Source organism: Cervus canadensis, chromosome 6 (genome assembly GCF_019320065.1).
Source record: "Cervus canadensis isolate Bull #8, Minnesota chromosome 6, ASM1932006v1, whole genome shotgun sequence".
Classification (NCBI taxonomy): Eukaryota; Metazoa; Chordata; class Mammalia; order Artiodactyla; family Cervidae; genus Cervus; species Cervus canadensis.
The window spans coordinates 66,589,536-66,873,296 of NC_057391.1; the positions used below are offsets into that span (position 1 = coordinate 66,589,536).

The window sequence follows — 283,761 nt, forward strand, 5'->3', positions numbered from 1 at the left end:
GATCTATCACAGATGTGGTAAAATGTTAGCAATGAGTGAATCTGGGTGAATGATGTTCTACTATTCTTTCAACATTTCTGTAGGTTTGAAGTTTTCAAAATAAAAAGCTGGGAGAAATAATAAACATAAACCTAAAAACAATGTTAATTTTAGAAGCAGTCACCAGGCAGGGTACAAAGGATCAATCGGTAGCATATGCTGAGGGCCAATCAGTTAATACAAGTGGTTAGAGGTTTGCACATAAACCTCTTCAGCAGTTATATTTTGGGGCTTGTCATCTGTCAGCCAATGGTCCTCATCTTGTGGCTTTTCTGAATTCTCCTGTCTGTTTTTTCTGAGCCAATTCCAGATTGCAAGGGGTTTACCAAAGATATACTTGTTATTCAATATCCACATTTAAATAAAAAATGATAGTTGATGTTTATCCTGTCTTTCGAGAAACTAAAAAAAAAAAATTACCTCCCACATAAATGTACTTTTTGGTTTTTCCCAGTGGGACACAGAAATCCATCATTAACTGTCACTCTGCCTTTTAGAAATTATTTAATTCCTTGAAGATTTATTACCTCTTTAATCAGAGCAAACTCCTAATGCATCAGTAATGATCAGTAACGTACCAGTAATTATACACTATTTTCAACCTATATTTCATCTGTGTATTTTTATGAGAGTTTCTTTCCTAAATTACGCTTTTGTCTGTGGGCAGTAATTTTGAAGTTTAGGAACCAGCTGAGGTATAGATTATCTTGAAAGGTTGCATATGGATCTGCAAAGGCTTGGGGATTCCATAAAGAAGCACTTCTGAGCAGGGGCTGCAAAGCACTTTTGGCTCTGCCATGAAGTCAAAGTGATTGTCGCTCTTCAGGACTAGTCTCTTGGCTCCATGTCAGGCTGACTCGTTGTAATATAAAATCTGTTTTATCACAATTCATTTTCTGTCAGATTGCTGGGCAGAGACTGTATAGATTATGACTCCTCAAGAAAACAAAAACAGAATTTGTCTTACTAATTGAGCTGATGGGCTCTTCAAAGCGAAAATCTAGATCAGAAACAAATTGTCCTTTACCCACTGGCTGAGATTTGAAACAGCTCCCCAACTGTCACAAAAAAGAGCATGATTTCATTCGATGTAAAATGCATGAATTAGTTTCTAAAAATAAAATTGGAAGCCCTTTAGTTGCTACAACCTTCATTCCAGGAAAATGAGTTATATGAGTGTCTGATATTGTTTTATGGGACTTGGAGATTAAAATGATTTTTTGGTAGACATCGCATCGGCTTCCTATTCGAATGAGTCCAGAATGAAGCTGAATAGAATTATAAGGGAAACATGAATGACCGTTACTGGCAGTGAAACAACCAGGCATTGCCAGTAACTTTTAAAGCACACATATACACACGTTACACTCCCTTCAAGTTTTTTGTTGCTTATGTCCACGTAGACTGAAGTGTCTATACCAGTGATACCAAGCAAAGCTTGATTCCTGATGACTCAAACTATTTTACAGCTGATCCACTCCAAAGTTTGGAGAAAGGGGATGGTAGTCAGGTCTTTATAGCCCTGCATGTCCCATTCAAGGCCAGCGATAGGTAGCACCTATCTCCTCCACCTCCAAGGAGATGAGCCCTGCAAAAGGCTTTTACCAGGTGAAGTGCAAAGGTTAAAAAGCTGACATGTAGTGGGAATAATGTTTTTTATCCCTTTTCTTGGTCATTTCTTTTTATTCTCCAGTCCTTCTATCACTTATACTGAATGTTAGTGAAAGTTGCTCAGTCTTGTCCAACTCTTTGTGATCCCATGGACTGTAGCCCACCAGGCTCCTCTGTCCATGGAATTCTCCAGGATACTGGACTGGGTAACCTTCCCTTCTCCAGGGGATCTTCCCAACCCAGGGACTGAATCCAGATCTCCTGCATTGCAGGCGGATTCTTTACCAACTGAGCCACCAGGGAAGCCCTACTGAGCATTGATGTTGAGACTCATTGCCCCAGTGAAGAAAGGGCACCAAAAATCTCAGGAAGAACAAAAGAATCAAGCTGTAGGCTCAAAAGCCTGTATTGAATTTTAAAAATAGTTCCTTCAACCTTTGACAGAGGCAGATTCAAAAGCAGAAAACAAAAAGTTTTCTTGAGCTCCAGAAGGAAAAGAACATGAAGTGCTCAGAACATGTGTTTATGTGATAAAGTTCAGTGTCCTTTCCCTGAAACACAAAGAAAAAATAAGAACATTTGAGGGAGGAAGCTAGAGAGATGTGGGGGATGAAAAGACTTAGAGGAAGTCAGTGATGAAGGTCTTTGTAAAAGGGCTGCTTAATGCTGCTGCCTCCGGGTCCACATCCCCAGGAGGGAAGGGAGTGATGGAAACCCCCAGAAAGATGTGGGAAGACAAGACAGGAGGAGACTTGTGCCCTGTGTGCTGTCTGGAGTGCCGGGAGGAAGGAGCCTTCCTGGGGACCCATGTGGAGTAGCCACGGTAGAACGGGAAGGACAGGGCAGGTGCAGGAGAAAAGGGATGTGAGGCAGACCCGTCGTCACGCACATGGCACCTGCGGTCTCCTTTTGTAGCGGCAGCAGCTGAAGGAGGGACCGGAGTGAGCTCAGAGAGAACTAAAGCGCAGGACTGGAGGGCCGGGGGGTGGATTCTCACAGTAGGGGTTATGGGGTGGGTGGCCGGAGTCGGAGATGAGATGGAAAATGTTGCTGAATTTCAGAAGCTCAATGGACCCCAGCCAGAGCTGAGGCTGGAGCCTTGTTCGCAGGGCAGAAGGCTCAACCCAGCAGAGCAACAGCCCTGAGATGAGCCTGTTGAGATGACAATCTTTGAGTTACGTCAACAGTGGACGCGAGCAAAAAGGTGATTGTAGCCCAAGGTTTCTCTCTCAATGCGAAGATTGTATATAAATCCCCCAGAGTCTCTGATGGCTCCTGTGGCGATCAGAAGGAGAAGGGGAAAAGAGATGAAATAGGAAATGGTTATGGACCCCTCAATGCTGTGCTTCTCAATCAGGAGTTAGTTTGTTCCTTGAGAGACATTTGAAGGTGTCTGGAGATGTTTTTTGATTGGTAGAGAGCAGGAGGGGATGCACCTACTGGCATCCAGTTGGCAGAGGCCAGGGATACTGCTAAACAGCCTATCATATAATATACAGAACAGCTTTCCCAATAAGGAATTATCCTGCTCCAAATGTGAGTAGTATTAAGGGTGAGAAACCCTGAGCCAAAGTGTCTGAGTTACCACCACCAACAGGAATAAAAACATGAGAAATGTTTTTGAAAAGTTGTGTTACAGTTTTGCACACTTGAGCTCCTATGATTGAACACACACACACACACACATATATATACACATACACACACACTACAATACAAAGATGGAGACTTGAAGGAAATGGTGAGTGGAACACAAAATGGTATGGTATATCCCTGAGGACCATCAACATTTAAAAGTTAGATAGGAAAAGCCAGTAAAGATGACATGGGGGGAGAGAGTGAGGCGCAGAAGAAACTGAGAGTGTGTAGTATTACAAAGGCTAAGGGGAAGAGTAGCTCAAGAAGGACAGAGTGGCCACCTGTGTAAAGCACTCCAAGAAGTCAAGGGGATGGTGAAAAAATTTGTCAGTTGAATTCCACCTCCTGTCTGTTAGGACAGGTGGGAAGGGATGAGACCCAGAGGACATGGAAAACGATTAGCTTTGGGCAGGAGAAGATTCCTTCTCCTCTGCAACAGAAGAATGGGTACAGATATAGGTAGGTTTGTAAGTTTATTGCAAATACATTGTGAATTTCCCACATCAGAGGCAAAATAATCTGCTAAAACTGAGAAGAGAAGCCAAAGAGTCTGGAAGCTTTGAAGTGGTAACCATGGAGAGCAGGTGGATCAGTCAAGGGAAACTTGGCAGGATGCATGAGCAGTGTTGAACTCCCAGTTGAGGCTGGCGATCATGAAACTGTAGTGATAATCATCAGCATGTTATGTGATATTTCCCCTGCACTTCTCAGCTGCCTGATGCAATCACAGAAAAGACAGATCGCTAGACTAGCCAGCATGCGGTTTTGGTAGGAGCAGTGGTTCTTCATCAGAGTTTGTGTCAGAATCACACTGAGATTTTTTTAGAAGCACTCATATCCATGCATAGACTGTATCCCAGGGTTCTGGCTTGGAAATCCTGATGGTTGGTCTGTATATCCCTCTAGTTTATAGGAAGTTCTTCCATGGTGTGTAGCCTCCACTTAGCAGGCATTCATTCTCTTGGTGCAACTACAGACAGACTGGCCAGCAAATTAGCAAGGGAGAGCTTAAAATGACGGGAAGTAAAGTCTAAACCAGATTAGAGAAAGAATTAAAGACACAAAATCTCACACATTGGGATAATATGGATCTTCCTCGAACTACAATGAGGTTATGTCCCAATAAGCCCATTGTAAATTGAAAAATCTTGTCGAAAATGCCCTTATATTAATACATCTAACCTACTGAATATCATAGCACAGATTTGCCTACCTTAAACATGCTCAGAACACTTAAATTAGCCTACAGTTGAGCAAAATCATCTGACAAGAAGCTTACTCTAGATTAAAGTGTTGAATACCCCATGTAATTTATTGAATACTGTACTGAAAGTGAAATACAGAATGGTTGTAGGTGTATCGGTTGTTTACACCCAGATTGGCGTGGCTGCCTAGGAGCTGCCACTGCCCAGCATCAGGAGACAGAACTGTACTGCATATCACTAGCCCGGGAAAAGATCAAAGTTGAAAATTCGAAGGGCAATTTCTCCTGAATGCAGCATATTGCTTTTGCACCATCATAAAATTGAAAGATCCTAAGTTGAATCATCATAAGTTGAGTACTGTCTGTACAGAGATCAATATATAGGAGGTCCCCAAAAAGTCAAATAACGTGTCCTGTGTAGAAAGAGTGCTGATAGCAGGTTTAAATTAAGCCAATTTAGAGTACATTTTTATTCTCATCATAACTGTTTGTAGAGGAGAAAAAAATAACCTGGGAGATTTCTGGGAGATTTCCCAGAAAGCTGCATTTTTTGGTATGTGATGGCCCAGAAATGCTCATCATTTCTTTGAAGCTAATTAAACACTGAAGTTTACATACACATATTATGTCTCATGATGCTGCCTATAGGGGTGATGAGCACCTCCCCCTGTTCCTCAGAGATGTCTTCCTACAGGGGATAAAGAACAAAGAGCTGACACACTTTAAGCATTGAAGGAGGAATCTGGTGCTGAGAAGGCTGTCCCTACACTGAGGACTGGACCTGATGAGACGCTTCAGTCACGTCACCATGAGCCTGCATGCTTTCTTCCCTTCGAAACTGTAAGACAGGAACACTAAGAGGAAAAATTGTGATTTATGCAATTCATGCATCTCCATATTTTATAACTTTTTGGAGTAAAGTGATTGCTAGAAAGAGAGCATGATTTTAGGATGGCAACAGAAAGACTTCAGATAATAAGCGTCTTAGGAAATGAATTTAGGAGAATTTTTATCTCTGGTCAGTAAGTTATTTAGACAGATCGCCCCCTAAAGAACCAATAATCTTTAAAGTTATTTGCTTCGAATTTCAAGAATGTGATCACTGATCCTCTCATCCCCCAGCAACACTTCTGCCCAACTCTATAAGGGAGACTACTTGTGCAATGGTTTCTGTGACTGACTCAGCTGCCTCTGAGGTAACTGAGCTGAGCACTGGCCTGGAGGGCTGAGCAAAGTCTTTGAAGAGCAGAAAACATCTCCAAACACTGGCCTCCTGTGACTTTGCCTGCCACATTCTCTGGGGTTCTCCCACATGGAAGGTGTGGCCCCTCCTTAGAGCATTTTCTCAAGAACAAGTTGTTATACTGTAACTTTGCAGCTCCCCCAAATTTGGGTTTTGATTTCTATTTTTGCAAGATTGAGTCTCATTTCATTGGAATGGCAGAGGATGCTCCTCATGGTCCAGCCCCATCTCCTAACACTTTCCTTCCTCTCACTCTGAAGCCTGCACTCCAGTCACATCAAGTAATGGCATTTCTTGGTGATATGATATTTCTTGCATGACTAGGAACATATTGCCCCCAAACCTTTGGATTAGGAAACAGAGACTCAGATTCTATACATAGCTTTGCCGTCAATCATCCAGGGGGCCTCAGTTTCCTCTTCTACAAAATGAGGAGGTTAGAGACTTAGCAGTTGCAAAGTTGTGGTCCATGGGTCAGGTCTGGCCCCATATGTTCTTTGACAGGCATAGTGTTTGTGTGTTGAGGGGAGGGTTGGTATGTATTCTGGTCCCCAATTCACCATAGTCCCCGCCACTCTCTCTCACCGATGCCTAGCAGCACACACATGTACATTAGTACCTGGCCCCTGAGTGCACATGAATTGGCCACCAAGAAACCTGATAATCTGTAAGGTTTCTTCCAGGTCTAATAACATGTGAAATAAATTAACTCCAAAAACACAGGCTCAAGCAGATGGTAAATGTGCAAGAAACACATAAAAGACCTCAGGTACCAGAGACCCTATTAAATAGTCCTGGACTGACACCGGGACCTTTACAAAACAATCAGATTCCCTTGACTGATCCCATATGGCTGACGAGTTTGCTTTCTGTTACCCTGTGGCTTAGCAGGTATTATCGCCGTTGCTCCCAGGATGGCCTGTTTTCCCACACAAAACCAAACTGATTTCTCCACAGAACACCTGTTCCTTTTGAAGTTGTAACCCAATGATCAATAATCTTTATTTTCCTTCCTGTATAATAATTTATATGAGAGAAAATGAAGGTCCTAATATTTCACCATTTAGCACTGATGAGTGTCTATAAGTTTCAGTTGCAGTGGAGGAAATCTGGAGCCCATTTCTTTCTACCACTTGATCTTGACAGGATCATGAACCACTGGAATTCCAGTCCACCCTGGGGAGACTTGTTGTTCAGACTCAGTGATATATGCTCACCTCCTCCCAACATCCATTTCCTTTGACGGAAAGAGTATGGCCTCTTTGACCAAACCCATCCCATCTTAAACTAGTTTAAACCCTTTTACACACTAAATTCATGCCGCTCAGGTGTGACAAAAACAGATCAATCATCCAATTTGCCCCAAAGAGAAAAGGCTATGACAGCTCCTAAAGGGCAAAGGGCTAGATCAGATGGTCTCTTAAGACCCCTGCTAGCTCTGCTGTTTTATGATTCTAATTTTAAGTTCATTGAAAGATTATGCCAGAACTGTGGATGTCTCAGAATATCTTAGAAATAAAAAGTGCTGAAAAAGAAATGTCTACATTAAGAAATCTCTCTCCAAAAATGAAAACAAAGGGTCATTGAGAATGTACATGTGAGGACACCAACTTTTGAACATCAAAGAAGAGGCCAAAGTAATACAGGATTGGAATATGCAGAGTGGCACCCAGAGATTTGAGAATTATGTTCAGATGATGATCTCCAGCACTGGAGAGTCCAGGTCTGGGATATTCCAAATGATTTATGACTACAGAGCTATGTGCAAGAAATTTATCGGAGAATGAAGTAAAGAAAGATGAACTGGAGTCTCAATAAGTGCTTGCAATCCTCTGAGAAATAGCTAAGCCCTTGTAAAGGTTATAACCAAATATATGAACATTTCTAATCTTGATCAGCCTTTTGGAAGTGAGTACATATTGTGACCGAAAAGGGTAGGTACTAGTGAAAGAAAAATCACTGCAGCTTTCAGTTAATTCCATTCATTTGGAAATCATCTTTTACTTCTGAAACTCACTTGGTTAAGCAGTGCCAAAACTAAAGTTTAGAGACAGTGCCCAAGACACTCAGATATTAAACTCCTGAGTCAAACTATGCCTGACTCCTGAATCTGGACTATCAATCATTATGCAATATTAACTCTCTAATAAAGAAATCCATTATTCATTTATTCAAACACTTCTATTGATCAAAGAGCCAATGGAAGTTTTAAAGCATGAGCAGCCATGTTCTTTAGAAAACTCACTCTAGTAGTGGCGTGGAGTGTGACTTATGTAGAGGAAGAGACTAGTAGCAAGGATAGAGTTTAAGTTGCTATTGCAGCAGGCTGAGAAGGACACAAAGAAGCCTGGTTAATATGGTAGCAGTGAAAATGGAGACGAGGAATCAAATTTAAAATATAGTTTTGTAATAGAATTACTGTTGATGAATGAGAAACAGGATAGTAAGAGGGGAGGGAGAAGGAGTTACTGGGGTTGGTTTTGTCTTCTAGCTTGGAGCCTGGGTGATGACCCAGATGAAAGATGGAATATAGGAAGATAAAATGGCCAAGAACAAGTTGATGAGGACAGTGGAGATAACGAATTCAACTTGGATGCCTGAGACTAATTAGGTGTGCAGAGCTAAAGATAGTCTTAGGTAGGTGTCATGACTGTGTGGATGGAGGCTAAAGTCAAAGAGAACAGGTGCAGTCACTCAGGGAGTTTATAGAGTTAGAAGAGAAAAAGACCAATAGCTAAAACCCTGTGAAATACCAGCATTTATGGGCAGAAAAGGAGGAACAAGCAGAAGACAGAAGCAGAGTGCTGAGTGGTAAAAGAACTGTAGACAGTTGTATTTGGGAAGCAAAGGGAAGGGTTTCAAGAAACAAATAATACAGGGAAGCCAAGCAAAAGAGGTCCGAATATAGATCTTTGGAGTTAGCCATTAAAAAGCTATTAGCACAGTGTAAATCTAGCAGGGAAGTCAATGTCATTCTGCGTCAGAGCCTGTTCAGGATTAGGGATCAACTACTTCCTTGATGGAAGCTATAGGAGTCTCACTATGGCTTTGAACACTAAAGGCCAGATGTTTGGTGTTCCCGCAAATACAGACAGCATTTCTAACTGGCTTCAAAATGCTGACATTGTCTGATCTAATTTTTTTTAATCTAAATACAAAATCAAAATGAAAGACATTCAAGGTAGTAAATGCCAACATCCCATAATTGTTTTGATGTGAAAAACAGAAGCATGTTATGCAAAGGATAGAGGCCCAGGCACTTTGATTAATTCAGGGCTTATATTTATTTCAAGACCTATGTTTTCAGGGTTAGTCCTGATGAGAAAGAGCATATATTTCTGTTTTCCAAAATGGTTAACATGAAGTATCAATAACCCAATGGGCCCACCAGTTTTGAAGTCATCTGATCTGTACTACATTTTCAATTTAGGGACTCTCACCTCAAGTTCTGTGCATTAAAGAAAACTTTATTTTTATATTGTGATATTTTAATGCAGATAATTCAAGTTCATAACAAATACACCTGCATTGTTTATATAAAATAATGTTATTTTATATATTAAATACCTAAAAAAGGCTTTTTAGAAGTTTATATTTGACACATTTAACTGAGAATTCATTTTTACTTTACCATATTATTTCATAAAAACATTCCATGTAAATATAAGGTATATTAGTATTACTTTTAATCAAATATTAAAGTAGTTTAATAATATCTTATTATTTGAAATGCTTCTTTAAGAAGCTGATGGAACTTGTAGGGTAATTGTATCACTTTGAACTAATCTCCACTTTGAGTGGGCCGCCTACCTCAATCCTGTGTTTCAAGTGAAGGCCATAAATTATTCTGTCTTGCAGTTGAGACACTGGGTCTCTGAGAAAGTGAAAAAAATAATTTGAGTTATGAGCAAGTTGGAGATTAAATCAGACAAAGAATGGACAGATTTCTTTGTGCTTCTAGGCCTACTTTATCCTTCTGTGTTACATCACAAATAGGGTGCATCTATACCCCTTAAAGAATGCTACCAATTTGATGGAATTAATTGTGTTGCTTGGATTAAAAAAAAGTTCTTTTGTCATTTTCATTCATAGTAACGAGTGAGATAACAATCTTACAATATCTAGAACTAGAAGTATCTATTACCTTAAAATTACAAATGCCAGTGATAAATAATACATGGTAAATTGATGTCTATTTACATGTTAATAAAGTTAACATTGATGCTGCCTGGGAAAGAATGGCTACATGAAATACTTCCAGCTGCAAACATCCTGTAGTCACAAAAGCAGAAAGGCTCTTTGAAGTTAGAAAGTCATTTAGTTTGGAGGCCTCAGAGAAGACTTCAACAGCAGCTGAGACAAAAGAAAAAAAAAAAAAAACAACCGTTAATTCATGATCCAATTCTGCAAAGACTGAATGCTAACTGATTAGCAGGCATGAGACAACCAAATGGATCTGAACAATGGCACAGAGTGTTTGGGAGAGATTTAAGCGAGGGGCTGGTAAACTGGAGTCTTGAATTTTCTTTAAGGTCTTACCAATGACTTGCAGCCTGACTTTACCCTGATTACTTATGTCCTCTCTTTCACACCAATGTTTCAATCTCTTTGTCTATAGGGAAGGGTGGGGGGATAATTTGTATCATGCCTTGTATGATACATGCCAAAATAACAAACTATGATAGAGAATTCTATTGGGTTCTGGCTGAAGATTAGATTGGCTAGACCACGACCACCCAGAGGTAACTTAGACAGTGAGTAGATTTTAAAGAAGCAATTATCTTCTTTCTGTTTTACATTTCAGTGTGAAAAAGATTTGGAAAGCACAGAAAAATAAAAATAATTGAAATTCACCCATAAGTCCAGAAATCATCACTCTTGACATTTGGTGTATTACCTTTTAGTCTTGCCTGTATGTGTGTGTGTGACACATTATTAATTGTATTAATACACAAGGGAGATAGGGAAGGACAGGGAATCCTGGCATGCTGCAGTCCATGGGGTCACAGAGTTGGACATGACTTAGCAACTGAACAACAATAATGAAGAGGAAAAAATGTTTTCGGTGATTTATAGTTATACTATATTTAGTGGTTTGTAGCCTGCATTTAGTAATTGGTGAGGATTTGGGGTGGCTCCAGTTTTATTACATTTAATGTACTTAACATTATTTAATCAATCCCATCTTGTTAGATATTTAGGTTATTTTTAACTTTTTGCTGTTTAAAAACATGCCACATTCAGTTCCTCTGTCGCTCAGTGGTGTCCGACTCTTTGCAGCCCCATGAACTGCAGCACACCAGGCCTCCCTGTCCATCACCAACTCCCAGAGCCTACCCAAACTCATGTCCATGAGTCAGTGATGTCATCAAACCATCTTATCCTCTGTCGTCCCCTTCTCCTCCTGCCTTCAATCTTTCCCAGCATCAGGGTCTTTTCCAATGAGTCAGCTCTTCACATCAGGTGGCCAAAATACTGGAGTTTCAGATTCAACATCAGTCCTTCCAATGAACACCAAGGACTGATCTCCTTTAGAATGGACTGGTTGGATCTCCTTGCAGTCCAAGGGACTCTCAAGAGTCTTCTCCAACACCACAGTTCAAAAGCATCAATTCTTCAGCGCTCAGCTTTGTAGTCCAACTCTCACATCCATACATGACTACTGGAAAAACCAGAGCCTTGACTAGATGGACCTTTGTTGGCAAAGTAATGTCTCTGCTTTTGAACATGCTGTCTAGGTTGGTCATAACTTTCCTTCCAAGGAGTAAGCGTCTTTTAATGTCATAGCCGCAATCACCGGCATTAAATATCTTTAAACACACACTTGTAGTTAATTGATTAAGATAAGTTTGGGGCATTAAAATCACTGAGTATAGGGATCTGAGCATCTTGGGCTCTTGATTATATTTTCTCTAATGACTTTTCAGAAAGGTTACATCAAACTGCATTCTGTTCACTGTTGTATAAGAGTGCACATTTTCCTGAATTTTTTTTCTTTAATCTTTATTATTTAATAGGTTTTTAAAAGAGTAGTTTTAGCTTGTTTTAATTTCTTTGATTATTAATGAGCAATCCTATTGAAGTAGGGTAAGTATCTGTGGGCATTTTTAATTGAATCTCTTATTATTCAGCTTAGAAGACAAAATCTACCATCTTATTAAAAGAATGTCTAGAAGTGCAAACTTCCAGTTTATGGTTAGGAAGTTGGAACTAAAAGCTCCAGAGGATACTCAGATATCTGCCAGTGATCTAGAACAGGGATGGAAAATTTATGTAAATATATGGTGTCTCTGTTCTCCCCCCACCACATTAATTGGCAAACATCACTAACTGATCATGGCTTTCTTCTCATGGGGCCTAGATCCTCTCAGAATTCTTCTCAAGCCCAACCACTCTCATTCCGAGCTATTATCCTTCTTGATTCCTACTTGAAGTGAAACCAAGTTGCCTTTTTGGTTCAGAGCATAGCCTAGAAAAGATAAAGGTAGAGAACCTACAATATTACCTGACTGCTGGATTCTTTCTCTATCCTAGTCCTCTAGCAAATATATATCACAGAAATGTAGCATTAGCTGCACATGAACATTCTATTGTGCATACACAGAATTCATACAATGCACCCATGGAAGTTCTGGCCCCTTTTCCATGTCTCCTTAGCTTCTAGAACAGTACTCCTTGAAGATACTCAGTAAATAAATAACTGTTGGTTGTCTAACAATGTGATTGTCAGGATTGTTCCAAGGTCTCTTCAAGCTCAATATATATTCTTCCTCCAAAGTTTGCCTCCACTGCCCAGCATTCAGTTATGTTTCTTCTCCCTATCCATTTCTGTTTTTTTCTATTTTATCGAAGCATAGTTGATTTACAATGTTATGTTAGCTTCTGCTGTACGGCAGAGTGATTCAGTTATACATATATGTACATCCTTTTTCATATTCTTTTCCATTATGATTTATCACAGAATATTGAATACAGTTCCCTGTGCTATACAGTAGAACCTTATTGTTTATCCATTCAATATATAATATTTTGCATCTGCTAATCCCAAACTCCCAAGCCATCCCTCCCCCACCCACTTGGCAATCACATGTCTCTTCTCTATATCTGTGAGTCTGTTTTGTAGATAAGTTCATTTGTATCATATTTTAGATTCCACGTATAAGTGATAGTACATGGAATTTGTCTTTCTTTTTCTGACCGACTTCACTTAGTACAGTCATCTCTAGGTCCATCCATGTTGATGTAGATGGCATTATCTCATTCTTTTTTACATCTGAGTAATAGTCAATTGTATACCACATCTTTTTTATCCACTTATCTGTTGGTAGACATTTAGGTTGCTTCTATGTCTTAGCTATTGTGAATAGAACATAGGGGTGCACGGATCTTTTTGAATTATAGCTTTGTCCAGATATACACCCAAGAGTGGAATTGCTAGATCATATGGCAACTCTATTTTTAGTGTTTTGAGGAATCTCCATACTCTTTTCCATAATGGCTGCACCAGTTGACATTCCCACCAATAATGTAGGAGAGTTTCCTTTTCTCCACACTCTCTCCAGCATTTGTTATTTGTAGACTTTTTACTGCTATGAGGTTGTACCTCATTGTAGTTTTGATTTGCATTTCTCTAATAATTAGTGATGTTGAGGAGGGGCGGGATTAAAAAATAGAATTAGTGATGTTGAGCATCTTTTTGTGTGCTTATTGGCCATCTGTATGTCTTTTTAGGAGGAATGTCTGGGTCTTCTGCCCATTTCTAGATTGGGTTGTTTGTTTTTTTGCTATTGAGTGTATGAGCTGTTTGTACATTTTGGAAATTAAGCTCTTGTCAGTCACATTGTTTGCAAATATTTTCTCCCAGTCTGTAGTTTGTCTCTTCATTTTCTTTGTGGTTTCCTTTGCTGTACAAAAGTTTGTAAGTCTGATTAGGTTCCATTTGTTTATTTTTGCTTTGATTTCTATAGCTTTGGGAGACTAACCTGAGAAAACATTGGTATGAATTATGCCTGAGAATGTTTTACTTATGTTCTCTTCTAAGTTTTATGGTATCAGATCTTATATTTAAGCCATTTTAAATCTATTTTTGTATATGGTATGAGAATATGTTCTAACTTCATTGATTTACATGTAGCTGTCCAGCTTTCCCAACACTACTTGCTGAAGAGACTGTCTTTTCTCCATTGTATTTTCTTGCCTCCTTTGTCAAAGTTTAATTCTCCATAGGTGTGTGGGTTTATTTCTGGCTTCTGTATTTTGTTCCATCAATTTGTAAGTCTGATTTTGTGCCAATATCATGCTGTTTTGATTACTGTAGCTTTGTAGTATTATCTGAAGTACAGGCGGATTATGGTTCCTGCTTTGTTCTTTTCCCTCAGAATTTCTTTAGCAGTTCTGGGTTTTTTATGGTTCTGTGTATATTTTAGGATTATTTGTTCCAGTTCTCTGAAAAAAAGTCATGGATAGTTTGATAGAGATCACATTAAATCTGTAGATTGCTTTGGGTAGTATGGCCATTTTAACAATATTAATTCTTCCAATCTAAGAGCATGGGCTATCTTTCCAGTTCTTTGAATCATCTTCAATTTCCTTTATTAGTGTTTTATATTTCTCAGCATATAAGTTTCTCACTTCTTTAGTCAGTTTTATTCCTAAGTATTTTTTGATATGATTTTAAAAGGGATTGCTTATTTACATTCCCTTTCTGAAAGTCCATTGTTAGTGTAAAAAATGCAACTTATTTCTATATGTTAATCTTGCATCCTACTACCTTGTTGAATTCATTGATCATTTCTAGTAGTTTTTGTGTTATCTCTTTCTATTTTAATGTCACTTTTAAATACAGCTGTTACTAGTCCCTAAAGGCACAAATTGTATGGGATCTTGAATAGCCATGCCCATTCAATAAAAATATAAGAGGATGGCTGCTGTGTGGTGTTTTTAGAGATCAGCAAAATGATTTCTACATACATCATTGACCTTGGAGAAAGGGTGCCCTTTAATTTTACTGTAAAAGAAGGAAGCAGCTGGTGAGGATTTGATCATGAGAGCTACAGTTGTGATGAGCAGCAGGCCAGAGGAACTGAGAATGGGATGACTAGGCAACCTTTCCCACAGGAACTGAGAATGGAATGACCAGGCAGCCTTTTCCAGCATCATTCCTCTTCCAACAGCTTCAGCCACTGGCAACCAATTCTGACCTTAGATAGGAAGGATTTTAAGATGTTTTAGTTCCATTTGAGATTCAGTACATCTGGCTCTGACCTTGAGTACAAGAAATAATCATGGATCTTCCCACATATTCAGTCAGTTGTTCATTTATTCAACATATTTGAATATCTATTATGTGCCAGGCACATTAGTGAACCAGATAAGCACAATGCCTGCCAAAGGCAATAAAATAAATAGTTTGGGAAGACTTTAGACACTTAACATCCTAAATTAGCCCTTCTACCCCACCTCAAATAAATTCCTAGCCCTTCTTAAAACCAGATTGCCATTCAAATCCTCTCATAATGGAAATTCTGAAGCTACCACTGCTCTGGTCCCTGCCCTCATGGAACTTACATAGTGGGTTAGGCGTTAACAAGTAAGAAGTCAGTGACATCCAGGTACTATAAGTGCTCTGATGAGGGTTGGTGCTATGGATACTGAGAAGGACATCAAACCCAAGTGTCACAGGAATGACATCCAAGAAGATAGGTCCTGGAGCATGACATGACTTACATTACAAAAGAGGCAGGGCAAAGAGTCCGAAGCAGAGGATTCAGTATCTGCAGAGCCTAAAAGGAAAGAAATGACAACATATTCTAAGAACTAAGTGTTAGTTTTGGAGCTTAGAGTGGGCGAAGGATAAGAAAAACAGAGTAAATCACAAGATATGATGATGGGGAAGTGGCCAGAGTCAGACAAAGAAGGCTATAAGCCATGATGTGAGGTTGGAACTCTATCCTAAAAGGGAAGCCAGTATGTTTGAAGCAAGCAAATGAACTGATAGGCTTGTGTTTAGAAAGATTGCTCTGGCCAGAGTCAAGGGAAGAGAAGCAAAGTTGGAGAGGAGGGCTTCATCAGTAAGCTGCTGGAGGCATCCAGGCTGCAGATGGTCATGTGGCTGCAGCCAGGGTAGTGGCGATGGGGATGGGAAGGAGCATGAGGGTTGTGTTAATGTTCCAGGGCTACCGTAACAAAATACTATAAACTGGGTGGCTTAAAACAACATATATTTATTCTCTGGAAGTTTGGGGGGCTAAAAGTTTGAAGTCAGGGTGCTGGCTCCTCTAACACCTGTAGCAGAGAATCCTCCCCGACTCTTGTAGCTTCTGACATTTGCCAGCGGTCCTAGCTTGCAGAGGCACCACCCAAGTCACTGGCCTTCACATCATCCTCCTTGTGTGAGTTTCTGTCTCTCTGTCCAAATTTCCCCTTTTTATAACACCAGTTATGTTGGATTAAAGCCAACCCTAATGACCTCATTTTAACATGATTACTTCTGTAAAAACCCTGTTTCCAAGAAAGGTCACATTCAGAGGCACTGAGACTGAGACATATCTTTTTTGAGGGACACATCAACTCATTAGAGAGTTTTTTCCCTAAGTCCCAGTCTCCTCCCGTTGCCCTAGGTCAGATGGGAGTCTTGTTCCCTTGGCCTGTGCACCTGCTCTCCAGGACACAGTAAAGCCTTATCCTTAATAGCCTTCCTTCCAAAGGCTAGAGACTGGTCTCAGTTGGGAAATGGAATCTTTGGGACTTTCCTAGTACCACCGCTTGCCATTTCACTCTCAGAATACTTTCTGTGTCTGAATTCCTCAGCCGAGTCTCTATTCATCTTCCATGGCAGCCCACTCCCAGGATGCAACATTTCTGCTGCCAGTTACTATCCCTGACTATCACCTGTTACCGATTTTTCAATGCCCGCCCCCCACCAAGAGCAGTGTTTCTCAAAGTATGATCCACAGGTCACCTGAAGCAGAATTATGCAGGAATATTGTTTTAAAATACCATTTATGTTAACACACCTAACCCCACTGAAATTAAAAGCCATAAAATTAACAGATGCTTGTTCCTTGGAAACTATAACAAATCTAGACAGGATTTTAAAAAGCAGAGACATCACTTTGCTGACAAAGGTCCATATAGTCAAAGCTATGGTTTTTCCAGTAGTCATGAATCAATGTGAGATTTGGACCGTAAAGGAAGCTGAGCACCAAAGAATTAATGCTTTCAAACTGTGGTGCTGGAGAAGACTCTTCAGAGTCTCTTGGACAGCAAGATCAAACTAGTTAATCCTAAAGGAAATCAACCCTGAATATTCATTGGAAAGACTGATGCTGAAGCTGAAGCTCCAATACTTTGGCCACCTAATGCGAAGAGCTGATTCTTTGGAAAAGGCCCTGATGCTGGGAGAGATTAAGTGCAGGAAGAGAAGGGAGAGACAGGGGGTGAGATGGTTGGATGGGATCATCAACTCAATGGACATGAGTTTGAGCAAACTCAGGGAGATAATGAATGACAGGGAAGCCTGGCATGCTGTAGTCCATGGTGCACAAAAAGCCAGACACAACTGAGTGACTGAACAGCCACAGGAAAAACAAACCCCACTGCATCAGAACTTCTAGCTACGGGGTCCAAAGTCCCATATTTATAACTAGCTGTCCTAGTGGTTTTCACGAACACTCATGTTTGAAGACTGCTACTCTAGGCTGTGATTTCTGGATTTCCTGCCAGGCCCTGCTGCAAAGTCTACCTCTCAGTGTTGGCTCTCTTTCTGGAGGTACATCTCCTTCTAGGCTCTCCTCCCTTCCCATCTGGCCCCATGTTACCATGGGTAAACAATTCCAAGGCACCAATTTCTATCTCACACCCAGAGGGAGACGAACATACTGAAATAAACTATTCTTATGAAGAAAAGACCCAAGTATTGGGATTTCACTTAGCCTAGTGAACATGTGTCATTGTATATTGCTGATGAAAATAATATAAGAATAGCACTATTTTTTTTAATGACTCTTAAGAATAGCCCCCCAAATTAAAATCCTGATAACTACAACAGAGTCAGCTAAAGGTTAAATATATTACATATATTTATGTGTGTTCAAATGTGTATGTATGCGTGCATGCTCAGTTACTTCAGTCATGTCCAAGTTTTTGTGACCCTATGGACTGTAGCCCTCCAGTCTCCTCTGTCCATGGGATCCTCTAGGCACAAATACTGGAGTTGGTTGCCATGCCCTCCTCCAGAAGATCTTCCCAACCCAAGGATCAAACCTGCGTCTCTTGTGACTCCTGCGTTGCAGGTGGATTCTTTACCTGCTGAACCACCAGGGAAGACTCAAAGGTATGTATAACTATATCTAACTGAAAGTACAAGTAGGCTATCCAAAGTCCTGATTGCTTCCCTTAAGCCCAAACACTCATCTTCATTCTATTTTAAAAAAACAAAACAAAACATAGTCTAAAAGCTCTCAATCACGTGATATCTAGTTTAAAAGAACAAATCTGCCTTCTCTTGGTGCTTTTAAGGATTTAGACTCTTGTGGTTTGGCTCCAGTGTAAGTGAGTTATACTTACTTACTCATAGATGTAAATATGTAAAAATACTCATTTTTAGAGCTCCGTGCACAAGTGAATTCTTAGAATTTTCTTTGGGGGATTGAAGTTTCAACTCTCTTTGACCACCAGAAGAGAGCAAGCATGGAGTCCAGTGCAGAAACAACACTCCTGAAGATATCAAATAAATATTTGATGATGTTGATCATATTCTTCCTGAGGGATTGTCACCAACAGAGGAGTACATGATCATCCCTCAAGTGGCTTGATCTTATTCGTACATACAACTCATATCAGACTTTTACTTGTTAATAACATTTTACATTATAAGGATAGAGGAGTTTTCTAAGCACAGATGCCTACTAGGTATTTGTAAGTAAAACTTATATAGAATAGGGTTAAGAAACTCCAAAATAATGCATGGGCCTGGTCTAACTTTTAAAGTAAAGGAAAAATTAAAGTAATTATTTAAATAGATTAAGTCTATATAAACTGATTTGGGTCTCAATTATATTTCCTGGATATTTCAGTCAAATTGGGATGTCATTCATTCCATTTTCTCATCTTATAAAAATGAACCCAGCAAATTTACACTAAATATTTACATATTTACACTTAAAGGAAAATGTGCTTCCATTTAATTTTTAAAAATCCAGTTACCTTGCAATTCTAACATCAACAACAACACCTTGTATGTGACCAGCATTTGCTATGTCTTGTTCATCTGTCTTTAATCTTGCTTTCATACTTCAAAAATAAATACTCTTCATGATTTTTTTCTACCTTTTTTACAGGTATGTTCTTTAAAGAGTTGATGCTAGGGTGAAGTATTTTATAGCAACAGGCAAAGTGGGGAGTTGCTGGACCTCTGGCCCTAGCACATTTTACTCAAGTAAGTGGAAGCTTCTTTTCACTGCCCTTTTGCCTCCTTTTTAGCCCTGAGCCTGCCATCTTCACCACACTCTCTGTATTTAGCTTCCCCAAGTTGTCCTCTGTTGCACAAACTCTTATTAAAATCCCTCTTAGGTTTCACACCCCGGCACCCTCACCAAGTACCTTGTAAAGGAAAAGATATAAAATACTGCCATTCTTATTTCCCCACTCCATTTCAAAATTTTTCCTTAACTATGAATTAAGAAAACATAGCTGATTAAGTAGCTCATATTAATGTTACATTGTAAAAGAGGAACTTGTTAAATTCAGTATGAAAAGAAAGAGAATGAAATAGAGTTCTCACTGTTCCTTTCCATGGCTGTCCACTTCTCCATGACAGGTGACCAGGAGGGACTCCTGCATACCCCGTCTTCAACAGAATGCCTCTCCATCTTCTAATATAACTTCTAATCCACTTTTCTCTGACTGGTTAGTCTCAGCCTTTCAAATATGAGTATGCTTAGATAAGCTTATGTAGACCTCAGAAAGAATTACTCTTTCACCTACCACCATGAAGTATTCCCTCAAAAACCCAAACAGACTATAAGAAGAAAGCTTTGATTTTTATTTCATTTTTTCTTCTCTTTACAGAGAATAAAATCTTTCTGTCTTTAGGTATTGCTGGTAATTTGGGAATCCAAAACTATATAAATAACCTCAAACTTCTCTAAGCTTCAGTTATATATAAATTACTTCCTTAAAAGACTTTTACGGAGAGCAGAAGGCAGCATTAAAAGCGTGCGTCAGTTTCTTGTTGAACACAATTCAAAACCAGCCCCAGAGCCTGTTGTTAGCATTTGCTTTTAATGTGCAGCTATAAAAGAACTCACTGGGACAGACATAAAGTTGAGTTTTAAAAAGTCAAGGTAGTGGGATTTTTAATAGTTGCAGATTTTATAAGTTTTAGAATTGTGAACTGGTGTTCTTTATACACAAATCTTATTTCTCTTCCAAAGGGACATGTTGGATTAAGTTCTATTTTCAGTATATCTGAAAGGAGATCTAAGCAAAGATCCAGGACACTGGCTCCAGTCAGACTTTAACTTCCAAGACCACACTCATCAAACTCACTGAGCTTTATTGCAAAGATCTGGGTGAGACATGGTAAATACTTTTTAAAAATATGCAAGTGTGGTAGAAAAGGCATATGATTTGTAGTTTGGCAGAAGTATGTACAAATTTAGTCTTTGCCACTAGCCAACTATATGATCGGGGATAAATTTTTTAATCTCTCTGAATCATATGTGAAATGGAATAATAATGAGTCATTATTGAAGTTGTTGGGAGGATCAATGAGATGATGCACATTGAGTATTTAGCATAGCACCCGGCTCATAGAAACAACTGAGAGCTTATTAGATTCCCATCTCCTTTTCTTTGTGGGCCATGGTGGGAGGGAAATCCTTCCACTCGCTGACTATTTAAAAAAAAAAAAGTGCAGAAAGCTTTCTAGGATCGGACTACCAGTTATTCTTTTCCTGAAAGGCAAGTCTTAGGTTACAGTTTTACTGTAAACATCTCCAAAACACTGCAGGCAGAAAGATCAAGGAGATTTGCAGTTCCTAGAAAGATTCATGATATCCCATGAAAGTTCGTATTTCAAGGCTGATCTGCTGGCTGATGGGATTCTGTCATCAGGAGCTTTCTTTCTCCATGTGGCTTCTTAGAAGATAATCTGACCTTCACAGTTTATTTCCCACAATTTGTCCCTTTGCACGAATAGTATTAATAGTTTCTATCACTTTGGCATTTAGAGAACATTTCTGTTCAAAGTTTGCCGTATGGGATGACACTGAGCTCTTCCACTAATGAAGAATCTGTATTTAATCAGAGTTTTCAACTTTCATCATCTCTCCTCTCTCCCCAGTGCTAAAATCCTACCTACCTATATTGCCAAGGTAAAAAATGACTGTAAAGTTTAAGGTCACTTTCATCGATTACTATTTGTGTGGTGCCTTAGGGAGGTAGGATATGAATTCTTCAGGAGGAATCATGCTTTTATGGTGCATGTGATCTCTAAGTTGCTGGGTTTGAAAGCTCCATTAGACTAATACTGATCAACTAATAATTATGCATGTGTAATTAAGAATGTGTACAAATATTAATTATAAAAATGTTCACCCCCATATTTTTCAGTGTTTCTACTTAATAAAATTTCTCATTAAAAAATTCATTTAAAGTGAGGAAAAAAACTAAATGCCCAACCCATAAAGTTCACAATTATGGAATTCTATGTAATAGGACACTATTTAGCCATTAAAAATGAAGTTGTAGAAAAATATTTATTAACAGATTTATATGTTAGCAATCTACATGTGGGGCAAATTATAAAACTATGTATTATACAATCCTATTTTGGTAAAATTGAGACTATATATTTATTATATGTATATTATATGTATTTATTATGTGTATACTATATGCCAAGGAAAATGTCTAAAAGAATAATGTGTAAGTGTCTAAAATGCAAGTGATAGAATTACAGTTGGTTTTACTTCCTTCATTTCTCCTGACTATAGTGTCAGTTTTTCCATAATGAATGAACATGCATTATTGGCATGCATTTTCAAAGTTATTGTTAAAATAATTATTTTCTGATCACCACACGAGGCTCCATGAGATTTATGTGTGTGTGCTCAATCATGTCCATTTCTTTGCCACCCCATGGATTGTAGCCTGCCAGGCTCCTCTGTCCATGAGATTTTCCAGGCAAGAAAATGAGGCCACTCCATGAGATTTAAGGAACATGTAGTGAAGCTTCATGGTGAAAAGAGAGCGTAGGTGCTAGAAAAGGCAACGAATTAGAAGGCCAAGCCCCAGCTGAACAGCAGGATGCTTGAGTCCCTAATAAACTCACCCCTGTGCAAGGTAACCTAGGGCGAGCCATATCCCTTTTCTGTACATCACTTTTTCCGCATGGAAAAGCACAATGACATTCCACACCTCCATGTGATATCACCTAGGTTGGGTATGTACTCTTATCAGGCTCTGGGTCACAGGAAAAACCTGCACATTGTCAGCACTCTGAATTTCCATCAGTGATGTGAGCCATGGGTTTGTCGGACTATTTATTTAGTATTTCTATTTATTTTGCTGTTATTAGATTATGTTCTGGAAACTTTACCACGCATCTTGGAGAGAGGCTTCTCTGTGGGTAATCTTGAATTGATAATCATTTCCATCAGGAGCAGAGAAGTGGTTTTACTTTTTTGCTTTTCTGCTAAGTTCAAGGAGATCTTTTGTAAGTTTCTGTGTTGTTTGGTTTTGCAGTGCAGGCTTTACCAAAGCAAAATTTCACCTCTGACTATAAAGCTGGTAATTCAGTATAAGGGGAGTAAGAATTTATAATGGCTGTTTAGACAATGTGGAGCCCACTGAAGAGAAAGTAGATTATAAAACAGAGAAATATTACTGTAAAGTTGTGCAGATTGATCTTCAGCTTTTATAGTGTCTTTCTTACTTCTGTGTGAGACTCTGAGGTTCATATGCATAAATCTTTGCCGTGTCTAATGACCTTGGAAAATGCTCATCTAATGATTTAAGACAAAGAAAGGAAATTGCTATCAATTCTTTCTATAATTTATTTATCTTTAAATAATTTTATTTATTTGGCTATGCTGGGTCGTCATTTCTGACCAGGCTTTTCTCTGGTCGCAGTGAGCAGGGGCTACTCTCTAGTTGCATGCATGGGCTTCTCACTGCAGTGGCTTCTTTCGCTGTAGGACACAGGCTCTAGAGCAATCAGGCTTCAGTAGTCATGGCACTTAGCTCAGTCGTTGCAGTTCTCAGGCTCTTGAGCACAGGCTCAGTAGTTGTGAAGGACGTGCCTAGTGGACCCGTGGTATGTGGGATCTTCCCTGACCAGGGATCAAACTCGTATCTCCTGCATTGGCAAGAAAATTGTTTACCCCTGAGCCACCAGGGAAGCCCCTGTTTCTATAATTTAAATTTAACAGGATAAATCTGACACTGGGCCTTTGAATCAGAATAAATAACAGTATTAATAAGCCTTCAAGTGGGCTTCTGAGACTCTCTTCCTGATTGGCTCTATAACATGCATACTTCTACATCTGGCAGAAAATTGGAATACTGGAAATCTTAATCTGAGCCTTCAGATGATCAGTGTTAAGTGGCTAATTATGATTCATTTTCTATTCCGATTTAACCATTAATTAAAGTAGGTATCCTTGACTTAACATTCAGTGCAAGTAAAGCTCAAAAAGAAAGTGTGATACACTGCTCCTGAAAAGCCACTGACTGGTTCCATTATCACCTTCCTATCTGTTGCTCATGGTTGCTATAGTAACTAGTATTTAAGAGCCAAACACACAAAATCTAAGTGCTGGGCTGATGCCGTTCTCAAACGGCTTTGTTTCTTGTCTAAGATTTCCCTGCCTGCCCTTGTATCAGATTTCACCTCCAAAGCCTCAAGTGACTACCTTACTGCTTGCAAATGGGCAAGCGAAGGGGAAAAGGATGGGCTGGAGACAGGCTCCATTATGGCCACCTGCCCTTTTAGAGAAAAATAAAGTCGATGTCCAGTGCAGTTAGTGAGATTCAGCGCCCTGCTGGCTCAGCTGGGAAGGAAAGGGGTTGGTCTGCGACAGCTGCTCCATTGTTGTGAGCGGTGTTTGTCCAGCTCCTCCAGGAGCACAGATAGGGTCAGGCTCTCCTTGCTCAGCCACAAGCTGGCCGGAACCTTGCTTGTGCAGGGGGTGGGATGGGGGCATGGCTTCCAATTCTACACCAAAAAGACACAGATGATTTTTCAAGTGTTGAGTTCAAAGCAAAGAGGAAGGGAGCAGAAGAGAAGAAAGAAGTGGAGCTAGAATGAACACTCTGATCACTTATGGTGAACAAATTGGGCCGATGGTTTTTAGAAAGAAAGAAAGTGAAGTCGCTCAGTCATGTCCGATTCTTTGCGACCCCATGGACTGTAGTCTCGCAGGTTCCTCCACCCATGGGATTTTCCAGGCGAGAGTACTGGAGTGGGTTGCCATTTCCTTCTTATTTGGATTTAAATAAGCATTTTGGTTTATTTCATCTATTTTTATAGCAGACATGGGCAACATGTTTAAACAGAAAGTGATAAATAGAAACTATTCCATTTGGGCACTTATAATTTCAACATAAAGAGACACTGACAGTTGTATTCAAGTCTGTCCTATACACTAAAAGCTCGCTTTTCTGGCATTTCAGTGATCAAGAAAAATTAGGTCACAACCCCACAGGAGAAATTGCAGTCCCCAAAATATCCCTTTTGAAAGACTACACATGACATTACATTACCAGGCACATTAAGCTTGGTTGGAATATTTTTACACACATAAACCTTTAACTGAGTGGTAAACTAATAATTCCCAAGCATTTCTTTAAAGGGAGCTTAATATTTTGGTTGGCAAATGTGCCCAGGGGAAGTAATACATTAATAACTCTTGCTTTTTACACAGTCCCTTTCTTTATGCAGTCACAATGCTTTATGGTGGCTCATATCCACAAATTGAAAAAAGAATGGATACATCTTATCTTTTATGACTTACTTTGTTGAAAGAACACTCCTAAGAAGCACAAAAATAAGGTCTGGTTGCATGCCTGAAGGAAAGATTAAATGATTAATGGCTTAAAAAACATAGAGAAAGTTACAATATGCATAAGGAAATAATCCATTAATCAGATGTGGGAAAAATACACAATATTGCTTTGCTAATGAAGATTATCACTGTGTCATCTGGCCCTGGACCTACCCAAATTAGATTGGACCTAAATCCAGTGATCTGGAAATAAGAAAATACAAAAAATGATGACCCATAACACAAATGCTCCATTTTGTCAGCCGCCTGGGCTTAGTCACTTCTGTTGGGTGGGTTATCTGACCCTACTAAGTGGAGAAATGGCTTGTGGAAAAGAGTCCTGGAATTTTCCTGTATGTCTGAAGTACGACATACGCCATTTAGGGCTGAAAAGCTCCTTTATTAGCTAGGTGGTCAGTGCCTATGTAAGTGGCATATGTAAGTGGTGGAAAATGCGACGAAACCAGGAGTCCCAGTCTGTTCATCTCATCTTTTTAGCACTAAGCCCCAAAGAAAAGCAGCAGCAGTTAAAAAGCTGCTGGGAATGCTCCTTTCCTTTTGGTCCATTGGCAGACAAGTAAAATGTGATTTCTTAATCAAAGGGACAGATGCCATTTAATGCAGCCATTAGTAAAAGAAGGGTATGTCCTATTGATTGCTATAACTAAGAATTGTGCTGATAAATACAAAGTTGACATTTATGAGGCATTATGCCCTGAGCAGTTCAGGGATTCATGAGGCTGGACACAGGAAACCCAGTCAAGGGTTTCAGTTACAAGTGACTTAGTAAGGCAGCTTGCCTGGCTCTGTTGAAAGCTTCAGTCCAAAATCACAGCAACCTTCTAAATAAAGAGTATGTAAGCGCATTAAGGGCAGACAGCAGGGAGTTGAGTGGGCTGGGGCAGGGTGCGTCCATCAGTGTACCAAAAGCCCCACCAAAGCCAACATCCTTCCTGTCTGGATTCCCCCAGAGACACCCTGGAGCCCCGCTGAGAGGGACCAGAGAGGCCTGATTTTAAATAGTAGATGTTTGATTTGGGGCAAATTACTTAGTCTCTCTGAGCCTCAGCTTCCTGTCTATAAATCACTGTTTTGTTTTGAGAAATAGTTTAAAGTATACAAATGCTTGCTTAGCACAGTACCAGGTACATATCAGGCCTTCCTTCTTCCTTGTTAATCTCACTCCACCACCATTTACTTCTCTGCTTTAAACCTACATGGCAATATGAAGGCTATTCTTTTTGCTTGCAAATATGTTCGTTTGCTCAACATCTTATCTGTTGTCAGTCTCCTCATTTTTCCACAATTTTAAAGAACCATGAAAAGAGAAAAACGGCGCCGAGTTATCATGAAGATTAAAAGAAGCCACAGGCTTCCTCGGTGGCTCAGTGGTAAAGAATCCAGCTGCCAATGCAATCCCCTGGAGAAGGAAATTGGCAACCCACTCTAGTATTCTTGCCTGGGAAATCCCATGGTGATGGTGCCTGGTGGGCTACAGCCCATGGGGTCACAAAAGAGTTGGATACAACTTAGCCACTAAACAACAACAAATCTCATCTCAAAAAGAAGTAATGCCTATAAAGTATGTATTGGAGATGAGATTCACACATTTATTCTTTCTACAACTGTTTGCCATGTACAACTGCACCAAGATTGGGAGCCAAATTGCCCCCAATTATGTGGGGAGGTCTAGGAGTGTGGGAAAGTAGGAATGGGGCAGAACGGGACACCAAAACCATTTCCAAAAGGAGGTAATGCTGAAGCTGAATCTTGAAAGAAAATAGGGTTTGGGAGTAGGATTGGGAGTAGGGGAGAGTAGGGAGGGTGTGTTAGAAAGTGGGGGATGAGGAAGGAAGAAGGGCCCTTTTCTAGTTCCTACTTTCAGACTTATGTAATCAGGGAGTGCCACTCTCTGAGGAAAACTCCCAGCATGAAAATGAAAGACTGAACCCAGAACTAAAAACAACCAACCAAAAACTATAAGACAATGCTTTGAGTAAATGAAAATAAGATAAGGAGAACTCTTTTAAAAATCAATATTAATATCTTCATCAAGATGAGGGGAGATATCATACCCATAAAACAAGAACAGAACGCTATATAAAAAAAATTAAAGAACAACTAGAGCAAAAAAAGCCCTTAGAAGTGAAAATCTTGAAAGCGAGATCAAGGTAGCTGAGATGCAGAGAAAAAAAAAACAGAAAAAATAAAACAATCTGACTTTGAATATGGACAAAGCAGAGTAACTTACTTCATAAAAGTCTGTACTGGAATTGTGTCTAATACCCAAAACAGCTGACTTGGAGATAGATGATGATACCCTAAGGGTGAAGGGGTTGCTGTTCTCAGAGTGAGAACATTTAATTCCTATTCTTCAGTCTAGAAAGGAAAATTACTATCTCCCATCCTGTAAGAGGTGTTGGTCAGAAAATCATGTGGCAAAAAGTTTTGAGACTCTGATCCTAATGTCTCATCTGTTAATGAACTATTTTTACAAGAGAATTAAATAATAACTCATACAAATATAAACACACATGAAAAGTTTTATTTAAGTCACTAATAATGACGGAATCAGTAAGATACTGTAATTCGTTTGGAAGAGAACTCAAAGCACCACACAGTTATAGTGAGAAAATGAATGCTGGAATGAATTTGAAGGCCAAAACATAGAAATTGAATTTTATTTGCTTTATTTTTTAATACTCAAGTCTAAAAATAAGCTATGAACTGTGTTAAAAAAATTCTTAGTAATAATTGTTCAATTTTGATGGTCTTGCTCTTTTTTATTTTTTTTAAATAATTAATACCTTTACCTAAAACATGAAGGATCATTCTTTAAGTGTAACCTGCCTAGATAATAAAAATCCTGTGCCTTACCAGAAAAAAATTTTTTGCTTCATGTTGACTCTATCTTATCCTTTGTTATTCAAGGCCAAAAAAAAAAAAGATTCCTCATTTATGACAGAGATGTGGTTCTTTTTGTGTTATTTTCTACATATTTTAAAAATTTATTTTATTGAAGTATAGCTGATTTATAATACTATGTTAGTTTCAGGTGTATAGCATAGTGATTCAGTATCTTTGCAGATTATACTCCTTATTGGTTATTACAAAATAGTGGGTATAATTTCTTATGCTATACAGTATATCTTTACTGCTTAGTTTATATGCAGTAGTTTGTATGTATTAACTCCATATCCCTATTTGTCCCTCCCCTTTTTCCTCTCCCCTTTGATGTCCACCCAATCATTTACTGTATGATTCCATTTAAATGAAATGTCCAGAATAGGAAAAACCATAGAGAAAGAAAGTAGTGGGCTGAGAGGAGTGAGGGGGTGACTGTTAATGTGCACAGGGGTTCTTTCAGGGATGTTGAAATGTTCTGAAATCAGGTTGTGGTGATGGGTGCATAACTCTAGGAATGTTCTAAAAGCCACTGAACTATATACACTTTAAATGAATGAGTTTTATGGTATGTAATATTTATCTCTCGATATATCAGTATATATTTTAAAAGTCTCGGAAACATGGGGTAGGTCTGAATGAGAAGGGAACAGCTTTATGAAGAAAATGACATTTGATTTATGGATCAAAGGATGAGTTTTCTACATAGAGAAAGGTAAAGAGACTTCCCAGCCAGAGGGACAAGCAAGGATTTGTGAACGACATGGTATTTGGGGAATGTGTGGTCAGTGCATACCTCGAAGGAGGTTAGTGGGAAATGAGACTGGAAAGTAAAATGAGGGTCTGAATCAGCCAGAGTCTCAGCAGAAAAGAGAAGGAGTAACCAAAATAGGGTAACGAAAGAGAACGTGACAGAGAAATTGTCCGCAGGAGTGTGTGCGAAGTTAAAGGAACCCCAAGGGAAGGGGAAGCTCCCCTGGGACCAGCTCCAGCTGGAGTTCATTATGACCCTTGGGCCTAACGGTCCGCTGAAGGGGAGAGCAACCAGAACTCAGTGAGAACTGCAGCTGCAGGAAGGAACCCAGTCGGCGTGGACTTCGGGTAGAGGGATGGAGCCACTGACAACCCTTGGAGGAGGAAGCCCAGGGAGGGAACACTGTGACTTCCTCTCCCACCCTCCAGTCTGCTGTGAGGTCGGAAGGTACAGAGCACAGACCTCCTGAGAGAGTCCGCACCGCTCAGCCTCCTGGGGTGGAGAGCTAGGCCACATATGAAGGGAGAGTCTGGACGGGGAACAGCTCAGGGCCAGGTCATAAAAGACGTGTGTGCCTTGCCAAGCAGTCTGGACTTTGTCCTGTAGACAGAAGGAAACCATAAAAGGGGTTTAAGTAGGGAAGTGCCTGCAGTGTGATGGTTTGGAGAGAGAGAGCAAGCCTAACTCTGCTTCTCAAAGTGTGGTCCCCAGACCAGCAGCATCTGCATCACCGGAGAGGGAACTTGTCAGAGATGCACATCCTCAGGTCCCCTCACAGACCTACTGAGCCAGAAATTGTGGGAGTAGGGTCCAACCACCTCTATTTCAACAAGTGCCTTCAGGTGATTCTGATGTGGATGAAGCTGGAGGACCACGGGTCTAGAACATTATCCCTGAATCACATGTTCAGCAGGTTTATGGAAAGGTGCAGATCCCATGTGCTTTGATCCCTAAGCCTAACGGTTCAATGGACAAGCCATATCTATGCTGGAAAAGCACTTATGACTGCAGATTGGCTGGCAGGGTACATGTCTAGAGCCACCATTCAGGTAGATGGCCAGGACTCTGCTAACCCCGGTCTGGAGAGCATGTGGGGCAGCCCTCACATTTACCTTACTGATCAGGATTTCCAGGAGCAAGTCTGAGCCTAAAGGGAAGAAAGTATAATGATCTTGTGTAGCAGAATAATGTACATCTTCAGTTCTAGAATAAATTGATGCTTGTGGAAAGAGTGTGCCTTCTCCCCTTGAAAAGGGACTGTATGTGAAAGATTGCTTATCCTATGGAGGAAACAGAGAGACTCTCTTTTGAAAGTAATTTGGAAACAATCTAAATATTTGAAGATTGACTAATTAACTGAGGGTGCATGCATGCTAAGTTGCTTCAGTTGTGTCTGGCTTTTTGTGACCCCATGGACTGTAGCCCATCAAGCTCCTCTGTCCATGGGATTCCCCAGGCAAGAACACTGCAGTGGGTTGCCATTTCCTTCTCAGGGTACATCTCAAATGTAATAATTTACAATTATTAAGAACATTTAATGTCATTTAAATTTTTAAAATGACAATGTGTTCCAATTGATTCTTTTTAAAAATTATGCTAATATTATATATGCATAGAGATAATCTGGAGGGCTACACTTCAAATAATAATTCTTATCTCTAGGCAGTAAAATTACATGGATTTTACTTTCTTCTTTTAATTTATTTCCACTTTAACAATTTTCCATTCTGACATGAATTTTGAGATTAGAAATTAAAGCTATTACTTAAAAGAGAAAGCAGAAAATATAATGAAAATATGTTCATATTTAAATACTTAAAATATTAAAAACATGTGACTAGAAATAAATTACCATAAAGTTAGAAGAGATGTAAAAATGAGGAGATATCTGTAAATTATATACTAGTGGGTTAATAAGAAAAACAAAATTCAATATAAAAGTTGGCTAAAGTCATAAGCTCTGATCTATAAAACAAATATGATTTTATTTTTTAAAAAGAAAAAAGATTCAACTTTGCCAGTAAAAAAAAGAAAAATTAAAACAAGATATACTTTTTGTTTGACTGGCAAAGATTAAAGCGAATAGTCCAGTTTTGTCATTGTGTAAAATGGATATTTTATCATGGTTTTGACAAGAATATAAATAGTTACAAAATTTTATCTGAAAATTTGAAAATATGTTCCAAAAGCTTTAAAACATAGTCTTTGACCAGATAGGAATTTTCCCTGAGAATATAATCAAATAGTTATACATCAGTATATGTTTAGCTAATAAACATTGAAAAGATGCCTAACCTCACTACTTCCCTGAGAACTCAAAGCCGTGTACTAGTTTTCATTCATGAAACCCCAAATTTAAAAATTTTTCTGATGTTATGTGTTGTCAAGTTTCTGAAAATACAGATATGTGTTGCTGATAGGAAGCTAACTTGGTGTACCCACTTTGGAAGACAAATTTGACACCGTCTCTTTAAAAATATACTATGTTTATACTATGACCCAATGATTCTACTTTTCAGTGTTTAACCTAGAGAAAAAGATACACATCCACCAAGAGAAACATGTAAACAGAAAGAATGAGGTGGGATGAGTCTAAATTTCTGTACATAGGGAACAGATAAGAGATAGTGAAGTCATGATTGTTGTGTTGTTCATTCGCTAAGTCATGTCTGACTCTTGGAGACCCCGTGGGCTGTGGCACACCAGGCTTGCCTGTCCTTCATCATCTCTCATAGTTTGCTCAAACTCCTGTCCATTGAGTCAGTGATGCCGTCAACCATTTCATCTTCTGTCGCCCACTTCTCCTCCTGCCTTCAATCTTTTCCATCACCAGGATCTTTTCCAATGAGTCAGCTCTTCGCATCAGGTGACCACAGTATTGGAGCTTCAGCATCAGTCCTTCCAATGAATATTCAGGGTTGATTTCCTTTAGGATGGACTGGTTGGATCTCCTTGCAGTCCAAGGGACTCTCAAGAGGCTCCTCCAACACCACACTTTGAAAGCATCAGTTTTTCTGCACTCAGCTTTCTTTATGATCCAATTCTCACATCCATACATGACTACTGGAAAAACCATAGCTTTGACTAGATAGACTTTTATCAGCAAAGTGATGTCTCTGCTTTTTTAATAAGCTGTCTAGGTTATAGCTATTCTTCCATGGAGCAAGAATCTTTTGATTTCATGGCTGCAGTCACCATCTGCAGTGATTTTGGAGCCCAAGAAAATAAAGTCTGTCACTGTTTCCATTTTTTCCCCATCTACTTGCCATGAAGTGATGGGACTGGATGTTATGATCTTAGTTTTTTGAATGTTGAGTTTTAACCTAGCTTTTTCACTCTCCTCTTTCACCTTCATCAAGAGGCTCTTTAGTTCCTGTTCGCTTTCTGCTATTAGGGTGGTATCATCTACATATCTGAGGTTGTTGATATTTCTCCCAGCAATCTTGATTGCAGATTGTGATTTATGCAGCCGGCATTTTGCATGATGTTCTCTGCATATAAGTTAAATAAGCAGGGTGACAATATACAGCCTTGACATACTCCTTTCCCAATTTTGAACTAGTCATTCCATGTCTGGTTTGAACTGTTGCTTCTTGACCTACATACAGGTTACTCAGGAGGCAGGTAAGGTGGTCTTGTATTCCTATCTCTTTAAGAATTGTCCACAGTTTGTTGTGATCCATGCAGTCAAAGGCTTTAGCACAGTAAATAAAGAAGAAGTAGATGTTTTTCTGGAATTCTCTTGCCTGTGATCGAATGGATATTGGCAATTCGATCTCTGCTTCCTCTCTGCCTTTTCTAAATCCAGCTTGTACATCTGGAAGTTCTCAGTTCACATACTGTTGAAGCCTGGCTTGAAGGATTTTGAGCATTACCTTGCTAATATGTGAAATAAGCACAATTGCATTGTAGTTTGAACATTCTTTGGCATTGCCCTTCTTTGGGATTGGAATGAAAACTGACCTTTTCCACTCCTATGGCCAATGGTGAGTTTTCCAAATTTGCTCACATATTGAGTGCAGTACTTTAACAGCATCATCTCTTAGGATTTTAAGTAGCTCATCTGAAATCCAATCACCTCTACTAGGTTTGTTCATAACAGGGCTTCCTAAGGCCCACTTGACTTAACGCTCCAGGATGTCTGGCTCTAGGTGAGTGACCACACCATTGTGATTATTTGGGTCATTAAGACCTTTTCCCAATATTCTTGCCTGGGAAATTCCATGGACAGAGGAGTCTGGTGTGCTGCAATCCTGGGGGTTGCAAAAGAGTCTGCCACAACTTACTTAGCGACTAAACAACAACATGGGAACAGATATCAAATATGTACTTCCTGCCTGAGAAAAATAAACTGCAGGACAATACATGCAGGGCAATATTATTTATGTATAAGGGCACAACAAGATGTTACGAGATTGTTTTAGATAAATTGTTATTGTTGTTTAGTTACTATGTCATGTCTGACTCTTTTGCAACCCCATGAACTGTAGCTCTTCAGGTTCCTCTGTCCATTGAATTTTCCAGGCAAGAGTACTAGAGTGGGTTGCCATTTTCACCTCCAGGGCATCTTCCTGACCCAGGAATTGAATCCACATCTCCTGCATTGGCTGGTGGATTATTTACCACTGAGCAATCAGGGAAGCCCTTTTAGATGTATAAGTTATGTGTGAAAATGGATTACAATATGCACCAAACTCATCATGGTTATTTCATTTGCAAAGGAAGGAAGGGACCAGATTAGAAAGTGATAGCCAGAGAGGCTTTTCATTTTACTTAGAACAGTCTCATTTTTTTTTTTTTTACAAAAAAGAAGAATGCTTGTATATTTTTCAGATATTTATATATGCAGAAAAGCTGGGAAATAATGTACTTAAACATTAATAGTAGTTAATTTTGGATACTGGGAAATGGGTGTTAGTTTCTCCTTCTATGTTTTCATTTATTAACAATTCAAGCCCTTCTCCCCAAAAGAAGGATGTAAAGAATTTTTGCCATAGTTTTGTGAAAAGAAAAAAGGGGAGGAAGGAAGAGGAAGAGGAGAAAGAAAAACCTGAAAGGCTACATAGTGATTGACTCCAATTATATGACATTTGGAAAAATCAAAACTGTGGAGACAGTAAAAAAGATCAGGGGTTACCAGGGACTGGGTGAGGTAAGGATGAACAGGAGAGCATAGCGGATTTTTAGGGCCGTGAAACCGCTCTGTATGATGCCTGGAATAGTGGATACATGTTATTATACATGTGCCCAAACCTAAAGAGTATGGAATTGCAAGTGTGAAGCCTAATGTAAACTATGGACTTTTAGTGGTTATTATGTGTCAAAGTAGTTTCATCAGTTGTAACAAATGCACCACTGGGAGGAATGTTGATAATGGTGGAGGCTATGCATGTGTGGGCGTGGGGGTATTTGGGAATCCTTCCTCTGAATTTAGCTGTGAATCTAAAACTGTTCTAAAAAATAAACTCTATTAAAAAAAAAAGTGAAACTTCCAATGTAGAGGGTTGATGAAATTATGGCATACTGGAGAAGAAACTATCATTAAAAACAATATGGATGAAGACATTTTAAAACTTAAAATGAATTATAAGGTTAAGATGGAGGGGGGAACTGCAGATACAAACAGAATTCATATTTATTTAGGAATTTGTTTTGTGAAAAAGAGGCAAACATTTTTGAATGATGGATCTGTGGGTAACTTTCCTTTCATTTTAATATGTATTTTCACATGTATCTAAAGAAAGCCTTACTAATCAAGTAATGAAATTAGTAAAAGAAAAAAGCCTAGCAAGGATAGGGAAGAACAGTAAGTCAGTGGCAAACCCAGTATCACCTTAGGTTATATTCAATTTTTATTTAGCTTCTGTACATCCCTTTTATTGTCTTGGGGAAGGGGAAAAAAAAAAAACCTGTCAAGCAGCTCCTTTCCCCAGGACACAGAATTTTTTGCTGCTGTGGAAACCCGGTGGGCAAAAAGGATTTGCAATATAATTTCATGTGAAAATGCAAGTGATTTATTGCCTTACCTCTTGATGTGGTACAACTCAATACACAGAGCAGTGAAGTGAAGTCGCTCAGTCGTGTCCGACTGTTTGCAACCCCAGGGACTGTAGCCTACCAGGCTCCTCCGTCCATGGGATTTTCCAGGCAAGAGTACTGGAGTGGGTTGCCATTTCCTTCTCCAGGGGATCTTCCTGACCCAGGGATTGAACTTGGGTCTCCCACATTGTAGGCAGATGCTTTTACCATCTGAGCCAACCTGGGCTCAGATACCCTCCACTGTTTCAAAAGTTCGGAGCACCAAGTCACATGATTCAGAATTACTTGTAGTGCTTCTGGTTGATAAAATGGAGCTCTGCACAGACCTGACAAGACAAGGAGCCCTGGCATCAACAGAAACAAACACCCTCAAAGCTTCCCATGCACTTTAAAATTTGACATTTGCCAGAGACTAATCACAAAGCCAGTGTGATTTTTTTTTTTTTTTTCCGGAAATGTGGATTCGAAGTGCCAGTCCTAACCAAGGTAGGTGAGGATAAGGCACCACAGCATCTTTGAGATTGCTCTGAAAGGTCCAGACATCAGAGAGGTGGAAGCTGTAGATATCAGTCACAGTCCCTTGGAGGCAGGGCCTTGGCATTTTAAAGAAGACCAGAGACAGAAGGAAATGCTTCCAGGGTGAATTATCTTTGGGGAATCCCAGATAGGAAAGCTAATATGGATCAGGGAATTCCTCTCAACCCAAACCACAGAGGAGACTGAGCAAAAAGGCAGGGCCAGGCCTCTGGGTGGTGAGCCTGCAGCATCATAAATCAGACTCCCTAGAATGCAGGGAATTCTTCTGATGCATCACAAAGAGAGTCTGCTTTTAACCAAGGACGCTTTTCAATACCTCTGGATGATAACAAGCATTGCTAAACTGCTCCTCGAAAAACTTCAGAAATGATTTGCTCTATTCCTTTCCTGCCTCCAACCAAGTTCTGACTGTAGGAGGTGGAAATAGAACCAGGAAGCGAAGTGTCCCTTCCTCTGGAGTGGAATGTTCTAGTCCTGCATTGTCTGGTAGGTAGCCACTGGACATGTGTGCTGTTGAGCACTTGAAACGTGGCTGTCCTGAGTCCGGGTGTGTTGTCTATGTAAAACACAGTGGTTTTGAAGACTTCCTGTGAAAAAAAAGGAAGTTTTTTTTCCAATTAATAATACTTTTTATTTGATTATCTGTTGAAAAGATATTTTGAATCGTGCTTGTGTTCAGTCATTTAGTCATGTCTGACTCTTTGCGACCCTTTTGACTGTAGCCCGCCAGGCTCCTGTGTCCATGGAATTTTTCAGGCAAGAATACTGGAGTGACTTGCCATTTCCTTCTCCAGGGGATCGTCCCAACCCAGGGGTTGAACAAATATCTCATGTGTTTCCTGCATTGCAAGCAGATTCTTTACCCACTGAGACATTGGAGAAGCTCAATATTTTTAATACATTTGGTTAAAAATATATCATTAATATTTGCTTCACCGTTTCTTTGTACTTTTTTAATGTGGGTACTAGAACATCTTAAGGTACATATGTGGCTCATGTAATATTTCTATCAGACAACCGTTTTCTAGATTGAAAAAGTAAGCAGGTGCAGCCTAGATGAAAATATAAATGACAAGTAGTTATTCTATAACCTTTTGACCCAGCCCAAACAGAAGCACAATTTCCATTTCAAAAACGCTTATCTCTGACTTTTGCTCAGATGACTGAGGTTTCCCCTTTCTCTGGGGAGGTTCCCTGTTGTGAAATGAGAGAGGCACTCTCATTATTTTTATATCTCAGTTCCTCAGGGCAGAGGCCACATTGCCTTGTGTTTGTGTGGCTCCTCACCCACTGTGGACACAGGACAGAGATCTGACCCACAGTGCTCATGATCTGTGCGAGCTCCCTTCTGCTGTTTACACCTGGTGGTTGTTTATCATTTGTGCTGGTTCATTCATGTTTAGGTTTATATCAGTAGATGAACAACTGTAGCTAATGGGTGAGCATTTATTGCTAATCAGTATGGCCGATTGAGAGATGGGAATCGATTGTGATGGTTAACTCTGAATATTAGATTGAAAGGCAATTCAAGACCAGAAGACACCTGTTTTTTTGCAGAGCATGGGGGTTAGGTATACTTTTAACTAGGAATAAAGCAGCAATGAGATTATAATTGTAAATAGAATATACATAGTAAGCACAGCAAGAAGATTGTGGTCTGAGAAGGGAATAGTTGGACAGAAGGAATTATAGATGTGAGTTTGGGTGTTAGAGCTGATGAAGATGTCTCCTAAACTGAGCAAGGCTAGAAGTTGTTGCATGTTTAATTATCAATATATATATATTGAAGTCTTCTTGCAAAATGATAAACAGTTTGTGTATGTATCCATACATCTGCAGCCTGCTCCAGCACACATGTGTGCATCACACACACGCTCATACCATCCCCCGTCTATGACTGGAAACGCCATAGTTCCCGTAAAAAACCCTTGTGGGGAATGTGGAGTTTTTCAAGTATGAATCTGAAAAAATGTAGAGAATTATAATGTTTAATCTTGGAACATTTGTTATTCTGGGGCTGCTTGTACCAGTGGGTAATTACCAGAACAAGGATTAGTTCAAATCCAAGTTTGGCCAGTTCAGGAAAATCTGTAGGTCAAAGGGAGGAATTTGTGAAAATCACAAGCACATTTTAAAGGATTAAGCAACTAGCTTGCAGTATGCCCTGTGCTCCATTCCTTCCCATTCCAACACTCTTCCACTGACTCTTACTCTCTTGGTTTTTTATAATTTTTGCTTGTTTTTTATATTTCACAATATACTGCCAATCAGAAATAACTTATGTTTTCAAAATCCACTCCTAAAAATTCAAATGGTTCTGGAAAATTAGGGACTCTCAACCATTTACACATTTGTGTAAACTTGTCCAATGACACTTGAGACCAGCTGTGCTGGAAAATGGATGATGGGCTATGACTGAGGGCAGGAAGGAGCAAGTTGTGTTTGACAGTTGGAGCATTTTAGCAGTTCAGACAGACCTTTGGATGTACCATGGTGGAGAATGCAGAATATATAGGAATGGGAGCCAGTGAGAAGGGATATCAGATTCTATGAGAGCAAGGCATGAAGAGGGTGAGGGGACAAACTTAACTGGTTCCCGTTTTCCTAGTGCACCATCCATTGGCTCTGGAGAAGGAAAAGACATACTTTTTTCTTCTCTTCTCTTCTGCCCTTCTTTATCCCTGCTAAGACTACCTTTTTCCCTACCATTCAGACTTCAGGCTTTCAAGATGAATGCTATGACTCAACTACTGGTATATAGATGCTTTTTTGGTCTAGCCTGGAAACCTGATCACCATTTATAACATTAATTTATTTTCTTTTTAAAAAGTACTGTCTAATAATACAAGCAGGTAAAAATGGGTACAGAATGGACTTTTGGGAAAATAATAATTTTGGGGAAATAATTCATAAGATAAATACTATATATGTTTATATATATGTTGTATATATATTGGATAATAGCCTCATGCTTCTAATAAAGTTGTTTTTTTATTATTCTTGATATATTAACCTATGATCCCTGAATAAAGAACAGTTCTTTTATGAAAAATTTCATTTCATAAAAAATTCTCGAAATTGTTTGTTTAAAGATTATTTTTATCATTATTTTGTAGACTTGTGAGAATTTTTTTAAAGACAGTGTGTAGGACTTTGCGCCAAGCTGCTGCATAGTCATGCAGCATCAGTGCTGGTGTCGTTATGCTGGAGTTTTCTCTGCATTTGCTTTGATACCTACAATAGCGCCAAGTTGACTTCCTTCTCTTCCTGGTTTAAAACCACTACCCTGCTACTAAACCTATCACCAAGTTCCTCTTTCCTGTTGGAGCAAAACTGCTCAGCTGCCTGAAGCCAGTCAGGAGTTGGGCTCTTCTCAGCTCAGGATCTGATGCCACACTTCTGTCCAAGTTGAGTGTGATGACCCATGTATTCCACTTCTAGGACCCAACAGTGGAATGAAGTCAGGAGAGAAAAATATAGAACTGCAGAGCAGTTAGAGGATGGTTCTTCTGCAACAAATGCAAGGGGAGGAAGATGCCAGTAACTCTTCAACAGCTGGATGGGCAGGGTAAGCCCTACTTTGTAGCATTTGCAGGTTTCCATGATGTAACTACTCCACCATGACTGACTTCAAGCCCCCAGTATGATGTCACTGAACATGGAGTTGGGGAAAGATCTGTAGCAGTAAACCATGATGTAGTATTTCAGCAATTCAGATTCAGGTGGAACCTCAAGATCAGATAATAATAAAATATAACAATCACTCAGTAATGGATTATGAATATAATTTATGTAACTGTAATTTTATGTACTTCAACTTTAATAGTAACTATGCTTAACAACTGGCTCACAAAATTCCTGAAATTTCACAATAGGTTTTTGTGAGGCAGTGCCATGGACTCCTGTGCGCCACCAATGTAGATTCTGTGTGGAGCAGGGATTCTTCACCTGCACATTTAAAATTGGGCTCTGCATAGTGAAAAGGCTTCCTGAAATGATATAAACATCATAGGGATCTGAGACTAGTGTATTAGGGGCACAAAAAAACCTTAGCTTAAATGCTGCATTCATCTCTGAGACATCTGGGTTTTCTTTGGAAGTTCCCATCCTCGCACTGACCTTACTCAAAGCTACTCAGCTTGCAAAATGTAGTGGGTTTGTAGTCAGAGGTGAAAGAGTTTCCACCATAGTTAACATGCATATGAGGGAGATTATATGGTTATTCAGAATCACTGTTATACAACTGAAAAGTAACAGGGTCATATTTTACTTGCTTTAACTATGTTTAGGTTCAAATGAGTATAATTTTCTGAAACAATAACATAAATCCTAGAGAAGAAAACCTGTCACTTGCAGGAAAGCAAAGCCAGAATAAAGCATTCCAATATCTCCTTTCCCGCCTTTAACTGGGTGGCTGGTCTTCTGACAACCCCAAATATTATCTTAGGAGCTTGAGACACAGGGAGAGGGCACAGACAACCCTAGAGAAAAGGTTACAATCACAGTTTGGTGAAGAGAAAATACTCTCGCAAAGATAATATGCCATGACATATTGTATTGAAGTGTGGCTTTTCATGAGAAATTCCACATCACAAGGTTCTCATGTAATACAGGACTAAAGTCGTCCCTAATCTCCAAATCCAGTGCCTAAGTGCCAGCACAACCTGCTGTGAAACAAGGCTCTTACATAAATCCTGCAGGCTGTAATATTTCAGCTACAAAGGAGAATATATCTGCCAGGATAATTTCCAATGAGGAAAGTTACAAAACCAATCAAAGTAAACAGAAATCTTTCTCTCTGAGGAACACCCAGCCCATCTTTTAGATCAGAATTCACCACACATGAACTGCCCATTTAAGAGCCCATGCAGAGATTTGATGTTTAAAGAGAAAAAGAAAATGAAAATTGTATGACACACTCAGTAGGGGATATTTTGAAAGCTAACTTGGGCTGGTTTGTCTAAAGTGTATGGCCAGATAGTTTTTACCAATGGAAAGTCCGTGAATTTTCCTCTGAGTCTTCTTGATCAAAAGTGACAGGACTGGGTACCTGGAGGCAAGACGTCAGCCTTCAAAACTAGAAAGAGTCAATATCAAGGCTTCCACATGTGATGCAGGAACCATTCTATTTTCTGTTTCTGTTATTCTTGAGGAGTTTCAGTTTGCTGTCTTCAGGGGTTTGATTCTATCTGTATTGCCTAATCAGATGTTCAACGGTTTTAATATTTATGTGACTGTAACATGTGTGTGCTAATTGCTAAGTCGCTTCAGTCATGTCTGACTCTTTGCGACCCTATGGACCATAGTCTGCCAGGCTCCTCTGTCCATGGGATGCTCCAGGCAAGAATACTGGAGTAGGTTACCATTTCCTCCTCCAGGGGATCTTTCTCACTCAGGGATTGAACTTGCGTCTCACATCTCCTGCATTGGCAGGGGGTTTCTTTACCACTAGTACCACCTGGGAAGCACACTGGGGTATAACATTGGAGTTGAGATTGATAATGCCAGTTTTCTATTATTTGGGTTTACCTAGCGTTAAGGGTTGAATTCGGAGAAGGCAATGGCAACCCACTCCAGTACTCTTGCTTGGAAAATCCCATGGACGGAGGAGCCTGGTAGGCTGCGGTCCATGGGGTCGCTAAGAGTTGGACACAGTTAAGCGGCTTCACTTTCACTTTTCACTTTCATGCATTGGAGAAGGAAATGGCAACCCACTCCAGTATTCTTGCCTGGAGAATCTCAAGGATCGGGGAGCCTGGTGGGCTGCCGTCTATGGGGTTGCACAGAGTCAGACACGACTGAAGTGACTTAGCAGCAGCAGCAGCAGCAAGGGTTGAATTGTGTTCTCCCATTGCCCACCTCAAAGGGAAAAAAAAAATTCTTGTGTTGAAATCCTAACCCCCAGTACCTTAGCATGTGGCCTCGTGTATAAGTAAGGTCTTTATAGAAGTCATCAAGCTAAAGAGAGTTTATCAGAGTGACCCCATAATCCAGTATGACTGGTGTCTTTAGGAAAAGGAGAAATTTGGACACAAGGACAGACACACATAGAGAAAGATGAAATGAAGAAACACGAGGAGAAGATAGCCATCTACAAGCCAAGGAGAGAGGCCTGGAATAGATCCGCCCCCAACAGATCTCAGAGGGAGCTAAACCTCTCACACCTTGATTTTAAACTTCTAGCCTCTAGAACTGGGACAATACATTTTTGTTGTTTAAGCCACCCAGTCTGTGGTACTCACTTATGTATCTTGAGCAAATGAATACACCTAGCAAATCCTAGAGGTCAGTTAACTGTGAACACAGAAGTACTTCCCTTTCCCTTGGACATTCATTCCTATGGAAGTTCCTTCAGCCACCCCATTAGCATGATTAGACTTTGTCTCAAAGAGTTTAAATTGCTTTCAGGATATGATTCAGGTCTTTCAGAGAGGTTACCAAAACTATGTGGGCTCATAGGATACATCAACCATCATATCAACAGATAATAAAAACATGTATCTGGTCAGTTTGGCAATATGTATCAAAAGCATGAAGTCTTTATATCCTCCTATGCTGTATATCTACTCCTAAAGATTTAATCATGGATGGGTACTGAATTATTAGGTACACCACAGTTACTGATAATATAAAAAAATCAGAAATGATTTATTCTATAACAGATGATTATATTGATTAAATAACAAATGGTTACTTTCACATAATAAAACATAAAAAATCAATCACATAGAGAATGCCCAAGGTATAATTTTTTAAATAAAGTAAGCCAATTGTAAAATAAAATGACCCTGAGTTTCAAAGAGAAGAAGGGCAAGGGAAAGAAATGTTAATCTTTCTCACTAGTTTGTAGGCCTATGGGAGATTTTATCACTTTAAGTAATATTTTAAAAATTCTCTACAAAGAACATGAATTCCTGTTATAATTAGGGACAAGCAAAAAACATGAGTACCAGAATTCATAAAATAATTTCTTATGGGCATGATGTTGAGATAATTAGGCCTAGTTTTTAATTTATATAAGTATTAATATTTTATTTTCATATAATGCACATATATAAATGCACACAAATTATAAGTGTACAGTATAGTGAATTTTCACAAAGTGAAATACTTGTGTAACTCAGAAAAATTTCGAACACTACCAACATCCCAGAGACTTTCTTCATACTCTTTCCTCTTACTATCTCCTGAAAGTATTACTATTTCATCTCTAACACCACTATTAGTTGTACCTGTTTTTGAATTTTATATAAATGTAATCGTACAATATATGCTCTTTGACTCAGTGTTAATTTTGTGAGGTTCATTCATATTCTTACATGGAAACAGGACTCATTCACTATCATTTCTGGATAGCCTGTAAAACTATTTCTTACGGGCCAGCTGACTGTTGTTGTAAATAAAGTTTTATTGAAATACAGCTGTGCTCTTTAATTTACATCCGTGGCCACTTTCAAGCTACAGTGGCAGAGTTGGGTAGTTGTAACAGATATCATATATTAGCCCACAAAACCTAAAAAGTATTTACTATGTAGCCGTTTACAGAAAAAGTTTGCTGACTCTGGCTACATAGTATTAATCATGTGTCTGTGCCACAATGTATTTATGTGTTCTACTTTTGATGAACAATTGTGCTGTTTCTAGTTTGAGATTATATAACAGGATTGCCAGATTTAGCAAATAAAAATGCAGAACTCTTGGTTAAACTTGAATTTCAGGCAAACGATGAAGAATATTTTTAATATAAGTATATCCCAAATATTGCATAGCAACCATGGGCTGAATAGCATAACTGTAAATATTGAAATATGTGTCTTTTTGTGAACATATGTATATATGCAGTTCTGTTGGGTATGTTTCTAGGAGTGGATTGCTGGGCTATATAAAGTATGTGAATGTTCACTCTTGGTGAATACTAACAAAGAGTTTTCCAAAGCAGTTATATAAATTTATACTTTCACTGGCTATGTGAGATTTAAATTGCTTCTCATCTTTGCTAATCCTTAATATAATCAGTGCTTTTAATTTTAACCAATCTGATGAATCTGCAGTAGCATCCCATTGTGGTCTTTATATTTCCCTGGTGGGTAATTAATTTGAGTATCTTTTCATATGTTTATTGATCATTTGGATGTTGGGAAGGGGGCGGTTTTGTGTGGTGCCTATTCAAGATTTCTGGCCATTTTTCTGTTCTGCCAAATGCCTTTTTCATGGTGGCCAGTGATTTATACTATGATGTGGCTTATAATGGTGAACTGGAACAATCAGATGCTTTCCCCCCTCTCTTTCACTTTTTCATTCTTTCTTTCTCCCTGGAATTTGACCTGGAAAAGATGGGGGGGTGGAGGGTAGATTTCAGCATGATCTGAAAATTCATGAGGTAAAAGTCTAGAGCAGTGGTGTCCAACGGGACTTTCTGAAATGATGAGAATGCTCTGTTTCCAAAGTGTCCAATATGATATCCATTAGCCATGTGTGGCTTCATTGCTTGAAATGTGACTATTGTGACTGAGGAACTGATTGTTTACATTTTATTTAATTTTAATTAATATAAATTTAAATAGCCACATGGGCCCAGTGGTACAGAATTGAAAAGTGCAGGTCTCATAGATGGGCTAAGGGTAAACCGGTTATAAAGAAGGTGATACAGGGATTGCAGCTAAGATAGTCAAACAACAGTTTTTGTTTCTGAATTCCCAGGAACTGTTCAGATGAGACTGGAGTGGAGAGAATTTGAGTGACTGGAACTATTTTCCTATCTTCTGTAACTGTGGTCTGACGTTATTGTTAGTATTCTTAGATTTTTTGTAAGATTCCATCCCCCTTGTCCTGCCCCAGTGCTGGTTTTTCAGCTTTTCTGAATTCTCAGAGTGAAACGAATCTTTTTCAAATGCCTCTGCAGTGACTAAATTGATTTAAGTTGGTTCAGAATGCTACAAAGTCCTCTCCCTCAGGAAGAACCAAAATTTACCCTTAAGATCTTGACAGATTTACCAGCTTCCCCTGACACCTCTTAGGAATGACTGCCAAGTTCACAACACTTCTTCCTCTCTGGGAAGACTCCCAGACACACAGGGATAGGTCCTGAGTAATCACATCTGAGCCACAAGATCTTGTAATCTTTGCTATAGACAAGTGGCTTGAAAACTGCCATTGAGTGTCAGAACAAGCTTGAGGACTTATCAAAACACAGACTGTGGGGCCCAGCCCTAAAGTTTCTTTTCCAGTAGGTCTGTGGGTGGGGCGCTGGTATTTGTATTTCTAACAAGTGCTCGGGTGACATCAATGCTGCTGATCTGGGGCCCTCCTTGAAGAATTACTGCTGTAGATAATTAAGTCTGGGATAGTCACTCTGAGACAGGGCAACCAGTTTATCTCAGCAATTTGAAAATTGGAACAAAGAGACACAGAGACTGAGAGTTATTAGAGCAATGCTCTGGAGAGAAGGTCCAAAACCACCACTGTTCAGATTCCCAGAGCTGGTCTGGCTCCTGTTCTTCGGTGGAGCCTTGGTTGTTCCATCCTTTGGATACATCTTAATACCTTCATTATTTTGCAAACTGGCCTGTTCGCAAGTTTCTGTTGCCTGCTCCTAAAAGAACTTAAACTAAGACATGAGTATATGTGTTGTGTTCCACCACAAAAACAAAAACTATTATAAGCATTTAAAACAGATAATACAGTACAGGGAATTGGTCACACTGGTGATAGAAGTCTGAGGAGACAAACAGGCAACAAGATTAGCAACAGCAGGAAGCTACCCCCACCAGTAGGCTGGAGGTACAATTGGAGATGATGGCATTAACAAAGGCCACAGTGACCTGGAAGAAGCTGGAACCACGGTGAACCAGTCCAAAGTGGAAAATGCTGCTGCAGCTGCCAGAAACATCACCCAGTGCAACTTTGTGGTGGTAATGAAATACCCTGTCTTCTCCCTTCCTCCTACCTTCGGTCTCCCAGCTGTGCCTCTCCTGGCTGGGAAGTTTGGGGAAGATGACCTGGGATACTGAAGTTAGATGGATGCTGTGTAAGAACAAGATATGTGTAAGAAAGCAAGCTGAGGGCTAGCACTATTTAATGTGGATTTCTCATTTTTTTACTCAAAGAACATTTTGCCAACTTACAAATTACTGAAATAATATGTGCACACTGTATAATGTCTAATAATTTAACTAGGTTCTTATTAACTTGTTCCATAATTAGGGCTGACATTTCTGAGATAATCTTCAGGAGCAAATTGCAAATAATAACAAGAACTGGACTTTGTATAGTTCTTTTCAATTTGAAAAGTGTTTTTATCTGTTTTAGCTAATCTAATCCTAAAAAAAACCTTGTGAAGTAAGTTTACCATTCACTCCATTTGAAAAATGAGGAAACTGAAACTCAGAGAAAATAAGCAACATGAAATAAAGTCACATGACTCAAAAGTGGCAAAATGGCAAGATCCCAAACCTGGACTTAGTACACAATCTCAATTGTTGCAGAACACCAAGCTATTGTGTGAAAACACATGCAAGGCTAAAAACTTCAAATTCTTTCTCTGTTGATATCTCACTTCCTCCCTTATCTAAAACCCAGCATCTAGAGTAAAACCTTGTAACCATTACTGAGAGAAAATATTTTGAAAGATGAGCAAAACATACCACGGTGCCTTTCCCTTGCCTTTTTCTGTAGATGGTCAATTAAATCTATTCTCAGTGGTCCTGTGGGTTCTTAATTAATAGGTAATGATTATTGGACAAGACGCAGCCTTTCATAAGATCATTCTGGAATAATAGCAGTCCTTTAATAAGAAAAGAAAAAAGTTTAAAAAACTCACTTGAGAGTATAAATTAAGCTACACAAAGTGGGTGTTTCTGATGGCGTATGAAGCTATTTAATCATCTAGAAAGACATGAAACACACACAATGAGTTTATGTGAGTGTGTGTGTGTGTGTGTGTGTGTGTGTGTGTGTGTGTAAGGGGGTTTCCTTTCTGTCTGCATAGATGCCGTTAAGCTTCCTCTGGTTCCAGATCCACAGATTGCAATTTTGATGCTGAAGAGCCATCTTTGTTTCCCCTGGTTACCAATGAAATAGTGTGCAGGGATCAGTTCAAATTCATCACGCATAGCAAAATGCTTCCAAACACAATGGCTTGCTTTCAGTATTTGTTATCTATATCTATTTAATAGTAAGGGCAGCTCATGTGTATATCCACACATTTCTGTGCTTATAATCTAGTGTATATGATGTCCTTTACATAGAAAAATGATATCTGTAATACAGCACATCCCTATAATATTAATTGCTATAGAGAATGGAATTTTTTCTTCAGGCAGACTTCATCCTCTCCTTCATTACTGAAGACCAAGGAGAACTTGCTGAAGGGTGATTTACCCTACAGAGTTACTCCTCAGAGTATATCTCAATATTGTAATAGACTTTTATCTGCAAGGCTAAGTCTTGCCTTACAAAGAATCTCCACATCCAATTTGACTCAATAAATTTCAGGCTCAATGATTATATTTCCATCTAAAAGCTTTACACAGTGACAAGATTGGGAGAGCTTTAAGAATCATCCTAGGTCAAGCTTCTTTCTGAATATTTCCCTACAATGTACTTCAATACATTAAGTCTACCCATTAGCTAGAATATCACTGATTGTACTCTTGATCTGTTGGCCAATGGAACATTTGTATTGTCTAGGTTCCATTTAAAACAATATTTGGAATGGGTGGAATAGCTCAGAACAGGAGAGTAATACTCAAAGTCATTTTCCTTCAGTGGAGAAAAATGTGTCTGGCTGTAAGAAATTGGCTTGTTAAAAGAAAATCAGAAATTAGCACTAAAATCCCTCCCTCAGAAAAATAAAACATTTCTCTCTTTCCTGAGATCCTTAATTGGTTCCATGAATATTTTTCTCTTGAACCCCATTATTCTTGCACAATGATATGAGAAAACAAGAGCGATAAGACTTAAACCAACAATTAGGTGGAGAATTGTTTGAAATTTTGTGATTTTTTTTTTTTCTCCTCCACAAACTGTAGTCTCCTAGACATTCTGCTAGTGGAAACGGGGGTGTGAACTAATCCTTATATGTGATTAAGATATCGAATGCCATTACAGTTTATCTTTACAACTGGAATAACTGGATGTATTGATTTTTTTTTTCATTTACAAAGACACCTAGAGATTTGCTCTCAATTTTAATTTTTCATAACATTTGGTGATCATTGAGTAAAGTGCCATGGGAAAAATATACATATTAAAAATAAAATTTTCCTGATGGTTCAGAATTCTACATACCTTTTGCTTACTTTTAATTAAACATTTAGGTTATTAATATCACAGTAATTCCTGAAGAGCATGATGTGTTGTTTGGCTGAAGTCCTACAAAAATTTGAAGAGTATGGTATATAAATTGAGGGGAAAGTGTGTGCATTTAAGAGTACATGTATACGTATGTGTTATTTATTAGAACTTCAGGCAAGAATGTTGTCTTCCTGCGAATATGAGAGCGGGAAGTCTGCTGCAGAGAAGAACAAAAGCATGGCTGCACGATAGTATTATCTCTGCTGCAGCAGCAGGCTCCCTGACGAGCTGGCTGCGGCGACTATCTAGTCTGTTACACTGTATTTTTATTACTGACACCCTGCGTTATTCTGTCAGCTCAGTCGACTAAGCTGTTCCCCGAGTTCTGACTGGTCACCCTGACTCCGTTAAATGGGAGAAGGAAAGAGAAGGCAGGTGATTTGTACCAAGTGGGGCACAGGGAGATTTCTTTCCTTCGGGGTCAGCGTCCTTCATCGTCCGGGACTTGGGGAATTCCAGGACCGCATTTAACCCAGAAACCAGAATGTCCTATTCATTAGTTGCTGCGCAGAGGGAAGACAGTGAAAGGCTTAATCTCTTCCCAGCTGGGGCCAATAGAGCTGGGTTGGTCAGAGTTGCCTGGCTGATGCGCAGTAGCCTGGACCCCGCTGGTCCCTCAGAGACCGCACGGGGCCTAGAGGAGGTCAAGTCAAAGGGCACGACCTCAGGGTGCTTCCCCCCCAACTCTTGCCCGCGCAGCCAGCAGTTCGGCTCCTGAACGACCGCCGCTACTACTGCAAGGCTGGAGGGCGGGGAGGGGGCGGGTCGTGGAGGGGGCGGGGATAGGGGTGGGGACGAAGAGGCCCCGGAGTTTATTGGGAAATGTAGTTTCCAGAACCTCAGGAGCGTAGCTATCTGGGCGCTGCTTGTGGAGTGAGAACTACGATTCCCAGGAGTACACGGGCCCGGCCCGGGAGTCCATGCGCAGTGGGCGCCACATTATATCCTATCAGGCGAGGAGAGGGTGATGTCACCTGCGAGTTGGTAACCTACGAGCGGCTGTGAAGGAAACTGTTTAACCGGATCCCATTGTACCCGGAGCGCAGAGCCGCCTTTTCAGCATGCAGGGGCTGCTCAGGTAAGGGGGACGTGCCGCGTCGCCCGCCGCACTCATTCATTAAGAGGCACCGCGCGGTGGCGCGGGGGTGGGCGCGCTTCCTCGCGGCCCGGTGCTGGGTTCGCAGCGCGCACTCCCGCTGCCTTCCCGGAGCTCCCGGGCCAGTAGGTAAATATTAAACTTGTCCTTCAGGTTGGGTCTGGGTGGGAACAGGACCTAGACAGCTCCCAGCTGCCAAGCTGGGTTTCGGAAAATGGCTGCAAGCGCGGCTCAAAGCAAAGCGAGCCCGGGGGAAGGTGCCTCGAGGACGGAGTTGCCTCCCTTCTTTCTTTCTGAGGCATTTGGACGCCAAGAGAGCCAGCAGGGTACCACTTGCCGATGACACGCTGGGGCTCTGGGGGTCTTGGCCTCTGCTGGGTGCTGCGGGCACTGCTACTGTCGGGAGTTGCTGGCCCGGGAGGCTCTGGAAGGGAGAATCCCGAGGTAGGCTTGTTAGAGTGGTAACCGAAGAGGCGGGACTCATTTATCGCTCGCGTCCCAGCAGAACCCTCGCTCTCCCGGGCACCCTCGCCTCAAGACTTATTCGAAAGGGATGGGGTGACTGTAATTTAGCCGAAGTTGGAAGCTCAAGGTCTCAAACAAGAAAGAGGAGGGAAACCCACGTTGCGGAAGGAGCGAGGGGCGTTTGCGGACAGCGGCGAGGGGAGGCTGCGCAGCCTGCGGACCGGGTTCGAGGCGCCGCAGGGCGATCCAGCCTCCTGTTCCTTTGGGTAGGGCACACCTTGGTTCCCCTTGCACTGATGGCTCCCTCGACAAGGAGCACTTGAGCTAGGACGAAGCGTCTGCCCGGAGCTCTGGGCTGGGCGGTGGTAAAGCGGTGGGGAGAGTTGAATAATCTTAACGATACGAGTCGCAGTGGGGCAGAAGGGCTGGGTAATCGGTTTTCCCAGCTGGTGGTGAAAATCCAACTGCTTGTGATCCGCATTGAGAGGTGTGCGAGGCCTGAGAACGCTATATAATAAAGTCCTCTGGATTTCCTTTCCCTAGCACCCTTATCCTTTCTCTTACTCATTCATCAAACCTTTGCCAAAGGCTCTGTTCTCAAGTTGCTCTCAGCCTGCGATTGGAATATTCTGCTTCTTGTTCCTGTAAAATATTTTAGTGGACCCAGGAATCGAATACACTCCAACTCTCGTTCACTACCCAGCCCCTCACCCTCCGCCCCCCATCTCCAGGATGCTCAAGGAGAGCAAAGAGTAAACGCCACCCACGACCGGTTTGCTCCCGTTGAGCTAGTAGTTTCCCGAGGCTCGGGAAGGACCTAGTGAATTGAAGGGAGTTTGCCTGCAAGATGAATCCTGTTGCCATGGCGACTCCTGCCGTCGGAATCCTAACTGCTCCCACTGCTGTTTCAATTCGTCGTGGCCCTGCGGGCAGCTGGGAGGGCGTGGCCAGAAGGTGTGGTCAGATGCTCGCCCTGGGCCCAGCTGCTCTCTCCTGGTCACCGGTTTCACAGCTCTCTCCATTCCCTGTAAATAGCTTGAATACAATTTTTAGACCCCTTTCCCTCTCTCGAGCCTATACCTGGTCTCTCCAGCTCCATCCCCAGAAAACGCTGTTAAGAGTCTTTGTCCTCAGGCAGACTCCGAAAATTACAACCAAAAAATCTCTTTCCTCTTTCAGGCTATCTGCTTCATTTTCCTAATAACATACGTAATACTGTTGGGAACAGCTTTCTCAAGGAGGGAGTTCTCTGTCATGCGTGAAGAGAGCTCCCTGGCTACCAGTAAAGGGCCTCAATTTGCCCTAAGTGCAATTCTAGGGACAAGTAATAACTGAAATTGAGTTCTGGAAGTCACTGCTATCCCATGTGTTTCTAATGAAATCTAAAAGCCTGCCTAGAGGATTCAGATCCTTGAGAGGGTTGGGATCTAGGAAGCCTGGGTCCTGCTCTGGCGTTACTGGCTTCCCCATTCTGGGGTGAACCCTCTGCCTCTGGGGACCTCAGTCATGGGTCACCTGGGGAAAGCAGCATAGAGTGTTTCCTAAAGTTGATTTCAGTATAAAATCTTGTGACTCTAAGAAGGAGTTTGTCATCTTTTATTTTGCTCAAAGAAATCTGGAGAGTTTAAGCCCAGCTTTTGACACTGTGACTTCGGGCTAATATCTGAGCCCTACTTGTATGGCAAAATAGCCTGGGTCTGACGGTAATACTTCAAAGTGGGCAAAGCAGCTATATTAGTATTTATAATATTAGTTCTACTCTTAGTACTATTATCCCAGTACCTGGACGTCTATTTATCTTTTTATTGTAGAATTGTTTAGGTTTTGACTTTTTAGATTCTTGTTGAATGCAGTTATTGTTAATTTAATTGCATTAAGAGTAATTGAGTTATACATTTTGCTTACCTTCTGCTTTCATTTCATACCGAAGTGTATTATCACAGATATTGCAGTTAAGGGGTAAGTGTATATCGGTTAGCATCAATGCATGTGCATTCATGCGCAGGTAAATGCTTGGGGATGCTGTGTGCCAGGCGGTTGACATTCATCATCTTGTTTTAAGTAGGTGGTTACATCCCCATGAGGAAAGAGTATCAGAAATTTCACTGCACTGAAATTTCACTGCAAACTAGAATTGCCTTCAATTATCTTACTTCTTGACTCCCTGTAATGCTGTTAACAATCCCACCGTTTGTGGGTTTTTCCCACTTGGAAGGTCCTTTGAGAGCAGAGTCTTTGTCTAATTTACCCCTGCCTATCCAGAAATTAAAGCCGTGTTTGGACATTGGCAGGTGTTTTATAAGTATTTGTAGAATCACTACTAACTAGTAGAAACATGATTGGAGATCCAAGATCTGTATTGTTTCCACTGATAGTTTTGTCATCAATGGTAATAGTCCTTAGTTTTCTATCAAGCAGTTTCATCTCAGCATAAACCAGATCTCCTGTGCAGCATGTGACTTGAGGCATAAAAGGCCTTCCACGTGTTTGAAATAAACGAATTGTAACTGTTTGCTTTTGGAATATATTCTCTCACAGACTACCCCCCCACCCCCATAATTCTTAATACACTTCTTATTACCCCAAACCAGACATTTCTCAATTTCTCTCTGTTGTACTGTCCTTGGCCCAGATAACTTTCCCAGGAGGTGTATGACAGGAGAACAGGGAGAGATACCAAAGCAAAGATATCTAGAGAATTCTGCCAGGCCATGAGTGGCCCCCCAGAGGAACCACTGGGTAGAAAGGTGGACAATAGCTCTCTCATCTGGGGTGGGGTTATTCTATAAACAGGGTAAGTTATTCAGACTGCTGATATGAGAGGAGAACAGGGTAAAGACATTTGCCCAATATTTGTAGCATTCAGTTATCGTCCAGTAATTTGCATTCTATGGGTTTTCAGAAGTGTAAATGAGTGAGGAGATGTGATAGTAAAAAGGTTGCAGTGGGTCATGTCCTTGGGTGGTGCTTACAGAAGCTCAGTGAATAGGTGCCAAAGAATTTGAATCCTGACTTTCTTGCTTTGTGGACACGCCTCTGGGTGTTAAGGATTGGTGTGTCTCTGTGTGTGGTTTTATTTGAGCTACTTTGTTTAAAAGGGTGCTTTTAGTGTTGATACAGTGGTCATCAGAACAAATAAGGTGTTTACAAATAAAACATAGTTAAGACTGAAAGTGTTTCATTTTGTAAATATTTGGGGGATTGTATAAAGAGTGGCTTTGGCTTGAGAATCTTGAGGTCTTCTGTGAAATTACTTAAAAACTTACAGCTGTTGGATCAGGGGAAACAAGCTTTTCCAACAAAACTTGGTACCACTGATAGCCTTAGGTGTTTGGTTCAGGAAACAATCACAGAGGTGGTAACTTCTGTGGGGGCCCTCCCTGACTTGGTGTCATGTCCCTGGCCTTTCTAAGTCTGTCCTAGGATTGCAGGAAACAAGGCAACTTTGCCCATTTAGGATAGCAAGCTTGTTTAATCTCTAGAGGAGGCCCCAGTCAAAACAAAAATTCTTCTGTTTGTGGGTTTTCTTCTTCTTTGGATAAGGAATGTGGGCTACTGTCACTTATTTTGGTATCAGAATTTCTAACTTGGTAATGGAGGGAATCTTTTACGTGAATATATGTATCTTAAACCCTTAGAGCATCAGATCATAGTGGTTTCCTCTTTTTGAGGGCACTGTTTAGAGGCAACTGCTGCATAGGTAATGCTTCAGAACTTGTAAGGAGGACTGTGTCTGTAGGTTGGTGGGGCAGGCCGGGGCTGGCTGTCCAAGGATACCTCTCTTGAAGGATGTGCTTGGGAGTGGTTGAGGGGCTGATAGAGATCGGAGTTGAAGGATGGATCTGAAGTGCCCCTCTTCTCCCTTCCTTCAAGCTGCCACTCCGTGGCCCCACTGAAAGAAGGACAGATCAAGATGAGATGCAAGTGGATCTGGGTGACCTACATTCCACTCTAACAGACTATTTCCGCAGCAAAAAGTGTTTACCTTTGTATTTTCTGGCATCTCTACTGTTCCAAAAACAGAGAAATAAGCATTTTGGAATGAGTTTGCATTCACGGTACACATGTCTAAAAATGATTTGATTAAGTCCTAGGAGCATAGCAACAAGCACATAGAGCCTGCTCCCACCCCTGCCCATTAATCTGAGGTCACCAAATATACCCTCAGCCTTGGTGAGCTTATTGTCCCTGTGGATGTTTAAGTCCTCCTGGTTTTTACCCCAACTATGACTGTCTGCAATGATGGCTGGTCATAGGAGCATCTGAATTCTTCTTGCCCTCTAAGATCCAGCTTCTGGGAAGCCTTCCCTGCCTCTCCCTCCATTTTCACGAGCATCCGTGGCGCCTTCCTCCATAAGAGCCCTCAGCCTGACCACGCAGCCAAACACTCACAGCTAATGTGCTACTAATATAGTCAAGCGATGTGAGGTGCTAAGCTGGGGTCAGGCCCTTCCTAACACTTTTCTTGAGCTTTACCATGGCCTGTTTCCCAGCTGTAGGAGGTAGGTACTGTTATCACCATGTTATATAGTTGGGGAAACTGAGGCATGAAGAAGTTAACAAACTCACTGAACTCACACAGCTGGTAACGGCCAGACCTGCTTAGGGACCCAGGCTTCTAATTCTTTATCTCCAGCCCTCACCCCATGCATGCACACATGCACACAAACACATTATTGTCTTGCTTCTGGTTTTCTTATATGTTACTATTTTCTCTCCACTGAGTTGGAGGAACCACAACTTCCTTTGTGTCTCTTGATTTAGAAACAGTGCTGGGTCAATAAGAGTAAATAAGGTCGATTGAGAGTAAAACTGCTTATTGACTTAAAAGTTTCTTAGAGTCTGATTTTCTGGAACAAAAAATGTTACATGAGATTAGGAATGTTGCATTTGTGTATTTGAATGATAAGAATTTTTGAACTCTCTCCTTTTTGCTTAGTGAATGATAGGCAAATTATTTGAAAAAGGAAGTGCTTTTACCTGCCATCTCTGTCTAAATGCATTAAGCCCTCTTGTTAACTGAGGTAACTTTTCAGTGGGTTCAATCTTTTATCTGAAGAAAGCCCTTCTCACTCAGAGCAGGGCCACAGAAACCTGTTTTGAGACTTAAGACTCCCATAATTTCTTAGCTTCCCAACTCCCTGTTGTCTTTTAATATACATGGTGAAAGCTCTTTTGAAAAGAAAATAATGAAAACTTGAGCAGTGGTCAAATATGTCATCTAATATTGGTTGTCCTTAGATGGGTTTCCCAGGTGGTGCTAGTGGTGAAGAACCTGACTGCCAGTGCAGGAGACATAAGAGACGTGGGTTCGATCCCTGGGTCAGGAAGATCCCCTGGAGGAGAGTGTGGCAACCCACTCCAGTATTCTTGCCTGGAGAATCCCATGGACAGAGGAGCCTGGCGGGCTACAGTCCATGGGGTCACAGAGTCAGACACAACTGAAGCAACATAGCATGCATGCTTAGATATTAAAATAAGCCTTTTTCCAAACCCTCACCTTAGAAAAGAGGCTTACTTTTACAGTGGAGCAAATTTGGTGCCAAATATACAGTTGCAGTTCTTTTAAACCATAGCAACTATTGTGAATTAAATGTTGAAAACTAGGGAAGTAAGTTCAATTTCCAATGTTGGTTTGGTTTCCTGACTTACAATAGATCTTTTACTTTTGTCTTAACACTGGATATTTTGCCACATTGACAATATTTAATGAAGACTATTGAATAAAATACAAATTGTGTCATTTAGGGAAATAATAGGAAAGTTATGCCCTAACAGCATATTGCCAGGAAAGGAAAATGAAAACAAAAGGCTTGTTAGCCCTTAAGCTGCTCAAACATAATATTCATTCAATAGACATTGATTTCAGAAGAATCCTTAAAATTCATCTTGTTAGGTTTCCTAAGTATGTCATTCACCTTTACTAATAGCCTGAGCTCTTTCAGTTCTATAAATTGCACCAGGATCGGAGTTGAAGGTTCCTGTGTTTCTGCCGGGCACACAATTAAGGTCACCTATTAAACTGGTCTTTGTCGTCTTCATTTTGGGGTGAGGGCAGGGAACAAACCTCCTGTATGATTGGCAAACATTGCCCATCTGATGGAGTGTCTGAATTTAGATTTCCAAGCGTAGATAATCTAGGTCTGAGCTTTGGATATTATCTGGGCAAAGCAGATGCCCGTCTTCTGATTTTTGAGATAAGTTCTCATATTCTGGCCTATTGGCTAAGGTCATTTTGTTAGTGACGTACAAGCCAGGTCAAGGGCATGAGTTAGTTTTGCCTGGTCTTGGAGCCACCAACTACACCTGTAATCCTGGTAACTTTTTTTTTTTTTTTTAATTCTTCGTGCACTTGGTCACAAAGGAGACTAGACAGTGGATAGACCCTGTGGATATATCAGCGCATAGCCCTCATCACTAAGGGCGAAGATGGTGCTATATTAGAAAATGAACTGATGAGGGTTTTCATTTTTTTCAGACCCCGTAAGTTAGAGGCAGGGCTTCACTGGCAGTTTGCCAAGGATCTATGTTTCTGCTTCTGACAGGTGTCCTCCTGTGAAGAGTGGGTCAGGAATGGGGGCAGCTTCCTAAAACACAGCCGTAGTCTCTTCCCTTTCTTCGGGGTGTGACCACAGTCATTAGTGCGTGCTTTGGTGCCCTTGCTGGGCTTCCCTTTTCTCCCATAAAGCTTTTGCAGATTTGTACCCTGGAAGAAGAGTGAAGGATCGTGGCCAGAATCATTCACCTGGTGAACTAGATTGTTCACGTGCGTCTAGGCTCAAATTTATATTTGTTTCATAGAGTTTTGGTAAAACTGAGCAGTGAAATGTCTAGACACAAGTTAGAACCTAGTTCTGTGACAAAGGGTTGGACTAGGGACTCTCCTAAATCTTGAGAACTTACTATAAAACTTATTGTAAAAAGGAAATGAAATGGACAAATTAGACCATTTAAAGGTCATTGGTGCATTCTGTTCTTGAAAGCTGGTGAAATTGTGTATATAGAAAATGTAATATATGGTTTGGGTCAAGGTAAAGGATTTAGGAATTAAAAAATAAATGCTGCTACAGTTACTCCATATTAATGGTGGCTGTTCAATTTAGGATGATGGTGAGAAAAGAAGCAACAACATTTCTGCTCCCATTCCATTTGTGTGTGGCAACCTTGTTTGCATTAGAGGTGCCACACCCATTTCCCTGCTCGGCACTCAATGGTCATTCAGACTTAAAGTCAGAGTCTGGAATGAATCTTCCTGGAACTGAAACCAGTAGCTAAGGCTGCATTGTATCCTTAGAATGTTGAATCAAAGGCCTTTTAATATATTTTTGTATTTTGGAATCAAGAATAGAAATTGGATTGGTCTAGAAAACCTCTAGGACCCATTTAGGGCTTGACACTCAATGAGGAGGTGACATTTGCAACTATAGTTACAGGAACTGTGGCACGAGACTGCCTTGGTTTACATTTTCTGCTAAGGAATATATGTGTGTGTGTATGTATTTTTTTGTTTGTTTGTTTGACCCAGTTTCTTTTCAGACTGTGACTGAAGCTACCTTTCTTCCGGACGCCACCTTTTTCTACTCTACTCCTTGGATTGTAATTTGAGTCTGAAGGACCAGTGACCTACTTCCTTGCTAGTTTTTATCTCACAGCCTCCCTGTGGGCTAAGGGAGACCGTGATTCTCTATGGCCAGGTTCCATACCAGGAACCTTCACCAACCTTATAAAGGGTCTTGCCCCTTAACCTCCTACTTAGAATAGGGTGCTGTGGGGCAGCAGAGAGGAGATGGCTTATGCTGTAATTCTCCCAAGCTCAGATTGTTTTTCTGATGGAACAAGTTGGGGGAGGTAGGTGGAAGGGAGGATAGAGGGAGTTATTGGGCTTCACTTATCTTATCATTTGTTTCCCTCCGGATTGCCTTTGTTTATACTGTCTCCTCAGGTCAGGAATTCCTCCAGCAGAAAGCCTGCATCCACACGGGGTTGTTGAGATTGGGGCTTCCTTCTTGTGCTGGAATTGCTGACTTGGCTGTCCTCTTTCCAATTTGATCTGAAAGGAGGGCTGGAATGATTTAACCTGCTTTAAATTCTTCCATTACGGGGAAAAGAGATCTTAAAATGATGGCTTGCGGGCAAAAGGATTAATGATTTTTCTAATGGGGAAAGGAGATAATGCTGAGAAAGTTTAACACCTATGTATAACTTCTTTATGTTGGTTGTGAGTTTAGAAACAGATGTTTGACACCTTGAATGAAATCTCTTCTTTTGGTTGCTGCTTGGCAATTGCACAGAGGAAAAAGAAACACCATTTGATTTTAGGTTCAGGTTTGGGTAATCTTGGTAGTTCCTTTAAACTTTCCGGGGCCTCTGTTTCCTCATCTGTGAAACAATGTGAAAATTCTAAAGTCTTATGAGAAAGATTTCTCACTTACATGGTGTTGTGTGATGTTGATATAATGTCCACTGGGTTCCCCTAGAGTAGAGGTCAGTGAGGGGGAACTCTGTTTTCTTACCTTCAGAGTTTCCAACCTTGGTCCCTGTCCTTAGCATAATGTTTCTGCAACCCTCTTCTTGGCTGGAGGCTAAATCCTTGAGATCTGATCTCTAGTCTAATTTCCTTACCTGAGCAGCTTCTTGTGTTCCCAGGCTTGGGACTTAGGAAATTCCATAATAAGGGATGAGGCTAGGCTGTGGTGTCTTTGAGTGACCATCAAGTTCTCTTTAAGTCGATCATCTCTTTGAACTAGAATTTGATTACCACCACTGGCACACAGTATGGATGCAGCCAACAGTCATATTTTATTTGGCCAGCACAATGTTATTTTTAAAAATGGAATGACTTTAGTTAGCATTTATATTCTGATTTGTCACTGACCTCACCAAACCCTAGTGCCTCATACACAACCACTTTGTTTATGTGATACTTCTTAACCTCCTTGGACCCTGAAGGCATTAGAGTTTTCAATCCCCATTTTAAACCAAATTAAATTGCAGTAAGAGGCTCTTCGACCATTTATCCAGCAGTGGGCTGGCAAGTGACCCAGTCTAGGGTTTCTTAATCTCAGCACTATTGGCATTTTAGGCAGGACCCTTCTTTGTTGTTGGGGGCTGTACTGTGTGTGAAGGATGTTCATTAGTGTCCTGGGCCCCTACCTACTAGTAGCAACCTTTCCCCCAGTTATGACACCAAAAATGTCTTCAGATATTGCCAAATGTCCCCTGGGGAGCAAAACTGGGTCCAGTTGAGAGCCACTTGACAGATTTTGGATAGCCTGGGAAGTTTAAACATTGGACCAGGCTTGGATATTTAAGGATAAATTAGAATTCATCTGGGAAACTGAGCTACCCTGCTGTTTTGTTTTGTTTTTTTTTTCCTTTGGGAGTGGGGGTAGTTGGTTAGAACAGGATAAAGGTCAGTGAATTAGACCCTTCGAGGTCGCTTCTTCATTCTTCCATGACCACTGCCTGGGAGGCCAGCCATAGTTTAAGGACATGTCCTTGGTCACAACAGGGGGCTCTGTGAGGCACTGATGCTGGGTGAGGGCAAGCCCACCAGAGCTAGTGCGTAAACAACTGTGAAACACATAGCTTGTGTTGGTGGATCAGTAAAATGATCTGTGGATAAAGACGATGAGGCTTTGGGGAAAGAAAAAGTCAAAGACCAAGATGCTTTAAAAAAAAAATCAGCTTTAAAAAAATAACAGTTATCTCAAATCAGCGGTGAGGGAAGAGCTCTGAAAAGAACTAGCAGCAGACTGATGTCCCCCAGCCCTCTTTTTTCCCTCTTCCTCAAAAAAGAATGTTTGTAAAACTTGACTCAAAAATGGGCTTTGGCAACACTTGCCTTGCCTCTCAGAAAAACATTGGCCGAGTTTCAGTGTACAGAGGGAGAGTGTTGTGAAGTTTTAATTAACCAATCCAAGCTCAGTCCTTGAGCAACTAATCCAGCGATAATGCTTAGGAAAGCGCACAGTTTCAGTTAAAACATAAACCATCAAGTCTCTTCTTAGAGGGGTAGGTGGGACTTCTGAAGGGATCCATGCCTCTTCTTAAACACTGTTGATTCTGTATCCTGGTTGGGAATCATAATTCTCCATGGTGGTTTAAAGAAATGCTTTGGTATCACCTCTCATCCTTCAGAATGGCTGTCATCAAAAAGACCACAAAAACAAATGTTGGTGAGGATATGGAGAAAAAGAAACTCTCGTACACTGTTGGTGGGAATGTGAATTGATACAGCCACTGTGGAAAACTGTATGGAAGTTTCTCAAAAAAAAAAACAAAGAGAACTACCATATGACCCAGAAATTCCACCCTGGGTATATATCTGAAAAAATCAAAAACACTAATTTGAAAAGATACATGTGCCCCAGTGTTTGTAGCAGCATTGTTTAGAATTGCCAATATAGAGAAGCTACCTAAGTGTCCATCAGCAGATGAACACAGATAAAGAAGATGTGTATATATACAATGGAATACTATTCAGCTATAAAAAAGAAAACTTGCCATTTACAGCAACATGGATGACTTGAAAGACAGTAAGCTAAGTCAAATAAGTCAGAAAGATATTCTATGATATCACTTATTTGTGGACTCTAAAAAATACAACAAACTACTGGATATAACAAAAGAGAAGCAAGACTCATAAAGAACAAACAAGTGATTATCAGTGGGGAGAGGGAGAGGGGAAATATAAAGGTGGGGTGGGTATTAGGTACAAACTATTGGGTGTAAGATAGGCTTCAAGGATGTATGTACAAGATGGGGAATATAGCCAGTATTTTGTAATAACTGTAAATGGAATGTAACCTTTAAAACTGTGGTTTTTTTTTTTTTTAAAGTGAGATGCCCAGGGATTCTCATTCAGTAGATTTAGGATTTGGGCCCAATCTTCAGGATTCTTAAAGCTCCCATGGTAATTCTGATATTTAGCCAGGACTGAAAACCGCTAGGAACACAAGATCCTTGTGTTTGGGAAATGTGGTTATACTTGCAGAGGTGTGCTGGCCTGGATGGCTGGGTGGTTAAATGCACTGTTCTTTTTTCATTTTTTTGTGTGTATCCATTTTGATATGAATATTTTGTTTTCTAGAATTTTGAGTTTGTGAAAAGGATGTCTTTTATATGTGGTACAGTGTGCATTACCTAATACATGGAACCTAATTCTCATAATCTAGAGAATTTTTTATATTTTGGTTAGACTGTAGTGAAATAACTTGTAAAGAAAAACTATTCTCTCTTTTTCAAGATGCTTCCCTGGGGTGATTGAATATGCATATTTATCTTTTTTTTTTTTTTTTTAAAGCAAAGGGGACAAAAAGCACCCAATGGCCAATACCATAAGTGCCCTTGGATAAACTGGGTGGGAGAGTTGGAGTTCAAAGCTCTTATTAGCCTCTGTTCTAGAAAAATCTAGATTCCAGATGGCATCTACATATTTCACAGCAAAGTTAATCTCAGGTTCCTGTCAGACTCGTCTCTGGCTTCATAAAATTGAGGCAGATTTGTTTGTTGCGAGTTTCCTTCCTCGGCCTATGCCATGGGCCATCTTGCAGAACTTTGAAGTCCTGCATTGTAAACTATCAAAGGTGGGAAATACAGTAAAACGGCTCCTTTTACTTGCATTTTACTTAGAATAATCAGATTAGATCCAAATATCTAACAAGCATAGCAGAGGCAAGTGAATAAGTTTAAGGAAAAAATATTGTACCTGAGCCTTGTATGGCCTATCTCGTAAGCTATGGAAGTGTCCCCTGAAAGCATCATTTGTTTATTCATTTGGCAGGTAAAGAATGTTTTGATACTGGATGTGAACATATCAAAATGCTGCTTTATATCCCAGCTTTCCCGCTTTGGAATGCAGAACTCTTGTTTTACTAAATAAAGCTCAGATTATCCTCTGTTTTCAGCTTCTGAAATAAAAAAATTACGTTGTGCAATAGGTGAAGACTCTCCCCAATGAAAGATTCTTTGCTTCCACTGGCAAGTAATTTCATGTTTTGCTTATTTGGATCGTGTCCACATTTTCAAAGGAATGTAACCAGCATCAGTTATAGGAAGCAATGCTCTACAGTCTCAAATCAGTTTTTCCAGTATGTTATTCCTGCAGATCAAATCTTTTATCCTCAGCTCTTTTCTCTCCTAAATGCCAATTTTGAGTCTCAGATGGCCATGTTTTGTATTAGAAAAAAAATTGTTAGCATGACATGGTATTAAAGAATGGCAGTTTAAAGAAGAGGCAGAATACAGATTTTTTTTTTTTTTTAGGGATGATGAAAATGTTCTAAAATTACTTATAATGGTTACACAGTTTATAATTATACAAAAACCCTCTAAACTGTACACTTTAAATGAATGAATTTTATGGTGTGTGAATTATATCAAAGTAAAGCTGTTACTAAAAAAAAAAAGACTAAAAAGAATCAGACTAAGTAAAACCTTAGAATTTATACCTTAAGGATAATATCTTGGTCTGTCTTATCTATCTCTTTTCTTCATGTACACCTCAACTTTTTCTCTAAATAGATAAGATGGACAAACAATAATTGTGATCATTCCTCAGGACCACCTGAACCATGGGAAGCTTTGTTAAAATGACATTTTTATTGTAATGAAATATGGCTCATATTTTTCTCATCCCTCTTAATTGTAAGCTAGGGCATTAAAGGTTAGACAGGTTTGCAAAATTTTATACCTGCTGTGATGATAAGCTAAGGTTTGGCTTAGTTACAATTTACTTTAAACTTGTTCCGTTCAATTATTTTGCAGAATTTTTCTGCTATAGAAGCCATCACACCATAAAAAGTACTCAAGTATATAATCTTGTCTGTAATACAACAAGGAAAGGAATATTTCATTTATATGAGATTATGTAACTCGGGTTTTCTCAAATTTGGATTCATGATCATTTGAGAAACATTGCACTGAAAGTTAAATTGCTGAATGTTGAGGTACTCATTTGGTGCCATTGGGATCAAAAACTCTTGTAGAGGTAGACTTTGAGGTTCTATTTGGATATAAGATGGTTTTCCAGACATATTAGTTTTATTGCTGCATAGTGAACTACCACAAGTTTAGTGGCTTAAAACCCCACCAGGTCGGAAGTCTAGGCATGCTGTGGCTAGGATTCTCTACTCAGTCTCATCAGGCTAAAACTAATACGTCAGCCAAAGCCACAGTTCTCATCTGGGGCCCAGGGGATTCCTCCAAGCTGTCTGGTGGTGGTTGTTGGTCAGTTGCTAAGTCATGTCTGAATATTTGAGACCCCATGAACTGCAGCATGCCAAGCTTTTCTGTCCTTCATTATCTTCTGGAGTTTGCTCAAACTCATGTTCATTCAGTGATGACATCCAACCATCTTATCCTCTGCCACTCCTTCTCCTCTTGCCATCAGTCTTTCCCAGTATCAGGGTCTTTTCCAATGAGTTGGCTCTTTGCATCAGGTGGCCAAAGTATTGGTGCTTCAGCTTCAGCATCAGTCCTTCTAATGAATATTCAGGATGCAGAATTTATTACCTTGAGTCTGTAGGACAGAGGGCTTCCCAGGTGGTGCTAGTGGTAAAGAATCTGCCTGCCAGTGCAGGAGACACAGGAGATACAGGTTCACTCCCTGGGTCGGGAAGGTGCCCTGGAGTAGGAAATGGCAACCCACTCCCGTATTTGTGCCTAAAGAAACCCAGGGACAGAGGAGCCTGGAGGGGCTACAGTCCGTGGGGTCACAAAGAGTCAGACATGACTAAACAGATAAGGACTGAAAATTAACTGCTGGCCAGGAACTGCCTGCTTTTAGCTCCTAGAGACCTACATTTTATGCCACTTGGCCTACATCAGAAGTTCACAAGAGGACATTTAGTTTCTTCTTCTAGGTCACTTCTTTTCTGTCATCAGCCAGAGAAAAGGCTGATTTTATGGTCTCACCTGATTTGGTCAGGCCCACCCAATATAATCTCTCTTTGACCATGTAATGTAACATAATCATAGGAGTGATAACTCATCATATTCACAGGTTCCACTCACCCTCTAAAGATTATGGGGCATCATTTCAAGTTCTGCCTTTCATACCGGATAACAGAAATTATGCCAGTGTATTGCTGATGATTACTAAGGTAAAAAATCCAAAATCCCAAAAGGAATGATATTTCACAAGGTACGCTTTAGGATCTCTCCCACTGCCCCCCTCCCACCTACCCCATCTTTGAAAAGTATCTCCCCCTCAAACTTATTGCTTTCCATTGCTACTTTTCTTGTTTCAAGTAGAATGAAAATGACGATCAAAAAAATTTTGTTATTAAAATTTCCTACACAAAAACATGAATGCAAAGAATGATTAATATAGGTTTAATATATTAAACCTGTATATTTATAGGTATATTTATATGGAGCTGTTTCATCAGTTATCAATTCATGTTTAATCTTTCATTTCTACCTCCAATTTTTTTATCAACTCTGAGATATTTTAAAGTAAATTCTAGACATTTTATAAATCTCATCTATAAATATTTTAGTATTTAGTGTGTGTTCAAAAAAATCAGGACTCTTTTAAAAACATAAGTAAAATCTCTTATCATATCTAAAATAATTTATATTGTACCTTTAAAGTTACAAAACATTTCATCAGTTTTCAAATTTACTGTTAACTTTTTAAAAAGTTTATTGAACTCAGGATTCCAGTAAGTTTCCAGTACATTGCAATTTTTAAAGAAAGTGTCCCTTAAGCCTCTTTAAACCCCAGGTAGTATTTTTCCTTGCAGTTTACCTGTGAGAAGAACTGGATTATTTGTCCCATAGCATTTCCTATAGTCTGGACCTCATGGCAAAATACCTCTATTTCCCCTGTTTCCTTTAAGTTAGTTAAGATGAAAATAATCGATACCATGGACCTCTCCTGTCCCTAGAGGTAGAAAAGCTCATTTGGTAAACAGAATGCATACATATTGTTTACTAGATGTAAACTATTTGGTAAAAGCTGATTTGGTAAACAGAATGCATCCCTTTGGTGCTTGTGTGTACAGATATTTAGAGATATATCTGAGAGTAAAGCAAGTATGTTAGGTTTTTCAAATTATTATTGAGAGCAGTCTAAGAGTTACATACTCAGAGTGAAATAGTATTTAAATTCTTGTGAAAAATATATCACATACAGATGCACTAAGTGATACTTAGCTTTATTTAGTAGTCCTTTAGCCTAAGTGTTTTTTGTTAAATAGTTTAGCTTCCATAAAAGAAAAAAAAATGTTTTTAAAGGAGGAAGATGTTTCAGTTTTGAGTTTTGGAAAATAACCAGATTATTAAAATTGTGCTGATCATGAAATAATTGCTTTTCTATAATCGGACTTTGCTAGTTATTTCATATCTATAGGCTCTCCAGAGGTGTGTCCTGTGGCCTCAAAGAAGGTGATATATATTTTAAGTCCTAACCATTGGAATATTCTATTTTAAAAACTGCAACACTTAATATTGTTTTAAGAGAATAACTTTATATGACTACCATTGAAGGAAAGTTGAAGAGGCTTTCCAGTTTAAATTTTATTTTGAAGGAAAAATAGAATTGGGTTGAGAGAAGTACTGATAAAAGCTTAATTAAGAGCATAACAATTTAGCATGGGGGGTATAAAACTTTTTCTATAAAGGGCTAGATATTAAATATTTTAGTCTTGGTAGGCCATGTTGGCCCTGACAACTATTCAACTCATTGTTGTAGGAAAAGCAGCCATAGACAGTATGTAAACACATGGGGGTGGCGAGTAGGAAGAACTGACATCTTGATGATACTGTCTTCCCCGTGAACATGGAATAGCTCTCCATTTACTTAGTTCTCTCATTTCATTCACTAGGCTTTTGCAGTTTCTGCATATAGATCTTGTACATGTTTTGTTAGGTTTATACCTAAATATTTCATTTCTGGAGTGCTAAGTTGTGTTTTTAATTTCATCTTCCACTCATTTATTGTTGGTATACAAGAAAGCAATTGACTTTTACTATTAACCTTGTATCTTGGAGATTTTTTGTAGATTTTTTTTTTTTTATTAAGTCGAGAAAGTTCTCTATCCCTTGTTCACTGGAAGTTTTTAATCTTAAATGGGTATTGAACTTAACCAAATACTTTTTCTGCATCTATTGATATTATCATGTGATTTGCTTACCTGGGATAAATCTTGCTTCCTTTTGGTGTATAATTCTACATTTGTGTTGGATTCAGTTTGCTAATATGTTGTTGAGGATTTTATGTTACATTCCTAAGCAGTATTGGTTATAGTTTCCTTGTAATGTTTTTTGCCTAGTTTTGCTGTTAGTGTAATGCTGGTCTCATAAAAAGAGTTAGGAAGTATTCCCTCTTTGTATATCTTCCGAAAGAGATTGCAGAGAATATGTATGATTTTTCCCCTAAATATTTGGTAGAATTCACCTGTGAATCCATCTGAGTCTGGTGCTCTTTGTTTTAGAAGGTTATTAACTATTAAACTCTCTGGTTTTGTTAGTTTTATGGCCTATAATTCAGAAACTGATATGTTCATAGATAGTTGATGTTAAAGAATAATCAGTTTAAAAAGAAAATTCTCAGTTATAAAATAAACATGTCAACAATTTGTATTTAGCTTATTAATTAGTGAAGGAATCAGTAAGCTGTCAAGACCAGTTCAAAGGAGAATTTTTAAAACATGTATATGTCTATTTATCTAGCCACAATCAGAAATGCTGAAATAAATTTGCTTGTGGATGCAAAACTGATTGATATTCTAAAGGGCTATACTATGTAATGTTTTCTTTATACATTTATGTAAATCAGTTGTATTTCTGCTAGACAAAATCCATTTGCTTCCTTATAGATAAAAGTCATTACATTGTTGTGTGTTTTTTACAAGTTAATTCCTACCTCTTCAGAGTTGTGAAATTGTCTGACCCAGCACATTCTCAGACTTTTCATTTCAAGACACTTTGATCCTATTAAATATTGAAGACTCCAAGAAAATTTGTTTAATATACAAATTAAATTGGAAATCAGAAGTGAAACACTTTGTTCTTTCATTAAAAAAAAAAAGCAACAATGAAACCTAATTCACGTTATCCACATGACTTCATCTTGGGTACTGAAACTTTTGAAAGATTCCATGGTATACTTGTTGAGAGAATGAGAGACAAAATGGCAAATAACAGCTTAATATTATCATGAAAATATTTTTGAACTTATAAACACCCTGACAAGATCTGAATGCTCTCTGGGCTTCCCAAGCCACCCTTTTGAGAATCATTGGCCTAGTTAGAAGGAAAAAAAAGTCAAAGATAATCCCTGGAGGACCTGCTACACCACGAATAACACTCCACTGAAAAGATCCACAGTAATCTCTTTCGACCATTTCTGAATTTTGAATTTTTTCTGAACAGGAGTCCCTTCTTTGACAAATGTCCTGCACAGCATGGGGAATTTTCAAGGCTATTGCAAACTATTAAGTCAAAGGTTATTTTTTGATTGTAAAATTAATACAGGTTAAAAATTTTAATACAGGTTACCATGTGAAAAATGAGAAAATATAGGAAAGTATAAAAAATAGAGAAAAGTCTTATAAAGGCAAGTAATGTTAACATTATGGGCAAGTATCTTTATGTAGTTTTAAAAATATTTTTGATTATATATTATATGTCCTGTTTTACATTCTTCTTCCAACTAAGTGTTGTCAAAGCATTTCTCATGTTATTAAAATTTTTTTATTGTGGTAGAAAACACATATAAAATTTACCATCTTAACCATTTTTACACTTGCTCTTAGTCCAAAGGCCAAGAAGCAATCTTAACCATTTTTAAAATACACAGTTTAGTAGTGTTCAGTATATTTACATCGTTATGGAACAGATCTCCAGAACTTTTTCATCTTGCAGAACTGAAACTCTATACCAATTAAACAACTCCCCTTTGCTTCTCCCCCAGCCGCTGGTAACCATCATTCTATGCTCTTTGTCTATGAGTCAACTACTTTAGATGCCTTGTATAAGTGGAATCACAGTATTTGTCTTCTCATAGCTGACTTATTTCACTTAGCATAAGGTCCTCAAGCTTCTCCCATTTTGTAGCATCTGGCCAGATGTCCTCCTTTAAAGCTGTGTAATACTTCAGGGCATTTATATACCACATTTTGTTTATCCATTTGCCCATTGGTGGACATTTGGGTTGCTTCCAACTTTTGGCTATTGTAAATAATGTTGCTGTGAACGTGGGTGTGCAAGTATCAGTTTGAAACCATGCTTTCAATTTTTTTTGGATATATACCCAAAGGAGAGATATAACCAGAGCCTGAATCATATGGTACTTCTATTTTTAGTATTTTGAGAAACTGTCATACTCTTCCATAGCAGCTCTACCATTTTACATTCCCACCAACAAAAGTGCACATCTTTGCAATATTTGGTTTTTTGAATAGCCATCCTAATAAGTGAGAGATTATTAAAACTTTTAATAAACTTTGTTATTGTTCAGTCACTCAGTTCTGCCCAATTCTGTGCAGCCCCATGGACTGCAGCTCACCAGGCTTCTCTGTCCATCACTGTCTCCCAGAGCTTGCTCAAACTCATGTCCATTGAGTCGGTGATGCCGTCCAACCATCTTGTCCTCTGTCGTCCCCTTCTCCTCCTGCCTTTGATCTTTCCCAGCGTCAGGGTCTTTTCCAATGAGTCAGCTCTTCGCATCAGGTGGCCAAAGTATTAGAGCTTCAGCATCAGTCCTTCCAATGAATATTCAGATGAATATTCAAATGAATGAATTTATTCATCTAATGAATTTAGATGACAGTATTTATTTCCATTTCATGTGCAGTATAGGGTAATCATTTTCCTAATATTTCCCATTAAAAGCTGTTATGAACATCTGTTTTCTTTTTCACACTATTTTCTTTGAATATATTTATTAGAAATGAAATAAATGGATCAAAAGGTATATAATTTTAAAATTTTTTGTTAAGTACTGCAAAATTGTTCTCAAGAAGGGTTTTGCCAGTTGACACTGAATCAGTTGACACTAAAGCATCTTTCATTTCATGTCTATGGTGCAAATATTATTGTCTTACAATTATCTGTGATTCCAACAACTGATAAATGCTATCACATTGTATTTTAATTTACATTTAAAAATCTGTTATGTTAGTCGCTCAGTTGTGTCCGACTCTTTTGCCACTCCATGGACTGTAGCCTGCCAGGCTCCTCTTTCCATGGAATTCTCCAGGCAAGAATAACTGGAGTAGGCAGCCGTTCCCTTCTCCAGGAGATCTTCCTGACCCAGGGATTGAACCCAAGTTTCCTGTCTTGCGGGCAGATTCTTTACTGTCTGAGCCACCAGGGAAGCCCAAAAATTTGTTAAATAGAACCTTTTTCTCTCGGCTATTTGTATTTTTCCTTTCTCAAATGGTTATTTGCCCATTTATTTATTTGAATCCCGGTGTTTTGGATGGATCATAAAAGAGATTAATTAGCAATGCAAATATGAAGTTACCAGATTTTTCACAAATGTATAAATAGCCATGGAACCCTTTAGCAGAAAAGTTATGAGGTCTCCAGGCACATTTTAAAATGACTTTAAGGGTCTCTGGCTACAGACTTGCATAATTAATTATGTTAACAAGCCCTTTCCTCATTATCTGGAGGGAAACCTTAGGTCAGCTCCTGCCATCTATGGCCAATTTGCATTTCCTGAAACTTTTGACTCAGTGCTTTCTTACTTTAAGTGATTTTTCTGCTGATAATGAGACTGCTACAGAAGGTTTTTCTGGAGGCAGAGAGAACAGGGAAATAAGTGGTTTTTTCCATTGGACTGAAGATGTTTGGAAAAATAGGAGGAAGAACAATGAAATAATCCAAATATTATGAGGAAAGAGGCAGAAGTTTATATTAGAATGGTTTATGTGATAAAGGAAATGTTATACCCAGTTCTTTTTGTTTATAAATGGTATCTCAAAGCAGATACTCAAGTACTTAGCTAAAAATTTTAAGGCATTGCCTATGCAGTACTAATATTGTGATAATGCTGTACTCATCACAGTCTGATTGTCTTTGTGTCAATATATCATAAATCAATATTGTGGGGATGTGACTTTTCTCCTACTTTAAGCACTTCAGGTTTGTTCTAATTTAAACAGAAAAAAAAAAAAAAAACCAACAAATATTCCAAGCATTAAGAGAGAGGTTTGTGTTTTGAAATTAATTTTAGATAGTTATGGCAACCTATAATAGAATATAAGGCAGTGTTTTCCAGCATGCTTTAGAGAAGACCACTTTATTCAGAATTATCATGTTTCTGTTGACATATTTTTTCTAGAACTCTACTTTGAGACACTATGGCTGTCTGTCCTTGTTCAAGAAGTAACAAACAAAATGCAAAATGTGGAACTTTCTGGTAAGGCGTTGGCAGATAGTCCTTGTGTGTGTGTTTGGGAGACATAGTTTGATCCAGTGGTGGAGAGGTTGCTTCAGTCATGTCCGACTGTTTGTGACCCTATGGACCACAACAGCCCGCCCGGCGCCTCTGTCCATGGGATTCTCCAGGCTCGAATACTGGAATGGGTTGCCCTTTCCTACTCTGCGGGAATCTTCCTGACCCAGGAATCAAACCCACGTCTCTTCAATGGCAGGCGGGTTCTTCACTGCTAGTGCCACATGGGAAGCCGGGTGGAGAGGTTACTATGAGAATATTCTCTGGAATAAGGACCACGATCCAGGGGAGAAGGTCACTTCTGCATTCTTCTCTCTGAATCATCAATTCATGTCTTCCTAGCCTAGAAAAAGGTATTTCTCCCCAGCTGATCTGTTAGTTCCTAGGCACCATTTAGATCACAAGTGGTGAGGCCTTCCCTGATATCTCAGTTGGTAAAGAATCCGCCTTCTATATAGGAGACCCCAGTTTGATTCCTGGGTGGGGAAGATCCCCTGGAGAAGGGCTCAGCTACCCACTCCAGTATTCTTGGACTTCCTTTGTGGCTCTGCTGGTAAAGAATCCACTTGCAATGTGGGAGACCAGGGTTCTGATCCCTGGGTTGGGAAGATCCCCTGGAGAAGGGAAAGACTACCCACTCCAGTATCCTGGCATGAAGAATCCATGGACTGTATATAGTCCATAGATCATAGAGAGTCAAACACGACAGCAACTTTCACTTAATTCATTATAAATTGATTGATGGAACAGAATTTCTGAGAGTACCAAATGCCTTTCTAAGTAAAGAATCAGACACTGCATTCCCACATTCTGTGGACAAATGGCACCTCTAATGTAAATGGACCTTGAGATGTTTTACCTTAATTTTATATTTGCCTTAATAATATTTCATTGATTTGCAATGGTAAAATATTGTGAAAAATCTTTAATATGAAACAGAATGGAGTTTAGAGTTTTTAGTCTTTTAGTTTATGCCTGGTAAAATCCTAGGCTAAAATTATTCAAACATACTTTTCTAGTTAATGATAAGGAGTTCCATATTTTATGAATTTACAAAAAAATCATTTAAAATATAAAAGATTACTCTGTTATCTTCTAATTCAGCCATTCCCTGTTAATTCCTCTTATAAAATTTTTGGGTGGACTATATATGATTGATGGACTCACATTTTGTAACTTTCTATTAGGTTTCATTTTTTTAAAGAGGCTAGTCCTATGGAAGCAACCTAGATGCCCATCAGCAGACGAATGGATAAGGAAGCTGTGGTACATACACACCATGGAATATTACTCAGCCGTTAAAAAGAATTCATTTGAATCAGTTCTAATGAGATGGATGAAACTGGAGCCCATTATACAGAGTGAAGTAAGCCAGAAAGATAAAGAACATTACAGCATACTAACACATATATATGGAATTTAGAAAGATGGTAATGATAACCCTATATGCAAAACAGAAAAAGAGACACAGGTGTACAAAACAGACTTCTGGACTCTGTGGGAGAAGGTGAGGGTGGGATGTTTCGAGAGAACAGCATGTATACTATCTAGGGTGAAACAGATCACCAGCCCAGGTGGGATGCGTGAGACAAGTGCTCGGGCCTGGTGCACTGGGAAGACCCAGAGGAATCGGGTGGAGAGGGAGGTGGGAGGGGGGATCGGGATGGGGAATACATGTAACTCCATGACTGATTCATATCAATGTATGACAAAACCCACTGTAATATTGTGAAGTAATTAGCCTCCAACTAATAAAAATAAATGGAAAAAAAAAATAAAGAGGCTAGTCCTAAGTGGGTCAAACTTTAACAGATAACATTATTAATTTTCTACTGAGATTGGCAAACAATTGTTATTTGGTTTGTGTTTACTTAGATTTTCAAATATATTTATTGTCTGCTCTGTTGAAGAAAGTTTTCATTCCTAGTGTTTAATACCTAAGTGACAAAGTGTAGGTCCATGTTATAACAATAATGTTGTAATTTTTCTTTTTCTTTTTTTGGTATAATCATCCAGCTGGCAGCATGAACTTTTTTGAAGTGAGAAGTTTTAAAGATAATCTCAGACAGAAAACCTTGAAATTATCAATTGTCCCAAAGGGAACTAATACAAATCTTAAATCAAAATTTCAACCCGTACATTATGGCTCACATTATAGAAAACTCTCTAGTGAGGGAATGCAGATTCTTTAGCCTGCTATCCACTCTGTCACTTTGGCTGACAGTCTCTTGGGTTTCAGTTTCCTTCAATTTCAGATATGTGAAATGGAGAGGTTTGGATTAGCTCACCATTTCTCTGACAGTTTTGTCTCCAGTGGCTTTGAAAGGCGTGTCACATTCACTGTCTGAGTTGACCCTGAGTGTCCTGCATCACAAGTCAGGATCTGGCAAAACTGAAACCCGGAATGAGTAATTTGCCTACTAATAAATTTAGTGTAATGACAGAATCAGAGTTAGAACTCAGGTCTCCACTACCATCACATCCTAGATGTTTATCTGACAGCTCCAGATATCAAATACACGTCCCTTCCCCCACTTCCCCACTGTCCATAATGATGGCGGAGAGTATTTATCCAATGCTTATCTAATGTGACATTTCTTTCCTACTCAGCCTTGACATGGTTTCAGAATCCATCTCAAAGCAACATTCTAATAGCTACCGCTAATAGACAAAGAATTCTAACGAGTTTGGCATTGTACCTAGTAGAATCTTTTAAAAAGGGCCACTGTAAATTTTTTAAAGGAAATTTACTTTTATTGTTTAATTCAAGTGGAATGTTGTTGCTTTCTTTTTAGCATTGGTTCCCAATATGATGATTTCTTTTCAATTAAAATAATTATAGATTACCACACGACAATGAATTCAGTGACACCATCAATGAATTTCAGTTTCATTAATCACAGTATATAAATTCATTTGGAGAAATGGGCATGCAAATATATACAAAACATTTACATGCTTATAAATGAAAGGCTCCTTGTGCTATTTCCCACCCTCCTCCTACTGCCCGCAATCCCTACCACCAAGAGTTAGGCATTAAAAATTATTATTCTATACTATTTTGTCTTCTTTTCTTAGTTTTAGTTTAAGTTAAGTAGAATTTAATTTTTGTTTTAAGGGACCTCTTCAGTGGTTTCCATTCTGTGTGCTGTGGAGTCCCATTCCCAGGAGGTGCCTCAAGAGACACTGCCCGCGTCCCCCACCCTACTGCCTCACACCCTTCCAGCTTTAACCAGCCTGTCGACTTCAAATTCTGTATATTGGGGTTCTCCATGAGATTTCATTTAGATAAAGGGTTTCACAACTTTTTAAAATTGAAAATGACTACATGCCCGTTTTACACAGTATTTCGAGGTTATCCTATTGGTTAACACTGGAACCAGGATAAGGACCAATGTTGTTCAACTTGCTGGCCACTCTTCATCCCCTTGTCCTGTTCCTAAGACGGTGGAGGAGGTAAGCTGACACCACTGCCAGCTCTGAGGGCAGCACATACTTAAGTGGAAAGAAAAATTGTTTACAGTGTTACCAGGGGCCTGAAATCTGTTTCCATTCCTGAATAAAAGATTATGTGGTGTATGTATTTGTTAGTTTGGGGTGGGTGGAGGGATGGTGAAGCTTTTTTTAAAGCTTAATTTTATTTGAAATAGTAACGAGTGATGCTCTAGGCAGAAGACAGTTTCTCTTCTCTTTTTCCCTGTGTTGTGCCTCTTCCCCATGCTGAGTTTGTGGCATGCTTTACCTTGTCCTGAATTTAACCATTGTCTAAGCAGACTCTCTTGTCTCTTTCCTAGATTTTCCTGTCCATCAGAGGACAAACTTAGGGCTTCTTTCTCTACATTTATTGCTGTTATCATTATTAAATCAACAGGCCATCAAGACATCGGCCAAATAGGATACTTAACATACCTAGTTTGGGCTATCTTTTTCTTTTTGCCTCACGTGTCCCTGTAAAACTCATTGGTTTTTAGGACTTGCTTACCTCAGTTTCGGTTCAGTTCAGTTGCTCAGTTGTCTCCGACTCTTTGCTACTGCATATACTGCAGCACACCAGGCCTCCCTGTCCATCACCAATTCCCGGAGTTTACTCAAACTCATGTCCTTTGAGTTGGTGATGCCATCCAGCCATCTTATCCTCTGTCATCCCCTTCTTCTCCCGCCTTCAATCTTTCCAGCATCAGGGTCTTTTCAAATGAGTCAGCTCTTCACATCAGGTGGCCAAAGTATTGGAGTTTCAGCTTCAACATCAATCCTTCCAATGAATATTCAGGATTGATTTCCTTTAGGATGGACTGATTGGATCTCCTTGCAGTCCAAGGGACTCTCAAGATTCTCCTCCAGCACCACAGTTCAAAAGCATCAATTCTTCTCCACTAGCTTTGTTTGTAGTGATGCTTACTAAGGCCCACTTGACTTTGCATTCCAGGATATCTGGCTCTAGGTGAGTGATCACACCATTGTGGTTATCTGGGTTGTGAAGATCTTTTTTGTACAGTTCTTCTGTGTATTCTTGCCACCTCTTCTTAATATCGTCTCTTCTGTTTGGTTCATACCATTTCTGTCCTTTATTGTGCCCATCTTTGCATGAAATGTTCCCTTGGTATCTCTTAGTTTCTTGAAGAGATCTCTAGTCTTTCCCATTCTGTTGTTTTCCTCTATTTCTTTGCATTGATCGCTGAGAAAGGCTTTCTTATCTCTCCTTGCTATTCTTTGGAACTCTGCATTCAAATGGGTATATCTTTCCTTTTCTCCTTTGCCTTTTGCTTCTTTTCTTTTCACAGCTATTTGTAAGGCCTCCTCAGACAGCCATTTAGCTTCTTTGCATTTCTTTTTCTTGGGGATGGTCTTGATCCCTGTCTCCTGTACAATGTCACGAACCTCTGTCCATAGTTCTTCAGGCACTCTGTGTATTAGATCTAGTCCCTTTAATCTATTTCTCACTTCCCCTGTATAATCATAAGGGATTTGATTTAGGTCATACCTAAACGGTCTAGTGGTTTTCCCTACTTTCTTCGATTTAAGTCTGAATTTGGCAATTACCTCAGTTCTCCTTACGCATTTGAGGCTGCAGGTGATCTAGAATTCCTGGAACAAGTGTCTGGTGACCCTTTGTGGAGGGCACTGAGTAGATCCCAGTTCCATGCCTGTGTGGGGGGGGTTCAGTGTTTCCCTTTGAATTCTTGTGGGTTGGCTGTTCCCGCAGACTCCTGACAGGCAACTTGCTGCCTCGCCCTCCTTGGGAAGGTCATCTCCTGAGCAGAGTTGCTTTTCTGGTAATTGTGGCAAAGCCGACCATTTCACTTCAGTCAGTAGTTTCAACCTCCTCTGTCCCCATGTGTTTAAACACTGAGAAACTGAAATGGCTTTCTCTGGACCTGCTCACTTTTTACACCCTGATGACTCAATGGTAAAGAATCCGCCTGCAGCGCAGGAGATGTGGGTTTGATCCCTGGGTTGGGAAGATCCACTGGAAAATGAAATAGCAACGCACTCCAGTATTCTTACCTAGAAAATCCATGGACAGAGGAGCCTGGCGGGCTATAGTCCTTGGGGTTGCAAAGAGTCAGACATGACTGAATGACTCAACAACAATAAAAAAGTAGTGTTCAGGGTTAGGATATAAAAGGAAGGAGGAAGAAAACAAACAGTGAAAGCCTCGTAGGTCAGAAAACTGACGCTATCTGCTGTCTTTAACAGGAGATGTGTCCTCATCCATCAGCCATTTAGCAAGTCTGTTTTCTTTCAGAATAAGTTAGGATGGCTAACTGCAAGTTCTTGAACTGCCTAAGGGAAGACTCTGTGGAGGAACTTTAGTTATCATAGCTCATCACCAATGCTCTAGAGGCTTACCAGTTTCTCTTGTGGGGTGGGAAGGAGCTAGGTGAGCAACATGATGAGTTTGAAGGGCCCTCAAGGCTTATACAAAGTTAATGTGCTTGGTGGAGATAGCTCACTAATGGTAACTTCATTTTCTTCCCAAGGCAAATTGGAATCTCAGAAGTGTTGAAATATCCACTGCTCATATCTGCGTCACTGGAATTATTGATTAGCTTATTGTAATCACAACTAGAGTGATTGCTGTTTCAGGTAAAAAGAGTAGGAATGAAACGTCCAGGGTTGTTACCCAGGAGCTGTATTTTAAAGGCATCCCTAGAAATCAGTAATATCTGTGAACTGCACTGGGTCAGTGTCAATTTCCTGGGTTTGATAATGTGTCATAGTTTTGTAAGGTATTACTGATGGGGGAAGCAGAGGATTTTTTTCTCTTCTCCTCTCCTCCCATTCTATTCCCCCTCTGCCTTTCTCTTCCTCTCCTTCTCATCCTCCTCCTCCTGCTCCTTCTCCTTCCTTAGGAGACTAAGGTTATGGCAAGAGTCAAAAGTTAAAAATACCCTGAGAGGAAGAATTACCATTCCAGGTAAGACATTGCATTTCAGGTCTAATATCTTTCATTCCTTCCTTGCTCCCTCCCTCACTTCTTTCCTCAGTTTTACTGAGTTACATTTCACATATATAAACCATCTCTTTTAGAGTACAGTTAATTGGTTTTTTTTTCACAGTGCATTATTCATCCACAGAGTTGTATAACCATCACCACAATCTAATACTAGTTTAGAAAATTTTCAACTTTCCAAAAAGGGACTCCATAGGCATCAGCAGTTATTTGTGTACCCTCTCCACTTCCCTGCGCACCCCCCCCCCCAACCCCCCGCCTTCATCCCAGAAAGCCATGGATTTGCTTTCTGTCTGTATGGACTGTCTTGTTCTGGACATTTAATATAAATGAGGTCGTATAGTATGTGATCTTGTGTGACTGGCTTCTTTCATTTGGTATAATGTTTTTTAAGACTTCATTCATGTTATAGCCTATATCAGTACTCCTTTTTTGTTACCAAATAATATTCCATTTTATGGACACACCACATTTTGTTTATTCATGGACATTTAGATTGTTTTCATTCTGTGGTTGTTATGAATAATGTTTCTGTCAGCATTCATATACAAATTTTTGTGTGAACATATGTTTTTAGTTCTCTTGGGTAAATACCTAAGTATGGAATTGCTAGGTCATATGGAGAGTCTATGCTTATATTTTGAGGAACTGCCAAACTATTTTCCAAGTGGCTGTACCATTTTATATTCCCACCAGCAGTGAATGATGGTTCCAGTTTTTCACACCTCAGGTGTTTCTTAAATACGGTGTTTTTGTTGTGTTTACTAAATGTTTCCTCTTGTCTTGGTGGCTGTGGGAGTAGGGAGCTGAATAGTAACATTGGAGGAAATGAAACCAATAAAAATCAAATAAATTATTTTCAGACTGGCCGAGTGTAGCTCTGGAAACCTTTCAGCCCAGAGCCTACAAACCTTCCTGTTTGACTGGATATGACATTACCAGGAATTTTACTTTCCTGCTTTTATTCTCCCTGAGGAGAAAAAAAGAAATATGTCTTTTCCTCACTAGACATGGAAGGTTCAAACAAACATAAAGGACCCCTGAGTTATTAACAATTCCACGAGAACATGTACTTGGTCTGTGCCCAGAATAGTCTCTGTAAAACTTTTCCTCTTGGTGCTTCCTCTGTGCTGTTCGCCACCAGAGTGTAACACAAGAGCTGAATCAAGGTTTGTTGAATCGATATTTGGAAAAGAAGTGATGACTGGATGCTAGTCAGCTGGCTCGGGCCCCTGGAAGGCCTGTCCCTGCCTGCTTTCTGTCAGCTGCAGCCTCTCAGGGTTGTTACCGGCCTGCACCAGCCAGTGGTGGTTGCATTTGCCTTGTCTGAGCTCAGGATAACAAGACCTCCCATAATCCACCAGGGCAGTGAGCAGGTAAGTCTGAAAATCTTGGAAATGGCCCAGTACACCAGCCAAAGACAGGATCCCAGCTCCTTTGCCCTGTGTGGCAGACTTGGGGAGTAGGCACGCAAGGGAATACTGAGGAATACTGTCTCTAAATTCTGGTACATAGATCTGACAGCTCCCACGGTCTTCTGGCCACTGTCGGTTGCTTTTGGTCATATATTGACAGGAAGCAAGCAGATTATTTTGCCTGTTGAAACCAAACTGTGACAGAAAAGACTCGCCCCTTATGACTACCTTTCTCACATTCCCCCTATTTTTTACCCCCAGGAAAGGATGTATTTCTTTTATTCAGGTAACTCAAATAGGAATCTAGTGGGGGGGGCGGGGGCGGGTGGCGCAGGCTCAAATAATAGCTACCCATCACATCTCCCACATTTATCTTCTTGCAGAGCAGAACTTTATGCATGATGGTTACAAGGGTGGATTCCCTCCAGATTTTCATTGACACCCTCATTGTGTACTTTTCACTCTCCCTGTGGGTGGGGGTCACTACACATAGGTAGTGTCTAGCAGGTAAGTGTTGTCTCTAAGGCCTCTCCTCGATCATTCACTCTCTAGCCAAACCTCCTTTGACTTCCCAGAATCCCTCCCTGAAATGCCGTGCTCACATCAGGACAGGACCCCTTGTTCCTTTCTCCTCTCCAGTAAAAACTGTCCATCTCAGGCACATTCTTCCAATGACCTGTATTACCTCTGTCAAATCAGTATCTTGTTTCCATTAAAATGAGATTGGGTTATGTATGTATATGTATATGTGTGGGTGTATGATTTAGGACAGCTGTCTATTGATTATGGGCTTCCTGCGTAGCTCAGTTGCTAAAGCATCTGCCTCCAATGCGGGAGACCAGGGTTCAATTCCAGGGGTGGGAAGTTCCCCTGGAGAAGGAAATGGCTACCTACTCCAGTATTCTTGCCTGGAGAATCCCATGGACAGAGGAGCCTATTGGGCTAGAGTTCATGGGATCACAAGAGTCAGACACGACTTAGTGATATCTTTCTTTCTATTGATTATACCCATGCAAATTGTCTACCCATTTTATTAAGCCTGTATGTCATTGATAGGCACAGAAAGTTTTTTTTAACTACATTCATTTCAAGGGTCAATTTCACGTCTCCATGAAGCCTTAGAATATTTTATTATTTATTTTTATTAGTTGGAGGCTAATTACTTTACAATATTGTAGTGGTTTTTGCCATACATTGACATGAATCAGCCATGGACACATGTGTTCCCCATCCTGATCCCCCCTCCCGTCTCCCTCCCCATCCCATCCCCCTGGGTCTTCCCAGTGAACCAGCCCTGAGCACTTGTCTCATGCATCCAACCTGGGCTGGTGATCTGTGTCACCCTTGATAGTATACTTGTTTCAATGCTATTCTCTCAGAACATCCCACTCTCGCCTTCTCCCAGAGTCTAAAAGTCTGTTCTGTACATCTGTGTCTCTTTTTCTGTTTTGCATAAAGGGTTATCGTTACCATCTTTTTAAATTCCATATATATATGCGTTAGTATACTGTATTGGCCTTTATCTTTCTGGCTTACTTCACTCTGTATACTGGGCTCCAGTTTCATCCATCTCATTAGAACTGATTCAAATGAATTCTTTTTAATGGCTGAGTAATATTCCATGGTGTATATGTACCACAGCTTCCTTATCCATTCGTCTGCTGATGGGCATCTAGGTTGCTTCCATGTCCTGGCTATTATAAACAGTGCTGCGATGAACATTGGGGTGCACGTGTCTCTTTCAGATCTGGTTTCCTCAGTGTGTATGCCCAGGAGTGGGATTGCTGGGTCATATGGCAGTTCTATTTCCAGTTTTTTAAGGAATCTCCACACTGTTCTCCATAGTGGCTGTACTAGTTTGCATTCCCACCAACAGTGTAAGAGGGTTCCCTTTTCTCCACACCCTCTCCAGCATTTATTGCTTGTAGATTTTTGGATAGCAGCCATCCTGACTGGCGTGTAATGGTACCTCATTGTGGTTTTGATTTGCATTTCTCTGATAATGAGTGATGTTGAGCATCTTTTCATGTGTTTGTTAGCCATCTGTATGTCTTCTTTGGAGAAATGCCTGTTTAGTTCTTTGGCCCATTTTTTGATTGGGTCATTTATTTTTCTGGAATTGAGCTGCAGGAGTTGCTTGTATATTTTTGAGATTAATCCTTTGTCTGTTTCTTCATTTGCTATTATTTTCTCCCAATCTGAGGGCTGTCTTTTCACCTTGCTTATAGTTTCCTTTGTTGTGCAAAAGCTTTTAAGTTTCATTAGGTCCCATTTGTTTATTTTTGCTTTTATTTCCAATATTCTGGGAGGTGGGTCATAGAGGATCTTGCTGTGATTTATGTCAGAGAGTGTTTTGCCTAAAAATATGGAATGCCTCACGAATTTGCATATCATCCTTGTGCAGGGGCCATGCTAATCTTCTCTGTATCGTTCCAATTTTAGTATATGTGCTGCCGAAGTGAGCACAGAATATTTTAATGTTAAAGTAATTGTTGATGTATTATCTATTGGTTAGCCCATTTTGTAATTTCTGTAGTTTCCAATTGAATGGCTTCAATTGGAGCTATAAAGAGTTGAGTTCTAAATATATACTATATATATATATATATATATATATATATATATATATATTTCTTTTGACGTTTTTTTTGACCAGCCAATGCTTTGACTGGATTGAGAGTTCATAATGCCTTTCCCAAATCCCCCAAATAGGAGTTTCCAGCAGTTAAAAAAATTTTAAGAACAGACCTTTGCTATACATTTGTTCATCTGACATTGTGTTTGACCTGGTCTTGGGGCAAAGAGAACTGTCTGAAAAAGGCTGTTTCTCATGCAGGTAGGGGTGGAGAACTGAGTTCTTCCTAATCCGTGTATGTGCCCTTTTTTGTTACTAAACACAGTAGACCCAGAGAGGCAGCCTGTGTGACATGCCAGGCCTCAGGACCAGCTCCCTCTGAATGTGTTTGACCAATTTTTAAGGCAGTAAGGACTGATCAACCATCAGCCACCATAACATTTCATGCAGTTACTTTCATCTTCAGTAGTGTAGTCGATTTATCTGCCTTACAACTTATCCACAAAACATCATCCTTTTATCTGTTTGTGACATTTTTCACCTTTGATGGGATTCTGACTGTATCATTGTGGCTTATAACTGGAGTTACCAGTGAAGTCTGAGATCTGATTTTCTTCTAAATAAGCATGTTGTATGATGTCCAGTAAGGTAGCAACCAGCTGTATGTGGCTGTTTATAAACAGGTGTGAAACATAACAAAAGACAAAGAATGAGTGATCCTTCACAAAGGAGAAAATATAAAGCTGCTTCCTGATATGCTGTAAGAAGCACTCTCTGCTCTTGGTTGTTCCAGAGGACAGCAGAGAACAAGGACCAGGATTCTCCCAGACATGTTGGTGGTCTCCGCAGGGGCTCATGCCAGGAACTGGAAAGTGTTATGGAGTAAGTTTTTCCAGCCTGCAGGAAAAGATTATTTAAAACAACAACTAGAACAGAACACCCCACCAAACTCACACAACTTCACAAACCCAGAAAGTTTCTGAAGATAGGCTGGTGATTGGGGTGGTAGTGGAGTGTGTTAAATTCCTCTTCAGCATCACACACTTGGTCTAAGTTTGGAGAGGAATTTAGTTATAATTTGGATGTAGGCAACATCACTACCACATTTCATATCCTCATTAGCCACATGTGGCTAATGGCTACTCTGTTAGACATTGTAGAGATAACATATCCAGTGTCATAGCAGGTTGGCTGTTCATCGGCTTTTTTTTTTTTTAGCTCGCAGTAAGTTTGTATGCAGACTGCTGCTCTTTCCTCCAAGAGTAAAACTAAAGTCTAGGGAATTGGAATTTCTGTTCCCCAGAACTGGATCTTAGATCTACCTAAGACTTAGTGCCAATGTCTTTTATAGGTTCATGTACATATAGATATAAGATTTGGTTTGAACATGAACTTGACTGTCATGCATTCTGATTCATCCAATCCTTATTTACTCTGGCTTCTTGTTCTTAGAATCCTTCCTTTCTAGTATTCCTTTGGTGCTCCTTTGCCTCAGGGACTATGATACTGCATTTAACCACGCCTTTATTTGTTCTTAACTATCTTGCTCCAACTGTATAGTTACCTTGCCTGAGTGTTAGCCATGGATTGTGTTTGGACTCAAGAGTGGTTCCTGCTGTGGATGTAGTTATTTGAAAACACAGATTTTCCAGAATAACATCCATTGCCAGTCACTGAACCACAATGAAAAGTATTCTCTTGACTTCATTTCTTGTTTTAAGCATCTGACTTGAGTTTCACAGGCTTCATCTCCTGAGATTTTGTTTTCCCAGAAGCTACTGGCAGGAGACAGAATGATCTGAGGAAGTCAGAGAATTGGTGGCTCTCTTCTCTAAATGTCATGGAACATAACTAAATTTAAAGCTCTTGAAAGGCAAAGACAATATATTTTCTCACCTCTACTTTACCTATAAGTACTTATAGTATTAATACTTAAACAGTGATTGGCTGATTGAATAACTCTGGAGCAGACTTGCTAAATGTGGTTTTGTGTTTTAATTTTTGTTAATATTTAAGTCTGCTGAAATTGAACATTCTATATTGAAAATAAGTTTGTCTAGTTTTGAACAATAAACTGGTTTATTATTGATACATGGTTTCCTCACGGACCACACTCATTATTGCTTCCAACAGTACTTACTATGACTCTTAGTGATAATTAATAGTTCTCTTGGTGAAGCCAAAAAATGAATGTGGTTAGTGATGCATCACTGATGAAACAATGTTCTTGCCTCTAACACAAAATAGGACTTGGGCTCTGTTTACCTGGCCCCGTTTATTCCATTAGGCAGTGAAGACCCCTGGAACTAAGTGCAGTATGGTTGTAGGATTCTGGGTGCAGCAGAATGCTGGGTTCATTGAGCAGAAATCTTGATTTGAGTCTGTTCTTGGGTTGGCTTTGCCATGACTAGCTCTGAATCTGGGGAGTTCTGATTTAATTTCCCCTTGGATGAAATGAGTATTTTGATGCCTGGCTTCCCTGTCTACTTAGAGGGGCTTATGAAGATCAAAGGAGAAAGAGTACACAGAATCATTTTTCACAGTGTTATAAAGTGTAAGATTTTGCTACTAAAAGAGTGATACATAGCCCATGTATATCTGTGGATTGATGTTTATACTTATTGAGTCTTCTTGTTTATGGGTCAAGAAACTCAAACCTTAAGACATAGGGGCAACTAAGAACAACTGCTGAGAATCTAATGGAACTTAAGCTCAAAATGTGTTTTTGTTGTGTGAGGATGATTTTTTTTTTTTCTTTCTGCATTTGAAAGGTCAACTTGGTACCACTTGTTATTTTAAAATAGTTTGAGAATGAGGTGCAGGACATTTTCTACCGGAATCCATTTGGTGATAGACTGTTTCCTGGAACATTCAACTAAGTGGAGGGGGATTGAACTGATGTCTGCTTCCTTGTGTGTTGTTCTCTTGGCTGACTTGGTGTGTACCTCTGTAAGATCGTAGAGAGGCTTCCCTGGTGGCTCAGATGGTAAAGAATCTGCCTGCAATGCAGGAGAACTGGGTTTGATCCCTGGGTTGGGAAGATTCCCCTGGAGAAGGGAATGGCTACCCACTCCAGCATTCTTTCCTGGAGAATTCCATGGACAGAGGAGCCTGGGCATTCTACAGTCCATGGGGTCACAAAGAGTTGGCCACAACTGAGCGACTAAGCACTACTACAGCACTACAAGATCGTAGAGGAGGCATCAAGTAGTACCAAAGTGGCTGTTGCTTTGTTCTTTTCCTTTTAGGCTATGCATCAGAATTATTTTGATTGCAAGCAAGAGAAGCTAAACTTAAGCAAAAAGAATTTGCCAGAAGAATATGGGGTAGCCCTAATGAAAGCTTGAAAGCACAGGTGACTCTGGAGATTTAGAATTCCAGGGAGAAAGTCTACTTGGCCTACTTTAAATCTTTGCTCAGCATTGGCACATTTTTGGCAGGGTTGGCAGGGTGTAGGCAAGACACCAAGAGTTTAAGGAATAGGAGTGGATCATTCCCTGTAAAATCAATATGCTAGACCGGCAAAAAGAATAGTAGATTTCAGCAGGATTCTCAGTTCTCTGAAATTAGGGGGGCCACTTAACATGCTCTGTCTGTGTATCTGCCAGCATGGGTTACACCTCCCTTCAGAAGCAGAAGTTGAGAAAGATTAAAGAGGAAAGGATCTTCACTGCTGGACACCACTGCATACCCAGGATATAGACTAAGTGTTCCTCACTGCTCCTAAAGCAGGCCCTCTTATATACTTTAGTGGGATCCTTAGGTACTCCGTTTATTTTTCTCTTTTGCATTGCCATTGTAGTTATAGAATTTTAAGCAGTATGGAAAAAGAAGTGAGACTGTTTCTACGTCCATTGGGGAAAAGGTTTACATCATCTGGGAGCAGCATGAAGCCTAGAGCCTGGTTACTCATAGATACCCCTTAAATATTTTTTGAAGAAATGCTAGGATTACAACATATTTTGGCCCATACGTTGGTCTTTCTTACCATATTCTTCATTTTATTTTAATCTTAAGGGAGAGAAAACACCCTGGCAGTGATACTGAAATCTTTTAAATTTGTGGCATGATAGGAAAATGTAATTACAGTGTCAACATTCTGTCATCCTCCATTCATCATTCTTTATGGAAAAAAAAAATTACAGTGGTTCTGACACAATTCCAAGGATCTAATGGTTTCCCATGACATAAGTTGAATTTTAAGATATTTTACCTAGAGATAATCAGCTTCTCATAGCCTTTAGAAATGACATTCTTGCCCACTATTGTTCTTTGTCTGCCTCCTCTACTTAAGAAGAGAAAACTAAAGGAAGGGGAAATTGCATTTTTACTATTGGCTGAAAATGGTTTAGAGCATCACTTGATGATATCTGGAAATTCACTTAACTCAAGCTGTTTTGTCTTCCCACACATTTCGAATGGATGCTAAAAGGGAAATAGCTCTGTAGAAGCAAAAGAGTTATTTTTAGATTTTACGCCTATATTTGGGCTTCATTACTCAGATTTTTCCCCCAGGGCCGGGTTCATATTTATGTGTACTGTGCTTGATGGCTTTTCCTTATTCTTCTCTGCCCAGAACCACCTGGAGGCCAGCACACTCTATATGTACGCATGTCAGTCTGCAGTATGAATAAACCGTGTGTCCTCCCTTTAGTGCCTCTTCCCTTCTACCTTCCCCCAAGCTTTGTAGATCAAAAGGTTACTTTGTTTCAGATTTACATCTAGTTTCAAGTAATTTATTTCTCCAGGGGCCATCCACCGGTAGAATGAATGATTCCTCTTTTCCCCTTGAGCTCTCAAACACCTTGATTTTTCCACTGATTTTCTTTTACACTGATAGGATATTTAGAAAATGGTAGAGAAGTAGTCTAATGAGTTACTTTCTTAAAGGTTTGACTGAATATTTGTAGTTCTGATTAGCCAGCAAGCTTTCCTGGTGACTCAGACGGTAAATTTAAGCCTCTGCCTGCAATGTGGGAGCCCTGGGTTTGATCCCTGGGTGGGGAAGATACCCTGGAGAAGGAAATGGCAACCCACTCCAGTACTCTGCCTGGAAAATTCAACGGCCAGAGGAGCCTTGTGGGCTACACCCATGGGGTCGCAAACAGTTGGGCACAACTGAGTGACTTCACTTCATTTCATTGAAACTAAGAAGCTTAGTGGACTGAATTGGAAGATGTCCTCTGTGGGTGTTTCCTCTGTGTAGGTCACTTTGGCCAGCCTTACACACCAGCAGTGGAAGGTATTGATTTAGCACATTTGCCAAAGACACTGCTGGTTTTCACGGAGCAGGGGATGCTTTTTGTAGATTGTTTGAAGGAGATCTTCCTGACACCTGCGTATCACTTACCGTTTGGGTTTTTTTGAGTTTGATTTAAAAACTCACTTTACATGGTTCTTAAAGAGACATAAAATCAAGATTTAAGATATGCAAATAAGATTAAAAGGAAGACCCTGATTTATTTGTAATGTCTCTGGGCCCTTTGTGTATTCATTCTGCTCTCAATTTTGAAGTAAATACAGTTGAAATGTTTCTCCATTCACTTACCATGTAACGGATGGTCAACAGTGTAGTCCTAACAGCTTGGTAAAACTAAATAGGTTGCATAAAACTTGCTTGATATGCTTCTTGATTGAAATTCAAAGGAAGGAGACTCCTGCCCTTTGGGTCAGCTTCTGTTCTTAGCAAGCTCTCAGAAGGCCCTTCAGGGAAGCCATCGTTCTGGTGTTTCCATCTTGGTGGGTGGCCTGGGCTATTGTCCTTCCTATAAATAGTTCAGTGGGTTGCAAAGAATGTCAAGTAAGTTTTTCCCACCAACACCCATTTTACTAGTAGAATGTTTGAGAGAATGGGACAGTGATGGGGTAAATTTAGCACTGTCTACTTACTGGTGTAAATCTTAGTTGATTTTAAATTTAAGGCCTGTTATTAGCTCTCTTCCCCTTACAAAGGGAATTTCAGCTGTGATGCAGAGGAGGCAAACCGCATGACAAGTCCACTGTTTCCCTGTGGAATAATGGTATCTGGGTGGGCCTTTTGCTGCTTACTTACAAATGGTCCCCAGAGGTGACCGTATGGGACTTGACTCATGGAGGCTTTGCCAACTGGAAGTCTGACTAGGGTGGCGCAGACACTGGTGTAACTGGATGCAGACATTGCAGCTGAGCAGGCAGGGTCGTGGTGGAGGTGGTGGTCGTGGTTGTGGTGGTTTGGGGAACAAAGATGCTTAGAGGCCTTTTGTTACAAACAGGGGTCCTTACCCAGGGAGGCAGTAGTCTTCCACAGGGTAACATGGAGCCTCTGCTTGTGCCTGAATTTCTTTCTATCCAAGCAAATTAAACACTTAAAAAAGATCTTAAACAAATTGACCATTTGAATCCCATGGCACGTGGTACTCCTTTATCATCCTGTTGTCAGAATTAAAAAGTTTTCTCTTTTGAACAGCTGTACACTATCAGCATGTCTTTTGCTGCTTGCAATGATGTAGAGATTGTTGTTTGTTGTTATTTAGTCACAAACTCTTTGCGACCCCGTGGATTGTAGCCAGGCTTCTCTGTTCATGGGATTTCCCAGGCAGGAAGACTGGAGTGGGTTGCCATTTCCTTCTCCAGGGGATCTTCCTGACCCAGGGGTGGAACCTGCATCTCCTGCATTGGCAGACGAATGCTTTACTGCTGAGCCATAGATGGATCAAATTCAAATGTTTCTAGCAGGTGGGTGATGTAACTCAGCACGGGAAGGAAAACAGTCATCCGTTTTGCATATTAAACACACAAGAATATTCCTTTTCACTTGTCTCTCATTTGTCTTTGGACATGTGGTGCACTGTATTCTGTTTTCCCACTTTTGATGGAAATGTAAGCTCAGGAATTATTTTACCATCTTCTTATTTATGTGCAATCTGATTTCTGTGTTGACCATCAGGTGATGTCCATGTGGACAGTCTTCTCTTGTGTTGTTGGAAGAGGTGTTTGCTGTGACCAGTGTGTTCTCTTGGCAGAACTCTATTAGCCTTTGCCCTGCTTTATTCCGTACTCCAAGGCCAAATTTGCCTGTTACTCCAGGTGTTTCTTAACTTCCTACTTTGGCATTCCAGTCCCCTATAATGAAAAGGACATCTTTTTTGGGTGTTAGTTCTAAAAGGTCTTGTACGTCTTCATAGAACTGTTCAACTTCAGCTTCTTTCAGCGTTACTGGTTGGGGCATAGGCTTGGATTACTGTGATATTGAATGGTTTGCCTTGGAAACGAACAGAGATCATTCTGTCGTTTTTGAGATTGCATCCAAGTACTGCATTTCGGACTCTTTTGTTGACTATGATGGCTCCTCCATTTCTTCTAAGGGATTCCTGCCCACAGTAGTAGATATAATGGTCATCTGAGTTAAATTCACCCATTCCAGTCCATTTTAGTTAGCTGATTCCTAGAATGTCGACATTCACTCTTGCCATCTTTTTTGGGCTCCAAAATCACTGCAGATGGTGACTGCAGCCATGAAATTAAAAGATGCTTACTCCTTGGAAGTTATGACCAACCTAGATAACATATTAAAAAGCAGAGATATTACTTTGCCAACAAAGGTCCGTCTGGTCAAGGCTATGGTTTTTCCAGTGGTCATGTATGGATGTGAGAGTTAGACTGTGAAGAAAGCTGAGTGCCGAAAAATTGATGCTTTTGAACTATGATGTTGGAGAAGACTCTTGAGAGTCCCTTGGACTTCAAGGAGATCCAACCAGTCCGTCCTAAAGGAGATAAGTCCTGGGTTTCATTGGAAGGACTGATGCTGAGGCTGAAACTCCAATACTCTGGCCACCTCATGTGAAGAGTTGACTCATTGGAAAAGACTGTGATGCTGGGAGGGATTGGGGGCAGGAGGAGAAGGGGACGACAGAGGATGAGATGGCTGGATGGCATCACAGACTCAATGGGCATGAGTTTGAGTAAACTCCGGTAGCTGGTGATGGACAGGGAGACCTGGTGTGCTGCGATTCATGGGGTTGCAAAGAGTCGGACACGACTGAACGACTGAACTGAACTATTTATGTGCAAGTGAAAATGATGAAAAATGGCAACTGACTCCTGGCCTTGGTGTTGGAGAAAGAGTAGGCTTGGTGGGATCATGGCAAACTGCATCAGGTTATTGCTGCTTGAGAATGAAAGTACTGTGTTAATAGAATGCCCAGCTATTTGGCAATTAATAGAACTACATTTTAAAACATTATTTTTTAAGGATGCTGTTTGGTCCAATGGTTAAGAATTTGGCTCTGGAGCCAGACAGCCCGAGTTCAGATGGCCGGTTGTGCTGTTTATTGGCTGTGTGACCCTGAGCCGTATACTTAACCCTTGAGCCCTGGGTCCTCAGAGAAACAGTGCCTGAGATAAAACCCCGCCAGAGGCTTGTCGCTAGAGCTCGATGAGAGAGCCCATTAGAAGAACTCAGCGACTGACATACAGCTAAGTGTTAACAAACCTTAGCTACTGCTATATTATCAGTCAACAGCAAGTGGGTCTAAGAAAGTGTGTGAACAAACCACCAATATGCAACTTGGGTTTAAGAGCACAGACTTTAGAGCTAGCCAGCTTTGAGTCTAGGTGCTACCATTTACTAGCTGATTATCTCTGGGCAACTTATGTGACTCTTCTGAGCCTTTGTTTCTAATCAGTTGTCAATGTGGCACTGTCGGATCAACTTCTGGGCTTAATGAGTATTCAGTGAGATAAGGCATGTGAAGTGATTGGCACATTTGATAAATATACTGTTTATTGAGCAGTTGGTAAAGACTGCACCAGACTGAAGTTTAGTACTGTTTTACCCCCACTTTACAGGGGAGGAAACTGATCGCAGGTTAATTCCTTTGGGAAGCTGTGCACTGACTTTTCTCCAGCAGTGCTGCTGGAAGGTTTACGCTTCTGCCCTGTGTGTGTGTGGTGTGGTTTAGTCACGACGTCGTGTCTGACTCTTGCGACCCCATGGACTGTAGCCCATGAGGCTCCTCTGTCCATGGGATTTCTCAGACAAGAATACTGGAGTGGGTTGCCATTTTCTTCTCCAGGGTATCTTCCCAACCCAGGGACTGAACCCTGGTTTTCTGCATTGCAGGCAGATTCTTTACTGCTGAGCCACCAGGAAAGCCCCATGCTTCTGCATACGTTTCACTGTTGTTCTTTGATAGCCTGTTCAGGTGTGCTCATAAACAGCCATACCTGTGACCTCATAGCATTCACCATGAGGAGAGCCTGTACTGCAGATCTGTGCACTGTCAAGTCTTAGGAAGACCAGTTGGATGTCATACCTCTAGAATATTTCATAACTACTCATTTTTCCTAAATTTACATTGTTGATTGAAAGTCATGGTTTTATTAGAGCACCTCTGACTTGACCTTTCTTCTGAATGCCCGTGATTTCTTTTATTCTTGGATCTAAAAATAGAAAGTTGTTTTTTTCAGATTCATAAATAACTCTACAAAATTGGAAGGGAAAGGCCATTGACAAAGTAGACTGATTTGGTGTCTGTTCACCAACATATTGAGGAGGGCATGGCAACCCACCCCAGTGCTCTTGCCTAGAGAATCCCTTGTACAGAGGAGCCTGGTGGGCAGCAGTCCATAGGGTCACACTGAGTTGGACATGATTGAAGTGATTAAGCAGCAGTAGCAGCACCAACATATTGAAATTCTCTACCCTTGAAACAGCCCTCCATTTAGTTTGGAGAAGGTAAACCGAGCCACATGGTACATCTTTGCAGGGTTTTGAGGAATATTGCATTTTGTCTAGACCAGCCAACTGCTTTGAAAGCTTTCTGTTGAGACATGCACATAGCTGGTATGCAGAGGTGTCAAGGGGACAGAACTCATTTCATCCAATGAATACCCTGGTAGACTTGGGGGAAATAGGCTTAATTATGCTTAATAACGGGAAATTCCCTTTCTTTAAAAAAAAAAATCCCATTTTAAATGACATAAAATGATCTTTACAATGAGGAAGGCAGTCAGTTTTGACTTTTTTTTTTTTTTTTTTCAGGGAGTGAATAATCACTTCCTTAGCAGAAACTGCTTCTAACAAAGTGTTCTTTCTTGAGCTGCTCGACATTTAAAGCTTCAGGTAATTTCGGGCAGATCAGAAGAAAGACGTTATGGCAAAATGGAGTTGCCAAAGTGATCCCTACACTATGATTAGTTTTCTGTCTAGTCGTGCTTTTTAGTAGCTAAGGATCTGAAGGTGGGCATTTCTTAGAAACATGATTTTACTCCTTACTCCTCACACATGGTCTGGCACCTGCTGAACACTCTGACCCCGCCTTGTGCTTCTTCCTCTAGTATACCATGCCGCAGGTACATTAGCCACCTTTTTGTTTCTCAAGCAGCTTAGTATTTCCTCCCCTCCAGCCTCTGCTGTTCTCTCAGCTTGGGACATTGTTTCTTTAGATTCTTGCATGGCTGGTTTATTTTCATCGTTCAGATATCAGTTCCAGTGACCTCTTCTCAGCTGTCATCTTCATGACTTTGCATCTTCTAAAGAATCATTCCCCCTTCAGAATCCTTGGCCACTCTCTCTAAATATTTTATCTATCTGAAGTTATAATAGTTATGTTTGTCCCCTCTTACTAGATTATGATCTCCATGAAGATGGGGGCCACATCTTCTTGGTTCATTGATGGGTCTCCAGCACCTAGAAGAGTTCCCAGAAGTGGTCACCATATGCTTTGTAAATCAATGAATGAATTTATTTTTAATAGAAATGTTTTTGAAAACCTTCCCCAAAGTCTGTTTCTTGTGCTTAGCGTAGACCAGAGGTCAGCAAACTTTTTCTATAACGTGTTAGATAGTAAATGTTCTAGATTTGGGGGACCAAAATACCTCCCTGACAAGCACTTGGAATGCAGCCATAGTCAGTCTGTAGACATGGTTGTGACTGTGACCCAATAAAACTTTATTTACAAAAAATGTTGTTGAGGGGAGGGCTACCACAATGATCTATGGGCTTCAGTTTGTCCTTCATACATGTAGAGTCCATTGGTTTTAACCTCCACATTCTGCAAAGTTAGGTGAAAGAGTGTGGGATTTGAAGAGTAGCTATTTTAATCAGAGGCTCAGTTCAGCTGAATTCCTAGTTACGACTAGGAACATGTGAACATCTATTCCCGTCATGTTAGAAGGGAACGTGTAGTGAAAATAATCCAAAGCATGATAAGAACTTTCCCAGAGACATCCCATATGTATGTGGTGGAAAACATGTTAAAGAGTGTTGTAACAGAAAAGGTAGCTACTGATCTAGCATTGGCAGTGGAAATACCAGGAGAAATATTAATAAGAATTAGGAGTAGAAAAAGTTTGTTTTGACCACCCCTGGCCAAGCTTAGCCAATATAGGATTTTGTTTAGGCTAATGCAGAAAATTTAGGGAATGGATTGATCTGAAATTATGGAGCACTTTAAGTACTTTTCTTCTGAAGGAGGAATAAACTCAAAGATACCTAAATGCCATCAAGCATACTTTAGAAAACTTGAATCTATCAAACATTTTGTATCAGGCTTGACACAGCCTCTAATAAGACACTACCACATGGCTGAGCTCTTAGTCCCTGGACTTTCTCCCTTCTTCCCACATGGCTTCCCAGAGCAGGAACCAACTGGTCAGTGGGAAGTGTCTCTGAACAGGCTTGTTCAGTTATTTGAAAGATCACAGATTCACAAATGATATGCCACATACTTTGCCTCTGGAGCTAGGTTTCTAGTTTTCTTCTTTGACTGAAAATGTTTAAAAGAATGCAATCAAAGTTGACTCATCCTACGAATTAGAGTATACAGACCTTGATGAAATTTCAAACAATGTTTAAAACAGTGTCATTATAAACCAGGAATATTCATATAGATTTTTAGTTTGTGTTTAATTTTGATAAAAAAAAAAAAACAACCAGTCATACAGGATTTTAAGATTCATTTGCTAGATCAGGCTGTCTGTTTATCAAAAGTCTATTTAGAATCACTCATTGAGTCTACTTAATTGCTGTGTCTTAAATGACTATGGCCTTGAGGAAGTCATTTAATCTCCTGAAGCCTCAGTATCTATAAAATAAAGATAATCTCTCAAGTCTCTTTTATAATCCAGGGTGATTTTTAGTTGAGCACATATGCTAGCTCCAGTGTTGCTGGAACTGGAAGTATTAGTGAAGCTCACATATCCCTTTGAAGCTATTAGAGTGCCTTTAGATGATATATTTACAACTTGCTTCTCCTTCAGAGCTAAATGATTTATTTGGAATGACTTGTGAGGATATAGTTGACAGTTTTGCAGAGTAGGCTATTTGTTCTTTATGTTGAGATCTTTTCATCAGTAAGCACCAAGGCTATGTAGAGAGAAATAGTGGAAGCACAAGTAATTCGCGCATGTTCTTACCTAATGGCTCAGGTTCATTACGTCCATAAGATGAGTGTCTTCATTGTTGTCTTTCATCCATTTTGTCCATCTGTCTGATGAGATGCCTTTATGACCTTGTGAATGAGAGAAAGCTCCAAGGAGCCCAGAAGCACCCGTGTCCACAGCTAGATAGCTGTCATACTCCCACATGGAACCCAGAGCTTCTCAGGAGGCCTCTCTACAGGGAGCAGGCAGCTGGTGTGTGAGGCCCCTTCCTTCTGTTCTGCTAAAATGTAACAGTTCTCTGAAGGCCCATTCATATTTCATCTGTTTCAAAAATTTCTGAGGTCATCCTAATTGGAAGTGCCCTTAAGGTCCTCTGAATCTCTGAAATACTTAATATCTCTTTTGTGGCAGTTATATCTAGTGTTGTGTATTTTGCTGTGTTCATGAGGCTCTCTTCTGTTAGACTATAAGCTCCGGAATGCCTGGAACCAAGTGTGGTTTCTCTCGTTGTCTCCTATCCTATCCAGACGGTCATGGGTATAGTTTATCCTTCCCCTGTGTTCTCCATGCACATCTGCAGGGCAGCCTCTCCTGTTTATCTACTTGACTTCTAAAAGGCACAGAGGATGGCTTGTTCAATTTTGTATTCCTAATCCTTTTCATATAACCCCTGACAGATAGCTTCTTAATGGAAGAGGGAATAAAGCTGTAGTTGGCCCCATAAAACACTGGAATATTTACATTTGTATGATTTTTGCTGATCTAGACACCTCCTGGGTGTACAGTGTATTATCCTCTAAAACATCAAATGTTCTGATGACACATAGTCATCATCTATTTCACACATAATTTAAATGATGTTTCTTCGTCAGAGCCTTTCAGTGAAAGCCTCAGGCGACTCTTTGTGAGATGATTGTAGGATGGGCAGGATGACAGTGCAGAGTATTGGGGGAAAGGAAGCCTGAATTCCAGTCCCTGCTCTGCTGCTTAGGACTGTTTTGACTTTGTGGAGGTCACGTTAGTGCTCAAAGAAGTTTCTCGACTGTAAAGTAGATATAAAGATAATATATGATTGCCTATACCTCTCTTCCTCTTTCAGGAAAAATCTGTTGGGAAAATCAAATGATACTCTGCATATTCAAGTACTTAGAAAACTGTAAATTACTAAGGGAATATATTACATGTTATAAAGGAGGGTTACACCCTATGGTTTTAGCACTTAGACTTTTTGTGGTTCTATGCAATAAGTAATCCAATCTATAGTTAGGACCATTGACTATTATCCAAGTAAGGGCTTCAAGGTCTTACCTGTTCCACCCAAATCCTGCAAAAAGTAAGCCTAATAGGTTTTTTTTTAAATTTTAATTCACTTTATTCATCATAAGTATGAATATGTCCATTTGTCAAGAGTGTAGTGTTGAAGATCAAGAAACCTCCCCACAACAAGAAACAAAATACAAAGTAACTCTTCCCCCACCCAGAAAACAGTTTTCCTCAAATCACCACTTATTTAATAATAGAAATTTCCGAATATTAAGACATCAAGGTTTATTACCCTATAATGATAAAGCCTAATAAAGTGAAAATACATTCATTACATCATGAGGGGTAGTTTAGATACAAGAATAAAATATTGGAAAATATAAGTTGTTAATAGAGTAAATAATGACTCTAGAGAGACTGGGAGGAAAAGACAAGACAGTCAGTGCAACTAACTCTGAAAATTTGATACTGCATGTGTAATTAGGGCAAGAAAAAGAATTCATATACAGTAATATATAAGTGTATTATGTATTATAGATGAATACAATCAAGCGTATCTTAATAATATAAGTAAAATATCATGTAGTGATGCCTAATAGTTAAACACAGTTTCCTTATTGCCTTGATAGTTCTTTTTCTAGGTAGAAAGAGAGAGAGATAACTAAATGAGTTTTACACCCAGTGCAGGACACTGTATTTCACTTACCGCCCCTGGCCTTTTCCAGTTTCTGGTCTTTTCCTTCTCACTGTGCGCAACTGCTTTGATACCTTTCCCTGTGACATTTTCTTTTGCAGGCTCGATGGTGGACTTCTCATATTCATTACACTTTTCTTAAATTTTGCCTCATCTTTTTTTTTTTTTTTCTCTTTTCTCCTTGCCCTTGTTATATTCCTTCTCTGGCATGCAGCTTCTCTCTCAGACTCTACTGCTAGCTACAGAGATAGAGATGAATGGCTGAAATGGGGTTGTGCCTATTTGAGAAAGGGAAATAGTGGTGGTGACTTCTGAATGTTCCCTGTCTAGCAATGATGATGACTTTTAATATTCTAGTAACTGAATCTTTTCAACACTATACTGTATACTTTCCCAGCTTCAAGGAACAAGTCCCTCATAGACTTATTTAAGATTCCGAGAAAGTCATTCTTGCAAAATTTGTTTCTAAAATAGGAGCCCTTTGAGAAAAGAGGTGTTACATTAGTCATCAAAATCTTTGGAGCCTTTTCTAAAATGAGACATTTGTGTTTGGATTTGTGACTTGATTCTTAGGGTGACGATTAGGTTGATTCTTGGAAAATAGTAATGCTTGAAAGAGTTTGTGGTTTGAGGGGGTGTTGTACGTAGAAAGAGAATAGGCTGACGTGAGACAGGGTTTAAACCCTTACTGACGTCTCCTAGTTTTCTGAATGTTCTTGGTATCTAAAACTGTGATACCTGCTTCCTAGCCTGGCCATAAAGATGAGCTGAAATGATGCATGTTGATGTCTCACGTGATCTCTCACACTTTGGGGGCACTCAGCAATTGGCAGTTTCCATTTTATTTAGTCAAGTGGAGCAGGAATCGGTGGTCTTGGCCTTGTTAAGGGACAAATCCCACTTAAATTGGCCTCAGGGGATGGGGTGGGGAGCTTCTTTGAATCTTGCAAAAGGTCAAGGGATATTTGACTTGAGGCTCAGCTGGATCTTGTAGTTCAATGATGTCATTAAACCCTCCTTCTCCCCTTAGGCCCCTTGTCCTGTTCTCTCATTTCTGCTTTTGTTTATGCTGCCTTTGTTCTTAGGCACTTTCTAATACATGGTGGGAAAAGCAGCTAGCGTAAATTTCAGGTGTATGTGGTCCTTTTATCTTATGATTCTAGGAAAGAGCAGTCCTATCATCTACAGCATTGATCCATATAAAGACCTTTGGTCTTCTTTGTGTTGTGTGCCCATCCCAGATCAGTCACTCAGTCCAGAGGGTGGAGTGCCTTACTTGGCCAAGCCAATGCCATGTGCCCACCTCTCTATGGGTGGAGAAGAGACAGGACCACTTGTTGATTACTCCATTAGAATCACATGGGGAGAAGATGAAGCCCTTCCCAAAGATGTGCAAAGTGAGCAGATAGGTTAGAGACATGCCCCTTAGGGTTAGTGATCAGAGGTCCCAAAGACAGACGCAGTGTGCTCTCAAATAGTACTCTGTGTACACGTGTGTGCATGCACAGCCATATGCTGTTGTGTGTTACTTTGGAAGACCAGCCATAGATTCACTCTCTTAGGATTCTACCACTTCCTATTTCTTCCAGTGTAATCTTTTCTTGAATGGCATTTACCAATAAGGAAAACACCTATTTCTGAGACATGGCTAAAATTATCTGTGTTTCGTAAAATTGGACCTGGTTAATTTTGTGGGAGCTTTTGTGTTTGTAGTCTATAGTGTATCAGTTGTGGTACATGCTGGGTACCAGTTGTGGTAAATAGTGGATAGAAGAAGCTGGCTGTTTACATATTTCCTCTTGTTTTCTTAGCACAAGAAACTTCTACAGTGTACTACTAAGGTTTGCCTGGTGGCTCAGATGGTAAAGAATCTACCCACAATGCAGGAGACCCAGGTTCGATCCCCGGGTCAGGGAGATCCCCTGCAGAAGGGAATGGCAAGCTACTCCAGTATTCTTGCCTGGAGAATTCCATGACAGAGGAGCCTGGTGAACTGCAGTCCATGGGATCCCAAAGAGTCGGACACGACTGAGCGACTGAACTGAACTGAACCATGTTTCTTCTTAATTGTGGAACTGTAAACAGGAGAGTGACTTCTCTGTTTCATTGGAGCCAATTCAAACATTAGAACCAGAAGGAAGAGTTCTTTGCTTCCTTTAGGTATATTCTTTGACTTCTCAAAGATCAAAATGATGGCTTACCCAGCAATGAGTAGAAACAGTGGGCTGTTGCACTCCTTCCCATTTGTACTTTTTATTTTTAAAATTGATTTTTGGTTGCATTAGGTCTTTGCTGCTGCAGCCAGGCTCTCTCTAGTTGCAGTGAGTGGGTGTGCCATCCCGTTCTGGTGCAGGGCCTCTCATGGTGGTGGTTCCCGGTACCTCAGAGCACAGCTCTAGGTGTGGGCTGTAGTGCTTGGGGCACGTGGACTTAGTTGCTTTGCGGCATGTGGGATCTTCCCAGACCAGGGATCGAACCCAGGTCCCCTACACTAGTAGGTGGATTCTTAACCACTGGACCACCCGGGAAGTCCTCCTTCCCATTGTTAGAGGGGTGAATCAGGTGGTCTTGGTTCTTGGTTTGAGAGTTATGTGCAGACTATAAATCCTAGGTCTAGAGCTTATTTCTTCTTTTTTCTTTCTTAAATCATAAACTTCCCTTCCTTAGAATTAATTACTTTCTATGTTGGGATTTGACACTCTGAGGATTAAATTGCTCAAAAGGCAGGAAAAATGTGCATCTAAAGTAGATCCTCTGGTTTACTTCCTCAGATGCTAGAACTGGAAGTGATCTTAAAGATCGTCATCCTACCTCTTTAAGGATTAACTAAGGCTCCAACAGGCTGTATAACCAGAGTCACAGAGTTACTTAAGGGGGAGTGCTGGGATTAGGCCTAGGTCTCCCTTCTTACTAGTATCCCCCCACCCCACCCCCACCGCCAACACACCTCAGCTATCTTCATAGTTTTTTTCAGGCAAAATTCTTAACATATTTTCTCCAGAACATTGTTTTCTTTATGACACAGCTCAAATATAAACTTGGAGGTCAAGAACTGAATGACCGCTTTCATCATCATATGCCTAATAACGTTAATTAGTAGTAGCAGTATAGTATAATACCAGTAATAATAATGATAATAAAAATACATCTATAAGGACTTACTGTGGCCAGACATTATTCTTTGTACTTTGCATATTTATTTACCTATTTAATTCAAACATCAACCCTGCAGCCTGGCTACTATTATTATCTTTATTTTATGATGAGCAAACTGAGGCCCAGACATATAGGGTGTGGCTTAGAAATGTACATAAAAAGCAGTCAGTAATGATTTGCTGAATCTTTAAAATTTCCAAAGCACTTTCACAGTCATTATCTAATGTGAGAATGGTTCAAGGTAGAGTTTCATCCTTAAGACATCATGGCCTGAGAGCATCAGGAGCCTGACTGAGGTTAGAAATAATGAGTAGTACTCTTGCCATGTATGGATATGAGCACTGGACCATAAAGAAGGCTGAGCACTGAAGAGCTGATGCTTTCAAATTGTGCCGGAGAAGTCTCTTGAGAGTTCATTGTACAGCAAGATCAAACCAGTCAACCTGACAGGAAATCAGTCCTGAATATTCATTAGAAGGACTGATGCTGAAGCTGAAGCTCCCATACTTTGGCCATCTGATGTGAAGAACTGACTCATTGGAAAAGACCTTGACGCTAGGCAAGATTGAAGGCAGAAGGAGAAGGGGGCGGCAGAGGATGAGAAGGATCATTGACTCAATGGCATGAATTTGAGCAAACTCCAGGAGATACTGAAGAACAGGGGAGCCTGGTGTGCTGTAATCCATAAGGTTACAAAGGGTCAGACATGACCTAGTGACTGAACAGCAGCAACAAGTAGTAACTTGGGAACTGCTTTGATCCTGACCTTCTGACCCCATTGGTATCATCAGTGGATTTCTACAAAAGCACATCCTCTTGGTCAGTAGCTCTGGAAACTCTGAGGCAGCGTCTGGTTTTCTATTTGCCCCCAGGCTGTGCATTTCCAGCGTTTTTCATTGCTCTGTGTGGATCCACATTTCTGTCTGGTATCAATTTCTCCCTGCTTGAAGGACTTCCTTTGAAGAATGTTGGCCTTTGTTCTGGCACACAGTTAAGTTCCTCAGTGACCCTTTTAAGGTTGCTGTCAAGCTTTTTCCAGAGCAGCCTGAGCCTAGGACCATTTTGGTGACTCCCCCTGGTGTTTTAGGTAGTCTGAGCTCTGTCTTTTGAGGCTGGTGGGAATGCAAATCATTCCCAGCCCTGTGTGGATCCTAGGTCCATGTGCAAAGCAGTCCTCAGCTGAAGCTTTGAGGGGACCCCTTGGCAGATATCCAGAGCTCTAGTTGTCTCAACCGCCCCCAACTTTGACTCTGCATCTCAGCAAGACCCCTGAGTGCGGCTTTGGGTTTGCTCTTCCTGCACTACTGTCTAGAACAAGGTGGGGTGGTTAGTAGGGCTTACCTCACCTGGAATTTCATTTTCTCAGTTTGATGTAGTTTTGTAGTTGTGGGTAGTGTGATTCCCATAGTAGTTAATCTTTCATGGGGGGAGTGGGAGTCCAGGGTCTTATTTGAAGTTCTGAACAGTAGCCCTCCAGGGGTTAGCTGTTGGTCCCCTGTTCCTCAGGAACATACACATCACCCTCTACTTCCTACTCCCTCCTCTTCTGGGTGCTCCATATTTCAGGAAACATGAAAGTTTCCTGTAAAAGTGAATTGCTATTTGAAGCAAGCAAAATATTTGTCCTGAAGATGGGCTGGCAAACTGACCCCTCCCTCCACTCACTCCCCATCTGTCTTCTCTGAGCCAGAGTCTGAAATGTTGCAATGGCTTGAACAGCCAGGGGTCAGGTGCCAGTGGACCAGCTCTGCGAGGGCAAGGTCCACATCCACTTTGTTCATGCTCGTATCCCAACCCACAACAGGGAATTGGGCACACCGTTGGCCCATGAATGAATGGATGAAAATGTATAAGTGATCACACATGCAGAATTGTGAATTTGGGGTTGGTGTGTACCTGTGTGGGGAGGGGGTGAGTCTTGACTGCCTGTGAATCTATGAGGCAAAACTAGTTTCACGTGTGTGTGTAGGTTGATTATCTATGGGCATCTCTGTCCTGTGACTGTTCCAGTATGAGCAAGGATGGTTGTTAACCAGCATGTTTTTCCACAAATGAGCTGGCTCTTCCCTTACACTTGCCACCACCCAGTGAGGTGGGGCAGTGGAAGGGGAGGAACCACGGAGGAGCCAGTAGCCAGGTTAGCAAGAGCACTGGCCACAGCTCTGGTTACTGCTGATGAGTAGGAGGGAGATCTAACAAAAACAGACTGTCTTGGTGGATTATTTCCACGGGATGGAGAGTGTAAGGTAAGGTAAGTGATGATTTTAGGAGGAGAAAAAAAAAGACACTTGAGTTCAGGGGAAAGGCGATGGCATGTATGTAGCTATCATGTGTAAGTAAGGGTTAAACGTTTTTCTGTCATGTCTTCAAGTAGATTGAATGCTCCCTTGAAATGTAAAGCCTAACTTTCTGGACTATTTTTAGATCTCTTTTAGTGTTGTACTACCTCCTGTTTTCTTGCCTGGGAAGTCCAATGGACAGAGGGACCTTGCGGGCTTACAGTTCATGAGGTCTGAAGGGAATTGGACACGACTTAGCACTAAATACCAACAACCTCTTGTTTTGGCATTAACTTTCTCATCCTTCTTTAAAAAGTTACCGTTTGCCTTCATCTTTTGGGGACTGACTATTATGCTTGCATTGGTGCCCTTTTGTAATTTATTTTTTCCATTCCTGTATTTGCTTGTTTAGGGTTGGTCAGAAGCCATGAATGTAACAGGATACACTGTACTGCTCTTTCGATAGTTTTAGAACTGAGCTTTAAGAGATGGGGTTTTTGATTACTAAGCAAATTCTTTCCTTTTGGGTCAAACTTGCCAATAAATACCTAACAAAAAATTCCTTAATTAGACACTTTAGGTTTTATATGTAATGTTTCTGGACCTGCTGCCTGGGGAGTATATGTTCTAAAGATAAAGGTAGCAATATTTACTTTTGTAGCAAAAAAAAAAAACCAAATACAGAAAATATTTAAGATTATAAATAAAAGAGTCTTTAAGAAGATTCTCAATTATACAATTTTGGTAAAAGTGAACAGCTATGCATTCTGTTGCTATGGTGATGAGATAGAGTCTTCTCTTTGATAGTTTCCCCTTCACTCCTCCCACCATTCTAAATTAATTATAAGTTTAAAGGAAAAAAGTCATTGTTCATATTGGTGTTTTACAGTTGAACAGATTGTTTTCATTTGGAGAACTAACAATTGTAGGGATGGGTGTGGTAAATTGAAAAAGTGCAGAAATGAAAGCATTCTGTGAGCCAGGGCCAGAGCATAGATATTCATTGACAATGGGCTATGGTCCCAAACAATAGAATGGGAAAGACTTGAGATCTCTTCAAGAAAATTAGAGATACCAAGGGAACGTTTCATGCAAAGATGGGCACAATAAAGGACAGAAATGGTATGGACATAACAGAAGTAGAAGATATTAAGAAGAGGTGGCAAGAATACACAGAACTGTACAAAAAAGATGGTCATGACCCAGATAACCACAATGGTGTGATCACTCACCTAGAGCCAGACATCCTGGAATGCAAAGTCAAGTGGGCCTTAGGAAGCATCACTATGAACAAAGCGAGTGGAGGTGATGGAATACCAGTTGAGCTATTTCGAATCCTAAAAGATAATGCTGTGAAAGTGCTGCACTCAATATGCCAGCAAATTTGGAAAACAGTAGTGGCCACAGGACTGGAAAAGGTCAGTTTTCATTCCAATCTCAAAGAAAGGCAATGCCAAAGAATATTCAGATTACCGCACAATTGCACTCATCTCACACGCTAGTAAAGTAATGCTCAAAATTCTCCAAGCCAGGCTTCAACAGTACACGAACTGTGAAATTCCAGATGTTCAAGCTGGATTTAGAAAAGGCAGAGGAACCAGAGATCAAATTGCCAACAAACATTGGATCATCGAAAAAGAGAGAGTTTCAGATAAACATCTACTTCTGCTTTATTGACTATGCCAAAGCCTTTGACTGTGTGGACCACAATAGACTGTGCTGAATTCTTCAAGAGATGGGCATACCAGACTACCTGACCTGCCTCCTGAGAAACCTGTATGCAGGTCAGGAAGCAACAGTTAGAACTGGACTTGGAATAATAGACTGGTTCCAAATCGGGAAAGGAGTACATCAAGGCTTTTGTCACCCTGCTTATTTAACTTATATGCAGAGTATATCATGAGAAATGCTGGGCTGGATGAAGCACAAGCTGGAATCAAGATTGCCAGGAGAAATATCAATAATCTCATATACGCAGATGACACCACCCTGATGGCAGAAAGTGAAGAAGAACTAAAGAGTCTCTGGATGAAAGTGAAAGAGGAGAGTGAAAAAGTTGGCTTAAAACTCAACATTCAGAAAATGAAGATCATGACATCTGGTCCCATCACTTCATGGCAAATAGATGGGGAAACAATGGAAACAGTGACAAACTTTATTTTTTGGGCTCCAAAATCACTGCAGATGGTGACTGCAGCCATGAAATTAAAAGACACTTGCTCCTTGGAAGAAAAGTTATGACCAACCAAGACAGCATATTAAAAAGCAGAGACATTACTTTGCTAACAAAAGCCTATCTAGTCAAAGCTATGGTTTTTCCAGTAGTCATGCATGTGTGTGAGAGTTGGACTATAAAGAAGGCTGAGCATTGAAGCACTGATGCTTTTCAACTGTGGTGTTGGAGAAGACTCTTGGGAGTCCCTTGAATGGCAAGGAGATCCAACCAGTCCATCCTAAAGTAAATCAGTCCTGAATATTCATTGGAAGGACTGATGCTGAAGCTGAAACTCCCAATATTTTGGCCACCTGATGCGAAGAACTGACTCATTTGCAAAAACCCTGATGCTGGGCAAGATTGAAGGCAGGAGAAGGGGACAACAGAGGATGAGATGGTTGGATGGCATCACCAACTCGATGGATATGAGTTTGAGCAAGCTCTGGGAGTTGGTGATGGACAGGGTAGTCTGGTGTGCTGCAGTCTATGGGATCTCAGAGTCAGACAGGACTGAGTGACTGAACTGAACTGAACTATGGTCCCCAAAGGACAAAAAGAGACACCTAAGGATTCATGGCTTATCTCTTTGATTAGCCAAGATAATGAATGAATGTATAGGGCATTGAAAGTGCCTGGCATGTTAAAGAAGGTTGATAACTGAGAGTTATTTAATTTTAAAAAGACTGGTTTACAAACAAATATTGCTAAACTTTCAGAAACAGCTGGATAATTAAGGCAAAAAATGTAGTCCAAGTCCATGCTAAAATAAATAAATAAAATAGAAGGAACTAAATGCAAGGGCTTCCCTGGTGGCTCAGCTGGTAAAGAATCTCCCTGTAATGTGGGAGACCTGGGTTTGATCCCTGGAATGGGAAGATCCCCTGGAGAAGCAAACAGCTGCCCACTGCAGTATTCTGGCCTAGAGAATAGTCCATGGGGTCACAAAGAGTCAGACACGACTGAGTGACTTTCACTTTTCAAATGCAAGCAAGCCATCTTCTTCTCCAATCTTCATTTTATTCTCCAGAGAGCTACTCTTTATTGGCTTTTGTATCTGCTATTTTATCATGTGCGTGTTTAAATAAGCATAGCCTTCCTATGTTTATACCATAGTTATGCAAATTACTTTTTATTTAATATATTTTATGCCTCTGAACATCAGAAAGATGGCTCATTCTTTTTAATGGCTGTGTGGTATTTCATTACATTGAGAGGTACTCTAAATCTTTTAACCAGTCTTTTAGTGATATCTTCCCATATTTACCCATATGATATCTTTTGGCTGTTTAGTATTGTTTTACAGAATATGAAGTCCAAATATTAACCTCAGTCCAACTACTCCAGGCTTGGTACTTGAGATGAAGTAACAATTTAAAACAGAGCTCACTTGTTATTTCATTGAGAACAAATTTTGCAAGAGAAGCAGTCTCTTCAGTGTCTAATCTTCTTAAATTACCCAATAAAGCAATTACTACTTTCACCTAATTATGTAGAAAATTACAGAGTTGGGTGGAGGGGACATATTGGATAGTATCAACTTCCTTCACACTTTCCTTTTGATGATGGTAGGAGAACTTTTTTTTGGCCTGGGTTTAAATCAGGAGTGTGTCACCCATGTATAGCAATTAATGATGAAAATTTAATAAGGATCCTTCCTCACTATTTGTTTGACTCCTACAGTTTCAGAATTGTTTATTTGGCTATGTGCATAACTTCCCAAGGATATTTATCACACAGAGGGAAATCACCAATAAGAAGACATACTCTGCTGTAGCTGCTGGTAATTTTTATTTGGGTTGACTGTTAGCTTTGTTTAATGAAAAGAGATGATATGTGTTTATCAGTTCACTCACTCAGCACATGTGCTCTTGTGTCCTTGGTATTTTCCCACTTAGCTCTCACTTTACCTTTTCTCATCCTCAAGGTCTGTTTTCATTGCTTTGTGTACAGGTTAGACAGTTTTGAAGTGCATATTGAAAGGAAAACACTTTTCCTGAGAGCATGTACCTTGTCTTTGTACTTCTTCAAGGCTCTGCTTTTGGATGGCTTCTTAGCACCCAGAAATGGCATCATTATCCAGTTCTCCCAGGCCAGCTGAGATTTCTGGAAGTGACTTAGAACTCAGTTGCCAGAGCAGCCTATTAACAGATATCAGAATAAGTGTCTCTTGTCTTTGCTGTTTTCCCAAAGCTTGATAGGCATGTCATATTGACTGATGCTGATTTGTTCAGACCTTGTCATCATTGCCTATGAGCTGTGCGTGCTTACATTTTAGTGTCTTCTAATGATCTCAGAAAAATCCATTTTACTTCCCCTTTTACAGTAGGCATTTGCTTCCAAAGTAATGGTAACTTTATTTCCCTGTGAATGATACTAGTATACTGGTAATCATTTTGCTGTTCTGAGAATGATTTATTTTCTTCCCGGCTGTTTGCAATGCATAATATTTAGTGATATTTGAAGAAATCAGGTTTCAGTAACATAAACTTTTGGAAAGTGTGACCAGGAAATAGAATCTTATCTTATAGGACTGTTGTCAGCATTCAGGCCTCAGTTTCATAACATTCCTTATAAAATCTTAATGTGGTCCTGGAAAGACCATCTCTTGCCTTATAAATTCATACAGTCACCATGTTTTCATTTGGTTCTGCAAACAGTGTGATTCCATTTTTTGTTGATTGATAAGGAGGACCCCAACCATTTCACCTTTTAAAAATGGAACCTCAGGAACATGTCCTTGAGAGAATATTGCTAGAAACCAACTTTAAAGTTGTTGTAGCCAAACATTCGGCACCCAAGTAAATATGGAATATGTATACTTTTTCAAAGTACCTAAAAGAAGTAGAGAAGAATTTTGAAAATTGTACTGAATTTATTACCTTTAAAAAAAATTTTTTAAGTATATTTGATTGCATCTTAAAAACATATCAAGTAGTAAGTTTTCTCCCTTCTTAAGTCTCCTGGCTCTATTTGTGATACCTTGTGATTTTCAATCTACAATAGAAGTACAGTTGAAATAGAGGCAAATAAAAGGAACAAATAATAAAACTTCCCACCCTCTCTTCTAACCAGCCCTGTGACCAAATGATGTTTCAACATAATGACTTTAGTGAACCAGAAATTCTCTAATTTCCTCTTGTAGTCTGCAGAATTTGTAGCAAAACTTTCTTTTTTTTTTTTTTAAAGTTTGTCATGTTGTTATTCCTATAGGTGGTACTTGCAGGCTTGGGAATATTCTTCTTCTATGTGTTCATCAAGGTTGCATGTAGCATTACATTGACATTTTCAGATTTGTTGGCTGACATAGAAAGACTGACTCCAAATCAATATAATATTGACAATGAAGCTGTCTCATTTTGGGGCATGGGTTGAAGGTATGCAGAAAGCAAGCTGTAATTTTTAATAAAAGAATAGGTATAACTATTAACAAGTTATTCAGGTATATACTTAAAATTCTGGTGGAGTTTTATTGAGAAGTCTTGCAGACTTTCTACTTTCAATAGAAAACTTGAATTTGCATGATGCATTTATGAGTCCATTATCCACTTGAAACTATTCCAGTAGGCTTCCCCAAACTTGGACACGTGTGGAAGTAATAGCCACCATTTATTGAGCATCTTCCATGTGCCGAGCATTTGGCTAAATACTTCAGCGACTTTAAAATTAAAAGTTCCAATTCTGGAAGCATGTCTATGCATTCACGTATATAAAGGTGGAGGGGTATGTGTGTGTGTGCTTATGAGTAGCTACAAACACAGTTTTGACAAATGGTGACGTATATGTATTATTCAACTCCATTTCTTCTTTCAATCAATTTCTTATTCTCTGAATAAGCTAGATATTTCCTTGTCAGTATCTGTGGACCTAACATATTCTTTGAAACCAGGCATAGGATTCTATAATGTGTGTGTTAGTTGCTCAGTCATGTCCGACTCTTTGTGACCCCATGGTCTGTCCATGGAATTCTCTAGGCAAGAAAAATGGTGTGGGCTGCCATTTCCTTCTCCAGGGAATCTGCCTTACCCAGGGACCAAAGCCAGGTCTCCTGCATTGCAGGCAGATTCTTCGCTGTCTGAGCTACAAGGGAAGCCAGATTCTATAATACTAGTTCTCAAAATTGCCTGCATGTTGGAATCACCTGTGAAATTTGAAAAATTACCCAAGCCCCCAGTACTGGATAGTTTCATATGATTGGTGTAGTATAAAGCCTGAGTATCAGAGTATGTGATACTGGCTGAGTATCAGAGCCAGTGATTTATACTGTGGATGCTCCAACGTTTATTGAAACAATCCCCCTTTGAAGGACATTAGATATTCTCTATCACAAGTAATGAATCCTGGTTTCTTTCTGTCTATGTTATAGTGAACATTCTTGTTAATATTTCTCTCTGCTCATGTGTAAGTATGTAGGTAGGTTAATTCCTACATGGGGAATCTAGGTGCAGTGCTGCAGTCCATGGGGTCGCAAAGGGTTGAACATGACTGAGTGACTGAACTGAAACAAGCTGATGGAATCTAGGAATTCTTAGTTGTGGATCAATGGGCAAGTGCATTAGAAACAACAATAGATACTGCCAGATCATGATACAATTGATTTTCCCCTTCTCTGATTACTAGATGGCCTATTGTTGGGCAGAGGGTTTTTTGTTGCCTTTTTTTTTTTTTAAACTGGTCTTCTCCCTCACCTGCCTTGTTCCCACCCGTTATAAAAAATGTTTGTTCTGATTTTGGAAGGTTGTACATCTAAGTGCTTATGAAGGTTCCTATCATGATGGGAGACTGGGGAAATCCTATGTCAAAGCTTTTTTTCTCTAGGTGTTTTGAGTACTGTGTCTTGGACATTAGTTTCATAGGCAGGCATGAAATTCCTGCCTTTACTTCTCATCATTAGAAGGATGCGTGTCTCTCAGAGGGCTGGGCAGTTCTGATTTGAGAACAGCACTCCCCAGAGCCAGGCTTCCCTGGTGGCTCAGATGGTAAGGAATCTGCCTGCAGTGCAGGAGACCCAGGTTCGTTCCCTGGGTTGGGAAGATCCCCTGGAAAAGGAAATGGCAATCCACTCCAGTGTTCTTGCGTGGGAAATCGCATGGATGGAGGCCAGGGGGTTGCAAACAGTTGGACACGACTGAATGACTGACACACACATGCACACACACACACCAGAACCACACAAGGCCTGAACACTTGGAGGCCATAGTGCCTCTTTACTACCTTCTTTCTACACCTGAACTTGCCTTCCATCGAAGCTTTTACGACATCTTTCCATAAACCTCTCTTGAAGAATTATTATGTAAAATTTATAGGTAGAATTTTTATGAAGGGTAGGGTACTTCTTTTGAAGGGAGTTTCAGTTTTCATAATGTGATTCCGTCGTCTGATTTGTTGTTTCTGGGTGGCTGCTGTCTCCTCCTCATGAGCAGGACTCATTAGGAACAGCCTGAGCATAGGTGTGGTGCTGGCCCGGCCCCAGATGAGCCCCTCAGAGCAGCAGGGGTGTGGAGAGACTCAGCATCTATCTAGCAAACAGCTCACCACACTGTAATTTGGAACCCAAGAATCACCGTGTACTTAGCTCTGCATAAACATTTTTCACACCTATAATGGCAAACTGTGGCTGTGTTCACACTTGTTCAGAATGTTCTTTCTGAGGCAACACTGGGAAAGCCAGTGGCCCCAGGTGCTTGCAGTAGGTTTTCTACCTTGGTGACCGGTTCACAATGACTGTCCTGGGTGGACAGGCTGCCTTCAGATGTCGCAAGTAGAATAATAAATAGATGAGATCAGTGATTGAAGAAAATGTGAAGAGGAATCAGGTCAGTGTTGTAAATGTCAGCGTCGTTGCAGTGACTCAGCTGGCTGTGCTGTGTGGTAACTTTTGTGTATGTGGTTAGATCAAAATATGAAACCTGTTGAGTGCTTCAAAATATACAAGAAGGCTCATTTTTTTAATGCCTTTTCTACGCTGCCCCCAAAACCTCAGAGACTTTCCCACAATTTGCAGATAAGCTGACTAACCTGCAGAGCGCTTGATTTAGTGGTGACAACTACCCTATAGAGATTAAATCCGTCTCATTCCAGGAATTTGTTCTGCTGATACACAGAGGAATGTCAGGAGAGGAATCTGGTTAACATATTTCCACCAAACAGTAGCTAACGAATATAAACCCACCTTCCAACTTTTTAATGTAGTTCTCACTTCCTTTTGTGATGTCCATTTAAAATCCATCAAACACTTATTAGAGGACTTCGGGATGCTGAAGTCTTTTTTAAAGTCACTAGCCAAAAAAGTGTTTGAGCTGGTATCTGAACCCAGGTCATGACTCCACGGCTGCCTGTCATATTGTATCTGCTCATCTGTTTTCCCCTAACTGAAAAGCTACATTTACCGTGAAAAAGATGAGAGTTTCTTAATAGTTACCAGAGAGTGAGGCTAATTTTAACCAAGAACTTTTGTTCTGCATGGTGTTTTGTTTTATTTCCTCTTGTTCCACTTGTGATCTTGGCATAAAAGTAGTTAGAAGAACATGAAAAGACGAAATGTAATCAGTGAGTTTTAAAATTTGCTTTCAGGAAACATGAAAACATGTAAACCCTCTAGGCGAGTTTTTATTTCTTAATCTTCAGTCCTGTAGTTTCCCTACAATGCCAAGAGACATTATTTTCCATGGAGGCTCGTGTAGAAATAAAAATTATACCCATACTTGGCCTTGATGGTAAAATGTTGTTTGAGAAGGAGTGAGATTGAACAGCGTCTGGTTTGGGGCAATAGTCACTTTTCCAGAGGACCACATCGTATAGCTTCACTGGGGAAAAGGACTTAACATTACTGGGAGGATGTGTCATGAATTCTTGGCTTAGAGTACCCCTAGTTTATCCTCTCTAAATCACACAAAACTTTGCTTGAAGATTTGCAAAACATAATTGTTCAAACCAAGTGCAGTTGACGCTCAAACAATACAGGTTTGAGGGTCAATACAGGACAAGTGCAGGTCCACTTGTCCATGGAGTTGTTTCAGCAGTAAACACAGCAGTGTTGAATGATCCGCAGTTAGTTGGATGCTCCTGTGCAGAACCGTGGATGCAGGGGGAGCTGAGTATACAGAGGGCCGACTATAAATAACACTCGGAATTTCGACCGTGTGGAGGATCGGAGCCCCTCACCCCTTGGTTGTCCAAGAGTCAACTGTATATATCTGTACACACTCTTCTGTCTCAGAGTTTATTGGGATTATTTAAATTGTTTCCAAAAATGCCAAGTACTGTTGTTCTTTTAGGATGGTGTCTTTTTAATGTCATTTGCATTTTCTGTGTAGATGGCAACAAAGGGTTGGCTACTTGTTTGAGAAAGCCTGAAACCATAAGTACCTAAAGTATGGTCATTTCAATGGGGAGACACATTATGAGGTTCTTCATTGACCTGTGGGGCTCAGCAGTAAAGAAACCGCCTGCCAGTGCAGGAGGTGCTGGTTCAATCCTTAGGTCGGGAAGATCCCCTGGAGAAGGAAATGGCAACCGACTCCAGTATTCTTGCCTGGGAAATTCCATGAACAGAGGAGCCTGGCAGACTACGGTCCACAGGGTCCCAAAGAGTTGGACACAGCTGAACAACTAAATAACAAGATTGACCTGTAGTGATGAGGACTCTAACCTTTGGGGGTTACTTCAATAGGATCAGCAGAGGACCAGAGCATATAGACAATAGGTGATTGCTGGTGTCCTGAAATGAACAAGTACTCTTTTCTGGTGACTGATAGCTTCCTGTCATACTGTTGCTGAAAGAGCTGCTAGGTGATTTAGGAAAGTTGCATTCTTTTACATATTCGCTGAAAGCGAAACTTGGCCTCATGGAATAGTAGAGAGCTTTGATGTGATAAAGCTGGCTGTTGAGTTGTAGCTTCTTGTATATAACCCCCCCATTTAAATTTGTCTTTATAGGCTCTGAGTGGGTCCCTAAGAGGCAGGGAGATAGAAACTCAAGGGTGGAAGATGATTTGCATTTCTTACAGCTTGGATTTAAATTTGTTTATTGACTCTACTCACAGACTAGCAACAGGTCAGCAGGCCCACGGGCACAGGCCCTCCGCGAGGCTGCGCTTTGTTTGAAGGGGAGCTCTTATGACACTTGGTTTGGCTCTTCTCCCAGATGATCTAGACGAGATGTCCTGGCTTCCAGACTAGTTTCTGTCACGTGAACGGCACAAACTTCCTAGCTCGAGATATGTGTTATATGTGCTTTAGGGATTTATGCTCTAACCCGTGGTTAAAGTATTGAGTCATGACAGAGTAGTTACTGCCAGCTTTTCAGGGTGAAGACCTGGAGGTCCTTCCCTTTGCTCTTTACACGAGGAGGGGTTGTTTTCTGGCAGGAGGCCATGGCTTGGGCCTGGAATAAAGCTGTTAATTATGTGCTGGTTGAAGCTTGGTCTGGTTTGAGGGTGTGCATGGACTTCACTTGCGTTCCTTCCTCCCTTATCGCGGGAGGAAGTAGGAAAGGAAGGGGACTGGTTCTGGCTTCCACTTTGCAATTACTACCACCCCCCCACCCCCACCCCAACACTGTAATTACTACCACCCCCCGCCTCCACCCCACCCAACACCTACACGGATGCAGGCAAACATAGAAGAGGGAGTGTGCTGGGCTTTTGCTGCCCTGCTTACGCAGTGGACAGGAAGTGTTCTCAGGATCCCTGTGCCTTATTTGAATGTTTGGATTTTGGTTTCTCCATCCATGGTGGGGTGCCCTCATTGTTCTTCTCTTGTCTCAGAAAAGTCACTGGGTTGAGAGGACTGACTGCTGGGTGAATTTCCAGGAGCCATCCAAGAAGTGGCCTATTAGAATATCCTTTGGGGACCAAGTCTGTGGGAAGGGCTGTCCCTCCACTGGACACGCTAGAAACGCCCTTTCCGTTTCCTAGTGCAGAGGATGTTGAAACTTACAGGGAAAACACATTCTCTTTCAGAGGTTTCTCCTACAACCTTTAGACTGCATCTCATTATTTTTTAAAGCTCCAAATAGTACTTGGCATCTGGTGTTTTTGGGAAATGAAACCAGACATGAGGAATGTGAGAGGGGAGAGAGATGGCCAAGGAAAGAAGCAAAGCCATTTTTCCCTTTCACATTCTTGTTGATAAGAGAATTTGGGTTAACATTAACATGTTGCTGAGACCCAAGTCATATGTCAAGGCCCTCTGCAAAATGTGAGGTAAACTGCAGCTCTGAACATAATAGGTTCCATGATTAAAACTGAGGGTTCTCTTGACTTTTCTCTTTAAAATGCTCTTGGGGCATAATCTTTTTTTTTTCTTGTCCTTTTTATGCATGTGACATTGTTTCTGAAATTCCAGAAACCATTTGTAATAAACAATGACAATATTTTATTGGGGAAAGGATAATTGGAGAATTAAATGTGAAATACTGTCCATCTTGATTAAAATAATAGACATGGGTCTGAAATACATAGTCCCCACTGCGCTTCATGTGTGCATGCAGACACTCTCAACTTCTTAACCAAGCTGATGGAAGACAGGCGCTCACCATCTCCTTTTTGCCCTTCCTTGAGCAGGTAAGCTGTTTCCCTTGTAACCACTTTGATTAGAGGAAAACGTTGGTAACTTAGTCAGTGGTAACCTCAGCCATCTTGTAAATGTGTGGCACGAGTCCCTGATGAGCCAGTTAGAATGATGTATGAAAATGTGAAAGTGTTGGTCGCCCAGTCATGTCTGACTCTTTGCGACCTCATGGACCACAGTTCACCAGGCTCCTCTGTCCATGGAATTCTTTAGGCAAGAATACTGGAGTGGGTTGCCATTCACTTCTCCAGGGGATCTTCCCAACCCAGAGATTGAACCCGCGTCTCCCACATTGCAGGCAGATTCTTTACCATCTGAGCCACCGGGAAAGCCCAGAATGATGTATGTATCAGTGTAAATCTATTTGTCAACATGACCTTCCACTTTCCCCCATATGTTGGGTACTGTTTGTGTATAGCTTTGTGGAAAACAAACTTTCCGTGTTACGTATGTATTGTGACTTGGCATTATCAAAGGAAAACTACTGAAGGGGGTATTCTTGTGGACTGTTTGTTCTCTAGTGGTTTTGTTTTTTTCAGTCATCATAATCATCATCAACATTCCTGAAAATTTGCCCTTATTTTTTTCTGTTATCACATTGAGAGTTTTGTTTGTTTTGGTAAAGAGCAGTACAAATGAGTCTGAGATAGGCCACAGATGGATTGCATTTCTGATTTCTTTGCTAAGCAAAATGCACCTGCTCCAGAATCTTAAGTAGCTTTTTAATTGCTTCCTTGTGCACGGCATAGCAATAGTCATCTGTAATGTTGTAGATGGATTGCACATTGGATGTCCCAGAAGTGCCCTCTTCCCCTCTGCAGCAGTGCCAGAAGCTTAGATGAGAAGATGTGTTCTGGTTGAGGGCCCAGCTGAAATGGTGGAATCAGTCCTTTCCCTCAGGCTGATCTGATTAAAAGGGGGCCAAGATGTACAAACCAAGGTCCCTGGTTTCATTAACTGCACATTTTCTCTTCAGTAGAAAAAGACCAACTTCACTGCTCCCTAAATGTCCCAACTAGGTGTGACCTCCCTGATCTCTGAGGGTTTTTCATCTATTTCTTGAACACCTCACACGGAGTCTGGCCTGTTGATGAGGTTCACGTATGAGAGCTGAGTAAGTGCATACGTCTTGGGCGAAGTGTTCACTGAAAGTAAGGAGTGTGGAAAACGTCTGTAAGATTCTATCAGCAGGTCTGTTTCCAGTGGTGCTTACTTGAGGATGGGGAGAAAAACCAAGTACCAGCTAGTTCAGCCAGAGAGAAATTTCTCACTCTAAGGAAGCTGTAAACACCTCCCCCCAAGAATGAAGTCTGTTTGTGGGGCTACTGTCAGCATCAAAAATCTTGACAAGTAGCTAAAAAGCACTTGGTGATCTGATTGCCTTCAAATACTTTGGCAGTGGTGAAAAGCAGATCTAGAGGCAACTGTGGGAAGAACACCCAGTTGCGCCCTGCTGAAGTTCAGAGATGAGACCATCTGTTCACTGAGGCATAAGTGCTTTTGCATTCGACAGACATTGTGAATATACTGTGTGCCAGGAACTGAGTGAAACTTGGGCCCTGTCTTCAGGATCTTATAGTTTCATGGGGGAAACAGACATGAATTTTTTAAAAAAGCAACACAAAAAAGACTCAACTATGTGTATGATGCTGGTGGTGTGTAAAGAAATGTGTGATCACCTCTGGGACATTTAAGGCTCATAAAAATAGCAGTACTGGATTAGGTCTTAACTGGTAAGTGGAGAATAGGTAAAGAAGGAAGAGAACGCCTAGGCTAACGGGACTGTGGAGAGATGGGCTTGGAGGTGAAACTACTGCTGCGGACAGTGGGCTGGGCGTGGGGTGTACAGCGTTCAGAGTGTGGGAGGAGAGGTAGAAAAAGAGGAGGCAATGGCAGGCCATGGAGGGTCCTGTGGTCCAGCCCAGGAGGTTGGACCACATCCAGGAGACACTGCAGAGCTAAGTGACAAGTCGGATTTATGATGTGCTGAGAATAAATCCCAGACCCCTGACTCCGCTGTATGAAGCCCTAGGGTCTGGGCCCCTGCCCCCTGCAGCCTAGTCTCTCTCAACAGCACTCCTGTTGCCCACTGTGCTCCAGCCCCACTTATCTTCCTTCCTGACTCAGATGTGCCGAGGTCTCCACCTGCCCTGGGTGTCTGCTCACACTTGCAGCCTGGAGTCCTCTTCCCTGACACGTTGCAGAGCTGGTCCCATTTGTCCGTCAGGCCTCAGTTTAAATGCCCGCCTCTCAGATCACAGTTGCTAAAGTAGCTGTCCCCTCCCACCAACACCATCACCACCTTTTTCTTTTTCTTCTTGCATCCCCTATAATACTAATCAAAATTAGTAATTATGTTTTACTTCACTTGATTTCCCACCCCCCCTGCTTTCTTCAAATCAAATAAGCTCCCTAAAGGCATTTTCTTTTACTTTCATCTGTCTTTCTTTAGTGCCTAGCATAGTGTTTGGTACCTAATTGATACTTGATGACCATTGGACTGAATGAATTAAATAGATAAACATGATGGACTAGGGCAGCCCTCAGCCCACGGGCTCAAATGGGCATACCACCTATTCTTGTATGTTCCATGAGGTAAGAATGGTATCCACATTTTTAAATGGTTTAAAATAAATATTTGTGTCATGAGAAACTTACATAAAATTCAGTTTTAGTGTCCACAAGTAAAGTTTTATTGACACAAAGACATACCCTTGTCAGAGGTGTCTGACTGCTTTCATGATGTGGCAGGCTTGAGCAGTTGTGATAGAGGCTTAATGGCCTACAAAGCTTAAAATACTTACTCTCTGGCCCTTTTCTGAAAAGGTTCGTCAACCCCTAGACTGGGATCAGGAAGAGGAGTTAAGAAGCTGTCGTGGTCATTCAGGTGAGAGATGAGAGAGAGGCCTTGAGATTAGAGAGGGTGGGGACTGGATTCCAGCTGAATTAAGCAACCTGTCCTCTGACCTCTGCAAGCTTCTCTACCCCACTCCCAACAGTTAGGCTCTTCCCAATAAGCATCTCTTTACCTTCACCAGCAAATCAAATCTCTCGTAAAGGACTCTGTTCCTAATTGCCCCACGCCCTCCCAAGCCTTCTTGTAAATTTCATCTGTCAAATGGCGATGATGGAAAGAAGTGATGGGTGTGAATGTGCTTCTGGAATCCTGTGCACAGACAGTTGTTGGGATCACTCATTAATAAAGTGCTAGAGCAGTTAAGAGAGGTGGCTGGAAGTGCCAACTGCCACTGAGAAGTCAAGTGGAATGATTACTTTTGCTTCCTGTTTTGGTCCATCTCTAAGAAACTAGGCTCATAACAGTGGAGCGCCAAACAAGTGCATTAAAAAGGGTTGCTTGTTGGAAATCTCAGAGTTTTGCCATCATCTACAGTTTAAGGATGGGTTTCGTGGAGGACCTTAGATTTGGGGTTCCACAGAGGAGCCAGCATAAAAACTTGGTCTTTGGGCTTTACTGAGACTTTTAAACACAAATCATCTATCAAAGGCAGTATTTTTCCTTATTAAAATGACTTCAATTAGGTCCTTAGATGTAATAGGCTCTATATCTTATTATTCATCTTAGAAACTAGCCAAGACTCCTTAATATTCTTTTGTTTATAGAACTGTTGGCATTGTTTTTTAACTTGAAAAATGCTTTGGACGGACTTTTTTTTAGATCTTTATTGTTTCCTCTGTGCCCCTCTTCAATATCACCAGAATGTAGTATTGACATAATTTAGGTTTAAGTGAAACAACTTGTAAAATGCTAAAGTAAAGTAACTGCCCTCTTTATTCATTTCTCAAATACATTGGTTGCCCCCCTACACATGTGAGGCTGTGCAGCACACGCCATGGGTGCTTTCCCCTATGGAGCTGACTTTTCAGTGGGGAAAGAAAAACCCAGACCACAAATTACCTTACCTGTTGACTGTTTATCGTGGAGATCTCAAAATGCTAACAGGGCCAAGACTGCCTGCCAGTGAACTTGAGGGCCTGTGGCCCTCCGTGAGCTGGTCTTCACCTGCTTTTGTTTCTTAACCTTGTCTCTGAATAGCCCGAACACTGCCTCCCACAGTCCCTCATCCACACGTGTGTGTATAGTCAGACCTGGACAGGAGCCTGTGAACAATCTTCAGTTTCATGGACTGGGAGTCGGAGGGTATGTAGGACATTTGAATGGAATGTGGTTCCTGCCCTGAAGACACACACAAGAGACAAGCATAAGCACTTACAGTTTAATAAAGTCTTATTTCCCATCTCCTGGTGTACATCACTGCCATTGCTGCCTACCCGTGCTGGTTAACAAAGTGCAAGAATTGCACACTTTGAGGGAGCCTTAGAGCAATTTGACACTGCTGAAATTTTGTACTATATTTTACAAAAAATATGTTTGTAACAGATTGGTGAGAAAACCATCCTTCACCACAGATAGTTTGAGAAGCTGGTATGTAGATCACCATAACTTAGAAGCTTTTGATAGGAACATTTTTGCATACACATTTCCCCTCCTCTGTCACATAAATAGTCACATAAAGTGGTGTCTTATCCTGTTCTATCAACTATGAAAGTAGATATCTTAATTGTGAGAACAACTGGAGAATACAAGACTTTTGGGGTTTTTTTAAAAGTAATCCATACAGCTGACGTGAGCTAACTGTAGCTCATATTTTGGTGTATTTCTCTTGTCCTTGCCCCCTGCTCATATATATATATATATGCATATATATATATTTTGTACATAAATGAGACAGTGTATACCTACCTATTCTTTATTTCATATATTCTAAGTATTTGCATGTCATTAAATATACTTTTTAATTTTTTAACTTATAGTTGACTTGCAATATTAGTTGTGGTATATAACAGTGATTCAGAATTTTTATAGATTATATTCCTTTCATAGTTTTTATAAAATATTGGCTATATCCCCTGTGCCGTATGACATATCCTTGTATTAAAAATTCTGTTTCAAAGGATTGGACTGTGGTCTGCCAACTAGTTGTACCATAACTTATTTACTCTTCACATAGTTCTCTATCACTAGCATCTATTCTATGCCCTTGTTTATTTGCTCTTAAAGATCATGGTTTGATAATTTTTGTGAAAACTCCTTTGATTGTATCTTTGAATATACCCTTAGAATATATTTCCAGAAGTGGAAACTCTAGGTCAAAAATTGTGACCATTTTAGGTCCTTGGTAAATTGCCCCTTGGAAATGTTGAAGCAGATTTCATCTGCCACCAGCAGTGGATGAGGCTTACTGCACTGAGTGCTCTCACGACTGGTACTGTCAGCCTGGGGATACAGTTGACAAAGAGAAGGGCAGAGGGAATGAGTGGACCACCTGGATAGAAGACAGTTTATTTATGGGGCACGGAAAACTGTCTGTTGGCTAAGTGTAGGATACTTTTTATCTTATTTTTTTATGTTTTTAATTTTTTTTGGCATGTGGGATCTTAGTTCCCTGACCAGGGATGAAACCCACACCCCCTGTGTTGGAAGCATGGAATCTTAACCACTGGACCGCCAGCAAAGTCCTTAGGATGCTTTTAAGGAAGTACAAAAAACAGAAGCAGTGAGTTAGAATTGGATTTGATGATGCACTGAAAGCCAATTTAGAATGGTGCTGGGGAGCCGTTGGTGGGTTTTGAGTAAAGAGATGAGACCCTCCAGGGCCCAGCTCTCAGAAGATGCTGTCTCGCCTGTGCTGTGTGGACCACCCCTCACTTCCTGTACTCCTTGCCCCTTCCCAACTCATGCTTTTGTGTGCACTATTCAGTCTGTCTCAATGCCCTGCTTTCTAATATCTTTCAAAATTCCACACAAGCATCAGGGACCAGTTTCTTCCCTAAGTGTTCCTGCTTTATTACATTGCACATATTATATGATATGTCATATTAATTTTGTTATAATTAATTGGAGCACTACTCTCTCTTTGGGGGCTTCCTCAATGGCTCAGTGGGTAAAGAATTTGCCTGCAGTGCAGGAGACACAGGAAATGTGGGCTCAGTCCCTGTGTCGGGAAGATCCCCTGGAAGAGGGCATGGCAACCTACTCCAGTATTCTTGCTGGGAGAATCCCATGGACAGAGAAGCCTAGTGGGCTATAGTCCATGGGGTCGCAAAGAGTTGTACATGACAGAGCAGCTAAGCACCCTCAAGCTCTCTCTCCCACCAGATTAGAAGCTCCTAATGACCACTTCCTTTCTGTATCCTTAGGTACCTACTGTCATGCCTGGTATATAGTAGATACTAATACACATTTATCAGGGGAATCCGAGGAACTGCATATGGCTCATAGGACCTTGTACAGGTACTCCCTAAGCCAGGAGATGTCTGCTTCAACAGAATGAAATATTAGGTGTCTCGGTGAAGTCTTTATTCCAGAGTCGGTTAGGTCATCATATAGGCTCCATGACAGATACTTTGCTTTTAACCTCTTTTCTCCCTTCCCAACTCAGAGACTTCCAGTTGCTAGCTTTTGGAGGCCACTATCCCTTAAAGTGAGTGGAGGGTTTTTCTCTAGAAGTGTTTGCAAGTTATAGTTATTGATGAGAATTTTCACCCAAGTTTGCATCATTGTATTAATTACACAATCAAAAAAAACTGGTGACAGATTCTAGAATTGGATTCTCTAATTTGAAAGAAACACCATAAGTCCATTAGTTGGGTTTTACTTTTAAAACTTAACAAGAATAAAGTTCAAAGTTCATCCCTTTCTTCATTATGCAGAATTAGCCATTGTTAAATGTCAACACACTTGCTTCTGGTCTTTTGTGTGTACACTTTTATTTTTAGTTGCGTAAATAATGTATGGATACATTTGTTTTTTATTTTTTAAATATTAAATAATTAAAATTAATAATAGTTATTAATAATTACTAATTAATTAAATAAAATTTAATTTAAATTTTATCTTGGATATAAAGCTTCAGGACTCCTTGAGTTGCATCCCCATGCCTCATAGTCTATTTTTTTAAAAAAATAATGTCCTTTGTTTAAATGAAATTTTATGTAAAAGTTGACTGTTCTTCTAGTTAAATATGTGAGACATATACATGTGTCCCATGTAGTATTATGTACTGAGGGCACAGCAGTGAACAATATGTGCAAGGTCCCTGCCCCATGAAATAACCACATAGGATAATTTGAAATGGTGATACTTGCCCTGAAGAACTTCAAACAGGGTAAAGAGAGAGAGTGACGGGAGCATTGCACTGTGGCAGATACAGTGGCTGGGTTGGCTTCCTGAGAAAGTGAAATTCATGCTGAGGCCTTAATGACAAGAAGAATCAGGCATGCACAGGTGTAGCCAGAACATGCTTGTCAAGGACGTGGATCAAGGATGTGGCTGATGCAAAGGCCCTGAGGCAGGAGTCAGCATGGCCAGTATAGTTGAAGTGCAGTGATTCACACAAAGAGCGCTATATGATGGGGGTGGGGGGAGGGGGCAGTCAGAAGCCAGATTGTAATGCCCCTTAGAGGCTGTTGTGTGGCCTCTGCATGTTCTCATAATTGCAGTGAGTAGCCACAGGATGTTTTTATAATATAATAAGTCAATATCCAAAAGGATAAAAGCAGAGCTGCTGAAATTGAAGCTGGAGTGAGAAGCTCAAATCAACACCTACTGAAAATCTCTGATTTCTCTCCCCTCTCCCATCTGAGAGTTGGAGTACCTTACCCTTTAGGCATTTCTAACAGGTAACTCTAATCTGAAGACAGTGGAGCCAGGGACTCCTCACTTCCATCCTACCCCAACCATAGACTTTGGAAAATTCTTCCTTATGTCTCCTTATAGCTTCTTCCCATTGGTTTTAAATTCAGTCTGGGGACGGGGGGCCTGACCCTGTTGCTATGGAGCTGCCCCTAGAAATCATTTGAGAGGATAGTTGCGGGCCTCTGCCTCCCCCTCAGGTTTTCTCTTCCATCTCAAGAAGTGCCTGCCGTAGTGTTAGCTCTGTCTCAGCAGTGCTGCGTTTTCTTCTGGTCGGGGGCGTGAGTGCATTGTCTGATCATCTACAGTGCACTCTCTGGTGCTCAGCGGTCACTGCAGCTTCTCCACAGGGTCACCTGCCCACAGCTCTGAACTGTGAGAGTCATCAAGGCCCAACCACATCTGCTTTCTCTACTTTTTTTTTACGAAAGTAGAGTAGGATGGGTGGGGTATTTAAGTATGACTCGAAATTGCTCATGGGGCAAATCCAGACTCTCAGCCTGGGCTGCGTCTTCTCCACACCAGCCCTCCTCTGCACGCTCATCCCTGTGGCTCCTCCCTGGACTCCATGCCTGTGTTCCCTACTTCTTCCCGGCACAGATGTAGCTCTCCTCCTCTGCCCTTCCAGATCACCAAGGGTCAATTCATAGTCCACCTTTTTTTTTCCCCTTTCAACCCCATCTCTCTTTAAAAATTAGCAATCTACAGGAGTTATACATGAATATACTCTCATCATAAATGTATATATATATATTTATACATATATATGTATATCTCACAGAAAGTATGTTTTCATTCTTGCCTATTCCCCATCCTTCTCATCTCTCAGAGTTAGGAAATTGCTGTGTATCTTTCCAGGCCTTTTGCTATGTATTTCCATGTAAATTATTTAGGTTTTTGTGTAAGATCGTTTTAAAAAGACATTATGGGACATGTTATACACATTATTCTTTTAGTTGCATTTTTTCACTTGAAGTATAACTTAGACATTTTTCTAGGATAATACACATAATTGTGACTTTAAAAAGACTGTGCAGTGGTTAAAATTCTGCAGTGTTTTCATGGTAAAAATTCAAATTTGAAAGGATAGGAAGTGAAAAGTAGTTCTCCAATCCCCTCTCTTTATTTTGGAGGTACTGCTGATGACATTTCTTACATGTATTTATAAGTGCTTTAAAATATGCAATCCTGTAGTATATAGTATGCATATCACATAGCATCTTGAGCATTTTTTTTTTCATATCTACATGCACAGATGCCTCGTTCTTTTTAGTGAGTGTGTTAGGTTCTCTTATGTGAGTATACTGTAACTTAGTCAACCATCTCTGTCAGTGAACTTACTTAATCTTTTCTGTTTGGAAATCTCTGACCCTCCTAGCTCATGTTAAGTCACTCCCCATTTGCTATGAATTTATTCAACACAATAAACATTAACCAAGTGCCCTCTGTCTCTTGGTGCTGCATGGAGCACTGGGGCCACCAAGTTGCTTGATACAGAGTCCCTCCCTCCTGCTTTTAGTTACCCTGGTCTAATTTGAAGACACACTGCTAAGGAACTTAGACTGTGACAAGAGCTAGAATAGGTAGATGTGCCTTAGCATATATATTATTACTTCTACTTGAGGATGGTAAAGGAGAAATTGCAATCAAACCCTAGAGGATGAGTAAGAAGTCTTCTAGATGGCAAGGAAGAGAAGGTCATAACTGCAGGGGGTAACAATACCAGTATGGGTTGGCAAGAAAGAACAGGTGATGTGCAAAGCATGGCCAGGACCCAGTGGGACTGGAGCAAATGCCGGGGCGTAGGGTGGCTGGGGTGGTGCTGTTCGCTCAGCAGCGGGTCACAGGAAACATCAACACGTGATTAGAAGGACATGTGCTCTCTGCTCAGCTGGCCCCCAGACCCTCTTGGGCTTGTCCTCTATGTCCTACGGACGTTGTCTCCAGCTGTCAGCTCCTTCTGACCTTGCCTTCAGTACATGGGGCTCTTTCGTGAATTGGTCTGTCTTGAAATGTATATATATTATCCAGTTTTGTATTCTTAACTCTATTATGTCCTCTTTTGGCAGAGTTTAATCAGTCAAGAAGTAAAACAGAATTCAGCTATGGCCCCAAGGAAGAGAGGTGGACGGGGGATTTCATTCATCTTCTGCTGTTTCCGAAACAATGATCACCCAGAAATCACGTATCGGCTGCGAAATGATAGCAACTTTGCGCTTCAGACCATGGAGCCAGCGTTACCCATGCCCCCTGTGGAGGAGCTGGATGTCATGTTCAGCGAACTCGTGGTGAGTCTCAGACTTCATCTCAGGGGTGGTTGGGAGCCGGAGGGAGGGGAGAGGATGTGAATGGTTTGGTTGGACACGATCTTGCCTTTCTTTGGTGAAATGGCCCCCATCTGCTTTCCAGCTGTCAGCACTGAGCCCATAGAGAAGAAAGAAAAGGGCAGCATCACTACCTCAGAGGGTTTGCTGCTGCTTAAATGGAGAGATTTTTTTTTTTAATTTTTTTTCATTTATTTGTATTAGTTGGAGGCTAATTACTTTACAATATTGTAGTGGTTTTTGCCATACATTGACATGAATCAGCCATGGATTTACATGTGTTCCCCATCCTGATCCCCCCTCCCACCTCCCTCCCCATCCCATCCTTCTGGGTCGTCCTAGTGCACCAGCCCCGAGCACTTGTCTCATGCATCCAACTTGAACTGGTGATCTGTTTCACACTTGATAATATACATGCTTCAATGCTATTCTCTCAGATCAGCCCACCCTCACCTTCTCCCATAGAGTCCAAAAGTCTGTTCTATACATCTGTGTCTCTTTTTCTGTCTTGCATATAGGGTTATCGTTACCATCTTTCTAAACTCCATATATATGCGTTAGTGTACTGTATTGGTGTTTATCTTTCTGGCTTACTTCACTCTGTATAATGGGCTTCAGTTTCATCTATCTCATTAGAACTGATTCAAATGTATTCTTTTTAATGGCTGAGTAATATTCCATTGTGTATATGTACCCCAGCTTTCTTATCCATTTGTCTGCTGATGGGCATCTAGGTTGCTTCCATGTCCTGGCTATTATAAACAGTGCTGCGATGAACATTGGGGTACACATGTCTCTTTCAAATGGAGAGATTTAGACCTTTAGGTCTTCGAATATGCAGCCCTATTGTATCCTAAGTTGCCCTTTCTAGCTCCTCCCCATCCCAGCCTGAGATGCTTGTGTGCACAAATATTTCCTTCATCCGACACCTCCTGGGATTCCCTCACACTTCCTGCCACGCCCAGTGTGTAGTATTAGTGTCTTAAAAAATTAGTCATGCTGTCTCTGTGTCCTTGATCCTTGGATGAAAGACATTATTACTTAGGTAGAGTATCATTATTTAGCCTAATGATAGGATTGCAATAATAACTATTGTGGGAAACTTTTTATAGATGCTATCATATTTTAAAATCCACTATACTGAAGTGAGAGACGTATCTATGTAGGGCCCACTCATCAAGAGATGTAGGTGCTCTCTGCAACTTAGCTTCTCAAGCATCTGCAAAGTAGTGTTTCTTTCTAGTCTGCGTTTCAGAGGATATTATGGTATGGTCAAGGGCACTGGCATGGACATTAGGAAAACTTTGGTTCACATTACTGCTCTGACTTTATTGTCTGTATCAGTAGGGAAAAAGCTTATGACTTTTCTGAGTCTATATTCTGGAAAGTGGAAGGGGAAAAATCACTTGCTAGGTTTGATGTAACGTTTAAATGAGAATCACGCAGAGTGGGAATGGCCCAGTGCCTGCCCCTTCTTAGGTACTCAATGAGTATTACACGAGACTCTATCCTCCTTTGATTGCATCTGACATTTTGTAATGGAGTTAGTTCTAATCAGACCATTTATGTTGTTCAGCAGATACTAGGGACTGCTATCATTTTACGTGTCTTACATTGCAGGCTGTGTCACTGCCCTTCAGGATTAGTAACTGAACTGCTTGCGTCACTCCAGATTTGATGAACCAAAATTCACCTATAAGCTTCTCTTATGAGATAAACCAAGAAGGGAGAGTATTAATACTATGAAACTGATGTTTGAGTTCTGGCCTCCTGAGTGGATTAATGAGCCGGATTACCAACCAGACTTGGTTGGGAAAGAAAAGAGGTGAAGCCTGGCAGCATGTTTACACTTGAGAATGTTGAATATTTTGCAGTGTTTCAGGAATCTCTACCCTCTCCCATTTCCACTGCATGCAGAACTCTGTTCTAGATGTTAGTGAGGAGGTTCAAAATGGAAAATTAGAACCTGCTCCCAAATTGCTTTCGGTTTCCATGGTTTAATGAGAGGTATAACGCACCAAGGCAAGAAGCATACATACCTCTGCATAGGTTGTGTGTGACTGTTGTGGGATATAGGACATGACAGATGAGGAGGGTGGTCAGGGAAGACCTCTTGGTGGAGGTGAGTGGTCAGGAGGGATTGAAAGTGAAAAGAGACATGGAAGGGATCAGTGTTAATGGCTGTCCTGGTCATCTGTGGCTAGTTTATCCTGTGATAGCAAAACCTCAGTGGCCTCTCTATTATTGATGCTGCATGTCCGCTGTGGATCAGCTGTGGTTCTGCACTGTGCCATCGTCTACTCAAGAGCAAGGCCCAGACCTGGTGGCAGAGGAAAGAGAGACATGGTGAACTTCTCAGGCTCTAAGCTTATGCTTGGAAATGACACATGTCACTTCAGCACACGTTCCTTTGGCCTACACAGATCACATTACCACTCCCGAGTTCACAGGGGCAAGGGCGTGTCATCCTTCTGTAGGGATTGGCACCACAAATCACATGGCCGAGCCTGAGGTCATTGGGATGGGTGGAGGGACACCATCCTTTCCCAGGGATGGGCAGTGAATCATGTATCATGATGGCTGTCATGAAAGGCAATAATGATGCATTGATGGGCTTGGTATTATTTCCCAGTTAAAGTATTTTAAAACCAAGGTCAACCAAAGGAGACAGATGTTGCTGATAGACAAAGGCCTCCTCAGTGGTAGAGAAACTGGTGGACAGAGCTAGTCCCCTCAGAGCACCCACCTCCGTGGTCCTTTCAATTATATTCTGTCAGCCTCCCCAAATGAGACCCAAGCCAGAGCCTGTGTGGTGGCAGCTCCATGTACATCTTGAAGACAGCTCATTGTTCTGTGTTCATAGGGGAGAAAATTCCACTCTCAGCCTTATTGATGTCTTTATTCTGTGTGAAAATTGCCTACAGCTGTTAGTTGTTAAAAAACCAATGCCAAACCAGATCTTTAAGCCAAAACCGTTGGAAAACAAATTATCTTGAGGTTTGTATCTGTCCTGGCGAGTGATGGATGGATTTTTGTCTACTCTTGACTTCAGGGACTTAGACCACAAATCCATCCAACTGCCAAAGGTGTCCTGGGGCAAGGGAGGTGGGCTCTGAGCCCTTGGGCACCTCTGCCCAGGGTTCTCTTGAGTAGTCGCAGGAGCAGTTCTGCCTGTGTCCATGCCCAGATGAGGATGGCCACGTGGGGAGGTGGAGCATGCTGCAGTGTAGGGTAACTTCCTTTGAGATGGTTTCTGTGGGAATTTGGGTTTATTTCCTTGCCTGTAAAATGGGGATAATGCCATCTTTCTGATGTGTTGGTGCACAGATTAAAGACGACAACTTTTTTTTTTTTTAAAAGACTGCTGCCTATTTATGGGTGCTTCACACCCCACATCCTAGTATAGCAAGAAGGATGGAAGATAATTCAGGTATGTTCTGGGCACATCACCCCAGGCAAATATCCCAGGTTTTTCCTTTTCTTGAAAGCTGATCTGCCTGCTCTGAGTGCACCAGTGTTGGTCCTAACTTGCAGGCCATTCTGCCTCTATCTGATGGAAAGCATCTCATCAGAGCCTGTCATTGTGAGCTAGTTTCCTTTGCATCTTCTGATGAGTCACTCATTTGATGTATTTAAAAGTGATACCAAATAGATTGCCTTCAGAATTGCTTACAGCAACCTTATCATCTCATAAATAAAGCAAGCCTGGATGGGAGGTCAGCCATGTGAACCTTTAAAGAATGTGGGCCCTGAGCAGTGCCTTATATGCTTAACAGTGTATATTCAAGGGCATTCCAATTTCAGGATGTACTGGTTTCTGGAGGTCCCAGGTCCATACTCTGCACACGCTCCCCACCCCACACCCCATTTTTAGTAACAGCTTTGTGGAGATACAATTGACATACCATATATTGGGTTGGCCAAAAAGTTCGTTTGGGTTTTTCCATTAGATCTTAGAGAAAAACCCGAATGAACTCTTAGGCAAGCCCAGTAATTCACCTGTGTAAAGTGTACAATTCACTGACTTTTGGTATATTCACAAAATAATGCCCCCATCAGTACATTTTAGAACATTTTTCTCACCCCTAAAGCAACTCCCTTACCCATTAGTCATTACTTGTCACTTCCCCTCAACCCTACTATCCTCAGGCAGCCACTAATCTACTCTGTTTCTGTGACTTTGCCTGTTCTGGTCATTTTCTGTAAATAGAATCATATGCTATGTGGTCCTTTGTGACTGGCTCCTTTCACTTAGCATAATCTTTTCAAGGTTTATTCAAGTTGTAATATGTATCAATACTTCATTTCTTGTTATTGTTGAACAGTATTCTGTTGTATGGACATACCACATTTTGTTTATCCACTGATTGTTGATGAACAGTTGGGTTATTGCCAGTCTTCAGCTTTTATGAGTATAGCTGCACTAAACTTTAATTTGCAAGTTTTTTTGGTGTGGAAATATAGTTTCAGTTTTTACAGGTATATTCCTGAGAGTGAGATTTCTGAATCATGTATAACACTGTGTGTAACTTTTGAGGAACTTCCAAACTGTTTTCCAAGTTGGCTACACTGCACCATTTTACATTTCCACCAGCAGTGTATGAGAGTTCCAAGTTTTCTACACCTTCACCAATTCTTGCTCTTTTCCACTCACTTCCAATTGACCAGCTGGTTTTGAAGCTGTTCTGTTGCTCCTGGAGAACTGAGGATGGGTAGCCTGGGAAGGTGTGTGTGCATTTGTGTAAATTGCCAAATAGAAATAGTCTTCCTGCCAACAATTCTTAAATGATTTGGGATATTTAAAAATAAAATATTGAGAGTCAGTGTTATCTCCGCTAACCATATATTTTATGCCTTTGAGCATCAATCCTTTTTCCATATTACCACCCCCATTTCCCCCCTTCTCCACTTCTGCTTTGTCCTATGTCTCAGTCACAAATCAAGAATGTAACCAATCTGAGACTCAGCACTCTTCCCAGAAAATAAGATTCAGCTAAAGTCTTGTCTTTTCGACAGGGTTTTTAGGTCTTAGATTATCCCCACCAGCATGTTTGAAGAGTGCTAGGGGGCATAGCACTGTACGCAGTCCTTGTTCATGTAACTTTTTCAATCTTAGCATTAGCAGTGGAAGATTTCCTTTGGGATAAACAGAAGAATGTGTTATTAATTGACAGATCAATCCCTTGGGTGTGTGCACGTGTGTGTTAATTGCCTGCTTTGTGCCAGGCCCTGAGGCCACTGGTCCTTCTTGACTTTATGGGGCTGAAAGTCCAGCATTGGAAACAGGCATCAGAAGACACACTCTTCTCCATTGTGACTGAGGGCTCTGAGAGGGGCCGCTCCAGCAGGACATGTTCTTGAGGAAGAACCTTTATTCCCCCTGTCTTTACAAGGTGAGAGTTGACCTGCAGGTTCCGTTTCCGTCACCCTTGGCTCTCTTGCTGGGAAGTAACATTCTCAGCTTTCCTTCCAACCCTTCTTTGGAAAATTCATAGCTTCGTTTCTCTCCCTTATTTTAATTCTCTGCAACTCACCCTGTTTTCAGAAAGCACACATTCTGTGACCCTTGGTGCTATAAGTTTCATAGGATTGAACCCCCTTGGGGAGTTCTGAAATTGTCCAGTTATCTCTATGACTGGTGGCTATGTGTCTAACTCAGCAATGAAATCCCAGCAAGCCCACGTCTGCAGGTGAAAGTTGGGTTCTCCAACCCAGCTTTTAGGAGCAAAAAGGAGGTGTTTTTGATCTCCCATCTGCTTGAGCTCTTAACCTAGCTGGTATTTAATTCCATTCTTGTTGGAGAATGAGGATGCTGCTTACTGACACCTACCCCCAAGCCTCACAGGTACCCAGCGTGGAAGGATCTTGGAAGCGTTCCTGGAGGAAGTGATATTTAATGTAAGACTTGAAAAGAAGGAATTATGCAGGCAAAGAGGAGAGGAAAGTGTGTTACAGACGTGAAAATAGCATATATAGGGCCGTGAGGTGAGAGAGAAAATATGGAAGACTCAAGAAATTGAAAGTTCAGCGTAGATGGTGCGTGAAATAAGAGCCTGGGTGGATTGGGGTTCTGAGAGCCAGGAAAAAGGGATGGAGAGAGATAGCTGTGTTATTATATATTCTCAGATTCTTATTTGAACTAAAGGACAGTACCCCTGCTTTCTTACAGGTTTTCTCAATGAAATATGCTATATATAAAAAGGTTGCTATCTGGTTATATTTACAAAAATAACCCTTGTTCATTGCAGTCTCTGTGAGATGTCAGTAACTTCTAGCAAAATGTGTCATGTCTCCTAGGGTAGATTTTGAATATGTTTTTCTTTGAGTCCAACTGTTGAGGTGAGATGGCTTGTGTCAATGCATATTTCCTGTGGCTACTTGACTTTTGAAATGGAAAGAGAATTTAGTATAGCCCCCTTCTGGTTTTCTGTTCAAATATGTGACTCCTGAATATACCAAGAGCAATTACTAATTGCTGCAATCACCAAGAGTTCATGGACTGAGGGTATCCCGCAGAATATTTTCACAGCAGCAGTTATATTAGAAATGGCATCTCCTTACAGATTCCCTCAGTTCTCTGGCCTTGTGAAACAGCAGAATATGCATCTGCTTTTCCTGAGTGAGGTTTTATTAATAGGTGAGAAACCAGGTTTATGATAAGTCTGGTCATGATTTTCGAAGTATCCTTGGAATCAGTTAACTGACCAGAGGAAAACTTTCCTGTCTAAGAGAGTACATCATTGTGAATTTATAGATAGTTGGAAATAATAAGCAATATAGACCCAAGTTTTTATTTTTTTTTTAATTTTTTATTAGTTGGAGGCTAATTACTTCACAACATTTCAGTGGGTTTTGTCATACATTGATATGAATCAGCCATAGATTTACACGTATTCCCCATCCCGATTCCCCCTCCCACCTCCCTCTCCACCCGATTCCTCTGTGTCTTCCCAGTGCACCAGGCCCGAGCACTTGTCTCATGCCCAAGTTTTCCTAAGCCTGACATGTTATCAATTCTGTTTATACTGTTTTCTGTTAACGTGCCTTCTTTCAGATTCAGTATTTAGTCTTCCATTTATTTGACCAATGTGTCTTAATATTCTGGGATAATTTGTTAAACAGTGCTATGTGCGTGTGGGTGGGTGCTCAGTCATATCCGACTCTGCAACCCCATGAACTGTAGCCCTCCAGGCTCCTCTGTCCACAGAATTTTTCATGCAAGAATACTAGAGTGGGTTGCCATTTCCTACTCTAGGGGATCTTTCCAACCTAGGGATTGAACGCATGTCTCTTGCATCTCCTGCATTGGCAGGTGGATTCTTTACCACTAGAGCCATCTATCCTAACACCTGTGCATTTCACCATTCTCAATAAAAATGGTGCAGGTGTTGCTCTCAACTTAATACTCCACCACTTGGAGGTGGTGGAAATATCAGAGGGTGTTTCTAGGTGCTGCAATTACTGAATGGTGCTGCTGGAGTTTGTGGCCCATCCCAAGTGGCAGTGTTCCCTCTCCCCACTGGGAGTTACTGGGTGACCCATTGTCCGGGTGAGGTTCTTCCTTTGTAACTCATTTCCAATCCCAGCTCTATCTGTGGGTTGGGGGTGGGTGGCATGGCAGTCTGACTTAAATAACTCTACTTTTAGTTTGCCAAAAGTCACTTTTTGGAATTCCCATTTTGGCATATTTACATTCTATCTTTAGATAGAAAAGGTTATGTTGGATACAAGTGGAAAATTGTCTTTAGATGGCCAATATACAGTTGTTCCTTTTTTTTTAAGAACTGATTTCCAAAAGTGCTATTAAAAAAGTTTAGTTGTGTAGTATCATTTAAGTGTTATGCCTTCCAGGAAATATAAAAACATTTGAAAGAAACTACTTGAGAAATTCATTAATGATCACCATTTATATAATTGAGGATTGTCAACAAAAGTTAATACCTCAGTGGGGAAGATAGTGTTGGTGGATAATGAGATTTGTATGCTCATAAATATAATCACTTACTGTGGGTCAGTTTTATTATTATAAGGTCCTGAGGACACTGTCAACATTAGTAACCAGCATAGACTTTGAGAAATGAAAATAGTAAGACTTAGAGGATTTAGTATCAGAATTAGATGAATTCACAGTTGAGGCAAGCTGTGCCAGATGAATTCCCTTGGGAACATACATCAGTAAACTCTTCATTTTTCATTATGTTCTGAAGTCACTTTGGTATGAAAAGAGCTACGGGAATCCAAGTTAGTCTTATGATATACCAGTGTACAGATTTTGTTCTTTTTATTGTTGTTCAGTTGCTCAGATATGTCCAACTCTTTATGACCCCATGGACTGCAGCACACCAGGCTTCCCTGTCCTTCACTGTCTCCCGGAGTTTGCTTAAACTCATTTCTGTTGAGTTGATGGTGCCATCCAACCATCTCATCCTTTGTTGCCCTCCTGCCTTCAGTCTTTCCCAGCATCAGGGCCTTTTCCAGTGAGTCAGTTCCTCGCATCAGGTGGCCAAAGTATTGGAGCTTCGACTTCAGCATCAGTCCTTTCAATGAACACCCAGGACTGATTTCCTTTAGGATGGACTGGTTTGATCTCCTTGCAGTCCAAGGGACTCTCAAAAGTCTTCTCCAACACCACAGTTCAAACACATCAATTCTTTGGCACTCGACTTTCTTTATGGTCCAACTCTCACAGCCATACATGACTACTGGGAAAACCATAGCTTTGACTATATGGACCTTTGTCGGCAAAGTAATGTCTCTGCTTTTTGGGTTGGTCATAGCTTTTCTTTCAAGAAGCAAGCGTCTTTTAATTTCATGGATGGAGTCACCATCTGCAGTGATTTTGGAGTCCAAAAAAATAAAGTCTCTCACTGTTTCCATTGTTCCCCCATCTATTTGCCATGAAGTGCTGGGACCGGATGCCATGATCTTAGTTTTTTGAATGTTGAGATTTAAGCCACTTTGGGAAATCATAGTTTTCATCTCTTGTTCCTTAATTGGAATGTAAACTTGATACATTAATTGCAGTCCCCAACTTTTTTGGCACCAGGGACCAGTTTCATGGAGGACAATTTTTCCACAGATTGGGTGGGAGGTGGAGGGTGGGATGGTTTTGGGATGATTCAAGTACATTACATTTATTGTGCACTTTATTATTATTACATCAGCTCTACTTCAGATCATCAGACATTAGACCCTGGAGATTGGGGATCTCTGGTGTAAAGGATTGCTTGGTAATTAAGCAGAGGAACTCAGACTGCACAAAGACTTCAAAGATATATCTAAAATAGTCTCAAAGCGTTCAGTTGTCTGAAAGCCAGAAATTGTAGTCTAATGAAGGAATTGATACCAAAATTGTTCAACTGCCATGAGTTTAAAAATTCTTTTCAATTGACAAACTTATAAAACTCAAAAGAGCAAATTCTGTTCATATAAAGGACATGGTTAATTGACAGAGAAGAAAAAAATATTGAGATATTCCCTTGATACTGTGGTATTTTTGAAGAAATTAACTTGATGAGTTCATAGAGAAATGTTTGGAAGAGTATGAGAATATGCAGTATATCACAAAAGGAAGTGGGAATGTAGATATGGGCTTAAATGGGTTCAGCGCTAAAATTCCTGTGGGATAGATGTGAACTATTGCCAGTATACAGTTAATTTAAAGATGAGCAAAAAATGATCATAAATCTAGAACTTTATAAACAAATTATTTAGGGCCTGAGAAGAACTGATGGTTTGTGATACAGGGGAAGTTGATATAGGGGGTTTTGCTTGCTTATATATGCGGTGCTTTTGAATTGAACTTTGCAATACATCCAGAAATCTAGTAGGCTTGGCAATAGATCTTCATTTCAATGGACAGTATACATTTCTTTGAGGTCCTGTCTGCTTAGAGATAGTGAGATGTTCGAGATGGTTTTCAAAGTTTTCTTCTTGTCTTCTGATTCACTAAACAAATCCAGAAAAGCTTTAGATAAAACCATAAACCATTTTATTCCTTCTAGTCCTAAACGTATATTTTATCTCATCAAGACCATTCCAAATGTCCTTTTATTCAAGTTGTTAAATTTACATTTTTTACTCCATGTTAGGTACTTTGTTATCAATCCATTTATTTCTGGGTGCTTCTTAATTTGGAGCAGGGACTGAAATGGAGTTGGGGGCTCAGGGAGAGACAGAGGAAAAAATCATGAAAGCTTTATTGTATTTTAATACAAATTCTGCAAAACCATCTCTGAACTAATAATGTTATTGAGAAAATGGTTATGAGTCCCCTTGGCCTTGATGATTTTCATTACCCTGAGTCCTAAAGAGATGTTGAGAGGTATGTATCTACTTAGCTTTTGGCTTCACTTTAAAATCTGATTATTTAACTTAATCCTCAGGCTGCCAAGTGCGAATTACACAGTCAGCAAATTGCACCACTTGCCAACTCTTTACATGTCCCCATCCAGACCAGTATAGGTTTTAGAGACAGGGAGGATAATTTGATCTCCATAAGTGGTATGGTTTAGGTAAGCTTTCAAGTGTAATTTCGAAAATGTGTTTCAGTAATGGCTAGAACAATCTGGTAGTTTGTACAAATAAATGTACTCGAGGATATATATTGATGCACTGGGAATCATTTAAATACCATTTGCTCTCATAAAACATATGTCACACAGCCTGCGGGAGGTGAATGCCCAATACATGGATCATGAATTGCATTTCTAAACTGTCCTCAACTCTTTTTATCTGCTAGGCTTGAAATCCCCCCTTTTCCACATGTTGTTCCTCTGGAATTTCAAAGTGTTTCTTGATTTGTGTTGTAGGAGCTCAGTACCAGTTACATCTTTTAGTTACGATTTTCTGGCTCATGGATGAAGGAAAAAAAAATGTGTATATATATATATATAAACACATATATTTTAGAAAACCAAATTACTAAAAAAGTTGAAAATTTCCACCTCTTGTCTAATGTTAAATAAATCCACTGGAAACATCATACAGCTGCTAGCTGTTTATTTCATTACACAATATAATATTTAAGAACTAAACTGAACCAAACGAAGGTCACTTAGAGTATATACTTGTGTTGTTTTCAGGAAAGATGGACATTTCTTGGGTATAGAAGAAAAAAGCAAGTCCTTTGCCATCTTTTAAACAATCAGTTTAGTTTATTCACCTAGGACACTCATGTTAAATCCACTGCGAGCATGCACCTTTACACTGTCAGAGAGCAGGAGGGCACAGGCATCGGATCTGGCTTTTTCACTCAAGATCCCCAGGGCCTCGAGCAGGGCCTGGTCCTGAGTCCATGGTCAGTAAATGCCTGTGGCCTGGATGAATAACTCACTACTGAAGGTTTATACATGATATGCTCAGGAAGATTTGAATAAATGTATGTGTGTATGCATGAATTAATGACGGCTGAATCATCCAACAGTTGGATTCCTATTCTGAATTATTCTTGAAGTAATCGTGATAGGTTTGGGCTGGTTCCTGTACTCTTCCTGCATCCATGTCCACCTTTTGTCGTGCTCTCTACTCTTCTTCTGGATGTCAGTTACCAGGGGAGCACTGAAGGGTAGCAGGTTAAAAGGCTGAGGGTGGTGTTGTTGTTGTTATTCAGTCGTGTCCGACTCTTTGTGACCACATGAGCTGCAGCACACCAGGCTTCCCTGTCCTTCACTGTCTCCCTGAGTTTGCTCAAACTCATGTCCATTGAGTCAATGATGCCATCCAACCATCTCGTCCTCTGTCATCCCCTCCTCCTCCTGTCTTCAATCTTTCCCAGCATCAGGGTCTTTTCCAATGAGTCAGTTCTTCACATCAGGTGGCCAAAGTATTGGAGCTTCAGCATTCTTGTCTAAGAAATATTTCCTGTCCTTGGCAGTCTCTCCACCCTATATTACATGGTAAAACAAGTAAATAGCTGCAGTATGGGAGGAGACTCATTGTGCTAGATATCTTTTGACCCAACTAAGAAGTGCCAGCTGAGCTGCTTAGCAAGTCTAAGCAGGTGGGGAGAGGCCTGGGTGGGAGCAGTGCTGGTGTCACTGCAGAAGAGGGATGCGTGTGGAGCTTGGCCTCACAGCTGCCCACCGGGCCTTTCTTATCTCTCACTCTACAAGCTGACTCTGTCTCAGGAGACAAAGTCCCTCCATTCAAGCAGGAAGACACTGCTTAGAAATCCTCTCAATTAAGCCTTGTCAACAGAAGTTGTCCTAGATTATAAATATAAAAATTGGAAATTTGGGTGGCTGGATTGCTATTGGGAGTTGATTTTAGCATATATTTAGAACAGGGTGATTTACTTTAGATTATTGGAAAACTGCTGGTGATACAGACTAATTCAAAGTTAGTCTAATGAGTTTCTAGTTGAAATAACACAAAGAAGCCAAATAAGAAGCCTACAGGTTTCGCAGCAGACTTTTATCTAGCAAACGGGATATAGTTTGCATTGCCTGCTATTTAGAGTCGGAAAGGAAATAGTGTAAAACAATTAACCGTGGGTAGTAAGAAACTAAAAATTATTTCTATTAGTCAGCCTTTGCTTGTGGGGTTTCTCAGTTATTATTTTTATATGTCGAATGAAAACACATCTGTCAGACACAGAGAACATTATTGTGTAGGTGGTGGTGAGTCATATTATGGTGTTTTGTGTAATGACTAAGAACGTTGGCAGAAATCTTACAGGCTGAAAACCTTAAGGTTTGTTCTCTGTGTACACATCTCTTTGGGGACTTAACACTCTCTGTTGTTTTCCATTTATGTCTGTCTTGACTGGTTAGGGACAGGTAATAATTCACTGAACTCTCCTCTATTTAAACCAACAAAGGGCTTATCTAACTTTCGGGTTTCCAACCAGCCCTATGAAAATAAAATACTGTTCTCAAGGTCATGGTGGTTAAATTTTAAGAGCTGTGATGGCATTTCATGACTCGTGGATGTGGTGGCTGTTTGCTGTTGCAAGAATGGATGTTCATAAATTTAATGAATTATTGCAGCTGAAAGGTACATTTTCTCCATACATTTATAGAAGTCTAATTTTGCTGCTGTTAAAGTGTCACCCTTCAGTCCTCTGTCTGCTTTGTCTTGCCCTTTCCCCTTTATGTGGTACTTAAATCCCTTATAATTATACAGTGGAAGTGAAAAATAGATTTAAGGGACTAGATCTGATAGAGTGCCTGATGAACTATGGTCGGAGGTTTGTGACATTGTACAGGAGACAGGGATCAAGACCATCCCCATGGAAAAGAAATGCATGAAAGCAAAATGGCTGTCTGAGGAGGACTTACAAATAGCTGTGAAAAGAAGAGAAGTGAAAAGCAAAGGAGAAAAGGAAAGATGTTCCCATTTGAATGCAGAGTTCCAAAGAATAGCAAGGAGAGATAAGAAAGCCTTCCTCAGCGATCAATGCAAAGAAATAGAGGAAAACAACAGAATGGGAAAGACTAGAGATCTCTTCAAGAAAATTAGAGATACCAAGGGAACATTTCATGCAAAGATGGGTTCGATAAAGGACAGAAATGGTATGGACCTAACAGAAGCAGAAGATATTAAGAAGAGGTGGCAAGAACACACAGAAGAACTGTACAAAAAAGATCTTCACGACCCAGATAATCACGATGGTGTGATCACTCACCCAGAGCCAGACATCCTGGAATGTGAGGTCAAGTGGGCTTTAGAAAGCATCAATACGAACAAAGCTAGTGGATGTGATGAAATTCCAGTTGAGCTATTTCAAATCCTGAAAGATGATGCTGTGAAAGTGCTGCACTCAGTATGCCAGCAAATTGGAAAACTCAGCAGTGGCCACAGGACTGGAAATGGTCAGTTTTCATTCCAATCCCAAAGAAAGGCAATGCCAAAGAATGCTCAAACTACCACACAATTGCGCTCATCTCACACGCTAGTAAAGAGATGCTTAAAATTCTCCAAGCCAGGCTTCAGCAATACGTGAACTGTGAACTTCCAGATGTTCAAGCTGGTTTTAAAAAAGGCGGAGGAACCAGAGATCAAATGCCAACGTCCGCTGGATCATTGAAAAAGCAAGAGAGTTCCATAAAAACATCTATTTCTGCTTTATTGACTATGCCAAAACCTTTGACTGTGTGGATCACAATAAACTGTGGAAAATTCTGAAAGAGATCGGAATACCAGACCACCTGACCCACCTCGTGAGAAACCTATATGCAGGTCAGGAAGCAACAGTTAGAACTGGACATGGAACAACAGACTGGTTCCAAATAGGAAAAGGAATACATCAAGGCTGTATATTTTCACCCTGCTTATTTAACTTATATGCAGAGTACATCATGAGAAACAGTGGGCTGGATGAAGCACAAGCTGGAATCAAGATTGCCAGAAGAAATAATCAATAACATCAGATATGCAGATGACACCACCCTTATGGCAGAAAATGAAGAGGAACTAAAAATCCTCTTGATGAAAGTGAAAGAGGAGAGTGAAAAAGTTGACTTAAAGCTCAACATTCAAAAAACTAAGATCATGGCATCTGTTCCCATCACTTCATGGCAAATAGGTGGGGAAACAATGGAAACAGTGGCTGACTTTATTTTTGGGGCCTCCAAAATCACTGCAGATGGTGATTGCAGCCATAAAATTAAAAGACGCTTACTCCTTGGAAGGAAAGTTATGACCAACCTAGGTAGCATATTAAAAAGCAGAGACATTACTTTGCCAACAAAGGTCCATCTGGTCAAGGCTATGGTTTTTCCAGTGGTCATGTATGGATGTGAGAGTTGGACTGTGAAGAAAGCTGAGCACCGAAGAATTGATGCTTTTGAACTGTGCTGTTGCAGGAGACTCTTGAGAGTCCCTTGGACTGCAAGGAGATCCAACCAGTCCATCCTAAAGGATATCAGTCCTGGGTGTTCATTGGAAGGACTGATGCTGAAGCTGAAACTCCAGTACTTTGGCCACCTCATGCGAAGAGTTGACTCATTGGAAAAGACCCTGATGCTGGGAGAGATTGGGGGCAGGAGGAGAAGGTGACGACAGAGGATGAGATGGCTGGATGGCATCACCGACTTGATGGACATGGGTTTGAGTAAACTCTGGGAGTTGGTGATGGACAGAGAGGCCTGGCGTGCTGCGATTCATGGGGTCGCGAAGAGTCGGACACAACTGAGTGACTGAACTGAACTGATCACTGTGTCATGTGAATTAAGGCCTGATCATTTGTCCTCCCGAAAGAATTTGTCTTGTATGTGACAGTGTTGAGTTGTGGGTTGGGAGATGAGGTTAGACGTGGGAGATAAGGGTGGATGAGGAAGAGGGCTAAACCCAGAGAAGGCACCGCTGCTGTTGGGTTTATGTGAGGTGAACCAGGGGGTTGCTGCCTGCTGGACAAGTGGGAGACTTTTGGTGAGTGGGGTCAGGATGGGTAACTTGGGCCTGTTTGCTGTGGGTAAATACCTGGTGTTTCTAATTTGAAGGAGAAAAGTTACCCTGGTGTGAATAATGTTAAAAAGTGCTGTGAGCTCTGTGCATTGAGTCAGTTGGATGATTACCTTTTCAAGGACCATTTAAAAACCAAAGCCAAACAACCCCAAAACAGAGACATACACAAAACTGTGTGTGATTGGCAGGGTAACCCCAAGGACCTGTCTGTCTTAGTTCTCCCTCTCTTCGTGTCTTTAATCTCTGTTTACCCCAGCATTCAACATGTGCCTTCCTACTTCTGTGTGATACAGAGTTAGCTTAACTCATTAGAAATAGAAATCCTGAATTCCTTCATTAGAGCTTTCTCCTGTTAGCTGAAAACTCACTTGTTGTTGGCTCACCGAAATCTATTGACTTGGTAGATGTTCAAAAAATAAGTCCTTTAAATATCTCATTGAAGGTGTTATAAATAATTCCGTATTTTAGCCTCACTCACATCTCTGTAAAGAGCTTTTCAACTCATTCAAGACCCTTATTGTATATTATTTCAAAATTCCTTCCTTTGCTTTATCTAGTGAATCAGTACATTTCCTCAGATTTATTTGCACTGTGCCAATTGTTTTCTGATTTATATAGATTATAGAGTTGCCTGCTTACTCTAGAGTATAGAACTGGTGGGGTTTCTTTGTGCAGAATCTTTCCAAGTGGGGTTTATAACATGCTTTGTGAGAGATGAAGCCAGAAATTTAGTTCCCACAGCTGGACCTCCTTCAGCATTCTTTTCTTCTTAATAAAAAAAAAGTCTAATTATTATGTTTTCTCCAAGATAATAAAAAATAGGAAATAAGTGTTTTATAAAGATATGAAAAACATAATTGGTATCTTCTCACAGAAGAAAAGCCTTTGTTGCTTTCCATTTTTAAGAAACTTGCACTTTCTGTGGAGAAAAATGATGCTTGGTGCAGATGTTTCTTTCTTTACCATTCACTAAATCATTTTCCTTTAACTTTTAAAGCCCTATCCAAGAAAGAATAATATGGGGGAGAAAATTCTTTGGCCAATGAAAGGAGCTAGGCCATCTCAGTCTAAGGTATAGTAGCAGGAACTACATTTATTCTATTTATCTTTGGATTAATTGCCAGCCCTCAAAACAATATCTGACATAGCCAGATTCCAAAAATTGGGAGTTGGGGGAGAAAGGTGAGAGGTTAGAAGGTGATCTAGAAGCAACCGGGATGCTTCCTGGGGTTGTGCTAAATACATTTGTTAATCTTAGTGAAAATTTTTGAAAAAAATCTTAGTGAAAAAGATTGAGGGCAAGAGAAAAAGGTGGGGGTGACAAAGGATGAGATGGTTGGATGGCATCACTGACTCAATGGACTTGAGTTTGAGCAAACTCCGGGAGATAGTGAAGGAGGGGAAGCCTGGAGTACTGCAGTCCATGGGGTCGCAAATAGTTGGATAGGACTTAGCAACTGAACAACAAGTGAAAAAATGGACTATTAACCCACAGAGAAGCCAGTACTCTTCTCTAGATCACCACTCAGGAGAAACAAAACACACGGAAAAGTTTCTTCAGGACTTGAATTGTTATATTAACCTATCACCTAATTTAATCTTAAGGGACATTGGGGGAAATATTGCCCATCTCTTGGTCTAAATGGAATGCATGCTATTGGAGTCTACATAATTTTCAAGGGAAGGACAAGAATATTTCATGGAAGTGATTGATCATGGTTTCAAACAGAAACTGTATCTAAAGTTGTAACATTTCTCAGATTGAACCACTTAGTCTAAAGAGGTTCACTTTTTCCCTTTCCCGCCTCTTCATACATTTTTTTCAATGTTTTTTTTTCTAAATTGATTCCTTGTTTTAGTTAACTGTTCAACCAGAATGATCTTTCCTTACTATGTACACACGGCCCTATTTTCTCTATTCTGAAATTTTTTGTTTTCCTGGGGCTCCATCAACCAGGCTTGATTTTTTTTTTAAGAACTTTATTGAGATATAACTTACATGCTGTAGAATTGACCCCTTGTAAGTGTACAGTTCAATGCATTTTAGTAAATTTATGTAGCTTTGCAGTCATCACCACAATCTAGCTCTAGAATAATTCCATCACCTTATCTCCTCTTGGGTCCATTTGCAATTAATCTCTGTTCCTGCCTCTGGCCCCAAGCAACCACTGATCTGCTTTCTGCTTCTATAGATTGACTTTTTTTTTCTTTAAAAATTCATGTAAAGAGATACTATCTGAGATGCCGTGATCCTAATTGTTTTGTTTTCCATGATTGCCTCTTTCAGTGTTTGAATTATCAAAATGAAAAATCTCTTATAATATTACTTTGAAGTAATTTCATAGCTTTGAAGAAACTAACGTATGAGATGATTTCAAATTAGTTTATACTCTGTCCTTTCTCCTGCTTTCATCACTTGTGCTTTCATTCCCCAGCTTGCCCAACAGTGTATCTAAACGAGTGCAGGTAGCTGAAAAAGAGAGTAGCCAAAAGCAGTCCATCCACTCTGCAGCCAAAGAACGACCCCAGGAGTAGTGTCTGTGAAATACAGATTCAAACATAGGAGGTAAAGCTAAAGCTAGCAGCTTCCATAAGAAACCATAGAGTTTTGTTTTATCTACAGCTTGCCAAGATTGCTTAATAAAAAGCACTAACTTTAATAAAAGAAAAAATATTATGAAGTTATATTTCATAAAAAACACTTAGTGATCAAAATAGACTTAACAAAATGAAAAGGCACAGGTGAGGCAAAATACTGGCAGTACATACCTCTGACAAAGGACATGTTTTACAACAATAAGACAGGCAATTCATAAGTGGGCAAAAGATGTGAATAGATATCTCAAAAAAGAATACGTGTGAATGTCATGTGAGCTTGTGAAAAGGTATACTCAGCATCAGGTGTCATCAGGAAAATACAAAATAAAACTGCATTGAGGTACCACTTCACATAAGCTGTGCTGTCCCTTCAGTAGTGTCTGACTCTGTGTGACCCTATGGACTGTAGCCCACCAGGCTCCTCTGTCCACGGGATTCTCCAGGCAAGAATACTGGAGTGAGTAACCATTCCCTTCTTCAGGGTATCTTCCTGACTCAGGAATCTAACCTGCATCTTTTATGTCTTCTGCGTTTGCAAGCAGTTTCTTTACCACTTTCGCCACTTGGAAAGCCCTCAGTTCAGTTCAGGCACTCAGTCATGTCCGACTCTTTGCGACCCCATGAACTGCAGCACGCCAGGCCTCCCTGTCCATCACCAACTTCCGGAGTCCACCCAAACCCATGTCCATTGAGTTGGTGATGCCATCCAACCATCTTATCCTCTGTCGTCCCCTTCTCCTCCTGCCCTCAATCTTTCCCAGCATCAGGGTCTTTTCCAATGAGTCAGCTCTTCGCATCAGGTGGCCAAAGTATTGGAGTTTCAGCTTCAGCATCAGTCCTTCCAATGAATACCCAGGACTGATCTCCTTTAGGATGGACTGGTTGGATCTCCTTACCGCCAAGGGGGCTCTCAAGAGTCTTCAGTACTGGCAACTAATGCAAAGATAAATAGAACAAATTTCATTCCCTCCCTCTGGAGACAAGTCTAGGAAGAGAGTCAGACATGCAAATGTGATTGTAATTAATGCAAGTGTGATAACTGTGGCAATGTGATTAATGCCAAAAGGTTAGGAGAGCAGAGAGGGGTACCCCCACCCCCCAAGGTAAGTAAGGTAGGCTGCCTAGGGGACAACTGATCGCTTGTAAAAGCTTAGATACCGTGTAAAAGCCAGAATACTGGAGTGGGTAACCTTTCCCTTCTCTAGAGGATCTTCCCAACCCAGGGATTGAACCCAGGTCTCCTGCATTGTAGGCGGATTCTTTACCAGCTGAGCTAGAAGGAAAGCTCAAGAATACTGTAGGGTAGCCTTTCCCTTCTCCAGAGGATATTCCGACCCAAGAATTGAGCCGGGGTCTCCTGAATTGCAGGCGGATTCTTTACCAACTGAGCTATCAGGGAAGCCCCCAAAGCTTAGATAAACAGGACTCATTCTTAGACATGGTGGGAAGGACTCTTTGGAAAAAGGTTTCAGAAATGGGCAACTTGTGATCCCAAGTCCTCAAAGTTAGCTGCTGGTGGAAGAGAAGGAGGAGGAGGAGGAGGTGAGGTGGGGCAAGTCAGCAAAGGCCATATCATGAAGGGCCCCCTACCTACCAGCTAAGGAATTTGGATTTTATCCTGAGAAGAAGAGGAATTGTTGAAGCCTTCTGTCATCATGTCTTCCTAACTGGAATCTAAATTCCATGCGACTGGGGTCTGTTATTCATCTTTGCATCCTTTGTAATGTCTGGCCATGGTCCTGGAATGGGTAGGACATGGAGTAGGTGTTGATTGATCTCTAAGGCTGTGTGATAGTCTCTTCGAGTCTTGCAGGCTTGTTTCAAGCCGTATTATTAAAACGGAGTGAGTCAGAGCAAAGAAACTTTTGGAATGGAGGGGTGGGGGTCTCATTACACTCTGGGCATTGTGCCTAGGCACTCCCAATTATTATTTAATCCATGTCACCCCTCCTCGCTCAGATTTACCAGTGACCTCTGATTGCTCTTAAGATAAAGACCAAAGTTCACAGTGGCCTGCCTGCAAGGCTGCTGTTCACTGTCTGGTGCTTTTGACCTGTTTAATTTCTATTCATTTCTGAGGTGTCACTTCAGTCACAGCCTTCCCTGCCCCACAATTCCCCGGAGCAAATGGGCTCTGGCAGCTCAACTCTGTGCTCGTCCCTGGGATCATGTGATTATTTGATTTCTATTCTGCCCCTTCGAGCATATGAGCTCTGTGATACCTTTCTGTTCCCTGCACCTACAATGCCTAAATTTAGTGGATGCTTGAATTTTACATAATCCATAACAGCCAGACCTGGAACTCAGGGGTATCTGACAACAAAGTCTCCCTCTTTGTGCGAACAGACACTCAGCAGGCCCAGCGGGCCGCCAGTGCAGCTCAAGAGTGCGTTTTTCCTACTGACGTCAGTGTCCTGGTTCTACCCACCTGTTGAGTGATCAACAGAATGAACAGGCTAGTGGTTAAGGACGTGGGATCTGGAACCAGACAGTCTAGCCTCAAGTTCCTCCTCTGCCATTTACTAGCTGTGTTACCTTAAACAGGCTACTGAATCTGTCTGATTTTTTCCTGGACACTGGGATAATACTACCCACTTTATAGGATTATTGTGAGGATAAACTAAATTAATCCATAAAAAACACTGCTACCAAGCGCACAGAATGTGCTCAGTAGTTGTTAGCTGTTACCATTACCACTATCCATGTATTCCTTCCTATTGTCTTACTGTAATCCCAGATTACATCCAGAGGGCCTTTGTGAGTGCATGCTCAGTTGTGTCCGACTCTATGTGACCCCATGGACTGTAGCCTGCCAGGTTCCTCTGTCCATGGGATTTCCCAAGCAAGAATACTGGAGTGGGTTGCCATTTCCTCCTCTAGGGGATCCATCTGACCCAGGGATCAAACCCGCATCTCCTGCATCAGCAGGCAGATTCTTTACCCAGTGAGTCACCAGGGAAGCCTAGAGGGCCTATAGCAATTTTTAATTATTTTATGGAAATTCTCTCCTTGCATGAAGCCATCTGCTCTGAAGTTGTAATTCAACTATGTCCTCTCAATTCAAAATTGGTCATTTGCGTCTCAGCAGAAGCAGAAGTTTTCTAAGAGCAAAATATAGTAATATTAATACTTTTTACTGTGAATTTCGAGGTTTTTAGATTCATATGTTTCTTCACACCTCTGCTCAGTTAGGAAAAACAGTAGTGCAGTGTAGTAAAGGATACAATATTAATAGCACTGTTCTCTCACAAATCAGAGCTTCCCATGTAGCTCAGCTGGTAAAGAATCCGCCTGCAATGTAGGAGACCCCAGTTTGATTCCCAGGTCGGGAAGATCGCCTGGAAAAGGGATAGGCTACCCCGCCCCCAGTATTCTTGAGCTTCTGTTGTGGCTCAGCTGGTAAAGAATCGCCTCCAATGTGGGAGACCTGGGTTCGATCCCTGGTTTGGGAGGATCCCCTGGAGAAGGGAATGGCTACCCACTCTTGTATTCTGGCCTGCTGAATTCCATGGACTGTATAGTCCATGGGGTCTCAAAGAGTCGGACATGACTGAATGACTTTCACTTTCACTTTTCTCTTACAAATCATAACCCTTTTCCCCAAACTAAGCACCATATTATTGAGCTATTTGAATAACTGACCTGATTCCACAATCCCACCCCAAGAAAACCCTAGTTGTTGGGAAGTGCTTTATGTCGCCATATCCCCCTATTCACCAGTAGATGAGAACAGGTATAATTTACAGGAAATTAAAAAAGGAAGAAAGGGAAAAAATACTTATTTTACATATGTAACAGTTGCATAACAAAATTTTAACATTTTTAACATGTTCCCTTATAATGGAATTTTCTGTAAATATTTTTTATTCCTTCCTTGGTTTTACATTGTTGAAATTCTTAACTAGTTTCTAGTGGTTAGTGTCTGAGTGTGTCTTTTAGTGGCTTAACTGCTTACCTTGCTCTTAAAAGAAAATAGCTCCTGATTTGTATTTAAAGATGAGAGAACTAACCACAGTACATTTGCCCCTCCCTGTGCCAGGCATTACTACCTTCTGAGTTGATGTTGCTAATCCGCACAGAGCCCTGCAAGAGAAATGACAGGCCCATTCTGGAGATGAGAAAACAGAGGCTTAATGAGATGAAGAATTTTCCCTGGCAGCTGGCTTGTATCAGACCTTGTGTGTCTAGGCCCTGGAGGTGCAGGGGTTAACAAGATGAGGGCATAAGGGATAACAAGAAATAAGCCTGGCAATTAAGTTGGGGTTATAAATGGAAGACCTCAAAAGACTGGCTGAGGGATGTATAATTAATTTTGCAGGCAGTGTGGAACTAATGACATTTTGTACTTCCTTCCACCTTCTCAGTCCTCAACACTGGGCAATCAATGATGTAAGCAACCTTTCAGGTGATTCCATTGCTCACTCAAGTCTGAGGACCACTGGTGTAACGCATCAGTGGCCACAATGTAGATAGGATCGGAAGGGCAAGAAGGACCTGGGGGAGGTTGGTGCCAGAGCCAAAGCAGAGGTGATTAGGGCATACGTTTAGGTGGCTTCACTGGAAACAAAACAAAGGGAAAATGTGAGATTTTTTTTCAAGGAAGAAATGATGCTTGATGACCCAGCAGAGGCAGAACTATAAGATGGGAGGCCCACAAGTGGTAGAGCTGCATTATATGCCTCAGTTAGCTGAACCTTATTATTGTGCCTTAATTTATAGTAATTTAGCATGTCTCACACCCATCAATCTGCCGCTCTTAACTAGATTCAACTTTCCCTATAGGAATAAAAATGTACCAGATGCTCAATACCAATAATAATGTTGACCATGGATTGAGTTATTAAATGCCAAGAACTGTTCCCTATGCACTTTATAGTCATTATCTCATTGTTGTTCATTAGTTATAGATGTTCATAAATTGCCTTCCCTCAGTATCCAATCTAAGCTGCACACCACTATAAAATTAATGTTTCCAGACACTGATGTGAGAGACTGAGAGTCTGGGCTCAGGAGTCAGACAGCTCGAGGCTTAAACCCCAAGCCCCATCATTTCCCAGGCATATGTGGTCTTTGAGCAGGTTACTTACCCAACCTTCTGCCAAAACTTCCCCCAGCTATATTACAACAAGTATTATTAATACAAGGTGGGTGTGATCATGAGTGGAACTCTCAGGGTTATTGTGGGAACTAAATGAGAAAATGACTGCACAGTGCTTGACATTGGAAGTACTGAATAAATATTGCTGACACAGATGTCACTCCCTTGCTTGCTCAGAACCTTCACTGGTTCTTCTTGGTCAAGAAAATAAACTCCTTAATCTGGCCTTGAAGATTGTCCACAGAGTCACTTACCTCCCAAACCTTTTATCTGATGGTTGTTTGCATCAACCCAGTGCTTCAGCTAAGCTGGTCAGTGTCCCCCAGACACTCTAATAATTCATTACCACATCCCGACCCTTGGTTCTCTTCTTCCGCCCATCTCATCATATCCCTCAGGGCCCATCCCGATTGTCAGTGTTTGTAGAGCCATCCTTGCCAGTCCTTCATCTGCAAAATGAGTAGATCCTTCCAAACTCTGGAGCTTTATATGGACCCTCTGCAGCAGTACACGGGGCCCAGGACAGTTCTGTCCGCGCTCAGCCTGCCTTCCCTACCCTTCAGTAAGTGCGGGGCTGCGCTGGGGGCCCAGCCCAAGGCCAGGGACCTGCTTTCTTAGTGCAGGTAACAGACACTGGCACTTAGCAGCTTCTTGGTCTTTCCTAGGTTCATTTGAATATGTGTTGGCTTTGTTTTCTCACTCCGATGATGCTGATAAGACTTCCCTTATAGGAATAACAATTAATTTGTAAAATAATTATTATTGTTTGTCTTCTCAGGATGAACTTGACCTCACAGACAAACACAGGGAAGCCATGTTTGCACTTCCAGCAGAGAAAAAATGGCAGATATACTGTAGCAAGAAAAAGGTAAGATATTCATGATGATCATGGTTAACTGGAAATTCATCATTGTTTTGATGCCTTTTGCTCTCCCATTTCACCACCAGGCTTCAGGCAGTTCTTTATAATGTAAAGACCAGATCGAATGTGCCCAGCTGTGGCCAGCTCCTTGGGTGCTGATTTTATCAACACCTCATTGCCACCCCCTCACCTCACACCATTATGCATAACCTTGTGTATGAGACCCCTAAATAACATCAGCTTACAGAAGGTTGAAGTGTTTCTCTAAAACTTGCCCTTTACGTGAAAGTTTGTATGTAGGTAGGTGAGGACCAGCATTGTGGTTTCACAACTGTAGTTTTCTCCACTCTCTGTGACTACCTTCGAACAACTTTCCATTTTGCCGTCTCTAAGATGTGGCCTTGTCTTCATGGTGTGAAGTGGCTCTCCATCCATTTCACGTTCCAAACTGGGGATAGAGAAAAGGGGAAGGCACAGCTCCCCATCCCCGCTCTTAGGGCCATACTGGGAGTCCCAGACCTGAATTCCCTCACATCCCACTGTTAGCTACATGGCCACACCCTCTTGCCAGGAATGCTGTCTTATTCTGGGTGGTCATCCACACATAAAAGCTGGGGATTCTGGTACCTTTGGAGGAGGAGAAAAAGGAATTCATGGGGTAGAGAAAGTACTTAACTCTCTTCCCTAGCCTCCGTGGCACTAGGCACCACCCATGGACTGTATCTCCCGCAGTAAAGCTCACTCTGCCATCTTTCAAACCTGGTGGCAGATTCTGCGACTGTTCTCTCACCCATTTTTGGAACCACTTGTTGTTCATGACCAGTTTTTGCTACTTTCCCATCTGTTCTAGGGAAGACTTAGATCAAGACAGGGAAGCAGAAAGGGCAGGGTTAAGATCCTAAGCAAAATGCTACCTCTCCAACAGGAGTGGGTGCTGGATTACTCACCTCTGGAAACAAAGAAACTGGAACAAACTACAACAATCCAATATCTTGAGAAGACACAGTATCAGCCAGGGAAACCTTTCCTTAGTGGATTAGGATGCATTTGGGGACCTCCGTTTGCCCCCATGGTTCCCACCCCCAACCCCACCATGCTGCCTTGTGTATTTGGCATGCCCCCTCCTGGGAGCATCTCTTCAGCAGTGAACCTTCCTGTATTCCTCTCATGTCAGGCTTTATAACCCTTGTAACACCAGCATCTGATACCTGGAAGTGAAGGTATGATGAATGAACCACTGAGTTGTTGGGTTATACCTACGTCTCAAACAAACTAAAGCACATTTAACTTTCCATGTGAGCTATTGTAATTGATATAACTACATGTGGGGTTTTGTTCCAGGGGTCTTTGCTGAGAGATGTGTCCAACTGTAGCCTGTTAAGATGACTTCTGGGCCACTTAGATCATGTCAAGCATTAAGGGTTCCTAATGCAGTGGTAACCAGTAAAATGTGTTTATGAATGAGTATGTCCTCTTCTTTCTCTCTGTGAACATCTTACCAATGGGAAGACCTCTCTTTTGTCAAACTGATGGGTCGTCACTCAGAAAAGAGATTTTAAATGGAAAGAATTTTAAAATGAAAATAAAAATGGGCTCTGTCTTTTGGGGGGGGGCTCTGTCTTGATAGTAACAGTATTGAATGGTCTTGAAAACAAGAGAACTTTTCAGGCAGCTGCCTTCAAGACCTGGCCCCTACAACTGAGAAAGAAAAATCCTTAAGTGCCTGAGTACACAGAGGACATTGTCTATTTTGGCTCAAACGAGCGCAGATTTTTTTTCTCAAAATTAGGAAACAACGTGAAGTGGGGATTGAGAATATGCACTAGAGGAGAGGAAGGGGCAGGAGAATGGGAGCAGCTTACCGAAGGGAAAGTTTTCTTCTTTCCCAGATTTTATTACACCCTTGACGGCAATTGAAAGTTAATCATGGAAACTACTGCCCCTTAGATTAGAAAAGGCAAGCCCTGGAGGATAGAAATGACCTCGGCCTCACAGCTGCTGCTCATTTTTCAATTTCCTGGCCTATCAAATCCTCTTTCAAACCTTGTCTCCTATGTGCGTGGTGGGGTTGGCTTTTTGTAGGAGAGTGGATGTAGATGTGGCCACTGGCCTTAGAATCCCATTTCCTGACGGATGCGCTGTTCCTGCGAGTACCTGGCCCAACCGTGCAGATCTTTGGGAAAGCAGTTTTCCGGCTAGCTTCATTCCAGCAGTTTGGATTCCCTTTATGACTTAGCAATAGTGAGACTGAGTGGAAAAGCCATCTTAACTCTTTGGGGAATCCTGGGAGTTTATAGATCTGCCTCACTTTAAAATGGCTTGACTGAGGATTTTATTGATTAGAGCTTCTCAGACTGTTAAACCTATGCTGTGCTTTGGGTCTACAACCGACCTTTGGGGACCCTGTAATAAATCGAGAAATAACACAATAAGAGAACACAAAACCCTTTGCCTGAAAAGGGCCCGATGCCTGGCCCTCTTCAGAGAACCTGGTCTCCTTCGGGACGGGTTGCCCATTCTCAGAAGGGAGCCCATGGTGGCCATCCTTACCACCAAGAACAGACTGTTTTCCTTGGACCATCTCTTGGATATAGCCTTTTCAAATCAGACTTGTCACCAGCAAGCCCGACCACATCCATTTCTCAGGCCAAGGGAAAGCTACACCCCCATGGCCCCTTCAGACTTTCCATCTTTCAAGATTAGAACTCAGGGCATCACAGACGTTCTCACACATAGTGAAGCCATAGAGTAAGGGCCCACGAGTGCCAACAGAAACAGCTGGGGAGAAGCAGGCTTTCTGCGTGAAAGTGCACAGCAGTCGTGCAGACAAACAGGGCTGGGAAGAAAGAGGGGCCCGGCCTTCCTTGGCCAAGTGGCTCTTTTCCATCCAATAGAGACTGAATCCCAGCGGTGGCTATCTGCTTATCAAGCTCTGTGTTCATTTCTCAAACGGCTTTATCCGAGTCCTCTGGTTGAAAACCCATTTCCAGAGCCAAAATGAAAGCTACAAAAGTGTTCCTGGGGCTAAAAGAATTGGAAAGAAATTAATTGGAATTTTGCCTAATTAAGTAATCCGGGGGGAGAGCGAGAGATGGATGTTGCGGCCTTGTTGAAAGTCCAAACAAATCTGTAAAAATGACTAGAGTGGTTTGGTCAGCCGTGGTTTGTCGTATGTAGCAGTCCACTGTCAAATTTTTTTAACTTTTACGAAAGGTCCAAGGAAAGACTCTGTTGGTGGAGCTGGGGGTATTTTCAAATAGGAAATGTTTGTGGTTCTTATCTTTAAAGGTAATTCCCTTTTTAGTTCCAATCACAACATGCTCTTTTGTTTAAGTGAGGTTTTTCCCAGTCTTCGGCCAGAAACTGCATCTGTTAACAATCTTTTGGATTTTAAACTGAAGCTTTTTAAACAATGAACCATCTGACCACGAAAGGCATCTGGCCATGCTGTATTTGCTTATTGTTAACATGATTTTTAAACCCTGGGAAAAGTAAGGAGTAGGTCTTCAGAGAGGAGAAACTAAGATGGTATACACACTGTATTATGGCAACAGCACTTACCAGCCCAGGCAGAAATTTTCTTTAGTCACACTTCTTCACAGGAGCAGTTGAAGTAGTTGTGTCACTTAACCAATCCTTTTAAGTGTCCAGAAAACGCTTTTTCCCTCTCCACAAGCTTCAGAGTTCCCAAAGTCAGTGGATGGAATTAGAAGCTGTGAGCTATAGTAACATCAGATATTTGAGGCAAAGATCAGAATTTGATGACTGCACCTCATGTTTCCTCCATGCATTTCTGATCCCTAAGCCAAGGCTTAAGTTAATGGCTCTGGATTCTCCATATTACATTTCGGTATCTTTTGAGGTCAACTTTGGAAAAAGTGAATTTTTGGTCTGTTGCTGAGTTTGTTTGACTCTAGTTTAATTAAATCACTCAAGAACCTTGTCTAACTTGGCTGCAGTTGAGCCTTTCAGCTTTGTGGGAGGTGCTGATCTGGTGCTAGGCCTGTTCAGAAGACATCAAGGAAAAGAGGCTGAGAATTCTCCTGGTACCTTTCATTCACTTCCTTTATTTGGTTTGCATATCCTTATTGGATCACTTCCCCAGTCTGCTCCACAAGAAGGAATTTTCCTTTACCACATACACAAAAAAGCAGTGCATTGTGAATGGTCATCAGGATCTTTCAGATGCATTCAGAGCAGAAGGAGGAAGTGGTCTGATCAAAACAGGGATTTAAGGGCACATATGCTAGTAGTGGAATTAAAGACAAAGGAACCGTTGGTCTTCTAAGGACTGTCAAACAAACCAGCTGTACCGCAAGGAAGTGGAATGTTGATATGTTAATGGTCTGGTTGTTCCCAGTCTCCCGATAGAAAGTGAAGAGGGATAAGTTAGGTCTCCTCTTCCTTGGAGAAGGCAATGGCACTCCACTCCAGTACTCATGCCTGGAGAATCCCATGGACAGAGGAGCCTGGCAGGCTACAGTCCATGGGGTCCCAAAGTTGGACACAACTGAGTGACTAACACAGTCCTTCTTTACCGTAATTATTTGAATATTCGGTAGAATGAGCCTTAGGTTTTCAGGTGCCCACTTTGCTAGATGTCAGAGATTTGGGAGAGAGAGAAAACTAGATATTTGTAACTGTTTCTGGACTTCTTTAGAAATACCTGGTTTGGTCTCTTGCCATTGAGTTTTCACACTGATAATGGATTCCAGTTGGCCTTTGTGCTCCCAAGTGCTAAGAGGTTACAGAATGTGGCAGACTTAAAAATGACCAGAAATAAGACTGGCCTGTCTTTCTGACTTGGCTTCTCTGAGAATACATGAGGGAAGCACAGTAACTGGCGGAGAGTGGGTATCACACAGGTTCTGAAACTCCCTGCCTTGTTTACATATTCCCTGGCTATGAGAGGTGAGGACTGAAGCAGTGAAAAAACAGCAGACTTGGCGGATCTGGTGTTTCAGCCAGTGAAGCAGTGTGGTTGGCAAAGGGCTGGCTGGTTTGTCTATCACCCTGATGTGTACTGAGTGTCTGGGGCAGACTGTTGACTAGATTCTGAAGGTGATTAAACAAGTCAGATTTCCTGGAGTGGATGGTCCAGGTAGAAGCAGATGAAATCAAATAATTGCCAGGTCTTTCCATAAGCTCCATTCTAAGGTAAGCAGACTCCAGGGCACAGAGGAGGGCGCCTCCAAGCCTTGGGGTGTTCGTGTGTGATGGATCACTGTGACCACTTCCAGGGCTATACCAACAAGGGAGCTGATGTCATGCTTTCATCCCATCATCTAGAACGGGCTCCTTTTCCAACAGCTGAGCTATGTTCACACACACTGTACAGTTTCCCTCTTCACTTGTACTTTGTTCTTTGTCCCTTCTGCCAGTGCCTAAAAGGTCAAGTTTAGACTGTTGAGTAATCTGATCTTTACTAAACACAGTTTCTAGAGCTTGTTAGGAAATCTATGGAGAGGCTTAAACTTTAGAAAAATGAAGACACTGAGGGGAAGATTGAAATAACTAAGGTTTATTTAACCCAGAGAAGTCAGGTGAAAACACCAGCTCAGGCTGTTCACCCAGTGTCCATAGCAGTGAAACTGTGGTGTCTGTCACAATACGGCCAATTCTAGTTGGTAAAGAGCAGCTGCCTCAAGCCTTCCCAATAAAAACTCTGCTAACAATCTGACCTTCCCTGCAAGGGCCAACCAGTCTTCCTTCATGATTCAGGGGCTTGAGGGCTAACTCCTGGCAAGACAGGTAGGGGACAACAGGACTCTGTTCCCACATTGCATTATTAGTTCCAGTTCATTGATACCCAGGTTATACTGTTAATAAATGTTTTGAACATTTGCATAAGTATGAGATGCTGATGGATCTAAAGATGATGGCCAAAATCATTTGATAATATGTATCCAGAGCCTGGAACATGCATCTTTCAGGAGTTGGTCTCATGGTAGTGATGAAAGATACAGGCCAAGAACTATGTGTCGGGGGTGTTCTTTGCAGTGTTGTCTCTGAAAGCCAGTGATGGTCAACAACTTAGAGGGGGATGATTATATTATACGATGCAACCATAACAGTATCTTGCTGCCACTGAAAAGTCATGCTTTCAAAGAAAGTTTGAAGACCTGGGAAATTGCTCAGGATGAAATGAAGGTTTAACAAAAGAAATAAAACTGTAATTGGTACCATCAAAAATATGCAAAAGAAACTTTATCTATAGAAGTAGACAGAAACTGTTGTTTGGTTGGATTGTGGGTAGTTTATTTTGATTTTTTTTTTCTTTATACAAATATTTCCCAAATGTACTAATAGTCATTGTTCTCACTCTTACCTTGGGATAAGGTTTTTTTTGATGGTAAAAATAAAATTGCTCTTTTTAAAAAAATATGTACAGTATAGTATGTCAGGTTTCAGTCAGAAAAGCAAGGCTACTAAGGGAAACACATGCTGAGGGAAATCACATGCAAAGAGATTAACCCTTATGTAATCACAGAAACTAGCTAAGCACTCCCTGTAAAGCTGCTGTCTTTGCTTCTAATGCTGGAGCTTTATGTCCTTGGAGCAGGCAATTGGGAGGGAGGGTGGATGTAAAGAGAGGGGAACAAGGACAGGCTGGAGTCCACAGGGACAGACTGACTCATGTGGCAGGTCCCACTGGCTGACCCTGGACTGGGTGTCCTGCAGAAGCCTGAGCCATTAGTCATGGAGTTCAACACCTACATGCACGTGTGTGCGTGCACACACACACACACACGCACACACACCCACACACCCCTAGCCAAGGAGAAGCTATAGGAGGATCCAGGGGAAGGTGGAGCAGTTGTATACCTGCCTACCGATTCCCACCAATGAGGTGAGCCAGCTGATAAAGGACAGTGCCTATAAACTACAAAACGGCTGCTGCTTCACCACCACCCTGCACATCTTCCCCTATTAGAGTCTCTTGTGGCTTGCCCTCCCTGAAACCTGTAGGCAGTTCGTTCAGCCTAGACAGCTTGAACACTGCAAAGCCACTTCATATTTCTCTTTGAAATTAGGAGGGAAAATAAATATCATTTAAAATATACACAGTGCTTGTGTTGTCAAGACAACGCTGGCATTTTTTTTTGTTTGTTTATTTCTTTAGCTCAGGGGTCCTTTATTTATTTACTGTTCCTTGGGAGGATTAAAACAAAAGGTGAATCTATAAACCACCCAGAATTTTTCCATACCATTTTTCTCTTTAAGCAGTGACTGAAAGCATGGTGATTCTTGGTCCTGATGAGATGGCTTCAGCTTTCTGCTGAGAAGTCTGCTGAAGGGAAACTGTCTGTTTCTCATGGCCCTTTCTCCCCTAAGTAGCATAATCTCATAGCCAGTGCCCCATTTTCTGTCTTTATTTTCTTTTTGTTACAAAAGCCAGTGCTATCAAAATGAGCACCAGTTTTTAGAATTGGAGTCCAAAATTCATGGATACTCTGTCTCTGCTGCTGCTGCTAAGTCACTTCAGTCATGTCCGACTCTATGCGACCCTATAGACGGCAGCCCACTAGGCTCCCCGGTCCCTGGGATTCTCCAGGCAAGAACACTGGAGTGGGTTGCCATTTCCTTCTCCAATGCATGAAAGTGAAAAGTGAAAATGAAGTCGCTCAGTCGTGTCTAACTCTTAGCGACCCCATGGACTGCAGCCCACCAGGCTCCTCCGTCCATGGGATTTTCCAGGCAAGAGTACTGGAGTCGGGTGTTCTCTGTCTCTGGCAGCCCTTAAACCAAAGTTGTATCCCTGTCAAACGCAGGTGGTTCATGAGGATTTACTTATCTCCTCTTCCTGTAATCTCTTTGTTTAATAATATCATTTTGGGTGCAGTTTTTCCTCCAGTGTTACCAGTTCTATCATTGCAGCTGTGCCTACTGCCACTCCTGCTGTGGGGTGTCCAGATGGTTCTGAACTCATAGTTTTTGTTTTCATGACCATTGACTCAGCTCAGTGAAGAAGTGGAGAACAAACTTGCCCATAGAATGAACCAAAGCAATCTTTCTTCTTTGGTACTTGGTGAAGTGAGTGAACAATTTCTGGATTCTTCTGTTAGGGTGTAGCCCTCCAGTTCTGTAAAGTTCTCTGTTTTTCAGTCTTGAGATACTACCAGTGAGAGGACTCCTCACCTCCCTTGGGGTGGATTGGCTCCAAAAGTTTTTCCATTAATGGATCTGCCTGAAGGTTTCCTAAATTTTGTTTGTCCCTCACAGTTGTTCTAAACTTTAGCATAGTGTGACTGACTCTGCTTTTTCCATCATAAATAGAAGCCAAGTAATAACTGTAAGAAAGACTTTGCATAGTTAAAATCTATCTAAAAGGTAATCTGAGAAGGCAGGGTACCCCACTTATTAGCTCGCTATGTGACTTTGGGCATATTTCTTAACAGCTCATGTCTCTCTTCTCTGTACAGTGAGATCAAATTTATAAAATTGTTGTGAAAATTGAGAAAATATGATTTTGAAGTTGTCGGAGAACTTGGGGCATGGCAATGTTAATGTTATCACTGACAATGTCAGTGATGGTGACAGTAATTGAAATAATGGTATGGACTGAGTTTCTATTCATTCACAGTCATGCTAGCCAGGGATTCAGGTCCATATTCATAAATAATGATACCTGGATTTCTCAGAACAGCACCTCTCCCTTAATTTCTCACAGGACGTTTCAAGGTGAAGACAGTAAGGTAGGAGGAGGCATTGTGAAGATAAGGGAAGAGACCAAGAAAGTCTTTATTGTGAGTGTCAGAAATTGTTAAAAAGGGTCCCTACTTAATTAAGACGTTCTAGGGATTTTTGCCCTACTAATTAATGGGGCTGTCCCTTAACTTCTGGGTAGAACCCTGAATCTGATTTGAGGAGCATCCTTAATTTATGTGTTGGATGATGGAGGCCAAGAGGAAGTCAAATTCCACTCCACTTACTTCTTAGCAGCACTCAGTCCCTGCTGACCTTGGGTAACCAGTGGAGATGCTCACATCATTGGGCTTGCCTGGCAAGCAGTCGTGAACACTGCTTAAACTCTGGGAAGTGGACATGTATGTGGGTCAAGCTGTGTTGTTAAATAAAATTAAGCTTCCTTTTTGTGGCCTAGGAAAGGCAAGTGGTTAGTAAATAGCTTCAGTTTTCAACATAAAACAATTAAAGAATATTTTTAGATGACAACATTGCAACTTTTATTTTTGCAATGGGGGAAAGTCCCTTTGTAGTATTCAACATCAAGAGGTTTCATTAAAGGAGTCAGTATTCCCAAATGAGTAACTTATTAGGTCAAAATGAACCGGATTTACAAGTTCTCTGCTCAGCAACAACATTTGTTCAAAGTTGCAGCATTATAATCTAATATGTTTTCTAGCTGTTTGATTTCTGAAACTAAGCTAATAAAACAAAATGTCAGTGTTGAGGAAATAATAAAAGAATGTTTCAACAAAGCAGCAGAAACTGTTACTATTAGGAGTCTTTTTATTGAAGTATAGTTGATGTGTAATACTGCAGAAGTTACAAGTGTACACTGTAGTGATTCAGAATTTTTAAAGGTTATACTCCATTTATAGTTAATGACGCAGAGGGATGGGATGGGGAGGGAGGTGGGAGGGGGTTTCAGGATGGGGAACACATGTAAACCCATGGCTAATTGATATCAACGTATAGAAAAAAAAATGGCTATATTCCCTGGGATATATAGTCTATTCTTGTAGTTTATTTTATACATAGTAGTTTGTACCTCTAAATCTCCTACCCAGCCGGGTCCCTATCCCTCCCCTCTCCCCACTGGTAACCACTAGTTTGTTCTCTATGAGTCTGCTTCTTTTTTGTTATATTTACTAGTTTGTTGTATTTTTTAGATTCCACATGTAAGTGATACCATACAGTATTTGTCTTTCTCTGTCTGACTTATTTCACTTTAGCATAATGCCCTCCAAGTTCTATCCATGTTGTTGCAAATGGCAAGTTTTCATTATTTTTTATGAATGAGTAGTATTCTGTTGTGTATATACCACATCTTCTCTATCTACTCATCTGTTGACGGACACTTGGGTTGTTTCCGTATCTTAGAAATTATAAATGATGCTGCCATGAGCATTGAGGTGCGTGTATCTTTTCCAATCAGTGTGTTTGGTTCTTTTGGATGTATTACCATGAATGGAGTTGCTGGGTGATATGGTAGTTCTATTTTTAGTGTTTTGAGAAGCCGCCATACTGTTTTCCACAGTGGCTGTTATTGTTAGAAGTCTTAAACTTAATTACCAGGGTGGATTTTCTGGCTTCCAATAAATTGACATTCTCTAAAATTTCTAAAAAATGAAAACTAGCAAACTTCTAATAACTTTCTCCTCAGTCATGTGATAAACTAGTTTATCCTGGTTGATTATTCTTGTGTGTATGTGAAATCTTTTTATTTGCAAAAACATATTGAATATAATAAACATCTGTATTTAACAAATGCTAACATTTTTTAATACCATGAATTTTAAAGAAAGAAATAAAACATCATAAACATTGTTGAAACCCAAAGGTGACCTCTATTCTGAAGGTGATATATTTTCCTTTACCCATATATATATTTCTTTCTCTGAATATATATATCCATTGACAATATATGGTATGTCTTCATTTTAACTGCCATATAATATTTCATTATATGAACATGCCACAGCTTAATTATTTTTATCCCTCTTTGAATAATATCTGTTTTCAAGTTTTCATTATTTAAAAAAAAATTGCAACAAACATCCTTGTGTATATGTTCAAAAATTTCTCTAGGGTAGGCACCTAGACATGTAATTACTGAGTGGTTTAAACATTTTCACTTTTAGTTGCTCTCCAAAGTGTTTGTAATAGTTTCTATCTGCAGCAAATTAGTCGTCAACCATCCAAGGGCTTGGTATTATTGGAGGAGGTGGAACTAGTGTTTGTATGCTCTGATCAATCACTTTACGTAAGTTTGAGTGTTTTGGGTACAAGATACTGTCATTAAAGTTCTTCAGTTTTCTCTCGTATAGCTTAGCAAATCAAATTAAAGTACAAATTCCTGGAGTAGAAAATAAACATTTCATTTAAAAAAGAAAAACCCAAAGTTTAGAGAATGAAAGCATTCCACTCAAATGTCCATAAAGCTGGACCAAAGTACAAAATGTTACAAGTACCTAAAAATGGACAATTCCCTCAGCATTATGTTTATTTGGTTTGACTACAAAGGAAACTGCTCTGTGTGTGGTTCACTCTTCCTCTCCTGTAGACCTCTTTGCACCCTCAGGTCCAGACCCAGGGAAGCTGTGTTTCCATCTTTAGCCAGCTCTTGACTGATATATGCCATCATCAAACACAGGAAGTTCCTCCGAGGCATCCGCCAATTCCCTGGCGGGTGAGTAAAGTGCAGGTGCAAAGCCAGCATGTTACACAAACAGGCACAGTGGCTGGAAACGCACACAACTGGTCTGTTTCTTTTCTTCTAACCAGAGCACGCTTTTCTGGGACATCTCTTTATACAAATTATAAAAGCCTGTCCCCTTTCTTGTACTCCGCAATTCCTTCAGAGACTGAGAAACTGAGATGGTAACTCGGTGCTTGTCTGTGCTCCCCACCTGCAGTCTGAGGTGGTTTCCACGTACAGGTCAGTCAGTTCACGGATCTGGAGGCTGCTGGTTCTTCAGCCTATGATTCCTCACTCTGCTTTGTTCTTTGCAGCCTTGTGAAAGCAGTGGATATGTATCTGCTCTGTGGAGACCGTCTCTCTTTTGTGCTTCCTCGTACTTGCATTTCTTCAGCGAGGAACACCCTTCATCCAAGGCCTTGCTTCCCTTCTAATTAGAGAACACCAGAGTGGTAGACGAAGGGAGAGAATGACCTTGTGTTTTGCATTTACCGTCTTTCAAGCAAAAGTGAAAATAAGTAGGCAACATATAGCTGAGACAGAGTAAGGTATCTTGGTTGGACAAACCAATTAACATGGAGCCATGGGGAGTGTGGGGTTGTGTGTCCTGTGGAGCTCCATTTTCCCCTCTGGAATGGGGGCTGGAGAAGCAAGCCCCGCAGCTCTCACTGTACTTGTCACTCAGGCCTGCATCTGTGCTGTGCTGTGGGAAGAACACTCTTGCTTCTGCTCCAGTCTCTGGAAGAGACTTGGAGCTGTGGGTTTGAATGGAGATCCTGGGAGAGCAGTTGTTCTCAGCTACCAGAGAGCAGCTATCTTTGGCTTCCAAATCTTAATTGTTAAGCAGATTCCTTCTGACAGCTCAGCTGCAGGACAAAATTCCATCATGTGTTGATTGCAGAGTTTGGAATACATGACAGTCTTGGAGCTCTCACTCTTTGTTTAGAATACTTGTCAACAGTGCCATTGTGGAACCAGGGTTCTAAATGCAACTCTGTGAGACCCTTTGAGCCCCTTGCCTGTGTGTTGAAGCACATAGGCATTGGTCCATTGCATTTCCAAAATTCTGCAATCTGCAGGTATAGAATTGCACACTGAACGAGTGTTCTCAGCAATCACTGCATCTCTGGAAAGGAGTATCGCTTTATCTCACACATGAGAATCCAGAACTAGCCTCCTGTTCTGGTTATCACCAGCCCAGGAACATGTAGCTCATGAGACAGTCCAGACCAACACACCTGCTCTGTGTCAGTTTTCCTTTGGACTGTGGCTTCCTTCCTTGGTTAGTGGAGTTCACTGTGAATCACTCCAAGCAGAATTGTGCAAAAAGATTTATCTTGATTATTAACTGTATAAACAATGAGGGATTGAAGCCCAGAGGACTTTGAGAAGCATTTGGAGGTTATAAATAACCTCACTACGAATAGTGTGGTAATTGATTAGTGCTGTCTGCCATGACACATGATGGGAGAATGTGGCACGTGTAGTAGTTATGTACCCTCCTTATTCTTGAAGGTTCCTCTGGTGCCTAGATTATGGTTGTACACAAGTGTCACCTACCACGCTTCTTTCCCTTGGGTCCTCCCTGGTTCTCTTCAGAGTCTCTAGGTCTTATGACATAAAACACCACCCCAAGTCAGCCTGACTTCACCAGCTCCAGGAGACAGGTTTAGGAAAGACATCAGTAGAAGAAAGTATCAACTTTGGATGAGAGACCAAAGAAGGAAAAAAAACCACTTTACTTGCGTTTTCATATATATATATATATATATATATATATTTATTTATTTATTTATTTTATTTATTTATTTATTTATTTATTTATTTATTTATTTCACCTTTTCACTAATAGCTCTAGCACACCTAATGTTATTGAATCCATGTTATGGTTGGTGCATTTCAGAGCTTCTTCCCCTTGGGAAGTAGAAATAAGCTTTGAGTTCCCAGTGTAAGTTAGAATGTGCCGCTAATAACTTCTGTGTGGGGTTCTCTTACACTCCAGAAACTGAATAATGTGTGGGACAAGTTGCAGTGAAAAGTCTGCTGAAGAATACCAACTTGAAGTTAGTGTCTTAACTTCTCTTGTTATTCTTCAGTGCACTGTGGAACAACAGTGACTGGAGCAGTCTCAGGATGCCATCCTTTAACTGTCCCATATGTAAGGAAAGGCAGTTTATGTTTCCTCAGTTTCTAAGCTCTATTTGCCCACATCCTCACACTTAGACATTTCTGAGACAGTGACATCTTCCAATGGATGCTTTTCTCTTTTCTTTCTTTTGCCAAAAATGCTGTTATTAACTCAGTTGTATTCTGAATTAAAGAGTCAGTGATGACTTAAAACCAGAGATAGAGTTATAACTCTCCTTCCAGGGGACAGTTAACCCTGCCGTAGCATTTCTCACAGGCATCCTGAGAATGCTTCCCTGAATGGAACTTGCCTTTATGGGCTCACTGTTTCCCCCAATTCTCTTCATAGTTTAATTACTATTTTCCAAAGTCCTCTCTTTATGGCCTCGTGTTAAGCGTTATACTGCAAATCATAAACACACTTTGATTGTTTTCCCAAGAGCAGGTTACAGAACATCAGAAGCTGCCTTACAGCATTCTGAAAGGCTGGTCTGGTAGCAAATCTGGTAGCAAGATGTGAGGCAACAAAGGCCACGGACACCACTGATTGGATTTCCACACTGCATGAGGGTTTAGTGGTGTGTGTCCAAACATGTTCATTTACCAGCCAGCTGGACTAAATCGTACCTGGGTCTATGGCACTCCCAGATGACACGTGGGTCAAAGACTCAGCTCTTACCAAGCTACATAGAAGTAATTTGTTTTAAGTCATAGCACACCTTTGCATCATAGGCAGCAGGGAAATGTGGGCTGGTGTCATTTCTGAAAATATTAATCGGAGCCTTTTTCTATGCCATGAAAATGAAGGGAAATTGTCATTTAAAATTGGCTTCAGATGTTGGATTTACATTGATTGAGATGTTTAGGCTCCAGTCATTTTCCATGCCATGAAGTGCTTTGCCAGAAAAGTGACTTGTTAAAATAAATGAAATAAATATCTCGTAGTTTGGAAAATGGGCTGTAAAGTCTCAGCTTTTAGTTCTAGGTGAGGATTGTGGCTATTTTCTCAGCTATATTAGCACACGAAATGCATGTTCCCTGAGGATTCTGTAGCATGTGACTTGTAAGATTTCAGTTCTGTAAGGTCAGCCAAGACTTTTTCAGGAAAGAAGAGGGTGTTGGAACAGATTGGGCCCCTGAGCTGTTTAAGAATCGCAGCTGGTCTCCTTACTGTCGAAGTCACACTGTTACTCTTTGTTTCATCGCTGCTGTTCCCACAGAGAGACTAGACGTCTTCAAAGTGGCACTCTTAATTTTGGAGAGAATAAAAGTGATAGCTGGCTGAGAAGCAGCACAAGCCTGATTTTGTTTTATTTTATTTTTGAATAGTGGTCAAGTGTGGTTTTCTTTCTGGCTGGGGGTGGGAGTTGGGGAGTGGGGGAGTGGGTCTAAACTCACTGAGTTGACCACTTTTTTTTTGGTGAGGAGTGAAAGAAATTTCTCAGACGTATTCCAGGGGACTTCACTGGTGGTCCAGTGGCTACGATTCTGTGCTCCCAATGCACGGGTCCCTGGTTCAATCCCTCGTCAGGGGATTAGATCTTGCATGCTGCAACTGAAGATCCCATGTGCTGCAACTAAGACCAGTGCAGCCAAATAATTAATTGTGTGTGTGTGTGTGTGTGTATAAAAGAAGTGTCCCAGCTATTTGACCAGCAAATTTCTGGGGAGGATGGAGAACCAGGTGCATCTGCATATATAATGGGGGAGGGGTAACATAGGATAGTCTCAGTGGTTTCAAATCACTCTCAGAGATGCGTAAATAGAAACCATGCCACACAGACTAGACAAGGCAGTGGAAGCAGGCAGAATTGAAGTGAAGTGGTAAGGAGGGGGTAGGTGTTTTTCATCTAAAGCTTTGGGCTTCCCAGGTAGCACGAGTGGTAAAGAACCCGCCTGCCAATGCAGAAGATGTAAGAGATGCAGGTTCGATTCCTGAGTCAGGAAGATCCACTGGAGAAGGAAATGGCAACCCACTCCAGTATTCTTGCCTGGAGAATCCCATGGAGAGAGGAGCCTGGCGGGTTACAGTCCATAGGGTGCGACTGAGCATGTACGCACAAGCATTTGTGTGATTTAGATGTAATGAGTCTGGTGCAAGGTGTTAGTCATACAGCTTGGTTTCCACATTACACCTTTGTAGACTGTGTCCTCTTCAACCAGGAAGTACTAGTCATCTTTTATTTTGCTAAATTGTGGTTTCATTGAAATGCCAGAAAAAAAAAAATACTGAATGTTCTGTCTATAGCACTCTTCAGAGTAATCTCCACTTTTCACTATTTTTGAGCTATTTAACAAAACTGCAGATTGGTTTGTTTGTTTTTTTTTTTTTTAAACTGATCACAGTGCAGACGTTCTTGTCCATTGAAATGTCTTGTGTCTAATGTAGTTGCTTATTGCCCTATTAACTAGTTTTGCATCTATTTGTAAATTAATATCTATATATCTTTGCTAACAAATTTTCTTTTGAACCTGTTGTAACATCTTACTGTTTTTCTCTCATTTACTCATGAGTTCAACAAAATCTTTGACTTGAGTCATGCTGAAATCATGCCATTTTACTTTAAAAAAATTATCCTTTGTCAATGCAGAATTTTAAACTTAGAGCTGATAGGGGGCTACCTTACTTTAAGTAATCTGAGATCTTTAATCATATTTTAAATGAGTACATGATATGATAGTGTCTAGCCCTGTGTGGGAAAACATGCCTTGTCTATCAGTTTTATTGAACTTTATACCTGCATCCACTAGAGCAAGGGAAGAAGCAGAACTCAGGAGGTCAGAAGAGGTGTCAGGCTTCATACATGGAAGAAGTTCCTATGATGTTTGAAGAGGTGGATGTACAGAAAAGGAGCATACATATAATCAGTGAGCCTGGGTCCTACTTCATTTCTGTTATGTTTTAGAAATGACATGTCCTCAATCTTATAAGAAGAAAACTGATTTTACTATTGAGTTTATGGCAAACTTTGTTAAAGTATGTATGCTTGATAAAATACAGACTGTCTATGTTTACCTTTGTTTCCTGGATCTTTTATTCTATATCAAACATGTCACTTGTTATGGCCCATTAGGAAAGCAAGAACTTGTTCATTCTGCTCAGATATCAGATAGTATCTCAGCTGCCCTCTCAGTAGAGACTGTGTAGAGTGGAGCATCACTGACAAGCACATTCCTTTCATAGGAATTCAGATGCCTTATATTGGAGTTATTTTTCCAAGTAGCAGACGTGAGAGTGTGATGAGTGTATGGAAAATTTGAGATTTTTCTTTCTTTTTTTTTATGAATTGAGGAAGATAAACGTTTGCTGTTCAGTCACTGGAGAACTTTTGGTCTGGTTAGGAGATGACTCTGGGAGGACATAATAGCTTTTTTTTCGAATCAGTTAAATATTTGCTGGGTTATTGCTCATAGGAGAAATTAGACTTAGTCCATATAGTTCCCAAGGCAAAACTAAGGCCAACAAGTTCTTGGAGTTCCAAGGAGACATCTGCCAATTCAGAATGAGGTGAGTTTTCTGACAGTCAGTGAGAATGCTGGTTCCAAACAAACTCTGGGCCCTTGAAGCCTTCTCTCAGAGAACACATGATCGATCACCTGCTGATGACCTTCTGTAAGGAATCCCTGTGAGGAGAAACTCAAACTAGGGTGTCTCCAGGGTCAAAGACATAGCTATATAATTACGTGATGGCTTGACTTAAAAACATGCAGATGTTTTATAGCATGAGGAGAAATGAAGAAGAAAGTTTGCTCTTCTCCTATGATTCTAAATGCTAAATATGAAAGCTACTGCTATGGCGAGTCACCCTCCAGTCTTTCTAGAAAATGACTGACATTCTGAGGCTCAGGAGGAGGTGTTGGATTTCCTGGCGGATGAAGAAGCTGCTGTTCTGTAATCGTTCTTGTGTGGGCCCAACCGGATTTTGGCAGCAGTTACGTTTGATGTGTAATTGTGGCCGTGGCCAAAAAATGTAACCAGGGTTGGCAGTCCCAGGCACCACATGACTCTCTTGAACTGTGACAACATAGGAATTACGTTTTGAAACCCACTGCCTGTGTCTGGCAAGCTTCAGGCATAGGATATAGTTTCAGCCCACTGCTAAGGGTCAGAGGTGAGGGTTGGAAGGACTGAGTGAAGCAACTGTCTCAGGAATGCAAGTTTGTGGACCTACTGGGTTTTCTTTTCCTGATGAAAGAAGAGCAAGAGGGAAGGAATTGGAGGCAAATATCAGGATTTAAAAGACCTAATGATTCTGTGCTATTTTTTAAAAATGAGATTTCAGGAAGTAGCAAGCTTGGTAAGAAGGTAGACTTTTCAGGGTCTGTTCCATCTCTTGCAAAAGTGCACATTACTGGGCAAATCCCACACACTTTATGTGCTCATCCAAACTTATAACTGGGATTTACTGGACATAGAGTGGCTTCGAGGAGAGGAGAAAGCATGGAAAACAGTTGGTGATCAAGTAAGAATTTTGAGAATTTTGATGTTCTCCCACCCTCTTGAGAGTCGAGCTTAATCTAGCACAGAGGTTGGCAAACCATGGCCCGTGGGTCAGATCTGGCCAATAGCCTGTTTTTGTAAATGAAGTGTTACTGAAACATGGCAAGGGCCCACTCTCTTTAAGTGTTATCTATAGCTGCTTTCTTTACCACTGAGCCACCTGGGACGCCTGCCAAGCAGGAGACACGGGTTCAATCCCTGGGTCAGGAATATTCCCTGGAGAGGGAAATGGCAACCCAATCCAGTATTCTTGCCTGGGAAATCCCATGGACAGAGGAGCCTGGCAGACTACAGTCCATGGGGTTGCAAAGAGTTGGACACGACTTAGTGACCAAACCACTATCACCGTCGCTGCTTCGCGTATACAAAGGCAGAGTTGAATCGAGTAGTTGCAACAGACTGTGTGGTCTACAAAGCCTAAAATATGTGTGATCTGGCCCTTTACAGAAAAGGCTAGCTGTTCCATACTTCATCATGGCCATCTTTTAAGAAGATAGTAATTATCCAGTACTGTTGAGCTAGAAGGGAAAGAGTGGTGTTGTTCAGGCACTCAGTTGTGTCCGAATCTTTGCAGCCCTATGACTGCAGCACGCCGAGCCTCTCTGTCCTTCACCATCTCCCAGAGCTTGCTCAAATTCATATCCATTGAGGTGGTGATGCCATTCAACCATCTTGTCCTCTGTCATCCCCTTCTCCTCTTGCCTTCAAACTTTCGCAGCATCAGGGTCTTTTCCAGTGAGTTGGCTCTTCACATCAGATGGCCAAAGTATTGGAGCTTCAGCTTTAATATCAGTCCCTACGATGAATTTTCAGGACTGATTTCCTTTAGGATGGACTGGTTTGATCTACTTGCAGTCCAAGGGACTCTCAAGAGTCTTCTCCAACACCATAGTTGAAAAGGATCGATTCTTTGGCACTTAGCCTTCTTTATGGTCCAGCTCGCACATCTGTACATGACTACTGGAAAAAACATAACTTTGACTAGACAGACCTTTGTTGGCAAGGTAATGTCCCTGCTTTTTAATACGCAGTCTAGATTTGTCGTAGCTTTTCTTCCAAGGAGCAAGTGTCTTTTTTAATTTCATGGCTGCAGTCACCATCTGCAAGAAAAGAAAATAAAGTCTGTCACTGTTTCCATTGTTTCCCCATCTATTTGCCATGAAGTGATAGGGCAGTATGCCATGGTCTTAGTTTTTTGAATGTTGAGTTTTAAGCCAGCTTTTTCACTCTCCTCTTTCACCTTCATCAAGAGGCTCTTTAGTTCCTCTTCCCTTTCTGCCATCAGGGTGGTGTCATCTGCATATCTGAGGTTATTGATATTTCTTCCGGCAATCTTGATTCCAGCTTGTGCTTCACCCAGATAGCAGAAGTTATTAGCAAGGCTGTCCACAAAATATTTTCCCCTCTTCCATTCTACCTGCTCTTCCTCTCACCCACATTGGTATCTGTTTCCTATCATTCGAGTTTAATAGATGCCACACACCATGGAGACACACCTAAAGAATAAAATTTTGACCTGTCTGGACCTTTCTGCCTAGAATTCTATAAAAATTCTAGGTATAGAGTGAATTTATTTAACAACTGTTGTATTGATTAGTCTATGGGGCTGAGCCCATTAAATCCAGAATAGGAATGACGATTCAATGCAACAGGTGACTATTTTGATCATTAACAAGGGATAGAACTTCTTGAACCTGTATGAGCATAGTGAACATGTTTTCTAATAGCATTTTCTTTAAAAGTGGAACAGGTTTTATTAGTATTTAGTTGCCTTTGTCCTATAATGAACATTGTCAGAATGAAGTTTACTTTGTATCATATGAAGCAGTACCTTTCTGCTATTGAGATTCATTTAGTTAAACCTTTATATAGCGCTACTGTTTTTCAGTTGATGGCACTATTGTGTATCACTAGAAGATTTTTAGCCAGTCTAAATGGTGAGTGTCTTTCTTTCCTACCAAGTATTATTCAAGAACCTCATGGGTTTGTAACTGAGTGGAGATTTATGGCTGTAGTTGGCCAAGTGCATTTGCTCCAGTCTGTGATTTGTGGTCTAGGGAACAACCACAGAGTGTGTCCTTTACAATTGATTGACCTTTGCACAGCCTATTTTGGGCCTTCTAAGCGCATCTTAAACAAAAAACAATACCAGTTCTTACATATTGTTACTTGATCCTATTAAAAATTTGTCCTGTGGTAATTTCAAAAGAAATATTCTTTACAATAAGACTTAATACTTAAGCTGCACTTTGAGACCCACTTATATCACTAAAGACTTCTGATGCTACCAAGAAATTGCAACATAATAAGTGTGGAAATTTTAGAACATGTTAGCATGTTTCAGCTACACAACCCTTATCCCAGATCACACAATTTCTTTGTCTGTAGCTGATATTAGGGCTAATAGAAATAGAAAATCCAATAAGAAGAAATAATTAGAGAAATGTTGTAAAATAATTTTCTGCAGGGAGCAGAAGGGTGCCCTGGTGATGGAGAACAGACACACCCCAAATGTTGCACAGTCTTGACCAGATATAGTTCATGTAATACAAAACATTAGAAAAAGCAGAGCTCTTGTCCCAACAGAACTTTCAAACTGATGCTTTCGAACTCCTATTTTAATTGTGAAAATAGCCCTTGTTCTTAGTAAAATGAAAGTGTGAATTGTACAGAAGTTTATAAATAAAAGACTTTTTCTACTACCCTGCTACCCAGGGGTAGCCGTTGTTACACTTTATTATGTCTATTTCCAGAAATGTTTGTGTGTAGTGTATATATTTTCTCTATAGATTGGAGATCATATTTTGAATCACTTTTCCCTCCATAATATACTTGGTCTTTTTTTTTTTTTTTTTTAAGATTTGTTTTTTTTGGATGGGGAACCATTTTTAAAGTCTTTATTGAATTTGTTACAATATTGTTTATATTTTATGTTTTGGTTTTTTATTTTTGTCCACAAGGTGTGTGGGATCTTAGCTCTCTGACCAGGGATTGAACCCACACCCTCATGTGTTGGAAAGTGAAGTTTTAACTGCTGGACCATCAGGGAAGTCCCTACTTGATCAACTCTACTTCATTCTTTGCTACTGCTACAAAGTAGTTTATTCAACCACTTCCCTTTCATATACTTAACTCTATTTGCTAATTTAAACAGTTCTGCAGTGAAACAAGTCTTTGTAATATGTATCTGTGCAAGTGTAATCATAGGCTAAATTCCTGAATAGACTTACAGAGTCAAAGACTGTGTGTGTTTTAAATGTGAACAATTACTGTCAAAATTTATGTTGAAACTGAAATTTTTGTAGCCCTAGTAACAGGGACTTAGAATGGCCATAGCTAGAGAACCTGAAACAGTATCATCATCATCCTAGCTAACATATGTTGAACATTTCTGTGCCTCCGGTTCCCAGAGCTCTTCCCTGGTAGCTCAGCTGCTAAAGAACCCGCCTGCAACGCAGGAGACCCCGGTTTGATTCCTGGGTTGGGAAGACCCGCTGGAGAAGGGATAGGCTACCCACTCCAGTATTCTTGGGCTTCCCTGGTGGCTCAGCTGGTCAAGAATCCATCTGCAATGTGGGAAACTGGGGTTCAATCCCTGGGTTGGGAAGATCCCTAGAGAAGATCTTTCCCTGGAGAAGATCTCCTGGAGAAGAGCTTCCTGGAGAACAGCTGCCCACTCCAGTATTCTGGCCTGGAGAATTCCATGGACTGTACAGTCCTTGTGGTGGCAAAGAGTCAGACACGACTGAGCAACTTTCACTTTCACTTTTTCATTAACTTATTAAACCCTTAGAGTGACCCTATGAGGTAGGCACCACTTTTACAGAAAAGGAAACTAAAGCTGAGTCACACACAGAAATTACTTACCTTTCCTGCCAAAAGTCGTTTAAGTTAGGGAGTGTTTGAGGATTCAAATGCCTGTCTGTCGATGGTGATAGAAGTGGAGTACAATTAGCTTGGATTGAAAAAGAGATGATAGTGGAGTGAAAGACAGAAGTGTCAACAAATAAATAATGCAAATTTTATTCTTACGGGCAAAATGATACTAAGAAAAGCAAATGCACTGTTGAGCATTTAAAGAGGATGGGGGAGGAGCTCTTGAATTTTTTTTATTTTTAGTAGCCACTGACCAGTGATATGGAGTGAAAAATGTGCCAGTTGGAAATGAAGTGAGGTTAGAAATAGACTATGTATTTCTTTACTTTTTAAATGAGTTGGTTGATTAGAGCCCAATTTATAAAGAAAAAAGAAAAAATTCAATGTTCTTGAAGGTCCTTTGCACTGTACAAATTCCCTTTTCTAGCGAAGAGTTCGTTTGTTTAGAACTTGAGATTGTAGGAGCAAAGTGGAAAACCGGGAAAAGAGGTTAAAGCTGCATTCAGTGCAGGTTGAAAGCAAAGGCAGAGTGTCCATCCAGCAGGAAATTTTGTCCATGAATACAGTTATTGATGCCTATCAAGCTACTAAGGAAATAGGATGGGTTGAATTAGAGAGATAATAAAATAATTAGTGTTGAGATTTTCCCGCTCTAATTACCTTAGAAAGGAAGTAGCTGTTGCAAGTTAAAGGTTAACTGAATCACTGAACAACATAATTTTTTTAAATTATTGACTTTAGAAATTGAGCACTCTAAATATATTAATAGTAACAAATGATGTTTCGCATAACATCTCACTGTTAGTCATGTAGAATCTTAAAGCTTGTAGGTACTTTGAAAAGTCTAGTCTCACCTCTTAGTTTAAACAGAAGAAAAACAAGACCCGAAGATCTTCAAACTTAGCGGTAGGTGCTAATTGAATAAACCAACAAGTAAGTTCTTGAATCTCACCTTTGCATGGCCTCTCTGGTCATTTTTCCACCATACCATCTCTCTGAATATAAGTGATTTTTGCAAATATTCTCGGAAAGCAATTATCAGTGTAGAATTTAAGAACATAAAATGTTTATACCAATTCAATATCTAATAGACCTTCTAAAGATAGACATATAACTTAAATGCTTATTATGTTTTCAAGAGGAAAAAAACTGGATATTAATATGAATTATCCATTCTGTATGTGGAATAAAAAGAGCATTTAATGTGATTGCTACAACTTGTATTCGCATAGGACAATCTTCTCTAAGTGTCTTTAAGAGTTACCTACTATCTGTTTTAAAAGAGAGGGGGAAAGCAGTGTTTTTAAAGAATAGAATGAAAGCCATATTTTTGCTTATTTTCCATTAGAAAATTTCTAATGGAATCAGTGAAGTAGGTAGCCATAAGTAGGGTTAGATGTATATCGTTTAGGGATGGTTTTGTTTATAATTTCAGTGTCTATAGGTGGTCAGTGCCATGGGCTCATCTTCAGCAGCTCTTGAGAAGTCTCCATGAAGACAGACTGTAGCATGCAGTGTATAACAGACAGGATAACAGGTTAGGGAAAAGCTTCTTAGTACTGTCTGCATGCACAGATATAAAGATAGATGAGGTGTTGACAGAGAAGCAAAAGAGTTCCCACAGAAAGCCTGGAGAGAAGGTTCAGAGGTAGCCCGGGTAAGACATCAGACCTTAGAATAATATTCAGAAATGTTGAATGTAGCAAAAAGTAGCACTAAGGTTTAGGGAAAGGTGAACTCATTTTCATCTGCTAATCATATCTGAGTCTTTTACAGTGAAGTGGCGAAGAGTGAAAGAGCAGCTTTGCACTCAACGTGTATTGCTTGTGATTAATCTGAGGTCTCGTTTTAGGAAAAGAGGTTGTCATGATTCTTCTCACTGCCTCTGAATTTCCAGCAGGACGACCTTTAGCAACTCATCTGTACTCCCTTTGCCTCTGTTTCCTCTTCAGCCAAATGAGTGTGATGACAGCTCCCTCACAGGGTAGATTAAATGAAGATCGCAGTGCTTAGCACAGTGTTTGATGCATGGGAAGAAGCTCTGTATGTGTTAGGATATTGCTGCTGCTTCCGTTACAAATGCAGTGATACAGTTTGTACAGGCTTGTGTATTTTTCTACTTGTTTCTCTAGAACAAGTCTATAGAACCAAAACAGATGGCTCAAAGGATAGTATGTGTTAGAGGTTGGTGATGCATAAGATTCAGTTTCCTTCCAGAAATATTATGAGTTACCCTCCCATCAGTGATCCCTTTCATGGACTTCTTAGGAGAAAGTCTCCCCTTTGGCAAGTCTTCATGTCCAATGCTCTTTAGGGGACCTCGGAGAAAAATTAAATCCAGCTCCTTTTGGCCTGTGTCTCTGTATCACTGGAAACTCCAGCAGCCACACAAAGGAGGGGGAGATTCGGTTCACAGGTGTGAGTTTGTCTTGGCTACTACAGCACACACACGTCTGTAGAGCACCAGCGAAGCACACAGGGGAAACTGAAGATGCACCGCTAAAATGAAGGACTCTGAGGATCACCCTACTGGGCTTATAGTGATAACACTTCGTATTTTTACGAGAAGCTTTCACATACATTAGCTCGTTTGATTTTCTCAGCACTGAGGCATGTAAAATAAAAATGAAGCTTTCTTCCCCTAATTTTGACTGCAGAATCTAGATCTACTGTTAATCCATTTACATTATTTTAAAAGCATTTTCAAAGTATAAAGAGTTTTCTCTGTGTATTAATCTTAAGCTTCTAAAATGATCTCTCTTCTGTAACCATGAATGTTAAACTTACAACAGTCTGTCATGGGACCCCAGACGTGGGACGTGATTTTGTTGTAGTTTTGGAAATTTGCCCTAGTTTGAGGCAATAGAAAGATCTGGCGCCTTCTATTTCATTTTATAGGTTCAAATACCATTGAATATCACTGTGGGTTTTGGCTTGCTGAATACCTTGGTAGCAGTAGGGTTTTGCTAACTTCAATATATCATTTTAAGAGGAGAGAAGGGTTCAGCATTTATACTCCCATTGTAGCTGTTTTATTAACATGTTAAATAATAATCAAGGGCTGTTCTAAAAACTCATCAAATTTCCTTAGCTTTTAAAAGCCATGAAAGTGAAATCCAGTCCAACTTCAAAGCCTCTGCTATAGCCTTTGTCCCCGTCATCTGGCTTGTTCAATCTCCAGATGAAATTCATGCAACTCCCTGAGTTTGGATATCAGTTACTACCAGCCTTTAAGGCACTGTGAGCAACAGTTACTTTGCCCCCTTCTTGTGACTACTTAAAGAAGAGTTTTGAAATTGTTTCTTTTATCTCACCACAGTAGACCTGCCTAGAAAGATTTGTTTAGAGAAAGTTTGTTTCTTTTCTTTGAAGTAAAGTGCAGGACTGAAATTAATAGCCCTGCCTTGAAGCCATTATTCCAAGAATGGGGATCCAGACACAGTAAGGTGGTAGTAGCTACTTCATTGTCCAGTGCGGCTCTGTGTGCCTAGACCAGCACTTCTCCATGGAAACAAGAGGTGTCAACTGTACTAAGGTGCTCTCTGAATGTGAAGCTAGAGAAGAGCTGGAATTTTCCCCTTCATGTTTGTTTTGTCACACAAATGACTTAGACCCATACAGGTTTGCATGGAAATCTCTCACCACAAGGCCATCTTCAAGTGGACGTGAAGCTCTGAGGGGACAGAAGCCAGTCACCTGATTCTGAGGGGAAGTGTGGGTTCACGTTGACAAAGATCTCCCATCCACAGACGCCCTAGGGACTCTGGTGCTGACTTAAAGTCACCCTGGTTTATAAGATGGAGCGATTTAGGAATGGGTTCCTGAATTCCTTGGCTTTCAGTTCTCTTCAGCTCAGATAATTTCTTCCATTACTTTTTCGCAAACTCACAAGCTGTCATGGCATAAGGGCTGGACCTGGGACTAATGTGTGTTCATTTTGTTGCCTTCCATGCGATGTTGGGCTTTATTTTATCTCCTCATCTGAAGCAGTACCTAGTTTTGGTCACATCAAATGAGACCCTTCTTTAAAATATTTACTATCTGCTGGAGCCTGAATAAACCAACTGCAAAGTCTGGTTAACAACTGGCCAAATCCCACGGTCATTTTTAAAGATAACTTCCCCTCTTTTATGAGTTTCATCCAGACATGTAATCTGGCAGTAGTAGTGTCTTTAGCGCCACACAGAACCTAGAGGCCCTTTGTCCTTGCATTATACACAGACCCCTTCCCAATGTCACTGCTCCCCTGAAGGAAGACAGCAGCATCATAACTGTGTGTGGCTAAGCTCTCATTTCATCTCCCCTTGCTTCCTGGTTGGAAAACACGCCCTTTGTCATACCTAATTCTGACTTCAGCACTATCTGTGGAGATTGCATCAGGAATACCACCCTGGTCAAAGGGACAGTCTGGTGATCTAAAGCCAACATGATAAGACAAATATCTTACATCTCCGTGTCTTCTAATGGTTTGTGTGGGCCATTGTCTAGAAGCTCTGGAAGTCAGATGTTTTTGTGACCATTGTGTATATCTGGTGGTATATCACTTTTTTTTCTCTTCTGTCTCTTTAGGACCAGGAAGAAAACAAGGGAGCAACAAGTTGGCCTGAGTTCTACATTGATCAGCTCAATTCCATGGCTGCTGTAGGTATCCTTTCTGTTCTCTGACACAGTTTAAAATGGAAATTTAGTGCAAAGCATGCATTTGCATAACAAATTCACTTAAGTAAGAACTACCAAATATCACTCTCACTCCAAAGTCCATTCCTAATGTTCAGTGTTGGGGGAGAAAGGAGAGGCAGGAGTGGTACTTGGCAAAATGATTATTTTCCAGTATGTTTTACATAAAATCAGCACATACCAAAATATAAGTGAATTTAATGTTATTGGAGGAAATGTAATCATAAATCTGGCTTCTGTTCAGCTTTAACTTGCAACTGGTCTTATCAATCATGTGGAACTTGGATAGGGCAACACCTAACATTCTAAATGTTAATACCATTTAGAAATAGTACAATGAAATTATCCCTTCACTGTTCTCTTCCCCCTCCCCTGTTTTTTAAAACTGAGGGCTTTCTTGGGTTCTTGGTCTTATAGGGTACCAAAATATTCTTTTACTCTTATAAATAATTTTTAAAAAGTTCACGAAATAGGTGGTTTAGTGAAAAGGCATGATAGTAATAATGCTGAGATGTTCTTGGGAAATCTTTGGTAGGTGGATTTTTGATTTAGTAATCGCTAAAAAGGTGTTCTCAATGTCTAAAATTGCACATTCCAGTCACATGGATATTTCTGCGATGTCAGAGTTTTGAGCTGCTTGAGGAATCAGCAAAGATACACAGCAGAAAACACATCATCAACATTTGAGTCTTAATAGCTTAAATCCTGTCCATGTTGATAGAAGTTGGAGGTTTCCCACAGCAGAGCAGTCTTTGCCTCTGTGGGCACACTTCTGATTTTAAGAGTGTATCTGTCAGGTTCAACTTTGAGTTTATTCCATTCAAGCAGATGACAACTTCCATGGTATTTTCTCTACCTCTCCCTTTCCTCCTGTCCCCAGAGTCCTTGGGGAGAATTCATTTCTTATCACTTAGAGCAAACATTCTAGATTGTCTAATATTTTGCTGCTGCTAAAAAAGTTAAAAACTGACTAGAATATGTGAATCATTCACACTTCTGCTAAACTTTCAGAGGCCTTGACTTTTCGTAACTTCCTCTTCTCTAGCTTTTCCTTTGATGAGGCTTCTTCTGCTGTCACATCATGAATAAAATAAACAGCCTGGTACATGTGAACAGAGCTGTATAAATTATAGAAGAAACTGCATAAGCTTTTGCCCCACGGGTTTCTCTAAAAGCACAGCAGAAAAGAACAGAAAGTAACCACCAAATCCTTCTACCAGGCATCTGACACAAAGATGAGAAAAGGGTGATCTCAGCATTCATATGAATGTGTTAACAGAACATGAGGCTTATGATGGCCTTCGGGGATTTTCTCTCCATCCGCCTGAGCAATAATAATACAGAGCTATTTGCATTTCCTGCATGTAAAGGTTATTTCTGAAATCTTGTTCTTGGCTGTTAGGGGGAAAAAAAGAGCTGTCAGGCAGGCTGTCTCTCTTTCTAATTAAGTCAGCCTTATTTGATGTCTAACGTGGAAAGTTGCTCCTTTGTTAATGCATTCACTTCTGTGAGTGGAGAAGTACTAAATAACTGGGTCTTTTCCTTTCTTCACATTTTAGGGCAGTTGGTTAATCTGTCCTTTAGTGACTTACTCCACGCCTTGTCCGGAGTTGGCCTGGCTTATTTCCTGTGCTAGAAGGTCCCCAATGTGCCAGTTTGTAGCACTTCTTCAAGAACCTCCCTTTTCCTTCATCCAGAACCTTTTGCTACATTCACACATCATCTACATTTCAATTATACTTGCTTCCTAATCCAAAGCCCTCTCCAAGAGTATCTCCAGGCCCTTAAATGTTAGTGACTTTGCTCTTCTTTATGGACATGTGTGTGAGCAAACTGGGAGAAAGTGAAGGACCGAGGAGCTTGGCGGGCTCCATGGGGGGTTGCAAAGAGTCGGACTTAGCAACTAAACAACAACAAATGCATTAAACACCTAGCAAAGCTTTTTTCTGCTCCTTGAAGGACAAAGCTAGCATCTTTTTCAGGGTTAAGAGTAAAGGCATTATAACAATTGATGAAATAATGAGGCGTCAACACTTCTGCATCTATAAAGGAGCAAGGAGGTCTGAGGAGACCAGAAACCCTTTGCTGAGTTTTGTTTTTCTCACCCTAAGTGGCCACCGCCTCCTTAGAGGTCTTGCTAACCTCTCTGGAGAATTCCTCACAGCGGAAATTCTGAGACATCATCCCTGGGGACTTGGAAAGGCACATGACTCCTCCCGGTCCTTTCCTGGTTTGGCAGCCAAGCTGTCTGGCTCTGCTTTGGGAATTGTTGAAGGGGTGTTTATCCACATCATCATCATCCATTGTCTTCAGCACCAGTAGCGGCTGCTGCTATTGAGTGTGCGTCATGTGACAGGCAGACTAACAGGCACTTTACATGCTGTTTTATTTTATTTTATTTTTTTTTTATTTATTTTTTTTTCCAGTGGGTTTTGTCATACATTGATATGAATCAGCCATGGATTTACATGTATTCCCAATCCCGATCCCCCCTCCCACCTCCCTCTCCACCCGATTCCTCTGGGTCTTCCCAGTGCACCAGGCCGGAGCACTTGTCTCATGCATCCCACCTGGGCTGGTGATCTGTTTCACCATAGATAGTATACATGCTGTTCTTTTGAAATATCCCACCCTCACATCACTACATGCTGTTTTAAATCCTTACAAGCACCCTCTGCTCTAAGTGCTACTTATAGATAAGGAGTCCGAGACTCAGATAAAGGTTACCTTGCCCAAGGTCATCTCATTTGGAAGTGGTAGAGCTGGAATTTAAGCCTATCAGTCAAGCCTATCAGCTCAAAGACTCCTTTCCAGCTTGCCTGTCACTAACTAGGTTTTTAAAATCCTTTATCACTGTGGAAGAGGCCTGGAAATCCCACCCACGCCCCACCTCCCAGCTTTTCTGAGGTGGGACAGGCATCTGCAGAGCCTGATAAATAGTCCAAGTTGAGAACCACAGCACTTACTGGTCTGTGAAGCCCTTTGTGGAACAAGTGCAGTTACTTTATGGAAGCCTCGTAACAAGAATTCTTTGTTCTTTAAAGGACCCCTGAGTGATCTGTTGGCTTTTAAAGAGTGAAAAACAGTTTAATAAAAGGAGAGCGTGTTCCAGAAGGGCCCGGACTTTCTTGGTGTGTGGCTTCTGCGTGTACTCTCAGGGAGCAAGGATGTGAGGTGATGAAGTTCTGTGTGCTTAGCAGGTTGGCTTATTGATTTCACACCGGTGAAAGCTTACTTCCAGACATTCCCAGTCAGGGATGGTTTCTGTGCCTGGTTTGTACATCTCTCTCCTCCCTGCATGTTCCAGTGTAAACCTCAGCAGCTTTGACCAGCAGGAGCCTCTGCTAGGACGCACTCTCTCCTTTGCCCACTCCTCAAATGAGCAGAGATTTAGTAAGTGGTTAGCGCGCCCAAGGAGGCCACCACAGCCCTGTCCAGTGTATGCCAAGGTGCATCCTGGCTGTTTGGCATAGCAGTTATCTTAGGAAATGTAAGCATATCCCCCTTTTCTGTGAAAAACTGCAAATTTAGACTTCTTCATAAATGTGAAGCTTGAAAACTTGAGACTTCATATAAATTATTTTATTTTGAAAAGTCATTTTAGAATATCAGCTTCATCTACATAGAATCGATTTTCTCAATACAATAAACAGTCTTAGATTCAACTCTAATTGTACTACACACAGAAAAGAGGATAATGTCTTCTGTTTTGAGAGGAAAGTAATAGTTCTTATATTGGGAAAGGAAATTCTAATTTAAATTTCTTTTCATAAAACTCCCAGCTCCTCTAGGGAGAGACTTAATGTAGTCTGCCTTTATTTGGAGCTTCCCCCTTCCCCAAGATTGTTAAAAGGATAAATATGTGCATCTTTATTTGGTATTAATGAACCACAATAAGAAATGTATTTAGTCTTTAATTTGGGAGGTTTGGGTGACTAAGCTTAGGGACAAGAAGTGATGTTCATAAAAGTTTTGATCCTGGACTGTGGATTCAAAGTGATTGCTTGAGAGTCTAAACAAATTCAGCTGTGCCACAGGAGATTAAACGTTCTTGGCTGGATTTGTGCTAAATTTTCCAGGATATGGGTCTCACGGAGCCATGAAGAAATTCATTGGCTCTTTGCACACACAGCCTCTTCCCCTGCCATCCTCTGGTGACAGATGTCAGGGCACATCTGTAGCAAGAGGACAGCTTTAGCAGAAATAATTCAACTATAAAAAACAAGACTTTACTGATATTTATTTCAGTTGCTGTGAATGATACTGATATATGTTTGCTTTGAGCTTTACCCTCCTAAGTGTGAAGTCAAATTTAGGTTTTAGTTAACATTTAGTTACCTAACGCTTATACTGTGAACGTGAAAAAATTAAGTAAAGTCACCCCTTGATGATGTGTGGTCCTGAAAGAAAGGGAGAGACTGTATCATTGAGACATAGGAATAAGAGCCAAATGTTTTCTTCAATATCCCAGTCTGTTTCCCAACCATGCGTTTTATCAGAATAGGTAACAGGTAGAAACACTGAGACTGGACAAGCACATGTTAAAAGTAGGAAGAAGGCAAGGGACCTGTGGTTCTGTGGGTGGAGGCACCTAGGGCCTTAAGCCTTGGGATGCTTTTAGTACCAGGCTTCCCTGGTGGCTCAGGGATAAAAGAATTCACCTGCCAATGCAGAAGATGCGGGTTCGATACCTGGGTCAGGAAGATCTCCTGGAGGAGGAAATGGCAACTTACTCCAGTATTCTTGCCTGGAGAATTCCATGGACAGAGGAGCCTGGTGGGCTAAAGTTCATAGGGTTGCAAAGAACTGGACACCACCTAGTGACTCAACAACAACTTTTAGTACACGTAGGTGACCATGAGGTAAAAGGAATGAAAACAACTTTTTAACAAGTCTGTGAATCTTACCAGCATTCATGACTTTGTGATATCAGCTGAGATCTGCTTCCTAGGGCCTTCCTCTTTGAAGTGAGGTCTACAGACTGCAGCATCAGCTCCATCAGGAGCTCAGCATCTTTGGCTTCACCTCAGATATGCCAAGTCAGGACCCGCATTTTAACAAGCTTCCCCAGGAAATTTGTATCCTTGTTAAAGTTTGAAAAGTACTGCTCTGCCTCCAACTAATAAATATAAATGAGGAAAAAAAAAAAGAAAAGTACTGCTCTAGTCCTGGGTAGGAAGAGAACACACACACACACACACTCTCTCTATACCCTGATTTCCAAATGATGTTGAATCATTTCTAAAACTTAAGCATTTACTCTGAAGGAATTGTCTATCTTTATGTCAAGTTGAATTTAATCATTCTTCTTAAAACTAATTTGTTGTAACAGAAAGTGTAAAAGATTACACTTTTGGGCTGAGGAATGAGAGAGAGCATGGGAAGATTGCTGCCTGCCTCTGTTTGATAGTGTGATAATATTTCATTGTCAGAATGTTATATTTAACTACATGTCTAATGTTTCTATCAAGTATAAATAGTAATATCTTCATCAGAGTGTAGTTATAGAATAGTTATATAAGTACTTGGAAAACAATCTCTACTAAGATTTCTCAACACTTTCTTAAAACTTTATTTAAATTCAAAAGAACTAACTTGTAGTAGAGAGAATGATTCTGTGGAATTCTTGGTGCTTTTGCTCTACATGCTGGCTTATAGTAAATCTTAGTCATAGTCTCACTTAATTGTTTGTATTAAAAGTGATAGTAACATGTGATCTGTGGGCTTGTTTTGCTTGTGCCATAATTAAAACACATAATTTAAAGAAGTTACTTTATAATTTTCTTTGCATAGAGAAAATCTCTGCTGGCTTAGAGAAGGAAGAGGAAGAAGAGAGAAGTAAAACTATAGAAAGTCTGAAGACAGCACTAAGGACAAAACCAATGAGGTAATGTTTTACTAGGCAGCATGTACCACTTGTCTCTCTTCTTTTTCTTCTTTTCTACTTTCTTCCTATTTTCTTTTTTCCCTTCCCTTTTCTTAATTTTTCTGCAATAGTCAAACTTTTGGGGTAGTCTTAAAGTAAAAACATGTAATTAAACCATGGATGAAATACCTTACATGTTGAACATTCACTAAATTATTTTTCTTCTGTTAAAAAAGATGTAGACAGGCATGAAGATGGCTAAAGTTAAAAATGGCAGACTAACAAATGTTGGTACAGATGTGGAGAAATTGTAACCCTCATTCACTGATGGTGGGAATATAAAATGGTGCAACCACTTTAGAAAACAGCTAGACAGTTCCTCAGAATATTAAACATTGTGTTGTCATGAACCAGCAGTGTTGCTCCTTCTTGATATATAGCCAAGGGAATTAAAAATATGTCCCCTGAAACCTTATATGTGAATTTCAGCATTATTTATAATAGCCAGAAATGGAAGCTATCCAAATTCTATCAGCTGATGGATTCATAAGTAAAATGTGATATATCTATATAATGGAATACTTTTCAACCATAAAAAGTAATAGAGTACTGATACATGCTACAATATGGATGGGCCTTGAAAATATTTATGCAAAGTGAAAGAAGCCAGACACAAAGAACCACATATTGTATGATTCTGTTTATATGAAATATCCGCAAAAGGCCAATCCATAGAGACAAAAAGATAAGTCATTGCCTGGCGTTAGGAAGAGAGGGAAATGTTCTTCTAGGGTTGATTAGGAAGGGGTAATGGTTTTCTTGGGGTAATTAAAATGTTCCAAAATCAGATAGTGACCATGGTTGTACAACCCTGTGAATATATTAAAAATCACTGAATTATAATTTTGAAAGTATGGATTTTATGGCATGTGAGTTATTGCTCAGTAAAACTGTTATAAAAGATGGATTATCATCTACTGTATGCCTCCCACACCTTTATTAATGCCTTTAAGTTTTGGTAGGATATGGGGGTGCTTACAGGTGCATTTCATTAGAACAAGTGCTATGAATGAAGCTTGGCTAGATCTTTCTTGGTCACATGGTTGGATGAAATGACTGGAAAATAAAGATTCCCTATATTTGATTATAAAATGATAAGAAAAATCTGCTGATTTCTCAAAAATTATGTACAGTTGTATGACAGAAGTTTTCTAGCCTGTCCTAACTGTGTTTTCCTCTGTATATGTGTTCCGAATTCTCAGATATTAGTGGATGCCCAAGGCTAAATAAGTTTGGAAATTTCTGGAGTAATCTATGTTTTGTTACTTTGAACTTTTCAAAAGGCTTAACCTGTAGATGTACATTGTGAATTTTTCTCTTTGATTGACTTTAAAGTAAATAAGTGCTATAAATATAAAAATATTAGTATATAGTAATCAAGTATTGCTTTTATTTGTTTTATATATTGGGATTCCATATAGCATGTCATACAAAAGGAGGGCTTTGCTATGAAACCTTAAGAAAATAAATTATCATTTGGCAAGTAAATATTCTGGAGTTTAGGGATGCATTTTGACTGTCATTGGTGTGGGGCATGCTTGAGTCAATGGTCAACACTTAAACATGCCTGGAGACTGGATGCTATCCTAACACAGGATTAGCAGATGACTTTAACCTAAGGCAGATATCTGAGCGTCTTCTTGTTCCTGGTTTCCTATGGTTATAAGGTCTGTTAAGTGGTTATTTATATCAACTAAGATCTTTTCTAACTCAAATGGAGATTTTTTTTCACACTTCTGGTTAGACCTGACCATTGGGTCTGTGCCAAGGAAGAGGCCTCCAATTAAGAAGACTTCATCAATGTAAGCCTTCTGTTACTTTAGGAACTACATCTTCTTACTTTCTCCTGACCACCACCCCCCTAAACTTTTCTCTTAAGGGCTATTAAAGAATTCCAAAGAGACTTAAGTCTGATGCACTTTAACCTTCTTCTCATGACAGGTTTGTAACCAGATTCATTGACTTGGATGGCCTGTCATGTATTCTCAACTTTCTAAAGACCATGGACTACGAGACCTCAGAGTCTCGAATACATACCTCTCTCATAGGATGTATAAAGGCGCTAATGAACAACTCTCAAGGTCGGGCTCATGTCCTGGCTCATTCCGAGAGTATTAATGTTATTGCTCAGAGTCTGAGCACAGAGAACATTAAGACGAAGGTGGCCGTGCTGGAAATCTTGGGCGCTGTGTGCCTGGTTCCCGGGGGCCACAAGAAGGTTCTGCAGGCCATGCTGCACTACCAGAAGTATGCCAGCGAGAGAACCCGCTTTCAGGTGGGTGCTTCCACGCCACATCTTCATTCCTGCCTCATGACAGGTGCCTTTCCTGGCCCCTGGGTGGTGGTGGGGGGGAGGGTGCCTAACTTGAAACTTCCCCCTGTGGTGAGCATTCACATGTGGCTTCAAGTATTTCCGTGCTCTTGGGTAGAGTAGAATACTCTTTCTGTAGTTGGTCGTATGGGGTTGTGGATTTCCAGTAGTCCTCCCGTCTTACCTGCAGTTTTGCTTTCCACAGTGCTAATGACCCATGATCAACTGCTGTTTGAAAGTATTAAATGGAAACTTCTAGAAATAAACAATTCATAAGCTTTAAATTGTGCAGCTGTTGTGAGTAATGTGATAAAATCTCATGCCATCCTGCTCCGCCCCTCCCAGGATGTGAATCATCCCTTTGTCTAGAGTACCCACAACTTATACACCACCCCGCTGTCAGTGGAGGAAAAACAAAGTCTGTATAGGAGTATATATAGGGTTCAGTACTACCCACGGCTTCAGACATCCACTGGGGATGTTAGAACACATCCCTTGTGGAGAAGGGAAGACTGTTGCCCTGAATTTAAAAATGTAGCCCTCCCTCCTTTCTACACATTATGTAATACACTTTTCAATCCACTAAATGGGTGTTCTCTGAAAATTTTACAGATTGTCAGTCTTGATTTAGGATCAATATAAACAGTGAGACTATGTCACCACATTTTCTTATACTCAGGACAAACAAAATTAATGAAGCACAGTATTTTGTGTTAATACTTTGTATACATGTATGTATAAACATATACAATGTAAGAATTTTGAAAGTAGAGTTTTTAGGGCTAATCTTAAGGAAAAAAGGTAGCTTTCTATGGACCGATGTAATTTTGACTCAACACAAGGTTTTAAAAATTAACTTCTGAGTATTAAAAAATTAATAAAATGAGTGTAAGGTAGTAACTATTCAGTCCTTTGTTTTCACATTTGTGTCCTTGGCAGACGTTAATTAATGACTTGGATAAGAGCACGGGGCGGTATCGAGATGAAGTGAGTCTTAAGACTGCCATCATGTCTTTCATCAATGCAGTGCTAAGCCAAGGCGCAGGAGTGGTAAGAGCCTTCTGTGTCACAATCTAAAACATATATTGTTAAAGAACAATTTTTTAAAAAAATACTGACAAGTATGTTCTCTAAAGAGCTTAAAAAGTATTCCATCACCCTTCTACTTTCAGGAAAGTTTGGACTTTAGACTTCATCTTCGCTATGAATTTCTGATGTTGGGAATTCAGCCTGTAATAGATAAATTAAGGGAACATGAAAATTCAACATTAGATAGGTAAGTCACACTGTTACAACAAGAGATAGTTCATGTGTTTTCCATGTGTGTAGTGCCAGTCTGAACTACTTGTGACCTAAGGAAATTGTACCAAAATGTTAGACCAGGTAATGATGTTTTTATTAATTAAGACTTTCTCAATGAAAGAAGCAGCAGATTGTGTAGAGAACTTAGTGTAGGTTTTGAGATTAAATGGGAATCCATATCCTAGTGCTGCTGTCTATTTGCTATGTGTTCTGATCAAGTTACTCAATTTTTGTGAACCTTACTGTTTTTATACTTGAAGAAATAGTGATGATGATGACAACACTATCTTTAAGGGCTCTTATGAAATGTTACTGTAAAACATGTGGAATCACATGGCATCTTTGATAGACATTCTGTGCATGTTAATATCCACTTCCCTGTTCATTTGCTTGTCTGCAAATTTTACGATTTCTACCATACCCTGTAAGTTTTCAGATCTTTCCTTCTACCACTCTTCTCCCTCATTCATGCACTCCACCATGCTTCTTTGCTTGATAGTCTACGATCATGTAGACGTGCCTCAGGGCATTTGCACCTACTGTTTCCTCAGCATTAAAAGATTGTCCCACAGATGTCCAAATTGCTTGTTCCTGTGCAGCGAGATCTTTTCCAGTCACTGTGTTCAGATTCTCTACCTTACCTCACCCCCATCATTCTCTACTCCCTTTACCTGCATGTATTTGTCTCCACAGAACTAATCATCCCCAGTATCAATAGTTAGGGGCTCAGTAAATATTCGTATGAATAAGTGAAAGGCATGACCGTTGCTCTGTAATCTTTAATTCAGTGGTCAAGCAAGTTACTTATATGGACTTATTTTTCCATGAAGAGATTCTGTGAGTAGAATCTGGATTTGGTTGCTTTTGGATTGTAAACTTTTATGAATTGTCTTCTACATGCCAGGCCTCCTAGGCTTTTAGATTTGTCTCTCGTAATGATCTCATTTGAGATACATGATGTCTTTTATTCCTTAGCACATAGTTAAGGGAAGGCATTTTAATTCTGTTGTGATTCTTCTTTTAGAGATATCTCTAAATTTTAGGAAAGGTCTTAGTATTTATGTCCTGATTCCTATGTGCCTGTGTTTATAGGATGTTCTACTTTTAGTAAATTGTCTTTGTCTTTCAGGCATTTAGATTTTTTTGAAATGCTCCGAAATGAAGATGAGCTAGAATTTGCCAAAAGATTTGAACTGGTATGTATACTTTCAATTATTCTGTTTTGACTCGGCAGCTCACAGATTTCCCTATTGTGATGTGTGTCATAGAGTTGTGTAATGTAAGAGCAAAATCACATTTCTGTTTTGCTACCTAAGTGGCAGGATTAGGCTCTATTTGCCTTGGATTTGCTTACCTTACCTTGTAGGAATTGAAGAACTTGAATGCTTGATTTAGATTTCTTTTTTATATGAAACAGGTTCACATAGACACAAAAAGTGCTACTCAGATGTTTGAACTGACCAGGAAGAGGCTCACCCACAGTGAAGCTTACCCTCACTTCATGTCCATCCTGCACCACTGCCTCCAAATGCCTTGTGAGTGTGTTTGTGATTTACATGTGTTTGTGACTGTGGGGACATCATTCAGAGGCCTCTGTCATCTGAACAGCATGGCTTAGGTTGAGTGCACACCAGGGATGCCAGACCTTGGTTTTTGACTGCCCAGTGTGTCTGCGGGCTTCCCTGGTGGCTCAGTGGTAAAGAACCAGCCTACAGATGCAGGAGATACGGGTTTGATCCCTGGATCGGAAGATCCCTGGAGAAGGAAATGGCACCCCATTCCAGTATTCTTGCCTAGGAAACCTCATGGACCGAGGAGCCTGGTGGGCTACAGTCCATGGAGTCTGAGTCAGACATGACTTAGTGACTAAACAACAACAACAAAGTTGTTGCACAGCTTAAGGGGTGTTATAAAGCTCTCAGAATAAATGAATTATACCTCACTTTGATTTTAAAAATAAATATATGCCTTACAACACATGTAGAAGGGGATTAAAAGTACCTCTCAATCATGTAAATCATCAATGATTCCAGATTCCAGATATTTGGGAAGGCTAGTATTTACTAGCCTGGTTCTGTCTGGTTCTGTGACTCTGGTGGGTGACCCCTGTTGAAAAATATTCATTAAAGTTTTGAAACCACTTGAAGTATTTCCACTGTTCTTTTCTTGTTTAGACAAGAGAAGTGGCAACACAGTTCAGTACTGGCTACTCCTGGATAGAATTATACAGCAAATAGTTATTCAGAATGACAAAGGTCAAGACCCTGACTCCACACCTTTGGAAAACTTTAATATCAAGAATGTCGTCCGGATGTAAGTTGCTTCTTGTATTGCTGCCCTTGAGATAACAGCAACAATGTAAGACATTTGTTTTATCTTACTTCAAAATAGCAGTTGGGAGAACTAAAGTGTTCTGGAGGTCAGATATGAGTTCCTCTATGTATACATGTAATATATGTGTGTAACTTCTGGATTTAAAATGGGTCTTGAGGACTTGCCTTGTGTTAAACAATTTTTGTACCTAGAGAGCATGCATTTAGCAGTCGGTCTTTTGTGCTTTTTGTAATGAATGCTCCTTTAACTATTATACAGGTTGGTTAATGAAAATGAAGTTAAGCAGTGGAAAGAACAAGCAGAAAAAATGAGAAAAGGTAAATGATGAGGTGCTGACAAGAAAAGAGGTTGTGTTAATGGTTATTGGGCAGCTCTCCTTACTGTATATTTTAGAAATTTGCATTGATGCTTCTTATTGACATTGGTGCATAAACAGCCTTTTCCCACCATCATGTCTTCAGGGCAGTCTGCCTAGTTTTTCTTGAATCAGACTATCTTAGTTGTCATGTTGATTCCTCAATATTTTATCCTTTTATTATAATCATCTGCATTTTTTTAAGCATGTGCTGTTCAGTGTTCATTAGTTCAGATTTTCTTAACTACCATTCATGCCAACCTTCCCCATAACTGCTCTTTAATGCACACTGGATTTTAAGAAATATAATAAGGGACACCCAGGGATTACCCAGAATTTTGAAAGAAAAGTTCAGGCCACTTGGTTTCAGCAGTCCAATTCTCCATTTGACCTTAATTTGGCACCAGTTATAAAAAGAGAAATCCTGCAGAAAATCACTGACCATTGTAGATGTTCATGTTATGAAATGTTAACAGGCCAGCTATTGATGAATGTCTCAATATGTCTTTGATATCAACACTTAGCATCAAGTAACTTGGGGGTCATGCCCATCACCATGACAACAACTCACAGAATGGATGGAACTTTTCTCCTCCTTCAAAATTAGCAGGTTAAAGTTGGACCCTTTGAGAAAACAGTCATACTCCTGGCCACTACTCTTGCATTTTGCTGGGACACTGACTTCCTTTTCCCTATCCAAGTGATGCATTCACACCAGTGACATACACTAGCACTCGCCCCGATATTCAATGTGTTGAAAAGCTAGTCCACAAGATGCTGAAGCATTTCCTTTCCTCATATCACATTTTGTCCATTGAGCAGAAAAGCAGTCTCACCACTGGTACTGGAAAATACAGAATATGAAGTTCTATTATATTATGGGTTCCTCATATGAATTAAGATTGGTCTTAAATAAGTGAGGTTGCACATACACTTTTATAAATTAATTCCAGAAACTGCTACAGAAAGAATAGAGACACTGGTTTACCCTAACTTGTAGGGTAAAGAGAGAGTTACACCAGAGAAGATGGTCAATGAATGAGTGATGTTTTGGGGATATACCCTGAAGCCCGGAGACTCAGGTGTGTGAGTTGAAGAGAGTACTTAGGACATAAGCTTGGGAGTCATTCATGTAGCAGGAATGTCCTGAATGGCTGCCAGGTCAGGTGCCATACTGGGCTCTGGGTCCGAGTCTCAGTCTGCCCCTGACTGGTATGTGAGTAGGCTAAGTCCTTTACTCCTTCAGTCTGTCTCTGCAAAGTCAAGCTTGAACCTAATAGGGTTGTTGTGAAGATTAAATGAAATATACAAGGACTTTAGCATAGAGCCTGGCATTTGTTACTTGCCTAATAAATGGTAGAGGGCTTCCCTGACGGCTCTGCAGTGAAGCATACACTTGCAACGTAGGAGACCATCTACAGTGCAGGAGACATGGGTTTGATCTCTGGGTCAGAAAGATCCCCTGGAGAAAAAAATGACAACTGACTCCAGTATTCTTGCTGGGAAATCCCATGGACAGAGGAGCCTGGCTGGCTACTGTCCATGGCATCTGAAGACTTGGCCATGACTTAGCAATTAAACCACCACCAACAAATGGTAGAAAGTTTTGTAGGATTTAGGCAGTTGAGGTGGTACTAGAGGAAATGGCTGAGGTCAATCAGAGGAAAGTTCCTAAGCCCTATCCCTGATCTATAGAATAGACTCCTGGAATGGGATCTGGGGGTTCTGAAATGTTAAAGTCTCTCAAGTGGTTCTGAGGCTTGGTCAGATTTGTCAAAGGCTAATGACCAGTGATAGGAAGTCAGGTCTTAAACAGTTGTCAATGGGATGGAGAGGGAGGTGGGAGGGGGGATCAGGATGGGGAACACATGTAAATCCGTGGCTGATTCATGTCAATGTATGGCAAAAACCACTACAATATTGTAATTAGCCTCCAACTAATAAAAATAAATGGAAAAAAAAAAGTTGTCAAAGAGGAATGAAATGGAGACAGAAGAAGGAAAGAGAGAGGCAGTGGGGTAGTTTTTAGGTTGCTGAAGAAGTCAGGGGAGCATCTGTAGAGTGGTAGATGTAGGTTGACGGTTATCTTAACTCCAAGGCTGTTAAATCCAAGGAGTTTAGTGACTTGAACCCTTCTCTGCAAACTCTGACTTTGGAGGACGCAGAAGAGAGAAAGTAAGAGACAGAGAAAGCAAGCATTTTAAATGTGTTATCAAATTCAGAAACAGAGCCCGACTCTGTGTAGCTCTGTCCCAGTGGGTTCTATCTCTAGTGGGTTTATTGATATAAAAAGACTGGAGATTGGGACCAAGTATTTGAAATAAGAATGTGCAGCCTAAACCTCATTAGTCCTCTTTTTCAAAGAGCATCACTCTTGTCAGTGCTAGAGTCAGCAGGTGTGTTGGCAGCATAATCAAACATTATGCAAAATGGGATGCATTGTTCCATTACAGCAGGATTGGGGCAGTCAGTGGAACCACAGCTAAGAGCTAAAATTTTTCTTCTCTTATGGTTCTCATGCTCAGTAGGTAATCCTGCCCCGAAGGTGTTTAATGCTGAGATGATAAAATTTGCCCTCCCAAATTTTAATAATTGTTATGCTGGAGCATACAGGACTTCAAGTCTAAGGGGCCCTCGAGGGGAGTGGGAGCAATGGCTCCACGTTGGGAGCATTGTCCATGTTGGGACAAACCCTGGTTCTGGCAGCCGCACTTCCTCCCAGAGCAGTATCCTCCCTTTAGCCCCTCCACTAGTTGGACATGAGCCAGCAAACCCAGCTAATGAACACTGGCCTTCTCTCGTTCCCATTTTTAAGTTGTGAAAAGAAGTCCTGTTAATAGTTACTTTCCATAGTGTGGCTAAAGGGCCATTTCTAGGACAGGAATTCTGAATTAAATACCAAGCAGGCAATGTTCACCTCCACGGATAGTTGCCCATGCTTGTGTCCCCTCTTTGGCATTGTGGCTAGAGGGCCTCTTCCGCCTTTTACAGATGTAGTTGATAAAGTTGTTCATCCAAAGCCCCCTCCAAGCACGAGCACCATTGAGCCCATGAGTTGCTCCCTTCAATGGAGAAGAGGAATGATATTTGCCTAATAAAGAGTCTCCCAGTCAACCTCAATCAATTTCCTGTTTGGAGAAAACTGCTTCAGCTTTGAAGAGTACACCATTTTCATGTCCAGTTGTTTTCCTGTGTAGAGCACAATGAGTTACAACAGAAATTGGAAAAGAAAGAGCGAGAGTGTGATGCCAAGACCCAGGAGAAGGAAGAGATGATGCAGACCTTAAATAAAATGAAAGAGAAACTGGAAAAAGAGACCACCGAGCACAAGCAAGTGAAGCAGCAGGTGGCGGACCTCACGGCCCAGCTGCACGAGCTGAGCAGGGTAAGACCCCCGGCCCAGGGCCAGGGCTCCGCGGCGGGCGGCTGCTGGTGCCCCCCTCAGCCCGAGCCCCATCCTCAGGTAGTCAGCCCTGTGGGCAGGAAGAGAGCCTGAACCCCCTCCTGGCCCATCACAGTGGTGGTACAACCTGCTGCCTCTGCTGAGCCTGCGCGTTAGCAGAGATGGGTGGGGGTGTTCGTTCTCCGATGCAGATCCTCTCACAAGAGTGAGGAGATCACATCAGCTTCTTAAAATGAAAACTTGTTATCATGAAAACCAAACTGGAGGATGGTGCCAGCAGTGAGAGACATAGCGCACCATGTACACGTCCCTTCGACTCAACTGCCCCTTGAAGCCCACAGTCTCGGATGTGTGCATTTCTCTGTAACATAGGTGTTAGGCAGAGTGTCGGACTCTCAAAGTCGTCAGGTGGATTTACTTCTCCCGCTGACCTTGCCTTTTCCTATCTTTATTTTTCAGAGGGCTGTCTGCACTTCACTCCCAGCTGTACCCTCACCTGGAGCCCCTGGGGGACCCTTTCCTTCCTCCCTGCCAGGGTCTCTCCTCCCTCCCCCACCACCTCCACCTCTGCCAGGCGGAATGGGTCCTCCTCCGCCTCCTCCCCTCCCCCCAGGAGGCCCCCCTCCTCCCCCGGGGCCTCCTCCCTTGGGGGGAATCATGCCACCTCCTGGTGCCCCCCTGGGTCTGGCACTCAAGAAGAAGAACATTCCTCAGCCCACAAATGCCCTGAAATCCTTCAACTGGTCTAAGCTGCCTGAGGTAAGCCATTTGCTCACATTTGCCATCTCACGGACAGCATTAGCAGCCTACCGTGTTGTCCCTGACAGGGAGACAGCCCTGGCTCTCCAATGGTTTCATTTTCTCACATAGACTCGGGGTTCTCACTAGCTCAGATATTTAAGTGATAAAGCTTCTGAAATAAATGACAAGTTATTTAAAGCCAGCTCATTCTGAGCATCTGGTAAGCGAAAAATTTGGGAGAGCAGCACTTTTTAAAAAAAAAATAACTGCATCTGTTCTTTTTGTGTCTAACTATAAACCCCAGCACTTATTAACTTGATGTTTGCAGAACAAACTGGAAGGAACAGTATGGGCCGAAATTGATGATACAAAAGTCTTCAAAGTTCTAGATCTTGAAGACCTGGAGAGAACTTTCTCTGCTTATCAAAGACAACAGGTAAGAGCTTGTGCCCTCCAGATGCTAAAACAGTTAAGAAGTTCATGTTCTTGTTCATGATCCCTGGGCCATCTGTCTTAACCATGCTGTGATGGGCATCTTAAGTCTAGGCCGTTTGGTCTACCCTGAAATGTTCCCGCAAATAGCACAACACTTGGGTCTGCATGTGTGACTCGGTGCCTGTGTGTGTGTGTGCATGCATGTGTGCATGTGTGTACATGTTGCAGGCATACAAGCTCCTTGTTGGAGAGAATCACACTCTGGTGTGTGTCTACAACCTTGTCTCCATTGGTGGAAGGAGTCTATCTTCTTGTCACTTGTGCTTAGTCAAAGGGGTCACCAGGTGAAGATATTAGTAGAAGAATTACCTAACTTGTAGTGTTACCTCCCAGTGTTCATTTCTGAAGCTGTTTTAGTTATATATCTCAAGGGGTTATTATCAGAAGGGGACTGCCTTTTTTATTTTTAGGACAATTTTGTTTTCTTTTATTAACAATGTGTTTTATTTCTACCGTACAGCAGAGTGACTCAGTTATACATGTATTTATTCTTTTTCATGTTCCTTTCCATTATGGTTTGCAGCAGGATATTGAATATGCTCCCTCTGCTGTACACTAGGACATTGTGATAGGGCCGTTGAGTAGAAGGAATCTTCGAAAGTCTGGGAGATGGGAAGTGACTGTAAGTCGGCAGCTTGATAGAACCTAGGGGGAAGTTTTTACTCTGTCAGGAACATGATCCATTCAGAAGCGGGGCTCTGAAGGCTGAGCTGCTGTGGAGATGGCAATGGGACACACAAGACCCTCGGCGCTTCTGAAAAGTGAGCAAGGAGATAGTCATGAGAACGTGCGATTTGATGTGGCCAGGGAGGCAGCGTCACTTCGTGAGCCCCGGTCACATCGGTGTGGTACCTCTCACTCCTCGAGAGGGCATCTTAGTAGAGTTCACAGCCAAGTGGCCTGGTGCCAAGAGTCTCAGAAAAACAAGGAAAAGGTGGAGTGGGGTCTTAGTCAATGGGAAAATCTGGGAAGGGGAAAAGTGAGTCCCAGAGCATAAGGAAAAAAGCTCTAAGAGTGACTGGGGGAGAGAAAGGCTGAGGAGGAGCGCAGACTGCGCCTTGAACAGAGGCAGAGGCCAGGCATCTGTGCAGGGGCTTTCCTCAGGCTTTACTGGGAGGCCCTTACCTTCTGCGTGAATCACGCCCAGGGTGGAGCATCCTCAGACAAGCAGCAGACTTCCTAGTCTGCTGAGGCTTGGCCTGGTTCCCAAGAAAGAGTGTCTCAGAACTGCCAAGCCCCAAGGGAGAACAGTGACTGAGGCTGGAGAGAAACAACATCTGAGGGTTTTCTTTTTCTTTTTCTTATTTTTTGGTTTTCTTTTTCAAAATGGCCTTTGATGAGACTAAAATTGAGAAGGAAAACTAGTATGTCTTTTAGCTAGAATATTTTCCCTTAAGTGAGGGAACACTTCCTTGTGGTACCCTTTATGCTATTTTTATAAAGTACAAAAATGCAGGTGGTTGCCTGCCATGACAGCATGACTCCAAAATAGGAGCTCTCAGCCTGGCCCCCACAAAAGTATGAAGGCAAACTTGTGCCATGTCATACATGCCAAATAAAGGAAAATGAAGAAAAAGAAGCTAGGACATTGTCCAGTTGAAAGCAAGATACTGTATCTTTCAAGGGACAAACAAAGGATGTGTCGAGAGCTCTTGCATGGCAGGTACTTGGACCAGACTCACTGCAGAATGGTCACAACAGGCCTCTTCCACTCTCTCACACACACACTCTCTCTCTGATATCCCAGGAAGGTTTATTCTGGGCTTTTTAGGACATTTTAGCCAGTTTCCAGTAGATTCAAATTATCTTCTGACCTCATCACACATTCCATTGATTCCCTACTTCATTTTCAGTCATTAATACTGGTCCATTCTGGTTGCCTAAGATGAAGGTTTGGGAACTTACAGAAGTAAATAAAAGGAAGAGAAAACAGCATCTATTTCAAATGATGCTATTCAAGTCTGAGCTTGTGGATCACGTTTACTGTGAAGGCAGGTGGTTGAAAGACCCAAGTTTACAAGACTCATAATTAACTGCCTTTCAGCAGAAGGTGCAGAAGGATGCTGCCAAAATGCTCTGGGACAAATATGTGGACAGCTCTCAAGAGCTCCAAGAGACAGGGTTGCAGAAAGCCTAGCAATTGGGTAATTGTCTCCTAGCAACCAATTGCTGTTTAAGTAATCAGTAGTCATGCCAGTCAGGCTAGACCAGAACATTTCAGTTGCAGTTAACACTAAGTTCTAGACTGGTAAGTAGAATCATTTGTGATATTTCCAAGAGTGCTTCCTGGAGAAAATTTTCAACACACTTGCTCAGTTGATTCAAGTTATGTTTCTCCTCTTGGTATAAAAATGTGAGATGAGAATTTTTAAACCATAAATGTGTTTCCCAAGTGAAGGTAATTTCAACCATTCCATTGAATTTATTGAATGTTGAAAGAAAATTGAAAGATGAAAGCAGTCTAGTCAGGAACACACAGGATAAAGGAAACAGGGTTTATGTCATTATGTCCCCTAGCCTTGTAACTAATGGCAATGTCACAAACCTATGCATTTTCATTTTAATCTTGGCAATGCTCTATATAATTATTATCACACTCTAACTGCTCTCTTTTCTACTCCCAAATGAATACTGGGAATCTTTTTTTTTTTTTTTTTCTGTGATATCTTCTCTTTCTTCCCTCCAGAGTTATATAACCCTGACCAAACTCTCAGGATTTCAGCCAGTGTGTGACCAAGTAAATTTCTCAGAGAGGCAAAGAATACATGAATACCATTGTCTGTGTGCATGTTATAGGAACACTACACAGAGTAAGATTATGAAAAAAAATTTTTAAGCTTCAGATTATTATAATTTAGGTGAACACTGATTAATGACATTTAGGAGAGAGTTTATATACATACACACACAAGATATGCCCTGTTGATATAAGAAATATTGAGTCATTAAAAACTGAACAGATATTTATACTGTCCTTAACTCCAGTTTTAAGAACAAGACCATTTCTATTCAGGATTTTTTTTTCCAGTGTGAATATCAAAGGCATGCAGAACTGAATATGTAAGCTTATGTGCCACGCGAAATGGAATTTAATAGCATGCAGTTATTCCCCTGCTCACATTCCAGAAGTTCATTTAAAAGTCAGTGTCCTAAACCTCAGAACCTCTTTTCCTCACTGAAACTGTATTACACATGATTTCTAAGCCAGCCACAAAAGACTTATTTTAACACATAATGTAGCACATTGCATATTAGCACTATTTCAGATACATTTGAACTATTTACCTTCATTTTGTGGGAAATTTTCATCTTGAGATGTTATAAGTTCATTCTCCCTATCTCTATGCAGTTTGTAGAGTGAAAATGAAGTTACTACATCTAAAGGAACATGTATTTCTGTCACAACAAATGAGCAACTGGCTGTCTCCATTCCTCTTCTTCACTCTGCCTGGGGACACCCCTTCACAGTTCTATTATCAGCACGTAGTATCTCAAAGCCTCTCTGCTCTGATAGAGAACAAAAGATAATAACTCTCCTAGGCTTAGAATCTGACTCTCCTGCTAACATGTAGTATACAAGTTGTTGGGGTCATTCTTGGGGTCCCATTTGGAATATTCCGTGGTATCTTCTGATTTATCTTATGGATGGGAAAAGAAATTTCCTTTTTTATTCTTTTTAGGTTTTTTGTTATTCTGTATATCTAGTTTCTAACATTGAACAATTATATGATTTATGACATTGATTCAATAAGCTCGATCTTTAGCCATGGTACATGAAGGCAGAAGGTAAAAACTGTAAAGAGTGGCTTTTCTTAGTTCCACAGTAGAAGGTAGAGGTTCTATAGCTGGACAACATGGTAAGAGTTAACCAAATACAGGGTTTTATTTAAATATTAGTGCATGCATTTCTCTGGAGAGGGATCTCTAGCTTTTAGCAGAATTACAAAGGGATCTCAACCTCAAAAAGATTAAGAACCATTCATGTAAAAGTCATTGTCTATAAAATGGTGAGTCATTATTACATGGTGAAACCCTATCTACAGGAATTTATCAGCACTGGTTCCTGAAAATGCAAGCTCCAATTTCCTATTTATTTTCCAAATCCTAATCCCTATACCAAAAATCATCTGGAAAAATCAGGCATCCTGTTAGGTGGAGCCGAATGTAGATAGTCCTGTCATGTTTGGCCCAAACCAATTAGTGAATCATTTAGTTTCAAAGAGAATATTAACTTACTTGAAATGGAAACATAATTATTTTTAACATTTCCATCTAAGAAACTTTGTGATTTTATTTACGATGTGATGAGTAAAGGACTCTTAAAAATGGGGAATCTCAAGACCTCCAATTAGCCAAACTTTCCCATGGCATTCCTCATCCTCACCTTGCAAAAGATAAGATAAATTACTTCGCTATTAACTGTTACATTTAGTGCTGCTGCTGGTTATAAACAGGAGATCTTGACCAACTGTGCTTCAGCTCAACTGAGAACCAGAGCAATAGGCAAAGAAATGGACTTGATCATTGTCTTGAAAGATAAAATAATTGTAATGTATGACAGCTTCCAAGTGTTGAGCTCATAAATATGTGACAGGTACTGTACAAAATACCATATCTTCATTATCACATTTAATCCTCACAATAGTAATCCAGTTGTTTACCTCATTGTACAGAGAGTGAACCTGAGCCCCAAGTCACATCCCTAGCAAATGCTAGAGGCCTGGTTCTGTAGCCCACTACAGTAGAGGTCAGAGGTCTTAATTTCTTGACATTGGGAACTTGGGGCGAATGAGTTACAGAGGCCTTCATACAAGTTTCTTCTTTGAAGGCCAGACAGGGAGAATGGTGTCTAAATCCAACTTGCAGCTTGTCTCTTTAAGAAAGAAAAGTAGGGTAAGACGACCTCATGGAGTTCACTACACTAGAGTTTTTTCTGCTCTTGAAAAGAGAAACTGCTTTTACAGGGAAAGAGTCCTGAAGAGTTTCAGGGTGAAAAAACTTGACAGTTACAACAGAGACAAAATAAAACTGTGACATCAGAGGAAAGAAAGGTTTCGTGTGGTTATCAATTTATTTTTTTAAATGCCATTCCAGAAAAGTAATCCCTCCTTGTATGGGTGGAGCCAGGGGAGGATACGTGTTGTTTCCCATTCGAAGAATGATGTGAAACAGCTCATCTGTGTGAAACTGGCCTTGGCAGTGCTGCTGGGACCAGTGAGGCCTTCAGGAATCTGCTGAGTAAATGCTGGTTGTGCAAGTAGTTGGCCCGAAAGCTGGGGTGTATTTTGCACACCGAAGCTTTATTCATGTCATCATGGCAAAAATATGCAAAGAAAGCTGTGACTTTCTCATAACATGTCAACTACCTCTTCCTCTTTCCCTTCTTCACTCCAAATCTAGTCTATGAACTATTTTAAACAAAGACTGTTGCCCTTGTCTCATGAACAACCGTCCTGAGGCAATGGGGACAGGACCACCAATGACTCTGTAGCCCATGAATCACTTATTGTCTCTTAATTGGAAATTGTCTTTTTCCTCATACCTCCCAGAGCACGCACAGGCATTGTTTGGATTCTCAAGCAGTACTGAGGGTTGGTTTTACTGACCTGTTGTTGAACTTGTCTTTTTTCTTTTCTTCATTCTTTCTCATGACACAAGAAGACAGAAGATTATTCTGTCCACTCAAAAAATATATATATTTTGCTGTTAGTAGTTTCCTCAAATTGATGGCAATTGATCTGTATTTTCTGCTTCAATTGTCATGTTAAATACATGGAGCCCAATGGTCCTTTCAAAGAGGATGTTTTTTCCTTCCCCAACTTGAACTCTTCTGAGGGTGTTTTAAGCCCTTTCGTATCTGAATTTGATTTGCCACCATTGAAAATTGTGTATAGCACCTGCTGTCTTCTCTCTCGAACCTGAGTGCTGATTAGTACCCTTCTTGTCAGTGTATCTTCAGCCAGACTCACCTTCATCAACTCTCATTGCTGCTCCTGGGGCATAAATTACCTCTTACCCGGTGTCACTCATTTCCTTGACTTTCCTGTGTGTTGCTGTGATTTCTGAACTGCATGTATCTTATTTGCCTTTTCCATGCCTCTGCCATGGCTGTAGGATTTCTTTGTGAACAGTAACTCCAAGCAGGTAAGTGAGCTAAAACCCCCACCTTGCTTAATATAACTCCTTGGCTCACTATAGCTCAAAATGTCTTGGTTTTCCTGGGTTTTTTTCTGATAGGGTAATGCAATGTCTAGTTAATTCCACATTGGGTTTCAACTCTTCACTGACTATTTAGAGGTATGCCTGAAATCTCTGCACAATATGAAATAGTTAAAGTTTGGTCACATGGTGCCTCTTAATATAGACTCCATATTGCCTTTGTTTCCTAAACCATTATCCAGTTCCAGAACTGTTTGGTTTCCTTACATTTTTTAAATGCCATGATCTATTTTTTAAATTGATCCTGACCTTTCATAAAATCAGACTCACTGTATATCAAATCAGTCTGTTTTTACCTCGACGCTCTGTTTACTCAGAAGGTATTGTGTGTATAATTGCCTTATGCCTCTTCCACTGTAAATTATGGCCCTCCTTGCTTACAACTGTCTGCACAGCAGCAGAGTGTGCAAGGAGTGTTTTATTGTTAATTGAAGTAAATTGAACTAACGCCTTGAACTGCGCACTCCCTGTTGTCCATCAGGCTCCAGGGTAATGAAAGGTACCATCTGGGCCTGGGAGCTTCCTATTGCACGTGAAGACGTTTGGGAGGTTTTATTGTTCAGCTTTCTGAGTGTTCAGGATGCAAATGGTTCTGGGGTGAATGGGCCCTGCAAATGGCTGGACCGGCAGGGGCACGCCTCAGCTGAGCTTGATTCATAGTGACAGTCCTTCTGTCTGCTCTCCATTGGGATTTGGGGGACAAAAGGAGGGTAGCGCTCATTGATAATTTATGCATCTTCAACTTAGAAGCACTTTGTTCTTCCAAATAATGCTTTTTCAAACGTGGGTGGTCGGCTTTTCTTGTTATTTTCCTTTGTCAACTAGATTTTAGCCTTTGTTTCAGTCCCACCACCCCCCTCCATTCCCCTCCTCACCATCTCAGCTGTGCGTGTGTGCGTGTGTACGTGTAAACACCAAATATAAAGGAAAACTGTGTCTGAAGTCGGAATGTCCCTGTTTGACTTTGATGGATTTCTTTCCTGCTCTTTATAGAAAGAAGCAGATGCCATTGATGACACCCTGGGCTCCAAACTTAAAGTCAGAGAGCTTTCGGTGATCGATGGTCGGAGAGCTCAGAATTGCAACATCCTTCTCTCGAGGTATTGTTGATGTTGTCTCAACATTTTTGGTAGGACCAGGTTTTCTATCATGTGGCCCCAAACCACGTGGTTGGACTCGTTCTTTTACCTGGACTCTACTGAGGGTCAGGTCTCTGAATTTCTTCTGTCCAAGGTGAAAAGGACTCTTAGTGTTTACTGTCCCTCATGGAATATGTCAAAGCTGTTGCCTACTTTCTTGGGGTTTAATTTTCACAGACTCCTAAATTTTAAAAAGCACACCATCTCAAATCAATGTTTTGCTTGGTTTTTCCAGAGAGCCTGTAAAATGGACTTTACTGTTATTTATCCTTCTCAGCTTTAGAGCTATTAATACTTTGGCCACTGAAATAACACTGTCACAGACTCAGCACCCACCGTTGAAGCCTCTTTGTTTCATTTTCCTTCTTAAGTCACCCTTTTATACTTCAGCTTATATTATTTCATGTTCTTTGTGAGAATTTTTATGACTAAAAATATGTCAATAAACCTCAGTGAAATGCTAACTTATCCAGTTCAGCCCTGTTCAAAAGTATTTTTCATAATTGATGAACCATCATGGTCCTAGAGCTTGAAAAAAAGAAAGGAAATTTGGGAGCCTGGAATCCGATTATAAATAGCTTCAGGGAATGTGTCAGCTGGTCTTGGGCATTTCAAGTAGCTTTTCTGAATCTTTTCTCTAAAAAGGACTTTCACATTAGGCAGAGATACCTAATGTTGATGAGGCGAAGGAAAATGTAAAGAACCCTGAAGTTTGGGGCATTCTGTACAATCTAAGTCACATTGGTTACACTCTGGAAAAAATGTTGAATCTGTATCGAGGCTGGTGCAAGGTGACTTCTCTTTCAGGAAGAGTGAAGATAGAAAATAGTAGTTCTTATTTTTCATACAGTCTTAGAGTAAATTTAACACAAAGCACTGCTGCTTGGTTTGCAGCATAGAAGCTTGATTGATAGCCAGATATATATTACTTTAGGGAGAAAATGTTTCTTTTAGAGAAAGAGAAATTAAAGCTTGGTTAAGACACGCCCCCCCCCCCGAGTTTTAATACAGCTAGTAAGGTAATGTGAAACATCCTATTAGCACTTACTTTTCTGCCTCTGACTAGAAGCTGTGTAAATGGCCAAGCCCTGCGTTTATCCCCACTTGTGTTTAGGAAGACACTATTGAAGATAGTTTTGAAGGTCTACATACTTTTTTTCTATAGACTGTACAATTTGTTTTGTTACAACTTCTTTTTACAAATAACATTTTTACTTAATAGCAAAATTAAATGAAAATTTAGAGAGAGTGTTTTTTTAAACCCTAGAACTTACCCCCAGAGAAGGCAATGGCACCCCACTTGAGTACTCTTGCTTGGAAAATCCCATGAACAAAGGAGCCTGGTGGGCTGCAGTCCATGGGGTCTCTAAGAGTTGGACACGACTGAGCAACTTCACTTTCACTTTTCACTTTCATGCATTGGAGAAGGAAATGGCAACTCACTCCAGTGTTCTTGCCTGGAGAATCCCAGGGACGGGGAAGCCTGGTGGGCTGCCATCTATGGCGTCGCACAGAGTCAGACACGACTGAAGTGACTTAGCAGCAGCAGCAGAACTTCCCCCTCTATTTTGTGCTTTTGCAGTATAGAAGAGCCCTTTAAAAACAACTTGGCAAAGAGAGCCATCACTCTGAATATTTATAGTATTTAAGAGCTCTAACTGTGACCCAGTTCCTCGTAGACAGATCATTCTCAGTACAAGATGCCACTGAGGGTAATTACACTAGTTATAGATAAGGTTACAACTCTTTCTGGCAAATTTCCCATCCCATTATTGGAGGGATTGTTTCAAATTTGTCATATGTCATTCCCTTGTTACATAAAAAATGTCAAAGGCTAAGGTGACTTAGAATGTGAATGTGCCTAAACTCTCTAGTAGATTATTCTAAGAACTTGTCTTGTGTCTATTAAATTATCTTTTAATATCCAATTTAATGAATAAGTATTACAATGAGCACATAACATTGAAAATGTATTATGTGTGACAAGCTGATTTTGAGACCAAGTTACCCTTATGGTAATTGGGCCTTATTGATCAGGGTCTAAAACCTTCTCTGCCACAGAGGAGTCAGGACCACATGCTTTTCTACTCAGTGCTCAATAGTTTTACTCTCTCTTCAGGAGAGCACAGGACAGCTAAAGGTAAAAGAAATGAAGCAGAACTAATTTGTTTTTTATTTAGTTGTTTAACCCCTCAGCAATTTACCTTGCTTTCACTCTTCTTTTCATTGGCGATGCATGACTGCACACAAAAGGAGGAAGGGGCTTCGAGGATGGGAAAGATGCTTTTGATGCTTTGATGCTTTTTGTCTTAGAGTTGTCACTTTGGAGTGTTTAATTGCCTGGCACTGTACTGGATGCCATAGGATGTCCCAAGACTTATGATTGCATTGTTGCCTTTGGCAGCACATGGCTAATTGGAGAAGAAAAATGCCACAGGCAAGATGACTTGTGAACAATGCAGGCCTTAGACTGGTCTGGCAGGAAGGAGATGGGGAGCCCAGCCAAGGGGGAGAGGGGACAGCAGCAGGGTTTTCCTGAGAAAGTGGGCCTGGGGTGGGGGTGGGAGGCAGTTCCAAGGGTACGCAGGAGCAAAGGCAGCGGGGGGCTGGGGAGGCAGGGGGCGGTGGCGAGAGTTCAAGCAGAGCTGTAGAGAGCTCTGTGGTTGCAGTCTCTCACTTGGATTAAATTAGGTCAGGCAGGAACATCTGAGATCCAGGTCTGGTGCTTTTCTAACAGCCTGAGTCCAACCAGAGTCAGTCGATAGAATGGAGGTAATGAAAGTGGTAGGTTTGTAAAAATGAGAACCCAGCATGTGAGAAGCACTAACAGAGTGCCTGCGCACGGCAGCTGCTCAGTCAGGGGCCCGATAATATTCCCAGGGGATCCAGAGCCTTTTGCTCCAGAGAAGAGCACTGTCTCAGTAAGGTTTTGAGTTCAATCTCATGGGTTTGCAGGATAGGTTGGAAGGGGTCAAGAACTGGAGGCACAGGCTGCCATCAGACAGGAAGCTGTTTTTGTTGCTCAGCTAAGACCTGATGAGGGACGGACTGGAGAGAGAAACTCACTAGCATTTGGAGACTGACTTTGTGCCTGGGGACAATGAGTAGGAGTGTTTCCAAGCTGATGTCAAGATCTCCTACCTTTCCACACTGCCTTTCTTCTTTTCTGCTTATTGCGTTCCCAACGTCTGGCGACCCTCTCTCTGTGTCTTATCTTGCTGACTGGGAATTTAATTTCCAGCAATGCAGTCATTATACTGAATTCCACCACAGCGAAAGCCCGTGGCATATTCTGTGGGCAGTATTGTAACATGCACATGTCTGCAGTGTTTGGTTGTCTTTAAAAACTCTTCCTTACCCACACACTGCGGAGGTTCATGGACCGTTTGGCCAGGCATAGGTTCCACGGCCTCACCTGGAGCTGAAAAGTTCAGCCGGAAGGAAAGCCCACCTCATCGCAGGGTCCAAGCAGGGGAGAAAGTGCATGTGCTCATAGCGTGAGAGGCCAAGGTCTCTCAGCACCCAGAAAGAGGCTGCCTGGAAGGTGGGGTGCTTCAGGCCACTGCAAATCCTACCTGTCACAGACCTGAGAAGTAAGTGGAATGGACATGGTATGCTGGAGAACTGTTCCTCGGGCCCCCTGCAGAGCCAACCAGCTTCTCTGCTGCATGTGTATAGGTGACATGTGGCAACTTACAATTCCCTTGGCTTTATTCCCTAAACATACCTCTCCTCTCCTTTCAAAAAGAAAAACAGAAAAATAAGAATCTCGGAAGCTGGCTTGTATTGCAAAATGAACCCACTTAAAATACACTTTTATGAAGTGTTCTGCCATTCTTTTTTTTTTCCAGATGTTCATGTAACATGACAGCTAGGGTGCAGTAAACCACAAAAAGCTACTTTAAAGTGGAGGGATTTGGCTTAAATCCACTGAAACAGAGCTCAGGCGGATCTAGACACCCATCCTTAACTTAGTTTAATTGTACCTGGATTGTTCCAGGTCTCTTGGTGAATTTTTGAAATACTTGAGTGGAGCAAGGTGGAGTTAAATACCAGTTTTAAATGGCCAGTTTGTTTCCTGCCTTGCATAGCAAGTTGAAGTGGGTGTCTCACAAGTTGCCACCCTCCTGCAGGCCAGAACACTGCCAAGCTCTCAAAGCCATTAAAAGTTTAGGATTGGTAGGGTCCTTCAATTACAGAGATTAGCGGCTCATTTGGTGGATGACAGACGATACTAAGAACTCTTTGGCAACCTAGAGAAGCCTCCCAGAGGGCCACGGACCCCTCTCTTCTTTCCCCAAAGGTACAGCTGCTTTGTCAGCTCCCACAGGCCACGTGCAAGGCAGGATGTTGACAGGTAGATTTTCTTAAGTACTAGCCATTAAAGTCTCAAGTCTCTTTGTGGGCCACATTAAGAGAAACCAAAATTGTTATGAATTAGTGCCAGTGTTTAGTCCAGACAGCCTCAGGGGGTTGAACAGCATAAATATATACAATTTCAAAAGCAAGAAGTTCTGCACTCCATATGGGGAGCTAATGAAATGCAAATCTGATACTTCAAGTATTGTTCTCACTCTGATGTTCAACTCCTTTTCTCTTAAATGGAAAACAGAAGGACTCAGCAGAAAGACACCATAAAGTGGTTTCTCCCACTTGGTATGAAAAGGACACAGAACTAATCTTTTTTTAAATAAGTGGAGCTTTTCTCATGATAATTTTAGATGTTTCCACAGCCCGCTGGTTTTCATTCATGGCAGTTTCAACCTTACCTCACATCGCACTTCTTTGGCCTTGCTGGCTACACCATGGTCTTTGCCCTCACTTGACTCAAGAGTCTTTAGTGTCCTGAAGTCTTGGGCTACCCAGGGTCCATGTGATGGAGATCTTGAGCCAGGATAGAGTTTTCCCCTGTTGTATGTTTCACCCATGCCAAATTGACTTAATTGTGCCATTTAAGTTGGGTGGTTTTACATCATGATGTTCTAGTGACCATGTTCATGGCAAATGATTGTCTCCAGACCAAACCAACCTGGAGAAGTCTGTCTGGTCCAGAGTCTCTGTCCACAGCCCAGGAGTTGTGGTGGTGCTACAACTTGGACTAGGGAAGAGAACAGGTCTTATTCTAGAACATGGACAAATTGGCGTGTTGCTTAGGTGCTCTAGTTGGGTTTGAAAGCATGAAATAGAGTAGTATTTATACAGTAGGATTCCCCAATCTGTTCCTTCCTGTTGGCCTGCTTATTGGTACATGAAACAACATGCAGTATCAACGGCAGGATGGATGCTTTTAACAAGATCATGTCAAAATCTAGAGAAAAGGACAGACAACAGAGGTCCAGAATGAGCTGTGTCTTGCCCAGGTCCTTTCCTCCTCATGGGCTCTGTGGCCACCCGTGCACTCATCCAGCCCTCTTGGCAGAGCATAGGTAGCCTTTGTGTGAAGTATTTCTGCCTATCATCTGATTCTTGCAAACATTTGTTTCAGTTGCTCAGTCATGTCCAACTCTTTGCCACCCCATGGACTGCAATAAGCCAGGCTTCCCTGTCCTTCACTGTCTCCTGGAGTTTGCTCAAACTTGTGTCCATTGAGTCAGTGATGCCATCCAACCATCTCAAACATAAGCACCTTTAAAATAAGCACCATGACTTCTGATTCTTTTTTAATACTCCTGGGCCTAATGGGTGCTATAGACAGAGAGGAAAACTCTAGTGAAATAATGGCTCTGAGAGCACTTTGGGAAGTTTCATGATAATCCTACTTATTGATCAAATAGCTGCACTTGAATATTAATGTTACATAAGTATTGCTGCTTTTTTTTTTCCTGGGTGGAAAAATCTGCCTTGCAGAATATACATAGTTTATTGTGCCCTTTCTATAGTGAGACACTGTGCTAACCACCTTGCATGTGCTGTTTACACACACACCTTGTGTGTGCTTTACACACACAAAATTTATTTTTTTTTAATTTTTAAAAAAATATATAGTTGTTATTATCTTTGTTGTATAGATGAAACAACTGGGGCTAAAGAAAAAATTTTTTCCAAGATCACACTGACCAGAAAGTGTCAGAGCCAAGACATGATTACAACCTATCTGATGCCAGAGCCCCTTCCTTCAACTGTTACACATGAAGGCTGTATGCCTTGCTCTATATTTGTGTGTTTATGTCTTTATCCTCTGTCCTAAATGTGATTCTTCTTGAAGATCATAAACAAGAAGAATGAATCAAATAATGTTAATATGAGACCTTAGTGGTAGCTTATAAGGAAGTAAGAATTTTTAAATAAGTCTGGGTCTGATGCTTATAAGCAGGACAAAAGAATGACCCTATTGTAACAGCTAATAATCTGATTAAGATTTTTTGCCCTAGTTAAGACTTTTGGTTATATCTTAAAAAAAACATATTTTTACAAGCTTTTTTTTTTTCTTTACAAGCATGTTTTAATTTCATCTTTTTTTCACATTCAACACTTTGTTGTCCTGCCATAATCAAGACATAAATCCTTCATATAAATCAGTAAATCATAGGAATTAATGGTAAACAGGAAAACAGAAATCAGATTTGAGTTTTTGCTCAAATCCTTCCCTATGAGATATTAACTAGATAAGCATTATTTGTTAAAAGAATTTGGGATTAGCAATCAACAGTGTTGGGTTTGTGTTAGATACTGTGCCTTTGTATGCATTTGACCTTGGGCACTTCTGAGCCTCAGTTTCTCCCTCTATTAAAAAAAATCTTCATGGTTATTTTGAATGCAAAATGAACTAACATATATGGACACGCCTCAGCTATGTTATTTTGTATATCAACTATTCCATTTTTTAACAATAACGTTCTCAACATGCATTTTTAATTTGAGAGCAAACCTTAAACACTCCTGACACATAATCAAGTTAAAAAGTTAATTTTCCTCTTTGACCTGCAATTCGTTAAATACTATGTATTAAACAGTTGTGTGTGGGTGTTTCCCCTAACTTCTCATCTTCCAATCCCTTGCTTAAGGAAACTAAATGGTAGAACATAACAGCTTTGTTCTCTGTGTCAGCAGAGCATTACAAAGCCCAGAAAGAATGTTAAAGCCATTTCAAAATACTATTTTTAGGTGCAACACAGTCAGGAAATAAGTGTTCACTGAGAGATTTTGAGAAAAATGGTACCTGAAGGTTGGCAACTGGCGTAGCAAAATGAGTTATCTTGTATTAAATTGTTAACAATATCAGCTTGAGTAGTCACAACAAATTAAAACATTCTTTCTCCAGGTTGAAATTATCCAATGATGAAATCAAACGAGCAATTCTAACCATGGATGAGCAGGAGGATCTGCCCAAGGACATGTTGGAACAGGTGAGCTGGCGGGTAACACTCAGAGCACAGGTTATGCCAGACTCTCAGTGGGGAGGGATACCACGGAGACCTAGTTGTTGTTAGTAGACAGTTTCCTCACCTCTCCATGGAGGAGGTCAGGCCAAGGTTCCACGTGGCTCTGTTAGAAGGCCCTAGGACTTGCTCCTCCCCTTGTTCCTCAAAATGATGGGAGAGAATTCCTGCGTGTGCTAAATGCCTAGGACCCTCGATGCCAGAGTCTGTCTCTCATGCTGCTGCCATCAAGCTGTTACTCCTCAGCAGGTTACATAAATCTACTAGCTTTAGTAGAAAGTGTCTGTTTCACTGGAACACTGAGAGTCTCAGCACTGTGAGATCACAGCCTGCACTGCAGAAGCTGAATCACTGCTTAATCCCTGACACAGTTGTGTCTCGGTCTTGGCTCATCATTCCCACAACCACAAAAGCCACTGTCAACCCTCTGGCGCTGTCATCGGCACTCATATGTCTCATAAGGCAGGATGTGAACTTCTTGGGGCTGGGTCCTGTCTTCGTAAATTGTATCGTACTCTTCTTGTGTTGTAAATGGCAGTAAATTCAAATGCCAGGGCTAGCAAGTGTAGGGTAGACTTAAACATGGTCAGTATACATCCTTGTCCGTGAGATCTGGAGATAATTTGTAATTTTTTATGGCCAAGCACCAAGTCAGAGGTGGTGCCCTAGCCTCTCTTCATGCAGTATTTCCATAACACATTCTGTGTCGCCACTGCAGCCGTGTTGTGTTGTCAGCAGCTTGGTTCATTTAGCTTTCAGATGATACTGTTGGTAATACTGTGCTGGTAGATAACCCCAGGGACCATTACCTATCTCTTGGTCTGGGCCTTAATTTTCCTGTGCTTTATGGGAATGTCTCTGAATAATCTAGTCCTGTTTTGTCTCCTTGTCTGCTTGTCCTGCCGCAGAATCACGTTTTGAGAGAGTTTGGTCACAAGGCCCCACCTGTTTCTTAGAGCCAGGTCCACCTGCGGTCATGGGTGGACACAGGTGGTCACGAGTCCAGGCTGAGTTTGAGGTGTCACCTGTAGGTGTGCTCGGCTCCCAGGAGCAAGGGGAAAGGCTGTTTTGCTCCGCTCACAAGGGTCCCGTGGTGGTGGGCTACTCCAGCTGGAGCGCCTGTTTGGCTGGGCATGCTGTCCTGTTTTCACTGATTTTCCCCAAGGCCTCAGCCACGAGGCGGGAGGAGTGATGTGCGCGGGGTCACCGCACCTCCGTGGGCCCGCCCCTCCCTGAAACCTCTGCAGCTGCAGTCATCCGGGGTGAAAACCCTCACGCTCAGCAGTGGAAAAACTTTTTCTGCTGTCCTTTTAAGGTTTGATTTAGTTCCCAAAATAGTTAATGACTATGTTTCCAAGTCTGTTAGGATGCTCTGTGCATAAATAGTTTCAAACTATTCCTAAACTGAAAATGCCTTTTTCGAGCATTTTGCAGCTCCTCTCCCTCACTCTCCTCTCCCTCTCAGAACACTCGTCAAAACAGAGCCTCTGCCCCTGAGAAGTGGAGCTCCGCTGCCCTCTGTCCCTCCCCGGCCCCCAGGTGACCCTGCTTTGCAAATGCTGGTACCAGAAACTGCTTCACCCAGCGTAAAGAACTAGGCAGAAGGCTCTTTGGTCGTTAGGTCTTCAGCCTCTGTTGACAAGGTTGTATGTTTAAAATTCCACCAGATCTGTTTACTGTGAAATTGCATCCAGCAAAATTCCTCCTTGAGGGAAAGGATTTCTGAAGCTTGCCAAAAGAGCTTGTAGTGCAAATAGAATGTACTTCAGATAAATACAAGGGAAAAAAGAGGTCTACTGAAGCAGACTCTGGCCAAGTGGGATCCTTCTGACCCAGTCTCCTGAGAGCTCTGAATGTCGTGCTCTCTGCTCGTCTCCCAGGCTTTCTTTTCCTGCTCACTCCAACCCTCCTTCCTGTGCCTGAACACAGCATCCTTTACGACTCAATATGGTCTGCATCTGAGCCAAGTTCATCCCCCCCTCTCCTGATGCTTTTAACCACTGAGATCAGATCTCAGATGAGGTCACTCCTCTTTCTTGGGATGCACACCTTTCTCCTCGTCACCAGATGTTTGTCTGACTCTTCATTCTTTTCAAAACTGTCCATACACTCTCTGTTCTCAGCTCTACCTTGAGAAGGCCCAGGCCTTTAGTCTCAGCCTCTCACTGTTGCCCTTGGGAATAACGAGAGAGAGAGAGAGAGAGAGGATGACTGTGTTATCCCGAACAGGGGTCTGTGAACTCAGCAGGCAGGTATGGGGGAATCCCTGATACTAGAACTGAATTCCAAAAGGTAAAAATCCAAACTCAGGGGGAAAAAGCAAGCCTTGTGCTCCCGCTTGCTCCTTCCTTCCTTTGCCCTACCATCTTCCCTCCTGCACGGAGGAAGCAGAAGACATGTGTCCCATCCAGTGTCACCACTGGAACAAGGGAACACCCTCGCCTAGATGCTCTCAGGCCACCAAACCTATGGACTCCCTGGCGTCCACTTCCACCTCTCCTCCCTCCACCCTGTGAGGGGAGAGGGGACCCCTGGCCTCTGCCCTGGCCCATCCTTTCCTTCCAATCAGAGGACCCTGCCCCTTTCCTCGAGGTCTTCCACCTCGCCCTCTCAACATGTAACTTGTTCAAATCCCAGCCCTTCACACACACAGACCTCTTAAGACCACCCATCCCCATTTGCTACTGTGCTCTCTGTCTTTCGACACAGTCAGTTCTTGAAAGCCTGTTCACTCTTCCTCACCTCCCTAAAGCTGTTCTCACTGAGGATATGCAATTCCTTGTTGCCAGAGCCAGGGGACACTTTGCAGTCCTTATCTTCCTTGATATACTGGTGGGTGTCACAGCGATGGCCGCTTGGCCCACATGAAACACCTCTTTCATTGGCCCTGTGACTCCACATGGGTCCTTCCACTGCCTCTTGTGAAGGTCACTCTTCTTCTCATCCTCATCTCATCAATGCCGGTTTCTCTCAAGCCCTGCTTTTCTTCACTTGATGGAACCCCTGGTTACCTTACTCACATCCGTGCATGTTGTAACCCACACCAGAGCTTTGTCTTTCAGATTTCTTTGGAATTTCAGACCATTTGTCCACCTGCCTACTAAAAATCATGGGCTTCTCAGGTGGCTCAGTGGTAAAGAATCCTCCTGCCAATGCAGGAGATGTGGGTTTGATCCCTGCATCTGGAATATGCCCTGGAGAAGGAAACGGCAACCCACTCCCTTATTCTTGGCTGGAAAATCCCATGGACAGAGGAGCCTGGCAGGCTACAGTCCATGGGATTGCAGAGTCAGACACAACTTAGTGACTGGGCACACACACTACTAGAAATCATTGCTTAGTTCTCTTGTCAATATTTCAAACACTAAATTCATCTTCTCCTCACCCACCCTCCAACCTTCTGCCTGTTCCACTCTATGTACCTCCTTGCCTGGATCGCATCCTTTTGACCTTCATTTACCACAGTCAACAAGTCAGGCCAGTTCAAACCACCCCCCCCACCCCAGTAGCTTTAGAACCTGTCCATCACCCACTCCAAGACACCATTATCTTACCTAGATTACTGCATCAACAGTCTAATCACAAGCCCCTAATACTTCTGATCCTTTCTGATTTTCTCTATTCTGCAGGCAGAGTGATCTTTTTAAAATGCAAACTCATCCCCCCCTACTTAAGATTTTATGTTACATCCCATGCCTTCAAAATAAAGACTGAATTTCCTATGAAGCCCTTGCTCTTCCCTGCCCTCCTCCACTTCTCCCCTCCCCCACTGCCATGACAGCTGCTTTTCCTCCTTTATAAATGCTATGCTGCCCATTCCAGACCTCAGCCCATTGCAGACCCCAGATAAGCACTCTGCCGGGAATATATTTCCAACCTCACGTCGTTCATCTTCCTCCCTGTAGTTCCACTTCTGTTTTTCTGCTGGCGGTACCCAGACTGACTGCCTTTTCTGAGGTCCCTTAGTTAAACCCAACAAACATTTGAAAGTCTGCTAAGTGGACCACCCAGTGCCAGCACTGAGTTGTGGGGAGGACTCTGGGGCCCAGAGGCTCAGCGTAAATTTTTTCTTTTAAAGTCTGAGAATATTTGATCTAGAAAATAGCACACACACACAGGCCTGGGCATACACATACATGTTTGTGCTTTTAAAGGAAATTAGACACATACAGAAGTGCTTTTTCAACTTGAAGTATTTATCGCTGTCTCTTCTACATTCCATGCTTATTTCTTCCTCCAAAATAAAATATGGAATCAAAAACTTCGAGTCCCTCTGTGTCCCTCTCACCCAGCTCTACATAGAGCAAACAATGAGATGGAATTAGATGAGCCAAAGAAATAAGCAAATTGATTGGAAAATACACATAGCATTACTCATTCCAGCATGATATATAGAAGGAAAAAAAAAAGACAGCTGGAAGTCAAGACCCAGGTTCTATTTCTAAAGATCACAGGCACTTGTTTTATAATGCTGGGGAAGTGGCCTAATCTCTCTGGAATACTGATGTATCATCTTCTCATGAGAGTATTGAATCTTCAGGGTCCCTCTAATGGTCTTTGTAAAGTAGGTCTGGGAAAGAACTTCTCAATTCTGATTGAGAGGCATTAAAGAACAGATAGGTACCAGAAGTGAATCTTACACCGGTTTAACTACTTTCAAGTAAAAATAGAAAGTTTTTTCCCCCCATTTTGTTTGAAATATACATCACTATAAATTTAAGGTATGTGGCATAATGGTTTGACTAACAAATTTGAAATGGTTTCCATAATGTTAAGTTAGCACCTATCATTTCATATAGATAAAAATTTTTTAAAGCAAAAGTTTTTCTTCCTTTGTGATGAGAACTTTTAGGATTTACTCTCTTAATAGGTTTCATATATATCAAGAAGCAGTGTTAATTATATCCATCATGTTGTACATTACATCCCCAGTACCAGTTTATCTTGTAACTGGAAGTTTGTACCTTTTGGCCACCTAAATGGAAAGATTTTATCATGTCTATTGTATCTTAACAGTCACCTATGAGGAGAGCTTATAAATTAAAAATTAAAATTTCATCGTGGGACAAATTTAACTTGAAAGGGTGAAAAATCAGGACAAGAATTTTAATTATAAACCTCAGTTTTAATATTTGTGTGTACTTTCTAGCTCTTGAAATTTGTTCCCGAAAAAAGTGATATTGACCTGTTGGAGGAACATAAACATGAACTGGATCGGATGGCCAAGGCTGACAGATTCCTTTTTGAGATGAGCAGGTGAGTTTGAAAATGTTTCGAAAGCAAAGACGCCCCTAGCCTTTCTAAGGAAGTGAAACTTTTTTGATTCCTGTTGAATTATCTGGGCCAATTAACCTGGCTTAACTTGAAGTCTTTTTAAATCCACCAAATCTCCTCAAATCTGAGTTGTGTGGAACTTGACTGTTCTGTTTTTGTGCGTTCTTACCCATGGGTAAGCCAGGGTCAGGGTTTCTTCACAATTATCTCTATCTCTGGGCCTCTGACTCATGTACTTTGATCTAATCAAGTTAACTTTTCCTGGTTCCAGTCAGCGTCATTCTTCTCACCACTTTGATCTCTTGGGATTCTAGTTCACTCCTCCTTGTACTTCAACATCTCAAGGTTGTTGTAAAATAGAAAACAGTGGACAGAGTCAGAGGTAACAGCCTGGAGCCCACATAACTAAATAACCAGGGCCTAGATGTCAAATCATGACACTTGCAGACATCACTAATCAATCATGGCACTCTTCCCACGGAGCCTTGGCAAGCTTTCTCAGCCCTTCTCCAGAAAGCTCCCCGGCAGCCTCTGCTCCGTAATTGAATTTGGCATGTGAGCTGAGTCGATTTGCCATCCCAGGCCTAGCGAATTGATTCTGCATTAGGCAAGGACCAGTGGTCCTGAAACTCTCAGTCAACCTCAGAACAGAGCGCCTCCCCTGAGTGCCGATGGCCTGCGTGGTGGCCAAGGTAATCATGCCTCTCACTCTGCATTTCTGCTGTGTCTGAACTTATTTTTGTTTCATCCCAACCTGCCATTTCATATACTACTGTAGAATAAAGGATGGTTTCAAAATTTTGACAGGTGTGCATTTGTCCCTTCGTGTGGACAAATACATGACCACAGTAGCTGCAGTAGCTGCCCCTTAGTAACTGTCTAGGTCTTGGCATGCATCTTAATCCTATCAGCACTGCCAGGAGGGCTGTCAGGCAGGGAAATATTTTCTGCCAGCTAATGGAGGAGTTAAGATTCCTGCTCAAGGTCACTGAATAAGAACAGAACGTGGGCTGCATGTGTCTGATTATATGGCATAGTTTGGGATGAGGGCTGATCCCTGGTCCTCCTGAACTGAAGTTTCCACTGAAGAGCAGATCAAACAGTGATTTCGGAAGGTCTGGCAGAAGTGCCCACTCTCACCCACTCAGAAACACCAGGCAGCCTGTCTTGGTGGTGGTCGGAGGCCAGTTCCCTGTTACCTCTAGGTGCTAGTTGCTCTCCTGGAAGGCAGAGCTTTCCAGGTCTGAGGGGCACAGATAGGGAGCCAGCTGTGAAGAAAGAGGAAGGTTTGGGGACATGAGTGGGGAGAGACAGTGTAAGGAAAGAAGCCTGGAGACAAGTTTTACCCTACAATTCTGCCAAAGGCAAATTTGTGGAAAGTGAGGCAGCACAGGAGGAGGGCAAGCAACAACCTCTTATTTGCAGCAGAAGAGAGGAGTCTTCACATTTTCATTCCTTTTTATCTCTTTTCTGTTCTTAAGAGCTGCTGGGACTCTGAGGAAGAGAAGGGGGCTTCAGTCAACAGCAGTTAGCTCCCAGTTTCTTTTAGCAACTGCCTAAGCTGACTGGAGCTGAGGACCTGCTGCCCTTGCCGGAACATGGCCTGTAGGGCTGTGGGAAGTGGGTTCTGCAGGCATAGTTGGGCTCAGGCCCTGTGCTTCTGTCCAGGAGAGGAACTCTCTGGGGGCGGGGGAGGGAGAAGAAGGGGGAAAGGCAGCACCGGTGCTCCAAGGTGCCGTCACCTTTGAGGGAACATAGGTGTATTAAGTGTTCATTAGTTGATGCTTGCTCTTGCAGAATTAATCATTATCAACAAAGACTGCAGTCGCTGTACTTCAAAAAGAAGTTTGCAGAGCGTGTAGCAGAAGTGAAACCCAAAGTAGAAGGTAAAGTCAAGTCCCTCAGAATGGAAATGCTATTCATCCCAAGTGCTCATGTACAAGTGCAATGCAAGTGCATATAGTCAATAGAATCCCTTTGGTGATTTTTTTTTTCCTTGAAATCTGGCGGAGTTCTGGCAGATAATTACTTAAGGTCTGCACTCTGCTTGCTGTCCTAGCCTGAGTCCTGGAGCTCACACACAACCCCTGGGCTTTTGCTATCTGGGTGTTGGTGAGGAATTTGATTGCTACTAACACCAAACCTACAGTTAGCTTTCTTGCAATGGGGCCTTACTGGACTTTTCTAAAGGAAGATTTGAGGCTGGATGGTGGTTTGATTTTGAGGCTGTTCGATTTTTAGCTGTTTGAAATGTGGGCAACTGAAGAGCGCAGCATAGAGTGCAGGCTGGCCTTGGGGCCCTGGTGACACCTGCTGCTGTGACTTGTCACACGTTTGCCCAGTTTTTCTGCTGGTGAAATTGATCAACAGTCCTGTGATCTGACTCACACCAGGCAAGAGGGGGTTAGCAAAGGAATGTGGAAAATGCAATCAACGCTCTATGTATTCCTAACTGCTTATGGTTGGTGAGTCAACCAAGAAAAAGAAAGGCTGTGATTGTGCAACTGCCTCTGGGTCTCTTGAACAACCTGAGCTGACTCTCCTGGCCCCCTCGTGTCTTGCTTCTGGTATAGGTGTTCAGAAAGTGCTCCCAGATAATCTAATGACCCCATCTTACATCTTTGGTATCTGTTATCAGGTGTGTGGATTTAGGATGAGAATCACTGAAAAGTCTTGGTCGTAATAGTTTCGTGTATTCTTGTTTTGAAGCAATTCGTTCTGGCTCAGAAGAGGTGTTTAGGAGTGGTGCCCTGAAACAGTTGCTGGAAGTGGTTTTGGCATTTGGAAATTACATGAATAAAGGCCAAAGAGGCAATGCGTATGGATTCAAGATATCCAGCCTAAATAAGATCGCCGACACCAAATCCAGTATTGACAAGTAAGTATGGAGGACCTGAGTACTTAGGTTGGGGCTCAGCTTTGCACCTCTGGGCCTCCTGACACTCAAGTGTCTGGTCTGCACTTCTCCTTCTCGTCCTCCTCCGACTCGGATCCTCTCTTAACTCAGGACCACGCGAATCCCAAGTTCCCATTGGGCCAGTTATCCTTCACTTTCATTCCACAAGGATATCATCTAGTCCAAGTTTTTTGTGTTTGGGGTTTTCTCAGGTAAACATTTTGTATCATGTAATACGTGAAAGGCAAGCTCACACACTGGAAATATACAGCTAGATGAGTTTTCACAAATTGAACACATCTGTGTAAGTAGTGCCCAGATCGAAAAACAGAACATTACCAGCATCCTAATAGTCTTCTCGTGACCTCTCCTAATTGCTACTCCTCCACAAAGATAAGCTAACAGCTGAGGCTAGGATGTGAGGCTTGCTGGCTTTTTAGATTGTTTTCCTTGGTACTTGGAAGTGAGCAGCTGTATGCAAAGATGAGTGTATATATGCGTTCTGGCGGTTGATGTTCAGCTGCTCACCCCAAGACTCATTAAAATGCTTCCTAGAAAGTGTGTTTTAGGTAAACAGATTTTTGTTAGAGACACCAGGATATGAAAATGGACTGGTGTCTTTTACTGGCACGGGCAGTAGGCATATTAACTCTAGCTTCTCTGAGAACTGTGGTTCTCTAAGGTTCTCACTGTCTTGGAAGGAATTTGTTTCAAAGGTAAACGTCTCTGTAACCTGAATTCTTTTTAGAAATACGGCGGTTCACCCTAATTATTCCCAACCAGTGAGCTTTTTACTCTGTATTTTCTATAGGATTAGTGAAGCATAGCATAATGGCAACCTTGAATCCATCCTATAAGAAATAAGCAATGTGTTTAGTTGTAAAGCTAAGCCTTATTTTTGCATTGTGTAGAAATAGATTAACAAAGGGCAGCTGATATATTCTCTCACCACCACCTTATTTTTCATGGAAGCACTTGATCCTTTCAGAGCCCTTTCACATCTGGTTGTCACAACAGCCTGTGAAGTCCCCAGGCCAAGTGCTGTATTGCCTGTTGTCAGATAAAGAAAGGCGGGGTCAGGGTCAGGGGTCTCATTTAGCTTGTCTGAGGTCACAGCCAGCAAGGTGTTTGGCCTTACAGGTATTTGACAACTGTTCTGGTGGTCTGCCCATAGCTTTCCTCTACCAACAGGCAGATCTTATTTGAAGGTTGTAGTAGGTAACTGCAGCATCTTACTTGCATATGAAGCGCAGCCATCTTTTAAGGAAAGGAGTTCTCTTTCCCTGGGCTTATAGGTTGGGGCAGAAGAAAACCCTCACCACCAGTCAGTCTTATCCTCCCTCCAGCCCCCCACTCCACACACAGGTGTGTGCACACATAACATGCCCTTAATACCCTTTGCACCCCACCCTTCCAACTTACTGATAACCTGGCACTTACTACATGATTATCTATTAGTTAATATAAAAATTTCTCCAGTACACAATTAGCCTTTTCAAAACATTAAAAAACAAAACCATTTCTGATCTTTTTCTTTTTCCTCTTCACTCTGCATTATAGGCTTGTTTATGGTAATGACCAGAGAATAATCCAATGTAAGATGTTTAGTTATTGTTTTTATTATTCAAGAATTTATATTCATTCAAACCAGGTGTTATTTGGATAACAGACAAATATAGAAACTCTGATCTAGTTTTAAGTCTTTCTCCACACAAACAAAAAAAGGTATATATGATTGATTAAATACATTTATTTCTCTGAAATAATGAAGGAAAACAGCATTAGTCTTTCTCATGATGGGCTCTGGAATTTGCCCCTCATGCAACCAGCACATGGCAGACACATAGATTCTGTGAATGGCAAAATTGAAATGGAACAATACAGCTGAACATCTGCAAAATAAGTGACAAGAACTATTAGCTACTGTTTTTACTTTACTGAACAATGGCCCTATAATTATTGAGAGCAAGAAAAATAAGGGGAAATTTTTTTCCATGTGAGCCAGTTATCTCAGAGAAATAGGATTGCATTGACTTCTAGGAAGCTACAAGGGTAACCAGAAATGGTTTGCATTGATATGGAAAAAAATTGTTTGTCAACTTTGCTTCACTTTAGTTGCTGGGGAGACTGTTGTGACTTAGCCTTGTGAATTACCAAACTGCCTAAAAATTATGGAAATGGTTTTTAAGCAGTGTGTTTGTGTCCTCCTAATTATGGTAACTTTCAACAGACTAAGTGGTTCTTGATAGTGGGAAGTTTTTAAAATTACTCAGCCTGGCTCCCACTTCATTCCAACTGATGAATCCCAGGTTGACCCAGGCATCTGGGGTTCACATGATTGTAGTGTGCATTGGAGTCAGGGACAAGGGGACCAGACTCCTACCGTGTGGCCTCATGGATACAGTTATCGGATGCCTGCCTTTTCAGCCCAGGTCAGTCAGGGTTCAGCCCTGTCAACACTGAAGAGGGAGCCAGTTATGCAGTTAGGAGCTGAAGTGTTGCTAAAATTAGGCTGCGAGGATATCATACCCATGATGGCACAGTCCTGCCCCAGTTCCAGGCCCTGCCCTGAAATGGGGGCGGCTTCCTAACTTTCCAGCCACCCTTTGCTACAGCAGCAAAACAGATGAGGTCAGAGGGGGAAAGAGAAAAACAAATGAGCCAAAAGGGGAAAATGTTATCCCCCAGACCAAAGAAACCTTAAATGAGAATTCTTGGTAATTCCCATCAGTGGGTCACTGCTCTGTACTTTCAGACTTGAAAATTAACGTCCTCTTTCGTGCTTTGGGTAGACATCCCTCACTCCCCACCGCACCCTGCTTTGTCCTGAACTGGCAGGGCAGGCCTCGTCTTTGGGTGGATGCACTGTGAAGGGATGTCCCCATTGGCAATGGTTCAGACTCATTTTCATCACTCATCGCATTACCCAGATTTGGAAGGGTCCTCATTATGGGCCAAAAATATAATTCTCATCCCCTGCCCTTCTGTTTCAGAAGATGCGTGCTTCTTTTTGACATCTGTTTATGTAAATCCCATGAAGACTCTCCTCTTATCCCTTTCTCTTGAGAATTCCTGCTTTACAAGAACCTCCAAATTTTAAAAGTAATGTAGGAATATAGCTTTCTTTTGGAATCAGACACTTGAATATGCAAATCATATGCCAATATCAACCATGTTTAATACTCTCTCCTCTAACTGTAGGAACATTACACTTTTGCACTATCTCATCACTATTGTGGAAAATAAATACCCCAAGGTTCTCAATCTAAATGAGGAGCTGCGGGACATTCCTCAAGCAGCAAAAGTAAAGTAAGTACTAACAGTGAATCGTTTCAGCTTTTCAAATCCCTTGTCTGTGCTTTAGCCATTGAGATAGTTAGTGGTACCTTAAGAGGGTCCTTCTGTCTTGCTTTCCCCTGAATACTGTATGAAGTAGTTTGACTCATTTCCAAGTCACCCAGATGTATTACATAATTTTGAATATATGATTAACTCTTAAAGAAGGGAGTTAAGGGTGCCAGCACACTCCCTAACTCCCACTGCACAGTTTGAAAATCCAACATGTAACTTTATAGTTGACCCTTCCTATATGAGTTCCTCCATATCCATGGTTCCACATCTGAGGAATCAGTCAGCCGCAAATCACTTAGTCCATAATTACTGGGAAAAAATTGTGTATAAGTGACCCTCACAGTTCACACCTGTGTTGTGTATACTTGTTCTAGCTGTTTTGGAATACTCCTGGATACGATTTTTAACTTCTGCAAAACCTAATTTTCTGAGTTATGAAGATACAAGGAAGAAATGTGGTTTCACTAGTAGTTGGAAGGGGTGGGTCTCTTAAAATACAGGTGGGAGCACCCTTAGTTAAATGAGGATATGAGGATATGTCATTAAGCAAATAGAAGTGTTGCAGGTCAGGGCGTTGCTAGTATCAATTTTCCCCGGTGCATACACTCCCAGAAACCAAGCAGCCTTTTAATGGAAAGCAGTCTTTATGCAAATGAAGGAATACAAATAAAGTAGAAAGTTGCCAAGTTTTCCCCATAAACTTCACATCACTTTTCAGAGACCTCGTGAGGGGCAGGCACTTTTCTTTGCTGCTCTTCCTATTGCACCCAGCTCCCCTCCCCCCTTTAAAAAAAAAAAATACTTTAAACTACATCTTTTTGCAGTCATTTTGAAAAATCTGATGAGAAGCCTAATTTTTTTCCTCTGTAGAGTTTGGGAGAAATGTACCATGATGTAAGACATGAAATTAAAATGTGAAGGTAAATGAAGTATTGGTGAATTAAAGTCAACAAAAATGAAAATTAGTGAAACTTTAAGAAAAATCATTTTTGATTGAAATGTAGGCTATCACCTTGTAATAGTGGTACTGTCAGTGAAAGTCGCTCAGTCATGTCTGACTCTTTGCGACCCCATGGAATTCTCCAGGCCAGAATACTGGAGTGGGTAGTCTTTCCCTTCTCCAGGAGATCTTCCCAACCCAGGGATAGAACCCAGGTCTCCCGAATTGCAGGCAGATTCTTTACCAGCTGAGCCACATGGGAAGCCCTCATACTAGCGGAGTTTTCGTGAAAAGCAATACAGTAATGATGAACACAGCACACACATGATTGTGCCTCAGCTCTTTCTTTCCCTTGTCCAAAGGCAGTCACACGTGGCAAGAAACTTATTTCTACATACAGTAATTTGCTTAAGTGAGATTTTTGTGAGATTAAAACATGTCATATTTCTATTTTGTCCTTTTTAACCAATATACATATATGTATGTGTATTTATATACATACATACATATATATATATATATACATATATATACCATACTTGCTGGCTATGGAAAACAAGAAACACAATCCCATACCTAAATTTCATAAGTTTAAAATGTTGCTGCCTTTTTGTGAGATCTGAATGCTGAAGGGAATTTTAAGCATTTAAAATGAATTTTAATTTAAAAATTTTAAACCAAAGAGTGTGGATGACCAAGAATGAAATATTTAAACTCATCATATATTTAATGCACAAGTATAAATCCCATGTTAGTTACTAAAATGCTGCCATTTACAACAGCATGACTGAGCTGGACAAAGAAATAAGCACGTTGAGAAGTGGCCTGAAAGCAGTAGAAATGGTGAGTATCTGTTTCTTGTTATAATTCCAGTCTCCTCACTACTGTGTCCAGCGGAGGAGTTGCCAGTTGCCTTGGCATGCTGGTATGCTTGGGATGAACATTTACTATTAAAATGCAAAAATAGAGAAGCAAAGGCAGACTGTGTTTAGCCTGGCGACACAGCAGCAGGCATCACGGGACCTGGGACACTGGACCCAGAGTTCTACCACTTTCCCATCTGTGATGCAGGACTGTGCCCGCGGACTGGGCTAGAGACTCTTCAAGGCCTCCTCAGTGTTCTGTTCTTATGATAAATGTTCCCTCTCAGTAGAGCAATGGGACTTCTCTGTTGTCTTTGTGTCGGCCCTTTGGGGAGTATGCATTGAGCACTTTGAGGGTACAGTCCATTCTCAAGGTGAGGGGATCACGATGAGTCAGAATGCTTGCCCTCCGCGTGTTACAGTGGCCAGGAGCAGTCAGTCCAGTTCACCTCCTGTAAAGTGATGGCAAAGGTGCCTTTCGAAGGAAGGTGGTGATTTAGGTTAGCTTGGGCCTTAGGGACTAGCTGGCGTGTGTGAGAGGAAGTATCTCTTCTAGATGAGATGAATTTTGAGCTGCGGCTTAGAAGGAGGGTAGAGTGAGCTTAGGCACAGAGGAGGGAAGCCATCCCAAGTCTGTGAGATGACCTGAGTCCGGGCTCCACGGAAGGAAAGCAGGTGAGCGTGCTGGAGGAAGAGGAGCCAGTGGCCTTAACCCTGATTTGAGGGCACAGCGCCTCGTGGGTACACATGGGGGCTGTCACCAAGACGGAGACAGATTAGGGTGGAAGCCTCGCTCCCAAGAGCAGACAGGGCTCTGGCCTGGCCCTTGGTGCAGGAGGCTGGTTTACAGGCAGCTCAGGAAGGTGCCCCACAGATCAACTTACGGGTAACACCAAAAGGACCCTCCTCCTGCTTGTAAAACTGCCAGAGAAAGTAGTTGGCATCATTAAAGAAGCTCTAATACAAATTCAAATCATGATGCTAATCTTTTCTGTTTTTGATAAATTAAGGAGCATGTGAGGTTTTTTTTCCTTTTTTGGGGGAGGGAGAAGAAAGACCTGGGGGGTAGGTCACTGTTTAAAAAGTGCAGGAGATGAACTGAGTGTGCTATTTTCCCCGGCCCCTGTGGCTGGGAGACTATGAAGGAGCATGGCGCATGGTCCTCGGCTTTCAGAGGCCACACAGGGTAAGGGTTTGGGACAAAGCTTGTTCTAAGCCTTCACTCTGCTGCATTTCCTCCCAGTGGAAAGCTTTCTTGAGACTAGCATGGCAGCTATGACAGCCCTAAAGTCTGATAATGGATGCTCTGACCCCTGCATCCGAGCTAGTTCAGAACAAGGCATAAGAGAGAGGTCCCGAGGAAGTTGTGTGTTTGCCGGACTTATTAAATGTCATTTTGCTGAAATCTCTCTAGCCCCTGGGTCATGTAGATTGTAACACACTCCTCATAGGAAAGGACCTACAGCAGCTGCCTCCTACCCCTGGCAGCTTAAGTGTTAAGAGGGAGGAAGTATTGGGGGGCAGACTTGAACCTGTCCAAATATTCATGTGTCCCAACTGTGCTTTGCACAAATCAGTCGTACTGTTGGAAAGGTATCAATGGTGGACTTCTCATGAAATTATGCATTCATGAAACACTTTAAAATTGCTTTCACATCTCTGTACCTCACACATATACTCCCTTTCCAGCCCAAGTACTAGAATTGTGGCAATTTCTTTTAATCAGAGCAAGTTCCATAAAAGTTTCCACTTTTATTTCACTTGATTCCCCTGGTAATATGTATATTGCCCTCCTTTTGTGAGTGAAGAAACTAAGACCCAGGCTACTTGCCATGGATAAAAATCAAGTCAGTGGTTGAGCTGAATCGACCCCTAGCCTGTGACCTCTACTCTCCTGCTTATTAGACTTGTTGCCATAGCAGGTATGGAAGAAAATAGAGATCCAGAGTAAGTCAACAGATATACAGAAAGGTTGTTACTGAGACCCTAGAGTTAGAGATTGAGTTCAAATTTTGGCTGTATCACTTATGGACTTCTTGACTTTGAGCAAAGAATCCCTCTGAACCTCAATTTATGTGTCAATACAGTTGGCATAATAATTGCACACTCATAGAGGTTTTGTGGGATGAAATAGGAAAATGCATCTGGCAATGGTTAAAGTTATTATTGAAATGAAATTTGAATAATCTGTGTTCATCACATGGTAATGGAGAGGATGGCTAATTAACACAACACTAATACCTCTACCTGCCTGTTCACAAAACCCAAATGGTATGGATGAGAAGAAAAATGGCATTATGGTGCCAAACGCTACAGCTAAAATTCTACTGACCTAGATATTAAAGCTTAGGAAATAAGTAGACTTGGCAGATACAGAAAAAAAGGGAAAAAACCAAGATACCAGAGTTCTGAGCACAGAATATCTAACAAATTTTCTTGCTTTTAGTCACAAACCCTTTTAATCCAACTTGCTGTCCCTTATTTAACTTATATTAATTTTATCCAAATGTTAATCTGCTTACATTCTAAAGCCAGTATACAAAAACCACACCAATAAAGTACTCAGATGACCGGTTAAATTGCATTTTGCAAATGTCTTTGCACACATGGGCATGACTCTGGCGGGGTGGGCAGAAGCAGAGCAGGACACGAACTACCATAAGATGTTTCCGCAGTAGTCTTGATGTGTTTGCCATTCTGACATCTTACATTTGAGGCATAAGGAAAATGCATGCATCGCATCTGAAGCCTGCACTGACACTGTCCACCCCTGTGTTTAGGAGCTGGAGTATCAGAAGTCTCAGCCCTCACAGCCCGGAGATAAGTTTGTGTCTGTTGTCAGTCAGTTCATCACTGTAGCCAGCTTCAGCTTCTCTGACGTTGAAGATCTTCTAGCAGAAGCTAAAGACCTGGTAAGTTTTCCCTTGCACTCTGAGTATTGCTTGACAGGGCTGGTAACTTTCAGGTATTACAATTACTCTTTCATTTCTAGGACTGTGATCAATTGAAACACAGACTTCCTAACTGGCCTATGTCTCTTTAGGTTAGTAAGACCTTGGAGTGTCTGAATGGTGTTAAACCAGTGGATACTGTGACAGCTGCTGCTTGGTTATTATTGGGCCAAGGCCTTGTGCTTCAGAAACGTGTAACATGCTCTCCTTACAAGAGCAGATAAGAGACTTAGGAGAACAGGGTGTTCCCTCTTTAAATCTCACGTCTAGAGATTTAAACTTACTAAATGATAGGCACTTTAATTCACAGCCTCTTCACAAAAGGTATAAATAGGACTTTTAAAATGAATTTTGCTATTACAAAATCTTGTTTTCCTGTAAAGGAGAAGTTTTCATTGACAAATACCCAACACCTTAAAATCCCGCTACCCCATCTCACAGTGTCTCTCTGGTTATTTCCTTTTCCAGAATTCACACACATTCATATTCACGTGCCCATTTCTCTCATCCTCTTCTTGTTAATAAATGACAGCAAGCAGCTACCCACCCACCCTATTGAGTTCGTCCATAGTGCCCATTTTTTAGCTATGACAACCCTCTTTGCTTGAACTTGACTCTTGCCCTTGAAACTTGAATAATGAATCTCATTTTTCTGTGGTCCCCTGTTCAGTTGTAGATGTGGATGATTTTGTATGTAAGTGTACACACACATGGTTAAAGTTCAGAAGCAGACTGTGTTAAGATACACTGGCTCATTTCAGCATGAAACCCCACCTCCTGATACCCCTGACGGAAACCAGTGAACTGGTGTTAGCAGCCTCCACTGTGATGGCCCCCACCCCAAACCAGACAGTACAGTACCTACTTCATCAAGGGCTCAGACATTTTCCTAAGAATCCAGTGAATAGTTAATTTTTTATTTACACACACCCTACTTTTTTTTAAATGTTAGTGTGGGAACTTTAGTCTGGGACTAGTTTTCTTCAGATTTCCAAGACCAAAATATACATGACTTCATCATCACTAGAATTCCTAGATAAAAAGATCATTCAGGATGGCTTGAAGTGCATGAACTTGAATGCTTTCGAAACGCAATTGTAGGCTATCTACTGCTGTTTTGTTCATACCAGAACTTTTAGAAATTAGCTTATAAAAATCATGGAGCAAGCTAAAGCACTGTGTGTGGTGTGTGAAGAATGTTGTATTTTTCTCTAAAGAGCTTAGTTTCTAATACAGTAGCTCCAAATAAGTAAAAGATCAAGGATGCCTCAGTGAAAAGTGGTTAAAGAATATTATTATAAATTTAAAGATATGAAATATATGTATAATTGAGAACTGTCTTAAGAATAAATGTTGAAAATATTTCCTTTACGTAGATAATACTGCCAAAACATCAGAGAAACTTAATATATTAAAGGCAAGCAATGCAAGAAAAATAAAGCAATTAGACCATGAAGTATTTATGTAGTCCTCCCCAACCTAAGAGTTTCTAACTATGAAGAAAATGAAAGAGCTGGAAATTTTTAAGTAGTTGATAAGGCATAAGGAGTGAGAATTCATTTGACCTTGAAGCTAGAAACACCATCCTTTGTAGCTTAGGCCTAATAGCATCAGATCCTTACAGAAGGAGGTACAGTTCTTAAAAACAACTTGACTGGCATTGAACAGTATTTGGATGGCCAAACTAACGCTAAGACACTTGAAAGCATACTATCTCAAATTATGAAGATAAGTGCCAAAAAGAGCTAAAAATGGAAATGTTAAAACAAAGACTGGCTGAGCTGTTTCATTACTGTATATATTTTTTCATTTAATTTTTAAAAATTACACCTTAATATTTTACATTTTAGCTGTTTCTAAAAGATTTGCCTTGAAGGGGGCACTAAAACAAAGGTTTTGGAATAAAATTGTATTCTCAGTCATGAATTTGGGGTTGCCTTAATGATTCCGTAGTTGGTGATTGTTTTCTAATTGAGGCCCAGGAAATAGAGTAATACCAGCATTATTTATGATTAGGAAAAACAGCTGATTTTGATATTAACCATATGGCACCAATAAATGATATTAAACTACTTCAAAGAAAAGTTAATGGGCTAAGTTTCCTTACCCCTGCTGAGTTTTCTATTAGTTTTATACCCTGAGCACTTTGTCCTCTGGTATTCTGCTTTCTTGTTTTTTACTACTGTTTAGTTAACAAGAAGTCATAGGATGTAATCATAGATGTTAAGCTGAAATGAGGTGAATAAGAATAAATGGTTTCCCAAAATGGTGGAGTATTAAATTTTTTCCTTTAGAAACGATTAGATATGTTTAGCAGCCAAAGGTAAATCCAGCGAGTTATATTTGACTCAACTGGAGCTTCAGCCCCTCAAGAGAGATCGATATTTATGTGATCATGGTGTTCTCTTGAAACACTGAACTTCTTAAAACCTTCTTTTTCCCAGTTTACTAAAGCAGTGAAACACTTTGGGGAAGAGGCTGGAAAAATACAACCGGATGAGTTCTTTGGCATTTTTGATCAGTTTCTTCAGGCTGTGTCAGAAGCCAAACAAGAGAATGAAAACATGAGAAAGAAGAAGGAGGAGGAGGAGCGCCGAGCTCGCATGGAGGCTCAGGTAAGAGGGCAGGTGATGGGCCAGTCCCACCTCCTGGAAGTTCTCCTGCTACATCTCCTTGGTTTTTAGGAAGCACTCCAATGTGCTGGCAAGGAGGAGGGCATCAAGCCCTCTCTAGAATGCTACTACAGTTTAGTCAGTAGAAAGTTTCTCTTCAGCAATGTGACAGTCTATACCCAAAGCCTAAAAAACTATATTCACATCCTTTGATCTGGAGTTCCACTTCTTAGAAGTCTTTCTCAAGAAATAATTCTACATTTCTACAAAGAGAACAGCACTCTTTATCATAAAGCCCTAACCTGGGACAACCTAAATGTTTACCAACTGGGCACTGGTTCTAAATGATGTTCAGTCCAGTACGGTTCAGTCACTCAGTCGTGTCTGACTTTTTGTGACCCCATGGACTGCAGCACGCCAGGCTTCCCTGTCCATCACCAACTCCCGGAGCTTACTCAAACTTGTGTCCGTTGAGTCGATGATGCCATCCAACCATCTCATCCTCTGTTGTTCCCTTCTCCTGCCTTCAATCTTTCCCAGCATCAGGGTCTTTTCAAATGAATCAGTTCTTCACATCAAGTGGCCAAAGTATTGGAGTTTCAGCTTCAGCATCAGTCCTTCCAATGAATATTCAGGACTGATCTCCTTTAGGATGGACTGGTTGGATCTCCTTGCAGTCCAAGGGACTCTCACGAATCTGATCCAACACCACAGTTCAAAAGCATCAATTCTTTGGCGCTCAGCTTTCTTTATAGTACAACTCTCACATCCATACATGACTACTGGAAAAACCAAAGCTTTGACTAAACAGACCTTTGTTGGCAAAGTAATCTAAATGATGTAATAGCTACATAATGGACTATTTATGCAGTCCTCAAAAGTCATGTCTGTCTTATGTGAGAAAGCTTACAGAATGGTTTCCATATGAAATATTTTTGTGTAAAGTAAGTGTTGATAGTGGTGAGATATACTCCCAAAAGGTTCATAATGGTTATTTCTTGGTAGAATTAAGGATTATTTTCCCCTTTTTATCTGAATATATACATTTTATATAATATATGCATATTATTTGGATCTTAATACTTGTAACTCTTGCATAGTGGGTTCCAGGCATCCACGATAGAGAGAGGCTAATAAGCCTGTGATGTCAGGAATGTGGCCTGATGAGCATTTGCTTTCATCTGTCTATACCATCAAAGAAACCAATATTTTTAATTAGAATATCATGAGGTTTGCCCAGATTCTAGACAGTGGGAGTCTTAATTACAAAGTGGTGGTCCTTGTTTTCATTGCTCCTCATTTCTACAGTGAGCCCCCTCACACAGCAGTCACCCACTTGTGGCAGCCAAGGGACTGGCAGCTGGTGACAAGCATGGCATGACGGAAGGAAGCACTGCCATATCCGGTGTTCGTCTCCACTGAATACAACATACAATATTGTCTTGACACTTCTCTAAACGGTTGCTTTCCATTTGCAGCTCAAAGAACAACGTGAAAGGGAACGGAAAATGAGGAAAGCAAAAGAGAACAGTGAAGAAGGTGGAGAGTTTGATGACCTGGTTTCCGCTTTACGCTCAGGAGAAGTGTTTGACAAAGACCTTTCCAAACTGAAACGGAATCGCAAGCGCATCACCAACCAGATGACAGACAGCAGCCGGGAGAGACCGGTCACAAAACTTAACTTCTAATTTCCCTTGAATACTTTTTTAGAAAGCTCATTAGCAGCCCTTTGAAGTGACTAGAACTTTTCATTACACTGCCTTGCAATCCAAACAGTGGCAATTTCTCCTTTCATCTGTGAGTGAATGTGTGAACATGTGTGTATGTAAATGTGTGTGTGTGTATATATTAAGAAATGTATATAGAAGTCTGAGTGTTGTCTGGAGACCTATATGTTTGGTTAAGAAAGAAAAAAAATCTATGTCTATGTATGTGCTCAGAACCCCTTTGTGTATGCATTCATATTGAGTGTGGCTCATCTTCTTCCCCCGAACACCATGACTGTTCAGAAGCACAATACTGTCTCCTGAAAGAGATATGGAGACATTCCCTAGAATAAAAAGAAAAACAAAAAATAAATATAGCTTGAGAAATATTTTATGGTTTCCAAGCTTGATATACTTTGAAATTATTTTCATTGGTGAAACTGGTGTTGAAAAAATATAGATTTCAAGTGGTTTTTGATAGTTGACAAGTACGACGCTGGTGCTTGCATCAGTAATTGACAGGACCAGCTTAGAATTTCTGATGTTGGTGTGGGGATGCGGTCTGTAAATGTTTATGGAGAACATCTCGCACACAATCTGAATTTTGTAGAATGTCAATCAGAGTTCTTTTATATGTATAAAACCTGGACATCAGTTTCCCTCCCTAATTTCATCGAGTTCTCTGCCAAGCACTCATGATGATTTCTTTACATTGCTTTTGGAAAGAACACTATTTATCTAAATGCAATCCATGCTCTTGTTAAAGAACAAAATTACCATAATGTGCTTGTTTTCCTAACAGTATAGAACTATAAACTTTCAAATTTCCCACCCAAGACCTAAAAGAAAGAATTCTCTGAAAGGATAAAAATGATGTTTAAAAAAATTTTATGGGGTGCCTTTTTTTTTTTTTTGGTATTTTTTGTTCTGTAGGACAAGCTGCATCTTCTGTAAATGTTTCTGAACTAAAGAACACTTAGTAAATGCACAAAATGTCACCACCACCAACAGAGATGCCAAGATCTATTTATCTCTTAAGTATGTTTGAAGTGGTTTGCTGTTTATATGTTGTCATTTTAAATTGTGTGTCAGTAACGCTACCTGTAAAATTTCAGTCCAAAAGATAAAGCTCTCAGGGAGAAATGAATAAAAACAATGAACATTAGAAAATAAAATATAGATGCTTACCATTAACCTACCAACTCTTAATATCCTTAAATTATATGATATATACAGAGGACTGTTACTTTTTTTTTTTTTTGCTTTGCTTTATTTATTTGTCGTAGGGGAGGGGGGCTAAGGTTCTCTATTTTCTTTCCATCAATCCTGTTGTGGTTGGGTTTCCTGTGGAGAGTAGTTTGTCCTATTGCACTAGAACATTATTTACGCACTAAATTGAGTTTCAGTCAATTAACGAATATTTATTGAAACACCTACTATGTGCCAGGCATTGTAGGGCTACAGTGGTTAGCAAGACAGAGCCCCTGCCCCCAGGGAGCTTATGCTGTAACGGGGACAGTTAAGGGGCAAACAGAATACCAATGTGTGTGCTGTATAGGAATCGTGCTATTTAAAAATAATTTGTATAAACTATAATGCTTAGTGCAGAGGGCAAGGTCTCTGCACTACGTGAAAGCTGTGAAATAGTGCTCTAAGAGTTGGCAAGAGCCATGGTTTTACGTCCTTCCCCCTCATTGCAAACTTAGCGACTTTCTACACATTACACAGAAGTAAATGACTAGCAAATAAAACAGACAAATACATAGCAGACGTCGCGCTCCCCTAGCTCCTAGATATCAAAGTCTGCAAGTATACTGTGTCGAAGATGCAGACAGAGACTTCGCTCAAAAAAGCTTGGAGGTGAGGAGAGGTGGGGTACGCTAGTGGGGTTTGTCTATTCCTTAACTAAAGTGCCTCTATATATATTCTTTTCTATTTAGAGCAGGAGAAATTTGATCTGGCTTGAGTTTGGGACTGTCTTTTGAAAATGGCTTTGTTTTACAGTTTAAGGAATGGGCAAGTGGAGGGAGTCACATAAAGGAGCGATTTTGTGTAGCATGTTCCTCTCGCCCTTTGTAATCATCCTCGTTTTGATACGGCCATCCTGGTAGGCCTCCTTTGCCATTTCTGTTTTTCGTTTCTTTCCCCGAAAGCTGTGTGCAGGTCATTCCATGTGCCATTGTTGGAAAAAAGAAAAAAAAAAAAAAACACCTACTTTTAGATTGGTGCTGGTGTAAGTAGCCACTTTTTCTCTCTTGGGTGTGTATTTTAAAAGTTTTTGTTTGTTTTTTTAAATTAATGCCAAAAAGACAAAGCATTATAATTTGTAAACTTAATTATATGTCTTGTATCTTATTAGTTTAGTAGTTGGAACCACTTAGTCTTTAGGTGCAAGACTATTGTTACAGTACCAAGAAAAAAATGTTGTATGTGTTATGAGACTGTACATTTTTTTAAATAGCAATATGCAATAAAGAAATGAATTCATTACGTGTACGTTTATGCTTGCTTTGAGTTATTAAAACAGCAAACTTCTTTGCACTTTCCACCATTAAATTTAAATATTGCAAGTCGTTGGTTAATTAGGAGTAATATAAACTTATTCACACTGGACCTCGAAAAGCATAGTTTTCTGTTGTGGCAGCATTCAACACATCCACAGACCACCAGATACTACCTCTTTCTGAAATTAACCTTTTTGTGTAACTCTGTATGAGTTAAATAGTTTCATAGTGAAAGTGAAGTCGCTCAGTCGTGTCCGACTCTGCGACCCCGTGGACTGTAGCCCACCATGCTCCTCTGTCCATGGGATTTTCCAGGCAAGAGTACTGGAATGGGTTGCCATTTCCTTCTCCAGAGAATCTTCCCCTCCCAGGGATCGAACCTGGGTCTCCTGCATTGCAGGCAGACGCTTTACCGTCTGAACTACTGGTAAAATTATTCAACTGGAGGTATACAAAAGAATCTCCGATCTCTAGAATCAATCTTTTTCATTTTGAAGCATTTCCTTTAAAAAAAATTAATTTATGATATTGGTCAATATGGGAAGTGTCACCTGTACAGAAGGAGGAATGTGCATTATATCCTCTGAAAATTGGGACTCTCTCTTGGCCCTATGTCACTTTGGCTTCCTGGCCATCCTTTACCCAGTGTAAATCAAGCTGAAAACAAATTATCCTAGTAGTGGTTGCTTGAGAATTCAAACACTTCTGATCTTGGGAATGGACTCTTGATATTCTTATAATTTATCTTTTTATTTAGCTCCTGGATACTGCATAATATCCAAAAGTTTTTTGTTCTTTTGCACTGGCATTCAGATGGGAGAGATCCTTCTCCATGGTAGGGAAATTTTATATTCCTCCCTACAAATGGAATATACAATTTCTTCTTTACACATTTGAGTGTGGAGCTACATTCAGAACCACCTAGACCCTCAGCTTCCCTGGGGTATTGATAGAAACAGGGGAAAACCTGAAACTATGAGATCATTATGTCTACTTGTATGTCTTCAGTTTCCCCCAGAAAATCATCACTAGGGAAAATGTGCTTCTGTCAGGGGATGAAGCTATTCAAACCCTCCAGAATTCTGCCCTTTCTCTATGACTTAACATGGATAATCTTTAATAAACTAGTTTGGACACAATTATTTAATAGATTAAGTTCTGAAAAGGAATTTTCTGTGACTTTTTAAAAAAATAACACCACCTGTTTCCTATCACATGGAAAACGTAAGTTAAGTCCTCCCAAGGTTCAACAGCTACTTGATACCATTTGGTTCCATAAGCACTAGCTTCAGGAACCATTGGACTATGTATAGAGAGACCGAAAGGGTTCTTGCATCAGGGTCACTCATGAACCATTATGCTGAGTTCGGTGCTCATTTTCTCCATGACGTCTACATATGTTGGTTTATGTCTGTATCCCTGTGCCCTCTGTTACTGGGAACTCTACTGAAGTCTAAAAGCCTTTTGAGTTCATAATTAAGAAATGGCTTAACATCTATAAATTCTGCATCTTGGAGAAAGCTTGGAACCCCTGGAGGAAGGAAATGTATAAGGAGTTTCATGTTTTCCATAGCAAAGACCAGTCAATTACTTTTTATTTGTCTTGTAGGGAAAACATCAGATCTAACCTTTGGCCTCTTCCCTGACATGCTTTTGTCCACTGCAATCAGCTGTGTGTTTCCATGGTATCAAACAAACAGCATGAACACGAGATTGTACACTGACAATGGAGATCATTATTTTAATCAAACCTTGCTATGTTTTTGCTTTTTATGGGAAAGAGAAAATTTTCCCATGCTATTTAAATAAAGCATGTGTTCTTTCTGCTTCTCTGCCTGTGGTTTCTTTCATTGGGAGGAAGAAGAAAGGCAACAGTTCTGTATTGATCTTACCATCTCCCACTTAATTTACACCCTTCACGGTCATGTGTGGACATTGCTGTGGCAAAGGAAGCTGCAATCCCCGCATCAATGGTGAGCATCTCTTAGCATCCTTACCCCCATCCTCCCATCTCACTTCCAATGTAAAAATACCTTCCTAAGTCAAGTGAGATTGAGGGGCCATCCTGACTCAGGGATAGGAGGAGTGCCAAGAGAGGAGGTGATTGTGATGCCAACCAATGACTCAGGAAGACAGGGTAGCAGGGAAAAGGAGGTGTCTACCAGATGCTTAAAGAGAAAAGTCCTGCTCCCTTCAGCAGTACATATACTAAAATAGGATGATAAAGAGAAGATTATCATGGACCTGTGCAAGGATGATACACAAATTCGTGAAGTGTTTCATATTTTTGGAATCTAATAAAATGGTAGAGATGATCTTACTTGCAAAGCAGAAGTACAGACACAGATGTAGAGAACAAATATGGATACCAAGCGGGAAAAGGGGAGGGTGGTGGGATGAACTGAGAGATTTGAGACTGACATATATTCATTGCTATGTATAAAATAGGTAACTAATGAGAACCTACTGTCTAACACAGGGAACTCTACTCAGCGCCCTGTTGTGACCGCAATAGGGAGGACGGCCAAGAGGGAGGGGATTTATGTATCTGTATGGCGGACTCATTTTGCTGTAGAGCAGAAACTAACAATATTGTACAGCAGCTATAGTCCAATAAAAATTAACTTTAAAGAGAAAAGCTCGTGTACGCCTGGCCAGACACTTCCCTACCAAACCCACCAAGGCTGCCCTCCCCTCGCACACACCCACTCGGCTAAGGCTCTCTTTGTTAACTTAGGGTGCCCTCTGACTTCCCCAGCTTATTCACATCTGGGCATATTTCAAAAAAAAAAAAAAAAACACCCTTTGAGACTTCAGCCCCAGCCTCTAAAAGCTCAGGATTAACTCTAAGACCAATAGGACCTTGCTGTCCATGTCTCAGCTCTTAACTTTATCTGGGGGGCGGCACTGGAAGAGGGGAGGCAGAAACAAAGGCAGAGTTGGTCACTAGTGAGCTAGTTACACTCAAGCAGTTCAGATGATAAACTTTTAGGATTTCCAGACTGAGAGTTTCTACGGGTTGACTGTCACTAGAAGGCACACAGGAAAAGCCTGCCTTTCCCCCCACTCCCTCCTGCTCTCTTCCTTCCCTCAAACCAGTTTCATTAGTTCCTCCACCATCATAAAGACCTCATTATTTGGAACTGTCTTAAAAGCCTTTGGCAGAAAAACAGTCCTCTCCTATCGCCTTGAATGTGAGATATTTGACCCTGAAATGCACCAGCTGTTTAGTGACCTGACATTTTTATGGCTGGTGAGTTCACACCAAGAGCTTGGCCTTCCGAGTCGGCTAGCGGCACTGCTGGGACAGGTCGGGCCGGCCCCGTTTCAGACGGCGTGCTTCAGCGCTGGGTGCTGCTGAAGGATTAGCGCAAAGGGGAGGAGTCTGTGCCACGCAGTCTGGAGAAATGACGCTTCCAGGGCAGCTGGCATAGACTTTCCCTCACGAGCATGTGGTGCAGCTGACCCTGGCCACTCCTGGAACTATCCCCATTAAAATCAAAGCATTAAAATCCTCCCCCCAGATGACTGTTCCCAAGCTTCATTGTCCTGATTTCTATGTGACGCACTGGAACCTGATCATTCTTGAGTTGTCTGTTTCTGGTGTGCATGAACTGGGGCCCTCGCAGACTTCCATAGTACCTTCACTTCCCTGTTTTGGGAGCTGGGCAGAGCAGTTCTACAACTTTCCATCAAAGGATGTCATGGTTCTGCCTCAGAGGTCTCTAGGTGCCAGGGAGTCACTGCAGCCTGCTGACTAACTAGCATTAAACACGCTGTCCTGATGGCATTGTTCAACAGTCACACAATTGCTTAGAGCAGATTACGTTTCAGCAGCCAAGAAGCGCATTCCAGAGTGTCCTTTTGTTTTCCAGGCAGCCGCGGTAATGCAGATCCTCAGAGCCCCATGGGAGCTGCATTGCAACCACATGCGTTGATTTAGTCATAAAATCAGTGCATGCCGCTGACACGGCTCTCCCTGTACAGGACTGTGACCTGGGCAGCGTGAAGTTGGAAGCAGAGGAAGGAGCAAATCTAACTCACGGGATGGGCCCCCTGCTCTTGTCACGGGGGTGGCCACAGCTGGATGGCGCTGTTTGAGCGGACGCTGCATTTTAGATCCAACCAAAACACTTCCCAATGAGGAGGCTTCAAAACTGTCTCAGACGCATCCTCTGACAAGAACCTTATAGCTCACAAATTATGAAGGAGACACGGCAGTGGGCCTCACACATTTGAAGAGGGAGAAGATTTATTTTCTATTTCCCTAGAAGGCAGAGCTGCAACCAATGGGTGAAAATCACCCGCACACTGATTTCACTTCTCCTAACCTGTAGTGCGTGTGTGCTAAGTCACTTCAGTCGTGTACAACTCTTTGCGACCCCGTGGACTGTAGCCCGCCAGGCTCCTCTGTCCATGGGGATTCTCCAGGCAAGAATACTGGAGTGGGTTGTCATGCCCTCCTCAAGGGGATCTTCCCAACCCAGGGATCAAACCCAGCTCTCCTGCATTGCAAACGGATTCTTTACCATCTGAGTCACCAGGGAAATCCCAGTTGCATGTTATCATGGCCCTTAATTCCTGAATACTGCAGTATGCATTTCCTAAGAATAGGGCTATATTCATAGATTATTTCACTACATCTATCAGCTTTACAAATTTATACTGATATGTGTGTCTAATCAACAATGCATGTTCCAATTTTGTCAGCTGGGATAAGAATGAATGTCCTTTACATCATTTCACCCCTCCAGAAAAGGATCTAGTCCAAGATTCAGATATTGCATTTAGTTGTCATATCTCTTTAGCCTCTTATCAGCTTTTATCTTTCATGACATTGATATTTTTTAACAGTAGTCCTGTCATTGGAGAATGGCTGCCACAAAGATGACCATGTTCTAATCCCCAGAACCTGTGAATATGTACTATGTTACCTTACATGGCAAAGAGGGCTGTGCAGATATGATTACGGATCCTGACACAGGAAGTCTGTCCTGCATCATCTAGGTGGACCCAATGTAATCTTATAAGGGTCCTTATAAGAAAGATGCAGGAGGATCAGAGAAGATGTGGGAACAGAAGCAAGAGGTAGTGTGACTTTTGCCTTTGAAGATGGAAGGGGGCCACAAGCCAAGGAAAACAAGTACCACCCACCCCCCCCCTGCAACCTACTTCTTTCATGGTTTTCACTTCTTTTGTGTTCTTTTAGAATTAGGTAATAAATTCTCAGCTGGAAGACACCACACACGGTATCAAGAAATCACATCTTGAAACACTTTTTTGTCCATCCCTCTTAGGTGACATAAGTTCTGATCACCCAGTCAAGGTATCACCCAATTTCTTCTCTGTGTAATTAATCACAGGGTTTTGTTCTTTTTCAAAATTAATAAGCACTCTGCTCCTCACCAAAATATCCCCATAGGTTTAGCATCCATCAGTGGTTTTTGGCTGAAACAATCTTTATAATAATTACAAAGTAATGATATAGTTCAGTTCCAACATTCTCTCTGCATTTACCAGTTGGTCTCAACGTTCTACTGTAAGCAAGATCCCTCCTATCTCTTCCACTGTTAATTATCTATGATTAATATGGGCTCATAAAGTCCTGTTTTGTCAGTAATTTTTTTATGCTCACATTGTTCTAGATTTGACCAGAATGAGCCCTCTCAAGCTTGCTCCTGTGTCCTTGTAACATATCATATTTTTAAAAAAACATTGTGATTTTCTAACAAAACCAAAGTTTCCAGGTTTATCTTGTACCTACCCTGCCTCAGCCTTGGAGTGAGACATTTCTCCAAGGAATTCTGATGCCTTTCAGCGGGCATATTATTAGGGATCAAGATTTATTTTGCTTCTTGACCCTTTCCACATAGTGAGGAAACATAAACATGTATATATCCATATAACACACATACACAGAAATCTGTGCTATGCTTAGTCACTCAGTCGTGTCCGACCCTGCGCGACCCCATGGACTGTAGTCTGCCAGGCTCCTCTGTCCATGGGGATTCTCCAGGCAAAATACTGGAGTGAGTCGCCATACTCTCCTCCAGGGGATCTTCCCAACCCAGGGATTGAACCCAGGACTCTTATATTGCAGGCAGATTCCTCACCATCTGAGCCACCAGAGAAGCCCAAAAATATACATGTGCACCAAAACAAATATACCCATAAGATGTTTTAGAAATGACAGCTCACACCAATACCCCAAATTCTACTCTATCCCCACAGGGTCCTCCTTGTCTCCTCTTCTGTATTTGTATGTCTCTCCTTCCAGAGTGAGAACTCCAAGTCCTAAGCATATCAACACATTTACTCATTTGCTCACTCCTATATTGAATATAAAAGAGCTTCTGAATTGCTTCTTACACAACACTACTGAAAACTAATCTACTAAAGAGCACAGAATTTGTATGCAGTGTTCTCTTCTACTTCCCCTCCCCACATTTCACTCTCCTCCAGGCTGAGAAAGATAATCGAAAAATGTGTGCATAAAACTACTTGGATTGGCTCTTTTTTCCTCCCCCTTTTGTAAGTGTTAAGTGTTAGTCACTCAGTCCTGTCTGACTCTTTGCAACTCCATGGACGGTAGCCTTCCCTCCTCCAGGTGATCTTCCTGACCCAGGAACTGAACTCGGGTCTCTGCATTGCAGGCAGATTGTTTACCATGTGAGCCACCAGGGTATAGTAATGTTTTGAAATACACTGCTGCTGCTGCTGCTAAGTCGCTTCAGTCGTGTCCGACTCTGTGCAATCCCATAGACGGCAGCCCACCAGGCTCCTCCATCCCTGGGATTCTCCAGGCAAGAACACTGGAGTGGGTTGCCATTTCCTTCTCCAATACATGAAAGTGAAAAGTGAAAGTGAAGTCGCTCAGTCCTGCCCAACTCTTGGCGACACCATGGACTGTAGGTAGGCTCCTCCGTCCATGGGATTTTCCAGGCAAGCATACTGGAGTGGGTTGCCATTTCCTTCTCCATGAAATACACTAGTTTCATTTGTTTCCATTTTCTTTCAGTTTTGGTTAGGTTTTGTCCCCTTCTTAATCTTACTAATTTTATGTTTTAAATATGCAGTCAACCAACATACTTTCAAAGTCAAAACTCTATGAAAGAGATATATACATAGATTCTCCTGTGTCCCTTTCACTCAACTCTGAAGTTGTAGGTACTCAGCTTTAACATTTAGTGGAAATGATGCCCAGTTGTGGACGTGTCTGGTAGTGAAAGTAAAGTCCAGTGCTATAAAGAACAATATTGCATAGGAACCTAGAATGTTTGGTCCATGATGAAAGATAAATGGGATGTGGTCAAACAGGAGACAGCAAGAGTGAACATCAACATTTTAGGAATCAGTGAACTAAAATGAATAGGAATGGATGAATTTAATTCAGATGACCATTATATCTACTATTGTGGGAAAGAATCTCTTAAAAGAAATGGAATAATGCTCATAGTCTACAAAAGAGTCTGAATTGCAGTACTTGGGTGCAATCTCAAAAATGACAGAGTGATCTCGATTCACTGACAAAGCAAAAGATTCAGCATCACAGTAATCCAAGTGTATGTCCCAACCACTAATGCCAAAGAAGCTGAATAGTTCTAAGACCTAAAACCAAAAAAAGATGTCCTTTTCATCATAGGGGACTGGAATGCAAAAGTAGGAAGTCAAGAGATACCTGGAGTAACAAGCAAGTCTGGCCTTAGAGTACAAACTGAAGCAGGGCAAAGGCAAACAGAGATTTGCCAAGAGAATGCACTGGTCATGGAAAACACCCTCTTCCAACAACACATGAGATGACTCTACACATGTACATAACCAGATGGTCAACACCGAAATCAGATTGACTATATTCTTTGCAGCCAAAGATGGAGAAGTTCTATACAGTCAGCAAAAATAAGACCAGGAGCTGACTGTGGCTCAGATCATCAGCTCCTTATTGCAAAATTCAGACTTAAATTGAAGAAAGTAGGGAAAACTACTAGGCCATTCAAGTATGACCTGAATCAAATCCCTTATGATTATACAGTGGAAGTGACAAATGGATTCAAGAGATTAGTTCTGAGAGAGTACCTGAAAAACTATGGACAGAGGTTCATAACATTGTAGGAAGCAGTAACCAAAACCAACCCCAAGAAAAAGAAATGCAACAAGGAAAAATGGCTGTCTGAGGAGGCCTTACAAATAGCTGAGAAAAGAAGAGAAGTGAAAGGCACAGGAGAAAAGGAAAGATATTCCCATTTGAATGCAGAGTTCCAAAGAAGAACAAGGAGAGATAAGACTTATGCAAAGAAATAGAGGAAAACAATAGAATGGGAAAGACTAGAGATCTCTTCAAGAAAATCAGGGAAACCAAGGCAACATTTCATTCAAAGATGGGCACAATAAAGGTCAGAAACGCTAAGGACTTAACAGAAGCAGAAGAGATTAAGAAGAGGTGGCAAGAATACACAGAAGAACTATACAAAAAAGATCTTAATAACCTGGATAATCATGATGGTGTGGTCACTCACCTAGAGCCAGACATCCTGGAGTGTGAAGGTCAAGTGGGTCTTAGGAAGCATTACTATAAACAAAGCTAGTGGAGATAATGGAATTCCAGCTGAGCTATTTCAAATCCTAAAAGATGAATCTGTTAAAGTGCTGCCCTCAATGTGCCAGCAAATTTGGAAAAGTCAGTAGTAGCCACAGGACTAGAAAATGTCAGTTTTCGTTCCAATCCCAGAGAAGGGTAATGACAAAGAATGTTCACATTACCGCACAACTGCAAGTTTCACATGCTACCAAGGTAATGTTCACAACCCTTCAAGTTAGGCTTCAGCAGGATGTGAACGGAGAACTTCTAGATATACAAGCTGGATTTAGAAAAGGCAGAGGAGCCAGAGAGCAAATTGCCAACATCCACTGGATCATCAAAAAAGCAAGAGAGTTGCAGAAAAACAACTACTTCTGCTTTATTGAGTATGGTAAAGCCTTTGATTGTGTGGATCACAACAAACTGTAGAAAATTCTAAAAGATATGGGAATATCAGACCACCTTACCTGCCTCCTGAGAAACCTGTATGCAAGTCAAGAAGCAGCAGTTAGAATCGGACATGGAACAAAAGACTGGTTTCAAAATTGGGTAATGTGTACATTGAGGCTGTATGTTGTCATCCTGCTTATTTAATTTACATGCAAAGTACATCATGCAAAACAAAGGGCTGGATGAAGCACAAGCTGGAATCAAATTTTTTGGGAGAAGTATCAATAACCTCAGATATGCAGATGATACCACCATAATGGCAGAAAGCAGGGAGGAATTAAAGAGCCTCTTGATGAATAAAAGAGGAGAGTGAAAAAGAAGCTGGCTTTAAATTCAACATTCAAAAAACTAAGATCATGCCATCCAGTCCCATCACTTCATGACAAATATATGGGGAAACAATGGAAAGTGAGAGACTTTATTTTTTGGGGTTCCAAAATCACTGCAGACAGTGGCTGCAGCCATGAAATTAAAAGACTCTTGCTCCTTGGAAGAAAAGCTATGATGAACCTAGACAGCATAATAAAAAGCAGAGACATCACTTTGCTGACAAAGGTCCATCTAGTTAAAGCTATGGTTTTTCTAGTAGTCATGTACGGATAGGAGAGTTGGACTATAAAGAAGGCTGAGCGCCAAATAATTGATGCTTTTGAACTGAGGTGCTGGAGAAGACTCTTGAGAGTCATTGGACTGCAAGGAGGTAAAACCAGTCCATCCTAAAGGAAATCAATCCAGAGTACTCATCAGAAGGACTGATGCTAAAGCTGAAATTCCAGTACTTTGGCCATCTGATGCAAAGAGCCAACTCATTGGAAAAGACCCTCGTGCTGGGAAAGATTGAAGGCAGGAGGAGAAGAGAATGACACTGAATGAGATGGTTGGATGGCATCACTGACTCAATGGACATGAGTTTGAGCAAACTCCAGGAGATGGTGGAGGACAGGGAAGCCTGGCATGTTGCAGTCCTTGGGGTTGCAAATGTCAGACTTGACTGAGCGACTGAGCAACAACAAAGTTGGAGGTACTCAACTTTAACGTTTCTTTTATAATGATAAATGTAAGCGTTCACTTATTTTTCCTTCTTTTTTGCACAAAAGGTAATATGCTCTTTTTCAGTGAGCCTTTTACACTTAAAATCTGCTGGAAATTACTCCATATTGATTCACACAGATCTTCAACATCATTAATGTTTGCAGCTGCATTGTATCCCATTGTGTCTACTGAATATGTGTGTGTGTATGTATTAAGTTGCTTTAGTCATGTCTGACTCAGCGACTCTATGAACGGTACCCTCCCAGACTCCTCTGTCCATGGGATTCTTCAAGCAGTAATACTGGAGTGGGTTGCCATGCCCTCCTCCAGGGGATTGTCCTGAGCCAGGGATCAAACCCGCATCTCTTATGTCTCCTGCCTTGGCAGGTCGATTCTTAAGCACCACCTGGGAAGCCACTGATTAAACATAGTTTATTCGACCAGTCGCCAAAATTTTCCAGTTACATATATCATTGCAATAAATAACCTTGTGCTTCTCTATTAATTATTGTTGGAGGTTTATTTTCAGTATAAACTCCTAGAAGTGGGATCACTAGGCTGAAGAGTCAACACCTAGGTCATTTTATTAAGGACTGTTAAATTCCCCTCAGAGGGGCTGTACCATATTGCGTGCCTTCCAGCCGTGTGTTGGTTTGTGCCTAATAGATTCAATCAGTTCTTACAATTTCCACTGTTACCCGCCCTCACCAGCAACGAAGCACCGTCATCTCTCCTCTGGACTATGGCAATGGCCTCCTAACTAGTCTCTCTGTTTCAGCCTTTTCCCCCCATAATCTATTCCCAACGTAATAAACAAAGTGATGTTTTCAAGGTGTATGTAAAATCGCTGCAGTCTGCTGAAGCCCTGCCTAGCTATCTCACTTAGAATAAATGTAGCAATTGTCACAACAGTACCTTTGGTCCTAAATGGTCTGGATGCCCACCCAGCTCCATCACCCCTCTGACCTCATCTGTCCCTGTTACTTTCCTTTTCTCCCTTGGCTTCTCTTCTTCCTTGATCATACCAAGTGCTGACCTACATCAGAGTCTTTGCACTTCTGTTTCCTTTGCCTAAAACACTCTTCCCTAAGCTACCACATCACTTTCTCTGTCATCTTCTTGAGAGTAATTTTCTTTTCTTTTTTTTTGGCTATATCATATGGCTTGCAGGATCTCAGTTCCCTGACCAGGGATTGAACCCAGGCCCCAGGCAATAAAGATGTGGAGTGCTAACCACTGGACCGCCATGGATTCCCTGAGGTTTTTCTTATGTAACCTTCTTGCTACTCAATTTATGATTACAGTCCACACATATCCTGGCAACCATCCCTGTTCTCTGCTCTCCTTCATAACACTTATCATATATGTTACATACTATTTTTTTTAATTACGTCTCCTGCTCCAACCCCACCCATTAAAATAAAAGCTCCATGAAGTCAGCAATGTTACTCTGCTTTGTTCACTGAGGATTCCCAGCACCTGGAACAAGGTCTGCCATACTAGAGGATCTCACGGTGTGTGTTAAACTGAGTGACTGACTTCAATATACCATTCTCTTTGATAGATCAAATATGCAAAAAACAGAGATGATGTGACTAATGCAATTGATGAGGCAATTACCAATACATTTTCTACAAAATAAGTCTTTGCTGTAGGTACTATTGTGTGCATCATAGGATATTTAGCAGTGGCTCTGGCCTCTACCTTCCCAAGATGTGACAAGCAAAAATGTCTCCAGACACTGCTAAGGGTCCCCTGGGGAGTAATATCTCTCCCAGTTGACACCCACCCATCTATGCTTATGTTCCTAAAATTAAGCCATACATGCACCAAAAGAGCAGAACTTAATAATAAAAGTTTAAACAAAAAATATCACCATCATTTGGGAAGAAGATTTTCCAAGAAATACTGGGTCAAAAGTTAACCAAAACTACATCTAAGATCTGTTTAAAATAGGGTTGCCAGGTGCTTGCTTCTGCAGCACATATACTAAAATTGGAACAATACAGAGAAGATTAGCATGGCCCCTGTGCAAGGATGACACGCAAATTCGTGAAGCGTTCCATATTTTTAAAAGACAACCTCTTTAACAAGTGGTGCTGGGAAAACTGGTCAACCACTTGTAAAAGAATGAAACTAGAACACTTTCTAACACCATACACAAAAATAAACTCAAAATGGATTAAAGATCTAAATGTAAGACCAGAAACTATAAAACTCCTAGAGGAGAACATAGGCAAAACACTCTCCGACATGAATCACAGCAGGATCCTCTATGACCCACCTCCCAGAATATTGGAAATAAAAGCAAAACTAAACAAATGGGACCTAATGAAACTTAAAAGCTTTTGCACTACAAAGGAAACTATAAGTAAGGTGAAAAGACAGCCTCAGATTGGGAGAAAATAATAGCAAATGAAGAAACAGACAAAGGATTAATCTCAAAAATATACAAGCAACTCCTGCAGCTCAATTCCAGAAAAATAAATGACCCAATCAAAAAATGGGCCAGAGAACTAAACAGACATTTCTCCAAAGAAGACATACAGATGGCTAACAAACACATGAAAAGGTGCTCAACATCACTCATTATCAGAGAAATGCAAATCAAAACCATAATGAGGTACCATTACACGCCAGTCAGGATGGCTGCTATCCAAAAGTCTACAAGCAATAAATGCTGGAGAGGGTGTGGAGAAAAGGGAACCCTCTTACACTGTTGGTGGGAATGCAAACTAGTACAGCCACTATGGAGAACAGTGTGGAGATTCCTTAAAAAACTGGAATAGAACTGCCATATGACCCAGCAATCCCACTTCTGGGCATACACACTGAGGAAACCAGATCTGAAAGAGACACGTGCACCCCAATGTTCATCGCAGCACTGTTATAATAGCCAGGACATGGAAGCAACCTAGATGCCCATCAGCAGATGAATGGATAAGGAAGCTGTGGTACATATACACCATGGAATATTACTCAGCGTTAAAAAGAATTCATTTGAATCAGTTCTAATGAGATGGATGAAACTGGAGCCCCTTATACAGAGTGAAGTGAGCCAGAATTAAAGACCAATACAGTATACTAACGCTATAATGGAATTAGGAAAGATGGAACGTAACCCTATTATGGCAAACGAAAAAGAGACACAGATTGTACAGAACAGACTTTTGGACTCTGTGGGAGAAGGCGAGGGTGGGATGTTTCGAGAGAACAGCATCGAAACATGTATACTATCTAGGGTGAAACAGATCACCAGCCCAGGTTGGATGCATGAGACAAGTGCTCGGGCCTGGTGCACTGGGATGACCCAGAGGGATAGGGTGGAGAGGGCAGTGGGAGGGGGGATCAGGATGGGGAATACATGTAAATCCATGGCTGATTCATGTCAATGTATGGCAAAAACCACTACAATATTGTAAAGTAATTAGCCTCCAACTAATAAAAATAAATGGAAAAAAAAATAGGGTTGCCAGATAAAATACAGGATACCCAATTAAATTATAATTTCAGATAATAATTTTTTAGTGTAAGTATGTCCCATGCAATATTTGAGACACATTTACACCAAAAAATTTATCTGTTGTTTATCTGAAATTGAAATTTAAATGCAGAGTTTGATATGTTACTTGCTAAATATGGCAACTCTATAAAGTAATGAGTATATACGTTGTTATCTAAAAAATATAGCTAAAAAAATAAATAAATAAATAAATAAAAAATATAGCTAAAATATATAGAATAAAACCCAAATTCAAAGGCAAAGTTATGTATGTTGATGTTTTCATTTCTTAGCCAGAGAATGACTAAAAATTAACTAAAAGTTTAAACAATGAGAAAAGTGCAAAATAAACAGAAAGAAAACAAAATTAGTAATCTAAAGGAATGTCTCACAGCTAAGTTAATTAAAAGAGGAACTCTTGCCCACTCTAGTTACAGCCTTGATGGTAAGACTGTAATACTTGGAGACACTGGATTCTTGGGGAGTGTTGAATATATTCTGATGACTGTACATCTACTCAGCCCTTTTCTGAATGCCCTATCTCTGTCTTCTGTTGGAATCTTTTTTCTTTAGATATATGACCACATGTCTTTGCCGTGCTATGTAATGTCCATCAGATTTTGTCTGCAGCCTTTAATCTTTTGACTAGAGGAAGCTCTTTAGTCACAAGTGTGGACATCATTGCATAACCTGGTGACTTCAGAAAACACCTACTTTGTGTCCATTTAGCTGATTCAGTTGGATTAACTGAGATTGAGTGATTCTCATTGTCTCTCTCCATCATTATCTCTACAGATGAGTTCAGTATTTTCAAGGCATTTCTCTCCTACATCCTTTTAGACACATTCAGGATGAGATGGTTAGATAGCACCATCAACTCAATGGACATGAATGTGAGCAAACTCCAGGAAATGGTGAGGGACAGGGGAGCCTGGTGAGTGCAGTCCATAGGGTTGCAAAGAGTCGGACACGACTTAGCGACTGAACAGCAACAGGGAGATGGTACCACCTCCCTGAAGGCATGGGCACCCAAGACACGCACCCGTAAGTGACTGGACTCCCTGAAGGGAGCAATTGTATCAAGCAACTTTGAGAACCAGGATGGGGACAAAGAAGTAAGGCCTATTGTGTATGATTGACTATCACCATATGGTCATTTCCCAAGCCATGTTCTTCTTATCAGTGGTGGCCCTGCTGCAAAATTTCAGTTCGAAAGAGCGTTACAAGGGGAAAAAATCCCAACCTTTATGTAGCATTTCCTAGGTAGTAAACACAGGATTTCCTGCATCCGAAATGACTTCAATCAATTGCTTGTTCCTTCGAACATGGCCTGGTGACAAATTTGGACACGGTTCCATTAAGCGCAGATAAGCTTGTTGATTGAAATCTCCTCTAGCTGAGCAAGGGGTTTGGCCACGTGTGCAGAAAGTTCACAAAGCTGTCCATCCCCACGGGCCTGCGAGCTGCAGAAATGAGTTTTTATCTTATACTGATTCCTGCATGGTCTTAGTATTTCTTGGGTTTCCATGGCCCCCCAAGGAGACTAGAGTTGCTGAATCACCTGTTTCTTCTGAGAGCTCAAGAAGGCAGCATGGAGGGTTAACGCTGAGCTTTTGAACACGAGCATCTGTGAGAGGGAAGGGGAAACTTTCCAACTCACACTCTCCACAGGAAGGAAGTGTGTTCAGTGGAAGGGCCGGAATCCCTCTCTCTTTCTCTGACATAATTCTGGTCACACCAGGATAATTTGTAAATCTGCATTAGAAGCAGTTCCTTTCCCCATTTCCCATTCCTAATAAGGTGCTTGTGATGAACTAAGTGAGTGGAATTCTCTCCCCAGACTTCAGCCCCTCTTTGTTTTAAAATCCTTTAGTGAGCTGCTGCCGGAAGCATGTGGTTTCGTAACTCCCAAGATGCAGTGTTGGCCTGGAACACATCTGTAGTTTAGTCATCACAATGATGTTTCAAAGAGTCACAGCAACCTCTCCCATTTGCCAAAGGACAAAGGATGTACGGGATTTTGATTCTGTAATATTCTATAGAAATATGGTATCCATGCCATTATGTGGGAGGCACTGGGGAGGAAACCTTTTCAGGAAAAGCCAGGTGAGTCTTTGGGGTGAGGATTTGTAATATCTCCATCATGTTGCCTCAGTTGCTGTCAAATATAAATACCAGCTGTGTACCTGGACATAATCCCTCTGGCACGTCTGTGCTCATAGACCACAAATCTGCAGCTTTAGTGAATCAGTGAATTGCTACCATTCATTTCCTTAGAGCCTTTGGGCTTGGTTGTTGAGAATCAAGAACTATCTGTTTACCCTATCTCCAAGTTTTAATGAATTTATGAAAATGAATTCATTAAAATATGGCTGTATAAGTTTGCATGATCAACATTTCAGAGGAAATTTCATTTTAGAATAATAAGTATCATTTAATAAGGCTAGGCACTACAATAAGCATTTGTCATAAAACAACCCAATAAAAACCCAGTGACTCATATTTCACAGAGGAGGAAACTGAGGCTCAGGAAAAGTAAGAAAATTTACCCAAGGGCACACAAAATTCAAACATAATCTGACCAAAAAGTCTGAGACCTTACAAATATTCATTCTTAAAAATTTGCAAAAGACACTGAATTGCCCACCTAATACATTTTTTCACTTCTATGTTGATGCTGCTATTCTCTGAGATTAAAAATTGAAACTAGAACAGAGCTTGAGGCCATTTTGACTCACTGTTGCAAGTGGGAATTTTCTGATGGTGGAACAGTAATCCTAGAATCTGGAGGCTGGAGGAGACATCAAAGGACTACTATAGTGGACACACAAGTTTCAGTTTCCTACTATCAACTCCTCTTTCTTCTGCTAACCATCCTCTTCCATCAGTGTGGGGTCAATCAGAAGGTTCCCACACTCCTAAATCAAAGAACGGACATGAGACCCAAGCAAGGCTCGTAGAGCTGAGGAATGCCAAACCTGGTTCCAGCGATGGGCCCTGGAGAGACTGCCATTAGCTCTTGCTGTTCAAAACTCAGGAGCTTCTATAGTCCTTTCTGAAGCTGAGCTGATCTTCAGCTTACCCAGCAATTCTGAGAATGGGCCAGAGTCAGATTCTGCTGCTGGAACTGAAGAATCCTACAAATGTCTGATCTGGGGTATTCAAAGGACTGAGGGGCCAGCCTCGGCTTCTGCTTTAGCCAAAGGACTGTTTGAACCAAACATTTTGCTTTTAAAGTTTGCAAAGTCTCGTCTAAGCACCCTTTGTCCTTGGTGGTTTAAACTGTGACGATCTAGCTCAGTTCTTGGGGCCTATAATTTTTATTTTGCAAATGGGGGCTTCCCAGGTGGCGCAAGTGATAAAAGATCTACCCCAATGCAGGAGACTAGGGGTCTATCCCTGGGTGACAAAGATCCCCTGGAGTAGGAAATAGCAGCCCACTCCAGTATTCTTGCCTGGGAAACTCCATGGGCAGAGGAGCTGGTGGGCTACAGTTCATGGGGCCGAAAAGACCTCAGTCCTGTTCTAAGAACAGGACTGAGCGACTGAACAGAGCACATTTTACAAACGAATTAAAATATGAGGAGAGGGTGGCACCTTAGGAGCCCCTTTAATCACCATCATCTGTACACAGTCAAGACAGACAGGAACAACTGCCGCCCCAACGCACCCCGCTGCCAACACTTTCAAACTTGCTTCCAAATCACGTCTGAACTTTCCTTTAAACAACTTATTATAACCAGCAAACTGTACGACAGCACGTTCTTTGTATACACATTCAATGTTGGCAGTTTTTCTTACTTCCTACTCCATGCCTGTCAAAAGAGATTTGCTCAATAATTTCTTCTTTAGAGCTATTGAAATTTATAAAATTTTAAGGGACCCTTCCAAATTCAAGACCAAATCTAAAGAAGTTGATCAGAATTTTTAAGCTACATTCCTCCCTATTCCTCATACTATCATTTTCCAAAAAGGCAAAAATCTAAAGTTCCTTGTGAAAAAAGAAAAACAGAGGCTCAAACCTAACTCAGTTTTTTGGCTTGAGAAGAAACGTAATCTTATGTTTAACAGTGAATATCTGGTTGTTTTTTTTTTTTTTTTTTGGTCAAAAATAGATTTCTCCTCTTTTCTATTTTTATAAATGAGCTAAAAAGCAATGTGAACAATTGAAGGGCATCTAAAGAGCTATATCAGGGTTGGGAGGTTTATGGCAATGGTGGTTGGAATAGATAGTCCTCAGGACAGGAACAAATTGAATTCCAAAAGTTCAGGTGGAAGTTTGTTTTTAAAACTTGAAACATATTTTCCATTGGAAATCATATTTAAAATGATAACTGTATCCTATAAGTTATCCTACAAAGGGCTTTCAGACTATTCTAAAATTCCTGATACTACAGTAAATAGTCCTGGTTCACATGGTACAGAAAGGAACTTGCTGAAATCTGATACCTCTTTCTTTACCCCTCACCCTAGCTTCTCAGCACCCTTTGCTTCCCTAGATCTCCTCTGGGGCCCTCTCTGTCAACAGTATAAGCCCTTGGCTTATACTTCCTCCAGGTGCTACTACCCTCAGGTCACCTGCAGCAAAATTACACCAGGGGCTTATTAAAATGAAAATTACTAAGCCCTATCTCTTACATAGAAATTTAATTTCTAGAAGGACTCTGCATTTTAACCGGCTCCCCAGGTGATCATTTCACACACTGAGGTTTGAGAGCCGTTGCCCTAAGTGTTTTGCTTTTCGACTGCCTATTTTCACCTCCGCCCCAAATCCAAGTTTCTGTTCACTCCAGTTCACTGCTCTCAGCTCAAGTGCAGATGACAGCAATAGATTAATGTAAGTTTATAGAATACTTGGGTGATGGAATCCTCAGGGTTCCTGCCCTCTTATTTACCTGTGAAAGCCCCTAATAATCATTTTTAACAACTATGTATATTTCTTTTCAGATGCAGCTAGACAATTGTGTGTGTGTGTGTGTGTGTGTGTGTGTATGGCAGGGGGTGGGAGAATTGAAATTATATATGTGGAGAGATTTTTGCCTTACTTTAAAAAAACTTAATCAAATGTATTTTCCAACCTGTTAGGTATTTTGTGACAATAGAATTTTAAATGATTACTTAATATTTTAATTTTATGACAAGTTTTTTGACAAGTTTCCTCTCTGTTGAATATGTGTCACCATCACAAATAAGGCTCTGATGAATATTCTTGTATATAGTCTTTGACAGAATCTCTCCATTTGCCCTTGGGATTCATTTCTGGAAATAGAATTCAGAGTTTCTCACTGCACACTGCCAAAATGTCCTCTGGAAGAAATCGTACCAGTTAACGTTCCCAGAGGCTGGGTGTGATAGTTCCCTTCTACTAACTGCGCCACCACCAATATTGAGTCATTTCAGGATTAGGAAACTTTCAGGCACTTTTCTTTTTTTAAATGAGGGATGATCCAACCTGTGACTTCAAAGAATAAGGGGATAAGGAAGAGAGATCAACTGGAGCTGTGGGCAGAGACCCAGAGTGTGATTCAGGAGCTGGGGCCTTGGTACCTGGACTTTGTGGCTGTCAGTCCGAGTCTTTCTGTGAACCACACCCACAGGAAGGCTGAATGGATCATAAGGCCACAATCCAAGCAGAACCGCTCGCCTGGCAGTGGCTCTCCTACTTTTCCAGGCAGTTAATCAGTGGTTCACACGTGTTTGGGTAAGAATAACACTGGCAGAATTAGAATTTCCTACATCCACCCAGAGATCCCAATTCAGTCATCATGAGGTACAGAGGAAACTGTTTTGTTACGATCCCCATGTGAGTCTACCATCAGTGGCCTGGCACCTCACTTAGAGAAATATTTAACTAAAGGAAGGGGAGATCATCTTTGGAGGGCCAACCGTATAAACACAAACTTATCTCAGGAAATCACTCCAGTATTGCTCTTTCCGAGAGGAATCCATTCTGAGCAGCTTCACAATATTATAATGATTCTTTTGCTTTGTATCAGAGGGCCCCAGTGTTTTTGGTACCAGGGACCAGTTTCACGGAAGGCAATTTTTCCATTGACCAAAGGTGGAGGGCGGGGGTAGAGGGCTTGGGGATGATTCACATGCGTTACACATGCTGCCGCTGAACTCACAGGAGGCGCAGCCCAGCTGGTAACGTAAGTGATGCGGGGCAGAGGAAGCTTCGCTGGCTCGCCTGCCACTTATCTCTGCTATGTGGTGCAGTCTGTGGCCTGGGGGTTGGGGACCCCTGTCCTACAGTAAAAGAGGCGCCTATCCCTGAATGAGGTGCTCCTCCAACTTACCTAGCTTTCCATCCACCCCCAGGCCTCAGTGTCTCTAACTATTACAGTGGTAGCTTATCAAGTCATCCTTCCTGCTCTAGCCTCATTCATGAGCACTAAGCTGGTTTGGGGCAGAGTAGTGCTCACCAGAGAGAAATGAGAGCAAATGCTGGCAAACACTTGTGATGGCACAACCCTCTGTGGCGTAAAAGCAGCTTGTGAAATAAAGGCTGTAACAGAGTCAGAGCCCAAGTACCTCCCGCCATCCCAGGAAAGGGCTCTAAGGCAAAGTGCCTCAGCCTGGACAACACTGAGGAGAAAATCTGCATTAGCATCCAGGCTTCCCACTTGCCACTTCCAATTACCATCTCAATGTGTGCTTGAAGGGTCTCTGTCAACACTGCTTAGATCTGAATTCAAGTTCAAGGGAGATAAAAAGAGTTTGTAGATCTGAAGTACAGGCACGCCTTAACCTCAGGCAAAGTAGGTGGTTACCCACATCTGTGGGCTGAATTGCATCCTTCAAAATTCACGGGAGTCCCTTGGACAGCAAGGAGATCAAACCAGTCAATCCTAAAGAAAATCAACCCTGAATATTCATTGGAAGGACTGATACTGAAGCTCCAATACTTTGGCCACCTGATGCAAAGAACCGACTCATTGGAAAAGCTCTAGGAAAGATTGAAGACAGGAGGACAAGGGGATGACAAAGGATGAGATGGTTGGATGGCATCACAATTCAATGGACATGAGTTTGAGCAAGCTCTGGGAGATGGTGAAGGACAGGGAAGCCTGGCATGCTGCATTCCATGGGGTCGCAAAGATTCAGATACAACTGGCGGACTGAACAACAACAAAATTCGTATGTGGGAGACCCCATCCCTGGCACCTCAGAGTATGACTGTCTTTGCAAATATGATCTTTAAAGGGTAAGAGGTAACTGGGGTTAGATGAAGTCACTAGGGTGGGCTCTAATCCAATATGATTGGTAAGAAGAGGCACTGAGGACCCAGGTGCACACGGAGGAAAGGCCCTGTGAGGATGGGGAGAGAAGACAGCTGCCTAGAAGAGGCCTCAGAATGAAATGAACCCTGTAGATGCTGGGGTCTCAGACTCCTGACCTCTAAAATCAGAAGAAAAAACATGTTCTGTTGTTTAAGTGACTGAGGTCTGTAGTACTTGGTTGTGGCAATCCCGGCAAACTGAAATGCTCGCTATACTATGATTTGAACAACTCTCTCTCCTCTTGATACCCAGAATATTCCCATGAGAGGCAGCTGGTCCTCTGGCTCTGGCTATTCAGTTTAGTAATCTCTCAACATTAAACACACACACTTCTGAGCCAGGCAACTGGTTTACTCATCTCTAGTCTTAGACTGCATATCAGAGTCTCAATCTAGTGGAATTCAACAAACATTTATTAAGTACTAACTATATGCCAGACACGCGAAGTGATAAATACTGTAAAATATAGATGTAACCCTGGTAATTGAGACACTGACTGTCTGGGGAGGGAGAATGCTGCTTGGTCTAAGGGCTGTGATGGAGCGAGCTTTGGGAGGACAGCGGTGGAGATGACGAATTTTGCTTGAGGGAGCTGAGGAGGCCCCACAGAAAAGGTGAGTTTGAAAGGATGAGTAGGAGGTTTGCAGATGAAGAAGAGGGAAATTCTGACTAAATGGAATGGTATGTGCCCAGACGCAGCAGTATCAGATCAAGTGTGTTTGGAAATGATGAGAACCTCAGCGGAGCTGGAGTATAAATAAGTTTGTTGGGAGAAACTCAAAGGGCCACAGGCACCATCGTCAGGATGGCGGCAGGACAAAACCACTCGGCATTGTGCACGTTGGTCAGGGGTCCTCCAGGCTCCCCAGACTCTTTCAGTGTGTCTGCAGCATGTGGATGGTCCCTGCCATTCCAGCTCTAGTGCATGGGCTTTTAAGAATACAGGGAGGCCAGCATCAGAACCCAGGTCCCCCATTTCATCTTCCCACGCTTGGCTTTCCCTTCTGGGGAGCGGGAAAGGAGCCAAGTAAGAGATGAGGGCTGAGCTAGCCTCTAACATCTGCTCAGGAGAACATAATATCTTTATTGCTGTCTGTGTGTCCAAGGTTCAGTCAGCTTGTCAGAAACTCTGATGCTGTTCCTACTCCTTTCTGTGTGGTCACACCAGAATCTGTGTGTTTTGGCGAATATCTGATACTCTTCCTATTTATAACTATTTCCCATGTTATTCACTTATAGGGCTTCTGGAGTCCAATGTTCTGTCAAATCTCAGTTGGCTGGGAGTACGCAATAGTCATTAACACCACAGCTGTTTTTTTTTTTTTTTTTTCTTTTTAATAGCTTCCATGTATAGCTCAGTTGTTAAATATTCTTAGATAAGTTTAAAACTGTGTTAAAACACATATATCTAGCTGGGTAAAAATGCTCATTTGTGTTAAGCGCCTTTTAAAATTAAAATATCAAAGCTAAAAATAAAAGTTCATCATTATCCAAATGGTAAAATATTCATTTTTGCCTTTTCAAGTATAGAAGAGTAAAAAGTATTTTTGAAAATGTATTTCCTGTCTAATCTAAACCAAAGCATAATCTTTGCTCAAAGTAAAATATCCTAGGGCTCTGTGCAAAGAACCAAAAACCTTTTTTCTTTCATCTCTTCTGCTTCCCTATAATCTATTTCAAGAATAAGAAAGTTTGGTAGTTGCCTATTCAAGTGTTGAATTTCTTTTCCATACAGAATTTTTAATACCTTATGTTAAAAATTGACTATCATATCTCTTAATTCCATAATAATCCTTTATCATTTAGCAGCCTTTTAAAATAATAGCATTATTGAAATGTAATTCACACAACATAATTCACTCAGTTGAAGTGTACAATTCAATGGCTTTTAGTATATTTACTAGATTGTCTAACCATCACCACAATCAATTTTAGAATATTTTCATTACTCCAAAGAGAAAGCCCACACCCTTTAACTGTCACACCCTGTTTCCCCTCATTCTCTCCCCTCCAGCCCTAGGCAACCACTAATCAACTCTGTGTTTATGGATTTGCCTGTTCTTGACATTTTCTATAAATGGAATTATACAATATACAGTCTTCTATAACTGGATTCTTTTACTTAGCATATTTTCAGAGTCCATCCATGCATCAGAATTTCATTTCTTTCTATTTCTGAGTAACTCAATTGTATAGGTATTTATATACCTATTTTGTTATCCATGCATTGGTTGATGGACATCGAACTGTTTCCACATTTTGGCCGTTATGAATAATACTGCACAAGGTTTTGTAGGAACATGTGTTTTCATACATATTTGATGGAGTCAAATTGCTAGGTTCTATCATTTTGAGTACTTTCCCATGTTGAACACCCTCAGATTTCACAACTAATGAACAGAGGGGAAGATACTGGTTAATGTTGTGTCCATGCACACAGGAAAGAATTCACTTTGTTACCAATATCACTACATAATTCTCTGACCAAGACAAGAACTGAGTAATAACTCACCTCTGACTTATAGAAAGGCAGATAAGAAAGGATTGGGTCTATTTGGGGATTTCAGATTTAAATTTTCTCAATGCTCCTTACTAACCGTAACACTTTAGGCAATCTCAATTTCCTCATTTGTAATATGGACAAAATATTATCATTATATGGCACATGGATTAAATGAAGTATTTTAAAATGTTTATTATTTTATCTAAAACATAGTAAGTAGTCAATAAAAAGCTGGTTACAAGTGGTTTGGTTGGAATACAAGTAGAGATGAGGGAGCAGAAAGTAAGTTGGACTCATAATGCATAGAGATTTCATGTGGGCAATGAGAAGTTGAATGTTAGATCCCTAAGCAGTAAGGAATCACAAAGACGCTGGTGTAGGGGAGCACCACCATCAGAGCTGAGTGTTGGCAAGAGCCTGTAGAATGGGATAAAGTTGGGCTGCTCTTCAGGAGTCTTATTGCAGGAGTCCTGAGAGAAGGTAATAAGGGTCTGAGATAAAGCAGAAAGCATAAACATTTAAGTGAGGAGTCTATTTGAAAGTCTTTCTATAAAGGCAGACTATATAGACAACAGAGACTGCTTAAATTTTGAAGGCAAAAGGGAAGCTGAAGCTTTTAAGCCTATACCCAAGAGAATAGTGATGTCATTAACAAGGAACAATGGTTAAGAGAAAAGATAAGTTCAGCTTTGGCTCAGAGGGGTTCGAGGTACCTGTGAGACATGAGTGTGAAGGTGTTGAGCAGACAAGTGGAAATGGGAACTGATCATGAAAGGGTCCAGGCAAGAGATTCTGGAGGTGTCAATACCTGCCAAGAATGTGGGGAGCACTGTGGGTGACAGACCTTCACGGGAGGGTTGAAACTGCCATCAAGAAGAGAAGGACAAGAACTGAGGAGAGATGCATGAAACCTGTCTCACACGCCTAACGAGGTTACCAACAGGAAAATCCTTTTCAGCTGTCAAGTTCTGCAAAGACTCAAATTGATGAGAAACAGAAGAATGAACAGCTGCTGTAGAGAAGGTCAACCAATGGTGCAACTGGGATTGATTTTTTGATGGTTCTGAGAAACAGTCAAATGAAATAATCACACTGCTAGTCCTTGGAAAGGATATGGTAACAAAGGAGACATTAAGCCAAGCTATTTTTGACAAGAGATTTTCTCCTCTATGCCTCAAATAACCAGGTTGTCCGGTCCAACTTTCCTGATTATTCCAACTGCATTTTAAGTCTGCATTTTCAGTCATGCTTCCAAATTAGAGTGACGATTCTTGGGGGGCTTCTATGACAAGGCACCGGTGGAAGAATCGATAGTGCTATCCACTGTCCCTTTTAAGGAGACAATTTCTAGAACAAACTTTTCTCCATCACACATTTTGCATCAGGTCTTCAAAATATAAATAGTTCCACATTTGAAAGTTTGCAGTCAGTCAAAGGATGATGGTCTGTTGGTGACATTTGCCTTTTAATTTCTAGCAAAATCTTACTCCATGTCTCCCCAGATTCATTTGGTCAGAACCTGAGGCTAGAGGAGGGTAGGATCCAGAAAGACAGGAGGCTACTGTACCCTAAAGTTTTCCAGGTGCCAGCACTCAACACCTGTAATCACAATGGATTTTCACAAGGACCTTGAGAGATCCTTGTGAGATCCTTTGTCTCCAATTTTCAGATAAACAAATGGTGACTAAGTTAGAGCTGACCAAAGTCAAAAGCTAGTTAGTGGCTGAGCTATAAGTTGAACATATATTTGTCTGCCTCGTGTTTTGTCTAGTAAGTAATTTCTTTTCTGTCAGGTGTGTGAAGATCCCTACACTGCTCACCACCGTGGTCCCCAATGCAGTAATGCTCATACTCTCTAGGTGATGGCATAGCTGTGCTTCATGGCATTGGATCCCCACTACCCTAAACCATTTAGTATTTCATCATTTTATACTACATTCACCTTTTCATACATTTTTCTGGATACATTTTATTCTCAAACGCCTCTATGACTGAATGAAAGAAAATTACACCTATTTCAGCTTAAATATTTTTCCTATGCCCTTCTTAGATAAACCTGTGATAAGAGAAGCATTAAAATAGATTTTGTGTCAATGAAAAAGTGAGTCTCAGATATAAATTATATAAATAGCTTTCCATAATCAGGATTGCAAAAGTGAAAAAGACACATTTGAAAATATTTAGCAACAATAAAGTTATTCTCAGAATGTAAGAGTTAGTAATAGTTGTATATGTTAGTTGCTTGTGGATAATGCAAGTATAACAGCCATTTTGTACAAAAATTCTACAAATCACAGAAAACTAGGAATTCATGTGCAAATTAATTTATGAATTTAATAGCTTTTATGCTTCCTCCAAATAATACATTAAAAAGTCTTCCTTTTATATGTACTTCCCTAGGGAAGTACATATACAGTAAAGCATGCCTAGTGAGGTCTGCAATTTGACTAAAATAAATCACTAGTTGCCAACATTAAGGGGAAATAGTAATTTATTGGGCTGTAGTGAATTCAAGTTTTTTAAATTATAGTCTATCCTAGGGGGAAACTATCCCCATACAAATGCATTTACAAGAAAATTATTGGAAAAGTTCAGAAGCCCAGGCATTTAGTATATTTTGCAGTGACATAGTATTTTATTACAGTCGTTATTTGCCCAAGTTAAAGTGCTTATCAGACTTGATCTCAGCCACAAGAAAGTTTAAATAGTGAAAGATAAGTAGTGTTCATTCCAACAATATCCCTGGTTCTTCATATTTGAGGTGTTCTAAAGTTTTCTAAGCTTTTTATTACACTACTTCTCAAAAACAGCTCCTTTCCTAAATAAATAAGGACTTTAAATATACAGATTTATAAGCTGTTTGACTTGGGTAATTTGTAAATTAGGTTGGAACTAAAAATGAACCACCACGTTTTATTAAAAACTAGTGTCCCGTCTCTGTGGGGGATTTTCTTCTGCCTGGCCAGAGTATATTTGGAAACTTTTCCTTTTATGGCTTTAAAGAGAGTTCAACCCTATGCACACGCTCACAAGCTCAAACAGAGTTGTGTGGTTTTGTACATCAGCCCTCAAGAGCTTCACTTCGTTTTCTAGCCAGCCCCAGCCCAGGGTCCTTCACGTAATCCCCCTCATGGTCATACCCACATCTCTTGAGCACCTGGCACAAACTCCTTCCCTTGAGTTAATCTCACTGTCAACACTCTACAAAAGGCTGCTATGTCCTAATAGCACGCATGCACGCACGCACGCACACACACACACACACACACAGTGATATGGATTAGAATCATGTCAACTTCCTGTTCTCTGACTGCCCCCTCCCACCGACCCTCAGCGCTGTCCCCCAGGAAACCCCTGGCCCTCTCTTCCATCCTCTTCAGAGGCTATTGCACCCTCCTCTCCACATCCTGCACTCTCAGTCCATGACCTCCCCATCTGCCCTCCACCCGCCTTCATTCCTTTCCTTTCCTTTCCTTTGCAGGAAAAAGCCTACTCCCTCCACCTTCTCAGGAACCTTGCCCCATTAATAATTCTCTCTCTAGTCTGAATGTTCTCTCTTTCCTTGGTTGATTTTTTCCCATTAGACACAGAATCTTCTGGATTCTCCAGCATCTCCCTGGTCCACTCCTTAAGGGCTGGCAGCCCTTAAATATAGGTGGCCCCAGGGTCCTTTGCAAAGCTCTCTTCATTACCCTCCACACTTTCCTAGGGTTTCCCCATATTCACCTACAAAGTTAGGGCCCAGTGAGGAGAGAAAACCACATCGGTTACTTTAACTAAGATACATTAATATATAGAATTGTTAACTAGGCATAAAGTCGTTAACTTGTTAAGTGAAAGGGTGAAGAGAGAGCTCTAAGGTATAGCAGGAAGAAATTCTACCTCTAGGACTGAAAGAACAAAAGGAAGAGGTAGCATTTAGAGAAGAGGCCCCATGAGGTGGGACTTGGACCATGGGGAAGGGGTCACAGCTGGGGGCTGGAATGCCTCATAGGCGAGCAACAGGAAGCTGGTTCCGCAAGTGTTAGAAAAACTGTACACTGGCCCTGACAACTACTGGCACGAACTGCAGCTGCTGGAGTGGAGAAGGGAGCCTCAGCTCTCCAACCTCAGCCCCACAGCTGCCCTCTGGCGGCAAAGCCTGCAGAAAAGGCAACTGGCAAAGCAGAAACGTGGTTTGCAGAGTCCCAACTTCAGCATCTGAAAATGAGTGAAGAGAGTGAATTTGGATCAAGAAAGAAAAACTGGCATGACCCCAGAGCCTCAAATACCACAGGGGGATTAAAATATAAAACCCATTTCCCCATCCCAAGCCTCTCTAAAGCCACAGACTCATTTAGCCAATCCTCCCTCCCTACTGAAATGTTTATCTGGATGTCCCATTGTTACTTCAAACTCTGTGATGTTCTAAGTCACTCTCATTACCCTTCTCCACCTCCTTCCCAGCCCTGCGCCCCCCCCCCCCACATCATAATGAGACGTGTAAGTGTAATTGCACCATGAACACTCCCTACACTCCCTGTCCTTCGCTCTCCCCACTCAGTCAGTCCTTCCACTCACTGTAACAGCTCTCAAGTCCATCCCTCCTCTCCACCCGCACTGGCCACTTTTCATCTGTGCCTTCGTTTCTTACCGGATTATCAAGCACTGTCTCCTACCTAGTCTTGCGGCTCAGATGGTAAAGAATTCACCTGCAATGCAGGAGACCCAGATTCGATCTTTGGGTCGGGAAGATCCCTTGGAGAACGGAATGGCTACCCATTCCAGTATTCTTGCCTGGAGCATTCCATGAACAGAGGAGCCTGGTGGGCTGCAGTACATGGGCTCACAAAAAGTCTGACGTGATCGAGTGACTAACACTTTGACTTTTCACCTAACTAGTCCTATGACTCACATTTGACCCTGCCGCCACACCCTGGGCTCTCATTCCCTGCAGATTCCCTAAACAAACAGTGGTCTTTCTGAAATGCAAAGCTTACTACCCTGACCTTTGCTTAAAATCCTTTACTGGCTACCCTTAACCTTCAAAATGAAACGCTCTCTGGCATGCATTAGAAAGCTCTCCTGTTTTAATTCTCATCTTGACTTCTGCCCACCACCTTACCCCCTCACTCAGTCCAACCAGAATTCAAGGATCTGAGTGTACAGTACCACTCTGCATTCCTATGCCTGGCTGTGATCCCCCTGGCCTTTGAGCACTTGAACATCCCCTTCCTCTTTCTGGTTAATCATATTTCCCACCTCTGACCCTTCTTGCCTTTCTAACTTCTTTCCATCCTTCAGGACTGAGCAAGGTGCTGAGTCCCAGGAGAATTCTCCCAGTCTCAGCCCCCACACTCACCCCCTAGTCTGTTGGTGTCTCTCCCATGAGCCCTCGTAACCCTTCCTGGCATGCTTCTTGGTGGTGTTACTGAAAGGTTAAACTTGAGCTCGCTGGAGCCAACTCCCTATTCAGTTTCCATCACTTCATCTTGCTGTCTGTGACTCTGGGAAAAATCATTCAAGCCTAACAGCCCTCAGTTCCCACGTATGTAAACTGGAAAGCTTGTAATAGTACCTTCCTGACAGATGGTTATGAAGATTAAATGAGATAATATTTATAAAAGCTCATTCTCAGCTTTCAATCACTCTTTTTAAAGTATCTCACTTCTGACTATTGATACATGTAGATTATTTTGAAACCAAGACATAAATTGATAGTGTACTACTTAAGAATAACAATGTTCTTATGCTAAAACTTACAACCACATTTACTTGGAAAGGCCAGGACCAGGCAGGTACTGTAACTGCCTTGATTCCATAGTTACTTGGGGATGGGCTCAAGTCTCACATTTTCTTAGGCACTAGGGCCTTCTACTTTCTCTAGGAAAAAGAATGAATGCTTTGCCAGTCCTGGGTTCTCTGGCTGGTGCTAAAGTCAGTTTTGTGGGAACACCATTAACTTTTTCACGGGAAAGGTGGAATTGGCCAGCACCCTGTTTCCACCTTCCAGTTTTGCTGGGGTTCTGACTAGGCCTGGGCAGGAGAATTCAATGAGGCATGAGCTGAGGTTGCAATTTTTCCCCAAAGTGTAGTAGCCAACAGGCCTCTGTTCTACCTTGATGCAAGCACTCAACATTTAACTTGTGCTAGAGAATGCAAGGTCCAATGGGATCATAAAACATTATTCCAAGAGAGAGTATTCCCACCCCTCAACTAATTCCTTCTACCACACACACAGACAGGAAAACCAAGCCAACAGCATGGGCCTTCTCCAGAGAGCCCTCTGACCACCATGTATGCAACCCTCAAATAGAGCCATGGGGACCTCAGTATTTGGGGAAGGTACGTGTGCAGAAGAAAGATGCATGAATGTGTTTTGTTTCAATTTTCTTTTCACCAGGCCTATCCTTGACTTTTCACAGATTTCCCAGCAGAAGGATCAGGGTGGATGATGACATGAGAGAAAAATGCTCCACTGTGGCCAGTTCCTGCTCCTCCAGAGAGCCATTCACATGCACGTGGTCAGGCAGCCAAGAGACTCAGTTGCCTCCCACAGAGGCTGGGGAGGTCGTGCTGCTCCCCAGGAGTGGGGATGGAGTGACCTCTGTCTCTCCGTCCTCCAGGAGGATGCAGCTCATTCTGGCCTCCGTCCAGTGCAGCCCGTCACCTCACATGGCCTCACTGAGGCCAGTCGAGTCCCCGCCAATTATCATCAGCCGGCTACATAATGCCCTCTTGTGCCTCCCTCCAGGAAGGCCAACTCTGACACTCCCGCCACAGGGCTGTGAAATTTCTAGGAAAAGTGGGGCAGGGAGAGCTCTGCTGTTGTGCTTTCTGTTTGTTTGAACATGGCAAGTGTTTAGGCCTTGCTCAAAAGAGATCTCCCCTTGAGGAAAAAGCAAGAGGACCTGAACATGCAAAGTAAGGCTAAAATATACTATGTCCAGAGAAACTTTCCTCCAGAAGAATACAGTGAGCATGATTCACGCTCCCTGGGATGTTTTATTTTCTAAGAACAAATCTATAGAATCACAAAATCAGACCTCATGCAAGCATTTTGCATGCATTTGCCATCATCGTTAGGTGTTATAAGTATATTTTATCTAAGATATTACCACCAAACTATGAGAGCCTTCACTTTTCATTCTTCCATACTAGTGCCCTTCCTGCCTGACACGTAGAAAGATAATTAATGTGCTGGTCCTGCAGGAAAGGAAATTGTCTTCCAAACTATTAATGAGAGATGTTTTAGCCTTTTTAAAATTAGGGTCAGCTTGCAATGATTCACTAGAAAGTTCAAAAAGAGCACATATTGGCTTAAATGGTTGGCTTCTGAATATATTTTATGTATTTGAACAAATTTATTTCTAATTCTGAATTTAATTTTTGTCTAGGATAGTGGGAAGTCAAGTTATTTTCTACAAAATAATCAGTAAAGTTGATGAAGTAAGTTGATTTCACACTTTTTTTCTTTAACAAAGGAAACCTTATTTAAATAAAATCCTGCTTGAAAGCCCAATAAGTAAAATGAGTTTTTTAAAAAATGGAGCCGCTTTGGCAGAAGCAGAGGAGGGGGGCCTGAGCCTAGCTCTCTTATCTGTCATGTCCAACTCATAGTGACACCAAGCATGCTCTGAAGACAGCTGCTAAAAGAAGTGTATTCAAAGATGCTCACCATCACTAACCATTAAGGAAATTCAGATGAAAACCATGATATATCACTGCACACCTATCAGAACACCAAATAGTAGCAAGAAACAAGATCACTCATACCCTCCTCATGGGAACAAAAATGGTGCAACTACTCTGGAAACTAACTTGGCAGGTTCTTATAAAACTAAATGTGCAACTACTAAACAATTCAATAACTGCACTCCTGAATTTAAGTGACAACTTAAATTTACACACAAGGTTGTACACAAGTGTTCAGTTCCTATGAGCTCCATTTGTAACAGTCCTCAAATGGAAACAACCAAGATATCAACAGATGAATGGTTAACCAAGCCAAATTTGGAACCTTCATACTAGAGGATACTCCTCAGCAATCAAAAGGAACAAAATTTTAATATATAGAACAACCTAGATCAATCTCCAGAGAATTATGCTGTGAGAAGAAAGCCAGTTCCAAAAGGTTACATTCTGTATGATTCCATTTGTGTAGCACTCTTAAAATAACAGGCTTCCAGCAAAGGAGAACATATTACCATTTGCCAGGGATTAAGGATGTGGCATCAAAAGGGCAACAGGAAGGGTTCTGAGGGTGATGGAAATGTCTCCTATCTTAACTGTATCAGTATCAATATGCTGGTTGTACTATTGTTCTATAAAATGTTACTATTGGGAGAAATTGGGTAAAAGGCACACAGGTTCTTTTATTTCATAGAACTGCATGGGAGTCTACAGTTTTTTTAGAATAAAGAGTCTAATAGTATTTTTTTAACTATCAAAAAAGTTGATCTCTCTAAATATTATATCTATTATTCTGAGTAACCCCACAGCTACGACTTGGATGTCACTTGCCAGTGGTTTTACCCTGTTTAGAGCTGATCCACATTATTACTCAGGAAGTGGTCACGATGTCTCTCAGGAAAATGCCAGGTACCAGGTTACGCTCAACTTTTCTCCTTTCCAATGGAGTCAAAAGCACTTACTTGAGCAGATATCATGAATCAACACCAGATCCTGTGCTGGAAACTGACCTCTTAAGTTCTCATCTTCTCTTAACTGCTAGGTATTCAGGTGATAAGACAGTGAAAGTAAGCAAGAGATAAATAGTATCAACAAGAGATGATTAGTTGTCTGGTTAGTTGGTGTGGCATGTACTTACCTAACTCCAAATATTAATTAAGCTGAACTATTTTATAAATACATACTATATACCATGGTAGGCTGAATTATGGTTCACCAAAGAGGTTCATGTCCTAATCCCCTGAATGCTAACCTTACATGGCAAAAAGGAATTTGCAGATATAATTAACAATGATTTTAAGATAGGTGATTCTAGATTATCAAGGTGGACCCAATGTAATCACAAGAGTTTTTACAAAAGAGAGGAAAGAGGTCAGAGAGAAAAGGCAACGTGATGATGGAAGCAAAGATTGGAATGAGGTGGCTGTAAACCAAGAAGTACTGGAAGCCTCTAGAACTGGAAGAGGTAAGAAATGGATTCTTTTGTGAAACCTCCAGATGGAATCAGCCCTATTGACACCTTTATTTTAGTGCACCAAGACTCATTTCAGACTTTTGATCTCTAAATTTTAAGCATATATGTATGCTATCTTAAGGCACAACATTTATGGCAATTTGTTACAGCAGCAACAGGAAATTAGTACCTTGACTTGCTATATCATAACTTCAAATACCATACAGCTATCAAAGGAAGAAAAGAGAAATAATAGGAGAACAAGATGGTGGAGGAGTGGGTGAACATGGAGTATCTCTCTCTCCATGGATACATCAGGAATACACCTTCAGACACAGAAGATCTTGCAGAACACCAGCTGAGAGCAGGCAGGAGTACCTGACCACTGGAAAAGAATGTATAGAACTATGCAAAACTCAAGATCAAACCCTGAGCCTTTGGAGTGGGAGTGCTGATGCTAAGACCCTAGACTACCAGAGAATTCCTAACCCTGCTGCTGCTGCTAAGTCACTTCAGTCGTGTCCGACTCTGTGCGACCCCATAGATGGCAGCCCACCAGGCTTCCCCATCCCTGGGATTCTCCAGGCAAGAACACTGGAGTGGGTTGCCATTTCCTTCTCCAATGCATAAAAGTGAAAAGTGAAAGTGAAGTCGCTCAGTAGTGTCCGACTCTTAGCAACCCCATGGACTGCAACCTACCAGGCTCCTCCATCCATGGGATTTTTCCAGGCAAGAGTACTGGAGTGGGGTGCCATTGCCTTCTCTGACTCCTAACCCTAGGGAGTATTAATTAGTGAGAACTCCCACAAAGGCAACCATCTATATACAAGACTTGGCATCACCCAACTCCCAGCAGCATCCTATGCAGGATGCCTCATCCAAACAACAAACAAGACAAAAATACAAACCCAATCATCAGCAGACAGGACTACAGCCTCACACAAACCTGCCCATCAGAGGAGGAAAAAGGAAAACTCACCTCCTCCCACCAGAATGCAAACACAAGTCACATCCTACACAAAACTGGACCACAAAAAAATATGGACCACAAGACTGGTCCAACCACACCCACTGAGGGCAGAAACCAAAAGGAAGAAAGAATTCAACTTGAAGCCTAAGAAAAGGAGACCTCAAACACAGTACATTAAAAAAAGAAAAGAAAAGGCAGAGAAATATTGTGTAAATGAAGGAACAACCTAGAAACACACAAGTCCAAATAAATAAAGGATATAGGCAAACTACCTGTAAAAGAATTCAAAGTAATTATAGTAAAGATGATCCAAAAACCTAGAAAATAGAATGGAGAAAATGCAAGAATCAATTAACATATTTAACTAAGACCTGGAATAAATAAATAGACAGAGACAAACAACACAATTACTGAAATTTTAAATATTCTAAAGGGAATCAATAGCAGAATATCCAAGGCAGAAGAATGGATAAGTGAGCTGGAAGATAGAATGGTGGGAACAACTGCTGAAGAGCAGTATAAAGTAAAAAGAATGAAAAGAACTGAGGATAATCTCAGAGACCTCTGGGACGATATTAAACACACCAACATTCAAATTATAGGGGTCCTAGAAGAAGAGAAAAAGAAAGGGTATGAGAAAATTTTTGAAGATATCATAGTCGAAAAATTTTCCCAACATAGGAAAGGAAATAGTCAATCAAGTCCAAGAAGTTCAGAGAGTACTATACAGGATAAATCCAAGGAGAAACATGCCAAGACACATACTAATCAAACTAACAAAAATTAAACACAGAGAAAGAATATTAAAAGCAGCAAGGGAAAAGCAACAAGTAACATACATGGGAAACCCCATACATTTAGTGGCTGATCTTTCAGCAGAAACTCTGCAGGCCAGAAGAGAATGGCACAATATATTTAAAGTACTGAAAGGGGAAAATCTACAACCAAGATTACGTTACCCAGCAAGGATCTCATTCAAAATTGATGGGGAAATCAAAAGCTTTACAGACAAACAAAAGTTAAGAGATTTCAGTACCACCAAACCAGCTTTACAACAAATGTTAAAAGGACTTATATAGACAGTAAATGCAAGAGAAGAAAAAGACATATATAAACAAAGCCCATGCAATTAAGAAAATGGCACTAGGAACATATATATCAATAATTACTTTAAATGCAAAAGGATGAAATGCTCCAACCAAAAGACACAAACTGTCTGAATGGATACAAAAACAAGACCCACACGTATACTGTCTACAGGAGATCCACTTCAGACCTAAAGACACATATAAACTGAAAGTGAGAGGATGGAAAAATATACTCTATACAAATAGGAATCAAAAGAAGGCCAGAGTAGCAATCCTCATATCAGACAAAATGAGGAATATTACAAGAGATAAGGAAGGACACTACATAATCATCAAGGGATCAATCCAAGAAGAAGACATAACAATTGTAAACATTTATACACCCAACATAGGAGCACCTCAATAAATAAGACAAATACTAACAGACATAAAAGGAGAAACTGACAGTAACACAATAATAGTAGGAGACTTTAACACCCCACTTATGCCAATGGATAGATCATCAAAACAGAAAATTAATAAGGAAACAGAAGCCTTAAATGACACATTAGACCAGATGGATCTCCTTGATATCTTTAAGACATTCCATCCAACTGCAGAAGAATATACTTTTCCCTAAAGTGCACATGGAACATTCTCCAGGATAGAGCACATTTTGGGTCACAAATCAAACCTCAGTAAATTTAAGAAAATTTGAATTGTATCAAGCATCTTTTCTGATCACAACACTATGAGACTAGATAAAAACACATGGAGATTAAATGATTCATGATTCCATGATTCCAAATAATGAATGGGTTACTGAAGAAATCAAAAGGGAAATTAAAAAATTCCTAGAAACAAATGACAATGAAAACACAATTCAAAACCTATGGGATGCAGCAAAAGCAGCTCTACAAGTGAAGTTTACAGCAATACAACTCTACCTCATCAAAAGGTAGGTAAGAAAAATATCAAATAGACACCTAAAACAACTGGAAAAAGAATAACATAAAAACCCCAAAGTTAGCAGAAGGAAATAAATCATAAAGATCAGAGAAGAAATAAATGAAAAAGAAAGAAATAATAGTAAAGTTTAATAAAACGAAAAGCTGATTCTTTGAGAAGATAAATGAAATTGATAAACTTTTAGCCAGACTCATAGAGATAAAAAGAGAGAAGAATCAAATCAACAAAACTGGAAATGAAAAAGGAGATGTTACAACAGACAACACAGAAATACAAAGGATTATAAGAGCCTATTATGAGCAACTATTCCTTTGTGGCTCAGCTGGTAAAGAATTTGCCTACAATGCAGGAGACCTGGGTTCAATCCCTGGGTTGGGAAGATCCCCTGGAGAAGGGAAAGGCTACCCATGCCAGTATTCTGACCTGGAGAATTCCATGGACTGTATAGTCCATGGGGTCACAAGGAGTTAGACACAATTGAGCACATTTCACACTTTACATAGCAATAAAATGGATAGCCTGCAAGAAATGAACAGATTCTTAGAAAAGTTCAATCTTCCAAGACTAAACCAGGAAGAAACAGAAATTATGAACAACCCAGTCACAAGCATTGAAATCAAAATTGTGATAAAAATTTGCCAAAAACCAAAAGCCCATGGCTGCTATCCAAAAGTCTACAAGCAATAAATGCTGGAGAGGGTGTGGAGAAAAGGGAACCCTCTTACATTGTTGGTGGGAATGCAAACTAGTACAGCCACTATGGAAAACAGTGTGGAGATTCCTTAAAAAACTGGAAATAGAACTGCCATATGACCCAGCAATACCACTTCTGGGCATACACACTGAGGAAAACAGATCTGAAAGAGACACGTGCACCCCAATGTTCATCGCAGCACTGTTTATAATAGCCAGGACATGGAAGCAACCTAGATGCCCATCAGCAGATGAATGGATAAGGAAGCTGTGGTACATATACACCATGGAATATTACTCAGCCTTAAAAAGAATTCATTTGAACCAGTCCTAATGAGATGGATGAAACTGGAGCCCCTTATACAGAGTGAAGTAAGCCAGAAAGATAAAGAACATTACAGCATACTAACACATATATATGGAATTTAGAAAGATGGTAACGATAACCCTATATGCAAAACAGAAAAAGAGACACAGAATACAGAACAGACTTTTGAACTCTGTGGGAGAAGGTGAGGGTGGGATGTTTCAAAAGAACAGCATGTATACTATCTATGGTGAAACAGATCACCAGCCCAGGTGGGATGCATGAGACAAGTGCTCGGCCTGGTGCACTGGGAAGACCCAGAGGAATCGGGTGGAGAGGGAGGTGGGAGGGGGGATCGGGATGGGGAATAAGTGTAAATCTATGGCTGATTCATATCAATGTATGACAAAACCCACTGAAATGCTGTGAAGTAATTAGCCTCCAACAAATAAAAAATAAAAATAAAATAAAATAAAATACATTTCTAAGAAAATCTAAAAAAAATAAAATAAAATAAAATTTCAATCAAAAGAAAAAAAACAAAAACAAAAGCCCAGGGCCAAATGGCTTCACAGGTGAATTTTATCAAACATTTAGAGAAGAGCTAATTCCTATCCTTCTAAAACGTTTTCAAAAAATTTCAGAGGAAGGAGTACTTCCAAACTCATTCTACAAGGCCACCATCACCCTGATATTAAAACCAGACAAAAACAACACAAAAAAAGAAAATTAGAGGCCAATATCACTGATGAACATAGATGCAAAAATCCTAAGCAAAATTCTAGCAAACAGAATTCAATAACACATTAAAAAGATGACCATTATTAAATTGGGCTTATGCCAGGGATGTAAGGATTCATTGTCAATATACACAAATCAATGTGATACACCATACTAACAAATTCAAAAATAAAAATCATATGATAATTTCAATAGATGTAGAAAAAGCCTTTGACAAAATTCAGCACCCATTTATGATAAAAATTCTTCAAAAAATGGGCATAGAAGAAAACTACCTCAAAATAGTAAAGGCCAAATGTGATAAACACAGTGCAAACATTATTCTCAATGGTAAAAAACTGAAAGCATTCCCTCTGAGATCAGGAACAAGACAAGGATTCCCACTCTTAACACTATCATTCAATATAGTTTTGGAAGTCCTAGCTACAGCAATCAGAGAAGAAAAATAAATAAAAGAAATCCAGGTCAGAAAAGAAGAAGTAAAACTCACTGCAGATGACATGATACTGTACATAGAAAACCCTAAAGATACTATCAGAAAAGTACGAGAGCTAATCAGTGAATTTAGCAAAGTTGCAGGATACAAAATCAATACACAGAAATCACTTGCATTCCTAAATACTAACAATGAAAAAATCAGAAAGAGAAATTAAGGAATCAATCCCATTCACCATTGCAACAAAAAGAATAAAATATCTAGGAATAAATCTACCTAAGGAGACAAAAGAACTGTATACACGAAACTATAAGACACTGATAAAAGAAATCAAAGATGACAAACAGATTGAGAGATATTCCATTCCTGGGTTGGAAGAATCAATATTGTGAAAATGACTATACTACCAATGCAATCTACAGATTCAATGCAATCCCTATCAAATTACCAATGGCATTTTCCACAGAACTAGAACAAAAATTTCACAATTCACATGGAAGCACAGAAGACCCCAAATAGCCAAAGAAATCTTAAGAATAATGAAGCTGGAGGAAATCAACCTTCCTGGCTTCAGACTATACTACAAAGCTAGAGTCATCAAGACAGTATCTCTATCTTTAGTCACTAAGTCACGTCCAACTCTTGTGACCCCATAGCCTGCCAGGCTTCTCGGTCCATGGGATTCTCCAAGCACGAATATTGGAGTGGGTTGCCATTTTCTTCTCCATCAAGACAGTATGGTACTGTCACAAAAACAGAAATATAGACCAGCAAAACAAGATAGAAAGCCCAGAGATAAACCCATGCACCTTTGCACCTTATTTTTTATGAAGAAGGCAAGAATATACAATGGGGCAAAGATTGCCTCTTTAATAAATGGTGCTGGGAAAACTGGACAGCTACATGTAAAAGAATGAAATTGAACAATTCCTAAACTCTTTGAGGAAAACATAGGCAGAACACTCTTTGACATAAATCACAGCAAGATCCTCCATGATCCACCTTCTAGAGTAATGGAAATAAAAATGAAAATAAACAAGTGGGACCTAATTAAACTTAAAAGCTTTTGCACAGCAAAGGAAACCATAAAAAGGTGAAAAGACAACCCTCAGAATGGGAGAAAATAATAGCAAATGAAACAACTGACAAAGGATTAATTTCCAAAATATACAAGCAGCTCATATAAGTCAATAGTAGAAAAACAAACAACCCAGTCAAAAAGTGGGGAAAAGACCTAAACGGACATTTCTCCAAAGAAGACATACAGATGGCCAACAAACACATGAAAAGATGCTCAACATCACTCATTATCAGAGAAATGCAAATAAAAACTATGAGATAGTAATTATCTCACATTGGTCAGAACGGCCATCATAAAAAAAAAATCTAGAAACAGTAAATGCTGGAGAAGGTGTGGAGAAAAGGGAACCCTCTTGCACTATTGGTGGGAATGTAAATTGATACAGTCACTATGGAAGACAGTATAGAGATTCCTTTAAAAACTGGGAATAAAACCACTAGATGACCCAGCAATCCCACTGCTAGGCATATACCTTTAAGAAACCAAAACTGAAAAAGATACATGTACCCCAGTATTCATTGCAGTACTATTTACAAGAGCTACTTGGAAGCAACCTAGATGTCCATGGACAGATGAATGGATAATGAAGGTGTGGTGCATATATACAAGGGAATATTACTTAGCCATAGAAAGGAAACCACTTTGAGTCAGTTCTACTGAGGTGGATGAACCTAGAGCCTAATATACAGAGTGCAGTAAGTCAGAAAGAGAAAAACAAATATTGTATACTAACACATATATATGGAATCTAGAAAGATGGTACTGATGAAATTATTTGCAGGGCAGCAATGGAGACACAGACATAGAGAAGAGACTTATGGACACGGGGTGGAGAGGAATGAGAGGGTGGGAGGTACGGAGAGAGTAATATGGAAACATATACTACCATATGTAAAATAGATAGCCAATGGGAATTAGCTGTATGACCCAGGAAACTCAAACAGGGGCTCTGTATCAACCTAGAGGAGTGGGATGGGGAGGGAGGTGGGCGGAAGATCACAACATATGTATACCTATGACTGATTCATGTTGATGTTTGGCAGAAACCAACACAATTCTGTAAAGCAATTATCCTTCAATGAAAAAATAAATTTAAAATTTAAAAATAGGAAGAAAAGAGAAATAAGAGATCCAGAGCTTTCTCTTATAAATTGATTGAAATATCATCTCGACGGCAAGATTTGCTTCTTATAAACTGAACATTGACTGTGTACTTTAAAGCTTACAAAAAACCAGTAGGCTCCCACAGCAAGATGTTGGATCACCTATAATGACTTAAATTTTTTGGACTCTGCTAGTAAACAAGCACATTTTAGGAATTCTTTTCAGAAGTTTGTTAAGTATATAATTTGTTTCAGCTTCTGTAAGATTTCAGCTCAGCATTCTTGCTTTTCTATATTTCCATTTTAGAAAACCAGGAGTCAAATAAATCACAGTAGATTTATCTAGAGCTGTCCATACACTTCTTTTCTTTCTCTGTTTCATATTTTGGAGGCAGTTTTATGCTCTCTGACATCAGTCCCTTCTCCATGAACCATCACCTTTCATTCATTCAACAACTAATTGTTATTTAGTCGCTCAGTCAAGTCTGACTCTTTGTGACCCATGGACTGCGGCACGCCAGGCTTCCCTGTCCGCCGTCTCCCAGAGTTTGCTCAAACTCATGTCCATTGAGTCGGTGATGCCATCCAACCATCTCATCCTCTGTTGTCCCCTTCTCCTCCTGTCTTCAGTCTTTCCCAGCCTCAGGGGCTTTTCCAGTCGGCTCTTTGCATCAGGTGGCCAAAGAACTGCAGCTTCAATAACAATTAGTTACTGATGTGTAAATATACACACACACATACGTATATATACACACACATGCACACAAGTATACATACCACGTACCATGTCAAGAGAACATACTGGTCATAGCAAACACCATTTTCCAACAACATAAGAGACGTCTACACATGGACTACCCCCAAATGGTCAATACTGTAATCAGATTGATTACATTCTTTGCAGCTGAAGATGAAGAAACTATACAGTCAGCAAAAACAAGACTTCGAGCTGACTGTGGCTCAGATCATGAGCTCCTTATTGCAAAATTCAGGATTAAATCAATGAAAGTAGGGAAAACCACTAGTCTATTCAGGTATGACCTAAATCAAATTCCTTATGATTATACAGTAGAGGTGATGAGTAGATTGAAGGGAATAGATCTGGTAAACAGACTGCTTGAAGAACTATGGACAAGGTTCATAACATTATTCAGGAGTCAGTGACAAAAACTATCCCAAAAGAAAAAGAAATGCAATAAGGCAAAGTGGTTGTCTGAGGAGGCTTTACACATAGCTAAGGAAAAAAGAAAAGCAAAAAGGAAGGGAGAAAGGGTAAGATATACCCAACTGAACGGAGAGTTCCAGAGAATAGCAAGGAGAGATAAGAAGGCCTTAAATGAACAGTGCAAAGAAGTAGAGGAAAACAATAGGATGGGAAAGACTAGAGATTTCTTTAAGAGAACTGGAGATATCAAGGGAACACTTCATGCAAGGAAGGGCACGATAAAGGACAGAAACAGTAAGGACCTAACAGAAGCAGAAGAGATTAAAAAGAGGTGGCAAGAATACACAGAAGAAAAAAGTCTCAATGACCCAGATAACCACGATGGTGTGGTCAGTCACCTAGAACCTGACATCCTGAAGTCTGAAGTCAAGTGGACCTTAGGAAGCATTACTATAAACAAGGCTAGTGGAGGTGATGGAATTTCAGCTGAACTATTTCAAATCCTAACAGATAATACTGTCAAAGTGTTGCACTCAATATGTCAGCAAATTTGGAAAACTCAGCAGTGACCACAGAACAGGAAAATGTCAGTTTTCATCTCAATTCCAAAGAAAGGCAGTGCTGAAGAATGTTCAAACTATCAGACAACTGCACTCACTTTCCATGCTAGTAAGGTGATGCTCAAAATCCTTCAAGCCAGGCTTCAATAATACGTGAACCAAGAACTTCCAGATGTACAAGCTGGATTTAGAAAAGGCAGAGGAACCAGAGATCAAATTGCCAACATCCACTGGATTACAGAAAAAATAAGGGAATTCCAGAAAAACATCTACTTCAGCTTCATATACTATGCTAAAGCCTTTGACTGTGTGGATCACAATAAACTGTGGAAAATTCTGAAAGAGATGGGAATACCAGACCACCTGACCTGCCTCCTGAAAAACCTGTATGCAGGTCAACAAGCAGTAGTTAGAACCCGACATGGAACAACAGACTGGTTCAAAATTGGGAAAGGAGTACTTCAAGGCTGTATATCATCACCCTGCTTATTTAACTTAATATGCAGAATACATCATGCGAAATGCCAGACTGTATGAAGCACAAGCTGGAATCAAGACTGCCAGGAGAAATATCAACAATCTCAGCTATGAAGATCATACCACTCTAATGGCAAAAAGTGAAGAAGAACTGAAGAGCCTCTTCATGAGGGTGAAAGAGGAGAGTGAAAAAGCTGGTTTAAAATTCAACATTCAAAAATCTAAGATCATGGCATCTGGTTCTATCACTTCACTGCAAATAGTTGGGAAAAAAAATAGAAGCAATGACAGATTCTATTTTCTTGGGCTCCAAAATCATTGTGGACTGTGACTGCAGCCATGAAATCAAAAGATGATTGCTCCTTGGAAGGAAATGTATGATAAGCCTAGACAGTGTATTAAAAAGCAGAGATATCACTTTGCCGACAAATGTATGCATAGTCAGCACTATTGTTTTTCCAGTAGTCATGTACAGTTGTGAGTGCTGTACTGAAAGAAGGCAGAGCGCCAAAGAATTGATGCCTTCAAACTGTGGTGCTGGAGAAGACTCCTGAAAGTCCCTTGAACACCAAGGAGATCAAGTCAGTCAATCTTTAGAGAAACCAACCCTGAATACTCATTGGAAGGACTGATGCTGAAGCTGAAGCTCCAGTATTTTGGTCATCTGATGCAAATAACCGACTCATTGGAAAAGTCCCTGATGCTGGGAAAGATTGAGGAAAGAAGAAGAGGGCGACAGAGGATGAGCTGGCTGGATGGCATCACTGATGCAATGAACATGAACTTGTGCAAACTCCGGGAGCTGGTGAGGGACAGGGGGGCCTGGTGTGTTGCAGTCTGTGGGGTTGCAAAGAGCCGGACACAACTGGGCAACTCAACAACAACTTGACTAGAAACAATGCTCTTGCCAAGATTATCTATGTATCGTTTAAAAATATAACCATGACACACTTTGTAGATTTGCCACATAGGCTTACAGACCATAGCATATTTGAGTAGCCCTTACAGAATCCTTCTATACCATCTGCTTGAACATCCCTAGGAAATGGGGACCTACTGTTTCCCTGTTCAATCTGTTCATTAGACTTTGCATTTACACAGAGCTAAATTTCACTATTTTATATCACCTCTCTGTACATCTGTAAATAAATAAAATTCTGCCTCTCTATTCTAACACTTAAAGACAGCTATTAGGCTCTCCTGCCAAAATCTTCCTTTTTCCAAGTTAAACATCCATTTTTTTTCTTCTTTATCCTTCATAGGACCGTTATTAGCCACCAGGGAAATGCAAATCAAAACCACACTGAGATACCACTTCCTGCTGACTAGGTGGCTGATATTCAAAATAATAATCCATAACAAGTGTAGGGGAGAATGTGGAGAAATCAAACCCTCACACACTGCTGATGAAAATAGAAAATGGTGCAGCCACTTTGGAAAAATTTAGCAGTTCTTCAAAATGCTAAACAGAGTTACTGTATAACCCAACATTTCACTCCAAGGTGTATACTTAAGAGAAACTAAAACATATATCTACATAAAACTCATAACATTAATAATAGCATTGTTCATAATAGCTAAAAACTGGGAACAACCTCCAAAACAACACAACCCATTCATTAGCTGATGAATGAACAAAATGTGGAATATCCATACAATGGAATGTTATTCAGCAATAAAAGGGGAAAGCAATAAAAAGAATGAAGTATTGACACGTTATAACATGGATAAACCTTGAAAATAAGGTGAAATTCCAATACTTCAGCCACCTGAGGCAAAAAGCCAATTCATTGAAAAAGACCCTGATGCTAGGAAAGATTGAAGGCAAAAAGAGAAGGGAGCGGCAGAAGACGAGATGGTTAGATAGCATCACCAACTCAACGGACATAAATTTGAGCAGACTCTGGGAGATAGTGGATGACAGGGAAGCCTGGTGTGCTACAGCCCATGGGGTCGCAAAGGGTTGGACACAGCGTAGCAACTGAACAACAACAACAAATGCTAAGTGAAATACAAGCTTTTGAACAACAAAGGAAAACACAAGTAAAATCGAAAGACAACCTTCAGACTGGGAGAAAATATTTGAAAATGATGGGACTGACAAGGGCTCAGTTTCTAAAATAAACAGACAGCTCATACAACTCAAGAAAAAAGCAAACAACCCAATCAAAAAAAAACAGGCAGGTGACCTAAATATATGTTTCTCCAAAGAAGACATGCAGATGGCCAACAAGCATATAAAAAGATGTTCAACATTGCTAATCATTAGAAAAATGTAAATCAGAACTACAAAGAGGTACCACCTCACATCAGTTAGAATAACCATCATTTAAAAAACAACTACAAAGAACAAGTTCTGGAGAGCGCATGGAGAAAAGGGAACCCTCCTATACCGTTGTGGGAATGTAAATTGGTGCAGGCACTATGGAAAACAGTATGGAGGTTCCTCAAAAAACTAAAAGTAGAGCTTTCATATGATCCTGCAGACCCACTCCTGGGCATATATCCAGACAAAGCTGTCATTCAAATTCAAAAAGATACATTCACCCCAATATTCATTGCAGAACTATTTACAACAGCCAAGACATGGAAACAACATAAATGTCTATAGACAAATGAATGGATAAAGAAGGTATTGTACATACATACAGCGGAATACTACTCAGCCATAAAAGAGAGTGAAATAATGTCTTTTGCAGCAACATGGATGGACTTAAAGATTATCAGACTAAGTGAAGTCAGAAAGAGAAAGACAAATACTAAAATATCACACAAATGAACTTATCTATGAAACAGAAACAGACGCACAGACAGAGAGAACAGCAGACTTGTGGCTGCCAAAGAAGAGCGTGGTAGGGGAGGGATGGACAGGGAGCTGGGCATTAGCAGATGCAAATTATTACATATAGAATGGATAAACAACAAGGTCCTCCTATATAGTACAGGGAGCTATATTCAACATCCTGTCATAAATCATAATGGAAAAGAATATGAAAAAGAATGTTTATATATGTATAACTGAATCACCTTGCTATATAGTAGAAATTCACAGTAAATCAACTATACTTTAATAAAATAATTTTTTTTGAAGATATGCTAAGTGAAAAACCCAATCACTAAATAAAAACAACAAAACTCATGTTGTATGATTCCATTAGAGTGGAATGTCCATGATAGGCCAATCCACAGACAAAGGAGGTGAGTGGTTGCCAAAAGCTGGAAGAGAGAGAAGCAAGGAGTGACTGCTAATGGGTGTGGGGTTTCTTTTTAAGGTGGTGAAAAGCTCTAAAGTCAGCTAGTGATAATGGTTGCACAAGTTTATGAATATACAATAACCTGCCAAATTGTATACTTCAAAGAGTGAATCATATGGTGTATAAATGATATATCAAAGCTGTTATAACAAAGATGCTGTAAAGCCTTTACAATGTTACTTTATTATTTACTATATCTCCGGCATTGTTAATTTCAAAGTGGTTGTGAAATGAAGCTTAAGTCATCTAACATAAAATCTTTCATTTAGAAAAATAAATTTGTTTCAACAACGTTTTTAAGGAATTTTGAAACTTGTCACATTAGACAAATTAAACCAAACTACATAAGGCATCTGAGCCACCAGGGAAGCCAGGTGGTGCTAATAGTAGAGAACCTGCCTGACAATGCAGGAGATGTGAGAGACCCTGGTTCTACCCTGGGTCGGGAAGATTCCCTGGAGGAGGACATGGCAACCCACTCCAGTATTCTTGCCTGGAGGGTCCCCATGGACGGAGGAGCCTTTCGGGCTACAGTCCATAGGGTTGCAAAGAGTCGGACGGAACTGAAGTTGAAAAGTAATAACCTTAGACCTAAAAATGTGTTTCATGACTACAAAGCTTAGCTAAAGTTTTTGATAAATTAAAAACTTTGAAAAGTGACAGTATTATCACATTGGTGTTTATTAGTCTCAAATGTTATGAAAAGAACTAAAGCAGTTTATTTGATTTGACTGAACATAGATTAATTACTTATCAAAATACAATTTTAAAATAGCAATGTTTAGGATGCGTTCCTAGTGATTTAGAACTAATTACCAAATATTGTTCTGTCATTACATCCTAACATTTGTTTTACTAAGGTTTGCTAAACTAAACTCAACCATAGCATATTTCTAGCATATTTTTGATAAAAATCTGTCACAAACATACACTTTTACACAAATGTTTAAAATAGTTGTTAGGGTCATTGTAGCACTCTTTACAATAGCCAAGACATGGAAACAACCTAAATATTCATTGACAGATGAAGAAAAAAGATGTGGTACATATTTATACAATGGAATATGACTCAGTCACAAAAAGTATAAAATGATGCCATTTGTAAGCAACATGGATAGACCTTGAGATCATACTAAGTGAAGTAAGCCAAAGACAAATATGATATTGCTTATATGTGGAATCTAAAAAAAGTGATACAAGCAAATATTTACAAGGCATAATTAGACCTGCAAACATAGAAACAAATTCGTTGTTACCAAAGAGGAAAGTAAGGGGGATAAATTGGGAGTTTGGATTAACATACACACACTGCTATATATAAGGTAGATAATTAACAAGGACCTACTGTATAACCCAGGGAACTATACTCAATATTTTTAATAGCCTATAAGGGAAAAGAATTTGAAAAATATTATGTATATACACACATGTATAATTGAATCACTTTGTTGTACACCTTAAATTAATACAACATTGCAAACCATTTATACATCAATAAAAAATGAACAGCAAAAAAATAACTCCAATATTTCATAAAGACAATTGTTTGGGGTGGCACAAGACTAGCAAATTCCATGAATATTAGTCAACTGTCTCACTTCTTTCATTGTAAATTGAGTTTTCTTAGAAGTAATATTGTTTGGTTTAACTTGATAACTGGACATTCAATAAATGAGCAGATGGCGTTCTTGGGAAAGCATGACAAGCAGAGAAGTCAAATCCATAATAAGTGTCTATTCCAATAAGGAAAAACTCACAATGGAAAAGGAGTCCAAAATAAGAAAAAAAAATAGTTATTAGGGAAAGCTTACATCATATTTCCCAGGAAAGAAATTTGTTATGTAGGAAGTTTATTGTATAGTATGAGTACATTTTTATTCTCAGGAGAAAAAGTTGTGAGGCATTAAGGAAGCAGGGTGGATGAAAGAAGCTGAACTGTAATGAAACTTCAGGAATAGCCTCAGCAGAACCCACAGAAGCTTGAGAGCTGGAATGGTCCAGAGCTGTCCCAAATTAAGGTAAGAAGCCTGGATTTTTGTACCCTTATATTGACCAGATGCTGGGAAAGACTGAAGGCAAAACGAGAAAAGGGTGGCAGAGGATGAGATGGTTAGACAGCATCACTGACTAGATAGATAAGAATTTGAGACATGATAGCATCACTGACTCAATAGACATTACCGGGAGATAGTGAAGGATGGAGGAGCCTGGCATGCTATAGTCCACCAGGTCGCAGAGTCAGACACGACTTAGCACTGAACAACAAAATTGACCAGATGTTGGATATAGGAGTGGGCATATCTTTGGGTAAAGTAATTCCTTTCATCTTGGGGAGGGATTAGTTATGAGCCATCAATAGGTACCACATCTGCCAGCTAAAGAAACGAGTGATTTGGTCTAGAAGGGTGTACCTCGACATGGGGTCACAGCATCCACCACGGTTCACCCCCACCACAGCTTGGATTCAGTTGGTTTGTATAAAGCATTTGTTCCATAGGGGTACAGCTTCCATGGGGTTCTGGCTGGTCTCTTTCCCTTGGGAAACTTAAGGGATAAACATTGGTGGGATGATCCCACTATAGCAATTATCTCAAAGCTGCAGTGAATATTCAGCATCTTCTTCCTCTAACACATCTCAAATCCCTCTCTCCCTTGGCTAGAACTTCTGCTAGTCTAGATGGCTTACCTACTCAGGTGACCCAGACCTTCATTACTGTAAATCTCTGCTCACTATGCTCTCCTCAGAGCACTTATTCTTTACTGCCAAGTTAGGCAGGAGAATACTAAAAGATGCCCAGGGCACCAGGTAAAACAAAATTTATTCTTTCCTTCTCTACTGTGTAACAGCAATGCTGCCTCCTGCTGGACTGGTAGCGTCTGCAATACAGATGAAAAGCATAGCTAGGCTCATCAATTAGGCAAGCCAGCACTTAAAAAGTTTCCACACTTTCTCCATGTGTCTCATGTATGGCCATTGATGTTTCGAGGTATACTAAGCAGACATGTGCTTTCAAACTGCAGTCTCCACATCTTTTCTACATAGTGTTGACAATCAGAATGCCAACATATTTTAAAGTTCTCCAAAAACAGAATCTCTTCAGGAGGAGCATCCTCTTTTCTCATGTCAGCTATGCTGTTTGAGAAGCAAGTCAGTCACATTAACTTTCTTCCAAAGGAGTAGCTTCCTTTTTAAACAGGCCAAGGAGGGAATTTCATTCCATGTGAACTATCTATCAGTTTCCCCGTAATTAGGATGGATATTCATTCAGCCAGGTTCAGTTCGGTTCAGTCACTCAGTCGTGTCTGACTCTTTGACACCTCATGGATTGCAGCACGCCAGGCTTTCCTGTCCATCACCATTTCCCAGAGCTTACTCAAACTCATGTCCATCAAGTCAGTGATGCCATCCAACCATCTCATTTTCTGTCGTTCCCTTCTCCTCCCACCTTCAATCTTTCCCAGCATCAGGGTCTTTTCTAATGAGTCAGTTCTTCACATCAGGTGGCCAAAGTATTGGTTTCAGCTTCAGCATCAGTCCTTCCAATGAACACCCAGGACTGATTTCCTTTAGGATGGACTGGTTTGATCTCCTTGCAGTCCAAGTCTCAAAAGTCTTCTCCAACACCACAGTTCAAAATCATCAATTCTTTGGCGCTCAGCTTTCTTTATAGTCCAACTCTCACATCCATACATGACTACTGGAAAAACCATAGCTTTGACTAGGATGGACCTTTGTTGGTAATGTCTCTGCTTTTTAATATGCTGTCTAGGTTGGTCATAGCTTTTCTTCCAAGGAGCAAGCGTCTTTTGATTTCATGGCTGCAGTCACCATCTGCAGTGATTTCGGAGCCCAAAAAAATAGTCTGTCACTGTTTCCATTGTTTCCCCATCTATTTGCCATGAAGTGGTGGGACCAGATGCCATGATCTTAGTTATCTGAATGTTAAAATTTTAAGACAACTTTCACCTTCCTCTTTCACTTTCATCAAGAGGCTCTTTAGTTCTTCTTCACTTTCTGCCATAAGGGTGGTGTCATCTGCATATCTGAGGTTACTGATATTTCTCCTGGCAATCTTGATTCCAGCTTGTGCTTCATCCAGCCCGGCATTTCACATGATGTACTCTGCATATAAGTTAAATAAGCAAGAGGCACCCCAAAATACATCTTAAGATAGCCAGCATCTGTGTCCATGCCTTGTGTTTAGTCCCTCAGTCATGTCCGACTCTTTGCCACCCCATGGACTGTAGCCGGCCAGGATCCTCTGTCCATGAGACTCCAGGCAAGAATACTGGAGTGGGTTGCCATGCCCTCCTCCAGGGGATCTTCCTAACCCAGGGATCAAACCCAGGTCTCCCACATTGCAGGCAGATTCTTTACCATCTGAACCACCAGGGAAGCCCACGAATATAAGAGCCTATCCCTTCTCCAGGGATCTTCCTGACCCAAGAATTGAACTGGGGTCTCCTGCATTGCAGGCTGATTCTTTACCACCTGAGCTACCAGGAAAACCATACTGGTTGTTAAATATTTGTCTATTGCACCTGCAGTTTGATCATTTAAAAGGTAAGTTGTAGATACAAAGTTCATCGGTGTTTTTGGCTCCAAAGCAAAGAACAATCTGGAATCTATAACATAGAACTTATGACAGCACTGACCTCAAGTTTACCTCTGTTATTGACTTAAACGCTTTGGTACACAAGAGTACTTGATTTCTTCTTATTTTTTTGATAGACTGTTATCTACTTCATGCTAAATCCAACACTATGTTTAATTTCAGATTTTGTCCGACATCTATTCCAGTTACTGATACAAAACAAAATCCACTCTTGACTGACTTTGTTCACTCTACATGTTGCTCAGAAAAATTTCTGTAAATAGGCTGATTAACTAGCCTAAATGGGAACAAATATATTTTTTATCAGCTCTTTTAAAATATGTAGATGTGCAGGAATGCAAAAACATTACTTCAATTAGGAAAGCAAAAAGAAAGTTAAATTGGAAAAAAAATTATGCAATGTTATATCCTAATAGTCCAGAGTAAACTCTTTTCTATTTACTTAGGTTTATGAAAAAGACCCTGATGCTGGGAAAGATTAAATGTAACAGGAGAAGGGGGCAGCGGAGGATGAGATGGTTAGATAGCATCACTGAGTCAGTGGACATGAATTTGAGCAAACTCCAGGAGATAGTGGAGGACAGAGGAGGCTGGCATGCTACAGTCCATGGGGTTGCAAAGAGTCAGACACAACTTAGCAACTGAGCAAAATGAACAACATGGATAAAGCTATGGGGGATGAGAGTAATAGGGTAAAACAGAATGAACTAAGAATTTATTAGCAACCTAATTTAAATAGATTTTGTGCTTCTCTCAATCTACATGCTCTATAAGACAAAGCAATAGTTTGTTCCCCTGCTTTCACCTGGAGTCTGAAAGTGTGGCACATAGCAGATGCTCAGTAAATATTTCAGACTAATATTTTTGTTGCTCATCTGACACCCTATAATTGCAGCCAACTTCTTTCTCTCTTTCCTTTTTGAAGAACTTGTTATCCCCTTCCCTCCCTTGTCAGGCCCTTCTTCTTTCTTCCCTTTATCTTCCTTTAGGAAAAGATTTCTTCTCCTTTCCCTTCTCCCTTCAAAGTATGTCACAGGAAGGAGTTTAGGAGATACTCAGAGAATGTTCAGTAAAAAACAATAGAACCTTTACACATGACTACATTTGCTATTCTGCCTCTCAGGTTTTACATTTTTAGTTAGGAAGCCCTGAATTGACACAACTTTAATATTTATTAATGTCTGGGTGGGGGGGGGTGTTGTTCTGCTGTGGGTCTCACATAATTAAGAGAAAGAATCCACAACTGAAAAACATTCCCATCCAGCCCTTGTCCGGCTGTGCATCATCTGTAAGAGAAACTGACCAATCCCAGTTCCCCGAGGCAGTCTGTATGGGTAATCTGAGGTCAATCTGCATTAGCCTTAACATAAGACTGTAAGATTCCCTTTCCATTTCCAAAGAACTAAGAGAATTGCTTTCCTCTCAAGAGGTGGGTCTGCCTACAAGGTAAAAGCAATAGAAACAAGCTTTAATGCAGCCTCCTGTCCTTCCTGTGGGGACGACTGGAAGGGCTCCCCAGCCACGCAGGTTTACTCCATGCTAGTCAGCTGGGTGTGCTCAACGAGATAATGGGTGGAGTTCATCAGGCAGCCTGAGCATCTCCAAGAAACCAGGATCCTCCAGGGGCACAGGGACATAGGCCCTGAGCACTTGGCTCAGGCTGTCCTGAGACAGGGCCACTAGCCTTACTCTGTTATCAGAGGGGCCACGCACAGTCCTGACCCTTAGGAAGAGAGGACGGACATTCAGGAGCTGGTTGCCGGGACACCCAGTCATCATTTAACAAGTTATCACAGATGTCAATTTTACTCTTACATTTCAAATATAATATTGATGCTGAAATTCAGACTGGAAAAAAAAAAGTCAAGCTCCATCTGGCAGCAGTGAGTCTGATGAGGACGAGGGAGGCATGCTAACAGAGATAAATCACAGCTTTCAGAGCTCTCAGATGAGAAAGTATGCTCATTTCACATCATCCTGCCTCCCAAACCTCATCCCTACCCACCCCAACTCCTGCCAGGGGTTCCAGTACTTCCAATTCTAGTTGTTATTTAGCTGCCTATGTGATCTTGAATAAGTTGTTTCTTTGAATCTCAGTCTCTTCATCAGTGGAATGGGAATAGCATTCCCAATCTGGCCCACAGATATGAAATAAGTGATGTAAGCAGAGGACCTAGCAGAGGCTCTAGTAAATTCTAACTAAATCCAAAATCTCACTCTAAAGGGTAAAGTCTTAGAAGACTTGAACTCCCAAATTAGAAGCCTCATTCTATTTTCCATATAAAGAAACCTGTCTCTCAGTTGCCCTGACACTTTATCAACACATGTTAAGAAATAAATGATTTAATAGTTTATTAAATGAATGACTTGAACATGCATAGCATTAGTCTTACTTATAAGTTCTTTTTTCAGATAATTAGAAGGCAAAAAATGTTGCTACACTGTATAGTGTTAAATCATACATTTAGCTTTAACATCCTATGCTGACACAGATATTAATTGTATAAATAATCATTTAGTCTGCATTTCCTATTAAATATGTCAACTAACTTTTTGGCCATTTAGAAATATTTTACCAATGTTTTAAGAGATTACATCATCCAATAAGAAGTATTCACTGCTTCAGTTTTAAAGAGTGATATAATGCCATAGCCCTGTGTGCCACCAAACAGGTAACAGTGATGCCTTATAAAGGGAAAGAATTTTAGCCAAAGGTTAATAATCTTTCTTACTTGACTTAGAAAGCCAATGTTGAACCTATGTGACAACTGCTGGAGAAAATGTAATAACTGAAGCATGAGGATATTGTTTTAAATTTTTAAATAGTTTTAAAAAATAATTACCACCCTTTAACCTTCTCTATCCCACACACAGTTTTATTCTATGAACTCAGCTTAATTTAAATTATGGGTGTAATACATAACATAACCTGGGCTTTTCTGGTGGCTTAGACAGTAAAGAATCTGCCTGCAATGCAAAAGACCTGAGTTTAATCCCTGGGTTGGGAAGATCTCCTGGAGAAGGGAATGGTTACCCACTCCAGTATTCTTGCCTGGAGAATTCCATGGACAGAGCAGCCTGGCAGGCTACAGTCCATGGGGTTGCAAAGAGTTGGAAACTAACACATGATCCATTTGCCTTAACTTTGCATAGCACTAAGATGATACTGTATTTTTATGAGAACCAAATTGTGACCAAGAATGTTAAAGCACTTAAATGTACCATGCTGTGACACTTTTAAAATGGTTGATCCTTTCCCTCTTTGAGAATTGTACTTGATAATGGAGCCTCCTTGTGGGGAGTTAATAGTACTTCAGTCATTAAATCACAGGTAAAATGTTATCTTAATTTTTTCCTCATTCACAGTGGGAGCATCTATAGTAGTGCTTCCAAGAATATATGTATTTCTGGTGAAGCCCTGACATGCGGAGGTCGGGAGGAATTGAATGACTAATAGGGAATGGCGAACTCTGCTCTCTCTCCTTTGGCTTGCCTATAGTCCTTGTAGCTAAAGGTAAAGCAGAGTTAACAAGGGTTAACAGCAATTTTTTTTTTTAAAGTTAAATTGACTGTTAGATTGTTTGGCGAGAAAACAAGGTGACTGACAACTGTTGACTTTTAAACTGGACCACATAGTGGGAACCCTGCCAATGCAGGCAGTATGAGACAAGGGGTCAGCCCCTGGGGCGGGAAGATCCCCTGAAGGATGGCATGGCAACCCACTCTGGTATTCTTGCCTGGAGAATCCCACGGACAGAGGAGCCTAGGGGGCTACAGTCCATGGGGTCGTAAAGGGTCAGACACGACTGAAGCGACTTAGCAAACACACGTGCTTTGAGGGAGAGGTGCTAGCCATCTGGATCACCCAGCTCAACTTCGTGAACAAACATGATTAACAACTGTCAGATGCTGGTGGCTTGTGTTTTCTTCACCAGTATATAGGGAGATTTAGCTGAAGGAGGAATACTCAGGGGCAAGAGTGTTATGATATAGAATTATCCTCTACTCCGTCACGCATGTGGAGAGGACAAACAGATAAGGACATAAAAAATTATCTGAATCCAAGAGAGCGAATGCTAATGTAACAGTATGATTAAAAGGTAAGACTGACATACAGTTAAAAAAAAACTGAGAAAAATTCAGTTGAACTACTCAGACACACAACTTAGAATTCCTCCTATGGTGTTATATTTTCAGGGGCCCAGACCTCACTCAGAGGCACTGGGGCAGAAAAAAAGTACCTTCAGCTGACAGTCCCCGACACCCAAGGGTCCACTGCAGTGAAAAACAGGTGGAATAACTGGAATTAGCAAGCCAGAGTATAGAGAAAAAGGATGTGATGGAGGGAGACAGAAGTCAGCACAGGGATTCGTCCACAGATCTTTGTTATAGAACTGGGGTATAAATATGTAGAAAAAAATTGCCATGAGCCCTAGGAGAGGGTGACTATGGTAAAACTGGAGATAAATGAATACAGATATTTGAAATCACACTAGATTGGATGATGTTGGAGCTATAGGCAAGCCAGAGATGGAGAGATTTCATGGAGCATATTGGGCATTCATTTAAGACAACAGAGAGACTATAACTTGCCATGAAAATCAGGTCCCCAACTAAGAGTCATATCCTAGGATTAAGGCCACAATTACAGAAGACTAGCTCAAACATTAAAAACCAAGTCTGAAAGGATCTAAAGGACCACCGATAATTTAAGTAAAATGTCCTTCAAAGGAAAACAAAGTTTTCATTGTTTACAATGTACCATCTCAATGTCAGACATATAATTTAAGATAACTAGACAAGGGGAAAAAAAAGAGAGAGAGAAATAGCAACCATAATCCAGGACAAATTAAACCAAACTACACAGACTTTTGTATAGCCCAGCTGTTTAAAACAGCAGATAAGAACTTTAAAAAGCACCTATTATAAATACGATTCAGGACTTAAGAGGTAGACATAGTGAATGAACATGTGGAGACTCTAAGAACTAAAAATTCTATTTATTGCTACAATTTATTTTTTCTATTTTAGAACTTTATATGGAGTCCTCTAGTATGTCTCTTTGATATCAGATTTTTTCTTTTGGCAAAATGTCAAGCATTCACCTATGTTATTGTGTGGCAAGTAGTTTATTGTAAACTACTATAAGTAAACAGTGAAGTAGTTACATGCTTACAGCCAAATGCAGAATCAGGGACTACCATAGTTACAGGTGTAGACAGATACACTAGTGTTTTCTTCACAACTTTTTTCCTCAAGAAGTATAGCAAATTGTGATGAAACTTTTAAAAATGGTGAATACTGCTTGATAAAAATCTAAAATAAATATACATTTTTATATATAAAATAGTTGTAGTTAAACTTTTTAGAATACGTGAAACCATGTTTAAAAACTATTTCTATGAAGAGTGGATTAAAGTTATAAAATTACACAGTGGTTAATAGATTTGTCAGCTATTTCAATGTTTGATGAAATATTTGATAATTATGTGGGATATGGGCTAACTCTTCCCAAGGCAGTATTCTTAAGCTTTGTGGGACAGTTAGCATTCCTGGACACTGCTCAATAAGTGTTAGTGACATTGTGACACCCAAAATAGCCCACCCAATATCTGAAATGCCCCCTTGGAAATGGGTAATATTCCTAATAACAACAGCAATTCTATCTTTTCACCATAGTCTTAAAACCATCAGATTAATGCATTTCTTTAAAATGTTGAAAAGATCAAGGTAAAAGACGAACCATAAATGAGGAGAAAATATTTGCAAAAGACATGATTAAGGAATATTATCCAAAATATACAAAGGACTTCAAAGTCAATAAGAAAAATGGATAACTCATTTTTTAAAAACTGGACCAAAGATCTGAACAGACACAAAGAAGATATCCAGATGACAAATTAAAACATGAGAAGACACTATACATCACTGGTCATCAGGGAAAAGCAAACTAAAACAATGAGATAAGCACATACCTATTAGAAGGGTCAGAACCCCAAACACTGACACCACCAAACATTGACGAGGATGTGGAGCAACAGGAACTCTCATCCATTGCTGGTGGGAATACAAAATGATAGAGCCTTTTTGGAAGAGAGTTTGACAGATTCTTACTAAACATACTCTAATCATACAATTCAGCATTCATGCTCCTTAGTATTTACCCAAATAAGTTGGAAACCTATGTACACATAGACAATTGCTCAGGGATGATTTGAGCAGATTCATCATGGTGGGATCACTCACCTAAAGCCAGACATCCTGGAATGTGAAGTCAAGTGGGCCTTAGGAAACATCACTATGAACAAAGCTAGTGGAGGTGATGGAATTCCAGTTGAGCTATTTCAAATCCTGAAAGATGATGCTGTGGAAGTGCTGCACTCAGTATGCCAGCAAATTTGGAAAACTCTGCAGTGGCCACAGGACAAGAAAATCTCAGTTTTCATTCCAATCACAAAGAAAGGCAACGCCAAAGAATGTTCAAACTACTGCACAATTGCACTCATCTCACATGCTAGCAAAGTAATGCTCAAAATTCTCCAAGCCAGGCTTCAATGGTACATGAACCATGAACTTCCAAATGTTCAAGCTGAATTTAGGAAAGGCAGAGGAACCAGATCTCAAATTGCCAACATCTGCAGAAAAATTCCAGAAAAAAAAAAAATCTTTATTGACTACGCCAAAGCGTGTGACTGTGTGAATCACAACAAACTGTGGAAAATTGTTAAAGAGATGGGAATACCAGACCACCTGACCTACCTCTTGAGGAACCTATATGCAGGTCAGGAAGCAACAGTTAGAACTGGACATGGACCAACAGACTGGTTCCAAATAGGAAAAGGAGTATGTCAAGGCTGTATATTGTCACCCTGCTTATAACTTATATGCAGAGTACGTCATGAGAAACGCTGGGCTGGAAGAAGCACAAGCTGGAATCAAGATTGCTGGGAGAAATATCAATAACCTCAGATATGCAGATGACATCACCCTTATGGAAGAAATCAAAGAAGAACTAAAGAGCTTCTTGATGAAAGTGAAAGAAGAAAGTGAAAAAGTTGGCTTAAAACTCAACATTCAGAAAACTAAGATCATGGCATCTGGTCCCACCACTTCATGGCAAATAGATGGGGAAACTGTGGAAACAGTGGCAGACTTTATTTTTGGGGGCACCAAAATCACTGCAGATGGTGATTGCAGCCATGAAATTAAAAGATGCTTGCTCCTTGGAAGAAAAGTTATGAGCAACTTAGCACA

General features: G+C 40.8%; 1 protein-coding gene and 3 non-coding genes across 4 annotated transcripts; 3 read left to right on the top strand and 1 right to left on the bottom strand.

Moving 5' to 3' along the window:
- The first annotated feature begins 48,312 nt into the window (after positions 1 to 48,312).
- On the top strand, positions 48,313 to 226,591 carry DAAM1 (dishevelled associated activator of morphogenesis 1). Its single transcript, XM_043472208.1, is given in 26 exon segments — positions 48,313 to 48,450; positions 121,114 to 121,332; positions 145,251 to 145,340; positions 171,791 to 171,862; positions 177,692 to 177,704; positions 177,707 to 177,785; positions 179,766 to 180,099; positions 181,075 to 181,185; positions 181,308 to 181,411; positions 182,567 to 182,633; positions 182,855 to 182,972; positions 183,612 to 183,750; positions 184,030 to 184,088; positions 187,324 to 187,511; positions 187,989 to 188,288; positions 188,599 to 188,706; positions 195,978 to 196,084; positions 203,385 to 203,469; positions 208,652 to 208,758; positions 210,574 to 210,662; positions 211,486 to 211,654; positions 214,874 to 214,981; positions 216,746 to 216,806; positions 219,607 to 219,738; positions 222,222 to 222,392; positions 223,868 to 226,591. Coding segments are annotated over 25 exon segments (3,204 nt in total). The 5' UTR covers positions 48,313 to 48,450; positions 121,114 to 121,149; the 3' UTR covers positions 224,078 to 226,591.
- On the bottom strand, positions 79,575 to 79,681 carry LOC122444507. The gene has a single exon (XR_006270325.1). It is a non-coding gene; the product is annotated as a U6 spliceosomal RNA (small nuclear RNA).
- Positions 226,592 to 228,785: 2,194 nt separating the features above from the next.
- Positions 228,786 to 228,888, top strand: LOC122444423. The gene has a single exon (XR_006270262.1). It is a non-coding gene; the product is annotated as a U6 spliceosomal RNA (small nuclear RNA).
- Positions 228,889 to 238,621: 9,733 nt separating this feature from the next.
- LOC122444363 lies at positions 238,622 to 238,728 on the top strand. Its single transcript, XR_006270207.1, has one exon. It is a non-coding gene; the product is annotated as a U6 spliceosomal RNA (small nuclear RNA).
- Positions 238,729 to 283,761: the final 45,033 nt, after the last annotated feature.